Source organism: Arabidopsis lyrata (assembly GCF_000004255.2).
Source record: "Arabidopsis lyrata subsp. lyrata unplaced genomic scaffold ARALYscaffold_5, whole genome shotgun sequence".
Classification (NCBI taxonomy): domain Eukaryota; kingdom Viridiplantae; phylum Streptophyta; class Magnoliopsida; order Brassicales; family Brassicaceae; genus Arabidopsis; species Arabidopsis lyrata.
In genome coordinates this window covers 1,729,710-1,959,998 of record NW_003302551.1, presented here as the reverse complement: position 1 = coordinate 1,959,998, position 230,289 = coordinate 1,729,710, and the positions used below count along the sequence as shown (strand labels likewise).

General features: G+C 35.1%; 45 protein-coding genes, 4 long non-coding RNA genes, 2 other non-coding genes and 3 pseudogenes across 68 annotated transcripts; 24 read left to right on the top strand and 30 right to left on the bottom strand.

Moving 5' to 3' along the window:
- The first annotated feature begins 107 nt into the window (after window positions 1–107).
- Window positions 108–1,261, top strand: LOC110228722. The gene is made up of 2 exons (XR_002332228.1): window positions 108–191; window positions 993–1,261. It is a non-coding gene; the product is annotated as an uncharacterized LOC110228722 (long non-coding RNA).
- Window positions 1,262–3,267: 2,006 nt separating this feature from the next.
- Window positions 3,268–4,554, top strand: LOC9311294 (ubiquinone biosynthesis protein COQ4 homolog, mitochondrial). Its single transcript, XM_002876845.2, has 2 exons — window positions 3,268–3,696; window positions 3,905–4,554. The coding sequence occupies exons 1-2, from the start codon at window positions 3,511–3,513 to the stop codon at window positions 4,397–4,399; spliced, it is 681 nt and encodes a 226-aa protein (XP_002876891.1). The 5' UTR covers window positions 3,268–3,510; the 3' UTR covers window positions 4,400–4,554.
- LOC9311293 (protein SPIRAL1) lies at window positions 4,526–5,811 on the bottom strand. The gene is made up of 3 exons (XM_002875179.2): window positions 5,711–5,811; window positions 4,885–5,184; window positions 4,526–4,786 (listed from the first exon to the last, which is right to left on the bottom strand). The coding sequence occupies exons 2-3, from the start codon at window positions 5,167–5,169 to the stop codon at window positions 4,709–4,711; spliced, it is 363 nt and encodes a 120-aa protein (XP_002875225.1). The 5' UTR covers window positions 5,170–5,184; window positions 5,711–5,811; the 3' UTR covers window positions 4,526–4,708.
- Window positions 5,812–6,236: 425 nt separating this feature from the next.
- On the bottom strand, window positions 6,237–8,428 carry LOC9311292 (ubiquinone biosynthesis protein COQ4 homolog, mitochondrial). Of its 3 annotated transcripts, none has more exons than XM_002875178.2 (5): window positions 8,099–8,428; window positions 7,404–7,901; window positions 7,053–7,321; window positions 6,790–6,969; window positions 6,237–6,697 (listed from the first exon to the last, which is right to left on the bottom strand). In XM_002875178.2, exons 1-2 carry the CDS (start codon window positions 8,282–8,284, stop codon window positions 7,407–7,409), a joined length of 681 nt encoding a protein of 226 aa, XP_002875224.1. In that variant the 5' UTR covers window positions 8,285–8,428; the 3' UTR covers window positions 6,237–6,697; window positions 6,790–6,969; window positions 7,053–7,321; window positions 7,404–7,406. The 3 variants fall into 3 exon arrangements, with proteins under 3 accessions (XP_002875224.1, XP_020879825.1, XP_020879826.1); XM_021024166.1 differs by having other exon boundaries at window positions 7,053–7,316; XM_021024167.1 differs by having other exon boundaries at window positions 7,053–7,223.
- Window positions 8,429–8,481: 53 nt separating this feature from the next.
- On the bottom strand, window positions 8,482–11,496 carry LOC9311291 (cell division control protein 48 homolog B). The gene is made up of 12 exons (XM_002875177.2): window positions 11,210–11,496; window positions 11,076–11,120; window positions 10,903–10,958; window positions 10,654–10,803; window positions 10,463–10,567; window positions 10,273–10,372; window positions 9,919–10,185; window positions 9,653–9,822; window positions 9,397–9,525; window positions 9,228–9,318; window positions 9,071–9,148; window positions 8,482–8,980 (listed from the first exon to the last, which is right to left on the bottom strand). Exons 1-12 carry the CDS (start codon window positions 11,366–11,368, stop codon window positions 8,525–8,527), a joined length of 1,806 nt encoding a protein of 601 aa, XP_002875223.1. The 5' UTR covers window positions 11,369–11,496; the 3' UTR covers window positions 8,482–8,524.
- A 61-nt stretch (window positions 11,497–11,557) lies between these two features.
- LOC9312959 (asparagine synthetase domain-containing protein 1) lies at window positions 11,558–14,845 on the bottom strand. Of its 2 annotated transcripts, XM_021024164.1 has the most exons (15): window positions 14,706–14,845; window positions 14,186–14,462; window positions 13,963–14,102; window positions 13,762–13,891; window positions 13,660–13,677; window positions 13,429–13,569; window positions 13,283–13,356; window positions 13,113–13,209; window positions 12,928–13,033; window positions 12,753–12,846; window positions 12,471–12,670; window positions 12,272–12,371; window positions 12,072–12,188; window positions 11,938–11,994; window positions 11,566–11,825 (listed from the first exon to the last, which is right to left on the bottom strand). In XM_021024164.1, exons 1-15 carry the CDS (start codon window positions 14,796–14,798, stop codon window positions 11,718–11,720), a joined length of 1,752 nt encoding a protein of 583 aa, XP_020879823.1. In that variant the 5' UTR covers window positions 14,799–14,845; the 3' UTR covers window positions 11,566–11,717. The 2 variants fall into 2 exon arrangements, with proteins under 2 accessions (XP_020879822.1, XP_020879823.1); XM_021024163.1 differs by having other exon boundaries at window positions 11,558–11,825; window positions 13,429–13,677.
- A 76-nt stretch (window positions 14,846–14,921) lies between these two features.
- Window positions 14,922–14,993, top strand: TRNAT-CGU. Its single transcript has one exon. It is a non-coding gene; the product is annotated as a tRNA-Thr (tRNA).
- Window positions 14,994–16,463: 1,470 nt separating this feature from the next.
- On the top strand, window positions 16,464–18,988 carry LOC9311290 (putative G3BP-like protein). Of its 3 annotated transcripts, none has more exons than XM_021025369.1 (9): window positions 16,464–16,615; window positions 16,862–17,043; window positions 17,151–17,448; window positions 17,547–17,743; window positions 17,860–18,010; window positions 18,110–18,231; window positions 18,334–18,399; window positions 18,484–18,544; window positions 18,641–18,988. In XM_021025369.1, the coding sequence occupies exons 2-9, from the start codon at window positions 16,864–16,866 to the stop codon at window positions 18,826–18,828; spliced, it is 1,263 nt and encodes a 420-aa protein (XP_020881028.1). In that variant the 5' UTR covers window positions 16,464–16,615; window positions 16,862–16,863; the 3' UTR covers window positions 18,829–18,988. The 3 variants fall into 3 exon arrangements, with proteins under 3 accessions (XP_020881028.1, XP_020881027.1, XP_020881026.1); XM_021025368.1 differs by having other exon boundaries at window positions 16,468–16,615; window positions 17,544–17,743; XM_021025367.1 differs by having other exon boundaries at window positions 16,468–16,615; window positions 17,544–17,743; window positions 18,107–18,231.
- A 25-nt stretch (window positions 18,989–19,013) lies between these two features.
- LOC9312958 lies at window positions 19,014–20,454 on the bottom strand. Its single transcript, XM_002875175.2, has 3 exons — window positions 20,244–20,454; window positions 19,394–20,154; window positions 19,014–19,287 (listed from the first exon to the last, which is right to left on the bottom strand). Exons 2-3 carry the CDS (start codon window positions 20,146–20,148, stop codon window positions 19,104–19,106), a joined length of 939 nt encoding a protein of 312 aa, XP_002875221.2. The 5' UTR covers window positions 20,149–20,154; window positions 20,244–20,454; the 3' UTR covers window positions 19,014–19,103.
- Window positions 20,455–20,574: 120 nt separating this feature from the next.
- Window positions 20,575–22,994, top strand: LOC9311289 (magnesium transporter MRS2-5). Its single transcript, XM_002876843.2, has 7 exons — window positions 20,575–20,673; window positions 21,064–21,583; window positions 21,670–21,740; window positions 21,880–22,008; window positions 22,084–22,428; window positions 22,504–22,551; window positions 22,644–22,994. The coding sequence occupies exons 2-7, from the start codon at window positions 21,142–21,144 to the stop codon at window positions 22,872–22,874; spliced, it is 1,266 nt and encodes a 421-aa protein (XP_002876889.1). The 5' UTR covers window positions 20,575–20,673; window positions 21,064–21,141; the 3' UTR covers window positions 22,875–22,994.
- Window positions 22,995–23,077: 83 nt separating this feature from the next.
- On the bottom strand, window positions 23,078–24,256 carry LOC110228336 (putative F-box protein At2g03610). Its single transcript, XM_021025371.1, is given in 5 exon segments — window positions 23,078–23,503; window positions 23,506–23,590; window positions 23,592–23,872; window positions 23,875–24,097; window positions 24,099–24,256. Coding segments are annotated over 5 exon segments (1,029 nt in total). The 5' UTR covers window positions 24,129–24,256; the 3' UTR covers window positions 23,078–23,093.
- Window positions 24,257–30,880: 6,624 nt separating this feature from the next.
- On the bottom strand, window positions 30,881–32,749 carry LOC9311288 (annotated as a pseudogene).
- A 65-nt stretch (window positions 32,750–32,814) lies between these two features.
- On the bottom strand, window positions 32,815–35,231 carry LOC9311287 (ureide permease 1). Its single transcript, XM_002875173.2, has 7 exons — window positions 35,062–35,231; window positions 34,402–34,663; window positions 34,188–34,326; window positions 33,946–34,099; window positions 33,747–33,870; window positions 33,285–33,659; window positions 32,815–33,203 (listed from the first exon to the last, which is right to left on the bottom strand). The coding sequence occupies exons 2-7, from the start codon at window positions 34,627–34,629 to the stop codon at window positions 33,051–33,053; spliced, it is 1,173 nt and encodes a 390-aa protein (XP_002875219.1). The 5' UTR covers window positions 34,630–34,663; window positions 35,062–35,231; the 3' UTR covers window positions 32,815–33,050.
- A 3,111-nt stretch (window positions 35,232–38,342) lies between these two features.
- On the bottom strand, window positions 38,343–40,540 carry LOC9311286 (putative F-box protein At5g38270). Its single transcript, XM_021026112.1, is given in 2 exon segments — window positions 38,343–39,632; window positions 39,634–40,540. Coding segments are annotated over 2 exon segments (1,221 nt in total). The 5' UTR covers window positions 40,390–40,540; the 3' UTR covers window positions 38,343–39,167.
- Window positions 40,541–40,941: 401 nt separating this feature from the next.
- LOC9311285 (putative F-box protein At5g38270) lies at window positions 40,942–42,510 on the bottom strand. Its single transcript, XM_002875171.2, has one exon. The coding sequence runs from the start codon at window positions 42,395–42,397 to the stop codon at window positions 41,222–41,224; it is 1,176 nt and encodes a 391-aa protein (XP_002875217.1). The 5' UTR covers window positions 42,398–42,510; the 3' UTR covers window positions 40,942–41,221.
- A 580-nt stretch (window positions 42,511–43,090) lies between these two features.
- Window positions 43,091–44,462, bottom strand: LOC110228257 (annotated as a pseudogene).
- Window positions 44,463–46,639: 2,177 nt separating this feature from the next.
- Window positions 46,640–47,964, bottom strand: LOC9311283 (annotated as a pseudogene).
- Window positions 47,965–49,005: 1,041 nt separating this feature from the next.
- On the bottom strand, window positions 49,006–50,276 carry LOC9311282 (F-box only protein 7; the record flags this gene model as incomplete). Its single annotated transcript, XM_021025023.1, has 1 exon — window positions 49,006–50,276. A coding segment is annotated over one exon (1,209 nt), but the record flags the coding sequence as incomplete, so codon positions are not given.
- A 5,978-nt stretch (window positions 50,277–56,254) lies between these two features.
- LOC9311281 (probable carboxylesterase 7) lies at window positions 56,255–57,707 on the bottom strand. Its single transcript, XM_021026759.1, has one exon. It carries the CDS (start codon window positions 57,489–57,491, stop codon window positions 56,514–56,516), a length of 978 nt encoding a protein of 325 aa, XP_020882418.1. The 5' UTR covers window positions 57,492–57,707; the 3' UTR covers window positions 56,255–56,513.
- A 9,510-nt stretch (window positions 57,708–67,217) lies between these two features.
- On the bottom strand, window positions 67,218–69,549 carry LOC9311279 (ureide permease 2). The gene is made up of 7 exons (XM_021026719.1): window positions 69,376–69,549; window positions 68,707–68,980; window positions 68,487–68,625; window positions 68,239–68,404; window positions 68,020–68,158; window positions 67,579–67,953; window positions 67,218–67,481 (listed from the first exon to the last, which is right to left on the bottom strand). Exons 2-7 carry the CDS (start codon window positions 68,941–68,943, stop codon window positions 67,329–67,331), a joined length of 1,209 nt encoding a protein of 402 aa, XP_020882378.1. The 5' UTR covers window positions 68,944–68,980; window positions 69,376–69,549; the 3' UTR covers window positions 67,218–67,328.
- Window positions 69,550–69,752: 203 nt separating this feature from the next.
- LOC9311278 (ureide permease 4) lies at window positions 69,753–72,091 on the bottom strand. Its single transcript, XM_021026092.1, has 7 exons — window positions 71,600–72,091; window positions 71,382–71,520; window positions 71,022–71,196; window positions 70,894–70,940; window positions 70,641–70,738; window positions 70,136–70,510; window positions 69,753–70,053 (listed from the first exon to the last, which is right to left on the bottom strand). Exons 1-7 carry the CDS (start codon window positions 71,834–71,836, stop codon window positions 69,901–69,903), a joined length of 1,224 nt encoding a protein of 407 aa, XP_020881751.1. The 5' UTR covers window positions 71,837–72,091; the 3' UTR covers window positions 69,753–69,900.
- A 90-nt stretch (window positions 72,092–72,181) lies between these two features.
- LOC9311277 (erlin-2-B) lies at window positions 72,182–74,736 on the bottom strand. The gene is made up of 9 exons (XM_021026093.1): window positions 74,483–74,736; window positions 74,053–74,149; window positions 73,908–73,975; window positions 73,770–73,829; window positions 73,513–73,671; window positions 73,128–73,274; window positions 72,791–73,005; window positions 72,568–72,676; window positions 72,182–72,481 (listed from the first exon to the last, which is right to left on the bottom strand). Exons 1-9 carry the CDS (start codon window positions 74,597–74,599, stop codon window positions 72,383–72,385), a joined length of 1,071 nt encoding a protein of 356 aa, XP_020881752.1. The 5' UTR covers window positions 74,600–74,736; the 3' UTR covers window positions 72,182–72,382.
- A 2,268-nt stretch (window positions 74,737–77,004) lies between these two features.
- LOC9311276 (PLASMODESMATA CALLOSE-BINDING PROTEIN 3) lies at window positions 77,005–78,436 on the bottom strand. Of its 2 annotated transcripts, XM_002875162.2 has the most exons (5): window positions 78,327–78,436; window positions 78,129–78,235; window positions 77,800–78,042; window positions 77,670–77,706; window positions 77,005–77,382 (listed from the first exon to the last, which is right to left on the bottom strand). In XM_002875162.2, the coding sequence occupies exons 2-5, from the start codon at window positions 78,178–78,180 to the stop codon at window positions 77,214–77,216; spliced, it is 501 nt and encodes a 166-aa protein (XP_002875208.1). In that variant the 5' UTR covers window positions 78,181–78,235; window positions 78,327–78,436; the 3' UTR covers window positions 77,005–77,213. The 2 variants fall into 2 exon arrangements, with proteins under 2 accessions (XP_002875208.1, XP_020879694.1); XM_021024035.1 differs by lacking the exon at window positions 78,327–78,436 and having other exon boundaries at window positions 77,005–77,379; window positions 78,129–78,300.
- Window positions 78,437–80,777: 2,341 nt separating this feature from the next.
- LOC9311275 (myb family transcription factor EFM) lies at window positions 80,778–83,965 on the bottom strand. Its single transcript, XM_002875161.2, has 4 exons — window positions 83,242–83,965; window positions 82,281–82,853; window positions 81,512–81,588; window positions 80,778–81,416 (listed from the first exon to the last, which is right to left on the bottom strand). Exons 1-4 carry the CDS (start codon window positions 83,438–83,440, stop codon window positions 80,967–80,969), a joined length of 1,299 nt encoding a protein of 432 aa, XP_002875207.1. The 5' UTR covers window positions 83,441–83,965; the 3' UTR covers window positions 80,778–80,966.
- An 8,243-nt stretch (window positions 83,966–92,208) lies between these two features.
- On the top strand, window positions 92,209–92,281 carry TRNAA-UGC. Its single transcript has one exon. It is a non-coding gene; the product is annotated as a tRNA-Ala (tRNA).
- Window positions 92,282–92,603: 322 nt separating this feature from the next.
- LOC9312957 (probable methyltransferase PMT5) lies at window positions 92,604–96,133 on the bottom strand. Its single transcript, XM_002875160.2, has 10 exons — window positions 96,019–96,133; window positions 94,984–95,763; window positions 94,753–94,888; window positions 94,435–94,675; window positions 94,091–94,316; window positions 93,849–94,006; window positions 93,432–93,735; window positions 93,143–93,275; window positions 92,828–93,042; window positions 92,604–92,743 (listed from the first exon to the last, which is right to left on the bottom strand). Exons 2-9 carry the CDS (start codon window positions 95,493–95,495, stop codon window positions 92,893–92,895), a joined length of 1,860 nt encoding a protein of 619 aa, XP_002875206.1. The 5' UTR covers window positions 95,496–95,763; window positions 96,019–96,133; the 3' UTR covers window positions 92,604–92,743; window positions 92,828–92,892.
- Window positions 96,134–98,504: 2,371 nt separating this feature from the next.
- Window positions 98,505–101,094, top strand: LOC9312956. The gene is made up of 3 exons (XM_021026318.1): window positions 98,505–98,791; window positions 99,354–99,512; window positions 99,593–101,094. The coding sequence occupies exons 2-3, from the start codon at window positions 99,365–99,367 to the stop codon at window positions 100,813–100,815; spliced, it is 1,371 nt and encodes a 456-aa protein (XP_020881977.1). The 5' UTR covers window positions 98,505–98,791; window positions 99,354–99,364; the 3' UTR covers window positions 100,816–101,094.
- Window positions 101,095–102,934: 1,840 nt separating this feature from the next.
- LOC9311274 (F-box/kelch-repeat protein At5g51250) lies at window positions 102,935–104,770 on the top strand. The gene has a single exon (XM_021026470.1). The coding sequence runs from the start codon at window positions 103,300–103,302 to the stop codon at window positions 104,473–104,475; it is 1,176 nt and encodes a 391-aa protein (XP_020882129.1). The 5' UTR covers window positions 102,935–103,299; the 3' UTR covers window positions 104,476–104,770.
- Window positions 104,651–106,984, bottom strand: LOC9312955 (probable inactive purple acid phosphatase 9). The gene is made up of 2 exons (XM_002875159.2): window positions 106,142–106,984; window positions 104,651–106,056 (listed from the first exon to the last, which is right to left on the bottom strand). Exons 1-2 carry the CDS (start codon window positions 106,826–106,828, stop codon window positions 104,794–104,796), a joined length of 1,950 nt encoding a protein of 649 aa, XP_002875205.1. The 5' UTR covers window positions 106,829–106,984; the 3' UTR covers window positions 104,651–104,793.
- A 1,301-nt stretch (window positions 106,985–108,285) lies between these two features.
- Window positions 108,286–109,176, top strand: LOC9312954 (nodulin-related protein 1). Its single transcript, XM_002876840.2, has one exon. It carries the CDS (start codon window positions 108,436–108,438, stop codon window positions 108,985–108,987), a length of 552 nt encoding a protein of 183 aa, XP_002876886.1. The 5' UTR covers window positions 108,286–108,435; the 3' UTR covers window positions 108,988–109,176.
- Window positions 109,177–109,751: 575 nt separating this feature from the next.
- Window positions 109,752–111,490, top strand: LOC110228438 (26S proteasome non-ATPase regulatory subunit 10). Its single transcript, XM_021025991.1, has 5 exons — window positions 109,752–110,007; window positions 110,406–110,538; window positions 110,799–110,923; window positions 111,011–111,157; window positions 111,251–111,490. The coding sequence occupies exons 1-5, from the start codon at window positions 109,816–109,818 to the stop codon at window positions 111,383–111,385; spliced, it is 732 nt and encodes a 243-aa protein (XP_020881650.1). The 5' UTR covers window positions 109,752–109,815; the 3' UTR covers window positions 111,386–111,490.
- Window positions 111,491–111,623: 133 nt separating this feature from the next.
- On the bottom strand, window positions 111,624–114,158 carry LOC9311272 (MO25-like protein At2g03410). The gene has a single exon (XM_002875158.2). It carries the CDS (start codon window positions 113,735–113,737, stop codon window positions 112,694–112,696), a length of 1,044 nt encoding a protein of 347 aa, XP_002875204.1. The 5' UTR covers window positions 113,738–114,158; the 3' UTR covers window positions 111,624–112,693.
- On the top strand, window positions 111,676–112,653 carry LOC9311273. The gene is made up of 4 exons (XM_002876839.2): window positions 111,676–111,904; window positions 112,000–112,089; window positions 112,169–112,265; window positions 112,410–112,653. The coding sequence occupies exons 1-4, from the start codon at window positions 111,703–111,705 to the stop codon at window positions 112,546–112,548; spliced, it is 528 nt and encodes a 175-aa protein (XP_002876885.1). The 5' UTR covers window positions 111,676–111,702; the 3' UTR covers window positions 112,549–112,653.
- Window positions 114,159–114,587: 429 nt separating the features above from the next.
- Window positions 114,588–115,805, bottom strand: LOC110228138. The gene is made up of 4 exons (XR_002331752.1): window positions 115,376–115,805; window positions 115,227–115,282; window positions 115,032–115,097; window positions 114,588–114,672 (listed from the first exon to the last, which is right to left on the bottom strand). It is a non-coding gene; the product is annotated as an uncharacterized LOC110228138 (long non-coding RNA).
- An 8,677-nt stretch (window positions 115,806–124,482) lies between these two features.
- LOC9312953 (MLP-like protein 328) lies at window positions 124,483–125,702 on the bottom strand. Its single transcript, XM_002875157.2, has 2 exons — window positions 125,448–125,702; window positions 124,483–124,955 (listed from the first exon to the last, which is right to left on the bottom strand). Exons 1-2 carry the CDS (start codon window positions 125,632–125,634, stop codon window positions 124,687–124,689), a joined length of 456 nt encoding a protein of 151 aa, XP_002875203.1. The 5' UTR covers window positions 125,635–125,702; the 3' UTR covers window positions 124,483–124,686.
- Window positions 125,703–128,388: 2,686 nt separating this feature from the next.
- Window positions 128,389–130,718, top strand: LOC9311271 (clp protease adapter protein ClpF, chloroplastic). The gene is made up of 9 exons (XM_002876838.2): window positions 128,389–128,521; window positions 128,653–129,028; window positions 129,136–129,195; window positions 129,346–129,440; window positions 129,547–129,719; window positions 129,813–129,925; window positions 130,070–130,115; window positions 130,222–130,262; window positions 130,337–130,718. The coding sequence occupies exons 2-9, from the start codon at window positions 128,702–128,704 to the stop codon at window positions 130,475–130,477; spliced, it is 996 nt and encodes a 331-aa protein (XP_002876884.2). The 5' UTR covers window positions 128,389–128,521; window positions 128,653–128,701; the 3' UTR covers window positions 130,478–130,718.
- On the bottom strand, window positions 130,654–132,902 carry LOC9312952 (pentatricopeptide repeat-containing protein At2g03380, mitochondrial). Its single transcript, XM_021025740.1, has one exon. The coding sequence runs from the start codon at window positions 132,849–132,851 to the stop codon at window positions 130,746–130,748; it is 2,106 nt and encodes a 701-aa protein (XP_020881399.1). The 5' UTR covers window positions 132,852–132,902; the 3' UTR covers window positions 130,654–130,745.
- A 4,278-nt stretch (window positions 132,903–137,180) lies between these two features.
- LOC9312951 lies at window positions 137,181–140,439 on the top strand. 3 transcript variants are annotated; one of them, XM_021025945.1, is made up of 11 exons: window positions 137,181–137,570; window positions 137,677–137,784; window positions 137,873–138,082; window positions 138,182–138,319; window positions 138,423–138,532; window positions 138,613–138,745; window positions 138,816–138,936; window positions 139,039–139,257; window positions 139,333–139,605; window positions 139,689–139,921; window positions 140,012–140,439. In XM_021025945.1, the coding sequence occupies exons 1-11, from the start codon at window positions 137,253–137,255 to the stop codon at window positions 140,201–140,203; spliced, it is 2,055 nt and encodes a 684-aa protein (XP_020881604.1). In that variant the 5' UTR covers window positions 137,181–137,252; the 3' UTR covers window positions 140,204–140,439. The 3 variants fall into 3 exon arrangements, with proteins under 3 accessions (XP_020881604.1, XP_002876883.1, XP_020881603.1); XM_002876837.2 differs by having other exon boundaries at window positions 137,647–137,784; XM_021025944.1 differs by having other exon boundaries at window positions 137,182–137,570; window positions 137,647–137,784; window positions 139,695–139,921.
- A 3,303-nt stretch (window positions 140,440–143,742) lies between these two features.
- Window positions 143,743–145,918, top strand: LOC9312950. Of its 3 annotated transcripts, none has more exons than XM_021024141.1 (6): window positions 143,743–143,986; window positions 144,188–144,273; window positions 144,412–144,511; window positions 144,857–144,925; window positions 145,135–145,224; window positions 145,306–145,918. In XM_021024141.1, exons 1-6 carry the CDS (start codon window positions 143,897–143,899, stop codon window positions 145,846–145,848), a joined length of 978 nt encoding a protein of 325 aa, XP_020879800.1. In that variant the 5' UTR covers window positions 143,743–143,896; the 3' UTR covers window positions 145,849–145,918. The 3 variants fall into 3 exon arrangements, with proteins under 3 accessions (XP_020879800.1, XP_020879799.1, XP_020879801.1); XM_021024140.1 differs by having other exon boundaries at window positions 143,744–143,986; window positions 145,072–145,224; XM_021024142.1 differs by having other exon boundaries at window positions 143,749–143,986; window positions 145,072–145,224; window positions 145,286–145,379.
- Window positions 145,919–146,234: 316 nt separating this feature from the next.
- On the top strand, window positions 146,235–151,468 carry LOC110228095. Its single transcript, XM_021024245.1, has 12 exons — window positions 146,235–147,096; window positions 147,188–147,526; window positions 147,834–147,887; window positions 147,977–148,022; window positions 148,109–148,253; window positions 148,359–149,081; window positions 149,181–149,350; window positions 149,468–149,714; window positions 149,788–150,133; window positions 150,217–150,353; window positions 150,502–150,533; window positions 150,828–151,468. Exons 1-10 carry the CDS (start codon window positions 146,263–146,265, stop codon window positions 150,346–150,348), a joined length of 3,036 nt encoding a protein of 1,011 aa, XP_020879904.1. The 5' UTR covers window positions 146,235–146,262; the 3' UTR covers window positions 150,349–150,353; window positions 150,502–150,533; window positions 150,828–151,468.
- A 2,583-nt stretch (window positions 151,469–154,051) lies between these two features.
- Window positions 154,052–156,381, top strand: LOC9311270 (clp protease adapter protein ClpF, chloroplastic). The gene is made up of 9 exons (XM_002876835.2): window positions 154,052–154,184; window positions 154,316–154,691; window positions 154,799–154,858; window positions 155,009–155,103; window positions 155,210–155,382; window positions 155,476–155,588; window positions 155,733–155,778; window positions 155,885–155,925; window positions 156,000–156,381. Exons 2-9 carry the CDS (start codon window positions 154,365–154,367, stop codon window positions 156,138–156,140), a joined length of 996 nt encoding a protein of 331 aa, XP_002876881.1. The 5' UTR covers window positions 154,052–154,184; window positions 154,316–154,364; the 3' UTR covers window positions 156,141–156,381.
- On the bottom strand, window positions 156,317–158,575 carry LOC9312949 (pentatricopeptide repeat-containing protein At2g03380, mitochondrial). The gene has a single exon (XM_021025735.1). It carries the CDS (start codon window positions 158,512–158,514, stop codon window positions 156,409–156,411), a length of 2,106 nt encoding a protein of 701 aa, XP_020881394.1. The 5' UTR covers window positions 158,515–158,575; the 3' UTR covers window positions 156,317–156,408.
- A 1,726-nt stretch (window positions 158,576–160,301) lies between these two features.
- LOC9312948 (EGF domain-specific O-linked N-acetylglucosamine transferase) lies at window positions 160,302–164,083 on the top strand. Its single transcript, XM_021024082.1, is given in 2 exon segments — window positions 160,302–160,586; window positions 162,760–164,083. Coding segments are annotated over 2 exon segments (1,353 nt in total). The 5' UTR covers window positions 160,302–160,465; the 3' UTR covers window positions 163,992–164,083.
- Window positions 164,084–164,521: 438 nt separating this feature from the next.
- Window positions 164,522–166,061, top strand: LOC9312947 (uncharacterized protein At5g01610). The gene is made up of 3 exons (XM_002876833.2): window positions 164,522–164,730; window positions 165,360–165,414; window positions 165,509–166,061. The coding sequence occupies exons 1-3, from the start codon at window positions 164,629–164,631 to the stop codon at window positions 165,889–165,891; spliced, it is 540 nt and encodes a 179-aa protein (XP_002876879.1). The 5' UTR covers window positions 164,522–164,628; the 3' UTR covers window positions 165,892–166,061.
- Window positions 166,062–167,186: 1,125 nt separating this feature from the next.
- Window positions 167,187–168,723, bottom strand: LOC110228042. Of its 2 annotated transcripts, none has more exons than XR_002331644.1 (6): window positions 168,362–168,723; window positions 168,094–168,170; window positions 167,924–167,970; window positions 167,681–167,813; window positions 167,525–167,573; window positions 167,187–167,425 (listed from the first exon to the last, which is right to left on the bottom strand). It is a non-coding gene; the product is annotated as an uncharacterized LOC110228042 (long non-coding RNA). The 2 variants fall into 2 exon arrangements; XR_002331643.1 differs by having other exon boundaries at window positions 168,094–168,153; window positions 168,362–168,718.
- A 4,446-nt stretch (window positions 168,724–173,169) lies between these two features.
- On the top strand, window positions 173,170–175,937 carry LOC9311269 (probable WRKY transcription factor 3). The gene is made up of 4 exons (XM_021024661.1): window positions 173,170–173,852; window positions 174,352–175,025; window positions 175,131–175,292; window positions 175,372–175,937. Exons 1-4 carry the CDS (start codon window positions 173,394–173,396, stop codon window positions 175,607–175,609), a joined length of 1,533 nt encoding a protein of 510 aa, XP_020880320.1. The 5' UTR covers window positions 173,170–173,393; the 3' UTR covers window positions 175,610–175,937.
- A 74-nt stretch (window positions 175,938–176,011) lies between these two features.
- LOC9312946 lies at window positions 176,012–177,282 on the bottom strand. The gene has a single exon (XM_021024662.1). It carries the CDS (start codon window positions 177,230–177,232, stop codon window positions 176,198–176,200), a length of 1,035 nt encoding a protein of 344 aa, XP_020880321.1. The 5' UTR covers window positions 177,233–177,282; the 3' UTR covers window positions 176,012–176,197.
- A 4,971-nt stretch (window positions 177,283–182,253) lies between these two features.
- Window positions 182,254–186,475, top strand: LOC9311268. The gene is given in 9 exon segments (XM_002876831.2): window positions 182,254–182,408; window positions 182,788–182,965; window positions 183,178–183,450; window positions 183,589–183,715; window positions 184,467–184,567; window positions 184,637–184,811; window positions 184,813–184,888; window positions 185,238–185,296; window positions 185,299–186,475. Coding segments are annotated over 6 exon segments (687 nt in total). The 5' UTR covers window positions 182,254–182,408; window positions 182,788–182,965; window positions 183,178–183,450; window positions 183,589–183,640; the 3' UTR covers window positions 185,500–186,475.
- Window positions 186,476–188,137: 1,662 nt separating this feature from the next.
- LOC9312945 (glutamate--cysteine ligase, chloroplastic) lies at window positions 188,138–191,089 on the bottom strand. Its single transcript, XM_002875153.2, has 14 exons — window positions 190,979–191,089; window positions 190,761–190,888; window positions 190,505–190,655; window positions 190,210–190,410; window positions 189,955–190,107; window positions 189,785–189,855; window positions 189,636–189,704; window positions 189,456–189,549; window positions 189,251–189,340; window positions 189,062–189,142; window positions 188,898–188,990; window positions 188,718–188,798; window positions 188,580–188,649; window positions 188,138–188,481 (listed from the first exon to the last, which is right to left on the bottom strand). The coding sequence occupies exons 2-14, from the start codon at window positions 190,862–190,864 to the stop codon at window positions 188,393–188,395; spliced, it is 1,347 nt and encodes a 448-aa protein (XP_002875199.1). The 5' UTR covers window positions 190,865–190,888; window positions 190,979–191,089; the 3' UTR covers window positions 188,138–188,392.
- A 13,333-nt stretch (window positions 191,090–204,422) lies between these two features.
- On the top strand, window positions 204,423–207,102 carry LOC110228576. 4 transcript variants are annotated; one of them, XR_002332042.1, is made up of 4 exons: window positions 204,423–205,906; window positions 206,088–206,146; window positions 206,226–206,299; window positions 206,366–207,102. It is a non-coding gene; the product is annotated as an uncharacterized LOC110228576 (long non-coding RNA). The 4 variants fall into 4 exon arrangements; XR_002332041.1 differs by having other exon boundaries at window positions 206,226–207,102; XR_002332043.1 differs by having other exon boundaries at window positions 206,088–206,445; window positions 206,503–207,102.
- A 269-nt stretch (window positions 207,103–207,371) lies between these two features.
- On the bottom strand, window positions 207,372–208,229 carry LOC9312944 (the record flags this gene model as incomplete). Its single annotated transcript, XM_021025020.1, has 2 exons — window positions 207,372–207,696; window positions 208,085–208,229. Coding segments are annotated over 2 exons (351 nt in total), but the record flags the coding sequence as incomplete, so codon positions are not given.
- A 658-nt stretch (window positions 208,230–208,887) lies between these two features.
- LOC9312943 lies at window positions 208,888–217,416 on the top strand. 3 transcript variants are annotated; one of them, XR_002331972.1, is made up of 9 exons: window positions 209,347–209,428; window positions 209,874–210,268; window positions 210,784–211,269; window positions 211,352–211,472; window positions 211,560–211,646; window positions 211,731–212,194; window positions 212,291–212,892; window positions 212,972–213,127; window positions 213,214–213,299. XR_002331972.1 is itself a non-coding variant. In XM_002876829.2 (2 exons), the coding sequence occupies exons 1-2, from the start codon at window positions 208,916–208,918 to the stop codon at window positions 209,599–209,601; spliced, it is 600 nt and encodes a 199-aa protein (XP_002876875.2). In that variant the 5' UTR covers window positions 208,908–208,915; the 3' UTR covers window positions 209,602–209,755. The 3 variants fall into 3 exon arrangements, 1 of the variants encoding a protein (XP_002876875.2); XR_002331971.1 differs by lacking the exons at window positions 210,784–211,269; window positions 211,352–211,472; window positions 211,560–211,646; ... (2 more) ...; window positions 212,972–213,127; window positions 213,214–213,299 and adding an exon at window positions 217,367–217,416 and having other exon boundaries at window positions 208,888–209,428; XM_002876829.2 differs by lacking the exons at window positions 209,874–210,268; window positions 210,784–211,269; window positions 211,352–211,472; ... (3 more) ...; window positions 212,972–213,127; window positions 213,214–213,299 and adding an exon at window positions 209,515–209,755 and having other exon boundaries at window positions 208,908–209,428.
- LOC9311266 (protein PHLOEM PROTEIN 2-LIKE A5) lies at window positions 217,273–218,681 on the top strand. Of its 2 annotated transcripts, XM_021025924.1 has the most exons (4): window positions 217,273–217,548; window positions 217,617–217,862; window positions 217,941–218,101; window positions 218,212–218,681. In XM_021025924.1, exons 1-3 carry the CDS (start codon window positions 217,343–217,345, stop codon window positions 218,098–218,100), a joined length of 612 nt encoding a protein of 203 aa, XP_020881583.1. In that variant the 5' UTR covers window positions 217,273–217,342; the 3' UTR covers window position 218,101; window positions 218,212–218,681. The 2 variants fall into 2 exon arrangements, with proteins under 2 accessions (XP_020881583.1, XP_020881582.1); XM_021025923.1 differs by having other exon boundaries at window positions 217,274–217,548; window positions 217,941–218,258.
- A 2,490-nt stretch (window positions 218,682–221,171) lies between these two features.
- Window positions 221,172–222,261, top strand: LOC110228256 (protein PHLOEM PROTEIN 2-LIKE A5-like). The gene is made up of 4 exons (XM_021025019.1): window positions 221,172–221,177; window positions 221,528–221,691; window positions 221,766–222,011; window positions 222,111–222,261. The coding sequence occupies exons 1-4, from the start codon at window positions 221,172–221,174 to the stop codon at window positions 222,259–222,261; spliced, it is 567 nt and encodes a 188-aa protein (XP_020880678.1).
- The last annotated feature ends 8,028 nt before the right edge of the window (window positions 222,262–230,289 follow it).

Here is a 230,289-nt window from a genome sequence, read left to right as displayed (position 1 = left end):
CTTTGATTGTTGGTTTCCAGGAGAAACTGTTTCCCCGGTGAATTGAGTGTATTGTGTCCACGAATGCCCAATCTTAACTTGAATTTTCCAATGTGTTTTGAAGGGCTTAATGTCAGCAAGAGGGGTGAATGCTTGAACAGCTGCCATTTTCTTACAGAAATAGTGAAGTGGTAATGGTAAAGCTTTGAAAGGTGAGTTCTTTCTAATGCAGGTCCCTATATTTATAGTAATCGTATGGAGCCTTTAGTTTTATTAGGTTTTAGAGAATATAGGCCGTATAATATAATTTGGGATTAGGATCTTAAAGGTATATGCTTGATTTAGGGAGATTTATTTGCATATAATTTCCGATTTACTTGTTTGGTATATCAATATCGAACTGAATATGGATATTGAAGAGATTGTGTGATTTTTAATACCAACTAATAATGGAAATACAATTAGTTAGAATTCTATATCTTTCAATATAAAGAAATACAAATAATTGAGTTTTGCATTTAAAGAGATAATTTTTAAATTGGCATTGATAGTTTGTATTGATATGGAAAGATCTTTGCGAGATTTGTGTCTAATTATTAGTCAAATTAATTTAGAGAGTAGTATAATTATCTAATAAGTTACAATACTGTATCTTTCAATATATTATAGGGAGATATGGATTAATTAGCTTTGCATTTAATTCACCGTCTACACTATATATTTTTACATTGGCATTAATAGTTTGAGTTGATATGGTAAGATTTTTGCGAGATTTGAGTGCAATTAATCAAAAAATTAATTGCTAAATTATTCCCGATTTTAGAATAAGTAAAGAATATGCTTGATTTGTTATTATATGGAATATAAATAAATGCGTTTTATTTTAGGAAGTGTAAATTATGTGATTTGTTTGTTAAGGCAAAATATAGAGTAGTATATTTGATCCGGAAAAATAGTTATGGTAATGTTTGACTTGTGTGGCTAATGTTTTTATTTGCTTATATCTACTGCAGATTCCTAAAAAATCAAAAGGAGATTCATGATGGGCCTAAACATATTGTAAGCCCAACAGTCATCTCCCAATGACATAATCGGGTCAGCCATATTTAAAAAAACAGGATCCGGCTGTAGGATCCGGGATCCGCATCCCAACAGCGGGAATATTACAATTTTACCCCTCCGCATATTTTTTTATTTTGTCATCAAAACTTTAATTGTAATGGCATTCTCTTGTAATTATTTACAGATTGTAAGGTTATTTTTCAGGTAATCCTTCCCAATTGACCTATTACTGCCTTTTAAGTTATTGAGTGTTGAGACTTGAATGTGACATTAATTTGTTATTTTGGAGGATGATTTTCTTATTATCTACTCCCTCTCTTTCAAAATATAATGTTTTACTAAAAGCACATAGGTAAAAAAAAATTTCTTTTTAAGACTATTATTTAATATTTGATTTTGAAAAAATCAACCATTTACAGAAAAAATGCAGAGTATAAATAATTAAAAATATTAAATATATTTAATATTTGCATAGAAAGTTGTAAAATTTCCTATATTTTGAAACAAAGAAAAATCTTTAAAACATTCTATAATTTGAAACAGAGGAACTATATCAAATTGCCGGATTAAATCACAATTGACACGTAAACCTTTGGTAATAATTAATATGGATATACTTAACATAAAAAATCATGAATGTAACTGGATTGTCTAGAGTACATAAATAACAATAAAAAAACAAAAAAAATAACTAATCTATTTACACATAATTAATTTTGAATAAGTTTTTAACTGATTCTTAAAAGATTGTCTACAGAGTTATTGTGGAAATTGTTTAAAGGCAAGTTAAAGATGACTTACGTGGAAGTTGTAGATATGCTCAACTTGTGTGTGGAAGATTGTCGGTAGTTTATCGACCGCGAAGAGGTCTATACCTCCGACCGATGGGTTCCAAAACTCAGCAGAAGGTTCAATTTACACGGCTCTACAGAGATTATCAATGATCTTTAGAGAACAAATTTAGTTATAGTTTCTGCCTCATCTAGTTATGTCTTCAAGATTTTAAAGCATGTATATCAATTAATATATATATTCTTCTCGAATTGAATTGTATGTAAATGATTGAATATTCATAGATGTACAAACATACTATGGATATTTTAATTTTATGTAAATTCAAACTTATTTATTTAAATTGTGCACTAAAAGCTCACCAAGCATGAGTGCATGATAATATTACTATTACCAAAGACAACAAGTACAAATCAAACGAAATTTATGATATCAACATTGCAAAAATGGTGAAATACAACTGAAAAACTCAATGTTGAAAAATAAGAATCGAAGATCACACAAAGAAAAAAAACTTATAGAAATCTGCTCCTTAAAAATACATATTCTGCCATTGGAGGAGAAGTATTGTTCATTATGTAGAGGAAAAGATGAAATCACAAAATCTGAAATTAAACGTGATAATGAGGAATAAAGATTGGACAGTGTTTTCTTCACAAATTCAAATTTAACTAGACTCTACTATTTAGAAAAAAAAATTGACAGTTAAATAGACTCTACAATAAAATTTATTTGGATCATCAAACTAAACTATTTTATCATGTTAGAAATCATAAGTGTTTATTCAAAAACCAATTGCTAATGGTAGACTAACAAATGTTTCTTATATATATTATTTAATACAATTACAAATTTGACAACTCCATATAAATTAATTTTTATTTATTAAAAATTGCACTGTATACCAGTTTAACATAGCTGCGAGTTCGATCCTCGCCGGAGGCTTTTAGCCTTTTACCAATTTTAATAACTAGTTTATCTCATTTTTAATATTTCAGGGCCAAAAAGCTATTTTTCTTGGGTCTGAGTTTGACTAGAGAATCTCTTAGTCTTTCTTGGCCCAAATTCTTATGTTTTAGCATTTTTATAAATTCAAAAATTGTTTTCTTTTATTTTGTCAACTAAAAAGAATAAAATTATTTTCCTTTTCTGAAAACTTATTAAATAATTGTTTTCAGTAAGTAAATTCTTCAGCAGAATTTGTCATTTTAAATTTATTTTACGGTGAGGATTTGTAGCCTAGTAGTTTCTAGTTTCCATCGTTGTTTAAACCACTCAAATTCAAACTTGTATATATTTTTTTTTTGGTCGGATCAAACTTGTATATTATATGGTGTTAACAATTTTTATTTTATTTTTTAGTAGTTTCTCCAGTTTAGAACATAATACTATAATATATTCACATTATATCTTAATTTTATTCTGAGATAAGTAAGCAGCTAACTAACATTCAACATTTTAACTTTATAATACTGGGCCTCAATAACTTGGGAGTTATATAAACTAAAAAGCCCAAATTGAAATCCCCCTCGAAAAGCTTCAGTGAAAGAAAGTCCGTCCACGCGAAGGCATAAGCGCGTGACGCGCGTGTCATCTAAAATCGTCGTCGTCGTCCACCGACTTCAATCTGATTTGTAGAATCGCCGTTGGGTTTAACCAGAGAGATATCTACGAAGGATGATTATCGAAAGAGCTCGAGTTCCGTTGAGCCGATGGCAACAAGCGGCGGTGGCTATGGGATCTGCTATCGGTGCGTTGGTAGATCCTCGTAGAGCGGATCTGATCGCTGCTCTTGGTGAAACCACTGGTAAACCAGCTTTTGAAATGGTTCTTGAGAGAATGAAGAAAAGCGAAGAAGGAAGAGTGAGTCTTTTCATATTTCTCGCTTCTCTTATTGTTTGATCAAATCATTGATCTTTGATTGATTTTGAAATTCTTCGATTTAGCGATTCTGGAATAAGTAATTTATACGAATCGATTTGATTTGATTACCAATTTGATCAATGAATGATTTGTCTATGGTTCTAAGATTTTTGTTACGCTGATATTTGGTGGTATCTTTACTTTGAAGGCTATATTATTGGAGAGACCTCGTGTAGTGTCAGAGCAAGTAGGTCATGCTTGGGATCTACCTGAAAACACATTTGGAGCTGCATATGCTAAATTCATGGGCTCTAGAAACTTCTCTCCCGATGATCGTCCGCCCGTGAGATTCATGGAGACGGATGAATTGGCTTATGTTGCAACACGGGCGCGGGAAGTTCATGACTTATGGCACACTCTGTTTGGTCTTCCTACGAATCTTATCGGCGAGTCGGCTTTGAAAGTTATAGAGTTTGAGCAGATGTATCTTCCGATGTGTATGCTTTCTGTGATTGGAGGCACTGTGAGGTTCAACGAGAAGCAGAGATCAATGTTCTTGAAGCATTACTTTCCTTGGGCTGTTCGAGCTGGAAGACAATGCACTGACCTCATGTGTGTGTACTACGAACGTCACTTCAGTGAAGACTTAGAGCAAGTCCGGAGAAAATGGGGAATTATCCCTGCTCCTCAACATCCTAAATGATGTATTTTGTTCCAGTTTAATCTGTTTTCGAATGCATTCGAATCACTTAGTTAATGTCAATTCTCTTGTTAATGTGTAGTGGATTCGATTACTCTGAATCTCTGATGTTCAGAAGTTGTACACGCATTTGATGGTTAATAACAGATAACTTGGAAGTTTTTGATTCAAACATTTCAACAGAATATTACAGATAAGAGTTGAGATAGGGAGAGACAAGAAATCGACTTCTTATCATTTAAAGGCTCACATCAAACAGTCTCATAGTGAGATAACGCAGCAAAAGACAATGGATAGGCATATGCAATTATTTTACTTGCTACCAGTGAAGAGATAACCCAAGGATGATCCTCCTCCAGGAGCTGCATGAACTTTGGTCGAAGGACGGTCCTGGAGAGATAAAGAGAGAGAGAGAGTGTGTGTGTGTGAGTATCATCACCATTTCAATTCACGGGTATTCGAGTAATGGACACGAAAACAAAACATACAGTGAGGAAGTTGCCGGTGTTCTGTCCTTCAGCTCTGGCATAGTTGTTAACAGGAGTTTTGATACCAGCTGGAATCTGCTTGTTAAGCTCTGCTGGCTCAACAGAAGTAGTAGCAGTCGTGAGTGCGGTTGCGGTCGCAGCTGTTACTGGTGGTGCAGTTCCGTTGTTAGCTTCAGTAGGAGCAGGACGAGGAGCTGGAACTGGCTTAGGAGCAGGAGCGTCACCACCACCAAAGAGATAATCTAATGAGCTTTGACCTCCACCACAGCTGTTTCCACGACCCATTGTATAAAATGAAACCTAGCACAACAAAGCAAAACCCGAAATCTAATAAGAAACTATAACTTCGAAGCATCAGAGATAACAGATTCAGAGCTGTAACAAAGTGAGTCTGAATTCAATTGTGAAAATGCTGCTTCTAGTATCATCAATGCATCATAATTTCTTAAAATTCACAATCAGATATGCAAGATTCAGAGTTGTAGCAATGTCAATTATACAAAACCATATAATCATCAACTCGAAATTCAAAATTCTCGAAGAATCTTGGGAGAATGAAACGAAGAAACCTAGTTTTTAGCCAATATAGGAACAAGAGCGAAGAACAATCAGATCTAAAAGCAGCGAAATCAAATCACCATTTCTAAATTCCTGAATCTACGAAATCACTAAAGACGTAATCTCTTAAAACTGAGGATAAAAAACACCGTAATTCGAAGCATAATCGATGAATCGAAACGTATGAATCTACGATCTAACTTCGGCTAAGACACCAGAGAAACGAAATCAAAGCGATCTGGAGAATTTTAGGGTTAGAGAAACAAACCTTTTTGGTGAAATTCGCGATCAGATCTAGAAGAAGAAACTGAAGGAGAAGAAGCAAAACGCAGACTCGGAACTGACAACTGAGTCATAATAAGCGAGCCACTCTATTTATAAGCTCAGACCGGTTTTGTTTGTGTCAGGGTTCCGGTTTAATATATCGGTTAACCAGAAAAACAAACGATTTCAAATTCTGATTAAATAAGACAAAAAGATTCACATCTTTCAGCGAAATATCTTCATTAATAATGATATTATTCCAAAACCGGTGATAATTTTATTGGAGCTTTGTGAAATTTCAGATAATTATTTTGGATTTGGAGTAAAAATTATTCAATTAGTAAAGAGATAACCAGTGAAATTATTGGGTGATTTAAGAAATTTCACGACGATGGTGAGGTTCGTGGGCCATTGTCATGTAATGGCCAGTCTTTGTCATTGTTCGAATCTAATAATTATTAGCCGTTTTCATCATTTAAAAATTTGAACTTTGAAACAAAAGATATTTTGGTGTTTCTGAAGAAAACAAAAATTAGAAACTTTTTTGACTTTGAACTGTTTTAAGTCTCATGTAGCAGCTGCTACTGCTAGTTCATGTTTAGTGTGGTTGAAGAAATAATTTCCAGTTGCAAGCAAAACATTAAGCTCAAAACACCAAATTGCCATGCGAATCCTAAACCGAAAACAGTGGAAGTCTCTTTTTGTCTTTCGGATTCGGTTTTGAAGGCAAGCGTTTGGACTTCCTGAATGATGAATAAGCTTCGACTTCTTTGACTGCCAATGCGGGTAAAAGTGAGTTCTTTGCGGTTTGGAATGGCGATTGACCACTGCAGTTGCAAGAGTTAGGAGAGATGGAAAACAACCTTACAGGCGACAACATCAGCTTCATCAAAGAATATTATACTTGGAGAAGCAAGTCGAGCTCTTTAAAATGTAGATCCGCAATAATGCTTCACCTTCTCCAACATACATAGAAAATAGCTCTGCACAGCTGAATCGCATCCCACATAAAAACACAAGAAAAATCAGTAAACATGTTTCACAAAGAAAGTAGGGTTTTTCGTAACTTTCTGAACTATATACCTTAACGAAAAGAAGGACGCTTGAGAAACATTTGCAGTGACTTAAGCAAGAGTTGTCTACTTGTCTTTGAATAACCTGGAGGAACATGGAGAAGTATCCCACGAATCAGCGATATGCCCATTTTCACAAAAAAGCAGCTGAATGTTTCATTGCCCATTCAACAGCTTGCTGGAGCTTTTTCTGTCACAAAGAAATAAACCATTAATCGCAATGGAGAAAACAGGACGACCAAGTAACAATGAAAGTTTTAGAAATTTATTTACCTTTAGGTCTTTAAGACCACCAACATCGTCCCATGTCACTTGAGATGCCTCTTGTTATTCTTGGACCAACCACGGATTTTGCAATCTTGAAGTCTTGCAATTTTAGTATAAGAGAATCTTAGGATCTTTTACTTGCAGATATGGTTGCTTTATGACAAAAAGCTTCCAAATCTGCTCAAACATAACCGTTTCAAGATGTTGCTATGGCTTGAAGACCGACACTAGGATCTAAATTGACTTTCTTTGTGTACAGCGGATCAAAATCTAGTCTAAGAGAAAGAGCACAACTAAATGAAACTGGATTTATCGGTATGTAAACAAAGTAAATGTGTTCTCAAAGTGAGAAAAAACCTATCATTTAGGATGTTGAGGAGCTGGGATGATTCCCCAGTTTCTTCGAACTTGCTCTAAGTCTTCACTAAAGTGACGCTCATAGTACACACACATGAGGTCAGTACATTGTCTTCCTGCTCGAGCAGCCCAAGGAAGGTAATGCTTCAAGAACATTGATCTCTGCTTCTCGTTGAACCTCACAGTGCCTCCAATCACAGAAAGCATACACATCGGAAGATACATCTGCTCAAACTCTATAACTTTCAAAGCCGACTCGCCAATAAGATTCGTAGGAAGGCCAAACAGAGTGTGCCATAAGTCATGAACTTCACGCGCCCGTGTTGCAACATAAGCCAATTCATCCGTCTCCATGAATCTCACGGGCGGACGATCATCGGGAGAGAAGTTTCTAGATCCCATGAATTTAGCATATGCAGCTCCAAATGTGTTGTCTGGTAGATCCCAAGCATGACCTACTTGCTCTGACACAACACGAGGACGTTCCAATAATATAGCCTTCAAAGTAAAGATACCACCAAAGATCAAAACACCATTGTAACCAAAATCTTAGAAACAAAGACAAATCATTCATTAAGTAAAATCTTAATCAATTAAAACCTAAGAATTGTTCATAGCTCAAATTGTAATCAAATCGATTCGCTAATACAAAAAATCTCCAATTCATTCACAAATCTATGATTTGAAAAACTCACTCTTCCTTCTTCGCTCTTCTTCATCCTCTCAAGAACCATTTCAAAAGCTGGTTTACCAGTGGTTTCACCGAGAGCTGCGATCAGATCCGCTCTACGAGGATCTACCAACGCACCGATAGCAGATCCCATTGCCACCGCAGCTTGTTGCCATCGCCTCAACGGAACTCGAGCTCTTTCGATGATCATCGTTCGTAGAGTTGACCTATTGTATAAAACGAAACCTTCCAACAGTGGAATCTACGATCTAAGCTCGCCTATGACATCAGAGAAACGAAATCAAAGCAATCTGTAGAATTTTAGGGTTTGAGAAACAAACCTTTGGTGAAAACTCGCGATCAGAGATATAGAAGAAGAAGCAAACGCAGACTCCGGTATTTATGAAGAAAACAAAATTAGAAACTTTTTTACTTTTGAGCTGTTTAAGACTCATGTAGCAGACGCTACTCGTAAATCATGTTTAGTGTGGTTGAAGTAATAGTTTCCAGTAGCAAGTAATATTAAGCTCAAAACACCAAATTGCCATGAGAATCCGAAAACAGTGGATGTCGACTTCTTTTTGTTAATCGGAATCGGTTTTGAATCAGATCTTTTCGCTTTCCTGAATGATGAATAAGTTTCGACTTCTTCGATTGTCAATGCGGGTTTAAGCGAGCTTTTAGCGGTTTGGAAATGGCGATTGAAGACGGCGGTTGCTTCGATGTTTTCTCTAAGTGAGACAGTTCCGCTTTCTCTGCATAGACCCTCGAGCTCGGCACCTGTAAAGAGATCGGTTTCTTCAGCTATTTTCCTGAGATCCACGTCGTCTCCTAGTCTCATGTTGCGTGTATGCACTTGCAGTATTTCAAACCGGGCTTCTAGATCAGGCGGTGGCACGTATAGCACCTAAACAAGACATTTGAAGAAAAGGGTAACAATAAGGTTTGTTATTTCAAAAGAACTCGTCTGATCAAAAGATACAATACGAGGACTTACAAGATCAAATCGACCAGGTCGCATAAGAGCAGCATCAATTGCATACGGGCGGTTTGTGGCAGCCAAGACGAGGATTCCCTAAAACCAAAACTCCATCAATATCATTGCAACCCAAAACAAAGATAAAATCTTTAAAAGCCTATGAGCGTTTGTTTACCTTTGCTTCTTCAAGACCGTCCATTTCGGTTAACAGTGTAGATAAAAGCCTTTCTCCAACTGTAGAACTATTGCTTGAGCTCTCATCACCTCTACGAAGACAGAAGGAAATAAATATGTTAAGAAGAGTCTATAACACGAAGCAAAAGTTAGAAGAGATAGAGACAAACCTTTTACAGGCAACAACATCAGCTTCATCAAAGAATATTATACTTGGAGAAGCAAGTCGAGCTCTTTGAAATGTATTCCGCAATAATGCTTCACCTTCTCCAACATACATAGAAAATAGCTCTGCACAGCTGCATCGTACCCCACACAAAGACACAAGAACAAATCAGTTCCTTAAACCAAGTTTCACAACCAAAAGGGGATTTCCTTAAACGTGATCTATTAAGTTCTCAACTTTCTAATCAACAAAAACTATACCTTAAGGAAAAGAAAGAGGCTTGAGCAGCATTTGCAGCAGCTTTAGCAAGAGTTGTCTTTGAGCAACCTGGAGGACCATGTAGAAGTATCCCACGCATCGGCGATATGCCCATTTTTACAAATGCAGCTGAATGTTTGATTGGCCATTCTACAGCTTGCTGGAGCTTTTTCTGTCACAAAGAAACAAAAAAAAAAAAACCCATTAATCGCAATTGAAAAAACAGGACAACAAGGTGCAAAATGAAATATTTTTAAAAAGTATTGACCTTTAAGTCTTTAAGACCACCAACGTCGTCCCATGTCACTTTAGGGATTTCAACTGTGATGCCTCTGTTTATACTTGGACCAACCACAGATTTTGCAATCTTGAAGTCTTGCGATATTAGGATAAGAGGATCTGAGGATCTTTTACTTGCAGATATGGTTGCTTCGCGACATAAAGCTTCCAAATCTGCCCCAACATAACCGTTGCAAGATATTGCTATGGCTTGAAGATCGACACTAGAATCTAAATTGACTTTCTTTGTGTACAGCTGAAAAAAAATAGAAAACATGACAATCACGAACAAACTTCCTATTTACGAAAATCCCATTTAAGAAATCAAGAACTCGATAATTACCTGCAGGATTTTTAAACGATCATCCTCATTTGGCGTGCTCACTTCAACTAAAGCATCAAATCGTCCTGCCCTTCTTATCGCTGGGTCAATCGCATCCACCCTTTTGACAAGATCGGGGAAAGCCATTGGATCATTGCATTCAAAACCGATGTTACTTAAAACTAATATACTGTTTATGGTAGACAATAACCTATTTGTGGATGCTACAACAACAACTTTCGGTGCAGATGATGAAGGCTTGTTTGAGTCCATGAGTGTAAATAGTTGAGAAGCAATACGAACATCTTGCTCTCGTCTGCATTGTAGTGAGAACCAAAGTATTCTCATTCTCTTAAAGATCTCATTAAAGATAGCAACTATAAACTAGGGGTGACGCAATACCTAGCATCACGACGAGGACAAAGAACATCGATTTCATCAATAAAAATCACAGATGGCTTGTCTGAAACAGCGTGAGAAGAAGCCTCAGCAAAAGCTTCCCTTAAGACTTTCTCGCTTTCTCCAGCATGTGCTCTATGTACAGAATGAGGGCTAAACAGAGCATTTGACACACAAAGACAAATCATAAATCCGCTATAGTCTCTATCACTCCAGAGCATAAATTATACAGAAGCTACAAAACAAAAGTACCTTAAAACAATCAAATGTGCATCACATTCTTGGACAACAGCACGGACCAAGCTTGTCTACAAAATCCAAAATTTTCAATACAGAGCGGTCGAATTAGCTTCTGTAAGATCAAAGCTGAGAACTTTGAAGAACCCAACACACTGAAAAGTTCAAGCTTGAAACAGAGTTTCTACCTTGCCGGTTCCAGGAGGACCGTAGAGAAGCAATCCTCTAGGCCACTGCAATGATAAGTAAAAGCAGAGCTAATTAAACAATTGAAAAACGAAGAGAGAAGCTATGAATCCAACATATGTGTTTATGTGTGTACTTTGAGACCAAGAGTTCGAGCTTCGAGAGGGTAACGAAAAGGGAAGATAATGAGTTCTCGAAGCGCTTGCAGAGCTCTCTCGTTGCCACCAATTTCAGCTTCCGCTCGCCATTTCTCATCGCTGACGATGTTGTCGCAGACACTGCTTTCGGTTTCCATCAAAAAGAACCAAGCTTTGGGGTTACCAAGTTGTGGGCTTTGCAGGGGTTTATACGCCGGAGTTCGCAGATCACCACCGGGGCACGAAATTGATTTTCGACAATAATGTTAGGGTTTTTGTTTTTTTCTTGTGATATTCCAATTTTACCCTATTTTCTACTAACGTTTGAGATTGAGCAAAATACAGAATCAAGTGGTTCAAGACTTAACATTTCCTCTTATTAGTCCCTTTTTTGTTCAATGTTCAAACCAGTTTTGAGAACATTGAAAGAATGTTTCTTTGTATAGGATACAATGGATAACAAAATTTGATCTAACAGATAGTTTGTTTAACATGAATAGGAGGGAATTAGTGTGACGGTGCTTGGAATCTCACGCTCCCGGCAGAAGCCTGGTTTGCGGCACGGTTACTTCCAAAATTCTTCCGGTTTGATTCACGAGCGATTCTCGATCCAAACTAAATCACAACCAAAGTCCAAATCAATAGTGAGAGAGAGCTCACAACACAAAGCTTTTAACTTTACTAGTTTTTGAAGATGAGTTCTCTCAGAAAGTTCTCCTCTTCTTACCTGAATTGCTCTCTTAGGCATCTTTGCAACTTCATGTAAACCAAGCAACTTTGCAACCTTCAAGATTTTAGGTAACATTTTGAGTTTATGAAGTTTCTAGAACTTTATGGTAGCTTTAGCTTAGATTTACTCACCTGTCTAAGAATCTTCTTGTCTCCCTTTCCACTTGGTTGCTCAAGATCCGCAATTTCCCACAAGGGAATGTCAAGGAGAGTCTTTATCACATCTTCATCTAAGAACGGGAATCGCCCCTGAACATGTAATATAAAAAACATTTCAGAATAGAGCACAAAGAATAAACGATTCAAGTTTCTAGTTGTGGCTTGACACATACCTCTTTTCCGTTATCTGCAATGCATCGATCATCTCGACCCAAATTTCTTTTCCAAATTCTCTGCATATCTAATTTCATTTCTTGATCCAGCGCAACCCAACTGAAAAAATGAACAAAACTTGTGAGATGAGGTTCTTAATAGTTTACATCCATAAGAAATGTATACGTAGACACATCTATACATATATGAATAATATACCTTCCGTTTCGATATTTTGTTCTGTGCCTACCATAACCAGCACATTGCTCATCAGCACCAGCACCAACAAGCAGGATTCTAGCATCAGACTTATATTTGACCCGTTGTTTATCTTCTTCTACACTTGGATTTTCATTATCTTCGTGAATCCAACCATCACCGCGAGCAGCTAACCATAGTGCTGTTCCTATGTTAAGGTCCTAGAGCATTGCAACAAAGATTGTTCAACTCTCATCAAGTTCGGAAGAATGTAATCAGAATGCTCAAGACTTTGAGGTTTACCATGTAAGTGTCTGCAGGATTTATGAGTGACATAACACGTTTGGTCTCAAAGGTTAGTTTTGACAGATCAGCATCAATCTCAACAAGTTTCCACCTGAATATTCCAAGAACATTTGTATCAACATAAATAGTAATAGATATATGCGTTTTTCATAAAAGGTTTTCGGAGTTCAACCTTCTCAAAGGTGCAATCTTTTTGAGTTCCTTTATTCCAGCCTTGGCGGAGATCCTATCAGGAGCATTAGGACCGTCAAAACTGACATTAAGGAGATCCACCTCATCTGAATAAATAGATATTAATTCTTTTGATTAGTTTCAGAATTGTTGTCCGAGACAGAAACAGTGTCGAGGAATAGTTACATTTTGGATCCAGGCACTGATCCAACAGCGCAGCAAGAATCATTGAATCCAATCCACCAGAGAAAAGAACAGCTACTGGGACAGCTTCTTTTTCTCCCTGTTTATGCCAATACGAACGTGTTCAGAAGAAAACACATCGCGTCGGAGAAAAAGAAAGTTAAAGCTCATACCTGATAAATGCTATGAAGTGAAGTTCGCCGCCTCACTGATTCCTTTAACACGACCAAAACTGTCTGCGCTAATCCTAAAGCTAAACCTTGTCAGACATATGAGATTTGGAAAGAACTGGAGGAGTCAAACGAATTTTAAGTAGTACCTAAAGAAGTTGAAACAGATTTGTCTTCCTGAATTCCACTATGCGATGACGTTGATAGATCTTCAGGTCTAGGTACAACTAATTCCCTTTTCCATTCAATCAATTCTTTCCAGATGGTATTTCTCCATTCGTGTTTTGTGACTTCACCACGAATACATAATTCAGAAACCCCAAAAGAAATGCTGTATACGCCACATGGAAGCTCTTCCCAAAATCTATGAATGCTATTACCATTTTCAGTATCCAATCCTGCCAAAAAACAACAGATGTTACTTCGCCTTGGAGTGTACATAAAGAGACAAAATTACTCTACTAAGCAGTACAAACCAGAACCTTGAGCAACTGAAGAAGCTGGTGAAACAGACGATAGAAGAAAACGAGGGTCTTCCACAGTTGGCCAGTGAACAAGGAGGCTCCTCCGACCAAAAGCATCTTTACCAAACCATAGCGTTCTTGAGGTTTCCTGATAGAGAAAAAGGCGGTAAAAGCAAGTAAAAATGCTACATAAAATATAGTGGCAAGTTCCAAAATTACCTGCCAATATATAATGGCCCAGGGGCCTTTAATCATCGAAAGAACATCTGGAACTAAAGCTTTTGCTTTCTCTAAAGACTTCAAAAGCACTTCAGTATCATTATCATAGCAGTTGAGTTCAATTCCACCAAATACTTCGCCTGGAGGGAAAATATACAAATCAATTTCGTATAGTGTAAAAGAAAACATATGATAATCAAAAACCTTAAGAATAAAACCACACCATTGTAAGCTAGAATGTTCCCAGAAGAATCCACCAATGGCTGCCTTATAGGACTAGTTCCTCTAAGCTGTAATGTAGAACCAATAAAATGCAATTCACCCAAAGAAGTAGTCTCCTCAAGCTCATAAGTTCCTCCACTAGCCTCAGAAACAGAGAGAGTCACAGAATCTTGACCACAAGTTGATGCATTTTGTTGAAGATGAATAGTCTTTTCTCCTACACTATCAGGACCTCTTTGGCTTAAGACAGATTTAACATCTTCAACACAGACTTGTAACTGGTTTAACCAAAGAAAACACCAAATTAGCTCATCTATGAACAACCAATTCACTCTCATCTCAAGACATTATCAATAAAAACTCAAAAGTGTAAATCTTTCTTTCTAAATAAGAACAATCAGTCTTGAAACTCGATTAAAGTTCCAAGCTTTATCAGTAATGCTAAACTTCAGACAGAACCAAAACCTAAACTTCAAACCCAATATCTAAAATCACAAGTGACGTCGGAGAAAGAGAGTTACTCGTTCGAAAGGAGTCACAGTTTCAGAGAGAAACGAAGAAAGCGTCGAGAGTTCGATACGAACGCCGCATACAACAACCGCAATTCCACACATATCTCCCTCTGCCGGCGTCTGCTTCTGGTCTCCGGTTCCGTCAAAGTTGTCATGAAATCGCTTAAAAGCCTGTTTAACAAGCAATAACATTCTTGTAAAATGTTTCGAGAAAATCAACAAATTGCCTCCGTAGCATAGTGGTATTGCGTTCGCTTCGTAAGCGAAAGGTCGTGAGTTCGATCCTCACCGGTGGCTTTTTAATTTTTTTTTTTTTTTTTTGGGTTTGGGCTTATTTTATTCGCATTTTTATGGGCTTTGAATTTTCTATGTTGGCTCGTTCTTAACCAAAACATTCGATTGGAAAAAACTAGAAAATAAAGCCGCATATAATTTTACATTGTTAGAAAAATAAAAAAGAATATAATATAGAAATTTGTATTCAGATTTATAATATAGAAATTTGTTTTCAGATTTATATAGTATATATATTTTTGTGTGTATTTGTATTCAGATTTATAATATAGAAATTGTATTAGTCGAATGTAATAAGAAAAAGTCGGTATTAGACTACTAGTTGAAACTTGAGATACACTTTTTGTACAAAAAGAATCACATATATGTAAAATATCCATATATCATAGCATTCTATGTCATCATGTCAAAAATCTTTCTTCTAGTAAGAAAAGCTTGTTCTGAACAAATTTTTGTCAACACAATTTTACGTAACAAACTTGTGTATCCATTTATCTGCGTAAACGCCAACTTTCCAAGAACATTTATTACACTTACATATATGGTTAAGAATTAAGAGTAAAAATTCTACAACATATAATTTTTTTTTAAAATGTGAACTTAGTAACATGACAATTAAAACTATTCTTTAGTGAATTTAATACTTTTAGTCTATCTTTAAATACGAAAAGGTGAAATTGTTTTAATTAAATAAAAGCATGATTTTTATTTGTCAAGCACAAAATAATTTTAATTCTTAACAAATTTTATAAGGTTTAACATATAGGTATTTGGCAATAAAAATAAATAAAAGTGTGCCTCTATATGTACATAGTCATATCCTTATGTGGTAAATAATGTCACAATTTTGTTTTTCTTTTTGATGAGTTTAATATTTCATTTTTTTTGCTTTAAATCGTAATATTTTTTTTTATTTACAGTTGTTTTGAAAGCAATCAATATAGTCAAGTTAAATAAAAAATATCATATGAGTGGCTCGTTGCGATAAAGGCTTATGGTTGTCTGTTTTCGATTCTTGGTGGGACTTCACAAGCTTTGGCGCAATATATTCACAAACTCAAGGTTCTCTTTTATCCATACAGAACAAAATGCATGCTTGTTATCTAAGAAAACATGTCAAACTTTTCTCATGACTCTTGTGAACAATGATTGTGACTGTGCTAATAAATAAAATAATTAGAAGAAAAAGAAAAAAAATTAAATATACTTAAAATTATAGAATATGAATTTAAATAATCAGTTGTTTTTGTTTATCTAAACCGAATCCCAATCCAATCGATCTGTTTTTTTTTCTTTACACCAAAATAATATTTTGTTTTTGTTTGTGAACAATATTCAAAAGTCCCAAATCTATAAAAATCAAAAACTATTTAGGATTTGGAAATCAGAAAAACAACTAATCAAATATGATTACGTGGCAAAATATTATTGGAAAAATATCCAAAAAGTTGCAAAAAAGCATTGAAAAAAGCCAAAACCAAATTCCCAATTCTGGTCGGAGATTTGTCTGTAAAAAAACCCTAGAAGCCATATATAAACGTCACAAGTAAACTCGTTTCTTCTCCTTCCTTCTCTCTTCTTCACTCTAATTGCGATTGATTCTCTTGTCTTGTCCAATTTATCAGGTAATTGCTTCTGCTTCATACATAATTCTCCAATCTCTCAATTCATCTTTTTGCTTCAATTGAAGTTCAATTTATCGGTTTATCATATAGATCTGTGGAAGTTCAATTTAAGCCTTACATATATATTATCTGGAGAGAAATATATTTCGTACTATAAAGTTAGATCCACAAAGTACAATTCTCAGTTATGCAAATTAACTTTTTTTGTTTCTTGATTTCAAATTTTTAATCTCTTGGATTATGCAGAGATGACACCTGAATCAAACGCTCCATCAGTAGATCCACAGTTTGTAGGCAATGGGTTTGTCCAGGAATACTATAACCACCTTTATGAATCATCCTCGGAAGTACACAAATTCTATCTCGAGGATAGTTTGATTTCACGGCCGGGTCTCGATGGTGAGATGGTTACTATAAAATCCTTGAAAGTAAGTTCCTTTAATGGCATAGTCACTTGTATAATGGAATCAAACAGTCTGTTTGGTTAGTTTTTTTAAAAAAAATTCATTCGACGAATGTTATATCGTGTTTGCAGGCGATTAATGATCAGATAATGTCCGTTGACTACAAAAGCTCGAAGATACAGATTTTGACTGCTGATTCTCAACCAACTTTAAAGAATGGTGTTGTAACTCTAGTCACGGGTTTAGTGATCGGGAAAGACGGAGGCAGAAGGAAATTTTCTCAAAGTTTCTTTCTTGTGCCGCGGAATGGAAGCTACTTTGTGCTGAATGATACCTTTAGGTACGTGTCTGATGAGTTTTTTGAACCAGAATCTACCAAGGAGGTTGAGGAGAGTCCTCAAGTGATTGAGTCAACAAAGGCTTTCACCGGTAAGTCGTTTTACCGATGGTTTATTTATCAAGAATCTGAAATTTTTTCACCATCTTGACATTGTTTTGATTTACATGGTATTGGTTTTGATCAGTAGAGCCTGCAAATGAAATTGTAGAGGCAGTTATTGTCCCTACTCAAGCTAAAACTACAGTGACAAAGCCCGCAAGTGTCATAGCAAACGGACATGCGAAAGTCCCTGAGGAGAAAGTTGTGAATGGAAACATCAACATGCCTAAAGTTGCTGAAGCAAAACTTCAAGAGGAGGCTCCCAAGAAATCCTTTGCATTAATTGTGAGTCTCCTCCTTTTTGCTTAGTTTCATAATCTATTGGGTTTTATCGTATAATAATCTATTGGGTTTTATCGTATAATAACTTCTAATCTCTTGATGTGATTTCAAACATATAGGTCCAATCTCTGGCTGAAAACGCTGGTAATTTCCAAGATAAAGCTTCACCAGCCAAGCCTAAACGCGTCGAAAAATCGATTGTTGCTCCTAAGCCCAAAGCTCCTGCTTCAATTCTTAAACAAGCTTCTGGTGAAACCGTTAAACAACCAGGTTGGTTTTTCATTGTTTAATAGTTAAGAACAATGAAATTGAAAAATATTCCTATTGCTTTTGTCTCATTTGATTATTTATTTTTTCATGTATCAGCAGCTCAGGGTAGTTCCATATTTGTTGCAAACTTGCCTATGGATGCGACTATTGAGCAACTCTATGAAACATTCAAAGGTTTTGGAGCTATTAGAAAAGATGGTATCCAAGTCAGAAGTTACCCGGTCAGTTATTCTCTCAATGTTCTACAGAAAATTCATTTGCATAGTTTCAAAAACCTTAGACCATGGTCCACTCACATGCTTAAAAATCTGTGTGACTTTCAGGAAAAAAAGAACTGTATTGGGTTTGTGGCATTCGAAAATGGTGAATCAATAAAAAATGTCTTTCAGGTATGTTTTTGTTTGCATATCAAACCCTCACCTATAATGTAATTTGAAGTTCTTGTTATCTGATCTACAAATGCACAACTCTAGGCTCACAAGGAAACACCAATCAGAATCGGAAACCGAAGAGCATCTATAGAAGAAAAGCGAGGCAAGTTTCTTAATGCATTGTTGTCTCCAAGATTATAACTTTATTAAAATGTAAAAAAGAAAAGCTTATTAACTTAATTTATTTTGGATTCTGCAGGATCTAACAATCAAAATGGCAGCAGATCCTCTGGAAGAAGCAACAGTAGTTACAGAAACGATGGATACAAACCTCGGGGAAGTGGTGTCAATGGAGGACGAGGCTATGGGAGACGGAACAATGAGTCTGATGGGGATGGTAAAGCATACCAGAACAATGGCCATGGCAATACTGAGGCCAAAAACTAGATTAGTTTTTACTTCTTCCAGACTTTGCTTATTGGTTGAGAATCTGAGGTTTTAGGCGATGTTAAAACAGATTTTAGTTTCCGTGGATATTTTAGGCGTTGATCTTTTTGATTTTTGATATTGTTTTGGGATAAATGTAGAACATTTTTCTTCACTCTTTGATTTGTATCTTCTCATGAGCAAAGGAGAAGAGAACAAAATTGAGTTGAATTAAGGTTCTAATGACCTACAGACTTTCTTTACAGGAGATAAACTCCACAGTTTTTTTTTTTGAATCAAGAACAAGAGCAGGAAGAACAACACCACGGACATTGAGGAAAACATGAGAACCACCTAAACATTGACTGCTTCTGATTTGTTGCGTCTGCTGCAGGTTTTTGTGACTCTTGCGACTGCTTTGCTTGTTTCTTCTGTTCCTCTGTTACTACCTTTCTTGAATCACTTGCAGCTCCTGCCAAACTGTAAAAGCATTAAAAAAAAAGGCAAGCAACTTTCATTAAAACCGATGCAGAGAAAAAGAAAGGAGGAAAGGTGAATCAGGCATGGTCATGGATGGAGTATGTACATTGGGAAAGAGAAGGAATGCGTGCTGTTTGAGCTTCGGTTAGAACGGTAAGAAGTTGTAGGAGTTTTCCAAGAAACAGCGGGATGTTGTTCTTTCTCATGGCTCTCTCTCTTCTCTTCCTCTTCATCAGATGAAGATGTCTGCGTTTCTTCTACTAGTACAACTTCCTCTTTCTTATCTGAATCAACAACTTTCGGTTTTTCGACGGGTTTTGGTTCTGATCCTGGTGGAGGAGGCATAGGAAGTCCAGGACTGTACGCGAGTAACTCTCCCGATTTATAGAGTTCACCTGATTTCATCAAATCACCACCGTAACCAGTGAAACTGTTGTGTCCTAAATGAATACTGAAGAGAGATTCGTTCGAAGTGCAGCTCCATTCAGCTGGTATATTCGATTTGCTTCTCTCGAAAACCGAAGATGGAATCCTATTCGGGTCATATTTTCCGTTATTATCATCTCTATCCATTACTTGAACAGGTGGTGAAGAAATCTCCGGATCATTCAATGATTCTTTAACATCTTCAGGTAGATCTTTCGGTGGCGATAAATACGAAGAAGAAGAAGACGAAGAAGATGAAGAAGACGACGATAATCTAGAATGTGATTCTGAGTTAATAATTACAGTTTCTGTTTCTTCTGAATGCATCATTTTATGCTCAACATCTCCATTTTCCCCGTCTAATGAACCTTGTTTTTTTCCATCTTCATCATGTTTTTGTTTGGATAACACATCTTCTTCATGTTTAGACTCCATAAACACCTGAAGAAGCAATCATCAATGCATCATTCAAGCCATTTCTCGGGTTATTCGAAACCGATATACATCCAGATAAAAGTACAAAAACATACCTTGAAATCGATTTGACCAGAAGAACCAGATGAGTGAAGTTGTGAAATTTCGTTTCTTTTTCTTGTTAGAGAAAACGAAGGAAGAAGAAAAATTAAGATGAGGAAAAGGGGATCTAGGGTTTGGTTCGTTGTCTGGAGATAAACAGAACGAAAGGTATCTCGTAAAGTTCGGAACTTTAACTAACAAAACCATGGCTGTGTTTCGCGCCATGTCGACGACTCTTATCTGTTCTCTTTATTAATGATCCTCTGTGTCACGGTCTATTTAAAAAACCGTCTTCTATCCAATAGATAAAGGCCTTGACTTTGAACACGTGGCTTCAGATACTAGAACAGAAAAAGGCCATTGTTCTTGTTCTTCTTCTTCTTCTTCTTCCTCTTCTTCTTCTGTTACTACTAGTTGGGGAAAGTGAAAGCTTGTAAACGAAAGGTAACGTTTTCATGGAATCTAGGGTTTATATATCCCTTTACGGTATCATTGTATTTGAAAGTTTCTTCTTTTTACTTTCGGAATCTTGGGTATGATCCTGTAGACCTAATTGATCGATGTGATTTGTATTCGATATTTTAAACGATTGATTCTTCGAATGAAGATACTGAATTTGAGAATTAGATCTTATGTAACTGTAAAATTTGTGGCTTTTCTTCATTTTAGTCTCTAAGAACTTAAACACGAAGTTATTCAATCCTAGATTGGTAACAGATTTGAGGGTTTTATCAAAGGTGGATTCTTTATCGTCGATGCAGTTTCTGGTCAAAATTTGTTGTTTTCAGGTTTGAAACTGTGGCCAAAGGCTTACTTTGACTGCTTCTGTTTCAGTGGAAACTGTTTATTTGAATGGTGGGAGGTTTGGCTCTGGTGGATTAGTAATTGTAAGCAAGAGAGGACAGAGCAAACATGGGAGAGCAACTGGATCCATTTTCCGCTTCTAATCTTCCGGATTTCATATCTTCGCAAAAAATTGGTAGACCGGTTAATTTTGAAGGACAAAATAATCGTGGGCATCCGTTTTCTGGTCTTAAGAAGAGAGGCCAATCTAGTCGTTCTTGGGTGAAAATTGATCAAGATGGGAACTCGGCGGTTTTGGAGCTCGATAAGGCGACTATAATGAAGCGTTGTTCTTTACCATCCAGGGATTTGAGACTACTTGATCCTTTGTTTATCTATCCTTCGAGTATTTTGGGGCGTGAGAGAGCGATAGTGGTCAGCCTTGAGAAGATCAGGTGTATAATCACAGCTGAAGAGGTTATTCTCATGAATGCTCGGGATGCATCTGTTGTTCAGTACCAGTCGGAACTGTGTACACGCCTTCAATCAAATCAAAACCTACATATCAAAGGTCAATGGTTTTGATATAGCTGTGGTGGCCTGAAATTATGATACTGATTAGATTGCTGACAAAACTGTTATATGTGTTGGTTTCAGATGATTTGCCGTTTGAATTTAAAGCGTTGGAGCTGGTTTTGGAATTATCTTGCTTGTCCTTAGATGCACAGGTATGCCACACTGTCTTCTCTAATGTTTTAGTTTTGGGCTTCATCATTCTTCTATATAATTTATTGCATGATAGTTCGTGTAACTATAAAATGAGCTTTAAGCTATTGTTAAGCTCAAAAGTTTTGGTGATTTTAATAGGTGAATGAGCTTGAGATGGAGGTGTATCCTGTTCTTGATGAACTAGCCACAAACATCAGTACGCTTAATCTAGAACACGTGCGCAGGCTAAAAGGCCGTCTTCTTACCTTAACACAGAAAGTTCAGAAGGTGAAACACAAAAGACTCTTCAAATTTGAAAAAGCCTGAGTTCCATAATTTGATTTTGGAGGTCAAAACTTGTAGGTTTGTGATGAAATAGAACATTTAATGGATGATGATGATGACATGGCTGAGATGTATTTGACTGAGAAAAAGGAAAGAGCTGAAGCTCATGCTTCAGAGGAGCTAGAAGATAACATTGGTGAGGACTTTGAATCTTCTGGTATAGTTTCGAAATCTGCACCGGTTTCACCTGTAGGCTCAACAAGTGGAAACTTTGGGAAGCTTCAAAGAGCCTTTAGCAGTATTGTTGGCTCACATAAAAGCTTGTTAAGCTCCTCTAGCATCGGAGAGAACATTGATCAACTAGAGATGTTACTAGAAGCTTACTTTGTCGTTGTTGATAACACTCTGAGCAAATTATCATCGGTTAGATTCTTAATCTTTCTTGTCAACTCAACTACATGTTGTTTCATCATTTTGATTATGATCTTGTGTTTGCAGCTGAAAGAGTATATAGATGATACAGAGGATCTGATCAACATTAAGCTGGTAAGGACCGACAAAATCAAGTTTTGCAATCTTGTTCTTGTTTCATCCCATAATATTCTCTGGATCTCTGACTTTTATCCATGTTTTCTTAGGGGAATGTGCAGAATCAGTTGATTCAGTTCCAACTGCTTCTCACCGCGGCAACCTTTGTGGCAGCCATTTTTGCCGCTGTAACCGCAGTCTTCGGGATGAATTTGCAAGACTCTGTTTTCCAGAATCCGACGACGTTCCAGTATGTTTTACTGATAACAGGTATTGGATGCGGATTTTTGTATTTTGGTTTTGTATTATACTTCAAGCACAAAAAAGTATTCCCTCTCTGAAAACTTATGTTAGAGAAGAAGAAGACTCATGGAGCTTCTATTGTAAAGATGAACAACTAATGTCTTTTGCTGAGCTTAGGCTTAACCTATAGTGAAACAACTGGATGTTTTTAAGATTAATGATAAGAAATAAGATTAAGAGTGATGATTAGAGAAAGAAAAGCATAGTTTAAACCCAAATGTCAAAGCGAAATACAGAAGGAAAGCACACCATCACATCTAAGCAGATCCTGGAATAAACCACTGATCTATGTGAACACCGAATCTCTTAGGCCATGTGATTTTACTTGTAACAAGATCGAAGATACCGCAACTTGAAGGACGGTTCCAATCCGGCCAAAGCTCATTCTCAACGAAACAGATTGAATCACTCTTGATTCCATCACCAACATCTTGAACTGGTGCTCTTATTGTAACACCATGACCAAATATTATCATCTCATTTTCTCCAATAGAATACACTCTTTCCCATTGGCTACTCTCAAGATTCATCTGAAAGATGTAAAACAAAAACTTCTTTTCATGAATCACTTTTTTTAAGCTCAAGATGATGAGTACCTCTCCTGAGTTTTGAATCACTATTTTCCTCTTCCAAATATATTCCAACGGTTACACAAAATATCGAACCGATACGGGTTTTTCATACCTTCTACTTTGGGGGAATCTCCAGAGAAATCAAGAATCTTTATGTCATGATCCAAAGTATACAAATAAAGATTTACTGTTCTTATAAGCCATATCGAACAAACCCACCTTTGTGTCGCAGAGATTCCAATTCATATTCTTATCATCTCCTTTCTTGTGTGAGAACAAGTAATGTTGGTTTGATATGAAAACAACAAAATAATCCTCTGTTCTCTCGTCTATCCACAAAACAGCTGATCTTTCGAATCCTACGATAGATCGATGTGTTATTGATGGAAGATTGATCCTTTTGCACGTTAACAGGTTTAAAATATAGAAATCGAGACCAGAATGTACCATCAAGAGCCAGCTACGGCCATATAATAACTAAAGTCAGAGAGTCCAGCGATTTTGTGAATCTTGTCTTCTTTGGGATCAAACAACTTCAAAGAATTACCTTGGTGTGTGATCTGCCATGGGCACAGAGGCCACTTTACGCATGTTTTCCAAACCGAATACCAATCTGAGCAAACTGTTTTTGCTCGGTGAAAATCAATAGTGCTCAAGCTTTCGAGGATTGGTCGCAAGAGATCGTGACAAAAGATTGGACCAATCTTGATTTTCAGACATTTTTCCTCTCGTCAAATCGGAATGTTTTTCCGGCTTATTCTTCTTTTACCTGCAGAACACTCTAATGGACCTAGGGTTTGGTTTTAGGGTTTAGAACCAAAAGAACCCTAATTAATGCTAGAAACGGATATATGTAGAATATATTTATTTTGAGTTTGATATTTTATCAAAATGAAAAATAAACTAATCGCTAAACGATTAATTTGGTGGAAGCCCCCTTGGCCCATTGGTTGACCTAGGGTTGATTAATGCTTCTACACCAAAAGGTCTGGGGTTCGAGTCCCAGGTATTGCGATTTATTAACAAATTTGCAGATTAATGGAGGCAAGTGTGAAAGAGATCTCCAGCGATGTACAATTATAGCCGTTCGCCAGGATTCTACGCAGAGAAGGAAGTGTCGCCAGGTTGTGGATCATTGAAGGTATTCATCAAGATTACGAAGAAGGAAGTGTAGTCTGTCGTGAATCTAGTAAGGGTCGGAAAGAATTGTCAGTTGTAAAATCGTCTATGTAACAGTTCTCATAATTTGCAATTAATAATAAATCTAGACGACAAAAAAAAAAAAACGATTAACCTGTTTTTTTTGTACCGTTTAGGCTTTTAGCATATGATGAGAACTTAAAATATTATTCTATGAGTGATTTTATTTCAAATTTTCAATGATTAGATGCGATGGTATAATATAGGCCTGCGAAATTGAACCGACCGGTTTAATCGGTTTCGGTTACTCGGTTTTTCGGTTATTTCGGAAAATGAAAGCTGTTCCGAAACTAACCGACTAAGATTTCGGTTCGGTTCGGACATGGTTATTTCGGTTTTTTGAATTCGGTTTTCCGGTTTAAAATAGTTGGGCCAAATAATTTCGTGGGCTTGTAAAAAATTGTTTTTTTGCCAACCCATACCGAAAAATGTAAAAAAAAAAGAGAGAATTTTGTATCTAAAAAAAAAAACAAAGAAGAAGATGGATTGAGGAAGAGAACCAGCGGGCTGAGATCTCAAGAGTGAAGCTCGTGGTATGATCGACGAAGCAGATGGTGATGCTGATTGAAGAAGAAGATGATGAACCAAAGAAATTGAAGTGTAGATGAAAGAAGAAGAAGATGATGATGATGAATGGTGAATCGAAGAGGCAACAAAGCAATCGGAGAAGATGAAGATGATGGTGATGATGAATCGATGAAGAAGATGATAGTGATGATGAATCAAAGAAGAATAGAAAGGATAATCGAAGAGAAGACCAAGAAAAAGAATAATCGAAGAAGAATTGGAGAAGATGGAAGAGTATAGGCGGCTGGGAATATTAGGCTAGGGTTTTTTTGGTTTCTTCGGTTAACCGTTAGGTTCGGCCGAACCGAACCAAAAATTTCGGTTAACCAAATCTAGATTGAAATCATTCCGATCGGTTTTACTCAATTAACAAGAACCGAACAGATTTGTCCAAATCTCGGTTCGGTTCGAATTCCCAGGCCTAGTATAATACTCTGCTTTTCTTCTCTGTTTATTTTTTTCTATGTCCCGATGAGTGTTACAGCAAAACGTTATGAAGAAATCACACGTGCGAGTTAACACATGCGAAGTCAAGTTGAATAAAATGGAATCTTAGATAGACGCGTGGCAGGGGACGATTGGTTGGCGCAAGAAGGCCGTTGCGTTCTATAAGAGATGTGTGTTGCTCACTTTTCCATTTATCGAATAATTGTAATCTCTTAAGTTTTCCAGAATTCTTGTAATTGCTAGGTTTCTCTCATCTTGAGAGCTAGCTTGTATCGTTTGGTGTTTTTCATGAACATCATAACGATTGTTTGGATTTTGGATTATTAATCGGAGATTGAAGTTGTTCTATTTGATTCTGTGAAATTACTGTATTAAAGGTATCAGAGCTGTGTCTTCCTCGGAAAACATGGCGATTACGAGAGCGCAGGATGGTGAACCAAAGGGAAAAGACGTTGAGGTTGGCGATCCGGTGGAATCTCGTATTTCACGATTGGAAGAGCTAGTTGCAGAGCAACACAAGGCGATGATGAAGCACATGACGGAAATGTTTGGTGCGATGAGTCGATCTACAGCTCCTAAGTTGGCGGATGATCAATCAAACTTAGATCGGAGTGCTCTGATGTCATCGCAGTCGATGTAGAACAGATCTGGTTACTCCGAGCAGTCTCACGACCATCGCCACCATCCAGGTCGATCAGATGTGCGTAATAACTATGGGAATCTTACACAGTTGGGGAAGATTGATTTTCCCAGGTTTGATGGCACACGAATCAAGGAATGGCTCTTTAAGGTGGAAGAATTTTTTGGTATTGATCGTACTCCAGAGGATCTGAAGGTAAAAATGGCTGCGATTCACCTTGATAGTCATGCTTCTACATGGCATCAATCGTTTATTCAGTCTAGTGTTGGCCTTGAAGTGTTATATGATTGGAAAGGGTATGTGAAACTTTTGAAAGAACGATTTGAGGATGAGTGTGATGATCCTATGGCAGAATTAAAAAAATTACAGGAAACTGGTGGAATCGTGGAGTATCATCAGAAGTTTGAGTTAATTAAAACAAGAGTTAACCTCTCTGAGGAGTATTTGGTGAGTATTTATTTGGCAGGATTGAGGATGGACACTCAAATGCATGTGAGAATGTTCCAACCACAAACTGTGAGGCATTGTTTCTCCTTGGGCAGGATGTATGAGAAGGCTCATCCAACTAAACTGGCCTCTTCTTCTTGGACTACTAGAACTGATAATGGGACTGGTTTTGTTAAAAATACTAAGGTGGGAATATCAAGACCAGAACAGTCTACTAAAACTTCTTTTAAGCCGGCTACTCAACAACCTAAGAGGATGTCACAGCAGGAGATGAGTGACAGGAGGGCAAAGGGACTTTGTTATTTTTGTGATGAAAAGTACACTCCAGAACATTATTTGGTTCACAAGAAAACTCAGTTGTTTTGTTTGGATGTTGATGATGAATTTGAGGATGCAGTGGAGGAATTGTTGAATGAAGAAGATCAGAATATACCACAAATTTCAGTTAATGCAGTGTCTGGTATTGCGGGCTACAGGACAATGCGTGTTAAAGGAACACATGATAAAATAATTTTGTTCATCCTTATTGATTCTGGCTCAACACACAACTTTATTGATTCTAATGTTGCAGCTAAATTGGGGTGTAAGATTGATAAGGTGGGATTAACTCGTGTTTCTGTAGCTGATGGGAGAAAACTGCGGGTTGATGGCAAAATCACTGACTTTAATTGGAAGTTGCAGACTACTTCATTCACATCTGATATTTTATTAATACAATTACAAGGAATTGATATGGTATTGGGGGTGCAATGGTTGGAGACGTTAGGTCGTATATCATGGGAGTTTAAAAAATTGGAGATGGGATTCAAGATTAATAATCAAAAGGTGTTGTTACATGGTCTGAAAGAAGGATCTGTTAGGGAAGTTAAAGCTCAGAAATTGCAGAAGTTACAAGAAAACCAGGTTCAGCTTGCTATGTTATGTGTGCAAGAATTTCAAGAAGATGAAGGACAGGAAATTTGTTCACTTAACACTTTAGCTTGTGAAGATGGTGAAGAATCTGGTGTAGAAGCAATTGTCAATGCTTTTCCGGGCATATTTGAGGAACCTACTGACTTACCTCCGTTTAGAGCACAACATGATCACAAGATCAAACTATTGGAAGGCTCTAACCCGGTAAATCAACGTCCCTATAGATATGCAGTTCATCAAAAGAACGAGATAGACAAAATTGTGGAGGATATGCTTCATGGTGGTACTATTCAAGTTAGCTCTAGTCCTTATGCATCTCCAGTGGTGTTGGTTAAAAAAAAAGATGGAACATGGAGATTATGTGTGGATTACAGGGAGTTAAATGGTATGACTGTGAAGGATAGATTCCCTATTCCTCTAATAGAAGATCTAATGGATGAATTAGGTGGTTCAAGTGTGTATTCTAAGATCGATTTGCGAGCTGGGTACCATCAAGTGCGTATGGACCCGTTGGATATACACAAGACTGCTTTCAAGACCCACAATGGTCACTATGAGTATTTAGTAATGCCTTTTGGCCTTACTAATGCTCTAGCAACTTTTCAAAGTCTCATGAACTCTGTTTTCAAAGCATTTCTGAGGAAGTTTGTGTTAGTATTTTTTGATGACATCCTTATCTATAGTTCATCATTGCAAGCACATGCTTAGCATCTTCAGAGTGTTTTTGAGTTAATGCAACAACACCAATTGTTTGCGAAAAGGAGTAAGTGTGCATTTGTTGTCAAGAAGGTGGAGTACTTGGGGCATTTCATTAGTGCAGAAGGCATAGCTACAGATCCAGCCAAGTTACAGGCAGTGAGGGAGTGGCCTATACAGCTAATCGTAAACAATTGTGTGGATTTTAGGCTTGGCTTGCTATTTTTGGCGGTTTGTTAAAAGTTTTGGTACGATTGCAGGTCCATTACACGCAGTAACCAAGACTGATGCATTTGTATGGTCTGTAGTGGCACAAAAAGCATTTGAGGAGCTTAAAGATGCTTTGTGTAATGCTCCTGTTTTGGCTTTACCAATGTTTGATAAGCAGTTTATTGTGGAGACTGATGCATGTGGGCAAGGAATTGGGGCTGTGTTGATGCAGGAAGGCCATCCTCTCGCTTATATCAGTCGTCAACTTAAAGGAAAGCAACTTCACTTGTCAATTTATGAAAAGGAACTCTTAGCAGTCATTTTTGCAGTGAGAAAGTGGAGACACTATTTGCTATCTGGTCATTTTATCATAAAAACTGATCAGAGGAGTCTTAAGTATTTACTGGAACAAAGACTGAATACTCCTATTCAACAACAGTGGCTTCCTAAGTTACTGGAGTTTGATTATGAGATTCAGTACATGCAAGGAAAGGAAAATTTGGTGGCTGATGCCTTGTCTAGAGTTGAGGGAGCAGAAGTGTTGCATATGGCTTTATCATTGGTGGAGTGTGACTTAATGAAGGAGTTTCAAGCAAGATATGCCAATGATGTTGTTGTTCAGGACATTATTACTGCTCTACAACAAAAGCCGGATTCAAAGAGACATTACTCATGGGTTCAAGGCATTTTGCGCAGAAAGAGTAAAATTGTGATACCATCAGATGGAAAATTGAAGGATACTATCTTACAATGGTTACATTGCTCTGGGGTGGGAGGTCACTCAGGATGTGATGTTACTCATCAGAAAGTTAAGGGATTGTTTTATTGGAAGGGTATGGTGAAAGATATTCAATCCTTTATCAGGAGTTGTAGTGTGTGTCAGCAGTGTAAAGGTGATAATGCAGCATATCCTGGGTTGTTACAGCCATTACCAATTCCTGAGAAAGTTTGGAGTGATGTGTCGATGGACTTTATTGATGGGTTGCATGTGTCTGCTGGAAAATCGGTGATCATGGTGGTAGTGGATCGTTTGAGTAAAGCAGCTCATTTTATTGCCTTAGCTCATCCCTACAGTGCTCTCTCTGTTGCTCAGGCTTACTTGGATAATGTGTTCAAACTCCATGGATGTCCTAATTCTATTGTCAGTGACAGGGACTCTGTTTTTACAAGTGAGTTTTGGAAAGAATTCTTTTCTCTTCAAGGAGTTACATTAAAGATGACTAGTGCCTATCATCCTCAAAGTGATGGCCAAACAAAGGTGGTGAATAGATGTTTGGAGACTTATTTGCGGTGTATGTGTCATGCTAGACCTGAATGGTGGAGTAAATGGCTCGCTTTAGCAGAGTATTGGTACAATACTAACTATCATTCTTCCAGCAGAATGACTCCTTTTGAGATTGTGTATGGTCAGCCTCCTCCTGTTCATTTACCTTATTTACCAGGAGAGTCCAAGGTTGCAGTGGTGGCTCGTTCATTGCAGGAGAGGGAACAAATGATACTTTTTCTGAAGTTTCATTTGATGAGGGCACAACATCGGATGAAGCAGTTCGTGGATCAGTACAGGACGGAGCGTAATTTTGACATTGGGGACTTTGTGTATGTCAAGCTTCAGCCTTACAGACAAAATTCAGTGGTAATGCGCAACAATCAGAAGTTAGCTCCTAAATACTATGGTCCCTATAAGATCATTGACAAATGTGGTGAAGTAGCGTACAAGTTGCAGTTACCAACATCTTCTCAAATCCATCCTGTGTTCCATGTATCGCAATTGAAGATCTTGGTAGAAATGTACCTACTGCTACTCAGTTACCTTCTGTGCTCCAAGACGTGTTTGTGAAGGAACCAGAGGTAATTCTTGAAAGGAAGATGGTTAATCGCCAGGGAAGAGCTGCGACTAAGGTGTTGGTGAAATGGTTCAATGAGCCGGTGGAAGAGGCTACATGGGAGTTTCTCTTTGATCTTCAGAAGAAATTCCCTGACTTTGTTGCTTAAAACCTTGAGGTCAAGGTTCTGTGGAGAGGGGGAGATTTGTTACAGCAAAACGTTATGAAGAAATCACACGTGCGAGTTAACACGTGCGAAGTCAAGTTGAATAAAATGGAATCTCAGATAGACGCGTGGCAGGGGACGATTGGTTGGCACAAGAAGGCCGTTGCGTTCTATAAGAGATGTGTGTTGCTCACTTTTCCATTTATCGAATAATTGTAATCTCTTAAGTTTTCCAGAATTCTTGTAATTGCTAGGTTTCTCTCATCTTGAGAGCTAGCTTGTATCGTTTGGTGTTTTTCATGAACATCATAACGATTGTTTGGATTTTGGATTATTAATCGGAGATTGAAGTTGTTCTATTCGATTCTGTGAAATTACTGTATTAATGAGGCCATCAGAACCGCGACTGCAACTATGAACATAAAAAGCATACTGATAAGAAGTATATATGTTTTTCTTGATGATCTTTTGTATTCTCCAAATAGCAGTATCCCCCAAAATGTGCTCACAAGCAGAAGTGCCTGAAACTCATCAAAACCAAAGTAAGGATATGTTTATATTCAATCTTTAAATCATTGAACAGAGAATAGGTTTCTAGTCTTAAACCTGAACAGCGCCTGCAGCTGCATAACCAGCGGCTTGACCGCCCATAAACTGAAGACCGTTACCAAATCCACAGAGAAATCCAGCCAAGAAAGACCAGCCTCGACCGTTCCAGTCATTTAGGTAAGCCATGAAAGATGATCTTGGCAGACCAAGTATAGGCCAATAGAGAAATATGATGTTTAGTATCATACCAACTCCAAATGAAGAGATTGAGAAGTAGAAGAAGGCAGTGTACACATTCAGTTTTGGAACTCCATGTTTCAAAGTGTGCCATTGATCGTTTGTCGCTAAGCTGACTGCAGGTGAGATTAGAGAGATACAGATACCGGCAAAGAATGTTATCGCCAGTCCAATTATCGTGCTTTTCCCAAAAACCTGTCAATGCAAATCTTGATTTTCAGAGAATATCAGTTATTTCTGTTAAGGAAAAGGCTAAGTGTGTCCTAACCTTTATGGCTCTTTGTTTCTCAAGCTCAATAAGAAAATCTGCAGTCCCTACTTTTGCTTTTCCTTCGTTTGTAGGACTTGTCTCCATTTTGAAGGAAGAAGCAGTCTCTAAACTGAAACAAGATCAAGATTAGGTTAAAACAAAACCAAAATAAATCAAAACAAAGAACTAGTAGTGAATTTTTTTTAACCTTTTGAAATCTTGGAGTTTAGATTTGTTATCAGCTGCATTTGATTTATGAACAGCTGAACCGAAGAAAACAGCGATCAAGAAACAAGCGACCCCCGGAAAAAGGACCTCAGCTCTATTAATTCTATCATCCAAGAAATAGTTCAAAGTTGTGCCTGTGCTAGAAAACAAAAAGTTCAGAAGAACAAGATAGAAACAGAGAAAAAAATCAAAAAAAGATAGTTAATGAAAGAAGAATTTACCGATAACAACCGCGATACTAGCTGTGATGACTTCAGTGACTGATAAACCAACAAAAGCCCAAGCATATTGTGTTGCTAAGGTCCCAAGGCTAAGAAAATTTCCCCAGCCATTGCAAACATCACAGATGGCCAATTATCCTTTGATAAAAAATCACCGCATTTCAAAAACCGCCAATATATAGCTGCAAGAATTTGAAAGAGATATATGAAATGTATTTTTAACTAACTTGAGAAAGCTGTGTGATGAAATTTGGTCTGCTTGGACTTATCTCGCCTAGTGTAAACGCTATGATTACAGCAGCTAACAGGTTTGTGAGTGTGTAGTCAAGATAAGTGTGTTGAGGAAGTCGACCCCGTCTTTCGGTTAGAGTCATGATTGCTGGGCATGTCCCCAAGAAGAGCAGAGCGAAGAGAATACAAGTGATTGCTCCTCCTTTGCTCTCTATCACATACATTTTATAAAATCACCAAAAACCACTGCATCAAAGTAAAGAAGTGAGATTCTACGGTTATCTAATCATTGATGTCTCTTGATAAAGATGAAGCTAGTTGTGCTCAAGAAAGGTTATTTAGAACATAACACAAGACACATATGAGAAGATCTACATGAAACTCAAACCTCAGATTCCACTAAATTTCACTACTGACTAGTGGGTTGCTTGAAAGAGATTACCTTATTAAAGCTTTTGTCTTAACTTTAACTTTGATTAAGACCAGAGAACAGAGACAGAACAAGGAAAAAAATAACTTAGTTTCTCATTTGATTGGTAGATCCAGATTCAGGAAGAACCCAGCTTCCCAGTTTCTATAAAATAAATAATTCTCAAGTTGCCATAAACTATAGTTTTCTTTCTCTGATGTGTAAACAAAGACAATACAACCAATTGTTGTTAGCAAAGCCGTGAGACTGAAACCAACAAAGAAAAACACTTTGGTTAAAATATAAACAAAGACTTGAACATGTTGCAGTCATTAGTGAAGTAATTCTTCCTTCAGTGATCCTTTTAGCAGTTTAACTTGTAGACGTTTCTATGAATTTCATTTTCAAGTCATTTTCTATGTCCCGAGGAGGCCATAAGAACCGCGACAGCGACTATGAACATAAGAAGCATACTGATGAGAAATGTATATGTTTTTCTTGATGATCTTCTGTATTCTCCAAACAACAATATCCCCCAAAATGTACTCACAAGTGGAAGTGCCTGAAACACATTCAAATCAAAATTAGTAAAAAATATGTCACTCTTAATTCATGGAACAGAGAATATGTTTATTGTCTAAACCTGAACAGCGTCTGCAGCTGCATAGCCTGCGGCTTGGCCGCCCATGAACTGAAGACCATTCCCAAACCCACATAAAAATCCAGCCAAGAAAGACCATCCTCGACCGTTCCAGTCATTTAGATAATCCTTGAAAGAAGATCTTGGGAGACCAAGTATAGGCCAATAGAGAAATCTGATGTTAAGTATCAGAGCAACCACAAACGCAGAGATGGAGAAGTAGAAGAAGGCGGTGTACACATTGAGTTTTGGAACTCCATGTTCCAAAGTGTGCCATTGATCGTTTGTCGCTAAGTTAAATGCAGGTGAGAACAGAGAAAAGCAAATACCGGCAAAGAAAGTTATCGCCAATCCGATTATTGTGCTTTTCCCAAAGACCTGTAGTCAATGCCAATCTTGAATATTCAGAGAATATATATGCATATAAGTTATTTCTGTTAAGGTAAAGGAAGAGTATGTTTCAACCTTTATAGCTCTTTGTTTCTCAAGCTCTATGAGAAACGCCGCAGTCCCTTCTTTCGCTTTCCCTTTCGCTAACCCGTTATTTGCAGAAACTGTTTCCATTTCAAAGGAAGACGCAGTCTCTAAACTGAAACAAGATCAAGATTAGTACCAAACCAAACCGAAACAAATATAAATATCTAGTTGTGAATCGTTTTCAAACCTTTTGAAATCTTGGAATTTGGATTTGTTATCAGCTGCATTTGATTTATGAACAGCAGAGCCGAAGCAAACAGCGATCAAGAAACAAGCGACGCCCGGGAAAAGGACCTCAGCTCTGTTGATTCTATCATCCAAGAAATAGTTCAAAGTTGTGCCTGTGCTTAGTAAACAAAAAAGTTCATAAGAACAAGAGAAGAAACAGAGGAAACAATCAGTTAAAAGTAGTTGAAGAGAAGAGTTCACCGATAACAACGGTGATACTAGCTGCGATGACTTCAGTAACTGATAAACCAACATAAGCCCAAGCATATTGTGTTGCTAAGTTTCCAAGGCTAAGAACAATTCCTCCAGCCATTGCAAACATAACTGACTGCCAATTATCCTATGATAAAAAACAGCGTTTCAACAATATTCTTCGACAAGATTTTCTAAAGAGAAGTATGAATATATGACTGACTTGAGAAAGCTGAGTAAAGAAATTTGGTCTGCTTGGACCTATTTCGCCTAGTGTCAACGCAATGATCACTGCAGCTAACAGATTTGTGAGTGTATAGTCAAGATAAGTGTGTTGAGGAAGTCGACCACGTCTTTCGGTTAATGTCATGATTGCTGGCCATGTCCCTAAGAAGAGCAGAGCCAAGAGCATACAGGCAATTGCCCCTCCCTTGCTCTCAATCATATACATCTCTCTATCTCTCTTATAAAATCATGAAAAACAGCTGCAAGAAAGAAGAAAAAGGAAGATTGTTATATGATTTTCGTTCTTTCAAGCTAAAAATGAACCTACTTGACTTTAAGCCTCAAAGAAAGTTCTAAGAACATAACACAACACACATGCTCTAATACAAGAAGATCTACAAGAAACTCAAACCTATATTACACTAATTTTCATTCCTTTCCTCAATCTAAACACCCAAATTATAGGCTCAAATTGAGGGTAGTAGTTCTGTCAAAAATCTATAAAGATCTCAAGAAAACAGAGTAATCATCTTAGACAACCACAAAGGCAAGGCAAGAGTCAAAATCTTTGAGGTTTCTAGAGAAGCAATCAAGAAGAGAGACTAAAAAGTAAACATCTTTGACTAATAATGAATTTCTTGAAAGAGATTATTATTACCTTTTGGAAGCTTCTGTTCTAACTCTAACGAAGAACAGACAATCAAGAACAGAGACAGAACAACTTTTGATTCTTCCCTTTGGGGAGATTCAGAATAATTGCTAGTCGCTCTCATATTATTGGCAGATTCGGATTCCATGAGATATGACACCTTCCTAGATATCTTTTTCAAGATAATTTTTTAGTATAATATAAATCTCGAGTTGCGTTCCGATTAGATTCCTAGTTGATCATAAGTCAACGGCTGACACAAACTTGTCTTTATTTGATCTTTTAATCGGAGTTGTTACCCTTTGTAATTGTGCTAAACTCATTATAAAAAAATTCAAAACAAAAAGAAGAGCACCCGCAATGGAGTGTGAGGTGAGAACGGTTCTGTTTATGATGCATCCGGAAAAGGCACCAGGACCTGATGGTATGACAGCCTTATTTTTCCAAAAGGCTTGGGTTACTATTAAAACAGACCTTCTTTCTCTGGTCAATTCCTTTTTAGAGGATGAAAATTTTGATAAACGGTTAAATACGACTAATATTTGCCTTATTCCAAAAACGGAAAGACCGACACGGATGACGGAATTTCGGCCTATCAGTCTTTGCAATGTTGGGTATAAAATTATATCGAAGATCCTTTGCCAAAGACTAAAGACGGTGCTACCAAAACTGATTTCGGAAACACAATCAGCTTTTGTAGAAGGACGATTGATTTCAGATAATATTCTCATTGCACAAGAGATGTTCCATGGGTTGAGAACTAACCCGTCCTGTAAAGGCAAATTCATGGCCATTAAAACGGATATGAGCAAGGCTTATGATAAAGTGAAATGGACTTTCATAGAGAAGATCTTAAGAAAATTGGGTTTCTGTGAAAAATGGATTAAATGGATAATGTGGTGTATTACAACAGTCCAATATAGAGTTCTCCTTAATGGACAACCTAGAGGACTAATAATACCAGAGAGGGGTTTACGACAAGGAGACCCGCTCTCACCTTATTTATTCATCCTTTGCACAGAAGTGCTCATTGCGAATATTCGGAAAGCTGAACGGGAAAAATTAATTACGGGTATCAAAGTAGCAAATGCAAGCCCTTCGGTTTCACATCTGTTATTTGCGGATGATAGTTTATTTTTTTGCAAGGCTAACAAGGACCAGTGTGGGGTAATTTTGGGGATTTTAAAGAAGTATGAAGCGGTCTCGGGACATCAGATTAATTTTTTGAAATCCTCGATTCAGTTTGGACATAAGGTAGATAATGATATCAAGGAAGAAATCCAATCTACCTTAGGTATCACTAATATCGGAGGTATGGGTTCTTATCTTGGATTGCCGGAGAGTTTAGGGGGTTCCAAGACAAAAATCTTCTCTTTTGTCAGAGATAGACTACAAACAAGGATTAACGGATGGTCAGCTAAATTTTTATCAAAAAGGGGAAAAGAAGTGATGATTAAATCGGTAGCTGCAGCATTACCAACTTATGTTATGTCGTGCTTCAGACTTCCAAAAACTATCACTTCTAAACTTACTAGCGCGGTTGCTAATTTTTGGTGGAGTTCAAATGGTGATTCTAGAGGTATGCACTAGATGGCTTGGAATAAATTGTGCAATAGCAAATCGGAAGGGGGATTAGGATTTCGGAACGTTGACGATTTTAATTCAGCTTTACTAGCAAAACAATTATGGCGGTTGATCACGGTTCCAGATTCTCTTTTCGCAAAGGTGTTTAAAGGACGGTATTTTAGGAAATCCAATCCTTTGGAAAATATAAAATCATATTCTCCATCATATGGATGGCGGAGTATATGGTCAGCTAGATCTCTGGTTAATAAAGGACTTATTAAAAGAGTCGGATCTGGGACATCCATCTTAGTTTGGGAGGATCCCTGGATTCCAGCTCAATTCCCGAGACCAGCAAAAAGTAATGGTTCAGTTGTTGACCCATCTTTAAAAGTTAACGACCTTATAGATAGTCGGTTGAACTTTTGGAATATTGATCTCTTAAAAGCGATCTTTGATACAGAGGATGTCGCGCTAATAAGCGCCATACCTGTGGGTGCGCCAACAAAAGAGGATTCTTTTGGTTGGCATTTTACAAAATCCGGAAAATATACAGTCAAATCGGGATATCATACCACACGGATGGAAAAGTCGGAGACCAATTTACCCTTTTTTGGCCCTGACATCAACCCGCTAAAAGCACATTCTTGGCAAGTGCATTGTCCACCTAAGATACGCCATTTCTTGTGGGAAATCTTAACGGGTTGTATACCGGTTACAGAAAATTTGCGAAAAAGAGAAATTGATTGTGACACGGGATGTGCCAGATGTGGCGCATCAGAGGAAACAATTAATCATACACTCTTTCAGTGCCACCCTGCACGGCAGATTTGGGCGCTTTCACAAATTCCTACGGCTATGGGAATTTTTCCCACGGAATCTAATTTTGCGAATTTAGATCACTTATTTTGGAGAATACCTTCAGAATTTGATTCATCAGCTTTTCCATGGATTATTTGGTATATTTGGAAAGCAAGGAACGAAAAGATCTTTGAAAATATAGATAAAGACCCTATAGAGGTATTACGATTAGCGGAAAAAGAGGCACAATTATGGCAAACAGCTCAAATTGAGTTCCATAATGAAAGTCATGGTTCTGTGGACTTGGTAAATCAAACTCGAGTGAGGGATACTTCACTTGAGTCGAATTATTCTGGATACCGTTGTTTTGTGGATGGATCATGGAAAGGAAGTGATAAGTTCTCCGGTACAGGATGGTTCTGTACATCGTCAAATGGAGAGCCGCCAACCATGGGAGCTGCGAACCTCCGTAAAAGTCTATCTCCACTACATGCCGAAGTCGAGGCCCTTCTCTGGGCGATGAAGTGTATGATTGGTGCAGATAATCAAGAGGTAGCGTTCTTTACAGACTGTTCAGACCTGGTGAAGATGGTGTCTTCTCCAACCGAATGGCCAGCGTTTTCAGTGTATTTGGAGGAATTTCAGAGCGACAAGGAGGAGTTTTCATCTTTTTCTTTATCTTTAATTTCTCGTAGGGCTAATGTCAAAGCGGATAAACTGGCACGAAAAGTTCGTACAGAACCGCTTCATATCACATATGTAAACAATATTCCTCAGGAATGGCTCTTTTGAGCTCGAATTAATTTCGGATGACAAAAAAAAAAAAAAAAGAAGAAGAAAAAACTATGCAACAAAAAAAGAAAACTACTTATAAAAACCATCGAGTTTTCCTGTAATTAACATCGAGAGGACAATACCATGTCATGTTTTTTTTTTTTTTTTTTTTTTTTTTTTAGAAAACAACTTATATTAATATACCCAACTACCCAAATGGGCTTGGGCCAAGGCCTACACAGAAAATCGAAACAGTTACAAAAATGGTTAAACGGAAAACTCGCCGGAAAAATCAAAAAGGCTCGAATCCTGTTGATCATCTGCCGTAGAGAGACCGGAACCTTAGATCCGGCGAAATCAAGACCACAGCTTCGTGGAAGCCTCAAAGGAGCTAGAACACAGCCGAGAGATTTCGGTTCCCGACCACACTCGCCTTCCTCCGACGCACCAAGCCCGACACAGATCTCCTAGAAAGCTAGCCCCTCCGACAGCAGGTTCGACGACGACGAATCCTGACCTAGCAACCCGACGTACCTGGATTTATCCCCAATTTTCTCAAACCAAACCTTTTCGATTAACCAGAGCCAATAAACTTCAATCCGGGCTTCTGGATGCCAGAAGCGGCAGATCCAGAAGATGGTGGCTCAACAAAACCTCTGAACCCAGAACCCGCACCAGCCATCTAAGCTCCGAGCCACCGGAACTACCGTTAACCACCTCGCCAAACAACGCAACCCACCAGACCCCATCAACTTCCGCCGTGGTCGCAGCGAACGGAGCAGCGGCTGAGCCTGAGGAACTTTGAAGCAACCACAGCGTCCTTTAAACCGTGACCCACCGCTGCAAAATTCCTCCTCCGTCAAACCGAAGCCACAGCCACATCGATGAGGAGACACCACACCACCGCTGACGGAGAAGCTTATTGACTCACTCCTGACCGACCTCTGAGAGTCCTTGACCGGCGATGAAGAACATATCTAACAAGAGAAACTGGATCTGAAACTCGTCTGCAAGAGAGAGAGAATGGCACGATTACCAAAGCAACGATTGTGCCTTTGGATTTTCAAATAATACCATGTCATGTTACTTGTGGCAAGATCGAAGACACCGCAATTTGAACACATATAATATGGCGAAACGTCATCTTTAACGAAACAGATTGAACCAGTCTTGATTCCATCACCAACATCTTGAACCGGTGCTCTTATTGTAACACCATGACCAAAGATCAGCATCTCATTATTTCCGATAGAATGCACTCTTTCCCATTTGCCACTCTCAAGATTCATCTTAAAGACGTAAAACAAATGTACCCCTTCTTTTGTTTAACTCAAGATGACCAAAACCTCTCCTGATTTCTGAATGGCTATTCTCCTCTTCCAAATATATTCCCCTTGCGAAATGTGGTAGTGAAACGGATGATCCCAATACGGGTTTTTTTTTTATTTCTTCTTTAGGGGAATCTCCAGAGAAATCAATAATCTTGATGGAATCGTGGTAAGTATACAGATAAAGCTTGTTGTGCTTATAAGCCAAATCCAAAAGAAACGTATCCCAATTATTATTCCAGTTCCACCAAGAATCATCTCCTTTCTTGTGTGTGAACATATATTGGTTCTTGAAAATCCAAGCAACGAAATAATCCCCTGCCCTCTCGTTTATCCAAAGAACAACTGATCTTTTGTACCCCAAGATGTCTTTCGACACGGGAGTCTTACAAAAATGATCGACCAAGTGTCCCCACTTGCCTTGTCTACAGTCGCTGCTTGGCTCGAATCTTACTTTTCCACCGCGAATTGACGACTCCATTGAGGGAAGATTGATCTTTTCGCACGTTAACAGGTTAAAAATATAGAAATCGAGACGAGAATGTACCATCAAGAGCCAGTTTCCGGAGCTAGCCATATAATAGCTATTGTCAGAAAGTCCGAGGAGTTTTGTTTCGTAAATCTTGTTTTCTCTGGGATCGAACAAACTCGAAGAATCATCATCATAGTATATGATCCGCCATGGATACAGAGGCCGCTTCACGCATGTTTTCCAAACCGAATACCAATCTGAGCAAACGAGTTTTGCTCGGTGGTAGTCAATAGAGTTCAAGCTTTCGATAATCTTTCGCAAAAGGTCAGGACAAAGCTTGGACCAATCAGACACTTCTCGTCCGTTATTTTCTATCATCGAATCGTTACGCGCATCCATGTTGATGATCTTTGGCAAAAGATCGGGACAAAGTGTGGACCAACCGTGATTATCAGAGACTTTTGGGCTTTTCTCTTCTCTGATCGATGTCTGCGCTTACTTGCCGAATTCGCTAAAGGAACTAGGGTTTCGTTTTATTCTTATCATAACAATCGAAGAGAACGTTTCTATACATAATTGTCAGTTATAATGTCTTTTCATCATAATTTTTGTATAGTACATTTTCACTTATATACATAACCTTCTGTTACATGATGTATCTTTTGAACAGAAAAAACAAGGATGAAATTTCTATTATTTTCACACTATATTATTACACATTGGTGAAAATTTAAGATGTTTATGCTAAGGCACGACTCGATAAAAAAAGTCAAGCGGTGGGAAATAGCTTCTCGACCCAAGAACAGAGACAGAACAAGAAAGAACCAACTTTGGTTAATAGCTTCCCATTAGAGACAAACCCTTCATCAAATTTTTTTTTTCAATATAATTGTGTGTAAAATAAAAGAATCTCGAGTTGCGTTCAGATTAGATTCCTACCACATTCATAAGTTAATAAATCAATGGCTGACAATGACATAATCTTGTCTCTGAACCTTCTGAAATATTTCACTACAAATCCATGCTTATATTAAATAAAAAATCACAACAAAAAGAAGAGAAGGACAGCAACAAACAAAAAGTACTTGAATCAAAATTGAAGAAAAACTAGTTAAACAAAAGACTAAGCATATCCTGGAACAAACCATTGAGTTTTAACACCGACTCTATTAGGCCATGTGATCTCACTTGTGGCAAGATCGAAGACACCGCAATTTGAAGCACAATTATATCATGTACCAACGTCATCTTTAACGAAACAGATTGAACCAGTCTTGATTCCATCACCAACATCTTGAACCGGTGCTCTTATTGTAACCCCATGACCAAATATTATCATCTCATCATCTCCAATAGAATGCTCTCTTTCCCATTTGCCACTCTCAAGATTCATCTTAAAGATGTAAAACAAAAGTGCTCTTTCATCAAGTAGTAGGTCTAATAAACTCACGATGATCAAAACCTCTCCTGATTTCTGAATGGCTATTCTCCTCCTCGAAATAAGTTCCAATCCATGCGGAGCATAGTTAAAAGGATGATCCAGATACGGGTTATTTTCGATTTCTTCCTTAGGGAAATCTCCAGAGAAATTGATAATCTTGATGTGACCATCGGTAGTATAGAGATAAAGCTTGCTGTTTTCATAAGCCAAATCCAAATAACCCAAATTTACGCGTCCTTGACCGAATTTCCAGTTATTATTCCAGTTCCACCATGATTCATCTCCTTTCTTGTATGTGAACAAGTAATGCTGTTTAAAAATCCAAGCAACCACATAATCACCCGTCTTCTCGTTTATCCACAGAACAGCTGATCTTTGGCTTCCGTAAATGAGTTTCGATACGTGGTCCTTACGACAAGGCTTGGCCGACTGTCCACACTTGCCGTATTCGACAAAGTGTCCCCATTCGCCATATTCCGGAGCATTACTTCGCTTGAATCTCACTGTGTGTCCATCATGACTTGACGACTTCCTCGATGAAATATTGATCCTTTTGTGAATTGGCGTCTCCATCGATGGAAGATCGATCCTTTGACATGTTATCAGGTTAAAGATATAGAAATCTAGACGAGAATCTACCATCAAGAGCCAATTTCCAAAACTAGCCATATAATAGCTGTCGTCGGAGAGTCCGAGGAGTTTCCTTGTCTTCTTGTCTTCTCTAGGATCAAACAACATCAAAGAAACATCATCGTATAAGATCCGCCATGGATACAATGTCTTTTTTACGCATGTTTTCCAAACCGTATACCAATCTGAGCAAACGATTTGTGCTCTGTAAAAATCAACAAAACTCAATCTTTCAATGATGTTTTGCAAAAGATCGGGACAAAGTTTAGACCAATCGTGATTTTCAGACACTTTTTGTCCCTTCTCTTCTCTCATCAAATCGTTCGGCGTATCCATTGATGCTTACCTGCCGAGAACTCTATTGAATCATCTAGGGTTTCGTTTTAGGGTTTATAACCAAAGAAATCTAAATTAATGCGATACTAAGATTGGGCTTAATTGGGCTTTATATTAATTATTTACGCTTTATGTCATATTATCGTGTTTGTTTTGTTTCCTTTGTAATTTTTTAACCAGTGGTTCCATTAAGCTACGATCGGTTTATTCAGATCGGTTCATTCGGGTCCAAATTACGTATTTCAATATATGTTTTTCATAAGTTTATTCAATATATTTTTTTAATAAGTTTATTTTAAACTATTTCGGTTTAATAAGTAAACATCTTTGGTTTGACTAGTGGTTTTCTTGAAAGAGATCCCTATTAAGAAAGAACAAACTTTGCTTAATAGCTTCCCATTTGATGGGGAGATTCACAAAAATTGCTTGTGACTGTCATACTATTTCAATATTTCACTACAGATTTGTGCTAATAATTTCAAAACAAAAAAAAAGAAGAAAAAAGCATGCAACAAAAAAAAATAACTTGATCAAAATTAAAGAAAACTATTTAACACCACTGAGTTTTCGAGGAGTAAACATCGGGTGAACTATGCCATGTGATGTTACTTGTGGCAAGATCGAAGACACTGCATTCTGAATAAAACATATATGATGGCCAAACTATTGGGCTTATCTAAGTCCATTCCAACTCCTCCATTAGTATCATATTGTCTGCTTTGGGCCTACATACTCAAGCCCGCACGGATTTGTTATTGGGCTCCTTCCCAAAAGGTCTCATACTAATTGGAGTTGGACTTTACTTATATATTAGAAACTTCTTTTCTAAACTTCCGATGTGGGACGTTGGTTTGTACCCAACAGAAACGTCATCTTTAACGAAACATATGCAACCATTCTTGATTCCACCAACATCTGGAACCGGTGCCCTTATAGTAACCCCATGACCAAAGATCAACATTTCATCATCTCCAATAGAATATACTCTTTCCCACTCTTTACTCTCGAGATTTATCTTAAAGATGTAAAACAAAACTCTCTTTTCACTTATTAAACTCAAGATGGCCAAAACCTCTCCTGAATTCTGTATCACTATTCTCCTCTTGGAATCCCATCTCCAAATGTGGTAGTGAAACCGATGATCTCGATACGGGTTATTTTTTTATATCTTCTTTGGGGGAATCTCCAGAGAAATCAATAATCTTGATGCATTCACTGTAAGTATACAGATAAAGCTTGCCGTTCTTATAAGCTAAATCCCGAAACAAAGATTTTGTTCCATACTTATTATTCCAGTTCCACCACGAATCATCTCCTTTCTTGACTGTTGGCGGGTTTCTTTGTATGTGTTGTCCGGAAACGAAATCATGGTTGTTCAAAATCCATGCAACGAAATAATCCCCTGTCCTTTCGTCTATCCAAAGAACAGCTGATCTTTTGCATCCGAAGGTGTCTTTCGACACGTAAATCCTACGAAAATGATCGACGAAGTGTCCCCAATTGTAGAGTCTATAGTCACCGCTTGGCTCGAATCTCACTTTTCCACCGCGAATGGAATACTTCATTGATGGAAGACTGTTCTTTTTGCCTGTGAATAGGTTAAAAATATAGAAATCATGACAAGAATATACCATCAAGAACCAATTTCCTGAGCTAGCCACATAATGGCTATTGTCAGAGAGTCCGAAGAGGCTTTTTTTTGTAAATCTTTCTTTCTCTGGGATCCAAAAAACTCCAACAACCATCATCTCGGTACCCGGTATATGATCCGCCATGGATACTGAGGTGGCTTCACGCATGTTTGCCAAACGATATACCAATCTGAGCAAACAAATTTGCTCGGTGAAAATCAATAGAGATCAAGTTTTCGAGGATGTTTCGCATTAGATCGGGACAAAGCTTGGACCAGTCGTGATTATCAGACACTTTTGGACAATTTTAGTAAACGATTTTTGTTCGACAAAAATCAATGAAGTTCAAGCTTTTGATGATCTTTCGCCAAAAGGTCAGCACAAAGCTTGGACCAATTGTTATTTTCTCTCATCAAATCGTTACGCTCATCCATGTCTGCGCTTACCTGCCGAGCACGCTAATGGAAATAGGGTTTCGTTTTCAGGTTTTGTAGAACCAATACAGAGCCGGTCACGATGTTATTGGTCAATTTGTTAATTTGTTATACAATTATATATAGTGGCTCCTTAAGATAAAATAATTACACATAAAATATACAATCCCCTAAAACCATTAAATACCTGATTTTGTGTCGTCCGCTTGCTTATAAGTTTTTATCAATGTTTTGAGATCATCAACTCGACATTAGATGGCTGGTCGGTCGGACCAGTCTAACCGGTTGAGAATTTTTAACGTTTCTTAAAATTTTATTAACTAAAATTACATATAAACTTGAGAAAAAATAAAAGTGACAACAAAGAAATTAGAAAAGATAAGCTAGAGTTAAAATAAAAAAGTATATAAAAACCTGAATTACTCAAAGTTAGTGACTTCAGTTTTGTGAACCAGGTTCCAGTCGGTCGGTCCAATTTTTAAAACATTGCGTAAAAACTCTTCGAAACCGAAAAGTTTGACGAAGATGAATAATAAAGTTGACTCAATTTGCTTAGATGAGTAATTTCCATATAGTACGTAGTATACATTCCACTGAGCATTGGGTTAATAGGGTTATAATTTGAACCAATAGATTAAAAGAAAATATTAAATATTGGATATATTAGACCAAAAAAAAAAAGCTACAAAATTGGTAAAGTTTCAGGGAAGGGAAAGAGTAGGGGTGAGACCAATTATCCGGGATCCGGGATCCGATCCGGGATCCGGGATCCGATCCGGGATCCGCTCCGATCCGCTCCGAAAAATAGGATATCCGGGTGGGGCGGATCCGGATCCGGATAATGAAAAAGCGGATCCGGCCGGATCCGGATCCGGATCCGGATAATAGAAAATTTAAAGCCGGATATCCGGATCCGGGATATTTTATATAATAATAATATTTTTTTAATATTTTATTACTATTATTTAAATTTTATTAATAAATTCTATTATTTTATATAAGAATAATATTTTTTAATAATATTTTTAATTATTTATATTAAATTATTTGTTTTTAAATATTTTTTCTTGAAATTTTATATTAATAAAAAAATTATATAAAAAAAACCCGGATCTGGATATCCGGCGGATATCCGGCTCTTTTTACGGATATCCGAAATCCGGATATCCGGGTGGAACGGATCCGGATCCGGATAATGAAAAGGCGGATCCGGCCGGATCCGGATCCGGATCCGGATACCCAAAAAAAACCGGATATCCGGATCCGGCCCAGCCCTAGGAAAGAGTGATAAACTTGGAAAATAAGGAACAACTATAAGCCATATAATCCAGAAAAATACAAATGATAAATAGTTGAGTCAGGATCAAGATACAAGTTTGGCTTAAGAGGATGACCTTATTGTGTGAGAGGCTGCAAAGTGATACCGCCAAACCAAGTTAACGTAGAATGCAAGCCAATGGATAAGATCCTCTCCCTTGTGTTGTCTTTAACCATCCACCAAAAAAACTCGTGCTTACAATCTCCTTCAACTCAGAAATGCAGAGACGACCATGGCCATTGCAGATACCAATCTTGTCACCAGGGGCATCACTGTAGGAGAAGAGAGAATTAAATTATTTTGCATAAGCTCGGTTCATTGTTTTTCTTCTTGATCAAGAATCAGTACAGAGTAAGTCTAAGTACTAGTAAGGGTACTAGGCGTGTCACTCGTACGTTTTTGTTGTAAACACCATCTAAAACTAATGGATTGCGAGCTAAGCCTCGGCGAGACATATCGTCTATGGGTCATGAACTCATTAAATTGCCCTGTGTTCTTTTAATTTCTTTCAGCAAGATTTCATCTTTCTCTTTTATAACTATGTTTGGTTTGTTTCATTACTCTGTTTCGTATAAAGCAACTTTCTTGGTTATTATGGTTCAGAACAGAGTCGACTCCTATAAGTTCTTAAACCTTAACAATTTGTATGTCAACTGCTGCCATAAACTTGTCTTTATCCTTATCAGCCTTTAATTTTGTATATTTCGTGTTGTATAGTTCTGGTTGGATTATTAGTTCTTAAATTATCTCAATAGCTGACATAATATTCTCCTTGGAGTTGTTACCCTTTGAATATTCCAGTACAAATCATGCTAAATTAAATTATTAATAAAAAAGAAAAAAACAAACAAACCACAAAATTAATTGATCAAAGCTGAAGAAAACTAATGACTTCAAAAGACTAAGCAAATCCTGGAGCAAACCAATGACTTTTATCCATAAGGCAATGAAATTGCTTAGGCCATTTAATTCTACTTGTGGCAATATCAAAGATACCGCAATCTGAATAACAACGATAGTCTGCCCGAAGACCACTATCGTCGACGAAAAAGATAGAACCACTCTTGATTCCGTCACCAACATCTTGAACCGGTGCTCTTATTGTAACCCCATGACCAAAGATCAACATCTCATCATCTCCAATAGATTGCACTCTTTCCCATTTGCCACTCTCAAGATTCATCTTAAAGATGTAAAACAAAAGTTTGCTTTCACCAATTAGTACTAAATTCAAGATGATCAAAACCTCTCCTGATTTCTGAATGGCTATTCTCCTCTTCGAAGTAACTTCACATCCACGCGGAGCATAGTTAAAAGGATGATCCAGATACGGGTTATTTTCGATTTCTTCCTTAGGGAAATCTCCAGAGAAATCGATAATCTTGATGTGGTTATCGGTGGTGTAGAGATAAAGCTTACTGTTCTTATAAGCCACATCCAAATAACCCAAATTTTTCGCACCGGTAATCCAATCCTTATTCCAATTCCACCACGAATCATCTCCTTTCTTGTATGTGAACAAGTAATGCCGTTTCAAAATCCAAGCAACGACATAATCCCCTGTTCTCTCGTTTATCCACAGAACAACTCCTGATCTTTTGCAGTGCAAGATGTCTTTCGACACATTATCCTTACGACAAGGCTCGACAAAGTGTCCCCACGTGTATCTTGACTCACCGCTTCGCTCAAATCGTACTTGTGCACCACGAATTGGAGACTCTATTGATGGTAGATTGATCTTTTTTCACGTTAACAAGTTAAAAATATAGAAATCGAGACGAGAATCTACCATCAATAGCCAATTTCCGGAGTTAGCCATATAATAGCTATTGTCAGAGAGTCCAACGTATTGTGGCGTGTAAATCTCGTCTTCACCGGGATCGTAAAACTTATAAGAATCATATTGGCATACGATCCTCCATGGACATAGACGTCGCTTTACACATGTTTTCCAAACGCCATACCAATCTGAGCAAACAATTTTTGCTCTGTAATAATCAATAGAGCTCAAGCTTTCGATGATCTTTCGCAAAAGATCGGGACAAAGATTGGACCAATCGTGATTTTCAGAGACTTTTTGGCTCTCCTCTTCTCTCATGTCTACCTGCGTAGCCCTCTAGGATCTAGGGTTTGGTTTTATGATTTAGAACCAAAGAAAACCTAATTATATTGCAACTTCAAAACTTTAATACTCCTATCTTATTATATAAAAATTCAAAGTTAGTAATTCCATATGATAGTGACACCTGTATGTGTATCGATCAAATTTTAACACGTAAAAAAAAAATTATATAGTAAATTACAAATCCTAAAAGATTTTAACTTTTTTCCAAAAGGTACATAAAATATATAAATAAAAAGGAAATTATACAACAAATTACAAATCTTAAAAGTAAAAGTATTACATTTACTTCTTCTTTTTTGGAAAGGTATATAAGAAATAATATAGTAATTTATAATTCCTAAAATTAAAAGGATTACAATAATTTTTTGGTATAACCAATAATAAGATATGATATGTCTCAGTACATAAATCCTAAATATAAGAACCGAGAGTTTGACGGCAGATGTATAATAAGTTGACTAAATTTGCCAATCTTTGGAATTTTCTCGATGCTGCTCTTATATATACAGGTATACATTCCACTGAGCATTGGGTTAATTTGAACCTATGGATTAAAAGAAAACATATGAAAAGTGTCTTTCTTGATAGGTAAGCGAGAGGACCATGGAAATGGCCAAAGGTGTGAGAGGCTGCGAAGTGATACCACCCAACCAAGTAGAAGTAAAATGCAAGTCAACGGAGAAGATCCTCTCACATGTGTTGTCTTTAACTCTCCACCAAGAGAGATGCTGTTGACTTGCTGCTCAAGGCGTCTGAATACTTGAGTTCTGCGTCCGAGAGGACATCAAGATTGCATACACCGATTCTGTGACCATCGGCCTCACGGGTAATAAAAGGTGTGATTGGGATGACTTGGAACATTTTTGTATGAGTATCGTGTATATATCGTGATAGAAGGTTGTAACTTGTAACTTTGCATTATCTATCTTAAGATTTGTTAGAAACAAATATCAATGTATAGATTGTGTAACAACTGATTTGTATTTGGGTTTAGACCTATTATTTAGAATTTATAATTGAAATAAATAACGTCTTTTTAATTGTGTATAAAACAGATCAATTAAATTTGTTTTGCGTTCACGTTAGCTTTTGCTAGTTCAGATCGTCAACGGCTGACATAATATTGTACTCGGAGTTATGTTTACCCTTAAAACATTTCACTTCAAATCAAATTAAAAATAAAATATAATAGCAAGAGAAGAAACCTACTCAAACAAAAGACTAAGCAAATCCTGGAAAAAAACCAACGACTATATCTCTGATAACCACAAAATTTAGGCGTTGTAATTTTACCTGTGGCAAGATCGAAGACACCACGAAATGGTCGATGGTCAAATTTAACGAACCAGATTGAACCACTCTTGACTCCATCACCAACATCTTGAACCGGTGCTCTTATTGTAGCACCATGACCGAAGATAATCATCTCATCATCTCCAATAGAATCTACTCTTTCCCATTTTCTACTCTCAGGATTCATTTTAAAGATCCAAAACGAACATGAATGATCTCCTGCTTTAACTCTCAAGATGATCAAAACCTCTCCCGATTTCTGAATCGCTATTCTCCTCTCCCAAATGATTTCCCCTACTCCCCGATTGTAGTTAAAAGAACGATTTCGATACGGGTTATTTTTTATTTCTTCTTTAGGGAAATCTCCAGAGAAATCAAAAATCTTGATGTAGTTATCGGTAGTACAGATATAAAGCTTGTTGTTCTTATAAGCCAAATCCAAATAACCAGCTTTAGTCCACTTCCTATGCCAACACCACGAGTCATCTCCTTTCTTGTGTGTGAACAAATAATGCTTATTAAAAATCCAAGCAACGAAATAATCCCCTGTCCTCTCGTTTATCCACAGAACAGCTGATCTTTTGTATTGGAATATTTCTTTCTCCACTATAAACATACACCGTTGGTCGATGAGAAGGTATCCCCAATGGCTGCATTCCCTGCTTTGCTCAAATCTCACTTGTGCACCACGAATCTTAGACTCCATTGGTGGAAGATTGATCCTTTTGCCCGTTAACAAGTTAACAATATAGAAATCAAGACGAGAATCTGCCATCAAGAGCCAGTTTCCAGAGCTAGCCAAACAATAGCTCTTGTCGGAAACTCCTGCGAGTTCCCTATAAATCTTTTCTTCGTCGGGATCGAACAACATCATAGAAGGACAATAAGTATACTTTTCTTCATATATGATCCGCCATGGACGCAGAGGCCGCGTTACGCATGTTTTCCAAACGGAATACCAATCTGAGCAAACAATTTTTGATCGGTAAAAATCAAGAGAGCTCAAGCTTTCGATGATCTTTCTCAAAAGATCAGGACAAAGCTTGGTGTTAAGATTGAGAGAGAGTTTGAGCGGAAATTTGGATTAATGAAGAATCATAGTTGAGAGAAAAGTGTTGTTATTAAAGGATAAACATTGTTTTTACAAAGTGGAGGCACACAAGTGCTTTTATATGAGAACACACTCTCTAGGGTTTATGGGTTGTGCACAAAGACTAATAGCACCCTCATTCAGACTTGTAACCCGAGTAACCCAAGTAACCTGTAACCCGAGTAACCCAAGTAACCTACATTTAACCCTTAACTATGACTTAGTTAGTGTTAAATGTCTTCTTGATTAACACTCCCCCTCAAGTTTATACCACAATGCCCAATTGTGTATAAACTTGGCACTTGTATGAATAACCTCATTAAAAACCTAAGTTTGGAAAACCACGTGGGACAAAACCAAGCTTAGGGAAAAAGAGTATTATCCCTACAAGTTGGAGAATATTTTTCAAGGATGTGTCAGGTCTACAAGACCAAGTTTACCATGAATAAATTGGCAAACTTGGTTACTTGCTGCCTTGGTAAAGATATCGGCCAATTGGTCCGAACTCTTAGTGTAACAAGGGAGAATCGTACCATCTTCTATCTTCTCTCTTGTCTTGTGGCAATCCATCTCTATGTGCTTGGTCCTCTCGTGGAACACGGGATTGGTAGCAATGTGGATGGCCGCTTGATTGTCACTATGAAAAGTGATTGGAGTCTTCTGCTCGATCCCAAAGTCCTTTAACAAAGCCTTTAGCCATGTTAACTCGTTTGTGAGTTTCTTCATAGCTCTATACTCTGCTTCAGCACTCGAACAAGAGACGACTTTCTGCTTCTTCGACTTCCAAGTCACAAGATTCCCACCAATGAATGTACAAAAACCAGTTGTTGATTGTCTTTTGTTGCGATCCCCATTGTAATCTGCATCGCAATATCCAACAATCTCTGTGCTAGAGTTTCTTCCCATCCATATGCCTTTGCCGGGACTTCCTTTGATATATCTCAAAATTCTCTCCACCAAACTCCAATGATAAACAGTGGGAGCTTGCATGTGTTGAGCTACCTGATTCACAGCAAAAGATAAATCAGGTCGAGTATATGTCAAGTAGATAAGCTTACCCACGAGTCTTCGGTATTGTTCGGGGCAATGATAAGGAGTGTCATCTTTCTCCCCCTTTCGATTGACCTTGTACCCTTGCTCGAGTGGTGTATCTACTGGTTTAGCTCCAAGCTTTCCTGTAAGTTTTAGAAGATCAAGAGCGTATTTCCTTGTGAGAGAAACAGTCCCTCCTTGGATCTACACACCTCAATCCCTAAGAAATACTTCAAAACACTCAAATCTTTAATATCAAAAGCAGAATGTAAAGAAGACTTGATAGCTTGGATACCTGCTTTGTTACTTCCAGAGATAATCAAGTCATCAACATAGATCAAAACTACTACAATTCCTTGATTATCCTGTTTAGTGAACAAAGTGTGATCAGAATGTGACCTTTTGAAGCCTTCTCTAAGCAAGGTTGATCTCAGCTTGTGATACCAAGCTCTTGGGGATTGTTTGAGGCCATAGATAGCTTTTCGAAGTCTTAACACCTTCCTTGGAGCCACTGTATCCTCTAAACCTGGAGGTGGTGTCATATACACTTCTTCTTCTAACTCCCCCTGAAGAAAAGCGTTCTTGACATCCATCTGCCACAATTCCCAATCCATATTCACCGCTAGAGAAAGAACAACCTTGACTGTGTGTTGCTTAGCTACTAGCGCAAAAGTTTCTCTATAGTCTTCACCATATGTCTGAGTAAACCCTCTTGCCACTAGCCTAGCCTTATATCTCTCAATTTCACCATCACTCTTATACTTTATGGTGAAAACCCATTTAGAACTAACACACCTCTTTCCCGGAGGTAGCTCCTCCACGTCCCATGTGTTGTTCTTTTCCATCGCTCCCACTTCATTATCTACCGCTTTTGTCCATTTCTCATTGCCTTGTGCTTCTTCATAGCTTTGGGGAATGATATGAGCATCAATTTGACTTAAGAAGGCCTTGTGTTCAGCGGGTAGAAGGTCCATCGAGCAAACTTGTTGAATGGGGTAAGTGACTTGATTAGCCGGGTAATGAAACTGATTGTCTCTCCACATTTCCGGACGATTGCGAGGGCGTGTGCTTCGTCGGGGAACCGGAGCTGTATGAAGAATAGTGTCATTGTCATTGTCATGGTCTGAGGAGTTCTCCAAGTCTTGTCCGGTCATATTGCTTTGAGAAGGACCCGATGGTATTTGATTTCCGGTAGGTACAGTATCATCATTGTAACCATGCTGAGGGCTGCCGTGAGCAGGTTGGGGAGAAGACGCTTCAGCCGTAGGTGCCGGATTACCAAGATGTTGGATGATGAACTCTAAGCTCTTTGCTCGATCCGAGGGACTATCCGAGATGTCTTTGACATTGTCCCAACTCTTTGTTTCAAAGTAGCTTTGTTCTTCGAAGAATTTAACGTCTCTTGATACCAACATCCTATTTGTAGAAGGATTGAAGCACTTATATCCCTTTTGAGTAGTAGAGTAGCCGAGAAACATACACTTTGTGCTTTTCGGTTCAAGCTTGTTTCTTTGATCTCCGGGAACTAGAACAAAGCAAACACTCCCAAAAACACGTAAGTGATCTAGAGAAGGCTTAGAATTATTAATTACCTCAAATGGTGATGCATTTTGTAGGATCTTTGTAGGGATCCGGTTGATTAGATAGCACGCGGATAACACCGCGTCTCCCCAAAAACGTTTTGGTACATTATGATGAAACATCATGGATCTCGCCACTTCCATCAAATGTCGATTCTTTCTCTCGGCCACACCATTTTGTTGTGGTGTATATGGACAACTTGTTTGATGAATGATCCCATGTCTTGTGAGATGATCTTTGAATGCTTGACTTGTATACTCTCCTCCATTATCCGACCTAAACACTTTGATCTTAGCATTATATTGGTTAGTTATATGATTTTGGAAGTTTTGGAACGCATCAAGTACACGGTCTTTAGAAGGGAGCAAAGTGAGCCAAGTATATTTTGATTTTTCATCAATGAAAGTCACAAAATACTTGTTATGGTCCCTTGAGATACAAGGTGCGGTCCATACATCCGAATGAACTAAATCAAAGCATTTTTCATAAATAGTTTTAGAGTTTGGAAAAACAGCCTTGCAATGTTTGCCAAGGATACAAGCCTCACATCTAGAGTTATCAAAAACAACATTTGGGAAAATTAAACTTAAAGCCCTCGAATGAGGATGACCTAAACAAAAATGCCATAAATCTTCTAGTGTGGCATTCATAGATAAAGGAACTTGATTTAAGACCGAAACACTTGAAGTACTTTGTAATGGATACGCCTTAAGCATATAAAGATCATCCTTAGTGTCTCCCTTTCCAAGTAGTTTCCCACTCTTAATATCCTGAAAATGCACATCGTTAGGTCCAAATTTTACATAACAATTCAAGTCTTTTGTTACCTTTTTCACCGAAAGGAGGTTACTAGTGAATTGGGGCATATAGAAAGCTTCGGATTTCTTATCAAATAAGTTAATTTGACCTATGCCTTCTATGTTTACTCTATCGCCATTGCCGGTAGCAACATGACCACTAGTGGATTTTATATTCTCAAGTAACTTAGCATTTTTAACCATATGGTGAGAGGCACCCGAATCAACAACATAGTGATCATTAGAAGTGCTCGAAATACTAGAGTAGAGAGAGATACCATTATTAGCGTTGAGCTTAGAGGCCATGGCTTGAAATAATGCTTCCAAGTCCGCCTTTTTCATCACTATATCTCCTTGAGAGATATGTGTAGTTGGAACCAAAGCTAGCTCTTGACCTGAGACTCCCTTGTTACCACTCTCTCCTTGACCCGAGCTAGAACCTTCGGCCATGTGAGCTCTTGGTTCCTTGAATTTGCTTGGCTTTAGATGAGGATGAAGTATCCAACATTTTTCTTTAATATGACCCTTTCGTTTACAATGCTCACACACCAAGTTTCTTCGATCTGCATTTGGTTTAAACACTCCTTTGCTTGCCACCGGTGTTTCCTCTTTCCCTTGAAGAGTTCCTTTGTTGGCCGTGGGTAGATCTCCCTTGTAGAACAAGCCAAGACCACCAATCTCCTTTTGGATTTGGGAACATGCCCCATCTAGAGTTGGTAGTTCATCTCCTCTTAGGATATGTTGAACTAGTCCGTTGAGATTTGGACTTAGACCCAAAAGCAAGCCAAAAACATTGTCTTGCTCTCGCCTCATGGCTAGCTCTTTTGGTTTGATTGTTGGAGGTCTTAGCATTTCGAGCTCAGCTAGGAGAGATCGGTACTTTCCAAAGTACTTCTTGAAGTCGAGATCCTCCATGTGTAAGTTGTTGATTGCTCTCTTGACTTCAAACACCCGAGTCAAGTTTGAGACATCGCCATACACATTCTTGAGTGTATCCCATAGTTCTTTAGCTCTCTCGCAGTAGGAGTAAGCTTGTAGTATAGACGTCTCAAGAGAATTTTGAAGGGCCACAAGCGCTACTTGGTCTTCTTGAGCCCACTTCTCCTCTTCGGGAGTGAGTTCTTTCTCTTCTTTTCCGTCTTCTTCTTCGATTTCAATCGAGGGATCTTTCTTCCCTTTGATGGCTTCAATGTGGTTCCATAATCCACAACTACCCAAGTTATTCTTCGCCGAGCGAGCCCATAAGAGGTAGTTTTCACCGTTGAGTGTAACCGGAATCACTATCCTTTTGAAGTGTGAGAAATTCTCCATGAGTGCACAGCGGATACAAGAGAAATAGATTTAGTGAAACAGGTTTGAGTTTAGAGAACAAATGAACAAGAGTACTTTTCTTTAACCGTTGGATAATAGCAACCAAGATGAGAAAGAACAGAGATTCGAAAATCAGAGATTCAAGGCCAGAGATTTAAAGAAAAATAGAAAGGAGAATAGAAAGGATTTAGAGTTTAGAATGAGGATCTTGCTCTGATACCATGTTAAGATTGAGAGAGAGTTTGAGCGGAAATTTGGATTAATGAAAAATCATAGTTGAGAGAAAAGTGTTGTTATTAAAGGATAAACATTGTTTTTACAAAGTGGAGGCACACAAGTGCTTTTATATGAGAACACACTCTCTAGGGTTTATGGGTTGTGCACAAAGACTAATAGCACCCTCATTCAGACTTGTAACCCGAGTAACCCAAGTAACCTGTAACCCGAGTAACCCAAGTAACCTACATTTAACCCTTAACTATGACTTAGTTAGTGTTAAATGTCTTCTTGATTAACACTTGGACCAATCATGACTGTCAGACACTTTTTGTGTCTCCTCTTTCTTCATCAAATCGGTCGGCATATCCATGCGTATACGTTTACGGTTTTCCTGCCGGCTGCCGAGCACTCTATAGATATAGGTTTAGTTTTTAAGGTTGGGACAATGATATTTTATTAATTTATAGTTATATTAATTTATAGAAAGTTTTGTTTTAATTGTTAAAAAAATTTTTTAAAAAAATATGATGGAAAACAATGTGATCTAAATAAATTAATGTTTTAGATGTTATAAATTTTATAGTTTTAGACTTAAACATTTAATATTTTGAAGAGAAAACAATTTTTTTTTTTTTGATAATGAATAACAAAAATTATAGAATTTCCATATATAAAAGATATACATAAATTAAAATTTATAAATAATGATTCTATAGTTGTATTTGAAAAACCTATAAGACTATTAAAAATGATGTATATTCAAAATTTAAAAACTTAAAATAAATTTTGGCTATTTTTATGAAAACACAATATATATATATATACAAATTTACATGATTATTAATTTATACTATTATTGGGACCATATTTTTACATAGGGATTTCAAAAAATTTATTATTTTATTATCTTATCGAATTTAATTAATTTTTACATTAGGCCAACAACCGGTAAAATTTATTAATTTATCGTGTTTATTAATTTATCGAATATTAATTTATAGAGGTTCTATTGTAAATATAACGAAATAGGAAAACTAACTAAAAAAATAAATTTACATGTATATAAGTTTGCACAACTTACTGTATATTCAAACCAAAACAATTATTTACCATAACGGCATAACCCAATACGATTAAACTTTGAGGAGAACCTAATTAGTCATCTTTCTTTCAGTTACTTGAAAGAAAAGTAACTGAAATTTTAACTGATTCCTCTGTCTTTAACCCTAATTGCGATAGCATAATTATATAAACTCTTGTCCTTCGACAAACGTACTCATTAATATTACTTATTAATAAACTCTGCAAGTTTCTTCACGACTTGACGAGCATTATCAGTATTAGGATTCTTCAAATGAAAAACATGACCTTCGTTTTTAGTCTCCATTACCTCAACTTCACCTTCCCATCCACTCTTCTTCAGCTTCGCCGCGTAACACCAACCTTGTCTCACAAACAGGTCATCTCCGGCTACCAGTACCAAAACCCGCCCGCAACCTAATCCGGATAGATCCGATGATTTGGATCCAACAACGTTGAGCCATGGATCATCAACTCCTTCTTTGCTATTCGGACTTGCGACTCTCCAACTTCCTTCAACACCTTTCGTCTTCCCCACGTCTCTAACCTCAAATTCATCAATTGGAGTCTTCCCCCAAAAATATGGATGAATCAAGATTATCCCTGAGATCACAGTTTCAAGTTTCTCTCTTTTCGCTCGAATCGTAAGATGATGTGCGATGTTTCCACCGGCGCTATCTCCGGCGAGAAACACTTTTCCGAAATCGCCGTGTTTGTTTATCCAAGTTTCCGGTCCGGTTCCGGTGATATGAGTTAAAACCCATTTGAGAGAATCCCATGAATCTTCGTATGGAATAGGAATCGGAAACTCCGGTGCACGGAGATAATCTACTGAGATCGCTAAACATTTAGCGGCGGCGACGGCAGATGTGAGGAAAGTGTGGTAAGTTGGAGAAAAAGCTGTTTCTATGATGAAACCACCACCGTGGAAGTAGATGAGAATTGGGAGCTTTTTGTCGGTGATGTCCGAGACTTTCTCCGGGAGGTAGATGCGGAGGAAAAGGTTTTTCTCCGGTGAATAGATGACATCTTTGGAGACGACGCCGTTTTGTGGTGTTAGAGATGGTGGGACGGTTGTTTCTCCTAAGAGACGCTCAATGCGGCCACTCTTGTAGACTCGAAACGCCGGAGATCTATCGAAAGCGACTTCTGAATCCATTTTGTTGCTTGGACTAGAGATCATAGAAAGAACTGTTAGAGACTTAGAGATGAGTGAAGACGATGAGAAGAAGATAAGAAGAGTGTTTTGTAGCAAACGAGGAATTCAGTTTTTTTTTTTACGGTTGGTCCGGTTTGATTTTTGTGTTCCGGTTGATTCAATTTTGCAAAAAAGATTTGACCAGTTTGTGGGTTTGGTTAAAACCAGATGAGTGTACATGTAGTGAATGTAGAGCTTTGATAGCGTGAAAGTGATGTTGGGTCTATCTAGCGTGAAAGTGATGTTGGGATACAAATGGTTGGATCACTCGATGTCTCCTAACTCATATGGATGTGACTTATGGACAAACCGATTTCCTTGAATATTGTATGGAGGAAAACAAAAATCACATAAACAAATGATTCATGTTGATTTATATTAGAACAAGAACATGCTATATGTTCTTAGATTTAATTACAGCCATCTAATCTTTAGCTCATAGAGAAAATTTATATTATATAAAAAATAATATAAAATTATACAATCTATGGGATCTTTTTTTTTTCCATTGTTTTTTTATATCAATTTTAGGAATATGTAGTTTTCTTTCACACAATTGTCAATTAGGCCTTGCATGTTTATTAGTTTTTAAGTGGTTTTTAGTTTTTGTTTCTATGAAAATATATGTTTTTACAATTCAAGATTTCTAAAAATGAATTTTTAAATTTTTTTTAGGAAAACTAGTTTTCGAATGATTTCTCCGAGTTTCAAAGAAAAACTATAAACCATGGTTTAAAGTGGTTTTAATTCTTCCAAAATTGTATTTTAAAACCTTTGAAGATTATGAGAAAAATTGTTTCCCTACAAAAATAGAGAATCTAGATTTTGAGATCTTTTGCCAAATTTCAAAGAACAATTAAAAACTATGTTACATTGGTTTCTCACTTTTTAAAAAGACTATGTTACAAATTTCGTTTTTTTTTAATTTGTTTTTTATGCAAAATCTAAAAACCATAAACTAATTGCGTTTGAAGTAGAGATGTGTTGTCTTGTTGATTTTCATGATCTATATACACTCATATAATGACCCTTGTCTGTTGTTTGACCAGATCATGATGATCCTTCGAAGACCAATGACCAAAAGACGCCTTGGTTTAATTGTATGACTCATTTCCTTCTTTTTCAATATTGTTTCTTCTGTTTTGCCAAAGCCTAGAATATTGCTGAAAGCCCAAGATACTGTGACACAGAGAACTCAGTTTGATTGTAGGGTTCAGGGAAACATGATGCTAGTGGGATATGTGCAGCTAAAGAGGTCATAGAACTAATCAGGTGTAACCTAAAGTATGACTACATATAACTCCATGATCTAACCTATGAATACAGTGATTCTTGATGTAATGGCTTCTGTAACCGTTGATTTATGTATATACTTGAGCAAGCTGGGTAAGGAAGTTCGGGCTATCGTCTTTTGTAGATCCGATCTGACCAAAAGTGAAAGCTATGATAATGGCAGCCAACAAATTAGTTATGGAGTAATCAAGATAAGTGTGTTGAGGGAGACAGCCACCTACGTCTCTCAAAGTGTTGGCACTTCCTTTGCTCTCCACTAGATACATAATTTTTCGACGAAAAAAACCCAATCAATATAGTTAGCCCCTGGAAGAAAAACTGTTGGTTTAGACATAAGACTTTTTTTAATCCTCTTAGGAACCACCTTTACTCTGACTTAGTGCTAACATTTGGTCTACTAATCGATTTCTAAAGCAAAGAGTCTAACTATACTATGGAAGCATGATCAAGGATTAAATCTCATAGTTGAAGGATTGAATACACTTAAGAATAAGGCTCTGAATATCAATGAGGTTCACCTATATATACCGATATCTTTTTACTCTGTAGATTTTATGATTCCGTTTACAGATCATTTCTTAGTAAATCGGAAAGAACTAGACGGAGGCAAAGAGGTTACACTTGATTATTATTATTTTCTACAAAAAATTACGATAAATAGACTCAATCTTAAAACCATTTATTGAGATTGTTACACAACTATCTAATGAAGAGTTGTTGTTGAAAAAGCGAGAATGGATATAAAAATCATGGTGAAAATATAAAACCCTGAATGGTGTATTAAGAAAAAGTTATAATGAGAAGACGCAACTTACTAAAAATAAAACTATTTAGTAACTAAAATAAAACTATGAGTATATTTTACGAAGATGTACAATAAATAGTAGTAAAAGGCATTTTTCATATTGTTATAACTTTTGGCTCGTTTGATTTCAATGCTCACATGAATTTGACAAAACTGAAATAACTTCATTTTTTTTTTTGATAGGAATGTGAATTTCGTATAAATGAAGTGTTGAGGTTTTACAAAGAGTTGATTTCAATGCTCTCATGAATTTGACAAAACTGAACCAACTACATGCTTTAGGAGACTTTAGACGCTTCAGTATGCATATATGTCCCAGATTTTCCTTCCAATTGCTTTATTTTCCTATACAATTTTTATTCAAAGAGTCTCGTTTTTGGTTTAGACATAAGGCTTCTTGTAATTCTCTTAAGAACCACCTCTAATCACTTTGGTCAAAAGAAAACTTCATTTTTACCGAGGAGCTCAACCAAAAATGAACCGACGACGCTAACTCTATACAATGAAAATTTTTTCTATTGTGCCTTATTGGTGACCTACAATCTAAGATTCAAGAGCATGTTTGCCATTTTTTTTTTTTAAAAGAATGTAAAATTATATTCAACCCAAAAAAACCTTGTTTACAATATATGTAACCTTAATTGGCATGTTTGCCTTTTCTTGATTTAGTATATATCATTCAGATTCTAGCCATCTACTGACTTGAAAAGCACCAATGTGAGGCTCAAAGATACAGTAACAAAAGTGATAAACACATATATACATTATTATAAGATCGATCCAGCTCGAAACAAAACTCATTTGATATAATTAAGCTCATGAGCACCAATGATCAGGCTCATCCTCTTATGCATACTTCTTGGGAACCGCTGACTTTATATTTACGCAACCTCTTATGTTGCAACTAATTTGATATACAATACTATGTAATGTTGCTTTAATAGAAAATATATAAACACAAATCTAACAAAAAATCGACATGAAAACGTGTGTTACTTTACGCACTCATCATTAATAAAGATATCAAGATCACATTTGATTAAATATAAGCTGGATCAATGGATCCTTTGGGCTCGTCCTGGATTGCTTTCATTGAGTTAGCCATTAGCTCCCGGACAAGTAGAAATCCCAACCCCCTACACCATCTGCAACACCAAAAGCTTCCTCCAGTGTCCTCTTTATTAGGATTGCAGTAGATAAACACAACCCTGAGACAAGCTTCAGGGGATTAGTACATAGGGCTAAACCGCTACAGATTCTCTTACCTATTCCTCGGTGGTGGAAGGCGCATTTCCATCTGCAAAGTGATTGAAGAATGAGCTACTATGCAAGCCTTTTTCAGGTCGTTTGACAGGTTTGTTTCCTTCTTTTGGTGGGCCTGGCTCTATTGCTGTTCTTTTTCAGTTCTTCCGTTGTTGGGCCTACGTGCCTGGTTTTGGCCTTGTATTTGTTTTTGTTTTAATGGAAATTTAAAGTAAAAAAAAATAAAAATTGCAACGTTAATTGGTACGACGATACAACAAAAATTATGGAACCAAAATTTGGGTTATAGCAAATGATCTAACAACTAGTAATGGCCCCGAAATTTGGGTTAGTTAAGTGGGCTTGTAACTTGGGTTAGTTAGAGAAAGGGTAATCATAGTAACAACGTTACGTAGATGAGAGAGAGAGAACGTACAAATCCATGCACCCAATAAATAGCAAGCAAGAAACATAGGTTTCATTTATTTATGTGACAAATTTATAAAAGCCATGACAAGATGATATCTTTGGCATCATCAGACTACTTCGCTATTCTATGACAACACGTTTATTTAGCATATCTAATTAATAATCAGTTTACTTTCGGCATCTCTTAAAGATGTAAATAAAATTTTCTCTTCATTTATCACTTCTATAAAACTGAAGATTTAAAACAATAATAATAATAAAAAGTAAGTTGACAAAAAAAAAGCAAAAAAAATGCAAAAACTAAGCTAAATATATGTAAAATGGGGAAAAAAAAAAACACAAAAACTATCAAATTTAATCGAGTACGATTAAAGTCAGTTAATTAAGCATCCATCTTAGTGTTGGCACTTGGCAGGTGAACATATCGTCAAATCATTCACCGCTCAAATTTAACTGTTGATTATTACTATAATATTTTCACTTAACAGTTATTCAAAAAAACCACAAATGATGATGATACTATACTAGATGTTTTGGTTTTCCTTTGATGTCATATCGTCAAAGACTCGTGTTTAAACTATCAATACATGTGTAAAATTAAGGGATCTTATTCTCTTGTGCCCTTATATCCAAAACCCATTTCTTTCTAAAGTTTTAACCAATATTAAGGATCCATCATAATATTGGTAGGTGAACATTTTCTTTCTAAAGTTTTAATTATTTTAGAGTTTTACCCCTCAAGTCTTCATACACAACTATTCGATTTAATATAACCCACTCAGATTGATACCATAAAATAATAAAAATCCAACCAACAGTTACTTTTATATAAGCTAAATAAAAAGGACCTAACTTTTGTTGCGGCATTGTGTGTTTGATTTTGAGAAGGATGTATGAGAGGGAGAGAGAGCGAGAGATGCTCTTTTTGTTGGGCTAAGCTTGAAGTTTAAAGAGTAACATGAGGCCCAAGAAAGCTTGAAGTCGGTGTGATCAAGTGACTTAGAGAAGTCGGTGTGTTTTAGGATTTGGAGTTATCAAAGCCCTAATTGTAAGTCGGTTTAGGAGTTATCTAAACCCTATAAATAGATGTGTTGTGTATCGGTTTTATATGTGTGAAACTTGAGAGATTGAGAGATTGTATAGCTTAGGTTTTTGAGTTAGTTTTCCTAATTGAATAAAGAGTTGTTTTCGAGTTCATCTTCTTGTTCATCATAAGTGTTTAGGTCAATAATTGGTATCAGAGCGTAAAGATTGATCCAAACACAAAGAACAAATCTGAATCACGAGTAGGTGATTCATATAAGAACCATGGGAGATTTGGTTCCGGTTACAAACAAAGACGGAGGCAGCTCCTCCGCTATTCAATGTCCGATGCTCAACTCAACCAACTATACTTTTTGGACGATACGCATGACTATGGCTCCTAAAGTTCATAAAGTATGGAAAGCAGTTGAACCTGGATCTACGGGTGTTGACAAAAACAATATGGCAAGTGCGCTTCTTCTTCAATCCATCCCTGAAGCTTTAACCTTACAGGTTGGAAAACTTGATAATGCAAAGAAAATATGGGATGCAATCAAAGCTAGGAATCTAGGTGCAAATTGAGTAAAAGATGCAAGGTTACAAACATTGATGGGAGAATTTGAGAGAATCAAGATGAAAAAAACAGACAAGATTGACGATTTTGCAGGAAAACTCTCAGTTATCTACCAAAGCAGCTGATCTTGGAAACAACTTTGAAGAATCAAAACTTGTAAAGAAATTTCTAAATAGCCTACCTCGAAAGAAATATATACATATCATTGTCGCACTTGAACAAGTGCTTGATCTCAACGCAACAAGCTTTGAGGATATAGTTGGTAGCTAGGTTAAAGGCGTATGAAGAAAGAATATGTGATGAAGAAGATAATCATGATGATCAAGGAAAGTTGTTATATGCAAGTTCTGAAACTCAAAACCCTCAAAGTAACTGGTCTGGAAATAGAGGAAGAGGCCAAGGTGGCAGATTCTATGGAAGAGGAAGAGGAAGATGTAGGTTTAGTAACTCACAGGGAAATAGTTATCAACAGAGTAATGGTGGATACAGAGATGCGAGTAAAATCACATGTTATAGATGTGATAAACTAGGTCACTGTGCCTCAGAGTGTCCAGATAGACTACTTAAACTCCAAGAAGCACAAGAGAACAAGAATGAGGATACACAAGAAGCTGATGCATTAGTGATGCATGAAGTCGTGTATCTAAACGAAAAGAATGTTATACCAAGTACTTTTGAGACAAATACAGATATTGAAAACTTATGGTACTTGGATAATGGAGCAAGTAATCATATGACTGGAAAACTGAGCTATTTCTCAAAACTTGATCAAACGATTTCAGGAAAAGTGAGATTTGGGGATGATTCTGGCATTGACATAAAAGGGAAAGGCTCAATGACTTTTGTAGCAAAGAATGGAGAACAGAGAACTTTATCTGATGTATACTATATACCTGATTTGAGGAGTAATATAGTGAGTCTGGGACAGGCTACTAAAGCCGGATGTGATGTCGACATGAGAAAAGATAACTTGACCCTATTTGACCGGGATGGTAATCTACTAGTACATGCAAAAAGATCCAGAAACAGGCTCTACAAAGTAGTCATGAAAGTAGAAAATGCAAAATGTCTACAACTTATAGTATCAAATGACTCAAGACCTGGCATGCAAGGCTCGGACACATTGGAGTAGACACCATGAAAGCAATGATGCAAGATGAGATAGTTGTTGGATTACCAAAAATAGGCATTGAAAAGGAAACATGTAGCTCATGTCTACTTGGCAAACAAGCTAGACAATCGTTTCCTCAAGCAACTCTATTTCGGGCAACAAGTATACTTGAACTAATACACGAAGATCTTTGTGGGCCTATTACACCTCCAACTGCAGCACAAAATAGATATATATTTTTGCTCATTGACGACTACTCAAGGTATATGTGGTCTGTTCTCTTGAAAGAAAAAGGAGAAGCATTCAAGAAATTCAAGATCTTTAAAGCCTGCATAGAACAAGAAACTGGAGTTTCTATTAAAACATTGAGACTGACAGAGGTGGTGAGTTCTTATCACAAGAATTTCAAGAGTTTTGTAACATTACAGGTATCAAATGACACTTAACTGCTCCATACTCACCGCAACAGAATGGAGTAGTAGAACAGCGCAATAGAACTTTGATGGGAATGACACGAAGTATCATGAAACATATGAATGTACCAAATTATCTATGGGGAGAAGCTGTGAGGTATGCTACATATTTGATCAATAGAGTGGCAACAAGAACTTTGGTAAAACAAACTCCATATGAAGTATTCAAGTCTAAGAAACCAAATATTGCACACTTGAGAATTTTTGGCTGCATTGGATTTGCAAAAACAGAGATTGCATATCTTAAGAAGCTTGATGATCGTTCTAGAATGCTAGTTCATCTTGGTACATAACCTTGATCAAAAGCCTACAGGTTATTAGATCCATCAAAGAGGAAAATCATAGTTAGCAGGGATGTAGTGTTCGATGAAAATAAAAGCTGGAAATAAAGTAACATTGAGCATGCGGAAAATAGTGAACCAGGAATGTTCAGTCTAAGCTTTGGTGAGTTTGGAAATAATGGGATAAGAGAAGATAATATCACTGAAGAAACAGAAAACACTAAGAGAGAGAATGATGAGACAGAACCTATAGAACCTATAGAAGAGATCACAGAAACTTCTAATGCAGAAATCTCTGAAGAAAATCAAATTCAACCACAAGTCACATTAAGAAGATCTGGGAGAGAAGTTATACGGCCAAGTTACTTAAAAAACTACGTTCTTTTGGCAGAAATTGAATGTGAATGACTCTTACTAGTAATAAATGATGAACCATGGGACTACAATGAAGCCAAAGACTCAAAGAAATGGAAGGATGCATGTATAGAAGAAATCTCCTCTATAGAAAAAAAATAAAACATGGGATTTAGTTGAACTTCCGATTGGTGCAAAAGCAGTAGGACTAAAATGGGTTTTTAAGATCAAGAGAAACTCGGATGGAAGTATTAATAAGCACAAGGCACGTCTTGTTGCAAAAGGGTATGTTCAAAGGCATGGGGTTGATTATGATGAAGTATTTGCTCCAGTAGCTCGCATAGAAACTATCTGTTTCATCATTGCATTAGCAGCCTCAAATGGATGGGAAGTACATCATCTTGATGTAAAAAACAGTCTTTCTACGTGGAGAGTTAAAAGAAGATGTATATGTTCTGCAACCAGAAGGGTTTGTGAAGGAAGGAAGTGAAGAAAAGGTGTATAGGTTGAACAAGGCACTTTATGGGCTCCAGCAAGCTCCTAGAGCTTGGAATAATAAGCTGAACAAGATTCTTTTGGATCTAAAATTCATAAAGTGTTCTAAAGAACCATCTTTGTATCGGAAAACAGAGAATGATGAATCTCTTGTGGTGGCTGTCTATGTAGACAATTTACTTGTTACAGGATCAAGCTTACAATTGATACTTGAGTTCAAGAAAGGAATGTCAGCACAATTTGAAATGAGTGATCTTGGCAAGTTAACATACTATCTAGGAATTGAAGTAATTCAGTATGAGGGAGGAATAATGTTGAAACAAGAAAGGTATGCTACTAAAATTCTGGAAGAAACAGGAATGTTAGACAGTAATGCTGTTCATATTCCCATGGACGCAAACGTGAAGTTGTGTAAAGCAAAAGGAGAAGATGGAATTGATGAAAAAGAGTACAGGAGAAATATAGGATGTCTACGCTATTTGCTACACACACGGCCAGATCTTTCTTATAGTCTTGGAGTCTTAAGCAGATACATGCATGAGCCCAAGGAATCTCATGGAGTAGCTCTAAAACAGATTCTGAGATACTTAAAAGGTACTCGATCTTATGGTCTTTGCTTCACTCGCAATGATGAGAAGAGATTGATTGGTTTCAGTGATAGTAGTCACAATATTGATGAAGATGATGGTAAGAGCACTACGGGTCATATCTTTTACTTAAATGACTGTCCCATTACTTGGTTCATGGCTGCCACAGAAGCAGCTAAACAAGCAGTGTGGCTTCAGGAGCTTTTTGGGGAAGTCATTGGAGGACTAAGTAAAAGGGTGCTGATTCTACTTGACAATAAATCTGCTATAGCCCTGACCAAGAACCATGTGTTCCATGGTCGGAGCAAACACATTCATAAAAGATACCACTTCATCCGTGAATGCGTAGAGAATGAGCTCGTGGAAGTAGATCATGTGCCCGGAGAAATACAAAAGGCAGATATTCTAACCAAAGCATTAGCAAGAATCAGATTTAAGGAGATGCGTGGGATTGTTGGTGTTCAAGACATTGCAAAGATTCAACTTCAAGCTTAAGAGGGAGTATGTTGGGCTAAGCTTGAAGTTTAAAGAGTAACGTGAGGCCCAAGAAAGCTTGAAGTCGGTGTGATCAAGTGACTTAGAGAAGTCGGTGTGTTTTAGGATTTGGAGTTATCAAAGCCCTAATTGTAAGTCGGTTTAGGAGTTATCTAAACCCTATAAATAGATGTGTTGTGTATCGGTTTTATTTGTGTGAAACTTGAGAGATTGAGAGATTGTATAGCTTAGGTTTTTGAGTTAGTTTTCCTAAGTGAATAAAGAGTTGTTTTCGAGTTCATCTTCTTGTTCATAAGTGTTTAGGTCAATACTTTGCACTAGCTTAAGGGCAGTATATATAGTAGAGATAGACCAATATAATGCCATGACACAGTACGGACACAAGAATCACAAATTTCTTAGAAATTAATAATTCGAATCCAATGAGTACGTACCACGGAATTATGTGGTACTAAATTTATACTATACATAGTGTACGATTCAGGATGAAGTAAAATTAACATTGGGCCCGACAAAAAAGTGTCTATTTCACCATTGAAAGTTAGAAAAAGTGACAAACAACTATTATCTGGACTCATGACAAATGATACATCGAAAGTATATATAAATTTTATGAAAATAGACAAACTACTTACATTTTATAACTATTGAGTTTTTTAATTACTTTCTATGTCCAGAAGAAGCCATGAGAACTGCAACAGCTGAAATAAACATAAACAACATACTGAAGAGAAGTAGATAAGTTTTACGCGACGATCTTCTGTATTCTCCAAACAAAACAACTCCCCAAAATGTACTCACAAGAGGAAGCGCCTAAGATACAAAATATTCAAAACATTGATTCAAAACCATAAAGATTGATTCTTGAATTGTGCCAAAATATTTTGAAAAAAAAGGTGAATTGCTAAACCTGAACAGAATCAGCAGCCGCGTATCCTGCTGCTTGACCGCCCATAAACTGAAGACCGTTTCCAAAACCGCAAAGAAAACCCGCCAAAAAGGCCCAGTAACGACCATTCCAGTCATTTAAGTAAGCTTTAAAAGAAGATTTTGGAAGACCAAGAACAGGGTGGTAGAGGAATCCAATGTTGAGGATCAATGCAATGATAAAACAAGAAACAGAGAAGTAGAAGAATGCTGTGTAAAGAACTAGCTTTGGAACTCCTTGTTTCAATCTGTGCCACTGATCGTTTGTGGCTAAGTTAAATGCTGGAGAGAAGAGGGAGAAACAAAGACCTGCGAAGAAAGTAATCGCTAGTCCGATTATCTTTCGTTTCCCAAACACCTACGATTTTAAAGACAACAAATTTTAATAACTTTTCAAAGTATATGGACTTGGAGAAAGCATTACCTTTATGGCTCTTTTGTTCTCAAGCTCAATAAGAAACCTTGCTGTCCCTTCTTTGGGTTTCGTCGATGTTTCATCAGTAACATTAGTCTCCAGGTCTTTTGATGAGTTTGTTCCTATTTCAGTAGATGGACCTGAAGCTCTGGAGAGACCAGATTGGGATATTAGTAAGAAAACAGATTGTTTAAGACAAAAAAAAGTGGGAGACTGAATCTTGATTACTCTTGCTTAGCCATTTCAAAGTCTCGTAGTTTGGCCTTGTTATCGTCTGCATTGGATCTATGAACTGCTGAACCAAGACAAACTGCGATCAAGAAACAGGCCACACCGGGGAAAAGGATCTCGGCTTTATTGATTTTATCATCCAAGAAATAATTCAAGGTTGAGCCTGAAAGTTAGAAAACAAGAATGATAAACTAACTACTTTTAATTCATAAGTATGACTATATAACACTCCATGATCTTCTAACCTATGACTACAGTGATGCTTGATGTAACGACTTCTGTTACTGATAGGCCTACTAAAGCCCAAGCATATTGAGTAGCTAGATTCCCGAGGCTAAGCACGATCCCGCCCGCCATTGCAAACATAACAGATGGCCAATTATCCTGCAAAAGAAGTGGTATTTTTCAACAACAGATTATAACTTTCTTTTTGCATATATCTCCAGAAGTGATTTATGTATATACTTGTGCAAGCTGAGTGATAAAGTTCGGGCTATCGGGTTTTGTAGACCCGATTTGACCAAAAGTGAAAGCTATAATAATAGCAGCCAACAAATTAGTGATGGAGTAATCAAGATAAGTGTGTTGAGGAAGACGACCACGTCTCTCCAAAAGTGTTAGAATTGCTGGCCAAGTCCCTAGAGATAGTAAAGCTAAAAGCATACAAGCTATGGCACCTCCTTTGCTCTCGACTAGATACATATTTTCGGACGAAAAAACCGATCAAAATGGATCAGCCCTGCAAGCAAAAATGTTGGTTTTAGGCAAAAGATCAAGCATATTGGTTTAGGTTAAGTAAGATGCTTGGAGAATTTCAGAATCATCTATTCCTTAAAAGCAGATTAAGAATCCACATCAAGCATGACTCATTGTATCAATGATTCAAGTAAAATAAACTAGACAAGATTCTTGATTGTTTCTCATGTTGATGGAATCTTAATCCTCTGTTTTCAGTGTTTAATTATAAGTGTAAATCCAATTGAAAATTTTAGAATTCTTAGTGACATAAAAATTGGATGTTTTGCCTCCAAAGATACATATGTTCATAAACTATTCATGACAAGAGAGGTTGAGATTTAAAAGATAATTAGAACCAAATCATCCAAAATAGTTTGTATATGAAAAAGACACTACCTTTGCTAGGTTCTGCAAGAACAGAGGATATTATCACTTCTGCAAATAACTTCAAGAGAGTTTCCACCACATGTGTTTTAGATCTTTCTTCCAGAGAATGTCAAGATACTAACATTGACTCACTTCTATAGAAATTTAATTTCAATTTTAGAATAAAATCCAATAAAGATATAAATTTTCTGATTTGCCTTTGAATCTTCTTCATAGTGAGGTTCCATACTTTGGATACTTTTTGACTTTTCTTATCTTTTCGTTTAAACTAGAGAAATTAATTCTGTAAAACGACAAGTACCTAACCACTCTTTTTTTTCATTGAAAATTCATTTTAAGTAAAGACGAAAGGAAAAAAATAATGTTTCTCCAATTAGAATGAAAAAATTATACTTTTGAAACAGAACATATCTTCTTCACTCACTTAGAATCTCACATTAGAAAATATAAAAATTAAAAACTTCAAACATTTGATTATTGTAATGCATGCGAAATACACATGCTCAAACATGTAGTAGAACTAAGAAAAGCTCATCATTTCCGGTGACCGGAAGATGCCATAAGAATCGCCACGGCCGCCACAAACATGGCCAACATGCTAACTAAAAGTGCATAAGTTCTCTTTGACGATCTACGATACTCTCCAAGCAAAACTATGCCCCAAAATGTGCTCACAAGAGGAAGTGCCTAAACCAAAAACAGAGCTCATGTACTTGCAAATAAAAATGTTAACTTTGAGATTACTCAATCTGAAGAAGCAAAAACTAACCTGGACAGAGTCCGCAGCCGCGTATCCAGCGGCTTGACCTCCCATGAACTGTAAACCGTTACCAAACCCACACAAGAATCCAGCGAAAACCGCCCAACCTCTACCTTTAGAGTCATATATATACTTCTTAAGCGATGATCTCGCTAAGGCTACCATTGGCCGGTAAAGAAAGATGATGTTTAGAATCAGAGCAATGAGAAAACCCGCAATGGAGAAGTAGAAAAAAGCGGTATAGACAACGAGTTTAGGTACGCCTTTTGGCAATGTACTCCATTGATCATTTGTTGCCAAGTTGAATGCAGGAGAGAATAGAGAAAGGCAGGTTCCCGCAAAGAGCGTTATGAATAGTCCGATCATTATGCTCTTTCCAAAGACCTGCGCATTGACGAGGTTTTAAACACCGAATAATTGTATACTCTCCTTTGCTATGTAATCTTGCTAAGTAAAAAATTCGAACTTTGAGTTCGGGTTTCGGGTGTTTTTCTCTTGGTCATTGTAATTGAACCTTGATTGCCCTTTTGTTCTCTAGCTCTACAAAGAATCCTGCTGTCCCTGCTTTAGCCTTTCCCGCTTGTTTCTCTTGAGATTCGACATCATTTTTCTCTGTTCATGGTATGAACAAACAAGAAAACATCACAACTTGGTTCAAACTTCCACCAACAGTTCCTACTCTTGACTGAAAATTTCGTTCTTTTGCTTTGCACGTATCTTCACTCAAAGAAATTCTTTAATCTCATAAAAGTATATCTAGCTTTTACCTTTTTCAGGGTTGTCTTCAACATTTTTAGTGGAAGAATAGAAATCTCTGTAAAAGATCAGAGTATTGTTAAAACAGAACAAGTTTTGAAAATATGCAACAAAGGCAAAAGAAAGAGCAACATCTTACTTTGTCTCAGCTTTATACTCGCTAGGTAAAGACTTGAGTTTCGCTTTGACATCAGCTGCATTAGAAGCGTGAACCGCAGCACCGAGGAAAACAGCGATCAAGAAGCAACCTACGCCGGGGAAGAGGATCTCAGCTTTGTTTATCTTGTCGTCCAAGAAATAATTCAACGTCGTACCTATAAAACTCACCGTGACATGCAAGAAACCAAAGAAACATAAGTGATTGTTCATCACAAAACGATAAAACGTTTAGATTAATACTGAAAATGTATTATTTACAGTTTTTGCATCTTTTAAACGCAAACGCGGAAATTGCATTTGAAACAAAGACCTTAAAAGATAAGTGAAAGAGGAAGCATACCAATGACGACGGTAATGCTTGCGGTTATAACTTCAGTAACCGATAAACCGACAAACGCAAAAGCGTATTGAGTCGCTAAATTCCCTATGCTAAGAAGCACACCGCCTGCGACTGCAAGCAATACCGACGGCCAATTATCCTGTAAATTCCTCATATTACCAATCAAATGAAACTTTACAGTATATATCAAGAATCTCAAGAAGCAAAAGGAACCAAACCTGAGGGAGCTGAGTGGTAAAGTCAGGTTTTCGAAACGTGCTTTTTCCAATCTCACCGAGTGAAAACGCGATCACGATTGCAGCCAAGAGATTCGCGGTTGCGAAATCAAGAAGAGTGTGTTGAGGAAGACGACCTCTTCTCTCCAATAGAGTCAGAATCGCTGGCCAACTTCCCAAACAACACAATGAAAGTATCATACATCCTATAGCTCCTGCTTTGCTCTCAACCACATACATCTTCTTCTTCTTCTTCTTCTTTAACACAGAAACACTTTCTTCTCTTGTAATATTTATGGACTTTGCCTCTTACCCGGTTAACCCCACCGCTTTGGAAGCCTTTCCGGTTTATCTAAACCGGATCTTCTTGGACAATGTTTGGCCAACCCTGCACTTCCTCTCTCTGTTTCTGCATGTGTGTTGTTGATGGTTGCGTGGAGAAGGTTACATGTGTATATCAAAAGATAATGTCAATAAAGGATTTCAAGACACATTGGCATTTTCAGCCTAATAAGACCAAAATGAGCTCATATATGTTTGGACTATGAATCTCTTGTCATTTTTGATACTTTGTGGAGCTTTGAATCTGACAAAATGGGTATAAGTATTATGGGAATTAGCTGTCTTGATGAGATTCCTTTTTAGACAAAAACATGGTTACTAGGAGATTGTGTTGCAACTTGCAACCAAATGAAAGCCACAAGAGAAGCTTCCAAATTTCACTGTCAAGTGTTGTTAGGTTATGCAATAAAAATAAAAAGTTTGATTTTTGGGCGACTGAAACATCTAGGTATCAGTGGCCATTTCCAAGCTTCCATCTTTGTCTTTTGTCGAATGATTGAGGAAGTTCCCAAGCAGCCTTTGATCCAACACCATGTTAGGTACCTACAGAGTTAAGAGATATACGTTCTTCAGAACAGCAGAAACAGAGATAAGACATGATTATGTGAATATAGAAATGAGAGTAAAACCTTGTCCCCGAAGAATATTTTGGTGTTACGAGCAATGGCATCGATGAATTTGAGTTCGAGAAATTCAGGGGTGAGCTTCAACTTGTTTGCTTCAGCTTCTTTCAGTACACTAAGGACAATGATCAGAGCAAAAATGTAAACATTAGACCAATTTATTCTTTATCGGTTCTTTGTTTGCTTGTTTCAGAAGGAAAATGAATGGGGCAAAAAGACAGGCTATTACCGGTAATAATCTGCATCCGCGAGACTCTTTTGACGGTCAAGGTACATCTGATTCTCGATATCTGCTTCTCTCCGTGAACTGTCTTTCTCAGTCAACTTCTGTTGCATCAGAATCTTGCTTACATTGGCATTCTTCTCGGCTTCACTAATGGCCATTATTTTCTTTGTCTCTGCCTCTTTCTCAGCAACTCTTTGTTTCTCAATAGCAATCAAGACCTTCAAAATCATTCATTCCAATTGTGTAAAGAAATCTTAAAGCGTCCAGACCCCATTATAACGGAACTGATGATATGAGGAAACCAATGCAAATTATATAGCTAAGGTTCAAATGAGTTTACCTTAGTGCGTTCCTCTTCCATTTGCTCAAAGTTACGCCTTACACTCTCTGGAATTTTCGGCTTTGTGACACGCACACTAAGAATCTCAATTCCTGGAGCATAACGTGTACAATCAGCTTGAAGAGCATCTTTCATTCGTTCATCAATCTGAAACACAAGTGATCAAATGAATAAGCGAAGATCATAGTATATTTTCCAGATTTCAGACGCAATGAGAAAACTATCTAAAGAAAGCTGTTATTTTCCCAACAGACGAAGGAAACGTCACTCCAAATGGATCAAAAACATGAACCAGTCAATAACATAAGCATAAGCTTCCAAACCGTTAAGATCAAAAAGTTTATATGTTGAATTAAGGTTACAGCTTCCTAATAAAGTCAAATACCTGGTCAAAGATGTCAATGTAGACTTGCTGAAGTGAATGAGAGCTGCAGAACTGGTTGATCTCATGATGAATCTTGTCATAAATCCATGTGTTATCATAGTTCACCCCATAGTTGAGCAAAGTATCATAAACATAATCCTTACGCAGTCGATTAACAACCTACAAACATGTTTATTCTGATCAATACATATAATTAAGATCAACAGACCTTTAAGCAATGGTAATGCCAGTAGAAAAACAAATCTAAAGACACTTACTTCTATCTTCTCAAAGGTAATCATGACACCTCCTTTGGTACCACATGGTATATCCTTCACCTAAGACACAGAGAATTAATTAGTTAAAAATCTAACAACCTAAACAAATCCAAGCTTTTTTTATGGTATAAGACTCACTTGATCTGTTTGTAGAGTAACTTGAACAGGCTCATAGTTGGTTATGAAAGGCAGCTTCAGATGAAAACCTGAATCACACAAAGTAAATTCCAATTTAACAAAAGAATGAAATCGCAATGAAACTACGAAAAGGAATCATAAATACCTGGCTCTGTGATTATGTTTAGAAGAGCACCACCTCTCCAATACGCTCCAACGTGACCTTCAGGAACTTGATGCACTAACGATGACGGAAACATAACCTGATGACAATTCATTACATAAGCAAAATCTTTAACAAAAACAACTCAAAGTGACGTTTTTTAGTTATGTGTCCCTCAAATAGGTTCCAAAAAGTGTACTTGTGACCTTACACTACACTAATCCAAAATCTAAAACGAAACAAGATAAAATCTAGGTCGAGAATAATACAAAGTCATCAACTTTAAGTCAACTTGTGATACAAAGCTTCAACATTTCGAAAAGGGTTGACTCAGAATCGAAAGATGAAACATTTAAGAGAGAACCGATTTAGTTAAGATGCGTGTATAAACAAACACAGAGATCAAACGAGTAAAGAGGAGATGAGATTATACCAAGGCGGCGATTGCAGCGAAAACACCGAAAGCAATGAAAATCGAAGATACATCGCCACCGGGTTCTCCGACCGGTGGTGTGCGAGGAATTTCAGGTCTCCGTTGTTGAGCATCCATGGCGAATTTTGCTTAACCGGAAAAGTTTTGTGTTCAGTGGAAAAATTGGAAAACTTGGAAAGGGGTTTTTCAAGATGAAGCCTTTTTTTTTACCTATGGGGTTTTTATAAGGTGTGGGAGGAAATACCGTAACTCCGTGTGTCTAATTGATATCGAACCGTGGAATGGAGGAGAATCAATGAATGGATCTTTTTTTTTTTTAGATGTGGGAGTAATCTCCAAAATTTATATTTCATTAAAAACTTTCTTTTTTAAAAACAAATCTTCAAATATTAAACAAACATTATGTAGATTTGTTTTCCAGTGTGAAACATATTACTTAAAGTCTTGAAGAACGAAGAAAAAACTAGTACAGAAAGAAAAAAGTTTATTTTTGATTAAAATCATATTTTTGTTTTTATTCTCTTACCAATAATTTTATTATAACATATATATAATAATTTTATGTTTTATTTTTATATATTGTATTTGCTGCTGGTGGGTGGAAATATTGATTTGGGAATAAAAATGGTGAAAACAACTATATAAATTTTGAAGGTGGAAACAATCGTGATGATGTATGTAGATTTGGGAGATGAATATGGTGAAAACTACGCTGTAAAAACAATGTTGACGATGAGGATCTTCATGCAAAACATTACATATTTCTATAAGTTAGTCGGGGATTCTCGACCAAAATTATATGGGTCTCGACCAATAAAAGAATCGGTATGATATATTCACTGAGGTTTGGCCAACTTTCTTTGGTTTTCTTCTCTAGCTCCTTGACACCTCTCATGGGGTCCTCCAGCACTTGGTCCACTTTCTTGAAAATTTATATTTCTTTTTCAAACATCAACTACTAAATAAAGAAGATTCATACACTAGCGGAAAATTTTATACTAGATTCTTTGATTATTTACCTACAAGGCCAAAAAAAATGTAGGTATTATACAGGATCCACGCGAGATAGTAAATCAGGATTTGGAAAAGTCTAAAGCATAGTCGAATGACTATGACAAGTTAGGACCGCGAGTTTACTTTATTCCCATGCAAGATGCAATGAGTGTTGAGATGTCGGATCGATGGCTGGCTCTTGGAAGGTTGATGGCCAATATTCTTGAATCACTTGAATTTCAGACGTGTTGAAATTAACTCACCATTCATAATTAGATTGTCTCCTATGTGCATTGTCGACCATCATTTTGAATTGTTCCTACCTTAACACAAATTGAATGGTGTTGGTGAATCATTTTTGAAAGGCACAAACGTAAATGTAAACACTGTCAATTGAATGTTAGTGATTGTATAGACGCAAACATTAAAGTCGTTCATGATATATGATTGATTTTCTTTTTTCTATAAAACGATTCGCATTAAAACTTTAAAAGAAATTTTCATCACTAAAAATAGTGTGCAATTATCATATAGATTATAGCAAGATAGTATTAAGTTATTTCTGAATTCGGTGAGAAAAGGAAGAAAGTTAATTACTACGGTGGAAAGTGAAAGTGAAGTAGAGGAAGTAGTAGTAAAACGAACATGTTGAAATAATGAAGAATGTTGAAGTAAAATTAAATGGACAACAAAACCATATTAAGACACCAACAAATTAAGGGAAGAAGCTTTGTTAGAAGGACGTATAGGAAGGACCTATTGCAAAGTCTTCGATGAAATACAGAATTATTTCGGTGTCGTGTATACCATTTGCTGATCGTATTCCAAGCCCAAGGCACATCACAATGCGGATGCATGGTAGAAGGAAACGATAAATTTAACTAAAAGCTTTCGAAGAAACATGCAACTTAATTGAAATTGGGCAACGTAACTAATTATATTCTATCTAACTTCGCATAGTCTCAACGACATCGTTTCCACTTCACTCCAAAGTACATATTAGAAGATTCTAAACCATCGGTCTTTTCTGAAAGAAATATTCTTTTCTGTGTACTTTTATACTTTTTGGCTTAATATTATCTGGTTCCCGTGGATCAGTGAGGAATCATAACTTTAACACAACCAACAAGCTGGTGGGTTTCACATTGCTTACTCATATCTAGTTATGTTGTGATGGGCTAAGTCATGCCTGAAAAAGGTCTAATCCAATCATGATAATTAATACTGTACTAGTTTTCTAAGGACCGACTCAAAACAAACCAATTTTATAAAGAAAAAGAGGTTAGAAACGCGGTAATAACAGTTTAAAAGTAGATAAGATGTGTAAACATGTCCATTAGGGCCAAGCACGGCCGGTCTGACCAACAAACCAAACTCGGACTTAGATATTTAACCTTGCAGAAAAAACGAGCATATATTAAGCTTTTTCAGCTTAGCAAATCAGGTTCATACCGAAATAATATTGATCAAAAAAAAAAAAAATTTTGGGGCACCATAACACTACCACTTCCTATATTGTTTGCATTCTATTTATGTTACTTGTTCTCTTTACTCTGCATGTAAACACTTAAAGAAAGATTCCATTAAATCCTTTCTTACATACATTACATAAAAATAGCCTAAACAACAAAGCCAACCACTAAAATGGATGTCTGCCTCAAAGAACTTGCATTCATACGTGGCATAATCTCATCCGTACATCAAAAACGTCAGCCTCACGTTCTTAATCACTAGCCTTTTATAGAAACGCAATGACGGAGAAACCAAGTGTGAGAGCGATTGAAATGAACAAACTCGAGGCACTATTGCCTGAAGGGTCTAAAACTCCGACCGGACCAAACGCAGGAGGTCCCTGAAACGGTTGTGTTCCTGAAGGAGTTCCGGTCGTTGGAGTTGTCCCTGCACTTCTGTGTAAGAAAAAAACATGTAACATACACCAAACTTGTAACTTTTAAGGCACGTTATATATATAAAAGAGAAGTTTAACCAAACAATCTCTTTACCAAATCTTGAAAAGTGTAAAAGAAAAAACAGAAAAATGTTTATTTGTCAATTTCAGCTGTTGAGAATGGTTGGTCCTTTCTGCCTTCTTGATTAAATGAAATGAATAAAGAATTAAATTTTGATTTTCACTTTTTATGAGTTCTTGGCAAATTTTAAGAGTTTAATGGAAGTTATTAGTAAACAAACATACCCAGGACTTGAAGGATAGATGCAACCAGTGACCACAGCTGCAAAAACAAAATTCAAGAAACAGAGGAAATAATCAAAAAGATTGCATCATAAGACCAACAAATTTAGATTTTAGAGATTTGGGTTTTTACTTGAAGGAGGATTTTGGCTGGTAGTAGCAGTTCCTGAGAAATTACAGCTTCCAGAGATTTGACCAAATCTTTGGAAATAAGTATTAACCGCCCAATCACAATGACTCTTGACAGTGTTTGGTTGATAACAAGGACCTTTGTCATGAATTTGATTACAATCTTTTAAAACTCCACATGCATAGTCTATTGATGTTTGAAGATCTTTCTCTTCAATACCATCTCTACATAGACAATAAGTTGCACCTAAAAACAAAGAAAGTGAGACAGTTGGTTTTAGTTTCAAACCTCAAGATTCAAGAACAGAGAATCATTTTGAACAGAAAGCTTACTTGAGTAGGTGGTTAAAGCCAAGAGAAACAAGAGACCAAGAAGCAATCTCATGATGGACCAAAGCAAGTTTTTAACTTCAATGTTGTAACACAATCCAAGAAGATAGCTTCAAAGACAGAGAAAAGAAGAAGAAGAGAGATGAGATTTAGATGAGAGAGATATGAGTTTATTAATAAAAGAGAGTGTTAAGACCATACCATCTCTCTCTGGTTCCGAGGTTTAACCACAGACAAGAATCTGAAAATTTCAGTGTCCAAACTCCAAAAATGTATATGGTCCATGGTAAATTCTGAACATTTGTATTTATTTTTTTGTAACCAAAATTGAAAATTGTAATTTTTTCATTTATCGTTTGGTAGTTGGTACAATTTAATTATTCTTAGTCAAAATAACCAATTAATCGTCGTGATTTTATCGTGAGACCATTATGGTAGATTTAATACTCCCTCCGTTTCAAAATATAAGTTGTATTTGAAATTTTTTTGTCGTTTTCTAGTTTTTATGCAAAATATATGTTATTTTAATATTTTATGATTATTTCTATTATGCAATCTCTTTTATGATTGACTGAATTTTTAAAAAGTAGATCTTCTTAATTGATGTGCTTTTAGCTAAAACGATTTATATTTTAAAACGGATGAAGTATTATTTATAGATTTTGAAAAGCATTAATTTTCGTAAATAAGTATTTTTATTAATGTTCGTCTAATAATGTACGATGGAAAAAGATTAAAAGAAAGTTGGGAATTGACAAGTATTAGAAATTTTATTAATATAGGTGAGTAAATGCTGACCTGGCCCTCTTGTTCTCTGTGGTTTGTGCACGATACATTCGAAGTTTGGTGATTAAAAACTTTCTTTTTCAATTATTTTTTCATAGGTAGTGGTATTCTTTATTTTATACTTAAAACGGTAATTATTAACCCAAGGGTCAGGTCAAAACTTAACCCAACATTGGTTTTGATGGTTTCTGCAGATTCTGTTGTACGTCTCGATATGATCGTCGTTAACTTTTTATTCTTTGCAACGCTTAATTTCTAAATTTCTTTGCTAATTGTTTTCATTGGTTTCATTATTACTATAGATTAGTTGTCAGTTTGTCACATAAAATTTCTAACTGATTTAGTTCCAAATGAAAATTTGAAATGGACTTCTTTATGATAGAATTTCAAGAGATATGAACTGTCAAATTATTTTGTAAGCTGATTAGCCACCGATATTGAATGAGAGAATATTCTCGTTTTGTTAACTAAAAGAAGAAAAATATAGCGAATAAAGTTTCGATTTCTTTGTGGCCTTTTCTACAAAATATATTTATCAATTAACATTGTTCATTTAAATGATTCTGACTAAGCCAAAAACTGTTTAGAGATGTACCAATCAAGTTTCAAACCAAGATTTACTCCAACCAAAGTACAGTCTCATAACAAAAATGATTCTAACACCTTCCAAATTTGTGACATTCTTTTTCATAATTTTTTTTTCATCAAATGATTTTTGTATATTGGGTTGCAAATAAAACTGTAATATGATTATGGTTGAAAAATAAATACAGGTAAGGTGGTGCTTAGACTATTTTATGCCTTGTTTGAAAAATCGCTAGGCGCTAGTCGGGCGTTCGGTATGGGCCTAGCGATTAATCGGAAAATCGGATTAAAATCGAAGATTAATCGGGGATTAGTTTTAGGGTTATTTTGATATTTTTAAAACATATTAATTCAATATTGTTTTCAAAATTGCAGTAAACACATAAAACTTTATTTTTGAGACAAATTTTTATGATTTTTATTGCGAATTTATGATTTTTATTAAAATTTGAACATAAATTATTGCAAAACATCACAAACTCCCACTTTAAATGATTGAATAACAAAAATAAAAAGTTTTTTTATAGTTGCAATCTAAAAATAATCGGGATATGTAAGATTAGGCGGGGAGTAATCGGATTAGGCGGGAAGTAATCGGATTAGGCGGAGAGTAATCGGGTAACTGATTTATTTAGGGAATTAGTCATTAATCGAATAAGATAGGATGGATCTAGCGATTAAGCGAGGAGTAATCGGGTTTGGCGGGAATTTTTAGAACAGGGATTTTATGTAATGAAAATAAAAGAATATCGCTGACTTTAAGAGCATAATTCCAAGGACCACTCCATATCTAGCACATGAAGATGCATCATACCAATCAGATATATATTTAGATTTGTGGCGTAAATATATTTATGCGGAGACATATTGTCGAGATAAGACGAGCTCGTCTATAATTACATGATCGTGTTTAATTAATGCCATTACTAGAAATTTTGCCGCAATACCAAAGAGATTCCAACAATCTAAATGATGGTCTTATGATTTTAAACGATAAGTTATTTGACTATAAGTTTAGTGTATACTATCACTACAATTTTCTTAATTATAATCGATAAATAATTTAATATAATAAAAAAAATTAACACCTAGGCGATTAATTCATCAATTTAGACATGGTTAACGCCTACATAAATTCATAATATTAATTAATCCACATTATCCAAACATATAATCCACCATCTAAAGTAAACGCAGACAAAATAGTTCCTTTGAATACATCTTTTTATCTAAGTATAAGAGTAAGATGGTCATAATGAATTTTCTAAGTGACATAGTAAATAAATATTCAACAAGATTAATTATGGTAATTTATAATATTCGATAAAAACACTCGCTGCCTCCTACGATTCATTTTCTACTGAGAAAACATAAAGAGAGATACAAGCAATGAAATAAGTTACGTAGCCACCCACAAACCCTAACCCTAAAATTTCATTGCTCTAACTAATTAATCAAGAATCTTTTTTTTTAGAATTTGAGAGTTATTTCACTTCCATTAATATTGCTCTGATCTTCACCTTCATCCCTAAGAGCAGCCAACCCTTTTCTCTCTCCGCCACCACTCTCCGACGACTTTCCTTCTTCGGTGGCGCTGTCCGTTAACTGATGATGAGTTGAATCGGTGGAGGCGGCGCCACCGGATGAGCCGTTAAAGGTTTGAAAGTGGTGGTGGTGGAGCGGCTGCGTAGGCGGTGGGGTTGTGTAGAATTCTTGCGAGGAGCAAAAGTGTGGTGGAGGCGGCCCTGCCGTGGTGGTGTGGTGGTGGTGGACTTGGTGGTGGTAGAGAGTCGGAGTTCCACCATGTGTGGTGGTGTACTCTGGTGGAACCCATATGCCACCTAGGACCACCAAATGTGGACCTGGCCCACCTGATGTTTGTGGGTTTGGGCTTGGTCTTCTAGTGTGAAGCCGATATTTCTGTTTGTTTAAAATTAATACACCATTAGTAAAGTACTTAACTATGAGTTAAAAAAAGTTGTAAGCATATTGTGGTGGCTTGTGATTTAAGTTACCTGGAGATGGCTTTTGACTTCATCATTGGTCAGGCCATCAACTTTCATAAGTTCCCTTATTTGTTTCGGTGTAGCCACTGCAAAATATAACAAACATATAAATACGGGCATTTAGTTCCGTATATATATATGAAATAGGTTCGATTCAAAAAAATTAAACCATTTTTTAATCAGGTTAACAAGGTTATTTTATATTATATATATAAGCTAAATCCAAATCAAAACCAAAAAAAAAAAAAATTATTTGAAAACTAACTATATATCTAAACGATGGTCAAGTTGATCTCTCATATTCTTGTTTAAACCAGGTTGATCTATAGTATATTCAATTTCACTTTAGGTACTATTTTTTTATCAACCGAAAAAAACTAGAAGAAAACTCCAACTAAAAACTTTATATGCCTTTGAAAAAATAATAATAATAATATATGATTAATTAAGAGATGAACCTTAGCAAAATCGAAATCATGGCAATTTGCCATACCATATTCATTTTCACACCTAACAATCAAATAAAAAGAAGGCCTTTTAACAAAAATAAAAACAATCGAATAAAACCCAAACTGATACTTGGATTCAGTTATAAGACTCTAAATTATAAAACAAGATATGTATAAATATACAGTATACAATAATGATATATTTGGCGAATCAAATATCATGTATACTAGAAAAAAATCTTTCTAATTAGTTGACAATTTTGTGAGATTAACCATGGTAAAGCTACAACAAATTAATAATTAGTTGATTAGAATAAGTGTATTTGTACCTTGCGAACCACCAAGCATTTGAAGAGCTTGGACAAATCTCCGGTGCAAGTCCGGCGACCAGCAACGTCGTGCCTTTCTATTACTTTGACTTGTTGTAGAAGAAACTCCATTGCTGTTTGAATTGTTATTATTATTATTATTATTATTGTTATTATCATTGTTGATCATGCTCTCATCATTACCGTCTTGGCCATTAGTATGCTCATTGGTCGGAGACACCCTCTTGACCTCCGTAGATAGAGCTAATTCAGGCAAAGATTGTTCCTTAGAGAAGGGAAGAAAAGCACCGCTGCCATTTCTTTGTTTTGCATCAAAATGTCCGAGTTTGGGACTACTAATAATCTCGTCTTTGGGAAGAGATTGATCAGTAGTTGAATCAATGTTTTTTGGTTTGGTTTCGGATTGGCTCCAAAGCTGAGCAGTCGTCATCCAGTTACTTCCTTTGTTTGTTTTTTCGGGTTGGTTCCTTAAGGGTATGAACTCTTCAAGAACTGGTCTTGTGGCAACACTTTGGTTATTGTTATCACTATTTGCTCTATATGCTTCTAGTTGTCGTTTGTAAACTTCCACAGCTGGAAAAAAAAAAAACTAAAGATGGTAAAGTAATTTAACATATGAAAGTAAGAGATGTATATAACATGAACCTTATAACCTTTAAAATCACTTTAGTTAGTTTTGTTGATTTCAGTGTTGGGAGGAAACAAAAGTTTTGTGATTCAAAGAAATCAAAAGCAAGCTCTGATTTTTATGAAATAAACTCTTGAAATAATGAATAAAGATCTTTTCAAAAAAAGTAAAAAGAAATTCAAGAACTCTTCTATACGTATAATATTAATAACTAATGGTTCTCTAGGTTTTTTTTTTTGGTAATAAAGGGATTTTTTAAGATATTATACTTACAAGTATATATTGATGTATATCTAAATATTTGTCTAAATATTTGTAAATGGATATGTGTACCATTGTTAAGGAGTTGCATGCAAAGGGGAAGCTCGCGTTTGAAGGCATCGATCTTGAGACGTTCTTGTTCTAGGCGAGAGAGAAGATCTTCGAGCTTTTGTGTAGTTGGATCGCTCTGAAAGTTATCACCAAATGATTTCAAAAGCATAGAGTAGCTTTGTGGCTTGCAATCCAAGCTTAGTTCTGATGAAGAAGCCATATATTGATATATATAGCTTATATACTTTCTCTCTCTCTTTCTCTGTATAAGAAGAATATTTATTGATTATACAAATATGTAGAGATTATAAAGGAATCAAGAAGAATTTGTGGTGCCTTCAAGTTTCAGATGATATATGCTATATGGTTCTTCAGAAATATTTCAATGATTTTGAGGGTTTTTGGAAATTAGGGTTTGGAGAGGAAGAGAGAATGAAGAAGAAGATAGAAGAAAAAGGGAATAAAATGTTAGGTTGTGGACACAAGGAGGATCACGAGTGAGGTTCCTGTCCTTTTTAGAGGGCTCAATTCAAAGGAAGGGAATAATGTGATCTGTCACCATACACATATACACACATACACACACCAATGTATCTATTGAGACAGACAGAGAGAGAGAGAGAGAGAGAGTGAGAGGCTTCTTACTGTTTGAAATCGTTCCTCTTCTCTAATGAGTCAATTACTGAAGGTGTGACTCTCATTTCTCAAAAAGCTTATTCAAGGCTTTTGATGCATGCTACCTTACATGGTTTCATGAAGCTTAAGTAACCTACTCATATATATGCTTGTTTAGAATATCTATTGGCTTTTTACAACTAAATATTATGGACAAAATTTGAGGATTTCATTGGTGTTTTAGTGGTTATGAAAAAATTATGCTTGTAGACATAATTAATAATAATGGTAATATGCAACGATTCAATAATAACTTCAATTTTATCGTATTTTAGTGGAATAACAATATATATGATAAATAAATAAATAAAAAGTGAAACACAATGAAAACAAGTCCTTTAGAGTAAGAATTTCTATTAAAAATATATTACGCATATATCATACAAGCAATCACACTTCTTGATGAAGCAATATATCTATCCCTAATATTTTTAATTTTATTGTTAGACATCAAACCCTGCCAGTTGTTTGATATATCATGGTAGTAATTCGCATGACTTTTGCTGTCATAGCAAAACAATTATCGACCATATGGTTAATAAAAATTATTTATGATTCAGTAAATATCATATAGTTAATAAAATTATTTATGACTAAGTTTACACAATAAAATCATCATTTGATTTTACACAGATTCCGATAAATTATTTCCATTTGATTTTTTCTTCTTTTCTTCTCTTATTATGCTTAGTTTTTAATCACTTCTTTTATCAAATTAATCTATTTATAATTCCATATGAAAGAAAGAGAAAAGAGAGGCTAAAGGAGAAAAGAGGAGGATATAAAGCAGCAGGGCAAAAGGGAATATATGGAAACTTGTTATAAAGAACAAATGGGTAAGAAAATAAAGTTTTAAATTATTTCTATTAAAGCGATATATTGTTGTTTTTAATCTCAGATTCCGCTTTTGTTGGTTCACCACTTCACATAGCTTATACTTTTGTAAATTCAGTTTCATAATTGTTTAGATAAAATATGTTTCCTAATTCTGCCATAAATCAATGATCTTTAGCTCATGTTGACAAAAAAAAAAAGATCTAAGCTAACATTTTCAGATAGTTGGTTCTTATCTTTTTCGACAAAGTTAATTAAATAAAATTATGGAATCACCACCGCAATTATATGATAGGAATCAATGGTGAACGTTTTAATTTAGTACATTTAGGGCAATTTAGAGTCGTTGCCATAAAAACAAATATTCTTCCACCACCTTCTAAATTTATATAATTAATTATTTTTTCAATGGAATTGAGATTCAATATAAATCAAAGAAGCATATACTAGGCAACAAGATTTTTATATTTATAGTTGCACGACGGCGAGAGAGAGAGAGAGACAGAGATAACGATTGATCAATATTTTTTTCTAAATTGATTTTTTTTTTTAAAGTTGAATAATTATTCTAAATTTTAGTGGATGCAAAAGAGAGAAAGAAAGGGAATATCTGATTTAGTTTATTGTAAGGATTTGCACCAAAAAAACAAAAAAAAAAAGTTTATTGTAAGGACAGATATTCATAATATTGAAAGAAGTTTGAGAGTCGCAGAATCTTCCCACCGGGCTTTAGTGAAGTGGCCAGGAAGGTAGAAGATTCTTCTTACTTAGAAATTAGAAATATTTTAAACTTTTTCAAAGACAGTCTTTGCAATACAAAGTCTTTCAAAATTTCTTTATGTATCTAGGTTTCAATGAAAACTAATGAACTAATTATTGTAGACCTGAAAAAAATAACTCTCTCATATGCTTCACTCTTTAATATTTGATGCACCTACGTTATAAAAATTAATTATTAGATATATTCATATTAAAAAAAAAAAAACAATTTGATTTGGGCTGGATCAATTTGATTTTGATGATAAAAGTTTTTTTTACTATCCAATCAATTTTATAATTAAGGCAAATAAGAAAGCATTTAGAAGTTGTAATTGTTTAGTGCTCTATGCTTTCATATAAGAAAATTTCTAGAACATTTATCTCTAAAATTTAATGAAGCAAAAATAGCTTTACATATGTAAAGTATTTAAGATGTGAGAATCTCGTCCTCTTATTAGTACTTATAAATTCCTAAAAGTGAGAATAACTTACCTTGGCTAATTGGAAAAATATGATGTTTTTAGTCGTCTAATCACTAGCTAAACCGTGTATGTTTTTGTACTAGATATATAGTGTGGCCACACTACCTAGTGTTGAAAACCCTTCTAACATGTGGTCTTATAAATCGAGTTATTTAGATTTTTGTAGGATCAACCTCAGATCCTTCTAAAGGCGGTCCAAAAAAAGAAAAGTTGAACTAAGCAATAACGCTACGTGATCGTGAAAATGCAAGTGATACTACAAGAACTGCTTAAATTAATCTATACATGACGTTAAATGATTCACAGAAGCTGCTTGCAACGATACTTAGTCTAGACGATATAGATAATAAGGTTGATATATATATATATATATCGTTTCTAATCCCTAACTAGTACAATTGATCAAATAAATTTGTAATGGGAACAGAGCATTTAATCAATAAATTATTTATGTTGCTTATTTCTAGTATACTACTATGAGTTGTTCCAGTGAGGTCAGATCAAATTAATTTTGAAATCTTATGAAATGAAAATCAGTTTTTATTACTGTATAAGTAAGAAATGAACTCACTTATCTTTTATGATATCGCATTTTAAAATTAGTTACTCTTGTCTTTTCTTTAATATTTTTGTTTATAATGCCACATAAATTTTCGGACAGACCCTCCGACATGCATATCCTAAAATTCTGGATTTCCAATTCAAATATTTCATATTATCTTCAAATTTTTTTTTTTTTTTTTGGTGATCTCAAAATTCTTTTAATTCAAGTGATGATGTGTTATTCTATACGCTAATATTTTCTTAAGTACAACTATCATTGTACCTTATTCTCTTTTAACTCTTTTTAATTAACCAAAAATGCGAAACTTTTAGTTAATTTATATAAATTCAGAAATAACAATTACTTGAACATTCTTGTTATCATGATATCATCCAAGCCTCTGAACAATCATTCGAAATTAGAATGGAATTATATATCTCCTCTCTTACAAAATCAATGGTTATCTCAATAACAACTAGAGATATTGCAGTGTCAAAAACTTTGCAGACTGAACCGACCTGGTTCAGTTAAAGTCATTAGTATTTTAGGGGATTAAAACAGGATTATTAATCCAAAAAAAAAATATTACTATTAGGTCGGATATGGTCTACAATATTGGAAAAACTATGCCAAGGATTTCGTATAAAACTGATCATTAATACTATAGGACCGGACCAGACCAAACTAGATCCAATTCATAACCGACCGCAAAACCATTTGACTGAACATATTAGAACACATCAATAATCAAACAATTGTGATTCTAATATAAAATAAAAACGATGAACGGAACGTAACTTGGACTACTCGTATCTTTATCCTCTTTTAGACGCCAGAAAAGTAGAAAATTGAATTCTTTTGCGAGCCGACAAAGAAAAAAAAAAGGCTTTTGAAAAATGCATAGTTATTGACATAAGTTTTAAGTGACTTAGGTATATTCTTGTATTTCTCTATTATTAAATCTCTTTTTTTTTTTAAGTATTACCTAATTTCTAAAACCATGCACAGATGCACTATACATATTATAGGAGCGATCAATCAGATATATCAAACTGAACTTAAGCAATCTCAATAAAAAAAAAATCAACCTGAAATTGAAATGCATTATTTAATATGGATAAAATGGCTTCACATATTAAGTTTTAGTCGGATTTTTTTCGTGTTTAAGGTGGTAAAATATTTTGGGTTTTCAGGTATAACCGGACTAGCGATAGACTAAATAATCGGATTGAGGGTTACCAATCTAACATGCCCGATTTCAAAACAATTGTTATATAAAATATATAATATCTTGAAGAATCTATACTATTAATTGGGAAGCACTCAAACATAAATAACCTTATAAAGTGTAAAGTATTACAAAAATGCCATTGATTTTTGTTTTTAAATAAATTCATTAAAGATACAATAGTAATCACAAAATAATATATTTAAATAAAAAATAATAAAATTCTTTAAAGTAATTATTAGTTTTCAAAAAATTAAACTCACTTTCTCTCTCTTATTAATTATGGACGAAAATTTAAAAAAAATTTCGAAAAAGTTGTTAACCAATGAGAATTGAAAAACTAAGAATTTGATATCCAACTAAAATTTTACCAATCCTAATAAACTATTCTATATCAAAAATAAAAATAAAAATAATACCATTTTAATTCAAAATTAAGAATACTAAGTTTAAAATTTTTTATCAATGGAAGATTTTAAGATTGAATTTGAAATTTCGTAAAAAAAATTAAATACAAAAGACTCAGTTTTGTTATAATATTTTCACAAATTTTGAAATATAAAACAAAATTTTATTTCACAATTTCTAAAAAAACGATATTGGGCATTCGTTTAGAGCAAGTTTCGGAAATATCTAAACAATAGATTGTACATATTAATTTAGATATATTTTGTGTTTTCTTTTTTTTTTCTTCTCAATTGGATCTTCCTTAAACCACTCCATAATATATTGCACATAGTTTTCGAAATAATGTGAACTAATTATATATTTTGCATTCAAAACAAATTATGCAGTAATAGCATATCCCTTTTATAGATTTATCTCAAATTTTAATTTTAGTCCAAAAAATCTAATTAATTATGATTAAACAATGAAAAGAAAAATATGCAAAATTTAGCTAGAAACATTAATAAATTTGTTAAAATATATTTGTAACTTTAACAGCATACATATTAATCCGCAAAACTCACAGTATGTATTGTAATATTGTATGGTACTAGATTTGAACCCGCGGTACACCGCGGGGCTATAATTTTTTTAAAAAAATTTAAAATATAATTTGTTTTGTTTATTAATAGAGAGGATAATATATTATTTGTATTTTTGAAATGTATCATCCATATATCTATATTAATAGTTTTGAGTATATTAATTGTGTTTTAGGTTTATTGGTATAAAATATAGTAACTTTAATGAATAGTTCAGTAAGCAACGCTTAGACCAAAAACAACATATATATATATATATATATTTCTCTATATTATATATATATATATATATATATATATATTTAATTTTTTGTATAATGTAGCAGTCATAGTTTGTTAATTATATTGTTAATTTATGTAATTGAAGGTAAATATTATTTGGTTTTCTCATTTTGTTTGTTTGTAAATTTTATAATATATCTCTTCAATATAGATAGTTTTGTTGTGAAATGGAAATATTAGGGATGAAAATTATGATTTGTATAATAGTTATAATTATAACTCGAATTTTTTAAAACTTTGATTATTAAACTGAACCAATTTTATTAATTTATTTATTTATTCATTATATTGTTGTAAAAAAAAAAAAAGTAAAGTATGTTGATCTTTAAAAAAAAAAACATACATTAGGACGTATCTATAAAATTGAATTTCATGGAGCATTATATTCATTATAGCATATAAAGGTTAGTTTCTTTAAAACGTGTTAGCTATAAGATTTATCAATTTTGTGTAGCAGAGGTAGTGATAATTAAAAATTCTCATTGCAAAAAATGTCTGAAGTTTGTGATGAAACTGAAAATATCTTTGAATATATTAGGTTTGTTAGGAATATACCAGTTTTATGCGGTTAGAATTACGAAATTAATTTGTTAAAGATTAATGTTAAAGATTATTAGGTAGATATTGGAATCTATATATCTATTTTGGATGGTGCACATTCAAGATTTCGTGGGATTTATTATTTTGAATTAATTATATTGGAAAAGACAAGTTGGGAGATATGGAATTGTGATAACGTAATTTAGCTTTGTTAGGATGCTTATTTTATGGCAATATAGCAAATCGTTTCTTAGGAGATATTTTTTAATATCTATGTGGATTAATTTAAGGAAGTTAATTAATATTGAGTTTGTTTTGATTTCCTAAATCTGTTGCTTATATTGTCTCATAATTAATAACGAATTTCATTTATTGTTACAGGAAAAAGAATCGGAAATATCCGATTGAGACAATATTGAATTGGTTTGATTTCCTAAATCTATTTTGTATATTGTCTTTTTAATTTATAACGAAATTCATTTATTGTTGGAGGCAAAAATTTCGGAAATATCCGATTGAAACAAACCGGGTCAATCGTTATTAAAAAACCCGACCCAACCAATGGCATTTTTTGTAAATACTTCCCAACTCCAGGATTTATTTACTAAAAGTGTTCCAAAAATGTATATATAGATTTAAAGGTAAGTAAACAAGAATTTGGAACATAATTTTAATAGAATAAAATGGAAATAGAAATTACGAGACGAGATGGGAGGGGAACATATATTAAAAATCAAACTAAATACCCAACTGGTATGAGTTCGGGTTTTGAGCACTATATAAAATAAATTTGTTTATACACATAACCCTGTACATACGTTTTCAGTTACACATACTCTATTTATGACAGATATGAGACCGTAATATTTTTATTTTACATATACCTGACATGTTATGAGACAAAGAATTTATGACATATACCGGACGGGATATGTTTCATGTTCCAAAATAGTTACGCCTTGCTAATATATATGAAATAACCCAAACTAAAACCGAATTCATATCCTATTTAACATATGTAGTCAAACTGTTAGAACTGTTTTGATTAGTTAAGAAAATAAAAATGTAACACCATTTAACTTTTGCAACTAAATTAGTCCGGATCTTAAAATATAATTATGCATTAACGCAAATGAATTTTTTGTTCATTACTCTAACTTTATAATATTTATATTATTACGAAGTTTACTATTACAACAAAATATTTTATATTTTTAAAATCTATATAACAATTTCTATAAAAATATTTCTACACGTACGTGGATCCAGATCTAATACACTAAAATATATATCATAAAAACAACAAAAATAGTCTATATTAAATTAAATTTTGTCAGAAATTTTTTAAAATATGAAACCCCGCACGTACGTGCGGGTCATGATCTAGTAACATGTAAAAAAGAAGAAGAATATAGAAAAAGGAAAGTGGAGAAATATTCGAGAGTCCGTATTTAATACAGACAAAGGGGATATTCAGACAGAAATCAAAGTTAAGAAGCAAGTCGGAACGTGTCACGAGAGAATCTCTTTTGTTCGTGATTTGCATGGGATGCTAAAAAAGAAATAACTCTTTACTTTTCGACCAAATTAAAAAAAAAAAAAAAACAAAATGTAATACATTCCTGAAATAAAAGAAAAGAAAAGAAAAGAAAAAGAGGTAATTAAAGTTGGATTCTAAAGAAGAATCTTTAGAAAAGTTAAGGGTTGGAGTCTTGCACATGAAGATTTTAATTGGTTTGAACAAATGCGACCAACCAACAATTTTTTCTTCCAATTTATGTTATTTTATTTTCTCATGTTACATGTCCATTTTTTTTGTCAAAATATAAAGGTTATTTTTTCCGTATGCTGATTTTGGAGGATAAATGGTATTAGTTTTTTTACTCAAAAAAAAAAGGTTTATTCAAAGGAATGAAATGTTGATGGAATTCAAGACTAATAATACAAAGGGAATTCCAAAATGACTGGTTAATGTGTTGAGGGAATTAGGTACCTTCAATTTTTTAAGAACATTCTTTTTATGTATAAAATTATTTTAAATTTTTATTTGCTTTAACTTTCATGCAAAGTTCTTTATTGCTCTTATCCTATTATATTACTGCATATTCTGGCATGCTAATTTTACAGAACACATGAGCGAACAAACCAACACAAATATACGTGTATATTCGTGGCTGCGTGTATATAATATAGATTAATATATAATAATTTATCTATTTTGTGCTTTAACAAACAAAAAATATCTATTTTGTGTGTGTAGAGTTTAGAATTTATACATAGATTCAGGAATTTTTAGTCTAGAGTGATTAAGTTTTTCTTTTTTTTGTGATTAAGTTTGTACGATATTAAACCAATAAATTATAATTTGGTTCCACGCATGGAACCTAGTTTGCCTCAAATTCAGCTACCCATGTTTTATATATTCATCTGGGTTTCCAAAAAAATCTAACAAAAAACTTGTTTTGCCTTCAAACATAAATATGGCACATTGGTTAAGTTAGTCCAATGTGAAAACATATGGACTTTAGTGATATAATCCGATTGATAACAAATTAACAATATAACATAACGATACTTTTTTTTATCTGTTATAATGAGTAAGAATTATGTATCAAGTTCAAATAATATCTAAATATTGGAAGGTAACAATCAATTGGGGATGTAGCTCAAATGGTAGAGCGCTCGCTTTGCATGCGAGAGGCACGGGGTTCGATCCCCCGCATCTCCATTCTTTTGTACTTTTTTTTTTTTTGACAAGTTTTAAAAAATAGGATTTCTAACGTCTAATTGCTCTCGCATAGAGATAAAAATACTCAAAAGTTTTGAAAGATTCAGAGAGTATTCTCGAAAGTTTTATGTATATAACTCATTTTACTTATCATCTCAAACCTTGGAAAAAATACATTCTTGAAAATAAAATAAAAAAGAAGTAATCTCGTTTACAAAATTAAAGAGCAAACAAAAATTGGATGAATGTAAATATATATAGCTACATTTTTGTTCCATATCAAAATTAAAGAAAGAAAAAAGAAAAATGAAAAATCAAAGAATATTGAATCTAAAAACTTTTTCTTCTACTCATAGCTACAGCTTCCACTTACATAGTCCCTTCACAAGTTTTAAAAAGCCATCCGAGAAACAAGAAAAAAATTGATTTCTCTCCAGAATTTGCAGGAGACATAATTTGGATCTGTTTTGAAACAAATAAGATTTTGATTACTTACAAGCTCAGGATTTGACATTTTGACTTAGACGAAAGTAAGAGAGAACTTACCAGTGAAAAGACTGTGTAGTGAATGTTGTTTATGGTGAAAGAAGCATATTGATGTTGCTTTTGAGTTATTTTTTGAGGAATGGTTTTTGACAGACGAGAAGTCTTTGGTCACTACCATCTTGAAGATCAATGACTCGTGATTCCCAACGCACTCGAGCTGCAAGTGCGCGAGCCATCTCGATTACTCCCACTTTGTCGCTTAGAACAACCCATCCCTATTTAATCAATCACACAAAAGGTCGAGATTTTTACTTGGGATTTTGGGATCTTATGGGGGGAAAAAAGAAGAGAAATGGTGTGTATAAATATATAAACCTCAGGGCGAAGAATCCGGTCCATCTCCAAGAATAAGTCCATTAGGCTGCATCGTTCTGAGCTAAGATGTGTGAGAAGTTCATTGGCATGAAGCATGTCATATGTTCGAGGATATGTCGGGAATGGTTCACACCTGCGCAGTGAACAAAGACATTCGAGAATCAATCATAACTTTTCGATAAAAAGCGTGACCCTTTGTGTCTTCAATTCGCTGCAAATGTTGCTTAATATCTAAAAAGATCTTCTTTAACAATTACTATAGGTGAAAGGAAAAAAAAAACACACTCACCAGTCATGTAGGACACCGGCAAAACCACGATCAAGTATGATAGGAAGAGTATTACGTGCCTTGACTGGGACAACGTTCATTACCCAAGCGGACTTTCCTTCGTCAAGTAAGGCTGCATTTAAATTCCCAAAACGAGCATTCATGTCCATCACATTGCGTATCATGTTAAAAGGCGGGAGAGGATCTTCATCACCGGGTCTCTTTGGGTGGTCAGAGAAAATCAAAGGTGTAAGCAAGGACCAATAGTTTCTCAGAGCTGATCTCCATATTTGTGTATCCTCGAAGAATTCTTCTGGTTTTAAACCTGAAATATTCAATATAAATCCAAAACAAAATATTAAATTCAAGCCCAGCAGAGGTTGTCAAAAGAGATACAGTCCATGAAACAACAAAGTGGTTGTCAAAAGAGATACTTTCCATGAATTTCAAGCCCAGCAGAGGTTGTTCCTGCAACAGCAGACCTGTTCTGTATAGGAATCCAGCGTTTACTTGTGGTTCCGCTTATACATGGAACCAGTGGGTGGTAATACGGAACACTATCTCCATCTTTGCAAACAGGTATAGAAGCTTGCGAACTACACCAACCAGAAAAAGCATCAATACGGGAAAGCCAAGCTTACACTTTAAATGCCAAGAACATGTCTCAGGATCACACTTACCGAGACGAATAGCAACTTGAATCTACAGTTTTCTGCCAAAGAAACGTCTCATCCTGCTGAGCTGTTAGACTCCAACAGATTTTCTTAGATAACTCATCCACCCGTGTTGAGATGCTCGTTTTCTTGGTATCTGGTAAGTTTCCCTGTGCTTTGTTTGTGGGGGAAGTTAAAACAAAGTATCCCCCGGGTTTCAGAACACGATCCACTTCCAAAAGTAGCATTGCATCTGTTTAAGGGCAACAGAACAGCAACATATCAGAACAAAGTTAACCATATTACGAGATCTCAACTTCAAAAGTTTAAAAACAACGAGACACGCTTGCTAGACCGTTTGATATGATTACCTTTGATATCCCAAGTAGTGCCACATTGAGCACAATGGACCATATCAAAAGACAATGCCGGGTAAGGAAGCTGTTTTGAAAAGAAATTGCCAATCATTGCAGGAAGGCCTCTCTCTAGAGCTAACTGGACTTGGCTCCCAGTTGCCTCATACTCAGCAATACATATAGGCATCAGCTTCAAAGACACTAAATGTGCACCAAAGCTACCAAAGCCGCAACCAATGTCTAACACAGTCCGTACCTGCAAGCATCAGAAGAAATATCAGAAGCTGAAGCTGAAAAAATGATGTGTAAGATAATAAGATTAAGAATACTTACACCCGCTTGCGCAAATTCAGTATCACTTCCTAAACCTATCATCTCAGCAATTTGACGAGCATAGTCTTTGACCCCATCAAAGACCAGGCCGTCCTCCGAGTGAAAAGTAATTTGATTCTCTTCAAGCAACATTAACCTAATAATGATGATAATCAAAAAGATAAATTACAGAACAGAACGAAATACATGCGAAAAGTGTATTTGAAGAAACTGTAAGTCAAAAGAAAAGACCTCGTTGTCACGGTTCCTGACGAAAGAAACTGATCTTTGGTAATCTTCACGTTACCACTCCATATGATATCTCTACCAAGTGGCCACCTAAGTGGTATTTTATAATCTCTCGGAGGTCGAACTACACATCTTTCCTTCTCTCTTTCAAACTCACAATGTCGATCTAACTCCTCACCCTCTTGAAGCCCAGCAAGCAAATTCCCAGTTATATTATAACAAGGCACATAGCTTTCTCTTTCTTTACCACACAAAGGAAACTCTTTTAAACTAGCCCCTAAAGAAAGAGACCTCAAATCAAGATAATCAACAGCAGCTTGCTCCTTTATCCTCCTATAGTTACTATAAATGTTGGGCACAAGTGTCGAACTCGTCGAAGAATCATACGAATTAGATGTCAATGGTGCTAAAATAGTAACTAAAGCCACAACACCGACAATGAAGAAAAGCAATCCTCTGATCCGTGGTCTAAGACCAAAAACCGAGGCAACACTCTTGTACCAAGAACTTCTCATATCAAAAAAAATCGTCTCTTTCGTAAACAGAAACCACTAACTCCTCTTGCTCTCCACAGAAACTTTGTCATTCGCTTCTTTCATCAAAACAAGTCTCAATTTTGAAGTACATAGTCTCATTACCACAATCCTAAGGAAACAAGGCTAGCTTTTTTTCCACTCTTTATAATCCAAATCAGGAAATGGCCTCACTAGTAGATGCCAAATTCAGAACCAAATTGAAGATTAAACTCTCAAAGGCAATGCCAATTCCGGAAATCAAAACCACCTGCAATCAAATCTCAAAGATCAAAAATTTCCCAAAAAAGAAACATTACCATTTCTAGTGAATCTATACATTAACCAAATTTTGCTCTTTTGTTGACGAAAATTCAAGAAAAAAGAAAGCTTGATAATAATTTTATGGATAAACCCATGATTGAGATCTCGAGAATGACGAAGAAGATCAGATCAAAAAAAAATTAAATGCAGATAATCCAAAGACAAATGACGATAATCAATTTAGGGTTTTTGAGATGCGTACCAAAGTTAATAGATTTCAGAGCAACAACAATGGCAACAAAAATTTGAGAGATTCAGAAGAAAGAGAGAGAGAAAGAGATTGATAGATTCCAATTATATGGGCACTCTTGTAAGTTTTTTTTTTTTTTTTTTTTTAAAATCTGAATTTTCTGAATATAGTAGATTAATAATTACAAAGAATCATAACATTAAATGATGATGATTAAGATTTTAATTGTAAGTTAGATCTAATTGAGAAAGTATGTGTAAGTAAACTTTTTAAAACAAGAATTGTTTAATTTTGTGTTACAGCAAAAAAAACAGTCATGAAAGAAGCAGCGGAGAGGAGAATAATTGCAAATTCGTGGTGCACTTTTACTTTTTGTGCATTTATTAAATTGGTCTCTGTGTCTCTTGGTCTCTTTATTTTATTATTTTTTTGAAATTAATTAGGAAAGGTTATTTTTATTATACTATTATTAATTTGTATGATTATGTTGTTGTTGGTGAGCAATAACAATCCACTACTATAAAGAAACCTAATATTTTTTTTTGTTCACCTAAAGAAACCTAATTTAGACTTTTTTTATGGGTTAAACAACATAAAAACCATTTTTTTTGTGTGTACGTGTTAGGTTAAGTATTTTATATAATTTAACTCAATTATAAGCTCACACGTATGTTAGAAATTTTATATGTAAGGTTTTAAGAGAAAATTGATAAACTCACTCGTATTTTTAATTATTTATTAAACGCATTAAGAAAAGAGATAATATCCTATATTTTAAAAAGAAATAAATCGTCCTTGTTACGATAATAAAAGTCATTATAAATTTAAAATAAAAGAGGAAAAAAAAAAAAACAAATCAGGCAACAAAACGTCAAAGCAATCGTTTTCTTATTATGTCGCATTAACAATATTGAAAGAAAAACAAATCTAAGTACCTTCACTTTTTCCATTAAACAAACATTATTACAAATTTAAAACACAACAAATTGATGTTTATTCGTAAATAATATTCAAAAATCAAACATATATATATATATATATATATATATAAATCTAAAGACAAGGATCGAACTTGGGGTTGATGTGATGATGTCTTGATCAGATAAGATAAATTAATGAGAACAACAAGATCAAATTTTAAGCGAATTATCTAGTTCAAGCAAGCTCTTTACACTCTTTGTTCAAGTAGATTGTCTACAAACAGTTTACTTGCACAACCTCATCGATGATTTCTTGTCTACCTCGTAAAGATATCTCCGTTATGAGAATTTTGAGGTTTAAGTTGCTATATTCAATTTGATGTCTCCACTTTTGGAATATTAATTCGTTTAGGTTAGATATTTCAAATGAATCTGTGACAATAAGAGGGATTCATCAATTCTATATGAGGAGGGGTATAGGCGTATAGCCCGGCTTGTCGTTGGCCCAGTGCAAGAGGTCCATTTGTATTGGATAAAGCCCATATTTTTTTTTCATGTTTAGTCGAAATTAATTTATTTCTTAGCCCAAACTAAAATAATTACACGTTAACCTAAACGTGTCGTTACTTTTCTTTTTGTAATCCATCGTTCTTTCTTCTTTTCTGGATTAACGAATATTCAATTACCTCAAAATCTAGTAAGTAACTCCAATATCCTGAGGACAAAATTTTTATTTTCCCAAATTTACTCCTCACCACCGCACCGCGTCGAGCTACTGATTAAGACGAACCTGCGTATAGCTCATACATAAAAGAGACGAATTCTATTAGTTTTTCCCCTCAAGTTCTCGCAAATATTCTCATTTAGTCTCCAAATATGTAATTTGTTATACGAAGCTTCCCTTTTTTCTATGTATGTTTTATTTCATTCCTTGCAATGGATACCATAACTCAAGTTTGTAGTCATTCAAATAAATAATATAATAACAATGATTATGTATCATAAGCTTTTTACTCAAAATCAAAATTGGTAGCGAGTGAAAAACTCATGAACCTTATATACTTGTAATAACATAACATTCTACTAAACCTCCATGAAATGAAGGCACAATTTGTTTCGGAAATATCACAACAAGATCATTAAAACGTGAGAGACCGTTAGTGGAAAATCATATCAATCGTCTCTAATGACCATGATGACATTTTGCTTAGATACAAATTCTTTAAGGTTTTAAATTATAATTATTGAACCGTTGATTTCTCACTGCAAGGTGTTGTCCACAAATCACAACCGTCACCATTGCTTTGATACCGCAAGAAACTTGTGGAAACAAAGATATTGCCAAAAATTGCAATCCATATCATATAAGTCAGAGCTCGGGCTTAACAACTTAAGCAACGACGACGACCATATGCAAAATCAAACAAAAGTCATACAAATCTTGCATATCATATAACGAAATATTCCATCTAGTTTCATTAAGAATGAGTTTTACTTCTTCTGTTTTTTTTTTGTCGTGAGTTTTACTTTTTAAAATTGTTCCTTTTAAGATTTTTGTTTGATTTCCATTATTGTCAAGATTATTTTAGGTGGTTTAAGGTTCAATTCAATTTTTAGGTTTAGATCGGTTAACTTAAACCAATTAAATACGCCTAGAAAATGGCAATACAAGTTGATTACACGTGCTGGTTTAAAAGTTGAGGCTATTTTTGTAACTTTATATTGAGAGGATTTTTAATAAGTTTAGGCCTCTCTCCCTTGTTCACGAACCCGTAACCCTAGCCGCCTTGGAAATTTCCCAAAAAAAATTTTCAACAAATTTTCTCAGATCCTCTTCTTCTCAGAGATCAATCTTCAAATCAATTGTAATTTTCTTGTTTCTTATAATTTTATCTTTCGATTGATACCTGTTTTGATATCATCCTTCGATATTGTCAAATCTAGGGTTTTTTTCAATCGAGTTCTTGATTTTGATCACAAATCGACAGATCCTTTAGGCGTTTTTCTGGGTATCGATTGTTTTCAACAACCCTTGTTTAATTTCACGTTTTCCCCAATTTTTTGTACCCTAATTTTTCTGTGTTCATCAGATCTGCAAATTGATTTAGGGCTTTTGTTCCTCGTAATGAAAATTCATTTGATTGTTTGAATCTGGACTCTCGATTTCATGTTTTTAGCCGTGAATCGAAAAATCTAGGGTTAGGTTTTCGAATTTGGGGATTTTCTAAATAATAATTGGGGAAAACTTATTTCTTACAAAGTTTGACTTTTTGACTGTAAATTAAAATTACACTAATACCCACATCTACCTAAAACCATCAAAATCAATTATCGTTTGCTTCTGAATATGGAATTGTCCATATGTAAATTATCAAACTTTAATGTCAAGAAAGTGACTAAAATCGACTTTTGGTTTTAACCATTCAGGTTGTTAAAAAATGGGATTAAAGCGACCTTATGATGCTGAAGAGATGCAAGAGTGCAATGCTAAGCATGCAAGACAGCTTAGTTATAACAACCATAACCAATTTGACGAAGCTATTCCATATCATCATGTTTCTATGGACAAGAAGACAAGTGTTTTAGGTACAATGAAACCTTTAAAATTCATATACTCTGTTATGGTAAGTTTTTGAGGGATTAACTTTGGACGTCTCTTGTTGCAGTGGAGGATTTGAGTGGTCTCTGTGAGATACCTACGTGGACTAATGATGCAAATCATGTTGAGAAGGGTTTTGAAACGTGGATTTCAACAACTGATTTGTGTCAGGAAGATTCTCAGTCTGGAGGGACGACTCAGTCAGATCTTTCTCATCAATCTTCTGGTTCAGATTTCACCTGGAGACCACTTTCTCCAGTGGAAGATGTTTATTCTTGTCTGATGAATCAACCTCCTAGGAAACAAGTTCTTGTTGGGTCTAATCACCAGGCAGATATTCCTGAGTTTGTCAAGGAAGAGGTTCTTGGCGGTGACTTAGAAGGGAAGCTGATGGGAAAGTGCATAATACCAATGTGTGACTCTGACCTTTGTGGAACCGGTCAAGGAAGAAAGGAATGTCTTTGCCCGGATAAAGGCTCCATTAGATGCGTGCGACGACATATCATGGAAGCCAGAGAGGGCCTGATTGAAAATATTGGATATGAAAGGTTTATGGAGCTAGGGTTCTGTGAGATGGGGGAGGAAGTTGCGAGCTTATGGACTGAAGACGAAGAAGATCTCTTTCACAAGGTTGTATACTCCAATCCTTTTTCAGTGGGTCGCGACTTCTGGAAGCAATTAAAGGCAATGTTTCCTTCAAGAACCATGAAGGAATTTGTTAGCTACTACTTCAATGTCTTCATCTTGCGGAGACGGGGTACTCAGAATCGGTTCAAAGCCCTAGACGTCGATAGTGATGATGACGAGTGGCAAGTAGAGTACAACATCTTTTACAGCACCAAATCTTTAGATGAGGAAGACAACAATGGAAATCGCTCTTCACATGAAGATAACGAGGAAGAAGAAGAAGAAGAAGAAGAAACCAGCAGCAGTGATGATGATGATGATGATGAAGGAGAAGAAAAAGACGACTCACCAAGTAATGATGCTCATTGTGTATATATGGATAAGGCTTCAAAAGACACTGTTGGTGAGGAGGTAAATGTGGAAGACGACTCATGTATGTCCTTCGAGTTACAAGACTCCAACTTGATCTTCACTCACAGCCCAATTCAAAACAGAGAGTGCCACAGATCTGGTGATGATTCGTATTCATTTGATGATCAGAGATTCACATCAGATTGTTGGAACAAGAACAACGATCTTCTACCAACTTCAAACATCATTGAGGAGATATTTGGTCAAGATGAATGGGAAGATAATGATGATGATAACTTGAAGGGGAAGTAAATGAAAAGCTTTCTTCTCTTCTTCCATGGATTTCTGCAGATTTTTTTTTTCTTAAGTGAATTATTTAAAGAAGCAGAAGTTTGAAAGTTTCCTCTTTGGGAATTTTTTTGTTGGTTTAGGTTGAAGAAGAACGGACTTCTTGATTGATTTGACTATGTAAAAAAGCTATTAAAATCCAGGAACCTTTTTTCTAGTTTTTTTTTTGAGTCTTCAAGATCTCAATGTACATTATTTTGGTGTAAAAAGAAAAGAAGAATAAAATGCTAAAAGTTATCCAAATTTTTGTATCCAACTTATTTGCATCGGTTAATTCCTAGCTGCCTCGTTAAAACCTTGACATTTTTATAACCTATCAGAATTTTTGGTTATGAACACAAAAGATGAAAAACGGGAAAAATGTCGTTTTATCTCCCAACTTTCAAAAAGTGGCCAATCAATACGTCAACTTCATATGTGGCCATTTAAAACATGAAATAAACGTTGACTAACGTTTGAGACATGGAAATTCGTTGACCAGGCCAAAATAGACATGCCGTTATCAGTCGTTAACGGAACCTCTAACGTCCGTTATCACCCGTAACGACTCTGTTAATCAACTTTCAAATTGTGGCCATTTTAAACATCAACTTTATATGTGGTCATTTAAAACATGAACTAATCGTTGACTAACATTTGAAACATGAGAATTCGTTGACCAGGCCAAAATAGACATGTCGTCATCATTCGTTAAAAAAACCTATAACATCCGTTATCACCCGTTAACGACTCTGTTAGTATATCCAAAACGACGTCGTTTTGAAAATAATCGAGAGAAAATCAGGACAAATGTTTTGTTTAAAGCATAATCCAAGGACATGGTTTGATATATAGACAATCGTAGAGCCAATAATTGGAAGCAAACATCATTTATATATTTATTTTAAATCTAAAAAGGAATCATGGAAGCAAACTTGTAGACCCATCATAGGACTAAAATAGGCATGGGCGTTCGAATATTCGGGTCGGGTTCGGGTTGGGTTTTTCGGGTTTGGGTTTTTCGGGTTTAGAAAACTAAGATCCATTCGGGTATTTTAAAACTTCGGGTTCGGGTCGGGTTCGGATCGGGTATTTCGGGTTCGGATTCAGGTTTACCCAAAGTATCCAAATATTAGAAATTTTGTATCCGATTCTATGCAAAGTATTGAAAAATAATCAAAAAATCTATAAAACCCAAGTATTTTAACCCGAATCTAACCCAAAGTAGCTAAAACACCCGAAAATATCTTAACATCCGAATAATTTTGGCACTTAGGTTATTACAAGTATAAATATTACTAATATATTATAACTATGTACTTATATTTTGGGTATGTTCGGGTACTTGTTCGGGTTCGAGTTCGGGTCGGGTTCGGGCCTAGACTAAATGTAGCTTTTCTGAAATGGAGATAGAGATAATAGGACTATTCATCTTGTTTGAGCTGTTGTAGAAATAGATTTGGGGATTTGGTGTTTTCATTTGGAAAAAATCTTTTTGGACATACTAACAGTGTCGTTAACGGGTGATAACGGATGTTATAGGTTCTGTTAACGAATGATGACGACATGTCTACTTTGGCCTGGTCAACGAATTCTAATGTTTCAAATGTTAGTCAACGATTAGTTCATGTTTTGAATGGCCACATATGAAGTTGATGTTTAAAATGGCCACAATTTGAAAGTTGATTAACAGAGTCGTTACGGGTAATAATGGGCGTTAGAAGTTCCGTTAACGACTGATAACGGCATGTCTATTTTGGCCTGGTCAACGAATTTCCATGTCTCAAACGTTAGTCAATGTTTATTTCATGTTTTAAATGGCCACATATGAAGTTGACGTATTGATTGGCCACTTTTTGAAAGTTGGGAGATAAAACGACATTTTTCCCGATGAAAAACTATATATTTTTTATATTCTATAATTTTAACCAAAAATGTGATTCGATTTAAAATTATGTAAATGGATTTTTGTCAAATGAACTTATATAGTTTATACATTTAATTACATAGTTTAATTCGAACGGTACGGTACACTTCGCTGCTAATTGACACTCTTGACTTTTCTATCAATTAAGTCTCAGCTTTTTAGGTTTAGATTTTTTTGTTTGTTTGCTCTGTCACAGAGGCCTACTCTCTACCTTTCGTTTGATAGTCAGAGACTCACATCAGATTGTTGGATCAAGAACAACGATCTTCGACCAACTTCCAAATGATGATGGTAACTTGAAGGGGAAGTAATTGAAAAGTTTTCATGGATTCTGAATTTTTTTTTTTCAATGTACACTATTTAGGTGTAAAATAAAGGCTAAGTTTTCAAATTTGTGTATTAAACTTTTTCATTATATCAGAATTTTTGGTATTGAAAATTGTTAATTTTCATTCTATAAACCGCTGCTGAAAAAGAAAAAAAAAAAAGGAAAAAAGTTAAATTTAAAACCTCACAGGAACACAAATAAGGCTATCTCGTCAATGTCATTCCTGGAAAAGAATATGAGGAAGAAGATGAAGCTGTCGCCGACGTTGCAATCGACCTCAAATCCGTCACTTCCCGATGATGTGCTATTCAGCATCTTTGCACGCGTCTCAAGATTGTACTATCCGATTCTATGTCTCGTCTCCAAGAGCTTTAGAACTCTCCTATCTTCACCGGAGCTATACAAGGTTCGGTCACTCTTAGGCAACACCGAGATTTGTCTTTATGTGTGTTCACGGTTCCAAGATCCTCATCATCATACGAACACTAGCTGGTTCACCCTCTGTCGGAAACCTGATCAAACCCTAACCAATGGCACCACTAAGAAGTCAAGTGGGTATGTTTTGGCTAGAGTCCCAAATTTACATTCTCCTCCTTTGCACTCTTCGAGTCTTGTGGCGGTTGGTTCTAATATTTATAACATTGCAGGATCCTGCTACCTAGAGTCTTCCTCAAGCGTCTCGGTTCTGGATTGTCGGTCTCACACGTGGCGCGAGGCTCCAAGCTTGCGGGAGGGGCTATGTTCGGTTTCTGCTAGTGTCATTGATCGAAAGATATACGTAGCAGGACGTTCCATAGATGGTGATAATAACTCGAAGAATTCGGTCGAGGTGTTCGACACTGAAACCCAAATTTGGGATCCGGAGGCCATTACTTGCAGCGAGACACAAGGCGATTTTTACGAATGCAAAACCACATGTATTGACAGAAAGTTTCATGTGGTGACTCTCGGTCAAAAAGAGGCGGTTGTTTACAATTCCAAGAAAGGTAGATGGGACAGGGTTAGACGAAAAATAGATCAGTATAAGTTTTCAGCTTATTGCGAGATAGAGAATGTTTTGTACTCTGGTACTCATGGAGTGTTCAGATGGTATGACACTAAGGCAAGTAGGTGGAGAGATTTGAAAGGTTTGGCAGGACTACCTGAGTTCGGTTCTGGTGCGAATATTAAATTGGCTGGTTATGGTGGAAAGATAGCGGTTTTGTGGGAGGAGGATTTGCCTTCTTGTGGACCTGATAGCGGCTATAAGAAGATGATCCGGTGTGCAGAGATAGCTCTTGAAAGGCGCAAATGTCATGAAATTTGGGGGATTATTGAGTGGTTTGGTGATGTGCTTACCGTCCCTGTAGGATATGTTGTTTTGGAGAAGGTTCTTGCTGTTACTCTTTGATGAATGCGTCACAAGCCTTGAATGTGTTTTCTTTTGGTAGTATCATTTTTATTTGGAATGCTTATGTTCTTTTGGTGTGTATGCAACTATTGATGAATAAGTCTGTCTATTGTTTCACTTCTAATCATTTGATGTCACTCAAAATGTCTTTGAAGCAAATAAAAGAAAATTTCTATTTGAAAGAAATACGAACACTAACATACTGAGAGCAAGATCACAAATTAACACTATACAAATCTTTTCGATGGTCCCTGGTAAGATAAGAATGCTATACAAATCTGTGTGGGAAACAAAACAAACAAAAACAAATCAGTTGAATCATGTCTCCTCGTTTTTCACTTGGATCCAACTACCATTAGATGATCCAACTCCTGATTCTTTCTTTTTACGACTAAAAAAACCGACAAAATACCCCAAAATCACTCCCACAACCATCACACTTGCTCCTTCAATGTACCACAAGACTGCAAAGTCAGATTCAGATCCAAAGTTTGAGTCTTTACCATCATCACTACCGCTAATAACTTCCCCTGAAGCCAAAATCTCAACAACATCATGAACTTCTCCGTCGTGGTTTCCCACATACGAAAGAGTGAGTCTTTCTTTATTAGCAACCAAACGAGTGTACCCAAACTCGCCTCCGCGGTACATTGAGTTAGCAGGCTGAGGAAAGATCGGGACATCCTGGTGATTAGGTCTCGGTTCCCAAATAGGCTGTGTGTCTTTTCCAGCCATACCAATCACAAGATGAACAGGGTTTCCTTGCCAACGTTCACCACAAGTATTGTTACTAATCGGGCAAAACCTTTCGTATCTATGTACATGTCCCCATAAAGCAACAGTCACATTGTTCTTCACAAACAACGGTTCCAAATGCTCGATCATCCTCTGTCTTATCGCAGCGTCTCTTATCTTCCTACTTGTAGTGTACATCGGTCTATGCCCTTGTACAACAACAAACGGTGTCTTGCTCCTATTAACAGACTCTAAATCACTCTTCAAAAAACTATACTGCTTCCCTCCTTTAAGAAAATCCGTCTCTGTGGAAATATAAACGAAATGAACTGAACCCATATCATAAGAATAGTAAAGGTTCCGACTTTGAGGTCCCTTAACCATACCCGTAGCTTCCGATGAATTACCAGGCATATTAAACTTAACACTATACGGTACACCACATTCACCACCACTATCTTTACCATAAACATAAGCAGCCCAATCTGGTTTCCAAGGCTGCATAGGCCAATCATACTCATGGTTACCAATACAAACATGGTAAGGCACTCTAGAAGCAATAGGCTCAATCTGAGCAAAGAACTCATCCCAGATCCACGAGTAACCTCGCGCATAACTTATATCTCCGATATGCGATACAATCGCAGGCTTATCATTACCTAAAGCTTCAATGTCTCTTAAAATCCATTTCACAGTTGATAAACTTTCTTCTTCTCCACGGATAAATGTTCTATAAGGTGTAGAACATCCCATATCTCCAAACATGAAAGCTAAAGTTTCTTCTGAATGCTCATTTCTTGAAACAAAGCTATGAATCTCGCTCCATCCTTTTAAATCACTCCCAACCTGATTAATGACAAAACCCTAAAGTCAACATTTTGATTCTGAAAAACCCTAAAGATTCAAACTTTTAAGGGTTTTTGATTCTTACCTGATAATAATACTTAAGCCCTTGTTTCAGATTCTTCATCACGGAATCAAATATCCAACCTGGATCTCTCCATCCGATTGTAGAATTCGCCGGCGCGTGACACATATGTTCTCTCTCGTACCTAACCCCACGCGCCACCGCTATGTTATCGAGCTTGTCCTTAACCTCGCCGTATCGAGCTTCTCGTTCTTCTCCATCTCCGGTTACGAACATCACTCTCATCTCGTTGATATTATCTGTGTAACTTAAATGAATCTGCTCCGGTCGGTTAACGGCGAACCGGAAATTTAACTGGTTTGATTCGGTTAAGAGATGACGAGTTCCGGGTAAAGGATTGTGATCATGGTCTTTGTGTTTCGGGTTGATTTCGGATTGGGTCCAATGGAAGATCCGGAAAGTGTAATTTGATCGGAGATTGGTTAAGGGAAGTGAAATTGAACCCGACCCGGATTTCCAATTGGGTGAATCGGAGAGGAATTTGTAGCCGATGAAGTGATCGTGAGGAGAGTCCGGTGGTGAGTAGATTCCTAACCAATCGAGATCGGACTGTGACTCGACGCCGGACCATTTGATCACGACTATGTCCCCGGATCGGTTTAAGGTTTGTGGAGAGATTGAAATTGTGACTTTGGAATAAACAGAGGTGATTAAGAGGAAGAAGAAGACCAGAGAGTAAACGGCGATCATGATTTACGGTGGTTGACGCGGCGGGTGATGGTGGTTAGTCAAAAGTCAACGTTTGTTTTATCAGTTGGGTTTGTATTTGGGTTTTACTGATAAATTTAGAAGAGTTTTTGAGTGATTATGAAGTCATTATTTTGTTTGAAATTGAAACCAAACCTGATTTATGACATTTCACCATCAAAAAAATATGCTATTTAGAAATAAAATAAAAAAGGTTTCAAAAAAAAAAAAAAAAAAAAAAGAAATAAAATAAAAACAAAACATTATGGAATTAATTATTTTTCCAAATTTACAAGTTTGATTTTATCAACCAGTTTCATTGTCAAATCACACATGATTTATTCCTTTATTTTTTTCTAGGGATTAATTTGTTAAGGTATATATGTAGGATATGCTTAATGCTTTGTCTTTGTATATATAAATGTGTAATCAAAAGCACAAAATCTTTCTTTTATTTTTTTTTTGAACAAAAGCACAAAATCTTTCTATGCCCTTAAAAACCAGAAACACAATAAATCTCACAAATTAGAGTATGAATAATAATTTTGGTAAGGTAAAATAAAGGAACAGGGGAGATTCAAAGGGGTGACCTGAGAACACAAACTCAATGGTTTCAATGAAAATGTAAAGAAACCATAGGATCTGTGTTCTCATGACACTCCTTTGAGATTTCACCTCCTGTTGTTCTTCTCTTTTTCTTCATACTTTACTTCCACTGATTAAGTTATAATACTACATAAGTTTCTCTATGTATAAATATTTTATACAGTTTCTTCTTCTTGGTCTTAGATTTTGTTCACTTCTGTTCTGTCATAATAATGTGGTCATCTTGTTGACAAAAAATTAGTAAGTGTGGTGAAAATGAGCACATCCTTTTCTTTACCCACGACATCGTTTCTATGGAATGATTCAAACAGTGGGCTGAAAACATATCTATCAATGGGTTAGTAATGAGCCCATCTGAGCTCTCTTCTATTAGGCCCATTTAAAACTCATTTGAATAGTTTAATTATTTTTTTTCATTTGAATAGTTTAATTACTCTGCCGACAAAATCATAAATTGTCAAGCGTTTGGATAGACTAAGGGATGTGGCATGAGGACCCATTTTTCCGTGCCACACATCAATGCGTCAACCAATCCATAATTTGTGTAGTAAATACACCAGAATATTACCGCTCTAGAGTCAATATTTATGATCAAGAATCGAAGATTATACTAGTAGCATTTATGTAGGAAAATATACAAAGTTAGAAGTACTAATCCACCAATAAAAGTAAATGTATGATCAAGATTCAAGAATCAAGATAATAATTTATCAAGACCGGTTCTGATGGTCGAGCTTTGCGAAATGGTCAAAATGTAATCAACCATTAAAACAAAATGTAAAATTCACCAACAAAAGTCGAAAAGTAGATCTATGGCGTAAGAATCGTGACTATAATAAATATCCAATTAACGAGTGGATAAAGAAAAAGGAGACCAAAACTAGTGGCCAAATAAAATTTCCCGAAATTCAATAAATATCATCCCCCGGATAAGTTGTTTGTGTTATTGTACGTTTTCCAAATTCAAGACAAGAAAAAACTTTTTTCTTTGAGACAAAAAAAACATGGATTTCTTCACCGATCAAGTAAAGAAGAAATTCTCGGACAAGAAACCGGAGAACTCTGATCCGGAGCCAAACCACAACAAAAACAAACCCGGTCACACCGATCCAACAACACATAAACCAGTTTCCAACACTGATCAATCAACACATAGGCCAGCTTCGAACGCCGAGCTCATGGCTAGTGCCAAGATCGTAGCCGAAGCAGCTCAAGCCGCTGCTCGTAACGAGTCAGACAAGCTTGACAAAGCTAAAGTCGCCGGAGCCACCGCTGATATCTTAGACGCCGCTTCTAGATACGGTAAGCTCGATGAAAAGAGCGGTGTTGGTCAGTACCTTGAAAAGGCTGAACAATATCTCCACAAGTACGAAACTTCCCACTCTCACTCCTCCACCGGTGGAAGCCACGGTAGCCAAGGCGGTGTTGGCAGCGGTGGAAGCCATGGTGGTGTCAGCGGTGGAGCACCGGCGGCTAAGAAAGAAGATGAGAAGAAGTCCGGAGGTGGCCATGGGTTTGGAGATTATGCTAAGATGGCTCAAGGTTTTATGAAGTGATTAATGTTCTAATTATTAAAAAATAATTATGTTAGTAATTTATCTTCTAGAATTTAAGCTGTTGTTTTCTGAATTATTAACTGTTGGATTTGTCATTTGTGTATGATGGAGGAACATTATGATGTTAAACATCATGTATCATGTTGACTACCTCTATAAGTGGTTCTTTAGTTCTTACAAAAGTTAAAAGCAACTCTTTTGTCTAATCAGAACCCTAATTGGAAGTTATCAATTCTGATTAATCAAATTAAAATAGACTTTTAAATAAAAAATACTTATTTTTTAAAAAAGAAATATCCTAAAATAGCATTAAAACAAATTTTGTGTATAATAATATTATATATTTCACAAATTTTTAAAATTAGCATTAGTAAGTTTACATAACAATTATTATTTTATCTTCATCTAATTATGTAAAATAATAAAATTAATTACAATTTTAAATTACGATCATTTAAACCAGTAATAAATGTTTATATTAGTTTTTTAATTTTAAATTTGTACTATTTTAAAAACGAAATTGTATGCTAAATTTAATAAAACTTTTTTTTTTTTTCATCATCTCTAAATTTAATATTTAATAAAACTTATTTTTGTGATATTTGTGAGAATCAATTAAATGTTTTATTCGGACAAGAAACAGTATGTCGGAAAAAAAAAAACAAGAAATAGTATGTTGAAAAGGCCCATAAACGAGCCCACTATGCGAGTCCATTATTTTTTCTTTATTTAATCACACTTAGGTGTCGTCGTTATCTTTTATACACTTTTAACCAATTTATTCCGAATTCAGAATTCTTCTAACTTGGGAAAAAAGTTTGAACGACAATGGAAATCGATGCTCCAAAGCAACAAGAGTCGAAGCAGATCAGAGACGAAGAGCTATTCAAAGCAGCGGAATGGGGTGATTCATCGTTGTTCATGTCATTATCTCAAGAACAGCTCTCTAAATCTCTCAATTTCACAAACGAAGATGGTCGCTCTCTCCTCCATGTCGCTGCTTCTTTCGGTCATTCTCAAGTATGTTCCTTTCTACTGTTTTAAGTACTAATCTGTAGTTATAGATAGAAGTTTAACCTCTTTAGCTACGATAGTTTTTATATCTGGCTCTGAAAAGCACAAAGAATTTCGTTGTGTTGCAAGCTCTTTAGCGATTTGGGTTCTATTGATAAGAATGGGTTTTGTCTTTGAAGTAATGCTTATGGTTGTGGAATCTGTAGGAAATCAAGTTGTATTATTTTAGTTGCATAATCTGGTTTTATAACTGATGAGAAACCTTAAGGGAAGTTTTTGAGTCTGGCTTTGAAAACCACATGAATCTGTGCTGTTGTTAGTTCCTTATCGATTTTAGTTTTTGAGAAGTGGGTTTTAAGTTAAGTTGATGTCAACTTAAGTGGTTATGGATGTGGGATTTGCAGATAGTTAAGTTGCTATCAAGTTCAGATGACGCAAAGACTATAATCAATAGCAAGGATGATGAAGGTTGGGCTCCTTTGCATTCTGCTGCTAGCAGCGGTAATGCTGAGCTCGTTGAAGTGCTTTTGACCAGAGGTATGTTACATAATCTTTGTGTGTTTTATTGTTGTTGAAAGTGGTAAAATCTTGATTTGCTATCATAAAGGTATCATCTTTCGCAGTCCTGAGTAGTTGATCTCTGAATATGTAATAGTCCTCCATGGGAATTGGGAAAATAAGCTCCTATTGTGAAGTGAATTTTGTGTGTGTTAGTTCTTGCAGTGATTAGCTCTTGTTTCAATTTATTACATGATTGAGAAGATGTGTACATTTGATGACGTTTAACTTGTGTTTAGGTGCTGATGTCAATGCCAAAAACAACGGTGGTCGCACTGCTCTTCACTATGCTGCTAGCAAAGGCTGGTTGGAGATTGCTCAGCTTTTATTAACACACGGAGCAAAGATCAACATCACAGACAAGGTTTTGTAGCTTGTTAATGTTTTTTTTTTATGCTTGTGGATCATTAACTTGTTGTCAACACATAAACAAACTTTTTGTGACTTTCAGGTTGGTTGTACTCCGCTTCACAGAGCAGCAAGCGTGGGAAAGTTAGAAGTTTGTGAATTTCTTATTGAAGAAGGTGCAGAGATCGACGCTACGGATAAAATGGGTCAAACTGCACTTATGCATTCGGTCATATGCGATGACAAACAGGTAATTTTCGATCTAATCGACCTTAATCAGCATTTTTGTAAAGTTCACAGTTTCCTAAATTTTGGGCTTCTCTTCTATATTTCCATGCATCAGGTTGCGTTACTGCTTATAAGACATGGTGCAGATGTGGATGTAGAAGACAAAGAAGGTTACACTGTTCTAGGCCGAGCTACCAGCGAATTCCGACCTGCACTTATCGATGCTGCAAAGGCCATGCTTGAAGGATAAAATGACTCTGAATCGCTTTAAAACTCACTAACATGAGAGTCTTGTTTTGTTTAAACTCTTTGTTCTTTCAATATCAGGATATAATAAAAGGATTGTTCTCTATTTGTTCATGTTCTTCTTTTGAAATCTTCTCAAAAAAATTCTTCAAATAAGCTTAAATTTAATGCTCTTTTCCTCAACTTAGTAAGCATTGGACACTTGAGAACAAGTGAGACAAAATGTTTTTCTTTTTAAAGAATTAAAAAGTATATATATATATATCCCTTCTTATCTCTTAAGAAGTCACTTACCCTCCTCACAAAAAATCTAAAGGCAAAATGATGCAAACCAAAATCTCTTCTTTCTCTCGACCAAGCTTCACTCTCCATGAACCGAGAGTAGTTCATAATCCTCGAATCTCCATGGCTATATGCTCATTATCATCATCATCATCATCACCATCACCGTTTCACCATCTTCTCTGCAAGTCCACCTTCCCTCTCGCTGCCTCACTCACCCTTCTCTTCTCTCCTTGTACCGGTAACATCACTATTACTCAATTTTCTTATCATTCAATGTATATGCATATCATCATCATAATCATCATCGAATGTCTATGTATGGATCCTCCTCAGCTGAAGCAGGACTAATGTCGGGATCTCCCGGTATAGAATCAGTTCCTGGTCCCGAATTACCAAAAATCGAATTCCTCGACCGTTTCAATGGTACCAATCTTTCAAATTCTTGAATTCTATAACAAGAAGTGTATTGTCTCCTTTAAAGAAGAAAGATTCTTAATTGCAGCAAGGAACCAGAAGTACTACGCAGAGAACGATGCCAGATTCAAAGAATCTCCACTTCTCAAGAAACTACTTGAGAATTCCAAACTCAACAAAGAAAAGTAAGTTACTTTACACACACCCATTTGGTCTTTTTAGTGTTATAGAGCCAAAGTTGTGTGGAAGCTGCAAATCTTGAAACTCTGTTTTCAAAATCTTGAAACATGGACATGTGTTAAATTGGTTTTGTGTTCTGTTTTGTTTAGGAATGAAAGAGAGATTCAAGACAAATATTGTCTAAGAGGAGCAGAATGGGGAGTTGGAGATTGTTCAACTACAGGAATGACAGATGAAGAGAAGGAGAAATTCATCACAATGTTGAAAAAGAAGACTGGTGTTGAATAAAAACTTGGAATCACATAATTGTATTTTTGCAAGAATGGCTTTAGAGAGAATCTATGCTAATTGTTAAAGTTATCAATGCCAAATCCAAATGGTTACAAAACAAAACACGACGAAACAACAAAAATACGTGTACAAACGGTTTTTATTATCGATCTGCGGTTTTGATATCGAGAAGAGAAAGTGTAGCAATCTCATTCATAACCAATGATTTGTCAGTTTCAAAACCTACATCTTCTTTTTCAGCTTTCAAATCAGCAAACAAACGAAGAATCTTGTTCCGATTCGCCACGAGAATCGCCACAATGTCCTCTGGTTTGTTCTCGTTCGCCACAAAGAGCTTGAAGATATGAAAAGCTTCTAACTGAATGTTCTTGGTTGGTTCTCTTAAAAGATTCATCATGATTCTCAAATTATCCAAACTGCTCACATACTTAACCATCACACCTGAATTCGAACGATCCATCAACACATCTCCAAGCAATTTCGACGCTTGTCTCTTCGTAAAGTAGCTTCCTTTCTCCAACAACTTCGTGTTATACTCTGCGAAAAACCACTCGTAGTTCTTGGTAAGATACTCAGCTACAGTCGATTTATGCCTCGTCAAAAGCTCCCTAAAGATCTTGCTAGCATCGGTAGCTACATCAAAATACGGAAGCTGAACATAATCGAAAAACTTGTCCAAATTCTTCGATTCGAGTATGTACTTGGCAACAACCTGATGCCGCACACATTCTTTAAGCATTCCTGTATAATGCAACGCCAACTCGTGATCATGATCGATACCTTCGACTAACGAATCAATAACATCTAAATTCGATTCAAGATATTCAGAAGCAACGAGTCGAGATTCGACTTGTTGTTTCTGCAAATTCGCAACAATCTGCGTCGCGTCTTTTCTTGCTTCTAGATCAAGTTTTGGAATAGATTTGATCAAAGGACGAAGCGTATCTTCTCGGAAAAACTCTTGAGTTAACATAAGACAAGCTTCAGGAACAGGCTCAGCTTCACTATTACCATAAAGAATCGATTTCAAATCACTAATGTTTCGACACAATTCCGCACAAATCCCTAACCTTTTCGAGTTTCTCGAATCGATTTCTTCTTCGGATTCGGCTAAAGCAATGAGATCTCGAGTCTGACGAACGATTTCACCAGGAAGACGTGATTTGTTCTTGAAGAGACCTTTCATTCTCGTGCTTCCGCCATGGTTTCCGAGGTTTCCGCTTAAACTGCTAAGCTTCCCGCTAAATGTAATGTTGATGGAATCATCATCGGTGGATCCGACGCGTAGATGGCTCCGTGTACGGTGGTGCTTTGACGACGGAGCTAAATCGGAGCCTCCGTGTCGTTTAGCACCACCGATTCTGGAGACACACGCACCTATGTTTCTCCTTTTTGTTAACCTCAAAACAAAATCAGAATCAGACAAAAACTAAAAATCTATGTCTCTCTTTGTCTTTTTTTCTAGGGTTTGTTCAAAAGCTTTTTCAGGGGTTTCGTTGTGAAATCCAAAATGTTGTTTCTCTCAAATCTTCTTCTTTGAAGAAAAGAAGAAGCAAGAGACAACAAACCTAAAAATGGGGTCTTTGATTGGCTAATTTTGCCGCGCTGAATTTTCGTTGTGGTTAGTTTGAAGAATCTTTGATGTCTAAAACATAATTAGATTTTGAAGCTTATTATTATTATTATTCTGCACTAGGGGAAAATCCGGGCGGGTAGACATTTGATAAACCACTTTTGGAAAGAGCAAGAACCCTCTTTGTTTAGACAATTTTGTGGTTCATTGTTTAAAACTCCTTCTCTTTCTTGCCATTAACATGTCCTGTGAAATTAGTTTTCTCCAAAGACTATAGGAAAGCGTAGACAATGAGATTATGTATTTTCTTCAAATAAGCTTTGGGCATCAATGGATTAGGGACTACCATTCAAACATATTCAAACATATGCAGTAAAACTGAAAATATATTGTTGTAAAGAAAAACTTAAATCAGAATGACAAGCTTTCATCAATCAAATTGACTGTAACCTAAAAATATATAGTCAATGCCATTACAACAAACGTTAGCAACAACCTGGTGGTGGTTCGTATTAGAATGAAATTGTCTTGTCCTTCGTTTTAGAAGCCTGAAAGACATTTTCAAGAATACAACATAACAAATAAGGTAGACGAAATGATGAGTGAAATTTATGACAATTACATGGAGTGATTCATGACTCGAACTCTAACGTCGTGATTCAGAATTAATATTTTGCACAGAAATCCTAATAATAGCAACAAAAATATAATTGGAAAAATTCATAGGGAGTACAGTTGATATCATAACCATCACTTTCCCGCTCTCTTAATTTCATCGCAATAAGTGAATTGCAGACGAAAAAAATTTCAATGATTTGCGATGGCTACGGCCTAAGGGTAGAAGTTCCATAACAAATAGATATGTAGCTATGTAGAGCTTAGAAAGACAAAATACATTTAGTATTACCTGCATCTTGTTTTTTGAGCAGATCATCCATCCTTCTGGACCTCTTTCTTTCATCTCTTCAATACACTACTTCAGGTTGGGTAAACAATTTGAGATTTTAACGGAATCCAAGATATTATGGAAAAGGACTCACTTAAGATTTCACTAAAACAAATCTACTGAATTTTCATGTTGCAAGTGTGATGAAAATCATACCCTTCACCTCAATTAAGCGACGATGATGTCCTCGAGATTAAAACAACCGTAGTAACCTAAAGCAACAAAAAGTTATAGACAAATTATAAACCAGAGAGGATTCTGCTTTGTTCAATATTGAAGGAAATGAGAAGAAGGTGATCGATGACCTCTGTTCATACAGACTGTCGATTCTAAAATCGTGGAAGAAGGTAAAGAGAAACCTTCAATGATGTATGCAGGCGAGATGCGTCGTTTATGAGATCATCTCTAATTTAAGAGTAAGGATTGCTAAGAAGGGGAAACGGCTCGACTTTCTCAGACGTTAAACATCTCCGATTGAAAGCCCTATTTTCGTTGGCTCAAGAATAAAGATTGATTGTTGATGACGTGGCAGGTTGAGCGAAATTGAGAGCTACAAAACTGAATAAGCTGACGTGTCAACTTGAGAGAAAATTGGGAGAAGCTGATGTGGATACATTGAGATGCCTCAATGAGCCCCTTTTATTAGTAAGAGATTCTTTTATTACTTCTTAGCGGTTATTATTATATGTGGAGAAGATATATAACGGATTTGGTCAGATATAATCTAAACACAATTAGTTTATTTAACTCTATTTATTTATATTTTTTAAATAACTATCAACTTTTTCATATTTAAAATTTAGTTTTTACAGTGAAAATTCTAAAATTTGATATGTACTAGCTAACGTTATTTTACATTTTTCAAATTTTTAATGGCATCACTCCAATCCAGTAGCATGTGAAGATATGCATCCAATATTTGATGATGATGTTAACTCGCTCAAGTTAGTATTGTATCTTTTTACAAAAGCTAAGATAAGCCAAATTACAGTACTCACCATTCGACTACCAAATTGTATCAAACTAATATATGAGATGTTGATAAATTTGATAAAATAAATTCTAATATACATCCAATCAATTGTTTCACTTGTACATAAAATTCACATAATAAGCAAACACATAGAAAAAATGTAATTTTGTTCCATACCATTTCATTTATATGTTCTTTAATAGTACGAAATGTTCACAATCCACATCAAATATTCATTTTAACATTTTTGAGTAATTTAAAACTTTTTCAAAATTTAAACTCCGTATATATATATATATATAAATATATATTTTAGAAGTATCATAAGTCTGAATCAATATTTTTGAGGAAATCGAAATCCAATAAAATTTACTAGGAGAAAAAAGTTCTTCAACAAATAAGAAAGAAAGAAAGAAGCATGTGTGGCTGAGAGAATGGATCATTTGGACAAAGAATGTAACCACTTCACTTGTGCACATTATATGTTATTGTTAGTTCATTTATTACATTTAATTATTCACTAGATTCATCTTTAAAACACAATAGATTTTGTTTTGAATGGTTTTGATTAGGATTAGGATTTGTCTAAAATCTAATGTGGAGTTTTAGAGAGACACCTTGATTTTGATTTAAAATTTAATTAAAAAATTTAAGCACCTATAAGAAAGATTGATATGACGACAAATCCGGATCGAATGTGAATCAGATTAAAAATCAGTTAGATTTTGATTAAATATGTGAACTATCAAAATATATAAAAACCGTCAAAAAGATTAAAATTTCCCAAACTGGATGACCAAAATTGTCATTCGGATCAAATCTGCCAAATAGGCATGTCCTATAACGGGTTAAATATTCACGTCGGCTAGGATGAGATCCGCGATACACCATATGATTATATACTTTTGTACAAATTATTTTTTTATATTTTCATTTCAAATTTTAATCTTTGTTGAAAATGTAATGGGGTTAGTATAATGTGTAAGTTCATTGCGTATTATATAATTTATTGAATAATATATCAATTTTAAGTTTTGTTAAGTTTTTCCCATGCCCATTTCAAACTTCATTGCATATCTGATGATTTACCCTATGTAAACGGTCCACATTTTATGAAAACAGGACGACGATTCTCTAAGAAACCTTCAACAACTGCCGAGTCATCTCTTTGTTCTATAACCTTTTCTAATAAGGACAATTTACCCACACTTGTCCTATTCCAAGCTTTTCTGAATAAATCTTGGGGAGGCAATCTATCAGAAGCTTCAAAGGAATCTAAGCAATCTACATAAGGCTCGAATCTCTTCTTTGCCTTCGGGAATGCAGCAGGTGGCTGCAAATCAGCCACATTCTCTCAGACACACATGCTTCTTTCTTTCTTTCTTATTTGTTGAAGAACTTTTTTCTCCTAGTAAATTTTATTGGATTTCGATTTCCTCAAAAATATTGATTCAGACTTATGATACTTCTAAAATATATATTTATATATATATATATATATATATATATATATATATATACGGAGTTTAAATTTTGAAAAAGTTTTAACTTACTCAAAAATGTTAAAATGAATATTTGATGTTGATTGTGAACATTTCGTACAATTAAAGAACATATAAATGAAATGGTATGGAACAAAATTACATTTTTTCTATGTGTTTGCTTATTATGTGAATTTTATCTACAAGTGAAACAATTGATTGGATGTATATTAGAATTTATTTTATCAAATTTATCAACATCTCATATATTAGTTTGATACAATTTGGTAGTCGAATGGTGGGTACTGTAATTTGGCTTATCTTAGCTTTTGTAAAAAGATACAATACTAACTTGAGCGAGTTAACATCATCATCAAATACTGGATGCATATCTTCACATGCACTACAAGAAATTTGTTCATTGATAGCATAACGTAATAGCACGGATTACTCAACTGCTATTGAAGATTATTTACAAATTTTGTTTTCGTATGATAGCGTTTTATAAACGCTAATAAATAAATTTACTAATATAGCACGGTTTTAACGCTATGATATAATTTCTCTAGCCCGGGAAACTAAAATGACTCATACCGCCAAACACTTAAAGAAAATTTTTTCTTTTTTGCGAACAGACTAATTTTCCCCTCTTTGCTTGAGAAAACCCTAAGACTTAACCACACTCTCTCAAACCGACGAATCGATTCCTGGAGCCACCGATTGAACTCGCCACCGCCGTCGTTGAAGTTAGCCGCCGTCAAAGCCGTACCGGCGACAGAAAACCTGATTTCGGTCCTAGTTCTCCGATTAAACCATCTCTCTTAGTCCCAAATCGAAGGCATGTCTCTCTGAATTTGTAGATTTATTTCATCCCTTTCGTTAACCTAGATAGATTTCTTTTAGCTGTCGTGAAGCTCGGCAACTGTTTTGTTTTTTAAAGTCTGGATTTATGGGTTTCTCTGATTCGATTCTTCAAAGTTTTTATCTTTTGCATGTCCGTGTTCTTTGCTTAATTAGGACTATTTGTTTGTGTGGTTTGATTTTTCCGTAGCTTGATAAATAGGATGCACAATTTTGCTTTCGGAAATCATAGATTTTTAGATAACTTGTATTGACCTATTCTCGAGATTTAGAAGTTTTTGTTGACATTCTATTACAACTGTTTGTATTGACTTGTTCTTAGAATCTTTAGATCTTTTCAGTGCTTGTAATGACATGGTCTCTGAATCTTTAGCTTATTTAGGGAACTTGTCAAACACATTCTTGCATAAACAACACACATGAAACTGATATAATCATTCTATTTATTTTTGTTTTGCAAGTGCTGATGTGTAAATAATGGGAATGTGAAGCTGATATTTGGCTCTTATTACACGACAGGTTTGTATCATCTTGAACATTACTGTGGCTTTTTTTCTTGAACATTATTGTGGGTTATTTTGTCTTGAACATTTGACATTTGAGAAAAAGTCTTTCAGTCATAGTCTGTCTGTTTGCCAATATATATGTTAAGTTTGATTTGTTTAATATATGGTGATATGTGTTTGATATATATAGTTCATTGATCTCTTCTTAGATTGACTTATATCGATTGTTTACATTGTGGTAATATGAGTTTCTGGCTGAATATAAAGTGATTTTGATCTGTCTCAAGAGTCTTTCATTTAATCTGAAATAGTTCTTATGGTACTAAAGGTTTTAAAATACGGTTACAATTTATAATGGTGGACAATGATTGGGTGCATCTTTGCAGGTAAGATTTTTATTTCTATAGGATAGTTTTAGTGGGAAAAATTGGAGATTTTACATCTCCTTTTTATTCTCCTTTTAACTTTTCACTGAAGAGTTGATTTTATAATGATTTTTTTTTTTTAACCCTTTAACTCTTCTCTGAAGAGTTGATCCTGCTTATGAGAGAGGGGCTACAAAGTTTGTACGAGATGTGGCTGCGGCTCTGGGAGGCGTAGATATGATTATATGTCCTTGCATTGATTGTCGCAATATAGATCGTCACTCAGCCTCTGTTGTTGTTGATCATCTTGTAACAAGGGGAATGGATGAGGCATATAAGCTACGGTGTGACTGGTATCATCATGGAGAATCAAACTCTAGGGTTGAAAGTGATACCAAAGTGAGTCAGTGGAATGACGAGGTCTTTGGGTTATATCAAGCTGCTGAATTTTTGGATGAAGAGTTTGCTTCTAAGGTTGACTTGAATAAGATTGCAGAGTGTGATGACAAGAAAGAAGATGAGTTCCTTGCAAAGCTTGCAGATGCTGAAACGCCGTTATATCCAAGCTGTGTAAACCACAGCAAGCTGTCGGCTATTGTATCTCTGTTTAGACTTAAGACAAAAAATGGATGGTCTGACAAGAGCTTCAATGATCTTCTAGAGATATTGCCGGAGATGTTACCAAAGGATAATGTGTTGCACACATCACTGTATGAGGTGAAGAAGTTTTTGAAATCTTTTGATATGGGTTACCAGAAGATCCATGCATGTGTTAATGATTGCTGCCTATTCAGAAATAATTACAAGAAGCTCGACAGTTGTCCTAAATGCAGCGCTTCAAGATGGAAGACTAACTTACACACTGGTGAAATAAAGAAAGGTGTCCCACAGAAAGTATTAAGGTACTTTCCGATAATCCCACGCCTTAAGAGAATGTTTAGGTCTGAGGAAATGGCTAAGGATTTAAGGTGGCATTTTAGCAACAAAAGCAGCGATGGAAAACTCCGTCACCCTGTAGATTCAGTAACATGGGATCAGACGAATGCCAAATACCCGTCATTTGCAGCTGAGGAAAGAAACCTGAGGCTTGGACTTTCAACAGATGGATTTAATCCATTTAACATGAAGAACACTAGATATAGTTGCTGGCCCGTTTTGTTGGTTAACTACAATCTGCCTCCTGATTTATGCATGAAGAAGGAGAACATCATGTTGACTTTGCTAATTCCTGGTCCACAACAGCCTGGTAATAACATTGACGTATACCTAGAACCACTTATAGAGGATCTATGCCACCTATGGGACAATGGGGAGTTGACATATGACGCTTTCAGTAAATCAACATTTACTCTTAAGGCAATGTTGCTTTGGACGATTAGTGATTTCCCTGCTTACGGGAATCTAGCTGGCTGCAAAGTAAAGGGAAAAATGGGATGTCCTCTATGTGGGAAAAATACCGATAGCATGTGGTTGAAGTTCAGCAGAAAACATGTCTACATGTGCCATAGAAAGCGGCTGCCACCAACATATCATTTCAGAATGAAGAAATCTTGGTTTGATGGAAAAGCTGAAAATGGTAGGAAGAGGAGAATATTAAGTGGTCAGGAAATTTACCAAAACCTGAAAAATTTTAAGAATAACTTTGGGACTTTGAAACAATCTGCAAGTAAAAGGAAAAGGACGGTTTGTGTTGAAGCAGGCTCTGATAGTGATGATGAGTCTAGTGAATCAGAGGAGGATGAAGAGGACCAAGTAGATGAGGAGGAATTATCAAGATGGAAGAAAATGTCAATTTTTTTCAAGTTAGCTTATTGGCAGGTGTGTTATACATTCTTGTTATTCTAGTGTTATCTCAGATTTCAGCAATAAATCATTGACTAATATTTTTTTTGCTTCTTGCGTCTGTGGTGGTTGTATAGGACCTTCCTGTGAGACACAACTTAGATGTCATGCATGTGGAGAGAAATGTGGCTGCAAGTATTATATCGACATTGTTGCATTGTGGGAAATCCAAAGATGGACTAAATGCTCGAAAAGATTTGGAGGTGCTTGGTATTAGAAAGGATTTTCATCCTAAAACCAAAGGAAAAAGAACATACCTTCCTGCAGCTTCTTGGTCCCTATCAAAGACAGAGAAGAAGATCTTTTGTAAGCGGCTTTATGACTTCAAAGGTCCAGATGGGTACTGCTCAGACATATCAAGAGGCGTCTCATTAGATGAGTGTAAGGTCTCTGGTCTTAAATCACACGATTATCACGTCTTAATGCAACAACTTCTTCCTATTGCTCTTAGAGGGTTGCTACCTAAAGGTCCTAGGGTAGCAATTGTGCGCTTATGCACATTCTTCAACCACTTGTGTCAGCGAGTAATTGATATGGAGCAGCTTTGGCACTAGAAGCTGAGATTGTTGAAACCCTTTGCCTGTTTGAAAGGTTTTTCCCACCAAGTTTCTTTGATATAATGGTGCATTTGACAGTACATTTAGGCAGAGAAGCTCGGTTAGGTGGACCAGTTCATTTCAGATGGATGTATCCGTTTGAAAGATATATGAAAGTTCTGAAGGATTTTGTGAGAAACACTGCAAGACCAGAAGGATGTATAGCTGAGTGTTATCTAGCTGAAGAATGCATACAGTTTTGTAGTGAATTTTTGAAGAAGGCAACAAATGTTCAGGAAAGTGTTGATAGAAACACTGAGTATGAGAACAACTCTATACTTGAGGGGCGTCCAATCTCTGCATGCTCTTATATTAATCTTATGAAATGGAGACAAAAATAGCCCATATGGTTGTCATCCAGAATATGGCTGTCTCTGAATCTTATGTGGAGTAAGTTCCAGTCTGCTTGTTCATTTTACTTAGCTATATGTAAATTGTGTGGCTGACTACTTTTTATTTTTCCTTTTATTAGTGAGCACCTGCAAAATCTTCAAGACTCAAATGGAAGATGCAGACGTGATGCATCACTGTTATGGAGTATGCACACTCAGAATTTTGCATCATGGCTTAAAAAACAGGCATGTTTATCTCTCACTTGAACACTATACTTTATCAATTAGCATATAGGTGTCTGACATTTTCTTTTTTAATTTGTTAGATACCTCTTGATTCAAACAGACACGAAGAAACACTTAAATGGTTAGCTTATGGTCCACGTAGTTGTGCAAGGACATATACTGGTTATATAGTGAATGGGCAACGATTTCATACAAGATTAGTGGATAAAAAAACTCAGAATAGTGGTGTTTTCTACGAGGCAACTGCAATCTGTAGGTCTAGTGCAAAAGACACTTCCCAAGTGGTGGATTTGGTATCATACTATGGCTTCATAACTGACATTATCTTGCTGGATTATAATGTATTTTACGTTCCATTATTCCGCTGCAACTGGGCAGTAAAAGGCAATGGAGTGAAGCAAGAAGATGTTTTTACACTTGTAAACCTGAATCATAGTCAAGTCTCATTTTTAAGGGATCCGTACATACTAGCCTCTCAAGCAAAACAAGTGTTTTACCTAAGGGAAGATGACTCATCACCTTGGTATGTTGCATTGAGAGGTCCTTCAAGAAGATTCAGTCAGAAATAGTTTCTAGATTCAGTTGCAGACATTGGCACATTGCCACCAAATGTTGACATCGACGTTGACTTGGATGAAGCTGAGAATGAGAGATCTGATTGTGAAGGGATATATGTTTGTGAAATGTAGTTTTTTTGATCATTTTCATTCCTTGTTGCCTGTTCTATGTCTGATGTATGTCTGATTTCCATAGTGTGTTTGATGTCTTATTTTCAGTATATACTTAACTCTTCTTCTTTCATTTTTCTCAGGTGATTTAAAATGGGACAACATAAGAAAAAGCGATGCAGAAGTAACAAAAAAAAGGAAGCAAAGCATGCCAATGAGGAGGTCGAGTATCTTGGTACAGTTGAACCACAAGTCAATGATGAGGATGAACATGTAGCACCAGCTGAAGTTCAAGTAGCAGATCCAGATCAAATGGAAGAGGCTGAAGTTCAAGTAGCAGATCCAGATCAAGTGGAAGAGGCTGAAGTTCAAGTAGCAGATCCAGATCAAGTGGAAGAGGCTGAAGGAGAGCTTGTATTATCTGAGGGTTATGATTGTGCTGAGCCAAAGCGTAAGAGACATCGAGGACCAACTAGGCTGAAGGATATTGCCAAGGATCCAAATACCAGAGTAAGAGTAGAGTTCACTAACATGGGAGAGCCTATTGGTAAAGGCTCAGTTAAACTGGCATCCTATGTAGGCGCATTGGTAAGAGAACACGTTCCAATCACAATTGATCGTTGGACAAAAATAGGTGAAGAAGTCAGGACAATTCTCTGGAAATCTGTCCAGGTAAGATTTGTGTAAAATTTACAAGTTTATTAGATATTGGTGTGAGTACTTAACTGTTTTGTTTTTGAGTGCAGGCAAGGTTTGAACTAGATGAAGAGTACCAAAAGGTTACAGTGCTTAAGCAGATGGGATGCTTGTGGAGGTCCTGGAAATCAAGGCAAGTTACAAACATTAGAGAAGCTAAGACTAACCAAGAGAGGATGAACATGCGACCTAAAAATATTTCTCCATTTGATTGGCGTAAATTTGTGAAGCTCAAAACTAGCAAAGAATTTAAGGTATGCATTTGGAATTTGTAAATTTATCTATTGTGAGTAGGTTCACTTATCTTTCCTTAGAAATTAACATTCATCTGTTAGGTTGTAAGCGATAGCTACAAGGAAAGAAGGCGCAATCAGATTCCACACACTTGTAGTCGCAGGGGAATGGTTAGACTAGCAGAAGATATGGTAATATTGCTACACTTATATTGTTCATTTTGCTCAGCCTTTTTCCAAAGTTCAAACACTTATGTAATCTTATGTTTCTTTTCTTTTTGTTTAGAAAACTGCTAGTGCAGACCCATCTGAAGTGACACGCCTAAAGGTTTGGGTTAAGTCATGTACTAAGAAAGATGGTACACCAGTGAATACAAATGCTGCAGAAAAGATTGTGAGTTATTTTGCTTCTAATGATTTGCATTTTGGCATTTGAATCACACTTGATATTTTAATATGTATCTTATGAGTTTCAGAAAAAGGTAGAGGAGATTGTTAACAGTGATAATCCATCACATGCAACAAATGAAGCCAGGGGCGGACGCAGGAAGGCACAAGGTGTGGCATGTGCCCCACTCTAGTTTTTTAATTTTCTTAAGTAATTAGTGCAAAATTTATTTAAGTGCCTCTAAATTAATTATTAGTTACAAGAGTGCCCCATACTAAATATATGTCTAGATCTGCCCCTGATGCGAACCCCCATTTACTGTATTGAAAACACCATACAAAGATACATGATACACGTACGAATACAAAAGGAGCCTTATATGTATGAGGGTGATGATAGGTGATGGGTTGATTGGTGAAAGGGATTTAGCTAGGCTTTGAGAACGTGATCGTCCATGTCAGCGGCGAGGCTCTTGACGAACTTCATGTAGTTGCTGGGCTCAGGCATGTCATCGTTTTGCTTCTCCCAAATCATAGTGATCTTACAGATGATATCATCAGGGGACTTTTGAATGAACTGAAAGATGACGTCATACACTTTAAGCTGCTCCATCACGTGACCTTCCAGTCCTCTGAACGTTACCGCCATATTCTCATCGTCTATCTCTCTCCTCTCCTTGAACACCTCCGCTTTCCCATCTTCATATATGTGTTCCACTCATAAGTTAGCTAGGACCATATAATATAATATGTATGTTTGGATTTATGTAACACCAGTGCCGGCTCAGATAGGAGGGCGGGCGCGACGGCCAGGGGTCCAATTCCGTGTTCTAATAATTAAGGGGCCCATTTTAAAATTTTTTTTTATAAAAGTGTTAAAAAATTAGAATATAACATAAAAATAAAATTTAGAAGGGCCCATAATTTTTTTTATTTGTTGTTTTTAGTATTAATAATTATTTTTGTTAATATAAATAGCATACAAATTTTTTTTATAGAAAAAAGATATTAAAAAAAAAAATTAAAGGCCCAAATTTTTTTTTTGCCCAAAGGCACATAAAATTGTTGAGCCGGCCCGGTGTAACACTCAACAAACTATCAAGGTAAAGAGATTTTTTCACAAATATTTTTCTGATGAATATATGTTTTAAATGGTTATTCCATAAAACAAATCACGTATGTAATTTTTACCGCATGTGTAGTTCCAAATCTTGATGGCTCCATGAGAGTCCCATTCGCCGTCGTGGATGGTAACACCCTGGATGTGGTGGCCGATGGCGTCGGGGAAGAGGTGGTTCTCACTTCTCCAACGCTTGTAGTGTTTCTCCGCGGATCCTTTCAAAGGAACCTCCGTCACATATGTTCCTGACGTCGCCATCTCTTTCTTTCTTTTGGGTAGTGAGTGAAGTATTTTTTTTTGTTTGTTTGGTTGATGCAAACTTTCATTCTGGTCTCCTTCGTTTATATAGAGAATGCATGTAACGGTTAAAATTTTGAAAACATGTCTTTTACCATTTGACAAATTCTTATTTTACCACGATTCTGTCATCATCTTGCATTATTAGAAATTAAAACGTGCATATTATTGACAAGTAAGTCTAAATTTAATGTGGTTAAAAATGTACGGTTGATTTGAACTGTGTAGTGATTCACGTTTACTAAGTTCTTATCACTAAAGAAAAAAATATTTGGATCGGATGATTATTGATATGATTTATATCTTGAACTCTAAACATACACTATATATTAAATACAATTTCACTGAAACGTCGCCAAAAAAGTATATTACATGCCTAGAGAATCATAATCAAGCCATAGACATATTTTAGTGGGTAGGTAACAATCATTATCGTCTTTCTACAAAAGAGATTATAGATGAACCGATATAAAACCTGACTGAAAACGACCGTTTTAGAAAATTGATATTCTATAAACCATATTTCTTAAACTGTTTTGAAACCTGTGAGAGAATATAATTATTTATTGGATTGATCAATGAGTTATTTGGTTAAAGTAATGTTATTTCTGATCAATCCGAATATCCGATCCGATCCGATTTGAACAAAACATAAACAATCTTCGCCTGCCCGGTGTGATTAACAGTCTTCTCTAACAATCTAAACTTTCGTAATGCAGTTGAGGAGTTCATTGGGGTACGTAACTCTATATATGGGTATATATCTATAATCTATCCGTAAGCAGCCCACATCTTAAAATGGTTAGATTTAAATTAAATGAAACATTGATTGAGGTTTGGTTTTGGGTGTCGGTGATTAATGTGATGTTAAAACGGAGCCGTTTCGTTTATTTTTCAGGATGATGAATTAAAATCTTATACATGGTCGGACCTACATTATGAGGAGGTAAAAATTATAAAATATAATTTTTTTTCAATTGAATAAAATAGTTTTTTGGCATATTGATCCGTTCAAGATTAAGGTTTGCACTTTGATGTCTTCATTTCGTTATGTTAAACTTTAATAAGAAATTTGTTTGGGTCCTCCATGCACTAATATTCTCAAAACATGGAGAATGCGTCCGGTGAAGCAAAACGAACTTCTTGACTTAAGACTTGGTTGGGGAAGTTATACGTAATGATGATGATATGATAACTTTGGATTTATTCGAACGTATTATATATATAAGCGTTTTACATTTGATCAATCTAGAGGTGTGGGTGAATATTTTAGTACTCTTTTTGTAATTTTTGATTGGGTGGTTGAGTTTTTACTAAGGAAGGATTCGAATAATCGATATTGGTGAGACGTAAAGAGTCACTATTTCATTGACTTAATATTCGTTTAACTTGTTTTGTGTTCTTCGATGTCAGTTCTTAATTAGTTTTCTCGAATGCATGTGTTCGTGATTTGGTTTGGATTCGACGTTAAACCAAAACGGAGACAATATAAACTAAATAATTAAAAAAAAATAATAGTCCACGATCAAATAATGGCAAATAATTCAAGATTTGGCGATACCTCGAATCAAATAAGAGACGAAGAATATTGGCCGAACGTTTTCTATGCTTTTGCTGTCCCATCTACACAAAATCAATAAAAATATTCTGAATTTAATATGTTGAACAGAACAATAAATAATGTAGTAAATGAAGTATGAATACTCTATAGTACTATATTTGTTATTTGATATATAGGTGCCTCGCATGTTCTCTTCATGGACTTTTAATCATTTAATTTAACTTTTGGCAAATCAAAATTATAATTTCTGACGGGTTATTATGAGTTATGATCCTATCCTTGAAATCTTATGATATTCCTATTCTAATATTGACCAAAACGTGAGTTAATGAACATCATTGGCGAAACTAATAAATATATTTTAATAGATTTAAATTATTAAAACAAAGTATATTACTCCCTCCGTATTTGAATAAATGTCGTTCTAGCCTTTTTTCTGTGTTTTTAATTAGTTGTCATTTTAACAACTTTTGCATAAAATTTCCTAAATTACCCCCAATTAATTGATCATAATTAATCAGTCTAAATTACCAAAACTACATATACCAAAAATATAATTGTAAATAATCGTTTCTCATAAGGTTAGTTTTGTAATTCTGTGCCCTTTCTTAATTCACCCAAAAACAGTTGAAACGACATTTTTTCAAATACAGAGGGAGTAAATAAGATATAAAAATATGAAAATCTTACGTTTTATGGATAAATTTCTAAGTTCAACTTCATAATATTTTTTAAGTTTTTTTTATTTATTTTACTAGGTAAAAAATCATATAAACCTTGTTTTTAAAATAATAACAAACAAAATCTTACTTAAGTACATGGCCGAATGAACGAATTAAAAAAAAGAGAGAAAATTCTGATGTCAATTGATAATTACTAGTAGACAATTTCATAAAATATTTAAGGTATCACCTAATCCCATTAATTTAGACGTGGGTCCGTTCTTTTTTTTTTTTTTTGTCATCCGAAATTAATTATAGCTCAAAAGAGTCATTTCTGAGGAATGTTGTTTACATATATGATATGAAGCGGTTCTGTACGAATTTTTCGTGCCAGATTATCCGCTTTTACATTAGCATTTCAAGAAATTAAAGAAACGGAAAGAAACAAAAAAAACTATATTTTAGCCCGTCAAAAAAATTAAATTGATAATCTACTCCAATGACATTTTCAACCAAAAAAAAAAAAAAAGAATTGTGAGGACGAAAACTCTTCGTCGTTCGGCGAGTTTCTCCGGTGATCGGCAAAGTCTTTCCGGCATCTAATTGAATTTCACTAAACTAATAAGTAAGTTTCTTGAAGTTTCGATTTACAAAACTTTTGCTGTCTACTCGAAGTTTTCGTCTCGTCTCGTTCTTCGATTTCAATTCTGAATCTCAGACAAGTTTGCTATCTCTGGTTCTTGTTGGGTTTTGTAGGAATATTATCAGATTAGGAAGTGTGAGACTTCGGTCTTGATAAAAGAACATGGTTCAAAGTCAGTCGTTAAGCACATTAACAATCTGTGGAAGTGTAAAAGTTTCAAGCTTGTTGAGGAATCGTTTGAATTCATCGAAAGCTTCAAGCTTGATCGGTGATCGATGTGTGTCGTGTCAGTTTTTGCGTAAATCACCGTCCTTTAGAAGTCATTGGAAGTCAATAAAGCAAAGAAATTTGTTGAGGGTTGAAGCTAGATGGCCATTTCAAGGGGGTGGTGGTGAACAAGGTTTAGACCCGAGCTCTGAGCGGAGCGAGAGTGCCAATGAAGATATATTGATCTTTTTCTTTCAGCTGGATTTGGCTACTCGTGTACAGGTTAAGAGGATATGCGGGTTTTTTTTTCGCTTTCAAGATTATTGATTACGGTTTTAAGGTGTTGCAATATTGAATGATCTGTGGATTGGTATGTTTTGAAATACCAGTATGCAATGAATCTGGAGCAGTACGACATTGCGCAGCAACTAAGAGAAAAGCTAACTGAGGTATGTGAAATGTTATGATATGATCTTTAAGTGCGACAAGTTTTGAACTTTTTGATCATGCAAAGATGTTAGCTTTTGGCTGGACTTATCTTTGTATTCTCGTATACCGAAATCGCAACGCGGTAGTGAATAACAGTCTGTGGTTGGTAGGTGGAAGAGGAGTCGATAAGGCTGCAGGAAGGGAAAAGAGGGTCATCAGCTAAAAGTGAAGCTCAAGACAAGGGTATTAGTATTATAAGGCTACGGTGAGCAGTTTCATTCGGTTATTTGTTTGCTTTGTAAGACATTTTTCTCTATGTGTCTGTAAATATTCAGTATATCATCTTCGTTGTTTATTTGATATGATTGCAGTGCCGATCTCCAGAATGCCATTGACAGTGAGGATTACGGTTTGGCAGCTAAGTTACGAGATGAAATCTCAAAGCTTGAGGCAGAATCATTAGCTGTATCTGCGAAAGCCTTGGCTTTTGAAAATGCAGAGTATGCATTTCGCTTAGGACAGAAGCTTAGACACAAAACTTTTGGTACATCTTCATATGTATTATTAGTGCTTATCTCACTACGGTTTACATTCATATATCGGGGAACTTACGTTGATTTCTTTTCATTTGGCTTAGGTTACCGGGCTGTAGTTTGTGGTATGGATCCAATTTGCTGTGAATCAAGCTCTTGGATGGAAGCTGCAGAGGTTGAAAAGTTACCTCGCGGATCCAATCAGCCATTTTATCAGGTTCTGCTTCTGAAGCAAATGTTCATTAAGACTTGCGTTGAAAGAAAAAGAAGCTAAAAATTAATATTTAAATTGTATTCATATACCTATGAACAATCTACAGAAGAAACATGGATATCTTAATCTCTTGCATGTGTCTAGCAGGTTCTAGTCGATGCTCGGACGCACCCAGATCTAGTAGTGGCATATGGTAAGCTCTGAGTTTTCAAGTCCTTTGGATCTCAAAATCTTGCTATTGCACAACCTTAACCGGTGAACAATCTCACTATTACTTGACAATGGATCTGATATTGCAGTTGCTGAAGACAATCTATTAGCTCCCGAGAAACCCGACAAAGTGAGTAGACTCAATGTGGACAACTGACTCGTCATTGTAATAGTTTGACTCATGTTTGTGTGTGGTTTCTGCAGGAAAGGTTTGATCATCCATACATTTCTTTTCTCTACTATGGAGCCGACACAGCTGGAGATTTCATCCCTGTCAAACAATTGCGTGAGAAGTACAACAGACCTCGGCATGAAGTTCCTTTTGATTCACAAGAAGAAGATTAAGATGAACTTAGCATGTAAGCTAAGAGTTCACAACCGCAGACTCGAGCACAAATCACAACAAAACAAGAACTTTAGCATAGCTCAAAGCATCTGGCTACCATTTCAGAGATGTTCTGTTGGTTATATACCCATGTAGATGTAGTTAGCACTTAGCTAGCACGACTGTTCTTTCTATATACACTATAACAAATCAACTTTATTCAATAATGCTTTGTGTATAAATGCTTCTTTGTTCATCCTACTGATTTATCCAGATTAGCAAAGACAACTAACCAAGTGCTAAGAACTCAGATTCCATTATGCTATGGCCTGCAATCTTGCTCAGGCCTCTTTGCTTCATCAGATTTCTCACTTCTTTAGCCTGGCTCCATCGTCCATCCGATGCATACAAATTAGATACAAGGACATAATAAGAGGCATCATCAGGATGTAAATCAAGCATCTTCTTAATCACAATCTCTCCAAGATCAAATCTTGAATGCATTCCACATCCGTGGAGAAATGCTCCGAAACATCTCACGTCTGGCTGGATCGGCATCTTCTCGATGATGTCTAATGCTTGTTCAAGCTCACCTGCTCGAGCTAGCATATCAACCATACATGTGTAGTGTTTTGTTGAAGGCGTGAAGTTGTAATCTTTGTACATTGAGCTGAAGTACTTCTTCCCTTCGTTAACCATCCCTGTATGACTACAAGCTGATAAAACAGATGTAAAGGTTGATTCATTCGGCTTTTGTTGCTTCTTCAGCATCTCCTCAAATAGCTCAAGGGACCCTTTTGTGTCCCCTTGCTTTCCATAGCCTCCGATCATAGCACTCCATGTGATTGTGTTTTTCTCTTCTATGGTATCGAAGATGAGACGAGCAGATTCGGCATCCCCACATTTGGCATAGAAGTCCAGGAGTGCAGTACCAACATGAACACTGGATGATGCCAAGAAACCCAATTTCACGGAATAAGCATGAAGCGAGGAACCTATGGCTAGAGACCCAAGGGAAGCACAGGCTGAGAAGAGACTCGCAACTGTTACACCATTAGGCATCACGGATTCTGTATTCATGCGATGGAACAGAAACAAAGCTTCATGGATAGAGCCGTTTTGCGAAAACCCAGAAATTATAGAATTCCAAGCAACAATATCTTTTTCCGACTCCATTTCAAACACATACTTAGCATCTCTATTCTGGTAACACTTGGCGTACATGTGAACCAGAGCATTTGCAACATTTGTGTCCCAAATACCAACTTTGATGGAGAGGCCATGAATTGATCTTCCCAGTTCAAGATTCCCAACCAAACCGCACCCCGATAAGACACTTGCAATGGTAACACAATTAGGCTTGATTCCAACCCCACTCATTTTCTGAAACAAGCTCAGCGCCTCATTCACACTTCCGTTATGGGTGTATCCCACAATCATAGCTGTCCACATGACGAGATCCACATGAGAATGCTCATTAAACACCCGACGTGCATTGCTTATGTCACCACACTTAACATACATATCTAAAAGAGATGTCACCAAGCATGAGCTGAGCTCTATACCACTCTTAATCAAACAACCATGAAACCACTTTCCTTGATGTAAAGCACGAAGCTTTGTGCAAGCCATCACTAGAGTACCATAAGTATATTCATTACCCAAAACAGAGTTTTCCCTCATCCGATTAAACAGAACCAACCCTTCTTCGTACAAGTCGTTTTTAACATACCCAGCAATCATCGAAGTCCAACAAACCACATTCCTCAAAGTAATATCTTCAAACACTTTATAAGAACTCTTGATTTCTCCACACTTAGCATACATATCTAAAAGACCTGTCAACACAACATTATCGAAACTCGGCACCTTAACAATCTGGCAATGTATCTTCTTCCCATTGTCTAAATCCTGAACCTCAGTACACGCTTTCAAAGCTTTCGAGAAAACAATATCATCATATCCGAATCCATGCTTCATCAATAAATCATAAAACTTTATGACTTCAAAACTCTCGTTGTTCAAACAATAACATCTGAGGATGACTTTCCATAAATAAAAATCTGGTTCAGGAATTTGATCGAACACCAAGCGTGCATCTTTAGTATACCCAAAAGAACCGTATAGACTCACGAGCTTGGTGGCAATTGAGATATCACCCATGAGTCCATTTCCCGTTAAAACCCCATGAGCTTGCCTTAGAGAATCAATGTTCGTGCACTTACTTAGAAGGAGAAAGCACGGTCTCGAAGCGGCGTAATTCAAAGAAGACTCATCATTGTCTTCGGGCAAATTCAATTCTTGGATTGTCGTAAATGTGAAGCATCTCTGTTGAAACACAAATCTTCTAATCGGAGACACCCTTTGAGGTAAAAGAGAGATTAAGCGTAGCATCGGTCTTCCGTCTTCGCCGTTCACAACTTACCGGCGGTTTGGCTCTTCCCGCCAGATAATTGGTCTCTAAAACGAAAAACTTGAAAAAATGGGCCTTAAATGGGCCTATATTATAAATATACTAGTAATCTAAGGCCCGGTTATTTATTAATTTTGTGTTGTTTACATTTGAAGTATAAAAGTGTTTAATAACAACAACAAAACAACAAAAACGTTGACCAAAAATACAAAACAACAAAAAATCACAATTTTAATCTTGATTCCAAGAAATTAACGTCAGTCAAAATTTCATAGTTTGTTGAGTTTTTTTTTGGTGAGGAAGAGGTAGACATGGTTTCCCATTTTATTTTAAAAAAAAAATACAAACTACAAACGGACATTTCGCAGATGCGATAGTCCTATAGAATCCTCGAGTTTGTTGAGTATAAACAAAACATTTTGGGTTAAACAATTAATTTAATTACTTAATAACTCAAAAAACCTATCTTTTTAACTGCTTTTTTTTTTCATACACTCTATAGCATACGGCCCATGTTCTAAAAATCAGCCGCCTAGACACTAATCAGAAAGGGACCGCAGCGGTTTTGTTCAAATCGGTAAAAATAATCGTCGATTCGATTTTTTGTCCGCTTAGGCGGCCGTCTAGCCGCCTAGATTGCACCTAGTCCATTTTTTTTTTACAATTTTTTTTTATGGATTTAAAATTCAAAACGTCTAATTTATGTTCATTATTTTTTATAAAAAATAATTTAAGCTTAAATCTTGTTTTCATGTGTTTAATGCAATTTTAAAGACAATATAATCTAAATTTCTCGATTATAATGGATTAATATGTTTTAAAAACATTAAATAACCTTAAAACTAGTCTCCAATTATCTACTCCTCCGCCGCTAACATACTTACCATTCTCATCACCGCCGACAAATAATCCATCACAACAACATCAATTTCCAATTTACTACACTCACTTTCCACATCCACCTCATCCATCTTTACCACCTCAATTTTCACCTCCACTTCTCATCTTCACCACCAAATTTACTTCCTCCACCACCAACTTATCATTATACAATCACCAACTCAAACTAAATACGAATTAAAAATAAAACAAAAAACGAAATTTTTGATTTTGGAAATTAAAATCAACCATAAAAAAGTTAAGTTAGCTATTTTATAATTTCATATACAAATATCATTATATTTATTAATAAAATTTGGTATATGTTTATAAATCATGATATTTTAACATATATCATAATATATATTGACATATCATGATATATATACATATTATAATATTTTTTTAATATATCATGATATATGTTGATATATCATATGTAAACAACAATAATGTAATATTAATATGTATGTTATATATTCATGTATTACGATATATATATTAATAAATCTTTCTATAGTTGTATATATTGTGTTATATATTAATATATCAATTTTATATTATCAAACCAATGCTATGAAATAAATTAACCTGTCTCACTAGATGATGCTTCTCAGACCATGTCCTGTTCATATCAGTTTTTTTACAGATTTTGTCTGCTTAAGAAAATGCCTATCCTTATGATTTAAGGATATTTTGATCATCTTTTTATTTCTTTATTTTATCTTACAAATACAAAAAAAAAAAATCATTGCTATAATTTTAACTCTTTTTCAAAATGTGTATGCAGCTAATTGTCTCTTAATTATATGCTCTATTATAGTATTCCCATGCGTCAGCATTAATAAATGTGTTTTGTTTTTTGGCAAAAAGTCTTGCAAACATTTTAAAATATGTTGTAAGAGAAACGTCTTCTTCACCTCGTTTGCATTCTATATATCTTCTTCTGTTCTTCACACAGTAATTCACTTACAAAAGTTTTCTTTCTTTTCTCTTCCATTGAAGGATTCCTAAAGCTTAAAGGTCGATAAAAAATTGATTTAATTTAGTAAATGAAGTATGAATACTCTATAGTACTATATTTGTTATTTGATATATAGGTGCCTCGCATGTTCTCTTCATGGACTTTTAATCATTTAATTTAACTTTTGGCAAATCAAAATTATAATTTCTGACGGGTTATTATGAGTTATGATCATATAATTATAGCCGTTCGCCAGGATTCTACGCAGAGGGGAAGTGTCCATCAAGAGCATAAAGAAGGAGGTGAAGGAGGTGAGTATATAATAAATCCAGACGTTAAAAAAAAAATACTATTTATTGGTTTGTTTGAAAATTATTACTTTCGGATCATATGATGTTACTACACAAATTCTCAAATTTTCAAAACTTGTGAATTATATTTAACCCGTGGAACATAATATAGTGATGTTATTACATTTAAATTATATGGTTTCTATTTTTAATGTTATTTATAATAAACTAATAAATTCGACCGCTCCTTCGGCTCATGGGTCCAATGGGCTTCATCCTTTATGGGCCATTATCTTGACTACGTGGCAATCTTTGGTTGGTCGCGGACTTCTGGTGCGGGATCCGACACCAACACCGTCAAAAAGATTAAAATTTCCCAAACTGGATGACCAAAATTGTCATTCGGATCAAATCTGCCAAATAGGCATGTCCTATAACGGGTTAAATATTCACGTCGGCTAGGATGAGATCCGCGATACACCATATGATTATATACTTTTGTACAAATTATTTTTTATATTTTCATTTCAAATTTTAATCTTTGTTGAAAATGTAATGGGGTTAGTATAATGTGTAAATGTTTTTTACTTGTTTTGTAGAAAGATGTATAGATTGTTTGAGGTTTAGAGAAATGTGAGGTGTTTGATGTATTAACAAATTAATTGTGTTTGTTTGTAATAAATGGGATTATATTTTTTTCATAATATTTTATGTAATTTAGAACTTAAAATTTTAGCATTTAGGTTTAATTTTTATTTTGCAATAATATTTAGATTTTTATAATGTTTAGTTTTGCAGAATAATACAGTTTTTTTTGTTTGTTTAGATCATATCAATATTTTAGAATTTAGATTGTTTAGTTTTGCAGATTTTTAAATATATAATACTATTTATTGGTGGAAGCCACCTTGGCCCATTGGTTGAACAAGGGTTAATTAATGCTTCTACACCCAGAGGTCTGGGGTTCGAGTCCCATATACTGCGATTTATTAATAAATTTGCAGATTATTGGAGGCAAGTGTGCAGGAGATCTCCAGCGATATACAATTATAGCCGTTCGCCAGGATTCTTCCAGCGATATACAATTATAGCCGTTCGCCAGGATTCTACGCAGAGGGGAAGTGTCCATCAAGAGCATAAAGAAGGAGGTGAAGGAGGTGAGTATATAATAAATCCAGACGTTAAAAAAAAAATACTATTTATTGGTTTGTTTGAAAATTATTACTTTCGGATCATATGATGTTACTACACAAATTCTCAAATTTTCAAAACTTGTGAATTATATTTAACCCGTGGAACATAATATAGTGATGTTATTACATTTAAATTATATGGTTTCTATTTTTAATGTTATTTATAATAAACTAATATGATGTTATAATATTAATATATTTAAAACTAAATTAATATTATGATATAATTTATTTTTATTATTTCATATAAATTATTAATAATATTTGTTTCGAAAGATGAAAATTTCTCATATTTTAATTAAATTTAATCTTCACAATTAAAATACTTATTATATTTTATATATTAATAACTATATGATTTTTATAAAAAAAAACGTAGTATTAATATATGTATAGATTTTTTTGTTATTTTTTAAATAATACACTTTCTTATAAACGTATTAATATCAAAAATTTAAGTAAAGAATTCAAATACTTAAAATTTAAAATGCACTAATGAATTTTTTTTTTTAATTTTCTAGATTAATTAATATAATTTCTTTTTTGAATTAATGTCAAAAATATTTAATTGTGTTTGGTTGTTAAGATAGTAGACAATTAATTGTGAATCTTGTTTGGATACATGGATAAGTTAAGATGTAAAAGACAGTTTTACCATTAATGAGAGTTTTTGTTTTGTTCTTTTTTTGAATGACATTTCATGTAATAATTCCCAACTTTAATGGTATTTACTCAAAAATGCTTCCCTTTTTAATAGTATAGATATATTTTCATAGTTTTTTCAAATAGATTTTAAATTTTTTTTTTATGTTTTATATAATTTATTGAATAATATATAAATTTTAAGTTTTGTTAAGTTTTTTAGAATAACCTTAATGAAGTTTATTTTGATAACCTCATATTAGTGGCATTATTGGTAATTATTAGACAATTGCTAGATAACTCTTCTTTGTTGACAAAAAAAAAAAAAAAAAAAAAAAAGAGATAACTCTTCTTCCTGCCGTCGAAAAAAATACGCTTTCATTTCTTGTAATTTGGTTTCTGTTTTTTCACCTAATGGATCCGATGATCAATTCTGTGGAGTACAATGGCGTCGACGAGCATGGTTGGAAGAAAGTAGTGTCCCGGAAGCGCGTTCGGAAGCAAAAACCGGAGGATCAGGCGGCCAATGGAAACCTAGCTAATAACGATAAATCGAACTGTGCGGCGGCGAATGAAAACCTAGATTACAGCGAGGAGCAAGCTGGTGATGTGGTGGATGAATCGAATCTGAAGGCGGAGGAAGAAGAAAAACCGGATTGGAAATTGTCTCTTGCCAAAGCTGCGGCAAAGATCGGTCCTTCAGATCTTGCGGATTTCCTCGACCGAGTACCGGTACGTGCATGCGATCTTAAATCGATAAAACCCACAAATCAAATTTCATTTTTTTGTTTGTTAATTTATTATTTAGGACACGTATCCGCTTGTGGCGAGTTTTCAGCTAGCGAGATTTCTCGATTACTATGAGGTTGCACTTGCCGGAGTACCTTGTCCATGGCGTCAGATGCTCCAGGAGTCTGATTTGCCCAACCTGTTCGATGTGCTCCATGTGAGCAACTCTTTCGTTTACGACGTTTTTGTCAATCCAATTTCTCTAGGTCATGATTTTTGTATGTATATATCTTTTTTATAAACAGGTTCCGTTATCTTATATTCCTGAACCTGTCTACAAAACATCAATCTATTGGCTCGACCAACTAGTTCCATCGACGGAGTTACGCTGTGACTTTGTCTTGTTGTCGTTTAATTATATTCTCTGTGATTTGTATATACAACGAGGAGGAGTTTTTCATGATGAAGCTATGCATCTAGGATATGCTAAACCAGGTGATCCTTGCGTATCTGAGGTAAACTATCCTATCGCTTTCACTTATGTCTGTGTGATGTTATTGAATCGTGTATCTACTTACCTTTGTTTGCACTATTATATTTGTTTTACGATTTAGGTGTCAATATTTGTTACATTAGCAATGCTTGTGCGTAGCGATCCTCTTGTCTTGACTAGGGTTCTGCCCTCTCTGTGGGTCAAGCGATATTTTCATGGACCTGGCCGGATTCCGCTTACAATTTGGTTGGTAGATCAGGTTCGTGTGATCCTTTAATTATGTGAACAACAACCGAGAGTGTATGTTGAAATATTTGTGTGATATGTATTCTGAATGCTGTTCAACTGTATAATGTGGACAGGCCTCCCAAGATAATTTACCTGTAGGCTTGTATTCATGGGTGCATAGCTTGTTACCACTAGTCCCTAGAATTCCTGAGTCAACGGATCCCATCCTAAAGTTGGTTGAGAAGTAAGTTCAAAGTTTTCTTGTGATTTCCTTAAGTTGCCATATATATACAATCATCTGATCTTGTATGTTCATGCAATCAGAATTCTGGCGAAACCAGACGCTCAAACCATACTTGTAAATGCTCCTGTTTGGGATGGAAGGCGACTGATTCCACCTCATATATTTGAGGCCTTGCTGTGGCTTACATTCCCTGTCACATCCGAAAGAGAAGAGGTATTGGAATTCTATAGAAACAAAACCTTGTTGCGTTTTGTGGATTCTGATCACAAGCGTATGCCCACAGGCTACAAGTAGGTTTGAGGCAATTTATCCCTTGTTAAAGGAAGTGGCTCTTGCCAGTACATCAGGAAACGAGGCAATAAAACAGATATTCACTTTTTCTTTGAAATTATCTGGAGAAGAAGGTATTAATTAATTAGTAACAAACCAAACCTTGAATTCAAATAGACTTTTCTCTTTCCCTCTCTCTTGTCCAATAGAGTAGTAATCTGTAACTGTTGTTGCAGGGAATCCAGCTTTAGTAAAGGAAGCTACCGCAATCGCTATCCGGTCTCTGACCGAAATCGTTGATTGCTGGAAGCACTGGGAAAGTATCTACAAGGAGAATCTGAAAGAGAGTCTCACTCTTCTTAAAAAGCTTCTAGGAAAATGCAAGGACAGTACACTAGGAAGCAAGGCAATGATTCAACAGATATTCACTTTTTCTTTAAAATTAGCTGGAGAAGGTATTCTTTGAGTTTTCTGCTGCTTCCCTCTCTCTCTTTTCCAAATAGAGTTCTCATTTGTTACCGTTGTTGCAGGAAATCCTGTTTTACCCCAGCAAGCTACAGCAATTGCTATCTGGTCTCTGACCAAAATCTTTGATTACTGGAAGCACTGGGACAATCTCTATGAGGAGAATCTAAAAGCTTGTGTTGATCTTCTTAAAAAGCTTGTAGAGAAGTGTGAAGCTCATTTCCTCAAACTATCACCATCACCGAGTAAATGTACTCTTACCGGTTCACCAGGAAGCAAGGCAATGAAACAAGTCACTCAAAAGATATTCACTTTGTCTTTGAAATTAGCTAAAGAAGGTATGAGTAACAAACCAAACCTTGAATCCTTGAGTTTTCTGCTTCCCTCTCTCTTCTCTAAATAGAGTTCTAATGTGTTACAGTTACAGGAAATCCTGTTTTAGCCAAGGAAGCTACATCAATCGCTATCTGGTCTCTGACCGAAAACATTAATTGCTGGAAGCACTGGGAGAATCTCTATAAGGAGAATCTAGAAGTTAGTGTTGCTCTTCTTAAAAAGCTTGTAGACGAATGGAAGGGTCATTCTCTCAAATTATTATCACCACCGAGTGATACGCTCACTCTCAGTCAAACTATAAAGAGCTTCATGCTAAAGGTATTACCTCTTATTCTTCTAAGCTAACTAATTTCACCCTCTACACGGTTGTAATTTCATCTCTGATCTAATTCCTGTGCTGTTTTTTAGAACAAAAAAGCCATCACTGAGAGAGAAGCCAAAGCTTCTCTTTACAAAGAAGCTGACGAGTCCTGCAAAGTGATATCTGGAAGACTCCCTCGTGGAAGTATCAGCCTCAAAGGTACAACCATTACTGTTGTGGTTCTAGTTGCTACTGTGGTTCTAGCCGCTGGTGCACATGGTTTATCTTACAACCCGTAGGAGGCTACAGCCGAGCTCCACCTATACGTCAATGCAAACACCCCAGCTTTCAAGAACTAAGAGAGGAGAGAAAAAAAAAAGAAACTGAGGACGATAAGTAGAGAGAGTTAACTCCTTATTGTCGGTTGTATCAATGTATGTTCGGTTTATTTTGTTTTGAGTTTGATAAGTCTGATTATGTTAGAAAATACAAGCCGTAAGCAGGAAGAATATAAGAAAAGAACATGCACAAATCATTACAGCAAGTGATTCATTATATACAGTCGTAAGATATACTAAAATAGACCGTTCTTAAAATAGAGAGTCGTAATTTCTTAAAATGCAATCGTAGATATTAAAATCCAGAGTATATACATCAAGTGAATCTATCTGTGAATCCAGATCAGTTGATACTGGCTTTGCAAATAGTGGAGTTTTGGTTTGTCCCAAGGAAACTTCATAGATGGATGGATCTCTTGGAAACTTTCCGAAGTTGAGAAACAATGGTGTAGTGTACGCTGGGAAGAAAAAAAGACAAAATAAACTCTAAATACATGTAGAAGACGCAGAAGTGCTTCAGGTCTAAGTGTGTATTACATGGTTGAAACTGGAAAGCACATCAGTTTGACAGCTTGTGATAATCGTTGATGGAAAGTGTAGGCTTATGTTTTTGTATATCCCGCATGTTAAAATGAATAATTATGTTTTTGTAGGCTTGCATATTTTTTAGATACAAAATTGTGTTTATGTTTATAACAAGTACTATAAAACTTTAGATTTATAAATGTTTATGTTTTATAGTACTTGATTTTATTAATCTTGTCATAAACTAAATTTAATGTTTACAAAAATAATCTAAAAATGACAATATATTAGAAATTTTGAAAAATAAACATAATCCCGTGTTGTAGATTTTTTCGGGTCAAAACTTAACAACTGGAGCGGTAATGGATAATAACCAATTTCAAATTTCTGGGTCATTTTGTTTAACTAGATTTACTTGCCCGCACGTTGCGCGGGATATCAAAATTTAAACTGACCACAATACAAAATATTAACAATATTCATAATCATTTGAATTTCAAAACTATATATATATATATATATATATATATATATATTCATACTTGTTTTACAAAACAGTATACAACATAGAAATTATAAAAAATATTTGGTATGTACCACGTAATAACAAAAGTAATATAATATGAATCGGTTTCGGTAGCCATCCATAAACTTTTTTCAAAAAGAGAGTTTATTCTATAAACAGATCTTGTAAATATCTATCTCGAGGTTTTGATCTAATCTTACCCCATACTAAAAGTAAATTTGCTGAGTTTGAACATCAAATTATGAAAATGTATAAACGTAATATTCATGCCGCTTCAATAGGTTTGGAGAGCACAATTTACCTACTGAAGCAAGACAATCATGCATTAAGGAAAGTTTTGACCAAATCATGAATGTCATTATCTTATCTTATCTATCCTACAACGCTTTATACATGGCTCAACGGTTTAACCCACTGTTGAATATGATAGTTTGGTTTACTAAATCAAACTATCCGATAGTGCATACATATATCCGATGAATTTATTTTAGCCATGTGCATATATATATCTGATGCTTCAAGCATTAGTCAATTTCTCTTCAAACATTTTTTCACTTTCATTTTTTCGTCATCTTCTATGATGTATTTATTCGCCTCCTAACATCTACTTTTCTTTTATCTTCTATGCTCACTTACATATAATAAAAAAAACTTTGAATTCATTCTTAACTCAAAACTATTTTTTTTTATTTCCATCTTCTTAGCCTATTTTCTCTTATTAATTATATGATTTTCATTCTTGAGCGTAATATAGTTTTACGGAAGATATATATTTATGAAAATTGTCTCAACACTTATTTATATTTTACCTATATTTAAATACTTTCCCCTTTTTTATTTAGAAAGCAAACAATATTATAGATATATTTGTATTTTTTTAATTGTATTATTAAGATACAATCAATCTTTCTATTTTTTCGTCAATGTGAATTTATACTTTTACTTTCTTCAAATATAATTTCCAATTATAAAAATGAATTATTTCTTATATCTTAAAAAAAATTATACAATCATAAATTTACTATAACATTAACCATTTATTTTTTAATCTAAAAAATAATATTATTTTAAATAGATTTTTTCCATTTCATTATCATCTCTTTAAGTTAATGTTTCTTGGAACTATGAATATCTTCTTATTATTAAAAAAAAACTCTTATAGCTTTCTATTTTAATTCAATTCTTTTGTTCATCCTAAATTATATTTGAAGTTTCCTTATTATTCTTAAAAATGATAGGTTTTAAAAGTTCGTTTATTTTTTTATTTTTAATAAGTTATCATTTTTTTGTAATTGTATAATAAATTTCATTAAGAATCCTTTTGCCCTTCTTAAATAACAATGGTATTTCTATGAAATTTTCATTATTATTTTTTATTTCTTAATTATATATTTAGGTATTATGTTCATTTTAAGTTATATATTAGCAAAAAAATTAATTTTAAGTGTTTTATATTTATATATGTTTCACTTGTGTTATTATTATTCAAGTAACCTTTATTTAAAATTGTGCATTAATTAAAGATTACTTCTTAGATAATCAGATGTAATTAACTATAAAATTAAATATTTTGAAACAATTATTGGTGGGATCCATCATATTAATTTGGTGATGATGTAGACACTCTAAGAGGAGAGAAAACTCTCTCATTATATATATAGATTTTAAATCAACCCGATTAAAAAATACTAATGTTAACTCCAAAATATCCTTAATGATCTTATTCTCATAATGGCATTCCTTGTAATACTTTGAATTTTTGGATAAAAACTTATTTGTACTTCTCATAATGTTTAGTGTAGGCGGAATAAATGATTTTAGATTCCCGCTTAGGGATTTTCTATCTTAGCGTTTACTAAAAGCTGTTATAGAAAAACTGAATTTACAACTCATCTTTGATAGCAGTTGGGAAAAATGAACTATCATCTTGTGCTATTAATGTAGAATTTTCTTGTAGTGCTAATCCGATTAATTTTCGCCTAATCCGATTATTTTCCGTCTATTCTTACATATTCCGATTATTTTTTTTATTGCATGTATAAAACAACTTTTTTTTTTGTTATTTAAACATTTGAATTGAAAGTTTGTGATGTTTTACAATAATTTATGTTCAAATTTTTAATAAAAATCAAAAATTTTTAATAAAAAATCATAAAATTTTGCCTTAAAATATATTTTTATGTGTTTACCACAATTTTAAAAACAATATTAGATTAATAAATTTTTAAAATATTAAAATAACCCTAAAACTAGTCTCCGATTAATCCCCGATTTTAATCCGATTTTCCGATTAATCGCTAGGCCTATACTGAACGCCCGACTAACGCCTAACGATTTTTCAAACAAGGGTTGATAACAACCTCTACTCTCTTTAAAAAGCAAAGAGCATTATGGGGCCTTTCGGAAAATGAATTGGGCCACAGACTCATGTGATTTTGTAAAATCCTAGCTAATCCCGAATTGAGGTTTTATAATAAAATCCTACTAGCTAATCCCGATTGTTTTAGACCTAGTTTGACACTTATTCGGGATCGTCGCGTCGGTCATCGGCGGGAGAGCTCCGCCGTGTAAATTTCGCTTGCTATCTTCACTTACTTCCCGCAATGGTTGTTGCTATATCTGTCACTGGACCTGAGAATGTCCCTCCACATTTGAAACCTCAATTCATAGAATTGAAGGGTGCGCAGGTTAAGGTGAGACAATATCTCTCTGAAACTCATGTTTTAAGGACAAGGAAATCATAGCTTGTAAATTTGCTTGTGACCTGTTCAGATTCTGCATCTATCAGAAAGGTGGAAAACCTTTTGTTCCTTTCCTTCAGTATGTTTGCTGTGGTGACACGATCAATGGATTGCTGCTAAAGCTTTATTTTTCATTACTTAATGCAATTGCAGGAACTCTTAGACTCACTAAAGCATGTACTTGGGACGGATTTCAAGAGAAGCTTATTTCCTCTTATTGACACTCTTTCAGTTGAGAGGTATGAGGCTTATGAAGCACATCTGTAATACGATATTTCATGGAGCCGTTTTGTCAAATAGAGATTTTGTTATCACATAGAATCTATTAAAGCTTTACGTATGTATAAACTAGTAATGACTTTTGTCTTCTGTGTTAGGGTTCTTGTTGGAACTGGGGGAGCATGTTGTGAGTCTTTGATGCCTTTGGCTTTCAGCCTACTCGTTCACCACGTTCGCAGAGATCTTTCTCTTGCTCAGGTAATACTAGTTGCTTTTCAAGATTGAGTGTTGTGATCAGGGGTTCAACTTATTTTTTTTGGTTTAGTTTCCTACTGTATTCTGATAATTTATTATTTTGTAAGTTTCAAAACTAAGTTATGCTGTTTTTGTTTTGATACTGGGAAACATGTGTTTTTGTTATTGATTTGATCACTTGATCTTCAGGGGCAGTTTGCTAGATGCATTTGCCTTCTTGTTATCTCTTTGCATTTCCTGATGGTCAATAGCTCTAAAAACTATTCTTTTTTGATATGTCATTTTGTATGTTTACTTAATACTTTTCTTAACTCCACTAAATCATTGCATGTGTTTACCTCTGCATAGCTTTTGGAGAAGGGTGAGGTGGGAAAGGATCAGGTCACTTTTAGGTTGAAACTTGAACTTCCTTTCCAGGTAATTTTTGTCATCTCTTATCAATGATGACTTTTTTGTTTTTGTTTTAGTGAGTAACCCTCAATTATCTGCCCATGTAAGATCGTCTTGCACCTGTTATAGTCTAACTCAATTGCTAATATAAAGCTCTAAATTTTCTTACACAGATGGTCTTTGAGAAATGGCGTCTTCTTCTTCCTGAAATTATAATACAGCCTTTAATTGTGAAGGTTTCTCCTGCTGCTCAGGGGATGCACTCACAAGCTCTAGCTTCACAATCATCTGTTCCGCTGGGTTTTAAAGGAATGAGAGAAGATGAGGTATTTGCTTGTGAGATTGTAAACTTTAGTCATTTATAGTGAATGGCTGATAAACCTCTAGTAATCTCTGCTTTTAAGCAGGTCTGGAAAGCCTATGGTGCTTTAAGGAGTGGTGTCCACTGCTTAGCTCTCTTCAAAGGAAAGGATGAGGTGAAGGAAATGCTTAATTCGTTCTCCGAGTTTCTTGCTATTATGGAACCTCTGTATCTGGTGGACATGTTCTCTTTATGCATGCCAGGGCTTTTTGACAGCCTGATATACAATAAACAACTGGTTCAAATATTTGCTGAACTTCGGCAAGTTCCCAAATTATACAAGCCATTTTCAGATGGTCTGATTAGCTTACTAGTAAGCATCAAACTTGATGTTCTGAAGAATCCAGATTATGGTGCAGCTAAACTAATTTTGCATTTGTTTATATGCATCCTTGGGGATGATACCAAAACACAATCTGATATCGAAAGAATATTACAGCACCACGAGCTTGTTATTATGGAAGTTAAAGATAACAAGCTCGTTATTATGTTCACCACGAGCAATTGCCTATTTGTCACATGCAATTGCTCAGCACTGTGTTCATATGTCTCATTGGATGTAAATATGAACTATTTTTCATGGACCTAATCCCATGTGTTGGACTGATACTTACAGATGTGAGAGAAAAAGTTGCAAATCCATACTATGTTAAAAGTCAGTCAGCAACATGTAGCTTGCATGGCTCCAAAATTACCTGAACTTGTGATGACATACACCAATGTGTATATTATTTAAGCACTATTATACCCAGTGTGATTAGAGTGTAATATATTGATGGTTTTGGTTTTTGACTTAATTCTGTAATACTCGTTTTGTTGCCATTGAGTTTTCTAAAATAGAAAATTGATCTTGTGTTCTCTTCGGCTCCACCAGATGCTCTCTTTTTTTCCTTATTAGACTTGTTTCACTTGGCTTAATTTGCTTAAGAAGGTTCATTTTGTTAAGTGTGTTGTCTTATTGCTGTTTCAGGCTGACTTAGGAGTCAAATTAAAGATTCAGATAATGGCTGAGAAGTGTGACACAGATTTTGTTGAAAACAGTTGCCGTCGTTTTGTGGTTATATTGCCTGTTGACTGTTCCTCCTCAAATGCATCAACTAGTAGTAATTCAATTGGCGGTTCTGTGATTTCGGCAAGTTCAAGGTCCAAGAGTAGTCAATCATCTAATTCAAAGCAGTTAGATCCTTTGATATTATTAGACGCGCTGGTGGATATGCTTGCAGATGAAAACCGGGTCCACTCCAAAGCTGCTCTGAATGTGTTTTCTGAAACACTCTCGATTCATACTCATGTCAAACATGCTGATGTGCTGATAGCTAGGGGTGGTCACAATGCCTCCGTGATTGTCTCGAGCCCTTCTACAAATTCAGTGTATTCGTCCCATCCAAGTGTGCGAATAACAGCGTTTGAACAACTATTGCATGGCTCTTATGGGAGCACTTGGCAAGCGCAGGTGGGAGGGGTTATGGGCGTGGGAAAAGTGAATGTTGAATCATTATGTTATTTTCAAGTAAAAATAATGCGTGGTCTGGTTGAGGTTTTGGCTCCTGTTTACGCTAGCAAAGAGCTAAAAGAGAGGAGTCAGGTTCTTATGCAGATTCTAGCTAGTCATGTGGTTAATAATGTTGACGAAGCAAACAGCGAAGCACGTAGAAAAAGCTTTCAAGATGTTATAGAATATCTTGCTACATGGTTATTGAATCGTAACGCATACATCGCTGCAGTTTTGGCTAGCCAAACTGGAAGTGAGGTAACCGAGTTGCTTGAGCCTTCGTACCAACTATTGCTGCAGCCACTTATACTGTGTCCACTCCGATGCACGACAGTTGAACAACAGGTGCCTCACACTACTTTTTTTCTTGTGTATCTCTTTCCGGTCTTGTCTTCCTCGTTGTCTTTAACTTTCACTTTTTTATATTTACCTACAGGTTGGAACGTTTGCAGCTCTGATTTTCTGTGTGGCATCGAAGCCCCCCCTTCTAAAAGTGACTCCAGAGCTGGTTAACTTTCTGCAAGAAGCATTACAAATTGATGAGGCTGATGAAACTGTATGGGCTGTAAAATTGATGAATCCTCAAGTGCTTAGATCGTTGAACAGAGTTCGAACAGCTTGTATTGAGTTTCTGAGCACAACTATAGCATGGGTTAATTTCCGAATGCAAACTTATACTGAAGTACCTGCCAAGGTAAATTCCATGTTTTTCAAGTCTCTAACATGTAGAGATCCAGATCACATCGTGGCGGTTGCTAAGGAGGGTTTAAGACAGGTTCGTAGCTAACTTTTATCTTTATCAGGATTCTTGCATGCACACATAAATTGAAGATTATTTGGGATATTTGGTGAAAAAAGAGATATTCATATTCTTATGGGAATTGATATGTGCAACAGTGCATGGTGTCAAAAATTAGAAACTTAGTGTCTAATTGTTATGTGTAAGTCAGAAAGGGTGAGTTGATGAATCATAAACTGTCTGATATTTTGAATAATGCTTTCAGAATTAGAAACTTACTGAGTCATGTGGCCATCCATCATCTATTTCTTTCCATTCCCTTAAATACCCATCTCTTTTACAGGGAAAAGCAATACATGGCAAAATTGATCTAAAGGAGAAACATGAAGCATTTAAGGTTTGTAATTCAACCGAAGTGATCTATGTACCCTTTCAGGATAAATCTGTTGGTTTGACTTACAAAGACACGGTACACTTGCTCTGCAGGCCAAACTACACTCAATGCAAGCTGTACAATGGACAAGATCACTAGGTGATGATGAGTTACGATGTCATGCAGGCTCCTTAATCTCCTTGCCTTAATGGGATAAATAGTAATGGGGTTTTATTGGCTTGCAGGCATATTAATGGAAGGCGTTGGTGAGCTGCTGGCTGCAAACAAAGTTAAACATGTACCTACAAGAGTCAAGTGGATGACCAACCTTGGGCGGAGATGCTGCTTCATCTTCAATCTTTTGTATTTGTTGAAAGCTGAAGCAATCCAGTGAGTCCTCTTTTCTTTCGAATATCAAATTCAGTTTAGTTTCCAACATATTGTGTAGAACTGGTGGTCAATTGATGTTTTTGATTTTTTTTTGTTTTCCGATAGTGAACCTGAAAAGGTTGAATCAAGGGGGGCAACAAACTTTGTTACATATCTTTGGATAGTAGTTCTGCTATTTGTTTGTGTCTCGCCTTTGATATACTTTCTATGGAGGAGTTTGAAACAGAAACCCCCACCGGAATCCACCTCACCGGAATCCACCTCGCTGCCAGACCCAAAACTGATTGTGGCTGATAAACCAAAAACACAGAAAAAGAAAAAGAAAATACTTTCTGAGCCACCTGCTGCATTCCTGGAGGCAAACAAGAGATTCGAGCCCTATGTAGATTGCTTAGATTCCTTTGAAGCTTCTGATAGGTTGCCTCCCAAAGATTTATTGAGAAAAGCTTGGAATAGGACAAGTGTGGGTAAATTGACCTTATTAGAAAAGGTTATAGAACAAAGAGATGACTCGGCAGTTGTTGAAGGTTTCTTAGAGAAAAGTCGTCCTGTTTTCATAAAATGTGGACTGCGATCTGAGGAAATGGAAAACGAGATCGCAGTCCTCATTTCAGCGGATTATCACCCCAACATAATCCGTTACTTCATTTCTGAATTTGAGGATAATCACTTCTATTACAGTTTGGAGAGTTGGGTTTGTAATTTGTCATCTCTCGTCAAGTATTTTGGAAAACAAAATTCATCAGACAGTGAATTAGTTTATTTAGGAATACAAAACTTGTGGACAACAACCGGCGCTCCGTCAACACACTTGATAAGTCTCATCAGGTAAATATGGACATTAGATTTGATGTAGAGATAATGTTTTCTAATTTACATTTCGATTAATTTTATACTTACATTTGTTGGACTGTTTTTGTGAAGCAGAGATGTTGTTTTAGGTCTTGAACATCTGCACAGCCTAGATATAATTCATCGAGACTTGAGGCCGGAGAACGTGATGATTGTGCATGCTGGGAAGACCCCAATTGCGAAAATAGGCAACATGGACATTGCTAGGATTAAAGAGGCACCATTGTTGAGTCACCATGCTAGAGGTTTTTGTGTTTTCTTATCCCGTATATTGATTTGATATACTAAATGACCTGTCATAATTGTCTGCACGTGATTGAGTTTTCAAACCATTTTTAAAAACGCCTCTGTAAAAATTGCAGGTGAGAGGAGTCCGGGTTTCCAACCACGAGAGCAATTTGAAAATGAGAAGGAAACCACGGCAGTTGACATGTTTGCCTTAGGATGTATAATGTTTTACGTTATATCTTCAGGCAAACATCCATTTGGAGCGGTTAACAAGCGTAAAGCCAACATTCGGAGAAATAACTGTGATTTACGTCCAATACAAAACTTTCCCGAAGCTTATGACCTGATCCAACATTTGGTGGACTCCGAACCTAATTCTCGGTAATGAAATTTCCAATCTCGATTCAATTTTGACTCAGCTAATTCTTTGCTAATATGTACTCTTGATTTGCAGTCTGATCGCTAGTCAAGTGCTTCTTCACCCCTTTTTTTGGAATTATGATGTGAAGCTTGATTTCTTCATGAAGGTTAGTGACTATGCTGTTGAGGTTAATTGGCTCTTGTCAACTGAACTGGATGCGCTTAGCCTTGGAACGGCTATAGGAGATACTAGTTGGGATGGTAAGGTAGATGATATCTTCTTAGATCACAACAACAAATACAGTGCAAGGCACGCGAACGCTTCAATGACTAGCTACGTACAAACGATGAAAGATTACAATTATGCCAAGATTAGTGATTTATTAAGGGTGATAAGAAACACTCAACATCACTATGGTCGACTTCCAAAAGACATCAGGGTTTGCTCTCTTAAACTAATCATTTGTCCACTTAAACAAATATTTTAAATACTTGCACTAAATTAAATGTTTTGAATTCTCAGGCAATTTTTCCAGATGGGGTTTACAAATACTTTGATGGTTTGTTCCCTAAGCTGTTTATGGAGGTATACAAGGTCGTTTATCCCAAATATAAGAAAGCCGATGAGTTCAAACAATTCTTCAAAGAAATATAGTCAAGGTATGATTTCTTGGTAAGTCTTAGCATTATTTTGTCATTAGTTTCATGAAGTTGGCATTCACATTTTATGAGAGTGTCATGGTTCTGTTGTAAGAGTCGTTAATATAGAATTCCGAGTACTGAAAAACACACATCTGACTCATTGTAGGTGAGAAGAAGCCCAAAACGCCATTACTGAAGGTTAGTAACTATCTTTTATCTAATGCCACTTATGACTCACGAGCTAAGGAGTCCTACTCAAAGGAGGTGTTAAGCCTAAGCTGGAGACTGAAACTCCTCAAATCTAAAGGCTAAACCCCCTGATTCACAGGAACCCTTGGATATTTTAATCTCTAGTTTAAGATTAGTGCCATTAAGGAACTGCCTTCACTTGCCATATTTCTTCATCAGAACTGGTTTGCTACTAGTTTTAGATTAGTTAGCTTGGAGAACGATCCTTACTTTCCCTCTTCTGTTTGATATGTCATTCTTCAGTTTGAAGTCTTAACCTAAATCATGATGGTTCATCTACCATAACTGGAGGCTAAGTCTTACTCGGACAACTTCAAGTGGAAAGGAAAGGCAAAAAACCTCAACCAGAAAATTGTTCTTACACCTCTGAGCATAAGGAGAAAACCTCATTTGATCATGTTTCTTTGTTATTTAGCATCTGTGAGCTTTTGTTTGAAAGAATCATTTATCCATGGAGGGATTCTTTTTTATGTTTCCTTGTTACAATAATATGATGATGACTATGGAACACGCTCCTTTGATATTTCATCAAGTTTTCTGATCATTTTACTTACTGTTCGTGTGAATGAAAGAGAGAGATAAATGGTCAATAATCCATAAGATACCAAAATTTAAAGACAAATTCGAATCGAAAGAAGATAAAAACAGAAGAGAGATTGTTGAAATGAGACAACAGAAGATTTTGGATCATTTATAGTCTGATAAATTTTGAGATTTTTTTTATTTGGTGTTTTTATCTCTGTGTGTATTTGGACTATGAACATGCAAAAGATATTTTTATGAGGGATGAGTGTGGAAGATATGAGTCGAACTTCCTGATGCTTATCCTTACAAATCTCCATCTGTTGGTTTCATTACTAAAATATACCACTCGAATGTCGATGAAATGTAAAATTGATGAATCCTCAAGTGGGTAGGTAACAATCATTATCGTCTTTCTACAAAAGAGATTATAGATGAACCGATATAAAACCTGACTGAAAACGACCGTTTTAGAAAATTGATATTCTATAAACCATATTTCTTAAACTGTTTTGAAACCTGTGAGAGAATATAATTATTTATTGGATTGATCAATGAGTTATTTGGTTAAATTAATGTTATTTCTGATCAATCCGAATATCCGATCCGATCCGATTTGAACAAAACATAAACAATCTTCGCCTGCCCGGTGTGATTAACAGTCTTCTCTAACAATCTAAACTTTCGTAATGCAGTTGAGGAGTTCATTGGGGTACGTAACTCTATATATGGGTATATATCTATAATCTATCCGTAAGCAGCCCACATCTTAAAATGGTTAGATTTAAATTAAATGAAACATTGATTGAGGTTTGGTTTTGGGTGTCGGTGATTAATGTGATGTTAAAACGGAGCCGTTTCGTTTATTTTTCAGGATGATGAATTAAAATCTTATACATGGTCGGACCTACATTATGAGGAGGTAAAAATTATAAAATATAATTTTTTTTCAATTGAATAAAATAGTTTTTTGGCATATTGATCCGTTCAAGATTAAGGTTTGCACTTTGATGTCTTCATTTCGTTATGTTAAACTTTAATAAGAAATTTGTTTGGGTCCTCCATGCACTAATATTCTCAAAACATGGAGAATGCGTCCGGTGAAGCAAAACGAACTTCTTGACTTAAGACTTGGTTGGGGAAGTTATACGTAATGATGATGATATGATAACTTTGGATTTATTCGAACGTATTATATATATAAGCGTTTTACATTTGATCAATCTAGAGGTGTGGGTGAATATTTTAGTACTCTTTTTGTAATTTTTGATTGGGTGGTTGAGTTTTTACTAAGGAAGGATTCGAATAATCGATATTGGTGAGACGTAAAGAGTCACTATTTCATTGACTTAATATTCGTTTAACTTGTTTTGTGTTCTTCGATGTCAGTTCTTAATTAGTTTTCTCGAATGCATGTGTTCGTGATTTGGTTTGGATTCGACGTTAAACCAAAACGGAGACAATATAAACTAAATAATTAAAAAAAAATAATAGTCCACGATCAAATAATGGCAAATAATTCAAGATTTGGCGATACCTCGAATCAAATAAGAGACGAAGAATATTGGCCGAACGTTTTCTATGCTTTTGCTGTCCCATCTACACAAAATCAATAAAAATATTCTGAATTTAATATGTTGAACAGAACAATAAATAATGTAGTAAATGAAGTATGAATACTCTATAGTACTATATTTGTTATTTGATATATAGGTGCCTCGAGTAAGGGATATTTCTCAGGATACCTCTTATTCTGGCCATCGTTGTTTCATAGATGGATCGTGGAAAAAAAGTGATAAATTTTCAGGTACAGGCTGGGTATGTACCTTAGTTAATGGAGAGGCGCCAACCATGGGAGCTGCAAACCTGCGTAGAAGTCTCTCTCCCTTACATACCGAAGTGGAAGCTCTTCTTTGGGCAATGAAGTGCATGATAGGTGCCGATAACCAAGATGTGGCTTTTTTCACAGACTGTTCAGACCTGGTGAAGATGGTGTCTTCTCCAACCGAATGGCCGGCATTTTCAGCGTATTTGGAGGAGTTACAGAGCGACAAAGAGGAATTCACAAATTTTTCTTTATCTTTAATTTCTCGTAGTGCAAATGTAAAAGCGGATAAATTGGCACGAAATGTTCGTACCGAACCGCATCACATCACGTATGTAAACAACATTCCTCAGGAATGGCTCTTTTGAGTCTTAATTAATAGCGGTTGACAAAAAAAAAAAAAAAAAGGTGCCTCGCATGTTCTCTTCATGGACTTTTAATCATTTAATTTAACTTTTGGCAAATCAAAATTATAATTTCTGACGGGTTATTATGAGTTATGATCCTATCCTTGAAATCTTATGATATTCCTATTCTAATATTGACCAAAACGTGAGTTAATGAACATCATTGGCGAAACTAATAAATATATTTTAATAGATTTAAATTATTAAAACAAAGTATATTAAATAAGATATAAAAATATGAAAATCTTACGTTTTATGGATAAATTTCTAAGTTCAACTTCATAATATTTTTTAAGTTTTTTTTATTTATTTTACTAGGTAAAAAATCATATAAACCTTGTTTTTAAAATAATAACAAACAAAATCTTACTTAAGTACATGGCCGAATGAACGAATTAAAAAAAAGAGAGAAAATTCTGATGTCAATTGATAATTACTAGTAGACAATTTCATAAAATATTTAAGGTATCACCTAATCCCATTAATTTAGACGTGGGTCCGTTCTTTTTTTTTTTTTTGTCATCCGAAATTAATTATAGCTCAAAAGAGTCATTTCTGAGGAATGTTGTTTACATATATGATATGAAGCGGTTCTGTACGAATTTTTCGTGCCAGATTATCCGCTTTTACATTAGCATTTCAAGAAATTAAAGAAACGGAAAGAAACAAAAAAAACTATATTTTAGCCCGTCAAAAAAATTAAATTGATAATCTACTCCAATGACATTTTCAACCAAAAAAAAAAAAAAAGAATTGTGAGGACGAAAACTCTTCGTCGTTCGGCGAGTTTCTCCGGTGATCGGCAAAGTCTTTCCGGCATCTAATTGAATTTCACTAAACTAATAAGTAAGTTTCTTGAAGTTTCGATTTACAAAACTTTTGCTGTCTACTCGAAGTTTTCGTCTCGTCTCGTTCTTCGATTTCAATTCTGAATCTCAGACAAGTTTGCTATCTCTGGTTCTTGTTGGGTTTTGTAGGAATATTATCAGATTAGGAAGTGTGAGACTTCGGTCTTGATAAAAGAACATGGTTCAAAGTCAGTCGTTAAGCACATTAACAATCTGTGGAAGTGTAAAAGTTTCAAGCTTGTTGAGGAATCGTTTGAATTCATCGAAAGCTTCAAGCTTGATCGGTGATCGATGTGTGTCGTGTCAGTTTTTGCGTAAATCACCGTCCTTTAGAAGTCATTGGAAGTCAATAAAGCAAAGAAATTTGTTGAGGGTTGAAGCTAGATGGCCATTTCAAGGGGGTGGTGGTGAACAAGGTTTAGACCCGAGCTCTGAGCGGAGCGAGAGTGCCAATGAAGATATATTGATCTTTTTCTTTCAGCTGGATTTGGCTACTCGTGTACAGGTTAAGAGGATATGCGGGTTTTTTTTTCGCTTTCAAGATTATTGATTACGGTTTTAAGGTGTTGCAATATTGAATGATCTGTGGATTGGTATGTTTTGAAATACCAGTATGCAATGAATCTGGAGCAGTACGACATTGCGCAGCAACTAAGAGAAAAGCTAACTGAGGTATGTGAAATGTTATGATATGATCTTTAAGTGCGACAAGTTTTGAACTTTTTGATCATGCAAAGATGTTAGCTTTTGGCTGGACTTATCTTTGTATTCTCGTATACCGAAATCGCAACGCGGTAGTGAATAACAGTCTGTGGTTGGTAGGTGGAAGAGGAGTCGATAAGGCTGCAGGAAGGGAAAAGAGGGTCATCAGCTAAAAGTGAAGCTCAAGACAAGGGTATTAGTATTATAAGGCTACGGTGAGCAGTTTCATTCGGTTATTTGTTTGCTTTGTAAGACATTTTTCTCTATGTGTCTGTAAATATTCAGTATATCATCTTCGTTGTTTATTTGATATGATTGCAGTGCCGATCTCCAGAATGCCATTGACAGTGAGGATTACGGTTTGGCAGCTAAGTTACGAGATGAAATCTCAAAGCTTGAGGCAGAATCATTAGCTGTATCTGCGAAAGCCTTGGCTTTTGAAAATGCAGAGTATGCATTTCGCTTAGGACAGAAGCTTAGACACAAAACTTTTGGTACATCTTCATATGTATTATTAGTGCTTATCTCACTACGGTTTACATTCATATATCGGGGAACTTACGTTGATTTCTTTTCATTTGGCTTAGGTTACCGGGCTGTAGTTTGTGGTATGGATCCAATTTGCTGTGAATCAAGCTCTTGGATGGAAGCTGCAGAGGTTGAAAAGTTACCTCGCGGATCCAATCAGCCATTTTATCAGGTTCTGCTTCTGAAGCAAATGTTCATTAAGACTTGCGTTGAAAGAAAAAGAAGCTAAAAATTAATATTTAAATTGTATTCATATACCTATGAACAATCTACAGAAGAAACATGGATATCTTAATCTCTTGCATGTGTCTAGCAGGTTCTAGTCGATGCTCGGACGCACCCAGATCTAGTAGTGGCATATGGTAAGCTCTGAGTTTTCAAGTCCTTTGGATCTCAAAATCTTGCTATTGCACAACCTTAACCGGTGAACAATCTCACTATTACTTGACAATGGATCTGATATTGCAGTTGCTGAAGACAATCTATTAGCTCCCGAGAAACCCGACAAAGTGAGTAGACTCAATGTGGACAACTGACTCGTCATTGTAATAGTTTGACTCATGTTTGTGTGTGGTTTCTGCAGGAAAGGTTTGATCATCCATACATTTCTTTTCTCTACTATGGAGCCGACACAGCTGGAGATTTCATCCCTGTCAAACAATTGCGTGAGAAGTACAACAGACCTCGGCATGAAGTTCCTTTTGATTCACAAGAAGAAGATTAAGATGAACTTAGCATGTAAGCTAAGAGTTCACAACCGCAGACTCGAGCACAAATCACAACAAAACAAGAACTTTAGCATAGCTCAAAGCATCTGGCTACCATTTCAGAGATGTTCTGTTGGTTATATACCCATGTAGATGTAGTTAGCACTTAGCTAGCACGACTGTTCTTTCTATATACACTATAACAAATCAACTTTATTCAATAATGCTTTGTGTATAAATGCTTCTTTGTTCATCCTACTGATTTATCCAGATTAGCAAAGACAACTAACCAAGTGCTAAGAACTCAGATTCCATTATGCTATGGCCTGCAATCTTGCTCAGGCCTCTTTGCTTCATCAGATTTCTCACTTCTTTAGCCTGGCTCCATCGTCCATCCGATGCATACAAATTAGATACAAGGACATAATAAGAGGCATCATCAGGATGTAAATCAAGCATCTTCTTAATCACAATCTCTCCAAGATCAAATCTTGAATGCATTCCACATCCGTGGAGAAATGCTCCGAAACATCTCACGTCTGGCTGGATCGGCATCTTCTCGATGATGTCTAATGCTTGTTCAAGCTCACCTGCTCGAGCTAGCATATCAACCATACATGTGTAGTGTTTTGTTGAAGGCGTGAAGTTGTAATCTTTGTACATTGAGCTGAAGTACTTCTTCCCTTCGTTAACCATCCCTGTATGACTACAAGCTGATAAAACAGATGTAAAGGTTGATTCATTCGGCTTTTGTTGCTTCTTCAGCATCTCCTCAAATAGCTCAAGGGACCCTTTTGTGTCCCCTTGCTTTCCATAGCCTCCGATCATAGCACTCCATGTGATTGTGTTTTTCTCTTCTATGGTATCGAAGATGAGACGAGCAGATTCGGCATCCCCACATTTGGCATAGAAGTCCAGGAGTGCAGTACCAACATGAACACTGGATGATGCCAAGAAACCCAATTTCACGGAATAAGCATGAAGCGAGGAACCTATGGCTAGAGACCCAAGGGAAGCACAGGCTGAGAAGAGACTCGCAACTGTTACACCATTAGGCATCACGGATTCTGTATTCATGCGATGGAACAGAAACAAAGCTTCATGGATAGAGCCGTTTTGCGAAAACCCAGAAATTATAGAATTCCAAGCAACAATATCTTTTTCCGACTCCATTTCAAACACATACTTAGCATCTCTATTCTGGTAACACTTGGCGTACATGTGAACCAGAGCATTTGCAACATTTGTGTCCCAAATACCAACTTTGATGGAGAGGCCATGAATTGATCTTCCCAGTTCAAGATTCCCAACCAAACCGCACCCCGATAAGACACTTGCAATGGTAACACAATTAGGCTTGATTCCAACCCCACTCATTTTCTGAAACAAGCTCAGCGCCTCATTCACACTTCCGTTATGGGTGTATCCCACAATCATAGCTGTCCACATGACGAGATCCACATGAGAATGCTCATTAAACACCCGACGTGCATTGCTTATGTCACCACACTTAACATACATATCTAAAAGAGATGTCACCAAGCATGAGCTGAGCTCTATACCACTCTTAATCAAACAACCATGAAACCACTTTCCTTGATGTAAAGCACGAAGCTTTGTGCAAGCCATCACTAGAGTACCATAAGTATATTCATTACCCAAAACAGAGTTTTCCCTCATCCGATTAAACAGAACCAACCCTTCTTCGTACAAGTCGTTTTTAACATACCCAGCAATCATCGAAGTCCAACAAACCACATTCCTCAAAGTAATATCTTCAAACACTTTATAAGAACTCTTGATTTCTCCACACTTAGCATACATATCTAAAAGACCTGTCAACACAACATTATCGAAACTCGGCACCTTAACAATCTGGCAATGTATCTTCTTCCCATTGTCTAAATCCTGAACCTCAGTACACGCTTTCAAAGCTTTCGAGAAAACAATATCATCATATCCGAATCCATGCTTCATCAATAAATCATAAAACTTTATGACTTCAAAACTCTCGTTGTTCAAACAATAACATCTGAGGATGACTTTCCATAAATAAAAATCTGGTTCAGGAATTTGATCGAACACCAAGCGTGCATCTTTAGTATACCCAAAAGAACCGTATAGACTCACGAGCTTGGTGGCAATTGAGATATCACCCATGAGTCCATTTCCCGTTAAAACCCCATGAGCTTGCCTTAGAGAATCAATGTTCGTGCACTTACTTAGAAGGAGAAAGCACGGTCTCGAAGCGGCGTAATTCAAAGAAGACTCATCATTGTCTTCGGGCAAATTCAATTCTTGGATTGTCGTAAATGTGAAGCATCTCTGTTGAAACACAAATCTTCTAATCGGAGACACCCTTTGAGGTAAAAGAGAGATTAAGCGTAGCATCGGTCTTCCGTCTTCGCCGTTCACAACTTACCGGCGGTTTGGCTCTTCCCGCCAGATAATTGGTCTCTAAAACGAAAAACTTGAAAAAATGGGCCTTAAATGGGCCTATATTATAAATATACTAGTAATCTAAGGCCCGGTTATTTATTAATTTTGTGTTGTTTACATTTGAAGTATAAAAGTGTTTAATAACAACAACAAAACAACAAAAACGTTGACCAAAAATACAAAACAACAAAAAATCACAATTTTAATCTTGATTCCAAGAAATTAACGTCAGTCAAAATTTCATAGTTTGTTGAGTTTTTTTTTGGTGAGGAAGAGGTAGACATGGTTTCCCATTTTATTTTAAAAAAAAAATACAAACTACAAACGGACATTTCGCAGATGCGATAGTCCTATAGAATCCTCGAGTTTGTTGAGTATAAACAAAACATTTTGGGTTAAACAATTAATTTAATTACTTAATAACTCAAAAAACCTATCTTTTTAACTGCTTTTTTTTTTCATACACTCTATAGCATACGGCCCATGTTCTAAAAATCAGCCGCCTAGACACTAATCAGAAAGGGACCGCAGCGGTTTTGTTCAAATCGGTAAAAATAATCGTCGATTCGATTTTTTGTCCGCTTAGGCGGCCGTCTAGCCGCCTAGATTGCACCTAGTCCATTTTTTTTTTACAATTTTTTTTTATGGATTTAAAATTCAAAACGTCTAATTTATGTTCATTATTTTTTATAAAAAATAATTTAAGCTTAAATCTTGTTTTCATGTGTTTAATGCAATTTTAAAGACAATATAATCTAAATTTCTCGATTATAATGGATTAATATGTTTTAAAAACATTAAATAACCTTAAAACTAGTCTCCAATTATCTACTCCTCCGCCGCTAACATACTTACCATTCTCATCACCGCCGACAAATAATCCATCACAACAACATCAATTTCCAATTTACTACACTCACTTTCCACATCCACCTCATCCATCTTTACCACCTCAATTTTCACCTCCACTTCTCATCTTCACCACCAAATTTACTTCCTCCACCACCAACTTATCATTATACAATCACCAACTCAAACTAAATACGAATTAAAAATAAAACAAAAAACGAAATTTTTGATTTTGGAAATTAAAATCAACCATAAAAAAGTTAAGTTAGCTATTTTATAATTTCATATACAAATATCATTATATTTATTAATAAAATTTGGTATATGTTTATAAATCATGATATTTTAACATATATCATAATATATATTGACATATCATGATATATATACATATTATAATATTTTTTTAATATATCATGATATATGTTGATATATCATATGTAAACAACAATAATGTAATATTAATATGTATGTTATATATTCATGTATTACGATATATATATTAATAAATCTTTCTATAGTTGTATATATTGTGTTATATATTAATATATCAATTTTATATTATCAAACCAATGCTATGAAATAAATTAACCTGTCTCACTAGATGATGCTTCTCAGACCATGTCCTGTTCATATCAGTTTTTTTACAGATTTTGTCTGCTTAAGAAAATGCCTATCCTTATGATTTAAGGATATTTTGATCATCTTTTTATTTCTTTATTTTATCTTACAAATACAAAAAAAAAAAATCATTGCTATAATTTTAACTCTTTTTCAAAATGTGTATGCAGCTAATTGTCTCTTAATTATATGCTCTATTATAGTATTCCCATGCGTCAGCATTAATAAATGTGTTTTGTTTTTTGGCAAAAAGTCTTGCAAACATTTTAAAATATGTTGTAAGAGAAACGTCTTCTTCACCTCGTTTGCATTCTATATATCTTCTTCTGTTCTTCACACAGTAATTCACTTACAAAAGTTTTCTTTCTTTTCTCTTCCATTGAAGGATTCCTAAAGCTTAAAGGTCGATAAAAAATTGATTTATATATAAACCATGGTTAGGAAAACGACGTCGAAGAGATATTCGGTGGCGTTGGTGATCGTTATGGTTATATATGTTGCTTTCTCCTCCGTCTTCGATCGTCAATTGTTTCTATCGTTAAGTTTCTCTCAAGGTATGTAAATATCAAATTACTTAGCTTCTTCGATTCAGGCTAATAAAATCTTTAAACAACTTTCTCTTCTTTAGAGACAACGATCAAAAATACATTTTTATTTATTAAATGGTACAAATAATATATACTGTTTAACGAAAAAATCAACTTTTCAATCAATAACTCACACAATACGTTACTGGATTTTGAATCTAAATGCTAATATTACGAAACTTATTCTAACTTTTACAAGTCCCGGTCAAAAGAAGCAACTAAAAGTATTTTTTCAGTCGGATAGAATATTTGTTTTCTTGTTTGTTTTAAATTACTTGCTTTTCTTTTCCATGAGAATGTTTTGATCATAGGGTTACATGATTCTTAAATACGAAGTGATCTACAAAATAAATAGTGTACATCACATAGAGATATACAAACTAATCTTACCAAAAATAATGAGAATTAAAAATTCCTGCCAGCTTCGAACAAATAACAATTTACTCATAATCATGTGAAGTGTTTATTCATTTAATAGTTTTTTTTGATCTTTAAACATGATCAGTTTTTTTTTTTGTTACTAAAAGAAATTTAATGGTTACTTTTTGTTTATTCTTACTTACTTGAGTTTTGCGACCAACCTAAGCCTAGTTCTTAAACATGGCTTCGTTTTGAAACGTATGTAATCCATAGACCATAGTGGCTTTATTTCTACTTGGCACTATTATTGTATTTTTTTCACTTGTTTTTTTCTTTCTATACTAGATTTTAACCCGCGGTACACCGCGGGATGATTTATTTTTAAAGTTAATATAAAAATATTTTGTAAATTGTATCTCCTTATAAAATAATTATTTATATTATATAGTTTACAATTGTTATTAAGTAACGGTATACCACGAGTCCACGAGACAATTGTTAATAAACTGAGGATTTAACCCGTATTAAAGCGGCATGTTAATGATATTTATAAATATTGATTCAAATTCGTCCGCCATATAAATCCTTTCCGAAATATAACCCGTTCCGTAATTTCTTAACCCGTCCCGTGATTTGTTTTCATTTTAAAATTTAATGATTATTTATTATATATAAAAGTTTACAAATCATATCATTCTCTAAGTCATTTATATTTTAATAAACTGAAGATTTAATCTGTATTAAAGCGGCATGTTAATGAAATTTTAAAATTTTATAAATATTGATTCAAACTCGTCCACCATATAACTTCGTTCCGAAATATAACCCGTCATGTAACTTCTTAACTCGTCCCGTGATTTGTTTTTTAAAAGTAGTAATTTTTAAAATTTAACGATTATTTATTATATATAAAAGTTTGCAAATTGTATCATTTTCTAAGATATTTATATTTTATAGTTTACAATTTTTATTAAGTAACATTATACCACGGGACAATTTTTGGTTTTATACAATCTTTTCTAAATGAGATTCATTTAATATGTCTAATATTGGTGGTATTAAAAAAAAATTATGAATTTAATCCGTATTGAAGCGGCGGATTAATGATATTTTAATATTTTTACTATTGTTGATTCAAAAACCCGTCCCGCAAAACCCGTCCGGCTATTATGATATGAATCTGAATCATTGTCTAAATATTTTAATCGATGTAGAACATTGAACACACATTTTCGTCAATTGGATAATATATGTCCGTTTTTTAAATTTCGAATCACAGTATATGCAGAAAAAAAAATTGATTTTGTTTTTACTTTATGTATTATATGATGATTCAAAACAGTTAAAAAAAATCAAACAAAGATGATAGGAAAATCATAATTCAAAATCTTAATCAAATTTTCTAAATATTTAAATTATTAAATATGAAATATTCGGTGTATGAGTTGGGTTAAATATAATCCGACCCAATAAACTTTTTATGACCAAAATTTGTAAACGTCGGGTATCCAAAGTATCCGAGAACAATTTTACCCACCCGACTCAAAAGTAACTGCAAAAATACTAGTATAGATATGAGTAAAGTGAATTTTGATAGTTAAACTTAAAACGATTAGAAATGGTAACAGATCTCTTCTCATCTTTTTCCTTCGTCCACTTGTCATAACTTTCACCGTTGACCAAAAAAAAAGAAACAACAAATGTTAGTACACATGTCCACATCCACTACAAATGTCCACTCTTCTCCCTTACTAAAAGATAAAAGAAGTTTTCTCTATAGGTACGTTACAACAAACATGGGAATCCAGAAGAATCAAGCAACCCACACAACCACAAGAGACTACTTCGGCAACAATCACATGTGACCGATCCCACAGTGATTACGATCTCTGCTCAATCAACGGCTCATGTATTCTCGACCCCAAAACCGGTACTTTTACTCTCATGGACCCAACATTTGCAACATCACTTGTTGAGAAAATCAGGCCATACCCAAGAAAAGCTGAAAACTGGACCATGCCTAGGATCAAAGAGCTAACATTAAGCTCAGGCCCATTGGGCTTGACCCGAGCATGTGACATAACACATGATTCGCCAGCGATTGTGTTCAGTGCCGGAGGTTACACCGGAAGCATTTATCATGATTTCTTGGACGGTTTCATTCCTCTTTTCATCACCGCCAACTCCGTATACCCGGATCGCGATTTCATCCTCGTGGTAGTGAATTCTAAGGAGTGGTGGATGCCGAAATACATCGATATTCTAGGTGCGTTTAGCAAACACAAAACCATACTACTTGACAAAGAAAATGCTTCTTTTACACATTGCTTCCCTTCAGTCACTGTGGGTCTAGTTTCACATGGGCCTAAAATAATAGATCCAACCCAAATACCCAATTCCAAATCATTAGTAGACTTCCACAATCTTTTAGACAAAGCCTTAAACACAAACTAATTTCTTCTCAAAACTCACAAGCCTCGTCTCATATTGGTTAGTAGATATGGGAACATTGGTCGGGTGATACTAAACGAGAAAGAGATCAAGGAGATGCTTGAAGATGTTGGATTCGAGGTAGTCACATTTAGATCATCGAAAACGACGAGTGTAAGAGAAGCGTACAAACTTATAAAGTCGAGCCACGTGATGGTTGGGGTTCATGGTGCGGCACTAACCCATTTGTTGTTTCTTCGACCCGGTTCAATGTTGGTTCAAGTTGTTCCGCTTGGGCTAGGTTGGGCGTCAAAAACGTGTTACGAATCGCCAGCTAAGGCAATGAAGTTGGAGTATATTGAGTATCGGGTGAATGTGGAAGAGAGTAGTTTGGTAGAGAAGTATAACAGAGATGATTTGGTTTTGAAAGATCCGATTGCTTATAGAGGAATGGATTGGAATGTGACTAAAATGAAAGTTTATTTAAAAGAACAAGATGTTAGATTAGACGTGAATCGGTTTAGGAAACATATGAATGAAGCATACGAGAAGGCTAAATTGTTTATGGACTTAAACGGTTGATAGACGTTTATGGTTTGTCGTAATGATTTGTGATTTTTGAATTTGAGTTGTAAAATAAGATGTTTGTTAATAAAATCATTTGTAGTCATATATATGGGTGAGCTATAGATTGGTTCAATTATTTTGGAATAATTGTTATACTAATTGGTGTTGCGTAACATTATTTGTTAGCTTATATGATGAGTTTCTATTGGACCCCAACGCATCTATTTCATATCCAATCAGCTTTATTCGCGTTGAAATTAAGCTTGCACTTTTATTTCTTTTTTTTTACCTTCGAACCATAATTTCATTAATCAGAAAAAGTCACACTTGCACTTTAACAAACATATTTTTAATAAATTCCATTTTTTTTCTTTCAAATAATCAAGTTTTTTTTTTAAAAAAGAGAGAATAATTTTAGTAATTTCAAAATTCATAAGACGGAAATTTAGCCATCAAAACGGAAATTAAGTTGGAAAATAAAGTAGATGAAGGAAATTACGTAAATGCCCCCGTTTCTTTTAATATTTTTGCTTCGAATTATTTTGGCCAATGGAGAAAGAAGAATTGTGAGTCGCCGCAGCTATCACTCTGTTCTGTCACTTTGTCTTTACTCTCTCAGAGAATCGCCAGAGAGAGAGCGAGAGGAAGGAGAATGGAGAAGGCATTAACGAAAGTGACGAGCTTTAAAGTGGGAAGTTCATGGATCTCAAAGAAAGCTAAAGAAGAGCTCTCAAACATCACCAATGACCTCACTGTGAGTGCTCTTTGAATCTATATCTTCTTCTTGATTTGTTTCTTCTGGGTTCTTGCATGTGATTCCTATGTCAAGTTTATGGGTTTTTGTTACTTTTGGTCTAATGTTGTGATTAAAAGGCGATTCTTTTGTGAAATCTTGTAGTTGGATGTTATCGAAATTGTACAAGAATCATAGATCTAGGAAGATCTGAGATGGGTTTTGCCAAGTGAAGATGAAAATTAGTTAAGATCATTAGAATTGTTGATACATAGTCATATCTCAGACCAATTTTGATTATGAGTCAGAATAATCTTTGAAATTTTGATATAAAGAGTCCAATTTTAGCAATTTGATGTAGAAACAAGATCTGATTTTTTACCAAGTTGAGATTTTAGCATTAGAGAGTCTTTAGAGTTTCCAATTTTAGTCATTGTTTAGTAGAAAAGATGAATCCTTTTTGGTAATAATGTGTTCATCTCCTGCTTTTTGTGTTCTTGAGTTTGCTATAGTTGTGCCAAGATTTCTATTCTAAGACCATTTCTCGAACTTGTATCATTCGATTTATCTCATTGATTCACTACTTAACTAAGTATATGGTTGATTTGCATTGCCTCAAATGGTTATATAATGTTCATTTTGTTTTCCAGACTTTCTCCAGTACTGTTGAAGAGAAAGCAAAATGGGTTTTCAACAAGCTTAAAGGTAACAAACACCATTGTAGCTACCATAGTTTAAAAATCGAAGATGCCAAAGTTCCTAACCTGCGATTTTGTTTTATGTGTTCTCTTTATAACAGGAAAACCACTCAAAAGCTTACCAGATCTCCTCAAAGAATACAACTTACCACCAGGACTCTTCCCACAAAACATAATCTGTTACGAATTCGACGAGACAAAGAACAAACTCACTGTCTTCTTTTCTTCACCATGCGAAGTCACATTCAAAGACGGATCAGCGATAAGATACGCAACGCGTGTGAAAGGGATTTTGCTTCGAGGGAAACTTATGGGTGTGGAAGGAATGAAGACAAAAGTCTTGGTTTGGGTTAAAGTCACAACAATATCAGTCGAGAGCTCGAAGTCTGACAAGCTCTGGTTCACTGCTGGTGTCAAGAAATCTCGTTCTAAGGATGTTTACGACACACCTCATGATGCTATCAAAGTCGTTGGAGAGTTCTAAGGATTTTTTTTCTTTCAGAAATGGTTATAATCATATTTGATTCATGAATTTATTTGGGTATTTGGGGTTATTTGCATTTTGGGAAGAGGTATACTTAAAGGGAATGTGTTTATATAACTCTCATTTTCCTCCTATATATGCAAGAAATCACAAATAAATATCAAAATAGACTACTACTGATTATTAATTATAAGATAATATGGTAATATGCATAAGTAATCAAAAATACAGAACCATAACAATTTCAAACTATTCTATAGAATAATCAATAATCAAAATATGGCAGAGAAGAAGAGCCACCAACTTGCATCGAGTCAGAAGATCCAGGGCTGCCCTGACCTAAAGCCCAAAAAACAAGGGTTTTAGGCCGCCAAAATATATATAAACTTTTGAGGGCATCAAATTAATAAAATAGTATATAGCACAGCCGCTGTTCCGGGTTTAACCATTTCTTCTTGATCTGGGTTCAAGCCTTCCAAACAACATTTTGCTATATTTTTAATATTTATGGACAAAAAAAAAAATTTTGGCTTTAGGCAGCCCATAGTATTGGGCCGGCCCTGAGAGGATCCAACCACACCACACATCACCAGAGAAGAAGGCGCCCACCACCGCTTCAAACCCTGACCCAGCCACCAGCGATGATGATCTTAAAGCTACGGCCGGCTGCGACTCAAAAAAACCCTAGATCTAAAACAGAGGAGAGAGAAGGAAAGGAACGATTGTCCGTCTCTTTAGGGGGTCCCAAACCTAAACAAAATGTGTGGCTCATTTACTCAAGATTTTTTGTTAAACGAGAAAAACAACATTTTGGATCATAAGATTAAAACAATGCATTGATGTTCTTAAGAAAAGTTTGGAGACTCTAAACAAAATAATCTCTTTGTTCCTAATAGTTTGATGTTTTAGAGTTTTCACGCATATTAAGAATTCAATCATTGTTTAATCATTTGAACATTAATTTTAATATTACATATTTTAAAATAATTATCAACCAATAGTAATTTAAGAAAGTTAATTATTTTCAATCATTACGCCTTGAAGTTTACGATTTATTATTATATATCAATAAAAATAAAAATAAAAAACTAAAAAATCAATCATTGTGGAACAAATAACAAAAGCTAGAACCTCAATCTTTTAGGAGAGTATCTAGTAAATGATCTTAACAAGCTCCAACTTCTTCTTGATTTATATGGTCGGCTAAATTAAATATGAAACTAACACATTCTTGAAACTTTGTAGCGAGAATGTGTTTTGGCGCTATTACACAATTTTAACTCCTTAGAGCATGATTATTGGTTGGACTCACATTATGAGTCCAAATCATATATATAATTGTAAATAATACAAAATCTGAAATTTAGACACTTTTGAGTGTTTTAAAATTTTGACAGTCCAATAGTAGATCCATCAAATGAGGATCTAAAAATTTCAAAATTTGAAAAAATGTGTATTAGTTAATTGTGTTGCAAGTGACTTGAATATATAACTTGACATACATAATCAAGACTAGCAAAAGGTTCACAAACGCCTGCATTAGATACAAAAACAGAGTATGAGACTAGAAGAAAACAAAAGGAAGAGCCCCTTTTGTTATAAATCAAAAGAGTAAACAAAGAGAGGTTATTACCTGCAGTAACCATCACTTGTGATTGGGTTAGCTTGTTTTCTTCACGCAGCTTCAGAAGAAACACGAGGAATCAAAAATAAACAAAACTCAGAGACGGTACTGGATTAAAGAAAGGTTTGCTAGCAAGAATAAAATGATTCAATCTTGGGTGATTACCTTATTCAGAAGAGTCTGTCTTAACTCCAGAAGACCTTCATCAGGGCCATAAGAACTAACCATAGGATCCCAAGCAAGGTCCTTGACCTTCTCTTGACATGGGGTTCGTCAATTCGGCCATTAAACTCCAAATCTGCACTTAAAACCCAACAATTTTTCACTAAAGAAATACTAGTAAACAAAAGACAAGAACAATCAAAATCAAAATCAAAATGGAAGTGGAAGACCTTCTTGGGTGATTACCTTATTCAGAAGAGCCTGTCTACACATGAATTAACAAGCAATTATGGCTACAAACAAAAAAAGAGCAAGTTGTTCTTAATTTAAAGCAAATAGATAGAGTACCTCACTAAAAGAGTTGAAATAAACTGATTCCACAAGATTTCGTTAATGTTTTCGATAAAATTACACACCTTTAAAAGCTTCGTTAGCCTGGTTTTTCAACTCCTCTGCCCGTGAAATCAATAAGTTTCCTACACATAAAAGGGATCTAGTTTAAGAGAATAAGAGCTTTAGACATTGAAATCATACTCAACCTAAATAAAGTCTAGCTTTTTAGTATTACAGCCACTCAATTTAGTCATGCAACAAGATTCATAGCAGGAAGAGAACTCATTCACACAAAATCATTCCTACACATTAATTAACTTGAAAAACGCATGAGGAACACATGAAACACACCGATTTGCTGAATCAAAGGCGCCGATCGTGCTATGCATCCGTGGAGATGATGATGTCGGCGGATCGAGGACTCCGATGTCAGTAGTTCTCCGCAGTTTGCTTTCGATTTCAGTGATATCTCCGTGGTTTGGCGAAAGAGAAAACACAGAGAAAAAAAAATCAGTCGTAATACTAAATCTCGACCAACCACGTACCAACACGTACACAGATCCAAAGCTGATCTAAAGATCTAAAATTGGATCAGATCCATTGCTTTTATTTAGTTTGGATTTATTTTTTGGATTTTTTGGACCTTAGACTTCCATTTAGACCCACAGTTAATCATGCTCTTATGTTTACGTATATCTTATTTTATATTCGACTATTTGTTTCCATTTCCATGTTATAGTGACGAAAATTGCTACTATAAAATAATCCTGTTTCTTGGCTTTCTCGATGTGATAAGTGAGAGACGCGATTCGTTGTGGCAATGAATGAAAAGGGGCCCATTTGGGTCCTACAGATATTAAGGATGTATTGTCTCTTTGGCCCGTTTTCAAAGTTACTTGGGCCCTCCAAAAAAGTCAAGTTGTTCTCTTTTTTTTTTGTTGCCGCCTAGAATAGATTTTACTCCTTCAATAACCCTCACGTTTCCTCTTTCACCATTTTTACCAAGCAAAAATTATTAATTACCAAGTCAATTTCATCAAACAATGAACTCTATAAATAAATTGTAATCCATAAATCAGACTCATTTATGTATCTATTTCCTTTGTCCTAAAGAAAACAGCTCTTATGATTAGTCTTAAGTCTTAACCGACCATAAACTCTGGTCTATTTATTGTACACGTGGCAGAATCCGATTTGTAGAACGTGGTGAAGACAAACTGGTTAAAACCCGTCGAGTCGTGCTTGGAGCTGCTGGTTGACTTGCGAGGCACAAAACTCTCGTTGTCTTAAGGGACATAATTGTAATTTTATGCATAAACCGACGCTTTTTATAAACTTTCATTCCCTTATTAGCCAATCATTACTCAACAATTACAACAAAAACTAGATCACGATCCGTGCTATATAGTATATTGTATTAAATTATATATTTTGTTCGAAGAAATAAGAAATAATATAGTATAATAGTATAATATAAAAAGGAATATATAATAATATTATATATTTATTACTATTTAGATATAATGTTATATATTTTATTTGACTAAATAAGGAGAAAATATTGTATTTTAGAGTTTAATATATTTAGTAGCATTAGATTTGTATTTTTTATATGAGATTAACAATTTCTTTGGTTCAATTAGGTATTGATAATTTTATTGTGTGATTGTGAACAAACAAAAAAAAAAGTTGTATTGGGTCTAAGTTTTTTAATGGATTATATTGGGTTTGTGGGCCCAGTTTTATGGTTTTTAAAAAAAGGAAAAAAACGGTTTAACATACCTTTGGAATTTGCTAATGTGTTCGTTTTTGATGTCTACTTGAATTTTGTTACCCTGTAATTAAAATAAGATGACTTAAAACTTACGACTCATATATTACAAAGAGAATTGTATAAAATTTCAATGGTACTTACAGCCTCATCTGTCAAAATCATTTCCAAAGACATGCCAGAACTTTTTGTAAAATAAATCCACGAATGAAGTATACTAACTTGAATACACCAAAAAGTCTTGACAGGCTTCAAGTTGTTAAGAGGAGTGTAGCGACTAACCATAGCCATTTCTGCTGTATTTTTAATTGTAGGATATGAGAATGGTGCTGAGATGATTTCTGTGAGAAAGGTACGTCAAACCTAAATGGATATTTATAGTTGTAGATGGTTTGTGATAATTAGGAGATTCAGAAATATATTAATTAGCATAAAATAGTTAGATAATATTTTAGAAAGGTATATTCTAGATTATTTCGAATATAGGATCAAAATTATCTAACAGAGAGATTTGACAATCTTTAGAAAAGATTTTAAGGAAACTAAATAGCTGATTATATTGATGCGTGATTAAGCTAAACAAAAAAAACGTAAAACTAAACAAAAAAAACGATCTAGAATATAACAACTATTATAACTTATTTTTTTTTATAAAAGGTTTTAAGGAAACTGAATATATTCTCAAAGATTTTAGGGAAACTGAATATATTCTCAAAGATTACGAATTGCTTGAATACGAATTTATATCTAAACAAAATATAACAACCTAATATCTTTAAGATCTTTAAACCCGTTTTTCGTTATTTGACCCGTTTTTTAATTAATTTGTTAATGTTAGTGACATGGAATTAAAATGATTATGATTAGAGATCTCTACTGGCATATATTATAATTTCTTACACAATTAACGTTACGACTTATAGGATGTACCTCCCAAATAATAGTATAGGATATAACATTTTGAATATCATTTTCAATAACATTTTCGAACTATATGAGTATTATAATTCAAAATAACATTTTTTATAAATTGGATTGATATAAAATGTTTTCAATGATATATCATTTTCGTTAACATTTTCAATAACATTTTTTTATAACATGTTCGAATAATGGATTACTATATAACATTTTGAATAACATTTTCAATAACATTTCCGAATAATATATTAGTATATTAGTATAGGATTTTTACTAATTGTGTTACATTTTCGAATTGATTAGTCTATAACATTCTCGAATTATATTAATTATGTATTATATAAATAAAATCTTTTAATATCTTTAAATCAGTTTGACCCGTTAATATATATTAGTGAAATAGAATAAAATGATTATAATTAGAGATCTCTAATGGCATATATTGTAATTTTTTACAAAATCTAAGTTATGACTCTTAGGATGTACTTCCCAAATATTAGTATAGGATAGACAAAAGAATTTCACATTGCCGAATAAATAAATACGAGAAATATAAAAAGGAAATCTGTTAGATCCTTAAACGACTATATATATTATATACATCCAACATATTATTATAGCTTATGTATTTTTGGGTTAGTTCCCTAAAGAAATTTGAAGTTTGTTTGTAAAATGGTGCGGTAAGAAAATAGAATTAAATGAATAATTGATTTTGTGCATATTTTACAAATAATATGTTATCATGTTATGATATAAAATAAGTACTGAGTACATGCAAAATCAATAACCTATTTTTTAAAGATTTTATCATCATGTTGTTTTGCAAAGAAATCTTTGTATTTTACCTATCTACCAAATTAACTCAAATGTTATATGATTAAAAAATTTAAATTCTTGTGTAAGTAACCAATGCAAATTTAAATTGTAAATTACAAAAAGATTTTTTTTTTTTTTTTTGACCTCAGAAATTTTAATTTATTAAGACATTAACTTTCATGAGTAACTTTTTTCTTTTGGCCGTTTGGGACATATTCGAGTAAGTTATGAATTTCACTTTTTTTTTTTTGGGGAAAAATGAATTTCACTTTCTTGAAAATTGGAATTTTGTAGCATTTATTACGAATGATGTGTCATTTTCCTTAAAAATTACAGTATTTAAAAGGAAATCAGCTAAATAAAAAAGAGATAATTAGCTGAGAAGTAAAGATCTGGACTTAAATTAGTTTTTGATAAAATCTTGTCGGGGCTTAAGACAATTGCAACATTAGCCCATCATCTTTCCGTTTTTACCCTCACGCGTTAAAAGAAATGCAACAATATTTTTATTTCTTCCGAAACGAATATGCGTGTATATGTATATTTGTCAAGTATATGTTGTTTTATTATAGATATACACTTATCTATTTAGATCCACATCTCTAATTTATAAATCTGTATTTTAATGTGCATCTTTTTTTGTAGACATCTATTTATTCTTTTTTATTTTCACTTGATGTTGATATATAACTTACTATTCAATTTTTTTATTGTTCCGAAGTATGACTGATCTGGAGATACTTTCCCGATTGTTCGCCAATAGAGAGGAACCTGCTGGCGATAGGGTGAATATGTATTGAAAGGTCTTATGCCTGAAGAGATTGAAACCATTAGGCCTTGCTTCGGGAAACTTCTCGATGTCTACTCCAAACCTGTCTTCTCTAGCAAATTGGCTCACTCACTTTCGGTTAACCCACCAGCTTAATGTTGTCAAGCGACAAAATTCAAAAGTTTTTCCATGTACTTGTTTTCATTCCATTTCTTTCACGATTGTATAGTATCTAGTTTTTTTTTGTGTTTTTCTCGCTTCCCTCACTAAATTTTGTCTCCATATCCACAAATCTATTTAGATCCGCAATTTTTTAATTATCCATGAGTTTAGGTATTCAACTTCTCATGTAGATCTATATTTATTCATGTATATTTTTGTCAAGCATCTATTGTTTGTTTTAGATATCCACAGATCTACTTAGATCTGTATCTATTCATGTATATTTGCTAAGTATATGTTGTTCTATTGTAGATATCTACATATCTGCTTAGATAGTATGCAGGTTTGCATTAAATAGAAGTCACCTCCTTCCTTCTGTCACTGCATAACCGTCACGTCCAAAACAGAGACGTCGTTTCATTCTTTTTTGGTCAAAAAGTCAAACATGTTATCCCACTCGCATGAATACGTAAACGTCTGGTTTTTTCGTTATTATTGAGAAACTGAAGGGCATAAGTGAAGTTCTTTTTACGTTCCTTGAAAACAGAGCAGTCAATTACCTCTGAGCTAATTTGCCTCTCTGATTTTACCTCTAGCTAACTCACTCGATAAAAAAACAATTAACAAGAAAAATAAATGGATAAAATGAAAAAGATATCATATCTGCACCGCAGACTTTATACTGTATAAACAAAAACAAATTATTTATTGATATTTTTCGAGATCTGCTTGAAGAGACAGACACAAGAAAATCACAAAAATCTCTCCCATTAAAAGACTGCAGAAAGAAATATTTTTATATGGAGTACTAATCAAACAAAGTGAAAGAGAGAAACACGACACGAATTTTGTATAATTAAGATTATACCAAAAAAGTGTTAAAAAAAAAAATGTGAGTTGGGTTTGTGAAAGTTTTATCCTCTTTGTTCTCAAAATCGGAATCGATGGCGGAGAAAGAAGAAAAAGAACCGTCGAAGTTAAAATCATCCACCGGAGTTACACGGCCAACTATCGCACTTCCTCCTCGACCGTTTAGTGAAATGTTTTTTAGCGGTGGTGTTGGATTTAGTCCTGGCCCTATGACTCTTGTCTCAAATTTGTTCTCTGATCCTGATGAAATCAAGTCTTTCTCTCAACTTCTTGCCGGAGCTATGGCTTCTCCGGCTGCAGCTGCTGTTGCCGCCGCTGCTGTTGTTGCTTCTGCTGCTCATCATCAGACACCTGTGAGCTCTGTCGGTGATGGCGGTGGAAGCGGTGGTGATGTTGACCCGAGGTTTAAACAGAGTAGACCAACGGGATTGATGATAACGCAACCACCGGGGATGTTTACTGTACCGCCGGGATTAAGTCCGGCGACGCTTTTGGATTCTCCGAGCTTCTTTGGTCTTTTTTCACCTCTTCAGGTGTGAAATTCATTAACAAACTAAAGATCAAAGCTTTTTTTTTTTTCTTCTCATTGTTAGTTCGAAACTCTGTTTTTGGTAAATGAAAGTTGAAGACTTTATGGTTTTTGGATATTTTGTTGCTGTTTCTGGTTTTTGTTTTCATTCGGTTTATGGATGCAAATCCAAACCATATTACTGGATTATGGGATTAAAAAAACCCTTCAAATGTTCTTCATTTTAGGTCAAAATTGTGAAATTTTGACTTTAGAAATTAAGGATACTTTTTTTTGGGTATCAGAATCTTTGAACAAAAGAACTTAGACTTTAGAAAGTAGGAAACTTTCAGACAAAGAACATTGTCAATGTCAAAGAGAGAAACAAAGGTGTAGTTTAGAAACCCATTAGTATTGTTTCTCTGTCTTTCTTTTATAAATCTTGAATCTTTAAAGAATTTGCTTGGATTTGTTACTTGTCTTTTGGGATATTATGTGTTAATACAAAGGTGATTTATGTGTAGGGAGCATTTGGTATGACACATCAACAAGCTTTAGCACAAGTCACTGCACAAGCAGTTCAAGGCAATAATGTTCATATGCAGCAATCACAATCTGAATATCCTTCCTCTACACAACAACAACAACAACAAACTTCATTGACTGAGGTTCCGTCATTTTCTTCTGGACCTCGGTCTCAGATTCGAGCCTCGGTTCAAGAAAAATTGCAGGGACAGAGAGATACTTCGGAGATATCTGTCTTTGAGCATCGGTCACAGCCTCAAAATGCTGACAAACCAGCTGATGATGGATACAACTGGCGGAAATATGGGCAGAAGCAAGTGAAAGGGAGCGATTTTCCGCGGAGTTATTACAAATGTACGCATCCAGCGTGTCCTGTCAAGAAGAAGGTGGAGAGGTCACTCGATGGACAAGTAACGGAAATCATCTACAAGGGTCAGCACAATCATGAACTTCCTCAAAAGCGCGGTAACAATAACGGGAATTCTAAAAGTTCTGATATTGCAACTCAGTTTCAAACCAGTAATAGCAGTCTCAACAAGAGTAAGAGGGACCAGGAAACAAGCCAAGTTACAACAACAGAGCAGATGTCTGAAGCAAGTGATAGCGAGGAGGTTGGTAATACAGAGACTACTGTGGGAGAAAAACACGAAGATGAGCCTGATCCCAAGAGAAGGTAAAAAAGATAAGCTCATGAGAGACTGTACTGTTCCTCTTACATTCATTTCTTTGTGGGTTTTGTTTTTTCTGATGAGATTTAAACAATCTTTCAATGTTATAGAAATACAGAAGTTCGGGTTTCAGAACCAGTTGCTTCATCGCATAGAACTGTGACAGAGCCTAGAATTATTGTCCAAACGAAGAGTGAAGTTGACCTCTTAGATGATGGATATAGGTGGCGCAAATATGGTCAGAAAGTAGTCAAAGGAAATCCTTATCCAAGGTAAGACTAAAAACCGGTCATCGAGTTGAAGATAGTCATTGGTTTTTTTTTGCTTAATGCTCTTTGATCTAATCCACAGGAGCTACTATAAGTGTACAACACCGGATTGCGGAGTAAGGAAACATGTAGAGAGAGCAGCAAATGACCCGAAAGCTGTCGTAACAACATATGAAGGGAAACATAACCACGACGTTCCAGCTGGTAGAACCAGCAGCCATCAATTAAGACCAAACAATCAACCCAACACCTCAACGGTTAACTTCAATCAACAACAGCCCGTTGCGCGTTTAAGGCTTAAAGAAGAGCAAATCATTTGACAGAGAAGAAGAATACGAAGGCGCTTGAGCTTTTGTGAGTTTGTTGAATCTTCTTTTTGGTTAATGACCTGTTGTGTTACCTCAAATTGCCACAGGTCTCTGGACAGAAACTCTGATATTACAGTTTCAAAAGGTATGTTCTTTTATTTCATGTTGGAATCTTTTGTGTAATCTTAAGAAGCTTTAGGAGGTAATGTAAAAAACCAGATTCAAAGTTCTGGTCTTATGTGAATTCTTTTGTACATGGGAAAACAAAAAAATTACAGGTTACATTTGTGGATGAATGTTGTTTTTTTTGGTTATAATAACAATGTCTATACAAATGAAATCTTTGTATAATTCAGACAAATCTAACCTTAGCTAAATTAAGAAATCTGACAATTCTGAATAAATCTTGATTCAGATTAAAGTTTTCAAATCTCAAGAACAGTAAAGAAGATCAATATACAAAGTTACAAACTTGCTTTATCATACAAAAAGACCAGATTTTTCGAACACTAACTTGAAACATAACAACAAAACAAACAAGACCTTTTAATTCTTCTTCATCATCATCATCATCATCATCATCATCATCATCATGATTCATCAGATGTTGTTGTAAGCTACAGAGACCAAGTGAGGAACTTTACCATCATCAAAAGGCAAGCTCACATATTCTCTAGCAAACTCTTCAGCTATCTCCCAAACAAGCTCACCATGAACAGCTTTGCAATACATATACATCACAGTAGTCGCCGCAAGATTATACAACGTCAAAAGCGTTAAAAACGCAGACGTGATCACAATCTGTACCACAAAGAAAGCATTCGTCCATAACTTCCCACCATTTTCGTCATCGTTGAGCTGAGCAGAGGCGGCTAAGGTACTAATCCATACGAGAATCGATTCGGTTGAAGCGAAGAAGAAGATTATCGACAAAGAAACACCTTTCATTCCTTTAACTAAGCTATTACTTCTCTTCAATGGTGTTAAACCCCAAGCTGATTCAACAACAACAACAACCCAAGCAAGAATCCAATTCACATAGAGCTTAATCGTAATTGCAATCGACATAATCGTTACTACGATTATAAAACCTTGGAAATACGAAGACGAGTAATAGACACCGGGGATGATCTCAATAAGCTTAGTCAACAAGAAAGCTAAAATCCCTAGAATCAGAAAAACCCCCAAAACGATGAAATTCGATGAAATCAAAGTAGCGAGAAGTGGTAAAAACGAAGCAACGCTCGATTTCACTGCAGAGATAAATTTCACAGGTCTTCCATAGAATCCTTGAAACACACTATAAGCGATTGATCCAATAGCTAAGAGATTGAAGACGGTGACAACAACGATGTAACCAATTAAAAGCAAGACCGTTGTTTTAGTATCGACGTCATCGTTTTGGTGGAGTCCGCGGAGGAGAGAGACGCTGTTGTGAGAAGCGGAGGATTGATCGGTGATGAGACGGAAGACGGAAGGGTAAACAGTGACGGAGAAGCAGAGAGGAAGGAGGAAGAGAACGGAGAGAGCTAAGAAGTGACGTGAGTGAGCGTTGATGATTCGTTTTGATTCTGATAAGATTATCCAGAGATTCACCGGAGGAGGAGGAGATAGAGATGGAGATGGAGTCGCCATTGAAGCGTAGTAATTTAGTAGAAGAATCGAGAGGTTAATGACGAAGACTTTCCTTCAAGATAATTTTACTACGGGTAGGGTCGAGTCGGGTCGGGTCGGGTCAAACCTATAGTTTTTGTCATGTCATAACCTTATTTTTGTGTTTTTTTTTTTTTTTTTTTGGTTTATGTCCCAGGTTAAAAGAAGTTATGTGTCCGCCACTGTATATACTAAATCCATAGCCATGAGATATGGAAATATTCACCAATTTTCTTTTGAATGTGAAATAAATATAATTATTGTTAAGTTAAAATATATTTTAAAATAATAGAATCTTATGATGTTTCACCCTAGCAAAATTTGGTTATAATTTTAATAATTTCTACTCTGATTCTGGAACCCTCTACCTTGGATGGGGGAATGACTTATATTTCGGTGATTTCTACTCTGATTCACTCTTTTCTAATCTAATTCATAAGATAAACAAACTAGTCATTTTTTTTTCAATGTGTATGAGTCTATATGTACTAAAAGTAGTGAGTAGGAGTCTTAAAACGGAGGTCCAAAGAATTGGAAACTGGGAATAATTTGAATATCAATGTTAACCGCCAAAACTGAAACAAGGGAAAGATCAGGTAAACCGTAAATAGAACAGTCCAATACGATAGATTTATCTCCAAGCTACTTAAGGGCATATGCAAGGGGATAACTTATCTCATGTTCTTACCATTAAAAAAATAATAAAATAAAAGAAAATGGTTTTAGAACATCCAAGAACTGTTTAGACATGTTCTTCTCTCCACCTAAGAATTGTTCTTCTATCTACATTATTTTAATACTCAATTAATCCTAAGAACACCCAAACAAGTTATTCCGATAAATATGGTCTAACAACGTACGAGTCTGGTGGATTAATTTTTGAAAGCATTGTTCTTCAACTGCCAAACAAGGAAAAAGCTCTCACATGTCTACATGGAAGATGCGTTATACCGCATTTAGCAAAAACAAAAGATATTGTCCAATTGCCAAACATCGCAATTCAAAGTTCAAACACATGAAAACTAATCAAATTACAGCAATATTCTTAGAGAGCATCTCCATTGCATGAGAGAGTCCTATGAGTATAAATATTAGTATTTGTAATATAATATATATATATATATATATATATATATAATTAAAAAAGTAAAAAGAAATTAACCAATTAGATGTGGACACATGTAAATCTTGTTTGTTAAGAGTGTTTCATCTCCAATGCATGGTTCTCTTCTATATTTTGATGAGTTCTCATCTGAAATTGGGGAAAAAAATAATTCAGAATTGAATAAAGAAGAGAGAATCGATTCTCTTAGGCCATATTTAACGCTGAAACACTGGCATGTTCTTACAGTTTTTTAATAATTAAAAGTGGGTTTCGAGGGTTAAGAACTGAAGAAGTGATCTTGGACGAGAACTGTTTCAAGGGTGTTCTCCGGGTGACGTGTCCGTCTCTGAGTGGGTAGCATTTTTAAGTGTTGGGCTTTTTTTTTTCAACCCAATCACACAAATAAACCGGTCTAAAATGTAAATTATATACCAAAACAAAAATTACAACTCTAAAAAATACAAGTGTTTAGTTTTGTAATGTTTTCAATTTCAATTTTTTTTTTTTTAATTTAAAAAAAAACATTTAAAGTTTTTGATTATTAAATTATTATGGGAAAATTAGATATAAAGGACAAATAATTAAACGATTGTCCATGTATGCATTCTATATTCAAATGTCACATATTTCTAATATACCCTTTGTAATTGATTTAACCAATTTTTCAAATAAAATTCAAAATAGTTTGTAGGCAAATGATAAAGAAGTCATGGGGATACTTATAAAATCAAAAAATATATCGTTTTTGTTACCGTTTTGAATGAATAAAATATGATCTACGAAGTTTAGACTACGCCTTCTGAATTTAGAATGTGTATTCTATATATTGTACATGTTCAATAAAATTTAGATAATGTATTCTATTCACTCTACATGTTCTAGAAAATTTAGAACACATTTCTGTTCCACGGTATTTAGAATGCTAAATTCTACGAAATTTAGAATACATATTCTATACTTTGCTCTTTCTTCTAGAAAAATTAGAATATGTTTTCTAACATTTACCCATGTTCTAAAATTGTTAGAAAACACATTCTTATATTTTTCTATATATTCTACAAAAAAAATAGAAAACAAATTCTATGTAATTTAGAATGTTTTTTTTAAAAAAGAAAATAAATTATAAAATATGGAAATCGAATATAAAAAGTTAAGATTACCAAACTACGCAACTTTTCGTGAAAAATACGTAACATGAGCGAAACGTGTTGCTCTACTTACACAAAATACAAAATACGTAATATAACCAAACTCAATTATAAAGTAACAAAAGTACCACATTTGTGGAAAATTGTGGTTTACTATAGGCGTAATATTTGAAAGTGACTAACGTAAAAGTGAATTGACATGTAAAAAAGTTGCATAAATCATTGTGTGTTTGTTTTTCACTCAATCTCTATTATATTAGAATCTAGTTGTGGAGGTTCATACTTTGCCATTCGGTCATGAATACATGAGCAGATGTTATTTCCCGTAGATCATCTACATGCCTTTGATTTGCATGTATATGTTGACATCGTCCAACATATCGATGGGAAGTCCCAAAAGAGAAAATCAAAGAAGAAGTTGCCGTAAAAAATAGAAGAAGAAGATGCCGTAAAAAAAAAACATTAAAGCGGAAGAAGATTTGAAATTATCTACGGCAAGAAAATTAGAAAGTAATTAAATATTATTTTTGTCATATATTTTCTCCAAATCATTTTTAGAAAGTAATCTAATTAATTTTGGAATTTTATAGTTTAGCAAGATTTAACAAAAAAAAATGGGGATAGAAATGAAATTTTAATTATATCAAAGCATATATAACCAATTTTAAAGCATATATGACCAATTAGGAATATAGAATGCATAGATGGACAATAATTTAATTATTTATCCTTTATATCCAATTTTCCCAATTATTATTTCCTATGTTCTAAACATGTTCTACCAATAATTACTTACTTTACAAAAGTTCTTACAATATTTTAATATTTTTTAGGAAAATTGGAAATAAAGGACAAATAATTAAACTATTGTCCATCTATGCATTCTATATTCATGATTGGTCATATATACTTTAATATTGGTCATATATGATTTCATATAATTAAAATCTCAATATGCCCCCAGTCTTTTAAAATTTTACTAAACTATTAAAAAATTTCAAAATTAAATTGATTTCTTTCAAAAAACAATTTGGAAAAAATATAGGACAAAATCAACATTTATTTACATTCCATTATTTGTTTTGCCGTAGATAATTTCATATCTTCTTCTTCTTTGATTATCTTGCTCATCAAAGTTAAGCTTTCGTAATTGTTCTATCTTCTCTAATAACGCCATATTAAATAACTTTTTTTTTCTTCTTCAATCTCTCTCTATCTCACTCCCTTGATTTCAATTCTTTATGGAGCGCAACTATAATTTTCCGGGTTTTGAAACAAGAAATTAAGCGTAATCTATAGGAAAAAATGTTAAGTATAAAGAAAAATTCTAATTTGTGTTATAATTTATTCACTTAGGTATAAAGAATTTTAAAGTATTCAAAATTCAACTAATTTTCCGGGTTTTGAGACAAGAAATTAAGCGTAATCTATAGGAAAAAGTGTGAAATATAAAAAAAAATTCTAATTTATGTTATAATTTATTCACTTAGGTATAAAGAATTTTAAAGTATTCAGAATTCAACTTCTGTCATTTGCAGATGTAATCAAATTCACTATATTCAATTTCCATATTTTAAGATTTTTTTTTTTAAATCTAAATTAGATAGAATGTACTTTCTAATTTTTATAGAATAAAAAAAAATCTTAAGAATATGTTTTCTAACATTCTTAGAACATGAGTAAATGTTAGAAAACATATTCTAATTTTTGTAGAACAAAGAACAAAGTATAGAATGTGTATTCTAAAAGTCGTAGAAACTAGTATTCTAAATACCGTAGAACATAAATGACTTCTAAATTTTGTAGAACATGTAGAGTGTGTAGAATACATAATCTAAATTTTGTAGAACATGTAGAGTGTATAGAATATACATTCTAATTTCAGAAGACATATTCTAAACTTTATAGATCAAATTTTATCCATCTAAAACGAACACAAAACAATATATTTTTGACATTTAATATATCTTCATGTCTTCTTTATCATTTTAATACATATTTTTCTTAATTATTTTTGAAACAATTGGTTCAATCTTATGCAAGGCGTAATTTAGGAATAGTTGATATTTGTTCATAGAATTCATATATGGACAAATACTTAAATATTTATCCTTTATTTCTAATTTTCCCATATTTTTTTCCCCCTAAGAACAATCTTCAATGTTATACCCTTGCATATGCCCTTAGAGCATGATTATTGGTAGTATCTTAGAAATAAATCTTAGAAATATTTAAGTAATATATTTGTAAAAGTGGTAGGTAAGAGATAGCATTTTTGGGTTAAGATTTTTGTATGATTAATGGTAGGTTCTTAACATGTGGTTCTTAGAAAAAAAATATTAATATAAAAATAAAATTTATAATTATAGAAATTTTAATAATTGTTGCAAATTAAAAAAATTAAAACATACATGTGATACAATTTATAGCATAAATAACATAAAACACACAAAAAAAAAATTCTTCTTTTGTTTGATTTTTTAACCAATCACAATGTGACACCTTGCAACATCTTAAGTTAAGAAAAACATCTTAACTTAGATACAAATCTTAACTTTAAGATGTTGGTTTGATTATTTTTAATCAATTTTAATCCTAAGATTTGTCTAAGATACTCAACATTTCAACCAATATTCATGCACTTAGAGTTTTGAGATTATGAGATGGGCAGACACGTGTCTGTTTTCGATTGGATTGGAGGGAGTGTTTTAACAAAAGAAAAAAAAACACTCATTTTTTTTAGTTTTCGCTCTCGACCAGAAAAAAAAACACTGACTCTCTCTCTTTCTCGATCTCGCGATTGCGAGAAAAAAAACTGATGAACAAACGCCGATTTCGTATTACAAACCCATGTATTCGTGATTTCTTAAAATAATTTGGAAATTGTGAACCATAGTTATTAATGGTGAGTTCGATTTGGGAATCCATTTTGTTAGTTTCTGAAATTTCTTGTTAATTAATTTTATATCAACAAGTGAATTTAATGTTGTGGATTGAGTTCACGAAGCTTAGTGGAATGACAATACAAGGCAAAGGTGTTAATGCTTTTGTGTGATTCGGTGTAGTTAGAGATGGATGCTTCAGATTCGTTTTACTTTTGCTTCCATCATATGATTAACCAAGGACTGCAATTTTGGGTAGTTTAGTAGAAATGAGATGTGTAGGGGATAAAATATATTGAGTTATGAATCTCAAAGTTGAATACTTTGAAGAGTTCTCTTTCATTTTCATCTACTGAGTTTTGGTGCTGCACTCTTTTTTTAATGATGGTTGCGAAATTGCAGAGTGAGGAACCATGAAGGTGAGATCATATGTGAAGCAGATGTGTGAGTTTTGTAAAACAGTGAAACGTCGAGGACGTGTCTATATTATCTGTTCTTCGGTTCTTCCATTCCTAAGCACAAGCAAAGAAAGACAAGGGTTCAGCTCCTTTGCTTATGAAGGAATTATACCTTTCCCGTTGTAAGTGAATCTTGTATGATCTGTTTTTTGCTTTTGAGTAATTAGGTGTTTCTTTTAGATTTTTGAGGGGTTAAATACAAAGTTATATGTCGTTCATGAAGATGGTACAGAGATACTAAAGAACCAAAGCTCTTGCTTTCATTTGACCATTGTGAATCACTTACTACCTAAACTTTTTCCTATTTCCACTCTAATGTTGTGATTGAATGTAGTAAACTACACACCTCTTCATGCGCGTCCTGAAGGTGATGAGATTGAGATTGAGGATCATAGAGCTCATAGGGTGGGACGCGAATTTTCCTTGTAAGAGGAGGACGAGTAGACACAAAAGTTTTCTTCTACATATCTTGAAATTATATTTGATTTTATAAATTTGTAAGCAGATGAATTCGTTGTATATAAAGTATTTGATGGAAATCATATATATAAAAAGAGGTGAACTCTCTCTATCACCTCATCGCTTAAAGAGAGGACACGTGTATTTGGTAAAAAAAATTAATTAATAGCACATTAAAGAATTCAAAATCTCGGCAAAATCTAACAGAAGATAAAGTCTAAAAACGTTAAGTTATAGTAAATTTTGGTTTTCAATATTTATCTCTCTATAATCAATTTCTTTTTAGGTTTAATACTATCGGCAAACTGTTGAACTTCTCTCCCCTATCCCTCTAAAGCATGGACTCGTGACACTCATCTCTCCATCCTATCATTAGCTTTGGAAGCGAGATTTTTCCTCCAAATTCAAAACAAGTGGAACCCTAATCGTCATCTCTCAGGCTATATCAACCCTAGCCACGTCCTCTTCCATCTCCTTATTCTATTTTTTGATCATTTGTCGCAGTTTGACGTCTCTCTTTCTGTTTTGAGTGTTTTTATCATGTTCGCAATTTCATGGTATCAATCGGGAATCTCACGGTCACATCTCAGGTGTCTTCTGTAAATTATTTTTTCCTCCGTCATAGTTAAACCTAATATAAAGTGTTTTGACAAACAAAAAACCCCAATCAACATCTCCCTTCTCAAGCAGAGAAGCTACAACATTGGTTGATTAAACCATAGACTGACGTTCTTATTTCATTCGATGGCAGGGGATTCTATCAGATGATGTCCATGGTGATTTTTCTTATAATTTTGTTTGGGTCAGACGGAATATAATGATAAGGGTCTCCCAAGATGTTCTGCGAGTGTTTTTTTTTTTTCTCTGTATCCATAGTCCGAAATTATCAAACTTAAGATCCATTGAATTTTGATATTGAATATGTATGGTTTTGAGTGGAATGATTTAGATCGATTACTGTTTTATTCCTAGGTTCATGGATTGTAGGTTTATTTATTAATTTTTAAGTGTGCCCTTATATAGAAACGTTGGAAGCGTCCACTCTTTTATGTCAAGGTTAATATTCTTACCACGATTATGTTTGAATGTTTTCTATTCATTCTCATGAATCCCAATTAATGTTAGTTCAGACGCTAATATTCGTGTGCCTATTGGTCTTAACAGGTTATGCAACTCCTAGAAGAAAAGGTAGAAGACCTTGAAACGCTAGAGCTGACCAGTTTAACAAATTACATAAGCATTGATGGTGATGGCCTCAAACAGAGGCATTTCTGCTATTCCACCTAATTAAAGATATGTATGTATGTTTAGTTTCGCTGCCTCTTTTAATTTTTTTTGCTTGGGAATCAATGTTTATTTTATATATGCTTTTTTCTTGTTATTGTTGACACCCATATTTCAAACTCACGAAAAGCCTCCACCGTTAGTTCAGCTGGTGAAGATTTTATCAGATCGCTTATACTAATTTTTAGTCTTTGTGGTGATGGAGAACATACCATTTTTGGTTCAAAAGGGGAACTTTGGCTCCCATGGAGATTGCAATAGAGAAAACATTCAAATAGAAATTTGGATGCATGGGTGGATTGGTGTGTGGTGTGGTTATAAAGTGGGAGATTGATGTATGTTCTGCTTACCATCAGTCTCACATGAATTCAGGTGTAAAATCAGAATTAGCCCTAACTCTTTGAGTTCAGGATTTCTAAGAAAAAACAGCATATTGCATGAGACATGAAAGCTTATTGTGGAGAGAGACAGTTTTGGTTTCTCGCTTTTGGTTTCTTATAGTCATGTTGATCTTTGTTAGTAGTCTATCTTTGAGGTATTCTTCTCATTGGCTTCAAAATAAAATCATACCTTCAAACTGTCTACATTTTTACAATGTTCTATGCTATTATATATTCGATAGCGAGATACAATGTTTTGTTTGTGGAATAGCTCCACGGTGACCGTCGACCATCTTTTGCTCCGGCTTCACACGTGTTTCCTGCTTCTTTTTCTTCTTACCTTGTGCCTCTGCGGTGGTTTTCTTGGGCTAGGTTGCGCTACGCTTTTTTTCTATTCAATTGGGCCTATTGGGTTTGTCATGTTGCTTGTTGAAAATTTAGAAAACCGTCGAAAAACCTATCGTCTCTTCTTGCATGCTGAGTTCCCATTAACTCCCATGTTTATGCCTCTTAGTTTTTCCCCACTAGAATAGAAAAGTTTTGGCTCTTTCAAATTCACTACCATAACTTTAATATTAAGCATTCGAAATTCCATTTGAAGTTAGTACTTATTTAATAGATTAAAGTGGGTACAATATAAAACCCCCAAAAAATTATAACTATAACTAATAGGGTACAAATACCGTTTTTTTACTCATGTGATGTGTTGATCTTCGTTTTGTTTAAAGGCAATTAGCTAGGTTTCTACAATTTCGAGACCGATACAGATGAGTTCAGAGTACTTGACGTAGCCATTTGTTGCATCGTATTTTGGTAAATATGCGACTACCAACAAAACAAATGCTTTGTAATATGAGGTACATGTTACATGATTATAGCATCTCTGTCTTTACTCTTTATTTATATTTTTAGTTGTGTAAAAATTTATTCTTACATAGACTGGCCCATTTTCAAGACAATCTATGCTACATTGATTTTGAGAACTGCAAAATCGATCAAGCGACTTCAAATTTTTTTGGTATTAATCTATTTTAGTTTTTAGTTTTAAGGTTCTTTCGGTGGAGTATCTCTCCCCCTCTTTATATATATACACAATTATATGTATATAGAGTTTTTTGAATTATAATGTGTTTGTCTTTGTTGGTGCAGAAATCTTCTCATAGAGAATATAAGATCTATGAACTTAAATAAGCTTAAACGTCAACATAAGTTTCGCAAGAAAACTTGATCTATTATGGTCATATCTTCAACTCTTCAAAGCTATATGTATATAGAGTTATTCAATGAGATTAATGTGTAAAAATGTTTTGTTGTTTACTTATAATTATTATGGTGGCATGATAATTTTGTTGTAGACTTGGTACATGCTTGACCTGCTCTTTGATTCTCAAAAACAAAGAGTAAATATTGCTTGAAGCCAATAGAGCTTTGTCAATGAAGGTATATATCATATATACAATAAGTTATGCATTTGCTGAATTCTGTTAGTGCCCAATCTTGTGGTCAATCTCTTTTAATTTGCAGGTCTTGAAGTTCCTAACATCTTGGAAATATATCTTTTAAATCTATATCTCACCTATCATATATAGTGTGAATCATGATGTTGATGATGATGTGGATCTTTGCTCTGTCGGGAAACCGATAGCGGTGCAAACACGTGGACCCTTGCTCTGTCGGCGAGCGTTAGGAAACCTGGATTATCAAAAAAAAAAAAAAAAAAAAAGTATGACAATCTGGTATACCTGGAGCATATGATTGGGATGACACAAACTTAGGCGTAACCATGCAACGGTTACATCCCAATCTATATGTTGTGAGAGTTACGTGATTGACTAATTCTATCGCTCATCAGAAAATCATTTTTATGTGGACATAAGTGGCTATATAGTCATGAGGATCTTTACGGTCTCTTCTACAAACCTTTACTCTATTTTAAGAATTGTAATGCATGTGTGTTAAAAGTTTTAACTTTGGGACCATTACAAGATCTTTATGGTTCATTTTCAAAGTACTACACATGAGATATGTAATGAGAAACATTTTGGTTACAATGTGATCTCTCCACCAAAATCTACTCCATGATGGCGATTTAATTTTAGTTTATAGTTTTACTTACAAAAAATGTGAAGTTGACATCTTGAGCCAAGATGGATATAATTTTATAACTACATAAAATGTACCTAACTTTATACAAAAAAACATAAAAAATGAAAATAATTTAACAACAAAAACTATAAACAGAATTTTTAAAACAAAAGTCCACGCGTAGCGTGAGTACTCACCTAGTAAATATAACTTTGTGTATTTGATTATGTGTTATCTCTTGATAGTTAAATTTATCATTTTTTATTGCGTATAGAAGCTCAGTAACTCTTCAAAATGACAATTTCATCATTCCATCAAAGTGACAATATAGCAACCTAAATTGGTTTGTTGATTTATACTCTAGTCTGTTTTCTTTGAAAACTTCTATTCATTGACAAATCAAAATTTGATATACAAACATCCGAATCTCAGTTTTGACACTATATGAAAACTTAAACCATGACTTAAACATTTCTCCATATGTAATTCAAGTTTACATCAACCACAAAACCATGACTTGAATCCATATCTTTTTTTTCTCCATCTCCTAAAATTTGATCAAGTGTTTTAAAAACCAAAACACATAAATTTGATCAAATGTTTAATATTTTTATGAATTGCAATAATTAAAAATTACATTTTTAATAATTTTTTTTTAAGAGAATCCCACTAGAGAACCTACCATTGGACTATCAAAAACTACAAAAAAAAAAAAAAAAGTTCTCATCTCATAAATCTCAAAATTTTTTATTAAATAATTTGAGAGAGTCTCATGGTGAGAGCTGGAGAGCTCTGTAAGTTCTTGGTAGAGACACCCACTTCATTCTCTCTCTTCTACATTTTTGATTTTGTAATTTTTTAATTCAGTGAATTACAACAATATTTTTATTCCATAAGTTACCATTTTCACACCCACATCAATGAAATTTTTTGTTTTTCAGACGATAGGAGAATTTATTATATAATTTAGTCTCCAAATCCAACTGGTTTTTGAACGTTCTTTAATTATCTCTATCGTAGGCTTTCTAGTCGATAAGAACAAGATACTTTTTGGGGCACTCGATAAAGGAATGAAATTAAACAACGTTGGAGACGAAAATATAAGTTTGATAATTAAAGAACTGGAAGACCCTTTCTTCTTATTGACTCAGCAATGGGAAAATGGGAAAATGGAAGAAATGGATCCCTACACAACTGGAAGACCCTTTCTTCTTATTGACTCAGCAAGCAAAATAAAAGACACAACTAATTAAAAGAAAACGACTTATTGTGCATATCTCCGGATCTGAACTCTGGTCCGGTTTGATACTCTTCTCTCCGGTTCTGTTACTGCAGGCTCCATCAGTACCGCAGTCCCTGGAACACAGAATCTATGTTTTGTCCCCAGTCTCCATTGTACAACTCCAAGAGCTTCTCTGCAGGCGTAACCCCTATATTCAAAGATAATTAGCAAAATTTTAGTTAACCGGGAAATGGTCTTTTCAAGAGAATTAACAAATTTTCTGTTGACCGTGAAACAAAGCATTACCTGTTCTAACCACCTCGGCGAGAGCCTTCAAGAAACCGGTTTCATTGTACCCTCGACGCTCCAAACCATCCTGAGCAATAAACAAATAACTTCAATAAGTATATATCACATTATTAAGGAGAAAGCAGATACACATACCTTTGCTAGCTTTAGGACATCTTCTGCTACATGTTTTAAAGGCCTATCTCTAAACATTGTCTTTAGGCCAGTGATTGGAACCTGTCGAAACCCGATGAGAATTGGTTTTTAACGATAATATTATTTCGTTTAATATAAAGGACTTAAAAGTAAAGTATTTATTCTCTCTTCTAAGTTTACTTGAGTCCTAAGCATCTCCCTTTCTTCAGTAGTCCAATCATCGATCATATCAAGAACAGTTTGGAGAGAGTCCTCATCGTATAGCAAACCCACCTGACATTCACTCAAATACATTAGAAACAAACCCGCGAAACAAAATCTTTGTAAAAGATCGTGTTAATTACCCAGAAAGCTGGTAGGGCACATAACATGTCCAAGGGACCTCCATCAGCACCTCTCATCTCCAAGTATCTCTTTAGTCGGACCTATATATTAGTGTTATTACAAAACATAATCATAAGAAAAATTAATGACTTTTAACCGCAATAAGAAACAAGGAAGTTGAATGGTGTTGTTGAAACAGAGCAATCAACCTCTGGATATATTGCTCCTAAATGAAGTTCCCAGTCCTTAATGTTAGGTTGTTCATTAGAGAGATGAGAAATTTTCCCGGACATGAAATCCTGAAAAGTCGAGAAATATGTTAAGATCATAACCTAGCTCTAGAAGATTTCGAAAGTTTTAAACGATAACTATATATATATATGATTTTTGCTGATGAAGAAGAAGTGGCTAGACCCGAAATGTCATTCCTCCACAGTCGAGATAGCTTTCGTTTCGAAATAAGAACAACATTGGAATATCAAGTGCGTATTCGACATACCGCTCAAACCTATATCAACACATTGAAGATTAACAATACGTTTTAGGAAAAAGATTGATCAAAGATTTAGAAGAAAAAATAAAAATTAAACTCACCCAAATGAGTCATCGAAAACAAAAGGTATCATCCCTGTGCGGTTCTTATCAGAATCTGTATATAGCTGACTGTGAAAGCATGCGTGTAAGTAGATTGAGAAACTTCTACTAAGAGTAAAATACTAACGAGTAATAATGTAGAAACCAACCTCCTCACGCTCAAAAACCCATTTGGTTTTCCATTACTAAAAGGGGAATTTGCGAATATAGCTGTAGCGATCTGTTTGATTTAAATATAGCAAAAGAGTAAGATAAATGTTTAATGCTTGAGTCTAAAAACCACTAGCATTAAAAGAGAATCAAGCATCAAACATCTCACAGGTTGCAAAGCTAGACTAGCGCGAAACTTCCTGATCATATCGGTTTCTGAGCTATAGTCTAGATTGACCTGAACAGTACACGTTCTGAACATCACGTCAGGTCCTGATGTGGTGGCTCTGGCTAAGTGGTCTGTTATAATGTTAAGCCTTCTCTGCTCATAAAAAAAAAATACTTTGGCTTGTTAAAAAAAATAGCTATTAATTGTACGCCAGATTAAATAATATGAGAACTTATATGTTTGTAGAGGAAGAACCTTGGGCACAATGGTTACATCCTCGAGACTAGCTTTGGGTTCATAGCCAATTCCTAAGAAACCAATTTCCAATTCTTCAGCAACAGTTTTCACCTGGTGAAGATGTGAACGGATCTCATCACAAGTTTGGTGCAGCGTCTCTAGAGGTGCCCCACTTAGCTCTAGTTGGCCTCCTGGTTCTAGTGAAATGCTTTTGCTTCCCTGAAATGTAATAATCAATGCTAAGCGAAACTTATATGAAATTTTGTTATCATTATTGTTGGATATTGAAAGAGAAGAGAAGAGAGTACTTTACTTGTTTCAAACCAATGATTCTTTCTTTCTCCATCACCTTATCCCAATCATATCTCTCGGCAATACCATTAAGCAGTGCAGTTATTTGTTCAAATTTTATAGGGCGCAAAGTCTTGACCTCGAAACAAAATTTCTCATGTTCTGTGCCTATTCTGAATACCCAATCAAAGGGATAAAACAATGCAAAAATGAGTTCGAACAAATTTAGTAAATTGATAGAGCAAGAGAGGAAATGATGATCATACTGGTACCCGTACCTCCACATTTCCTTTGGTTTGCATCCAGAAGCAAAATAGGCAATCAGATCTTCTTTGGTCAGTGGCTTGGTCACGACTACAGAAGAAGCGCTTGCGGGTGCCATATTCTCTTGATTACCTGCAACTACCTATGAAATCTATATTATTGTGAAATCAGCAAAAATGATTAAGAAAATATTCCTCCAAACAACAAGAAAACATAAATGAAGAACTAATACCTGAAGAAGACGAGGAGCTAGAGCACCAAGGCTTGCAGGTTTAGTAGTAAATAGATGGTTGTGTAGTACCTCTGTGCACCATACATATATACATGCATCTGTGACCTGTGTTCAGATAATCTTGTTAACCTTATGATGATATTATATGGCCCAAACAATGTTACATAAGACAAACGTGCTTAATTCTTTTTATAAGATAGATCTAAAAGACTTTCTGTTTCTGTTTCAATTTCACGTCCAGATTCAAGATTTGTAAAGTCGTGCAACATCATGTTTTTTTACTTGGGATACGACGTCGATTAATTGAATACGATGCTTTTTCACTATACATGTGTTATTTGAGTCAGCATATGTTAGGGTTAACTAACATCCATTAATGCGGATTTTGAATTACGCATGAAATATAAAGTTTAGCTATCAAATTTAAAATTTATATGCGTTTGGAGATTATTTAACACCGCATATTTGTACAGATAGATGCAAATTATACGGTCAGAAAATACCCTTTTCCCACATAGTTGGGTCTACTTATATCTGTCGGCACCTTCATGTCAAGATATATATAATCCCATTGCAATCACGTTTCGTATATGAGTCTGGTAGATTCAATATCTCTAAATCCAAAATATATATAGATCTCTAAATCCAAGATGTGTTAGTAACACCACATTTAGAGAACTCATCAATTACACAGTATCGTTACATCGCAAGCAAATCCACCAGTGAATCAATTTCTTTTTTAACAAAAATAAAATTAAACTGTCCTAAACAAATTTTATACTCACAATAATTATCAATTAAAATTTGTTAATCCACTAATCTATTGAATTCCAATATTAATTACAGCTGTCGGGATTGTGAGGAAAAACGGTCTATTTCCCCCCGAGAACTATCGTATCTGGCCAGATAAAGCCCGATCTTTGACCTCTGTCTATATACCCATAAAACGGAAGTTAAATGTTTATTTCCCCACCAATTGAAAGTTCGAGAGCTTAATGTCCATGAATCTTAAGTTCGATATTTAAAACCCCATAGCGCTGGGTTTAATTGGTTTATTGTATACCAAACCGATGCTTTAACCAATTAAACCTAATTAGAACCAGCCTAAACCTAAATTACAACCCGTTTATGACTCATTACCCAAAAAAACAAATCGAAACCAAAAATTGAAACCAAAAATCGAAAATCCCCAAATTGCTCTCGACGAACCCTAGAATCCCCAAATCACTTTTCCCCAAATTTGATCGATGTCGTTAGTCCTTCACGACCCTGATCTTGTTGGTGATGTCGATCCCGAAGCTGAAGATAGAGATCAGTTTTAATGATAATTGATTCAAGAATAATGAAACTGAGGGTTGTCTTCATAAAACTGTTGCAGCACACTCTGATTAATGTTGTGACGATCCTGGTGGGCAACAAGTCGGATCTGAAGGACTTGAGAGAAGTGTCAACAGCGGAAGGGAAGTCATTGGCTGAAGCACAAGGTCTTTTCTTCATGGAGACATCGACTTTGGACTCATCAAACGTGGCAGCTGCGTTTGAGACGGTTGTGAAGGAGATATACAACATACTGAGTGTTGATTGATTTAAAATTGAATCGTGGGTTTATGGTTTAGCAATCGTGGGTAGTTAATTAGCTTGTTTTTGTTTAATTTCGGATTTTCTTATCATGGGTTATGCGTAATTATCTTCTTCTCTATTTAAGCTTTGCACTTTGTACTTTCAGACTTAGTACTTCTCAATTCAATCGAGTAAATTTCAGTTTCAATTCTTCTTCTTTCCTGCAATTTTCTGATTTCTCCAACAATGGTGGTATCAGAGCGATTCCAGGTTTTAATTCTCTTAAGAAGACGAAGTGATGGCAAACAATGGCAACGACACGAATCTGCAAGCTCTTATTCCAACGTTCAAAGGGGAGAAGTACCATCTGTGGAGTCTCAAGATGAAGACAATGTTTCGGTCGCAGGAGTTATGGGATTTGGTCGAGAATGAGTTTGAAGATCAGAATCCACCAGAGCCTGATCAACGTTTACGGGAGAATCGGAAGAAAGACGCAAAGGCACTGTTCTTTATCCAATCGGCAATGGGTCGGGTTTAAAAAAGGAATCGTTTTTTTTTGGTTAAGTTACGACCGAAACATGGTTCTGTCTCGGGTTTATGCACTAAACCGACGAAACTAGGATTCATGGACATTTAAGCTCTCGAACTTTCAATTGGTGGGGAAATAAACATTTAACTTTCGTTTTATGGGTATATAGACAGAGGTCAAAGATCGGGCTTTATCTAGCCAGATACGATAGTTCTCGGAGGAAAATAGACCGTTTTTCCGGATTGTGAGACTCCTTCCCTTCCTTATAATAAGTATAATGAATAATTAACTGTATTTAGACCAAAAATGCAGATACCACGTGAAAACAACAGTGTTCAAGAAAGCGCTAGGCGCTAAGCGGGCGGTGATCCAGCGCTTAGAACACCTAATCGGGGTGTAGGCGATTTTTTAGGCGGTTTAGACGTTTATAACATAAAACATTATAAATATGATATTATATATAAAAGTTATATAAAATATCTATATAAAACTAAAAATTATGAAAGTATAAACAAAAACTAGATAAAACATTTATTTATATTTTATTAAACAATATATGAATATTTATAACTAGATATATAAATAAAACTCTAATGGAAACTTAAAAAATACATTAAACCAGATCTATGTAATTTTAGGCTGTCAAAGCGGTTATCTAGGCGTCACATGAGAGCCTAGCGGCTAGTCGAGGCCTAGGCGACCGTCTAGACCGCTTTTTAGAACACTGGAAAACACACGTACCGATATTAATTATTCATTTGTACGTGTTTTACATGGTACCCCTTCCGTTTCATATTAAGTGTCGTTTTAGCCTTTGAATTTTGTTTTAAAATAAGTGTCGTTTTGTGTTTTCAATGCAGATGTTTGGTAAAATTTCCAGTTTTGTCCCTACTAATTTAATGTATTGACCAATGAAAAAATAAAAAAAAATATATAGATAATGGATAAAATAGAAATTTTAATTGTTTTCTTAATATGTGTAGAAAAACCTTAAAGGACACTTATTATGAAACAGAGAGAATATGTAATCAAATTATGTAGAATTGTGGGATATTTTATATTTTTCTTACCACATGATTTGATTCCAATAATAGCCAATTAATAATGATGACCTAAAATTTTTTATATAGTTATTATCTATCATTTGTTTGGGTTTACAAAGCCATTACTCAATTAGACTAATATATTTCCATGACACTAATCATGTGCAGTCAAATAAAATTCCGTTTATAATCAAATGATAAACACGCATTAATAAACAAGTCTAAAACACCATTTGATTCCCACTACCACGTGAAAACACGTACAGATATGTCAGATGTGGGATATTTTACATTTTTCTTACCACATAATTTAATTAATTCCAATAATAGTCAATCAATAATGATGACCTAAGAAATTTTATATAGTTATTATCTTTCACTTGTATGGGTTTACAAATCCATTACGCAAGTAGACTAATTTATTTTCATGACTCTAATTATATACTAATCATGCAATTAAAATACATTTTTGTTCATAATCAAATGATAAACATGATTTAATAACAAGTCTAAACAGCCACTAAAGACCATAATCATATAAGGGAAATTTTTTGTGGAAGCTCTTTAACATATAAGAATTACCAACACTAACTTAAATCCTTGATTGAATAATTTCCCCTTATATGTTTTAGAATAAAAAAAAATTAAACATATTAGGTGATTATTCGCGCTACGTCGCGAAGTTTTTTCCGATTATTTTAATTTGTTTTATTTAATTTTATGTTTTAATAAATGTAGTTTTTAATTATCTAATCATTCATTTATGTATTCAGTAACTACTCTTAGTATTAAAATATTTTTTCTAGCAACATTCTCAACAATGCCTCACTCACAAAATTTTTTAACAATCTTTATGGTAAACAAATTTTATAAATGGTAATACTGAAATTATAAAAACCTCAAGAATTTGATGGTGGAACTCCTAACTTACTCCTCACTCTCTGTGATAAATTATATAGAAAACAATTTAAGAGAATAACTTACTCAAACCATTAGGCATTAGCCAATCCACTATATTATATCTATTCATATTTGAGTTAAAATTTCAAAAATTAGCAAAAAAATCTCTAGAATATGAGAAAACCAATAAAATAATTTTATTGAAGAAAAAAATATAGAATAATAAAATAAAATTAGTATTGATAGAATTAAAGATGTTAAATTAAATAATATGTACAATTAAATAATAAATATATCATTAACCATTAATTTACATTAATTATTTAGTAGATATGTGGAAATGCTAAAATGATGATGTGTCACTCATATAAAAAGTGTTAGCCAACTTTCATATATAATTTCCATGAATTGTTTTTTTTTTTCACGAATAAACTTGAATATAAATATAGAATAACCCATTCAGTTCACTTAGATTTCTTTGAAGGATCATACCATGAACATAATCAATGGTGAGAAATTTGGTAATTCTCAGTCTATAGGGATTAGAACGATTGTGGTCTTGAAGGAACGATTGTGGCCTTGATGGTTCAGTCGATCATCTTATCTATATCTCTGATCTCTCTCCTCTTTTCCTCTTTCGAATTATTAGGGGTTATAAGATGGGTTTGTCTTTAGGAGAAAAGAGGTACAGTATATATTTTAATTTAGTCTTGCATGCTTTGTATACTCTCTCAACTTTGAAAAATTAATATCCCTTTTTTCTTTAATATACTTCAAACTATGGATTTAATTCCTAAAAATTCATTCACAAGATGAACGTTGTTTTATGTATTAATTTAGGTATTCTATATTTGGCAGCTTTGAATCCAATTTTGTCAAGGAAATCGTTAAGGAGATGCAGAGAGTTATAGAAGCATTTGGACTCGATATGAAAAAAGGAATGTCATTTTGGGGAAATGAAAGTTAAGGAGAAATGTGGGGAACTTTCGATTACCCATATGGTGAATCTCCCGATATCAAGAGGAGCAAATCCAAGAAGTACTAAAATAAATTTTCAGTTTCATCAACAATTATATAAAAGTAGCTAAATAATTCCAGTTTAATCCAAATCCACAACTCCAATATAATGGATCCCATTTTTTTGTTTAATTATCTTGAAACACGTTTCACTAATTTTTTTGCCTTATAAACAAAACTAAAAAATGTTGTTACCTGGTCATTTCCAGATCCAAAACCTTAATGAATTCTTGTTTTTTTCTTGGACAACACGTTTATGTTATATTTACCTTATTACTTTTGACTTTTGATACTGTTACCTGGTTATTAACGGGATTATCAAAACTGACGTGATCATAATTCATCTTGCAATTTTTAGTACTGTTACCTTATCGCTATTAACATTTTTTTTTCATGGTTCCCTTCTGTGTTGTAGTTGGACTAGAACTAATTCAAGGTATACTAAAAATTCTGTATTTTAAGAGCTTACGAGCTTGTTGACTTGCATACCAAGAAGCTTTCATTGGATCAGTTTACAGTAAACCATCAAGATGCTTCTTAATTTTGGCAATGGCCTAAGATATAAATTCACAGACTATCAACTATTCTATTTTGAAGGTTGAGTCATCTCTAACCTAGGCTAGGTCTCAAACTAAGCCAGCTAATGAAGAGGTACAGTTGGCTGTAACCAAATCTAATTTAGCTATCGTTATACGTTCCGCTGTTTGTGGTTTGTCACCATGTTGTCGCCCATTGCGTTCTCTCCATATCGTATATACAGCCACTTGGAAGACGGATTTTATGAGATATCCTTCTACCCGTTCAAGCTGTGAGTTCGAAATGTAATCTAGAATGAGTGACCAAACTGTTGTGTACCTTGTTTTAAGAAGATCCTTAGCCAAAGTCGCCCATATTTTTGAACTGTATTCGCAAGCAAAGAAAAGGTGATCTCGAGTCTCTTGGTGGGTATTGCATAGAACACAAGATCCCGATGCATTCCCTTTCCATTTGACCATACGATCTCCTGTTGATAGTCTATTGTGGGCTGCCAACCAAACACAGAAAGAATGTTTTGGTGTTGCATGCGCAAACCAAACTCCCCTGTGCCAAGAGACCGTAGCGGACGTTGTTCGAATATGGTTCCATGTGTCCTTAGTCGAAAAAGTCGGCTGAAAGATGTCATTCTTCCCACGCCAGAGAGCTTTGTCCTCTTTGTTGTTTCGTTTTTGCCACTGTGTGTATAAAGCATCTTCCACTGCATTCCACTGATCGATACGATGCTTTCTTCGTCTCCTATGCGCCCAAGCAGCCGCAACGGAGCTTGTTTTACTGATTCCTAGGTCGATGGTGCCCCGTGAGCCTGCTATGTCTACTAGCCTGCCCATTGAACTCCAATGATCGTACCAGAATGAGGTGCTCTGCCCATTTCCGACTTCCACTTTACAAAAAAGCTTCGCTTCTTCTCTGAATTTGATGATCTTTTTCCAAATCCATGAACCTGCCACTGCATTAATATTCATTGACCAGAAAGATACTTGCTTAAGGAGGTACATTTGAACCCACTTGACCCATAGAGAGTTTCCGTTGAAACTATACGCCATATTAGCTTGAGACAGCTAACTTTATTCGCGTCTTTAAGTGATCGCAGACCTAATCCACCCTCCTGCTTTGGTTTGCAAACATTTTCCCACGAAACTTTTGCTTTATGAGAGCTCAAATCAGAACCTGACCATAAGAATGCGGAACAGATTTTTTCAACTTCCCGAATACAATCACTTGGTAGTCGATACGCTGCCATCCAGAAATTACATACGCTCCATAGGACTGATGATAGCAAGTTAAGACGGCCTGCAAACCAAAGAAACCGTGCTGTCCAAGACTGAATTCGTTTCCGTATTTGTTCGATTAAAGGCGCGTAATCCATGGTTGAGAACCTTTTAGTGACCAGTGGTAGGCCTAAATAGCGAACAGGGAGCTGACCTACTGAGAAAGGAAAAGCAGAGTCTAGTTGGTGGGAGGAATCTCTTTTTCCCGCGAGGTACAAAGTCGATTTCTCCAGACTGATTTTTAAACCGGAATTTTTAGCAAATTCATCAAAAACAGCAACAATTCCTTCAACCGATCTCACTTTCCCATCAGTTAAAACCATGAGATCATCTGCGAAACTTAAGTGTGTGAGCCCCAAATTCTTACATCTTGGATGGTAACCAAACTGTTTTCCTACCGCAGCTTTATCGAGCATTTTAGAAAGTACGTCCATACTTACTACAAATAGATATGGCGAGAGGGAACAGCTTTGTCGTAACCCTCTTGAGCTCCTAAAATAGCCTGCTAGTTCTCCATTTACCTGAACCGAAAAGGATGCCGTAGTTACACAAATCATCACCCAGTGAATGAAGATAGGCGGGAAGTTCATTGCCGAAAGGACTTTGCTTAGAAAAGACCATTGAACAGAGTCAAATGCTTTTGATATGTCGATTTTTATGGCGCAGCGGGCAGAGCCGGTGTTCTTATGATAGTCTTTGACCAGTTCCGTAGCAAGCAAGACATTTTCAATCAGAAGGCGATCCTTGACAAATGCCGATTGGTTACCCGCAATAAACTTCGGGAGCACTACCTTAAGCCGATTGGCTATGATTTTTGAGATGACTTTGTAGATCACATTGCAACACGAGATTGGCCGAAAATCCTTCATCTCTTTTACTCCTTCCTTCTTTGGAATAAGCGCTAGAATGGTAGAGTTTAATCCCTTTGGTAAAAATCCTTTAGCAAAAAAAGATTGAACCGCCATAATGAATTCTTTTCCAATCAGCTCCCAAGATGCTTTAAAAAATTCTGTGGTATAACCATCCGGTCCCGGAGATTTGTCGTTTGGCATATGAAATAAGACCTTCTTGATCTCCTCTCTCGAAACAACACGAGTAAGCTGTTGTTGATCCGAATCTGTGCATCTAAACGGTAATAACTCCTGCATTCCCTCCACCGTGACTCCTTCAAAGTCATTTGGAATTAGTTGCAGAAATTCCCGAAAATGTCTCTCTACTTCGGCTTTAATGTCATCTCCTTCCACAAGTATCCTCCCATCTTGACATAACACTTCTTTGATAGTATTGTTTGCTTCCCGAATCACAGCGGCTCTATGAAAAGTTTTGTTATTCTTATCACCAACCTTTAACCAATGTAATTTCGACGTTTGCTTGAGAAATTTTTCCTCTAAACCAGCCACAAAATCCCATCTCTCATAAGCTTTATTTTCCTCTTCCATCGAAAGAATTGTTGGGTTTGTCAAATTAGCCTGCTGCTTTTGACAAAGAGTATCATAGGCGTCCTTTGCCTTCTTTACTAAATTCCCCACACGGTCCTTTGCCAAGTTTCTAAGAGTTGGTTTGAGTCCCTTTAATTTCTTCGAAAACCGGAACAGCGTTGATGTTGACAGGAATAGATCTTCTGTATCTTTCCAGTAATTTTCCACTGTTGGTAGAAACTCTGTCATTTCAGTGAGGACATTTATGAATTTAAACGGTTTACGCCTATGAGTGGTTTTGATTTCTCTACCAATATGCATTATCCTGCAACGTAAATGATCAAGTGTATACTGGACCTTGAGAAGCCATGTCCGATAATGAACAATAGTTTACTAAGTCCTGGAAATCCCTCATACCTATAGTGACCATCGGATTATCATCAACCCTTGAATGCTCTTCCATATCTAGTGTCACGTTAAAATCACCAAACAGCAACCACGGTTTGTTCCGGATTATAGGAGAATCGTAATGATCTCTTAACTCCTGCCATAGTACCTTTCTTCATCGACAAGATTTGAGGCGTAGATAAAGGAACAAAAAAACTCCTCCACTTGATCTTCCAATTTCACCGAGCAAGTGATTACCTGACCACTTTTGTAAAAAGGAGTCAGTCTCACGTTACTTTGCCAAAGAACCCAAATGCGACCTCTTGAGTTAAACTCATAATTTGTTAGAATGGACCAATTTTGAAATAACCGACTTCCCAATCCTTGTGCCTTTCTCTCCCTGATTCTTGTTTCAAGGATGCATTTAAATATTTCAATATTTAATTATGGTTGAAATTGGGAGATTGAACGAGCTGTTATCATCACGACGAAGAGTTCAAATCGTCTGAAGAGACGAATATATACAATTCCTAACGTTCGCATCGAAAACTTTAACGGCTACAAGTAGCCAAGTAGAAGAAGCCGTGGTATCGTAAAATTTTTAGCGGTGCTATTTTTCCGGCGATCAAACACTAGAAAGGGCTATGGTGATCGATTCTAAGGTCAGTTACACGAGAGTATTGGGATATGATATCAGTTATCTTCGGAAATCATATCCCGTATGTTTAGCACCTAGAATTATTAGTTTCCATATTCTTCTTTGTAATTATTTGATCGATTAGGTTTGGGGATCACACCTCTGTGATATATATATATATATATATATATATATATATATGTAATCAAACCTCAAGTAAATATACTGAATCATTCAGCCTCCATTGACGTCTCTGTTATTTCATGGTATCAGAGCTTGAAACACAAACACCCTAATTTTTTTTTTTTTCGATTTTGTTGACCATGGCTGAACCAATCCCGAACACGACAACTGTTGAGGTGAGACGCAAGATCTCTCCGTACGATCTGACCGCCAATGACAACCCTGGAGCCGTGATCTCTCATCCTTTGTTGAAAGGAATGAATTACGAAGAATGGGCGTGTGGTATAAAAACTGCACTTTGCTCACGAAAGAAATTTGGATTCCTTGATGGATCCATCGCTCGACCAGCAGAAGGGTCTCCTGATTTGGAAGATTGGTGGACCATTCAGGCGTTGCTGGTCTCTTTGATTCGGATGACTATCGATCCTTCGCTGCTCTCCAACATCTCTCATCGAGACATAGCCAAGGATCTATGGGACCACTTGAAGAAGCGTTTATCTGTAACCAACGGGCCACGTATCCAGCAACTCAAAGCAGATCTGGCTTGCTGTAAGCAGAGAGGGCTTGCGATCGAAGCCTACTACGGCAAATTGAACCGTATTTGGGACAGCATGGCAAACCACAGACCTCTACGTGTTTGCAAATGCGGCAAGTGCTAGTGTAATCTTAATACACTGCAGGAACAAGATAGAGAGGAAGACAAGGTCCATGATTTTTTGGCCGGTCTTGATGATACTTTCACCACAGTGAGGTCCAGCTTGGTGTCACGTATACCAATTCAACCTATGGAGGAAGTCTACAATGTGGTGCGTCAAGAAGAAGATTCGAAAAATAATGTGAAAAAAGGAGATGAAGCTGCTGAAGTAACCGCATATGCAGTCTAGCAGCGAGGTCGTGTGCGACCAGTGGTGCATTCCGATGAAGGGACGGTGATGTGCAGACACTGCAACCGTGGTGGCCACTCTTCTGACAGCTGTTTCGCGGTGGTCGGATATCCTGAATGGTGGGGGGATCGTCCAAGAAGCAGAACAATGCAGAGCAGAGGCCGTGGTGGATCTTTTGCTGGACGAGGTCGTAACACGAGCTATGCAAATGCAGTTCATGTTCCAAATATATCGACTCAGGAACATGTTAATCATGTGATCACAGACAAGGATCGGGACGGCGTGACCGGTTTGAATGACATTCAGTGGCAGAACCTTAAAAAGCTTCTGAATGGTGGCGTTAATGGTGGAGCTAGTACCAGCAACGAAAAACTCTCGGGTAAAATCTCTTCTCCTTCTTGGATATTAGATACAGGAGCTTCACATCATTTAACGGGAAACTTAGATACTCTCACAAACATAAGGAATATGGATCCGGTGTTAGTAATTTTGGCTGATGGGCGAGAAAGAATCTCGTTTACAGAAGGAACTGTAGTGTTGGGATCAGATCTGGTTTTGAAATTGGTTTTTTATGTTGAAGAATTGCACACTGATCTTATATCGGTAGGACAGTTAATGGATGAAAATCGGTGTGCGGTACAAATGGCTGATCAGTTTCTAATCATTCAGGACCGCGTTTCGAGGACGATGATTGGGGCTGGTAAAAGAGATTCTAGAACTTTCCGCTTATGCAGAATGGAGTTGGTGGCGTCGGTTACAACGGAGGATGCGAAAGCTTATGAGTTGTGGCATAATAGGATGGGACATCCGTCTGCTAGAGTAGTTGGTTCTCTTCCACATGTTTCTGTTTCTGTTGATTCTGAAATTTCCAATAAGGCGTGTGATGTTTGTTTCCGCGCCAAGCAAACTAGATCGAGTTTTCCGATCAGTGATAATAAAACTTCGTCTATTTTTGAAATCATTCACTGTGATCTTTGGGGACCGTATCGAACACCGTCTTCCTCCGGTGCTCGTTATTTTCTTACAATAGTAGATGATTTCTCCCGCAGTGTATGGATTTATCTTCAGCAAGATAAAACAGAAACGTCAACAAATTTGAAAGCTTTACTCGCTATGGCTGAACGACAATTTCAGAAACAAGTGAAATGTGTTAGAAGCGACAATGGGACAGAATTTGTGAGTATGGGAGGGTTCTTTCGTGCTCAAGGAATTCGACACGAAACGTCATGTGTTGCCACACCACAGCAGAATGGGCGCGTCGAGCGAAAGCATCGACACATTTTGAATGTAGCTAGAGCATTGCGTTTTCAATCAAGTTTACCAATCAGTTTTTGGGGAGAATGTATTCTAACAGCGGGATATTTGATAAACCGAACACCGAGTTCAGTTTTGAATGGAGTTACGCCTTATGAGGTGTTACATGGAGCAGCACCAAGTTATGAGCATCTGAGAGTTTTTGGGAGTCTATGCTATGCGCATAATCAAACGCATAAAGGAGACAAATTTGCATCAAGAAGTCGGAAGTGTGTGTTTGTTGGTTATCCTTATGGGAAAAAGGCGTGGAGATTATATGATTTGGATAAAGAAGAATTCTTTATTTCACGAGATGTGCGTTTTTGTGAGTCTGAGTTTCCATTTGCAGAGGCTGCCAACTCTCTTGCCAAAAACGTGCAGGAAGAAGAAAGAGGTGAAGCAATGTGGGTTTCAAGATCCATAGGCCCAATTGAAGATGAAGAAAACAGGCATGCTGGAGTTTCTTCTCAAATAAGCCCAACTGGTTTGACAGGCCCATTGGAAACTAATGAAATATTGAGCTCATCTGCTGAAACATCTGTCACGACACCAGAGGTATCATCGTCTTCTTCCTCCGATTCTCAATCACCAGGATCGTCGCCATCGTCACCTGAAAAATCTCCGGCGACCACACCATCGTCTTCACCAAATCGGAATGCTCAAGTCGCGGGAAACGAACCACAACCTCCGCCGGTCGTTCCTCTCCGTCGTGGTGAACGGGTTCGAGCTCCGCCAGTGGCTCTTAATGATTATGTCACGAACTCAGCTCAAACACGGATATTGGGTAATAGCAAATCTCTCTATCCAATTGACAAATATGTTAGTTGTGCTCGTTTTTCAGCCACACATCGAGCGTTTTTGGTAGCCATCAGCAAAGATGTTGAGCCAAAGACGTATAAGCAAGCGATTCGAAGTAAAGTTTGGACAAATGCTATGGGATCAGAAATTGGTTCTTTAGAGGAGAACAATACGTGGACAATTGAGGATCTACCTCCGGGAAAGACAACGATTGGTTCAAAATGGGTGTAGAAAATAAAATACAACTCTGATGGGTCCATTGAATGCTACAAAGCACGTTTGGTAGCTCTCGGCAACAAACAAATCGAAGGAGTGGATTATGGTGACACATTTGCTCCTGTAGCAAGAATGCAAACAGTTCGTATGTTTCTGGAAGTGGCAGCAGGAAACAATTGGCCGGTGCACCAAATGGATGTGCACAATGCCTTTCTCCACGGCGATCTTACCGAGGAAGTCTACATGAAACCACCGCCAGGTTATTTTACAAGTGATGAGAACAAAGTGTGTCGTCTCAGAAAATCATTGTACGGGTTGAAGCAAGCGCCAAGGTGCTGGTTTGGGAAGTTAACGACTGCGTTGCGTGAGTATGGTTTTGTACAATCTCTCTCAGATTACTCGCTATTTGGTTTTGACAAAGGTGGGATTCACATCAACATTCTCATTTATGTTGACGACATGATCGTGACGTAATTCAGATGAAGCACTCACTGGTTTCAAAGGTTATTTGGCCTCTTGCTTTAAGATGAAGGACCTCGGACCGCTCAAATATTTTCTGGGTATAGAGGTTTCTCGAAGCTCCAAAGGATTTTATTTAAGCCAAAGAAAGTATGCTTTGGAGATTGTTTCTGATGCTGGTCTTCTGGGATCCAAACCAGCAACATTTTCTCTAGAACATAATCACAAATTGGCCTTGTCTACCTCACCTTTGTTAACCGATCCTGAACCTTATCGTCGAATGGTTGGTCGTTTAATCTATTTGAGAGCAACAAGACCTGATTTGGCTTTCTGCGTTCATGTACTAGCACAGTTTATGCAAGCTCCACGCGAAGATCACTGGGAAGCTGCGTTGCGAGTTGTACGATATTTGAAAGGAAATCCCGGCCAAGGTATACTCTTGAAAGCAGAGAAAAATTTTCAGATAACGGGCTGGTGTGATGCTGACTATAACAGCTGTCCACTCACCCGACGGTCTGTCACTGGATTTTTTGTACAACTTGGCGATTCACCGGTGTCTTGGAAAACACGGAAACAAGACACTGTTAGTATGTCTTCCTCGGAAGCGGAATATCGAGCAATGGCGTTCATCACAAAAGAGCTTATGTGGTTGAAACGAGTTCTTCTCGATCTTGGCGTCAAACATACACAGCCGATGCGTCTTTACTGCGACAACAAGTCAGCCATATACATTGCCACGAATCCCGTCTTCCATGAACGTACGAAACACATCGAAAATGACTGCCACTTTGTTCGTGAAAAGATACAGTTGGGTACTCTACAGCTTCAACATGTTTCAAGTGGTGCTCAGCTAGCGGATATATTCACCAAACCACTTGGAAGAAGATCGTTTGAAGATTTTTGTACCAAACTGGGCATTTTGAATCTTCATGCTCCAGTTTGAGGGAGGGTATTGGGATATGATATCAGTTATCTTCGGAAATCATATCCCGTATGTTTAGCACCTAGAATTATTAGTTTCCATATTCTTCTCTGTAATTATTTGATCGATTAGGTTTGGGGATCACACCTCTGTGATATATATATGTAATCAAACCTCAAGTAAATATACTGAATCATTCAGCCTCCATTGACGTCTCTGTTATTTCAGAGAGATCAAACTTCCGTCGAGGCAATTCCGATCTGATTTATGAGTTGTGTTTCTCTTTTACTTGATTAGAGAAATCAAACTCCCGGATTTAGGGTTTCGTCAGATTGATTTGTTTACGAATTGTGTGTTACTTGATTTGATAATTGTTACTGTTACTTAACTTATTCCTCGATAGTTTTTGTGTTTTGTTTGATTTGGTTTTTGACAGGAAGATCAAAAGGATTCTGATTCATGATCTTCAAGGACAATAAATCTATGGGATACTATCAAAGAGATGGTAAAGGAGAACGTGGTGGTGACTGGTAATCGTAGATAAACTGTAGTTTTGTGCTGCTCTGTTTTCGGTTTAGATTTGTTCTGCATCGTCGTGTCTCCGGTTTGATTCTTGCTCTTGTTCTTATGGTTTACCTTTTTGATGTCACAGATCGTTTCGGGTCTTCCTTGCTTGAAGAAAATAGACTTGCATTCATAAAATCTTCTTATATGTATTTTTAGAAATTATTCCCCCCAAAATAATTTAAAGATACACATGAGCTTATTACTTGGAATGCAGGTTTTGCAACAAGTCATTGAGATTATTACTCACATCGACTGCGGAAAATGTATCCTAAGAAGATATCTTAGTTGTTTTCAGGTGGCAACGAATTCCGTAAGCTGCTTCTACTTTGTCTAACCTGTGTTTGTTAGAAGAAGATATCTTGACAACTGAATCAAACTCTGTTACATGAATTTTTCTATAATACTCTGTTATTTTAGTTTTTTTTTTTTTCATTACAAAATTAGTCATGAATTCTTATTGTTATTTGTACCATTCTTGACACGTTCCTCAGGAGAATTATTTGGAGGTGTTGCCGTAGCCATGGGACCAACTATTGAGAAGGCGAGCAAGGTTAGGGATACATGTCAAGCATTGAAAATCTTTCTTACTTCCTGCCAGTTTTACCAAATACTTGAGCGATCTACTTTAGGGAATTTGGTCTGATGTTCTGAAATGCCTCACTATCAACATGAAGCACATGAGAGAATTTACTTTGACACAATGGTTGGTGAACTTCTTTAGGCATGTCTTTTTTATTCTGTAAATGCGGATTATAATACCTCCAAATAGCAGAAAAACAGCAGAATGATGTGCGAAAAACAGCAGAATGATGCATTTCCGAGATCTTGAGAGTCAGTGGACAGTATACGGTAGGTATCCTTGGGTTAGCTTGTTCTATTCATGGCTAGAGCCTGATATCAGATTAGTCGTGTGCATTTTTCTCAGATGGAAAAGAATATCAAAGATATCCAAGGCCCAGCACTAGCTCTTGTGTTTGATAAAGTAAGACCATGATTTGTTCAAGGTACCTATCCAATTAAAAGCTCGATGATCTGGTTTTCTGATTAATATGTTCTCTCCTCTCCGTTCCCTTTTATGTTCATGCTATTGCTAATGATTTGAATCATCAAAAGCTTTGGCGGGGCCAGTGTTGAAAGGTGTTTCAAAGATTTCATATCGACTTCTAGTGGTACCGTGGAACGTAGGGAATTGAGTTCGTATTCTTCCTTTCATATGCTTTGTTTCTTATATTCCTATGTAGTTTTTTTTTTTTTCCATCTTTGAGAGAATCAAGTAAAATTTAAACAAAAAACCTGAGCTTGTGTCTGAAATTATCAAGGTCGCGGGTTTGGTCTTAATTCTAAGTTATAATGCTTCCTTTTGACCAGATAAAGCATTTGTAAAGTCTTCAATATTTTAACCATTGCACCACTCACTAAACTACTACGAATGTGGCAAACCCTAATCCTCTGTAAAGATCACACTTTTACCAAAATGACTTGAATATAAAAGCTAATTTATATATTTAAACCAATAATATCGTTTTGATGACACAACATGGACAACTATCAAACTTTTATATTGATAAGTGTTTGTTACCGTTTCTTGACCAATAAAAGTGTTTGTTCCTGCTCTTTCTGAGTGTTCGTGTGATATAAATTTATGGTTATCTTGTTTATATGAACTTTTTATAGTCTCGAGATTAAACTCAAGATGAAAGTTCGGTAAAAATTTAACTAAAGTCCATTTTTTATGGTAATATCATATGATATAATTTTACTATCATTTCCGCGTATTTAATTGAGTACAAATGTAGGAAAATCCGTTGAGTTCACATAAATATTGTTTTAAGGATCACCTTTTTTATATGTTTTCTTGTAATTTTAATTGTAAAATAAGATTGAAAAAATACATTTACTGAATAACGATAGATCGTAACGAATTAGATCGTTCATTACTATGTGAAATAGAAGTAGTAGTAGAAGATGGAAGTTCTTGTGATGTCGGCGAAACATTTATTATCTCTTGTGCTTCATTGTCCACAAAGACAAAGTCTACTCTACCTCTTGAATCATTGAATCTTATTCCCTTTAGTTTACGAGATTCTAAGCTTGGCTTTCCTTGATATCCAAAATGACAAATTTTCATTATTTAATAGTAGTATTCTAAGCGGTTGAAAAATAAATATGTAACTAATCATTGCACTATTACATTGATTTGGTGACTAGAATAATTTGCCACTTTACAAAACATTGAAACAGCTGACTATTTGATGACTAAATATCAATTTTGTTTTTGTTTTTTGCCAATATCAATTTTGTTTTCAATGGTTTCCTGATATTATTTTATCACGCCTAATTTTGTATTTATGGTACAACTAGTCTTTCTCTATCAACACACCTGCAGAAAATATTTCCTTCTATCACATCAGCTAATTTAGTCATGTGACAAATTTTTATGTGCCAATGTCATTTACCTGAATTTGCCTAAGTTTCAGTTCGTACGTACCATGTGATATCAAAGTAGTAGCAGCAATAGGAAGGTATGGTTCCTCTGCTGATTTTCGGAAGCTAAGTTTTTCAGAAACTTTTGAAGCTGAAAAGGATAAAAGATAAATTAAGAGCACTATACAAAGGATTATATATATGTGATATATATATAATCAAATAAAACAGAAAGAGATCATAAGCTAACCTCACGTACCCATATATGTTAACCATTCATGCAATATTCTTGGAACCATTTGCCAATTTTAAGTTTTTATCTAAATAATGAATGTTGAGAAGAAGACGTTGTATAAGAAAAGATTGGAAAAAAAGTTAATGATATAATTAATATAAACATGCATGCCATTTAATTCTCAATATAGCCATGTATTATTGATAAAAAAAAAAATGTACTATTGAGTATTTTTTTTTTTTGTTAATATATAATGTGAATATTATATACCAAGTACTATTGAGTATTCACACCAAAAAAAGTACTATTGAGTATTGATCACCCAACAGCACGAAATAACAAACATGCCTTAAGTATTAAATATATCAAAACTATTTAACCAACAAATCATGCAAAGTAACATACATGCATAATTATTTACAATTAATCTGTTTAAAAATGTGAAAAAATTCATTTAAATTTTTGAAGATTAGATAAAATCAAAATCTCAACATTAAAATTTTAAAACCACACAAAAAAAAGTTTACAGAAATAGTAGAGAGTACTCTAGAAACCAATAGTGTCACTATCATTCTGTTAGATATTTTGTTCTCAAATAGCAAAAATATTGCTATTAGATATTTTTATAGAAAATTCTTAGACAGAAAATCAATCATTAAAATGACGTCATGTATTAAAATACCGAACCAACACACAAAAAAGGAGAACATTATCCAAATTATGAACAGAACAGAGGCAGAGCAAGAAGAAGAAGAATTCAGTGAATGGGTAGTGATACAAACCTCACCCAAATCCCCACGATCTGACGCATCTACCCCTCCAAACTCACCGATATTACAACCAAGCCATCGCAGTGAAAATCCAACGACCAACGATGATGATGATGATGATGAAGATTCTGTTGTCCCCTCCACCGTGAATCTTTGGCTTCCGTGGCGCGTGATTGACACTACCAAGAAGCGATTGCTCAAGAACTCAGTGTGCTTCTTTCAGGCCGCCGAAAGGGTGCGTTGTAGTTACCTAACTCGTAAAAGGGTATTTTGGTCATTAACAATCATTGGAGGCTTCTCGTTGGTTTTGAGCCTTGTCTATGTGAAGCTCGTGAGGTGGTGGAGACGACTACATGAAGAGAAGCTGAGATTTCTCCTTCTTCTGCTCAGAGAGAAAGATCAGGTTTGTGTTAATTAATCCTGAGTTTATAGTAATCTTAAGAAAGAAAAAAATCTAGATTTTTGATTGGAGGTTTTGTGATTTTGTAGAAAATAAAGGAACTAATGGTTGAAATTGGGAGATTGAACGAGTTGTTATTGTCAAGACGCAGAGTTCGAGTGGTTCGAATCGTCTGACGAGACGAATATATATATATATATATGTATATGGTTTAGTAGAGCTTTTACTATTTGTTGTGTGATTATTATACAAACATATAGTTTCACGTGAATGTAAGAAAATTTTCTTACAAAAATCAAAGGAAAATAGAGTGGGATACAGTTTATGTTTGATGTAGTTTTTTTTTTTTTTTTTAATATAGTTTGGGCTTAATGTTTGGTTAAGAAACTAAACTGTTCTAAAGTTTTTTGAGTGTCAAAATGCATGATATTGCATTTGCAACAATCAGGTCACAAGCTCGAATTCCGAGTCGATGAAGAAGATATACATGAAGGTGAAAAGTAAGGGGAAGAGAAGTGAGAAGTTTCAAGAAGTTGTGGCAACTCTTCTCAAGAAAATATTGATTGTTTTAAAGACAGAGGAAGTGCTAGCCCAATGAATTGTTGGAATAGACAGCTTCTGGGAATTAACGTGGCTTCATGTTAACAACATTGCTCCATCCATGCGACCCAAGGTATTCCCTGATCACGAACCTTCAGAGTTTACACAACTTGGAAGTGATGAAACCGTCTCAACCACCTTTGAACGGCTTAGCATATGCCGAAGAAAGACCAACCGCAGCTGGTTAGGATTTCTTCAAAATCAAAGGCTGGATAGCACAACCATAGTCCAACATGTAGTGAGGTAACTGGCCTATAAAACTCTTTTGGTTACTGAACATGGTCCAACATGGTCTACTAATTAATCGTTCTAAGAGTTTCATACCCGGTTAGGATTTCTTCTATAAAACTCTTTTATTATCTAGGGCCTCGCCTTCAAGTAATGGAGATATCTGGAATTACCTAATGTCGTGCTAACTATAGAAATCAAATTACTTTCCTTTTATTGAACGTCTCATACATATATGATATATTAACAATTTGGACAACAATAAAGAAAGTAAGCTTTAGAGATAAATATTGAAGGAGACTGAAATACTTTTCATTATTATTGCTCTCACACAACTGTTTTGATTACATCAGTCTCATATATATATTAAGAGGATTAGGTTAACATTTGATCCTCATCCTCCAAACATTTGAATCTATTAGTCAAGATAATATCTTGACTTTGACAGCTGGAGATACTTTTGCTTTTAGGCAGCTTCCTTGTAGTTTCCTTGGCATCAATCTTATCTTTGTTTTGTTGTTGGATTGCAGATGACCGTTGCAGTGTTTTAAGCTCACTGGACTTTGGGGAAGAAAGTGTTTTGGGCTTCCAGACCATTTTAATGTTGTTGGGCTTTGGCCTGTTTGCTGAGACACTCACTTCTCCTTTTGTCGTTTCCTTGTCTGAGAGCAAAGTACTCTTGTTGTTGCTTTTCTCAGCTAGGTCAAATTCTCCTTTCTTCGAATTTGGATCTTCCTCCTTAATAGTCCCCCTCAAACTCGGAGTAGGTGGGACAGCGACACCGAGTTTGAATCGAAGAGAAGTAAAAGGGCCCGGCGAAAGCGACTTTGTGAAGATGTCAGCGAGCTGGAGAGTGTTTGGTATATGAGTAACCCGAAGATTCCCCAAGGCGACCTGCTCCCGTACATAGTGCCAGTGTGTCTGAAAGTGTTTGCTGCGTTTATGGAAGGCCGGATTCGCTGTCAAATAGACGGAGGAGAGATTATCACAGTACAACTCCGGAGGACAGTAGAGAGGTATGTTGAGTTCCTTCAGTATTTTGCAGATCCAAGTAATTTGATGCAGCTTCTGACAAAGCTCTATATTCTGCTTCTGTAGAGCTTTTTGCTACCGTTGGCTGTTTTTGAGATTGCCAGGAGATAACATTCGTTCCCAAAAAGGTACAAAAACCACCTGTAGATCTTCTAGTGGAGAGACAGCCCCCATAGTCGCTATCACTGTAAGCTCGGAGTGTACAGTCAGTATCTTTGTCGAAAGAAATTCCCATTGTGATTGTTCCTTTAATATATCGGAGAATTCTTTTCAGGAGATTAAAGTCGGAGACGGTAGGCGTGTGCATCTTCTGACACACGAAGTTCACCGCAAATTGAATGTCTGGCCTTGTCAGCGTGAGGTACTGTAATTTGCCTGCCAAACTTCTGAAATATGTTGGATTTTCAAACTGTTGATCTTGATCTGATACCTTATGGGGTTGCAGCGGCAGTGGAGTAGGCATTGGGGCGCAATCTAACATCCCAGCTATGGCAAGTAAGTCTTCAGCATACTTTTGCTGAGACAAGAAAAGTCCCCCTGAATGATATTGCATCTGTATGCCTAGAAAGTAGCTTAGCTTTCCCAGATCTTTCATGCGGAACCGTTTGTTGAGTTCTACCAGCAGCTGAGTTAAGACTTCTGAACTATTCCCTGTTATAGCCATATCATCCACATATAGTAATAGCAGAATAATAGCTTTACCTTTGGTGTAGATGAACAGAGAAGGGTCTGACATGCTGCAGAAGAAGCCAAACTCCAAAAGATAAGTGCTAAACTTATCAAACCATGCTCGTGGTGATTGTTTTAGACCATACAGTGACTTGTGCAGATGACAAACATAATCTGGATGTGCAGGATCAATGAAGCCGGCAGGTTGTGTCATGTACACAGTTTCAGTAAGATCTCCATGTAAGAATGCATTTTTAACATCCATTTGTTTTATTTCCCAACCCATAATAGTAGCAAGATGTAGAACTGATCTTACTGTAGGTGTTCTTACTACAGGGCTGTAGGTTTCAAGATAATCAATACCCTCTTCTTGATCAAAGCCCTTGGCCACCAATCTTGCCTTGAGTTTATCTAGTGTTCCATCTGCATTGAGCTTTGTGCGGAATACCCATTTACAACCCAGAATGTGCATGTCTGGTGTTCTAGGGATTAGGGACCATGTTCCTGCTTCTTGGCAGTTATCATACTCCTCATTCATGGCTCCATTCCATCCAGAATCTTTAAGGGCAGCAGTAACAGTTTTTGGCTCTGGATATGTTACTCTGGAGGTGAACAGCACATATCTGGGATTAGGTTTTCTGATACCTGCTTTAGACCTTGTGATCATGGGATGTACTGGAGCTGCTTCTTGTATAACTTGACTTGTTGTTGCATTTGTTTCTTGTTGTTGTTGAGCAGACTCATATTGTTCTGTTTCTGTTGTAGGTGAATTGCTGAGTGTTGGGGACATAGTAGCTGCACTGTCACTACTATGAGAAGATGAAGGAGAACTGTTGCCTATAGGATCAGGATCAAAGCCTGCCGTACACCCAGAATTCTCCTCATCTCTCACAATAGTTTGTGCCTCAAGCTGTAAAGGATCCACGGATGCTTCAGAGGTAACTGGTGGTTTTATAAGATTACCAGATATAGGAGTGATGAGTGAGCATTCTGACTTGTTGAGATCTTGTTGATCAGGTGCCTTGTCAGGTGGTGGTATGGGAATACTCTTGGACCAGGCAGCAAGGAGAGGTGTTGAGACCATTTGCGGGGTTGGTGCAGACCTGTGAAAAGGAAAGTCTTGTTCATCAAACAGGACATGGCGGCTGATGTACACTCTCCCTGATGCCACGAGTAAGCATCTATAACCTTTGTATTTCTCATTGTAGCCTAGAAATACACACTTCAATGACCTTGGATCAAACTTGTGTTGAGCATAGTCTCTTAAAGTGGGATAACAGGCGCATCCAAATGTTCTTAATGACGTATACTCTGGTTGTTGTCCATTCAGAACTTCAAAGGGACTCTTGTTTTCTGCCAGAGTTGATGTAGGCAGCATGTTGATGAGAAAGTTGGCTGTATAAAAGGCTTCAACCCAAAACTTGAGAGGAACTCTGCTGTGACAGATCATAGCTAAACCAAGCTCTATCAGGTGCCTATGTTTTCTCTCTGCTAGCCCATTTTGTTGTGGTGTATGAGGGCAAGAAATTAACTGTTGAATCCCATGTTGTTGTAGGTGATTTGTGAACTTATTGCTTGTGAACTCACCCCCACCATCACATTGAAAACTCCCAATTTTGTGTTGAAACTGATTTTCCACTAGTGCTTGAAAGATAAGAAAGACTGACATGAAATCTGACTTTAACTTGAGTGGATAAAACCAGCAAAAACGAGAGTAGTTGTCTACAAAAATAACATAGTATTTGAATCCTTGCACTGACATTATTGGTGCAGGTCCCCACAAATCACAGTGTATCCTTTGCAAGGGTCTGGAAGTAGTAGTGCTAGAAGGAGCAAAAGGAAGTCTTGAACTTTTCCCAAATTGACATGCTTCACAGATGCCTTTGGAGCTTTTATTGATGATAACTGCTTTGATCTTTGACAGATGCTGAAGGACTTCTGAATTTGGATGCCCCAATCTCATATGCCAAACATCTTCAGGAGCAGACACTTGACGATTTGAGTAGAAGGAGTAAATAGGTTTGTCCTTCAGAACATATAGACCATTAATGTTGTTTCCCTGTACCAGCATTCTCTTTGTGGCCTTATCAATCACACGAACAGTATCACAATCAAAGTTAATGGAGCATGGATAATCACTGGTAAGTTTAGAGATTGATAGCAGTGATTTCTCTATATTAGGACATACTAACACATCGTTAAGTGGTAGAGTACCTGAGCTTGCTGATATACTTGTTGAACCAGTGTGTGTTATGGGTAAGAACTCTCCATTTCCCACCATGATTGAGTCTGACCCTCCATATGACTGTGACTGTTGCAGGTTTTGAGGAGAATTGGTGATGTGAGCTGTTGCACCACTGTCTCCAACCCATTCATGTCCATTCTGGTCAGTGACATCAGTAATCCTCATTGCAGCTAAAGCAGCAGGTAACTCCTCATACTGGTAACTGTTGTTGAATCTATGCCAACACTTTAGAGCTGGATGTCCTGGTTTCCCACAGATTTGACAGACCACTTTATTCTCTGTGTTGTAGGAGCCAGTGGAGGAGGAACTCTGAGTTATTTGCTGTGGGAAGCCTCTTCCTTTTGTAGTGTAATAGCCTCCTCTTCCACGGGATCCACCAGATCTGCCGTAAGAGTTTCCTCTTCCTCTACCAGAATCACTTGTGTAAAAGGCCATATGAGGTGAGATCTCCACACCAACATTATAGCTTGAGAGCCTATCAGCATATGTTTTGAGTCTAGATGCAACATCCTCAAAAGTTGGACCAGGTGAAAGATCTATCATTCCTTCAATAGATACCTTAATGGGTTCATATTCCCTACCTAGTCCTTTTAGAGCTGCAAAAATCTTCATTTTTTCTGATACAGGATTCCCTATAGAAGCAAGTTGCTCACAGACATTCTTGATATCCCTAAGGTACTCAGACATAGGTCTATCTTGTTTTTCTGATGTTTGTAGTTTGCTTTGTAGCTCAAACAGGCGAGAAGATGATACCTTGTTGAAGTGCTTTGCAAGAGCTGACCAGAGTTCCTTTGCTGTTGTTGTGCCAGTTACTTCAGCCAAGATTTCTTCAGAGAGTGACCCCAGAAGCCAAGCTCGCACAATCTGATCTGCTCTAAACCATTCACTGTAATCCGGATTTGGAACTGTCAGAGCCATTCCACCAACTTGAGGGACTTGAAGCGTTGCAGCAGGAGCAGGAGATGACCCATTCACAAATCCAAGTAAGTCTTGACCCGACAAAAAGGATTCAAACTGTGATTTCCAAGAGATATAGTTCTTTTGTGTTAATTTTAGGGTAACACAGTTTGAGATATTTAGTTTAGGATAATTATAGAGATCCATGGTTTGATTAACCATCGCTCTGATACCATAAAGAAAGTAAGCTTTAGAGATAAATATTGAAGGAGACTGAAATACTTTTCATTATTATTGCTCTCACACAACTGTTTTGATTACATCAGTCTCATATATATATTAAGAGGATTAGGTTAACATTTGATCCTCATCCTCCAAACATTTGAATCTATTAGTCAAGATAATATCTTGACTTTGACAGCTGGAGATACTTTTGCTTTTAGGCAGCTTCCTTGTAGTTTCCTTGGCATCAATCTTATCTTTGTTTTGTTGTTGGATTGCAGATGACCGTTGCAGTGTTTTAAGCTCACTGGACTTTGGGGAAGAAAGTGTTTTGGGCTTCCAGACCATTTTAATGTTGTTGGGCTTTGGCCTGTTTGCTGAGACACTCACTTCTCCTTTTGTCGTTTCCTTGTCTGAGAGCAAAGTACTCTTGTTGTTGCTTTTCTCAGCTAGGTCAAATTCTCCTTTCTTCGAATTTGGATCTTCCTCCTTAATAAACAAGACATTATCCTGTGAAGGGAGGTTCAAAATGTTTTTTTTCGTTCTTATATATCACCATAATTAAGTTTTGGTGTTTTTTTTTCACACTTCCTAAAACGCTCTGTGAAAGACCTTGAAGCTTATGTTACCTTTGAAGTAGAGTCATTTCCAATGTTCAAATCCAAGATATATAATTTGATTATCCGAGGGGAGGTAAAAAGGAGTATTAGGTCTAAGAAGCATCGCAAGAAGGAATGTGGTCTTTAGATTTAAACTCTTTTGCTTATTTATATGCTGATATGCATATATATGCTCTTTGAGTAGCTTGGATTCACAAGTTGTTGTTTAGGAGTCGATTCTTTTGGCCTACAAAAAACAGAGGTTATTGGTTTTAGATTTGGAGCTCTCTACTTTGCACCGTGATATGGCAATGCAATTTAGAAAATGTCACTAAAAGAGAGTTGTGACCACCTTTTTCTCAAGTGCTCCAACAGTTTGAGCATCTAGTCAGCGAACCTCTACATATTAGGACTTCCGGCCATGCAATTCAGATCTTGGGACTTCCTTTTAGCTTGGTGGCTTTAAGTAATTCTCTGAGTAATGGTTCCGTTTTCGGGCTGCCATTGAGAGGCTTCCAACCCATGGAGTATTCGATTGCTCCTGCTCGTCAAGATGCTTCTATGGTTACACTTTTGTTGTTCTTCGAGATCGTGTTTCACTTCATCTGACAACGCGAGCTTGTTTGCTTCTATCGATGGACTGAATTTCAGATTTTATCTTTACTTCCATATTTTCAAAAAATTTCTGCCATGGGATCAAATCCTTAGGTATCGCGATCATGTAAAACCTAAACATTTTTATTTTTTATGAATATTTACATTCTTAGCAAGGAAAAAAAAAAGGGAAAACAAAAAAAGCTTGGTGACGTAGTTCATTTAATCTTGCACAGCCTATCCTCTGAAGGAAGGTTCGCCACACATTATGTTACTGTATTTGGAAAAAAATAAAGCAAGACGTCACTTTAGATGATGCATGCAAAATGTTAGAAAACAACGAAAGAATGATGCAAAATGTTTAAAAAAAAAAAAAACCAATCTTATAAAATAGATTTACAAATTTGCTAAATTATATGGGTGTCTCAGCAATTGGATAAAGTTTTTTTTTTGTTAGAAGTGATAAAGGAGATGAAGTGGGATGAGATCACGTCACGCATGGGGCCGTCTTTCTTTCATATAAGAGCATGATTATCCATAGTGTCTTAGAAATAAATCTTAGGAATATTTAAGTAATATATTTATAAAATATGGATCTTAACTATGTTTTTGTTGTTTAGCTAAGAAACTCTCTTAGCAATAATAGCTTAATTGAGATTTAATTTTAATCATTTATTGTTAAGATCCAACTTAAGATTTTCTTAAGAACCTGCCATTAATCATGATCTAATAGATTTGTTTTCGTATTTTTGCTGACGTCGTTACAAATAAGACACTTTTTGGTGTTTAAATAACAAAGCATGTGCTTAATTTCATAGGTACTTCCGAACGATGACATTCTTCTCTCCCACTCAGGTGTTCTTGAACTACCGGGGAGAGCAACTGCGTTACAGCTTCGTGAGCCACCTCGTTGATGCTTTTGAAAGGAATGAGGTAAACTTCTTCGTAGACAAATACGAACAGAGAGGCAAAGACCTCAAAAATCTCTTTCTTAGGATCCAAGAATCGAGGATCGCGCTGGCCATCTTCTCTACGAGGTTTGTACTATTCTTTCACATTATCAAGAAGATTCAAGAATCGTATTCATCCTCGTCTTGATTTTCAGATACACCGAGTCGAGCTGGTGTATGGATGAGTTGGTGAAGATGAAGAAACTTGCTGATAAAAGAAAGCTCCATGTTATTCCAATCTTCTACAAAGTGAAGGTAGATGACGTTAGAAAACAGACAGGTGAGTTTGGCGACAACTTTTGGACGCTCGCAAAGGTTTCAAGTGGAGATCAGATCAAGAAATGGAAAGAAGCCTTGGAATGTATCTCCAACAAGATGGGTTTGTCGTTGGGAGACAAGAGGTACTTTCCACTCACACTCACTAAATCTTCTTCTTCTTCTTCTTGTATTGACTAAGGTACATATACTTTTTTTGGCAGCTATGAAGCCGATTTTGTCAAGGATGTTGTTAAGGCGGTTCGGACTGTTGTAGCAGAAATTGGTCTTGAGGAAGAAGAGAATCCATTTGGGAAAAAGAAGAGAAAGGATTGCAAATGTGAACTTCCTGATTTCAAGAAAAGCAGAACCAAAAAGTTGTGACGTAGGAAATTGTTCTGCAATTTGTATGGATAGAGACTGCTTTTTTTAGTTGTGTTTTTAACTGAAGGTACTTTAATTTTCTCTAATATTTTGCTTATTACTTTTCAACAGATTCGGATTAATCAATTAATTAAGGGCTTATGTCACCATTCTCTGTTTCCCCTGTATCAATCTTTCTCTTGAATACATATCAATATTTGAATAGCTAAAATCGAGTGTGATATGATTTGTTACAAAATTCCTCAACTTCTTTTTTTAAGTTTGTGTTATATATTCATTATTCACTGACGACATCCAGCTTGAGATCCAACGGTAATCAAAAAGATGACTATCAATCTATAATCTGCTGAGCCTCTGTTTTTTGGATATGTGACGTTTTAGTGGTTTCCTTGTGATTCCATTATTTCAAGAAGCCCAGAAGGAGTTATTCCGTTAAGGCTGCTATAAAAAAGCTAGGGATGAGGTAGAATAGAAAGACAGGTTGATTAAATTTTGTAACACTCAGAATTTTGATTCTGCTTTTAGTGAAAATCTCATAGACATGCCAAGAGTCTCGATCACTAAAAGATAAAATTTGATCGTAGATTAATTAACATACGATCTTCTATTATTTGAGAAAAATCGAAACATATAATTCATAAGATAGAGAGCCTAAAATTACATTAAAGACACATAAATAAGCTATTGAATGTTTTTACTAAAAATGAGACCGGAGGCAAAGGTTTCCATATTCCCTAACGTAGGCACGGGCTCTGTGGAAGCCATAGAGACGATGAGCACGTGTGCTGAGGCTCACCCTTATTAGAAGCCGAATCACTGAAGGATGCTAACGACCATTATACTAAGGAAGTCGACGCTTTCCTCCAGTCGAAATCAAAGGAAGCAGATGCGTTGTTGACAAAAGGAGCTTGCAAAGAAGGGGTCGACCTCCTTAGTAAAATGTTTGCCAGCATTTTTCAGCACCTCCAAAAACGGCTGGTAGTAATCAAAGTGAGCCTCCATACACTCGCATCCGGATTCTTTGGGAAACTTTCCTTGTCTTTCTTTTCTTCTTCCCAGCTATCACTCCAAGCCTTGACTGATTCTTTGCAAGCTCCTTTTTATGCTTATGGTTTCTTTCTTTCTTTCTTGTTTAGGGGGATATTTGATACAAATATTTCATATTTCGTGATTAAAGAAATTAGATAGTACTTTAAATTTACGTTTAGTTATAAGTAAAGACGAGCTTTCGTTGGAGATACTCATCCATAATAGAGTGTTTAATTTGGAGGTTTTGACAGGTCGAGTGAAGAGAACTTTCTCTTTGGAAAGTTTTACTCTTCTTACTGTATTCTACTGTTATAATAAAGATTTTAGTTTTGATTTCGGTTCTATCTCTTACAATATAAATATTTGGATTTGCAAATAAAAATTGTGAGCGGTTCCTTCTGAATTACTCTTCCTTTTTTATATGATTCGAGAACTCTAAAAGGCATGTTTCAGTCGTCGTCTTATTTTTTTTTATTTTAATTCAAAGTTACAAATTAAACAAACCAAATGACACATAATTAAGTGTGGGATGTCAACACACACATGCAAGATGCCACATGATCCCTTGGCTACCAAATTTTGATTAACCTAATAATCATCCCTAATGAAGACGTTGGCTACCAACCTAAGGTGTATACATATCCTCTCTTACTCTTAGTCTCTTGACACTAATCTTTGCTTAAAACGTAACACATGATAAACAATTTAAAAAATCTCAACTCAATTTACCACTCTTTAATTCATGATAATTTTCATTGTTTTGAGTTAAGTTTTGATCAAACAGTTTTACAAACGAGAAAACTCGAAAATGTAAATCAATCATAATTCAACAAAACTTAAACTACAACTTAGTTTTTTTGAAATAAATCATACATATGATTGGTGACATTTTTTGAATTAAATGTGAGGTACGACCATAAAGAGTGTGATTGCTAACATGAGTTACCATCTTATAAACACATGGTAACTCATGTTAGCAATCACACTCTTTATCTAAAGCCGTAACAGAAATTTGAGTTATTTTAGAATGTTGAGATGCATACATGAACTAGAAGCTGTCGTTAGAGATCCTAAAAAAGCTTGAGCGTATCAAGGAAACTTTACCCTCAGAAGACAGATCATTACGGCTTATTCACTACGTAACAACCCAAATCTCAAAATTCGAAATGGAGAGATCATCAAAAATCATCACAAAAAGTTTTTTACGCTTTAAATAAAATAAGTTCAGTTATATATAGCTCCCTAATGGTATTTTAGTCTTACCATAGACCATAGTCAATCAAAGACATGAGCAAATGAGTATTTGTGTGTACGTGTACTAGTTAGTGGATGAGTTTCTTTTTCTCAAAGAAAGTATTCAATTAAAGTGCATAATTGTAGACCAGAGCTGCATAATTGTAGACCAGAGCCACCGATAAACAAACCCCAAACTCAACCACGCCATCTTCAAGTTTGTGGAACTATTCAGTATTTGCATTTCTTCTTCCCTGGTTGGTACCACCAAACCAAAAGACAATATATAACAAGTATAATCAAGCTCATCATATCTCTATCTTCAAACATAAAAAAACTAAGGCATCAAAAAGGTTTGTTCTTACCAACGTTGTATTGGCCCAGTGGTAAATCTCCCAGGTGGAGGTATTGGGTTCGATGACCGTTGGGAGAGATCTCTTCTCCAAAGGAGATGAATTTAACCTGGTGTGGGTCACGCCTCTGGAAAATGTAGGGCTTTCGAGCTTGAACTTCCAGATATTAAAAAAAAAAAAAAAGGTTTGTTCTTAGTCTATTTACCTTTCGCGAAGATAATACATCTCTTCGTTGATTAATCGAACTTAATTAACTTATGGTTTTCTAGAAAACCATAAGTGACAATATGTAACCCTGTGGTTAGATAATTGTTAATTAAGTGTAAGAAGACATGCAACAATGTGTTGAAAGAAAAAGAAAAGTAAAGAAAAGAAAACAATAAATTTAATTTTTTTTAAGTAGATAAAACTTTGCCACCAATTAATTATCTACTTTAAACCTAGGATAGCCAATAAATGATGGTATCAAAACTTTAGTCCCAGAAGAACACTGTTTAGACATTCTCTGTCTGAACGAGGTATAAAATTAAGGCTCTTGGCGAAAAAAAAAAAAAAAGATTTTGTTAAAGTTACAATTGTGTGAAAAACAGCTGTGTGAAAGGTTTCAAAGTGCTAGTGAAAGTTTCTCTTTAAGAAAAACAGTTGGCAAAAAATAAATAATAATAAAAATAAAATAAAAGTTAGCAACCAATATTTTTGGGTTTTTAAAAGCTTGTTAGAGGGAAGACACGTGGTATTGAATAACCTGAGAACCCTAACGATGTCAGTCTTCTCTCCCGCTCAAGTGTGTCAAGTTTTTTTTTAAATTATAGGGGAGAGGAATTGCGTTACAGCTTCGTGAGCCACCTGATTGTGCATTTGAAAGGAATGAGGTAAACGTCTTCGTAGACAAATACGAGCTGAGAGGCAAAGACCTCAAAAATGTCTTTGTAAGGATCGAAGAATCGAGGATCGCGCTGGCCATCTTCTCTACCAGGTTTGTACTATTTTTTTCACTCTATGAACCATAAAATTCAAGAATTTTTCATCATCCTTTAGTTAAATGTATAGGTATGCGGAGTCGCCGTGGTGTATGGATGAGTTGGTGAAAATGAAGAAACTTGCGGATCAAGGAAAGCTCCTAGTCATTCCAATCTTTTACAATGTGGAGCCAGAAGACATAAGAAAACAGACAGGTGAGTTTGGTGACAACTTCTGGACTCTCGCGAAAGTTTCTACTGGAGATCAGATCAAGAAATGGAAAGAAGCTCTCGAATGCATCTCTGACAAGATGGGTTTGTCATTGAGAGACAAGAGGTGCCTTCCTCTCACACTAACTAGATCTTATTCTTCCTCTTTTATGAATAGGATGTTTGATGGACTAATGTATACATTTTTTCTTCTTTTCTTTAACAGCTCTGAAGCCAATTTTATTAAGAAAATCGTTAAGGAGGTTCAGAAAGTTACAAAAGCAATTGGACTTGGGGAAGAAGAAAAACATCTTAGAAAAAATGAAGAGAAAATGAAAGGTCGGGAATTGCAATTGCCAATACGATCTCTAATTTAAGAGGAGCAAAACCATAAAGTAATGACGTAAATGATTTTTGAGGTTTTATTTTTTTATCAAAAATATTGATTTTCTGTAAATTTTTATCAATTAATGTTAAAATACTAGATTTGAACCCGCGGTACACCGCGGGGTTATAATTATTTTTTAAAAAATCTAAATATAATTATTTTTGTTTATTAATAGAGAGTATACTATAATATTTCGACCTATTTTATAAATGTACCATTTATATGTCTATATTAATAGTTTTGAGTATATTAATTATGTTTTAGGTTTAAATGGTATATCTATATATACACTTAAACAACATTTGGTTTTCTTCTTCTTCTTGCCTCAGTTTAGGAGAAAGATTTTTCTTGCGGTACACCACAGAGCTATTATTTTTTTTAAAAAAAATTCCTTCCTTAAACTTCCAAATCTAGATTTTACCCCGCGGTACACCGCCGGTCGATTTTTTTATAACTAAAAAATTATTTTGCAAAATTTTAAGTTGTATTTGTTTTGTTAATATTGTTTATTTTGTTTAGTGTTTCTGATTTTATAATTAAATTTTGATTTTTAATTCTAGGATTTCATCCATAGTATATTGTTTAATATTAATATTGATCTAAACCCGTTGCACCATATAACCCCGTCCCGTAAAATTAAACATCATTTGTTATTTTTTTGAATAATATTTTTATCCACTACGGGTCGCAGGTTCATGCGGATAAGCCCGTAGAGAGTTGTGGGTTTGCGGGTCGACCCGCCAAAAGAGAATGTATCTTTTGAAACCCTTTGTTTTGTTTAGAGTTTTAAGAAAATATCCCTAAAAAAAATTTTTATTATATAAAAAAAAAAGAAGTAGAAGAAATTGTAGTATCAACATTCCCGATTTTTACATCACTCGTTACAATTATTTTATTTTTTTTGCAGATAAAAATCAGAAGTTAACTAAGTCGAGATTTTTAAAAAGATTGAGTAGAGATTTTTGGTAAATTGTTGAGAACATATTTGATTTCAAAATTTTTACTTAAATAAAATAAATCTAAATAATTAATGCTAATGGCATATCATTGTAAATACTTCTCAACTTCAGGATTTATTTGCTAATTGTGATCCAAAAATGTATATATATAGATTGTGAACTATGAAAAATGGTTTGGTATGACTAAATAATGCATTTATAACTAAACATTAAATGTATTTCTAAATTAGTGTGAAAACTCTATAACCGAAGTCGTCACTCGTAGAGGAATCTCAGAGATCGTATGTCAAAATCGTTCGTCTTTTAACTCCACAAACGTTTTCATTTTGGTCAATGAATAAAAAAACAATCGAATTAAAATAGCTCCAAATTTGACCGACTTTGAACCGCATCGTGACCGTGATATCACTACGCACTTAATTATTTTGTAAATGACGGCTTTAAATAACGTCGCCAGCACACTTTGTTTTATCCTTTTTGATGTAAGAGCTTCTCCATCCATCCGTACTTCCGTAAAATACGATGGAAGTTTTTCAAAAAAAAAATAAATATTATTTAATTAATTTTTTATATATTATTTTTTTAATAAATAAAACAATATATTTATAATACATGTGCAGAAACTTTCTCAAAATTTCTCAACACAGACAGTATGTCTTTCAACAGCTTAAGCTGTTGACAAAAAAAAAAAGACATCGTGTCTCTCTCCCTTCATTTATTATATATTTTATTAATAAATTTTAGTAGATACTCTAATATTTGGGATTTTTGCAAAATCTACCACATTTTTCAAATTTCTTATCATCTCTACCACAATTGAGAATGATTTAGAACTTGTACCACATTCATGTGGTATTGTAGTATGAAAAAGACGGTTTTGCTTTTGGCTGATGTGACAGATAAAATGTAAAATTTAGGGACAAGTATCTAGGGAACAAAAAATCTATTCGGGGACAATAATCAAACGAAATATAAACATCAAACAAAATAAAAAGACCGCAATTAAAGTTTACATACTAAAATCCAAGAACAATGAATTAAAATTGAGGGACAAAAACTAGCAAACATGCAAAAATAAGATGAAATTATGGAGAAATTTAAACTTCGGGGACAACTGTATGTAAACTTCTTTTTGTGTCTTCAATCTATGAATTTTGTCCCCGAAATTTGAGCAAACAAAAAGAAGGGCAAAATGGTCATTACACATCTTAATTGTGGTATAGATGCTAACTATGCTTCGAAAGTGGTACTGGACCTAAATTTTAGGCCAAATGTGGTACTCAATCTTTTCCCCTAATATTTCCCGACACACATTTCTATATAATATTCCCTACTTTTAATTTTTCTTTTGTTTAAAGTGATTATCCCGTTTGTAGATTTTATACTTGTCATTTTTTTTTTCTTTTGGATAGAGATTTTGTGTAGCTTTGATACTTTTTCTTCACATTTCCATTGATTCACACTACAGATTATAGAGTATATATTGTTTTATATCGATGAAAAAGTCCTTATCCTATCTTTTTTATTACTCTCCCCTTCTTCAATTTCTTATTACATTTTGTTTTCATGAGACCTTTCAATCTTTTCACATCTCATTATATTTTTTTTTCTCCACGTGACATTCCCATATAATGACCAATTTTCTTTAATTACGTTTACTCAATACCTTAAAACACATACAACGGCAGTGCTGTAGTCAATACAAGTCATAGATCGTTCAAAGTCATAGAGACATTAAAGATAACTTTGTCGACACCCACTAAACATTAAAGAGGACTCACGCCCAAATATTTAGAGCATCTCCAATAATATTTTCCTACAAAAAAAAAAAAAACAATTTGAAAGAAAAGTAGAAAAGAGTTTTCGAATAAGAACTTTGGATATCTTAACTAAAACCCTTCTTTACAGTTGTTTGTTTTTAATTGGTTTATTTTTATTTAAAAACTAAAATTAAATATATAATCACGTATAGTAAAAGATTCTATCTGTTTCAAAATATAGTATGTTCTAGAGATTTTTTTGTTTCAGAATATATGATATTTTACAAGTTTTAATGCAAAATTTTTGAATGGATTTAATATTTTGTGACTATTTATATACTATAGTTTTTTTGTAATAGTTGATTTTCATAAAAATCAAATATTAAAGGATAATTTTTTTAAAAAAAATTAACGATGCATTTTTAACTAAAACATCATATATTTTGAAACAGAGAGAATATTAATATTTTGATGTTAAGATACTTTTTTGGGTATGTAAATTATTGGTAATGCTCTTAGATAACAAATTTAATTTTTGTGGTTATTACTTTAAAATCGTAAGGTTTCATGATGTTTCAATATATTTTAATAAATTCGAATCTTTTTCATATGTTTTTCTTACTATCAAAACTAAAAAATAGTAAAATCATGTTTCAAAATGTTTTAATATATTTTCTGTTTATTAGAAACAAACGAGTGAGTACAAAAAGAACAAAAAGAAAAACTTATTCTCCTTTCGTTTCTTTTTGTAAGATGATTTGGATAAAAATATATGTATCTTCAAAAATTTATTATTTTATATCAAAATTAAAACAATTCAATCAATCAGTAAAATCATTGCATAATATAAATGATTACTCCCTCTGTTTTATAATATAGGATGTTTTACAAATTTTTATGTAACTTTTAAATATATTTGAATATTTTATGACCATTTATAGTTTGCAGTCTTTTATATCATTGGTTGAATTTTCATATATTAAATATTAAATGATAAATTTTAATAGAGATAATAATTTTTTAAAGTATATGTTTTTACCTAAAACATTATATATATTAAAACGGAGGGAGTATAAAACATTAAATGTACTTTAATTTAACATAAAAACCTAAAAACATTTAATAAATAAAATAAATATAATTTCTTGAAACAACATATAAAATGAAATGATAGGAATATAGTACTCCCTCCGTTTCACAAAGAGGGTCGTTCTAGAGTTAATGTCGTTTTACATTTTCAATGCAACTTTTGTAACTAATTTCTAGATTTGCCCCTTATGCAAAACTAAAATCCTTTGTATTTAAATTATTAGGAATATATTAAATAATGGTATATTTATATATTTAACTTATTTTTTTATTTGTGTTAAATGTGTCAAAATGATATTTTTGTGAAACAGAAAAAGTATTAAAAACGAACTAAGAGTTACACGTGGGAACAAAAGGTTTATTTAATCGTCAAAAGGTTTTTTTTAGGGTGGGTTAGCGGATATGAAGAGACGTGCGGATGAAGAAAAGCTCCAAATCAATAAAGTGGAAGCAAGAAGACTAGGCATTCTAGTTCACTGTTCAATTTCATTGGTTTTACGATTTATCTGAGAAAAACTGTGTAATTCAGTTTGGTTCGGTCTGTTTTTTTAAAAAAATTTATTTATTTTATAAAACTAAAACTAAATAGATTTTACTAGGTAAAAATTCGTGCCATACATGATAAATTTTATGAACAGGTTAATTTTATAACAAATTATATAGATTCTATTACCTTATTAAGAATTTCTATACGTTTAAAAAATATACTATAGTGTTTGAGTTTGATTTTATAACATGTTTTAAACACAATTCAAAAATCAAACCGAACTATTATATTTATTTTAATAATATCTTTTAAACATAATTAGGAAATCAAAGTGGAATTTCTTCCAAATATACGGGTCAAATTGGTCTGAGAGTTTTAGAAAATTGAAATTTGGCAATTCTAGATATATATTTTTTGGTCGGTGGTAATTCTAAATATTAGAATAAACTTAGGTATGTTTGGTTAATAGTTTAAGAAATATGGGGATAAAGATTAAAGAAAAATGTGTTTGGCACGTAGTGGAATAGTAAAATTAAAAAAATATTAAAAAAAAAAAAAAAAGTTGAAAAAAATTGTAAGATTATCACGCCAGTAAAAAAACTCTCTTTTAATATATAGATCGATGTCACTGTCACACACAACAATTGATGGATGGCTGCTCTTGTAACCGATGGAACCACGAAAATTTGGTTTGTCTTTTTTTCTCTCAAAGTGCTCTGTTTTCTAGATTCTCCTGTGGTATGATACTCTTGTTTGATCGTCATGAGAATTAAATAGTGTTGAAATAAGAAGCCTGAGCTCTAGACTTAAATTCAGTATGAAATATTGGAGGAACTTGTGGGTTCTGGTGCAACAGTGCATAGTGAGACATAGCACAAAATTTGCCTAACCAATGCATGATTATCAGGTGGCAAACAAAAACAATTGCTGAAGATATATCAAATGATCAGGTAAAGAAATGATTTATATATTTTGAATAATACTATAATATAACAATTTTTATAACTTTGATTTTTTAATCTGATTCCAGGAAAATGCCCATACAATATAGCTGCAGACTGATTTTCAGTTATAGTAGTGTGTATTGTAATAAGGATATGTTGTATTTTCTTCATAGTTCTGCTTGTATATTAACATGGGGAAAATTCCCTAAAAAAACCCACTTATTTAATATTTGCCACAAAACTACCTAAACTTTTTTCGTTGCCAAAAAAATACACAAACTAATTTGGGTTGGAAATAAAAAACACGATCTAATTTTTTTTTCCGATTACCTCCCTTCGCCGTAACGGCCGTCAACGACGTTAACGAAATCATCAAACGTTTTTAGTTTTATTTACGAAAAATTCTAGAAAAAACCCAACTTATTTAATATTTGCCAAAACAATACCTGAACTTTTTTCTTTGCCAGAAAAATATACAGATCAATTTAAAGTTGAAATAAAAAGTACGACCTATTTTTTGTTCCAATTTTACCCACTTTATTATAACAGTTATCAACATGTTAACCAAATAGTAAATACCGTTATTTTTCTCAATTTCTTTCCACATGATAAATAAGAATGGCTAAAAAACCGATGTTATCCCCTTATAAAATCAAAATCGATATAATACTTATATTAAATCCTAGTTTTAACATACAACATCTATCTATATCTGATGCGAACAACAATAAATTGAAGAAATTAAGAAGAACCTTCAGCTAACAAAATGGGTAAAATTTCTTTAATTTACGTTCACATATGATAGATTGATGAAAAAAGCATTAGCAATTTAGAAAAAATTACACATTAATAACATGATTTTAGTTGATATTACTGAAGAACTGAAGGTTTTAGAGGATTTCTTTAATAAGTCAAGTTTTTTAGGAATTTTCCTTAAACAAAATTAAAAGCATTTGACGATTTGGTTGGAGAAATCCTTAAAAGAAAAACAGATCGTGTTTTTTATTTCCAAGTTAAATTAGTCTGGGTATTTTTATGACAACAACAAAATTCATGTATTTTTTGGCAAATATTAAATAAGTCGGGGATTTTTTTAGGAATTTTTCCGTAAATAAAATTAACAGCGTTTGACGATTTGGATAACACTGTTAACGGCCGTTACGGCGAAGGGAGGAAATCGGAAAAAAAAATTAGTTAGTGTTTTTTATTTCCAATCTAAATTAGTTTGTGTATTGTTCTGGCAACCAAAAAAGTTTAGGTAGTTTTCTGGCAAATATTAAATAAGTGGGGCTTTTTTAGGGAATTTTACCTATTAACATGTAATATTTGGATAATTGAAATTTTTGTATGGTCAAATTTTCAAATTTTTTTGTAAAATGTACTACATATAATTAATAATTATTTTTTCTAAAAAATGTTGTAAGAAAAAGAAAATTTGTACGAATAGAATCAAAATGTAGATGCACTACACGTCGATTATAAAGTCAAATTCAAAGCGTTGTTAAATTGCTGAAAACCGACGTAAGTAAAATACCGTTAAACATGACGTCGTTTGTTTAAGTGACATTAAAATTTTTTACGTAGGCCCATGATAGATAAGACGGTTTCCAAACCGACGTGAATATTTTTGCTTCGGTCTATAACCAACGTTAACAAGTAATATAACCGACGTCAAAAGCCTTCTTTCTTGTAGTCTAGAGGATGGATATTCATCAGTTCAGTTTGTTTTTGGTTACTTTTACATTTGTTCCATTTTTCCAAAAATATATAACAACAAATTGCTGCAAAACTTGAAGTCTTGAACACACGGAAATAAGATGTTCTTCGAGTATTTTAGGAAAATAACATTAGATTTTGTGTCTTGAACAGTATCATCATCTATTTAGCTTCTGTTAAACCGTAACTGCATTCCAAGTTTCGAACATAGTATCAACTAAGATATTGTAGTAGATGAACTCAGCCCCGGCTCAATATATTTGAGAGCCTTAGGACAAAAAAATTTTTTTGGCCTATTACTATATACAAAGAGAAAATTTACTTAAATTTTAAAAATTTTGCGGAGTTTTTATAGTAAAAATTGTTATTTTAAAAATTTTGGGCCTTTTTATATATTTTCTTATAAATAATTAGGCCTCTTAAAATATAATTCTCATATTAATAATATTTTTAAAAAATATTTGGGCCTTTTTTATATGTAAATTTTTTTATAAAAAAAAAAAGCCCCGGGCCGTCGCACCTCCGCCCTACCCATTTGAGCCGGGGCTGGATGAACTATATATTCTAACATAATGTTATGAACTAATATCATCATCAAAAATAAATTATTTTCCCTTTTAAAAAAGGGTTTTCTGCAAAACAATAATCTTCTAAGTCAATTTTATTTGCAAGTTTACCCTTCCAATCCGAATTATGCAAGTCAACCCCACAATCTTAATAGTCACCCGCAATATTGCCCTCTCGTGTAGCGATGACGTGGCAAGACAAACTTTCATGTCAAATAAATGCAGGTCAAACCACAATCTCCAAAGTCACCTGCAATATAGCCCTTCCGTATATCGATGACGTAAAAATCGATAACTCATTTTATGTAATGTAGAAATATCATGCATCTCGAGGCTCAACTAGGTTAATTCCTCCATTATTGCTTCATCCCACCATTTCCATATGTGGCATGCCCCAGTCTATCAAAATTCAACAAAAACTTCAACCAAAATTCAAAATTTTATATGAATCACTTAAAATTCAACCAAAATTCAACCAAGATTTCCGATTATGTAA

What these genes read in the sequence shown, in the direction of transcription:
- LOC9311294 (XM_002876845.2), top strand. Translation starts at nt 3,511, where the DNA reads ATGATTATCGAAAGAGCTCGAGTTCCGTTGAGCCGATGGCAACAAGCG. An exon ending in AGAAAAGCGAAGAAGGAAGA is followed by an intron (nt 3,697 to 3,904) that starts GTGAGTCTTTTC and finishes TTTACTTTGAAG; the next exon opens with GCTATATTATTGGAGAGACC.
- LOC9311266 (XM_021025924.1), top strand. Translation starts at nt 217,343, where the DNA reads ATGACATTCTTCTCTCCCACTCAGGTGTTCTTGAACTACCGGGGAGAG. An exon ending in CTGGCCATCTTCTCTACGAG is followed by an intron (nt 217,549 to 217,616) that starts GTTTGTACTATT and finishes CTTGATTTTCAG; the next exon opens with ATACACCGAGTCGAGCTGGT. An exon ending in TTGTCGTTGGGAGACAAGAG is followed by an intron (nt 217,863 to 217,940) that starts GTACTTTCCACT and finishes TTTTTTTGGCAG; the next exon opens with CTATGAAGCCGATTTTGTCA.
- LOC9312950 (XM_021024140.1), top strand. Translation starts at nt 143,897, where the DNA reads ATGGTTGTTGCTATATCTGTCACTGGACCTGAGAATGTCCCTCCACAT. An exon ending in AACTTGAACTTCCTTTCCAG is followed by an intron (nt 144,926 to 145,071) that starts GTAATTTTTGTC and finishes TTTCTTACACAG; the next exon opens with ATGGTCTTTGAGAAATGGCG. An exon ending in AAGGAATGAGAGAAGATGAG is followed by an intron (nt 145,225 to 145,305) that starts GTATTTGCTTGT and finishes GCTTTTAAGCAG; the next exon opens with GTCTGGAAAGCCTATGGTGC.
- LOC110228256 (XM_021025019.1), top strand. An exon ending in CTGGCCATCTTCTCTACCAG is followed by an intron (nt 221,692 to 221,765) that starts GTTTGTACTATT and finishes TTAAATGTATAG; the next exon opens with GTATGCGGAGTCGCCGTGGT. An exon ending in TTGTCATTGAGAGACAAGAG is followed by an intron (nt 222,012 to 222,110) that starts GTGCCTTCCTCT and finishes TTTCTTTAACAG; the next exon opens with CTCTGAAGCCAATTTTATTA.
- LOC9311285 (XM_002875171.2), bottom strand. Translation starts at nt 42,397, where the DNA reads ATGGATACGCCGAACGATTTGATGAGAGAAGAGAAGGGACAAAAAGTG.
- LOC9311293 (XM_002875179.2), bottom strand. Translation starts at nt 5,169, where the DNA reads ATGGGTCGTGGAAACAGCTGTGGTGGAGGTCAAAGCTCATTAGATTAT. An exon ending in ACACCGGCAACTTCCTCACT is followed by an intron (nt 4,787 to 4,884) that starts GTATGTTTTGTT and finishes TTATCTCTCCAG; the next exon opens with GACCGTCCTTCGACCAAAGT.
- LOC9312946 (XM_021024662.1), bottom strand. Translation starts at nt 177,232, where the DNA reads ATGGCGACTCCATCTCCATCTCTATCTCCTCCTCCTCCGGTGAATCTC.
- LOC9311277 (XM_021026093.1), bottom strand. Translation starts at nt 74,599, where the DNA reads ATGGATGCTCAACAACGGAGACCTGAAATTCCTCGCACACCACCGGTC. An exon ending in AAACATAATCACAGAGCCAG is followed by an intron (nt 73,976 to 74,052) that starts GTATTTATGATT and finishes TGTGTGATTCAG; the next exon opens with GTTTTCATCTGAAGCTGCCT. An exon ending in GCGGATGCAGATTATTACCG is followed by an intron (nt 72,677 to 72,790) that starts GTAATAGCCTGT and finishes CATTGTCCTTAG; the next exon opens with TGTACTGAAAGAAGCTGAAG.
- LOC9312945 (XM_002875153.2), bottom strand. Translation starts at nt 190,864, where the DNA reads ATGGCACCCGCAAGCGCTTCTTCTGTAGTCGTGACCAAGCCACTGACC. An exon ending in GTTTTCGATGACTCATTTGG is followed by an intron (nt 189,550 to 189,635) that starts GTGAGTTTAATT and finishes GTGTTGATATAG; the next exon opens with GTTTGAGCGGTATGTCGAAT. An exon ending in GGGAGATGCTTAGGACTCAA is followed by an intron (nt 188,799 to 188,897) that starts GTAAACTTAGAA and finishes GGGTTTCGACAG; the next exon opens with GTTCCAATCACTGGCCTAAA.
- LOC9311292 (XM_002875178.2), bottom strand. Translation starts at nt 8,284, where the DNA reads ATGATCATCGAAAGAGCTCGAGTTCCGTTGAGGCGATGGCAACAAGCT. An exon ending in AGAAGAGCGAAGAAGGAAGA is followed by an intron (nt 7,902 to 8,098) that starts GTGAGTTTTTCA and finishes TTTACTTTGAAG; the next exon opens with GCTATATTATTGGAACGTCC.
- LOC9311281 (XM_021026759.1), bottom strand. Translation starts at nt 57,491, where the DNA reads ATGATCTCTAGTCCAAGCAACAAAATGGATTCAGAAGTCGCTTTCGAT.
- LOC9311269 (XM_021024661.1), top strand. Translation starts at nt 173,394, where the DNA reads ATGGCGGAGAAAGAAGAAAAAGAACCGTCGAAGTTAAAATCATCCACC. An exon ending in GTCTTTTTTCACCTCTTCAG is followed by an intron (nt 173,853 to 174,351) that starts GTGTGAAATTCA and finishes ATTTATGTGTAG; the next exon opens with GGAGCATTTGGTATGACACA. An exon ending in AAAGGAAATCCTTATCCAAG is followed by an intron (nt 175,293 to 175,371) that starts GTAAGACTAAAA and finishes TCTAATCCACAG; the next exon opens with GAGCTACTATAAGTGTACAA.
- LOC9311291 (XM_002875177.2), bottom strand. Translation starts at nt 11,368, where the DNA reads ATGGAAACCGAAAGCAGTGTCTGCGACAACATCGTCAGCGATGAGAAA. An exon ending in GCCTCTTTCTTTTCCTTAAG is followed by an intron (nt 9,526 to 9,652) that starts GTATAGTTTTTG and finishes GGTACGATGCAG; the next exon opens with CTGTGCAGAGCTATTTTCTA. An exon ending in GATGTTGTTGCCTGTAAAAG is followed by an intron (nt 9,319 to 9,396) that starts GTTTGTCTCTAT and finishes CTGTCTTCGTAG; the next exon opens with AGGTGATGAGAGCTCAAGCA.
- LOC9311273 (XM_002876839.2), top strand. Translation starts at nt 111,703, where the DNA reads ATGATGCAAACCAAAATCTCTTCTTTCTCTCGACCAAGCTTCACTCTC. An exon ending in TCTCTTCTCTCCTTGTACCG is followed by an intron (nt 111,905 to 111,999) that starts GTAACATCACTA and finishes GATCCTCCTCAG; the next exon opens with CTGAAGCAGGACTAATGTCG. An exon ending in TCCAAACTCAACAAAGAAAA is followed by an intron (nt 112,266 to 112,409) that starts GTAAGTTACTTT and finishes TGTTTTGTTTAG; the next exon opens with GAATGAAAGAGAGATTCAAG.
- LOC9311270 (XM_002876835.2), top strand. Translation starts at nt 154,365, where the DNA reads ATGGTTCAAAGTCAGTCGTTAAGCACATTAACAATCTGTGGAAGTGTA. An exon ending in TAAGAGAAAAGCTAACTGAG is followed by an intron (nt 154,859 to 155,008) that starts GTATGTGAAATG and finishes TGTGGTTGGTAG; the next exon opens with GTGGAAGAGGAGTCGATAAG. An exon ending in GCTTAGACACAAAACTTTTG is followed by an intron (nt 155,383 to 155,475) that starts GTACATCTTCAT and finishes CATTTGGCTTAG; the next exon opens with GTTACCGGGCTGTAGTTTGT.
- LOC110228438 (XM_021025991.1), top strand. Translation starts at nt 109,816, where the DNA reads ATGGAAATCGATGCTCCAAAGCAACAAGAGTCGAAGCAGATCAGAGAC. An exon ending in AGATCAACATCACAGACAAG is followed by an intron (nt 110,924 to 111,010) that starts GTTTTGTAGCTT and finishes TGTGACTTTCAG; the next exon opens with GTTGGTTGTACTCCGCTTCA. An exon ending in TCATATGCGATGACAAACAG is followed by an intron (nt 111,158 to 111,250) that starts GTAATTTTCGAT and finishes TCCATGCATCAG; the next exon opens with GTTGCGTTACTGCTTATAAG.
- LOC9312953 (XM_002875157.2), bottom strand. Translation starts at nt 125,634, where the DNA reads ATGGCGACGTCAGGAACATATGTGACGGAGGTTCCTTTGAAAGGATCC. An exon ending in GATTTGGAACTACACATGCG is followed by an intron (nt 124,956 to 125,447) that starts GTAAAAATTACA and finishes ACATATATGAAG; the next exon opens with ATGGGAAAGCGGAGGTGTTC.
- LOC9311271 (XM_002876838.2), top strand. Translation starts at nt 128,702, where the DNA reads ATGGTTCAAAGTCAGTCGTTAAGCACATTAACAATCTGTGGAAGTGTA. An exon ending in ATTTGGCTACTCGTGTACAG is followed by an intron (nt 129,029 to 129,135) that starts GTTAAGAGGATA and finishes TTGAAATACCAG; the next exon opens with TATGCAATGAATCTGGAGCA. An exon ending in CTCCCGAGAAACCCGACAAA is followed by an intron (nt 130,263 to 130,336) that starts GTGAGTAGACTC and finishes TGGTTTCTGCAG; the next exon opens with GAAAGGTTTGATCATCCATA.
- LOC9312956 (XM_021026318.1), top strand. Translation starts at nt 99,365, where the DNA reads ATGGGATTAAAGCGACCTTATGATGCTGAAGAGATGCAAGAGTGCAAT. An exon ending in CAAGAAGACAAGTGTTTTAG is followed by an intron (nt 99,513 to 99,592) that starts GTACAATGAAAC and finishes CTCTTGTTGCAG; the next exon opens with TGGAGGATTTGAGTGGTCTC.
- LOC110228095 (XM_021024245.1), top strand. Translation starts at nt 146,263, where the DNA reads ATGGCTGAGAAGTGTGACACAGATTTTGTTGAAAACAGTTGCCGTCGT. An exon ending in CTAAGGAGGGTTTAAGACAG is followed by an intron (nt 147,527 to 147,833) that starts GTTCGTAGCTAA and finishes TCTCTTTTACAG; the next exon opens with GGAAAAGCAATACATGGCAA. An exon ending in TTGAAAGCTGAAGCAATCCA is followed by an intron (nt 148,254 to 148,358) that starts GTGAGTCCTCTT and finishes GTTTTCCGATAG; the next exon opens with TGAACCTGAAAAGGTTGAAT.
- LOC9311275 (XM_002875161.2), bottom strand. Translation starts at nt 83,440, where the DNA reads ATGGCTTCTTCATCAGAACTAAGCTTGGATTGCAAGCCACAAAGCTAC. An exon ending in AATGCTTGGTGGTTCGCAAG is followed by an intron (nt 81,589 to 82,280) that starts GTACAAATACAC and finishes TATATTTTGCAG; the next exon opens with TGGCTACACCGAAACAAATA. An exon ending in AAGTCAAAAGCCATCTCCAG is followed by an intron (nt 81,417 to 81,511) that starts GTAACTTAAATC and finishes TTAAACAAACAG; the next exon opens with AAATATCGGCTTCACACTAG.
- LOC9312957 (XM_002875160.2), bottom strand. Translation starts at nt 95,495, where the DNA reads ATGAGAAGTTCTTGGTACAAGAGTGTTGCCTCGGTTTTTGGTCTTAGA. An exon ending in TCAGGAACCGTGACAACGAG is followed by an intron (nt 94,889 to 94,983) that starts GTCTTTTCTTTT and finishes CATCATTATTAG; the next exon opens with GTTAATGTTGCTTGAAGAGA. An exon ending in CACTACTTGGGATATCAAAG is followed by an intron (nt 94,317 to 94,434) that starts GTAATCATATCA and finishes GCCCTTAAACAG; the next exon opens with ATGCAATGCTACTTTTGGAA.
- LOC9312951 (XM_002876837.2), top strand. Translation starts at nt 137,253, where the DNA reads ATGGATCCGATGATCAATTCTGTGGAGTACAATGGCGTCGACGAGCAT. An exon ending in GTGATCCTTGCGTATCTGAG is followed by an intron (nt 138,083 to 138,181) that starts GTAAACTATCCT and finishes TTTACGATTTAG; the next exon opens with GTGTCAATATTTGTTACATT. An exon ending in ATCCTAAAGTTGGTTGAGAA is followed by an intron (nt 138,533 to 138,612) that starts GTAAGTTCAAAG and finishes TCATGCAATCAG; the next exon opens with AATTCTGGCGAAACCAGACG.
- LOC9311272 (XM_002875158.2), bottom strand. Translation starts at nt 113,737, where the DNA reads ATGAAAGGTCTCTTCAAGAACAAATCACGTCTTCCTGGTGAAATCGTT.
- LOC9312949 (XM_021025735.1), bottom strand. Translation starts at nt 158,514, where the DNA reads ATGCTACGCTTAATCTCTCTTTTACCTCAAAGGGTGTCTCCGATTAGA.
- LOC9312958 (XM_002875175.2), bottom strand. Translation starts at nt 20,148, where the DNA reads ATGGAGTCTAAACATGAAGAAGATGTGTTATCCAAACAAAAACATGAT. An exon ending in CATTCCTTCTCTTTCCCAAT is followed by an intron (nt 19,288 to 19,393) that starts GTACATACTCCA and finishes ATGCTTTTACAG; the next exon opens with TTTGGCAGGAGCTGCAAGTG.
- LOC9311276 (XM_002875162.2), bottom strand. Translation starts at nt 78,180, where the DNA reads ATGAGATTGCTTCTTGGTCTCTTGTTTCTCTTGGCTTTAACCACCTAC. An exon ending in CAGCCAAAATCCTCCTTCAA is followed by an intron (nt 77,707 to 77,799) that starts GTAAAAACCCAA and finishes TTGTTTTTGCAG; the next exon opens with CTGTGGTCACTGGTTGCATC. An exon ending in ATCTATCCTTCAAGTCCTGG is followed by an intron (nt 77,383 to 77,669) that starts GTATGTTTGTTT and finishes TTTCTTACACAG; the next exon opens with AAGTGCAGGGACAACTCCAA.
- LOC9311287 (XM_002875173.2), bottom strand. Translation starts at nt 34,629, where the DNA reads ATGTATATGATTGAGAGCAAGGGAGGGGCAATTGCCTGTATGCTCTTG. An exon ending in TAGTATCACCGTTGTTATCG is followed by an intron (nt 34,100 to 34,187) that starts GTGAACTCTTCT and finishes TACTAAGCACAG; the next exon opens with GCACAACTTTGAACTATTTC. An exon ending in AGAAACAAAGAGCTATAAAG is followed by an intron (nt 33,660 to 33,746) that starts GTTGAAACATAC and finishes CATTGACTACAG; the next exon opens with GTCTTTGGGAAAAGCACAAT.
- LOC9311290 (XM_021025367.1), top strand. Translation starts at nt 16,864, where the DNA reads ATGACACCTGAATCAAACGCTCCATCAGTAGATCCACAGTTTGTAGGC. An exon ending in TTACTATAAAATCCTTGAAA is followed by an intron (nt 17,044 to 17,150) that starts GTAAGTTCCTTT and finishes TCGTGTTTGCAG; the next exon opens with GCGATTAATGATCAGATAAT. An exon ending in CAATAAAAAATGTCTTTCAG is followed by an intron (nt 18,400 to 18,483) that starts GTATGTTTTTGT and finishes GCACAACTCTAG; the next exon opens with GCTCACAAGGAAACACCAAT.
- LOC9312954 (XM_002876840.2), top strand. Translation starts at nt 108,436, where the DNA reads ATGGATTTCTTCACCGATCAAGTAAAGAAGAAATTCTCGGACAAGAAA.
- LOC9311278 (XM_021026092.1), bottom strand. Translation starts at nt 71,836, where the DNA reads ATGTATGTGGTTGAGAGCAAAGCAGGAGCTATAGGATGTATGATACTT. An exon ending in GAGTATAAAGCTGAGACAAA is followed by an intron (nt 70,941 to 71,021) that starts GTAAGATGTTGC and finishes GATCTTTTACAG; the next exon opens with AGATTTCTATTCTTCCACTA. An exon ending in TGAAGACAACCCTGAAAAAG is followed by an intron (nt 70,739 to 70,893) that starts GTAAAAGCTAGA and finishes TACCATGAACAG; the next exon opens with AGAAAAATGATGTCGAATCT.
- LOC9311289 (XM_002876843.2), top strand. Translation starts at nt 21,142, where the DNA reads ATGGGAGAGCAACTGGATCCATTTTCCGCTTCTAATCTTCCGGATTTC. An exon ending in TCAAAACCTACATATCAAAG is followed by an intron (nt 21,584 to 21,669) that starts GTCAATGGTTTT and finishes TGTTGGTTTCAG; the next exon opens with ATGATTTGCCGTTTGAATTT. An exon ending in GCTTGTCCTTAGATGCACAG is followed by an intron (nt 21,741 to 21,879) that starts GTATGCCACACT and finishes TGATTTTAATAG; the next exon opens with GTGAATGAGCTTGAGATGGA.
- LOC9312959 (XM_021024163.1), bottom strand. Translation starts at nt 14,798, where the DNA reads ATGTGTGGAATTGCGGTTGTTGTATGCGGCGTTCGTATCGAACTCTCG. An exon ending in GAACATTCTAGCTTACAATG is followed by an intron (nt 14,103 to 14,185) that starts GTGTGGTTTTAT and finishes TTTTCCCTCCAG; the next exon opens with GCGAAGTATTTGGTGGAATT. An exon ending in AAGATTGCACCTTTGAGAAG is followed by an intron (nt 12,847 to 12,927) that starts GTTGAACTCCGA and finishes TGGAATATTCAG; the next exon opens with GTGGAAACTTGTTGAGATTG.
- LOC9311274 (XM_021026470.1), top strand. Translation starts at nt 103,300, where the DNA reads ATGTCATTCCTGGAAAAGAATATGAGGAAGAAGATGAAGCTGTCGCCG.
- LOC9312952 (XM_021025740.1), bottom strand. Translation starts at nt 132,851, where the DNA reads ATGCTACGCTTAATCTCTCTTTTACCTCAAAGGGTGTCTCCGATTAGA.
- LOC9312947 (XM_002876833.2), top strand. Translation starts at nt 164,629, where the DNA reads ATGGAGAAGGCATTAACGAAAGTGACGAGCTTTAAAGTGGGAAGTTCA. An exon ending in ACATCACCAATGACCTCACT is followed by an intron (nt 164,731 to 165,359) that starts GTGAGTGCTCTT and finishes TTTGTTTTCCAG; the next exon opens with ACTTTCTCCAGTACTGTTGA. An exon ending in GGTTTTCAACAAGCTTAAAG is followed by an intron (nt 165,415 to 165,508) that starts GTAACAAACACC and finishes TCTTTATAACAG; the next exon opens with GAAAACCACTCAAAAGCTTA.
- LOC9312955 (XM_002875159.2), bottom strand. Translation starts at nt 106,828, where the DNA reads ATGATCGCCGTTTACTCTCTGGTCTTCTTCTTCCTCTTAATCACCTCT. An exon ending in GGCTTAAGTATTATTATCAG is followed by an intron (nt 106,057 to 106,141) that starts GTAAGAATCAAA and finishes GTCATTAATCAG; the next exon opens with GTTGGGAGTGATTTAAAAGG.
- LOC9312943 (XM_002876829.2), top strand. Translation starts at nt 208,916, where the DNA reads ATGACGTCATGTATTAAAATACCGAACCAACACACAAAAAAGGAGAAC. An exon ending in TGCTCAGAGAGAAAGATCAG is followed by an intron (nt 209,429 to 209,514) that starts GTTTGTGTTAAT and finishes GTGATTTTGTAG; the next exon opens with AAAATAAAGGAACTAATGGT.
- LOC9311279 (XM_021026719.1), bottom strand. Translation starts at nt 68,943, where the DNA reads ATGTATCTAGTCGAGAGCAAAGGAGGTGCCATAGCTTGTATGCTTTTA. An exon ending in TTATCACTCAGCTTGCACAA is followed by an intron (nt 68,626 to 68,706) that starts GTATATACATAA and finishes CTTCTTTTGCAG; the next exon opens with GATAATTGGCCATCTGTTAT. An exon ending in AGAACAAAAGAGCCATAAAG is followed by an intron (nt 67,954 to 68,019) that starts GTAATGCTTTCT and finishes TTAAAATCGTAG; the next exon opens with GTGTTTGGGAAACGAAAGAT.